Genomic DNA, 255,337 nt, shown 5'->3' with positions numbered 1-255,337 from the left:
CAGGGATATCCAAGAGTAGGGTGACCATATTTTCAAACTCCCAAACCGGGAACCTTAAGCGTACCACACATGTTTGCGCTTATGCACACACACCACAGGCTCATCAGGATGTTGGGCAATTATTTCAGCACTTAGTATATTAGCGCATGTAAAACGCTCATCGTAGAATTTCGAATAAGATCGTAGACATATTATATATATAATATATATATATGTATATATATATATATAATTTATATACATATTTGGTTAGGATCTAACTGTTAGTTACTACATGAGGAGTGGGACAAAACTTGATAACGTCCATATAAGTGCTGAAAACATGTATTAAATAGTAAATATTATTATTTTAATTGTGAAAAAGTGAAATACCGGGACGATTTGCTAGTGAATGTTGACAATCAGGAGATTTTAGTAGTTTACAGATATTTGTCGGGACTCAGGACACCCAGCTTGAGACCAGGACAGTCCTGGACAAACCGGGACGTCTGGTCACCATATCCAAGAGGGCACTTCTGCTACGGTTTGTTAGAACATCGGGGCACAATTTTTATACTATTTTATACTTCTACTTCACTACATTATAGTGGGATATTGTATACATTTTACGTTTTACTCAGTTACATCTATTTGACAGCTATAGTTACATTAAAATGATGCTTGTGCTTACAGAAAAAATGCACCAGAAATAAAAAAAATCAGCTAACACTGACATGGGTCATTCTGCATAATAGGTGCTTTTACATTTTGTACTCTTTAGGTACACTTTGCTGGTAATACTTCCATACTTTTACCAAGGTAACGTTTAATATTTTAATGAAGGGGTTTTACTTGTTGACTATTTTACATTGAGGTATAACATCTGGATATTTCTGCCACCATTGCTTAACCCAATTCTATCTTCACAGACCATCATAAAAAAAGTGTTTTGAAGATATCTTTTGAAACGAAGCACAAATATAAATCAATTTAAAAAGCTATCCAAAAAATATATTTTTGAGAGGTACAGTATATGGATGAGGAAGAGTTGTGATAAGGGTTGTGTTAAGGGTTGGTTTATATCTACTTTTTAACTCCGGATGGATAAGTGGGTTGAACATAAACTTGGGATGCTGTTCATATTAACATTTAATTTGGGATGTAGATAAATCTGGGATAGTTTATATATATCATTATATTATATTATATTATATTATATTATATTATATTATATTATATTATATTATATTATATTATATAATATGAGTTAATAGAGGAGAAGTGAGAAAGGGGTAGGGAAATATAAGTTTTACTTCTACCTACTCCTTTTCGGACACTACTATTGTTTTGTTTGTTATTATTTTGTATCTGTTTTTATTAATTCGTTTGTTCGAAATAAAATCATTCATTCATTCATATCTAGATATAGCATAATATATTGTAAAACTCCTCCTATTTCAAATAGTTAGTTGCAATTATTTTGGAGACCATAAAAGACCAATTAAAAGGAATTTATCATCAGTTTCTACATTTCATTTATTTTCAAGTCGGAACCAAACAGCGCAACCGTGTTGTTTCTGACCGAGAGCATTTAGCGGCTAATAGACCAGCTAGTATGCTATGCTAGCCTTTAGCTAACCTGTCTGTCTTACGATTTAACTGACAGCATTGTTTTACTTCAACATTTAGGTACGTCTTGTTTGACTTCATTCAGTTGTGTATGTAATGTTTATGGATGTGTGACGTCAATGTAGTTTTAGTCGGTTTATATTCATGTTAGCTCAGATGTTAGCATCAATAAGAGGTGTGGTTTAACGTTAGTTTGAGTATTAACGGTTTTAAACTAACGTTCATCTGGTTGCACTTTAAGTAATATCCCAGATTAATATTGCCATAATTAATATTTAGTAGATATTAATATAAACATGTAAACATTAGTGAATATCTTTTATGAGCACTTCCGGACTACAAATGTTCTGATGATTTGTAGTTCCAGTCCACTCTCTCTCTCTCTCTCTCTCTCTCTCTCTCTCTGTCTCTGTCTCTCTCTCTCTCTCTGTCTCTCTCTCTCTCTCTCTCTCTCTCTCTCTCTGTCTCTCTCTCTCTCTCTCTCTCTCTCTGTCTCTCTCTCTCTCTCTGTCTCTCTCTCTCTCTCTCTCTCTCTCTCTCTCTCTGTCAGTGTGCGCCCCATCTTTCTTTTCATAAGATAACACTCTGTCTACTCTGACTAACTGTTAGCCCATTAGTTAGTCCTTTGGTTCAGTCCTGGAGGTAGATAACTGTGCGTCCTTTCGCCTTTAGTGCATGTAGATCACAGTGAATCCTGCTGTTTGCTTGTCAGGTTATCGAGATGGACAACAGTGAAGAGCCCAAAGAAACCCCGGACCGGTCCGACCTGGTTTCTGAGGACGGCAAGAACAGCAAGACTGTGGTGTGTCAACGCTGCGGATCCAAGGTGCTGTGCCCGGGGATGGCTGTGTTAGCAGAGAAAGAGGTATGGTGTCTGACATAAGGGCGATGGGCTCACATCTGTGGGCTGATATTTAATCTGTCTGTCTGTCTGTCCTGTAATATAAATCAACTGCATCGTTTTTGTACAGCACCATTTCATCCAAGGTGTTTTACATGATCATAAAACCAGTGGAACAATCTATTTACTCAAGTACTTTAACTTAGTGCAAATTTTAGATAGATAGATGAACCTTTATTAATCCCAGGGGGGGAATCCAGATGTCAAAGCAGCAAAGATGCAGGAGAAGTACAGGTGTACAGAAAAATTATAAAAACAATAAATAGAGATACAGAATATACATAGTGAATGAACATAGCGTGTATCGTCCGTCAATAAAAAAAAATGTAGTGTACAATAAATATATGTAATATGTACAGTCTATAAAATGGTATGTGGGATGTAGTGTAAGTAAGTTGCAAGTAGTGCAGATACTGTAGATGCAGATAGTGCGTGTTTTAAGTTTAAGGTCCTCATAGTTTTCGTGTGGGGGTCAGCCTTGGTTGTGGAGCCTGATGGCTACCAGCAAGAAGGACTGACCCAGGCGCTTTGTGTTGTGCCGAGGGAGGATGAGTCTGTGACTGAAGGTGCTCCTCATCTTGATTAGCTCATCATGGACGGGGTGGGAGGGGTTCACCAGGATAGCGTTCAGCTTCCTCCTCATCCTCCCCTCTGCCACCACCTCCAGATCATCCAGTTTGGATCCAACTACAGAGCTAGCCTTCCTCACCAGCCTGTTTAGTTTGTTGGCATCCCATGAGTTGGTGTTATCCCCCCAACAGGCTACAGCAAAAAAAGAGGACGCTGGCTACTACAGACTGGTAAAACATCTGCAGCACCCGTCTTGCAGACGTTGTAGGACCTGAGCCTCCTCAGGAAGAACAGTTTGCTCTGTCCCTTCCTCTAGACGGCCTCGGTGTTGTCAGTGTTGGCCTCGGTGTTGGCCTCGGTGTTGTTTTTAGGTACATAACTTGAGTAGGCTATGTCTATTTTATGCTACTTTACATGTACTCCAATACTGTCCATAGAGGAAATAATGTAGTTTCACTCCACTAGATTCATTAGATGGCTGGATTTACAAATACATTTACAAACAAAGATGCTACATTCAAAACATATGGTATATTTCTAATATATGATGCAGTGTTATAGATTAAACTACCCAAGATATTATAAAGTACTTAATAGCTTCACCTCGACCAACTACAACTGAAAAATATTACTTGTATATTAATGCATCAGCAATAATAATCTAGTGGGATAATATTTGATAGTATAACACTAACATATATGCATTGAGTACTTTTGATATTTTAAATACATTTTGCTTATAACACAAGAGTTCTTTTATTTAAGTTACATTTTAAATGGATGACTTTTTATAGGGCTGCAACTAATGATTATTTTCATTTTTGATTAATCTGTTGATTATTTATTTTCTCAATTAATCGATTAGTTATTTGGTCTATAAATTGTCAGAAAATGCTTTAATAGTTGACAACTAGTCAATTAATTGTTGCACCTCCACGTACGTAAATATATATATATATATATCTATAGATATATATATATAGATATATATATCTATATATATATACAAGGGCAACAATGCTAAGACACCAGCAAATTGCTAGGAGAATGCTAATCCAAATAAAAAGGTCTTGAGGCTTTTAAATGATCATAATATAATCTAAGATCAGCAGGCAGACTGTTCAATTATTTAAGTGTGTAAATGCTACATATACTCGCAACAGACTTTTAAAAACATTGAAGGAATATGAAGGAGATTGGTGCCTTGAGAGATCTGCAGGGTTTATACACTGAGAGCACAATATATACTTCGGCCATTTAGAGCTTTGTGTACCAGGATGAGGATGTTGAAAAGCAACAGGTAGCCAGCCAGTGGAGGTTTCTGGGGCTCAGAGTGATGTAGTCTGATTTTTATATATCTTTGGTCCAGCTAGGTCTAACTATGTAAAAAGAAAGACATGAATACATGGCAACCTGTTCATGTATATAAGTCCAAAACTCCTATTGCATTACTGATTTTGAGTTCTTCAGAAGTATTTTCGTGTCATCTGAGGCTGTGTTTTCACCCACCAGCTGTTCCTACCATCCATGCGGAAAAAGAGCGGCCTCAGCACCACAGAGGGCTCAGTGGACGGGGACACTCTGACCGCCCACTGGTTTGTGGATGACATGTACACTTTTGAGAATGTGGGGTTCACTAAGGACGTGGGCAGAATCAAGTATCTCATCTGTGCAGATTGTGAGATCGGACCAATCGGCTGGCACTGTTTGGATGACAAGAAAAGTTTCTACGTCGCTCTGGAGAGGGTGAATCATGCATAGTCTAAATGCACATTTGAGCCCACATGAACTTTAAAAAATGTGTTGGCAGGCTATGCATTTTTTTGGATTTATTCCCCGAGTTCACCCCAACCTAATCCATCACTCACACACACTTACATATACTGTCATGTGTACATTGTTTATGATGATAACAGGACTGTGTCACTCACTCTCATTCTCCTCTATCATACCGACAACAGTATGAGCTCTTCTATTAAAGATGTTTTTGGGAAGCAGATGTTGAATACCATTCTGCAGCAGCTGTTTCCTGGATAATGTGATGTAAATTCTTTCATCTCAGTGTCTTTTAACCAATAAAAAAAATTATTGTCAGATTAATGAGATGAAAATCAATCCTAACACGAGTTAGGGTTTGTTTGATTTATAAAAATACAAAAATGTAAAAGATCAGATTGATCATAAAGATCATAAATTGACTAAAGATTGAGTAACTTACAATTTTGATAATTGATGAATCTTTAAAGTCACTTGAAAATACAAAGCATTCACTAATTCCAGCTTCACAAATATGAGTATTTATTGCTTTACTTTGTTATTGTTTTTAATCATTGTAAATGTAATACTTTTTGGTTTTATATATTTGGTCAAATAGAAGCAGGTTGAAGATGATAGGTGGGGCTCTGTGAACTTGTGATGGGCATTTTTCACTATTTTATAAGTTAATCAATTCACTGAAAACATTTTCGATAGATTATTAAATACTGCAAACAATCATTTGTTGCAGCCCTAAACAAGTTACTCACTGTTGATAAAAAAATCAGGTCCCCCGACATCTCTTTCATGAGACAATGTTGTGAGTTCTCTGGCTTATCCACAGAAGACCTCACTATTACCTGCACATAATACTCACTGAAGAAATACTCCTTATGCAAACAGTTTTCAGCCTGGGTGAATCAGCCATTAAAAATCTCCATTCATTATTTTAAGATGTAAGTCTACTCTTTGCCACTAGATGTCATGATTTCATGTTTTGACAGACCTCTATTATTTTCGTGGCAGCCAGCAGATCTCCTATTGTGATGTAGTCATCGTTATTTTGTGTGTGCTGTGCACCTATCAACTTAAGGCTCTGCCCCCACCCTGTCAGCTGAACCCCATCAAACCAGTGGCAACACTGTGAGTGATGATGGTGGAGCTGTTTGCTTCCCTTTGTGCATTATAAAATATAAATGCCATTATGGATGTAGAGTATTTTGTTAGGAATACTATAAAAATGGGCATGGGGGGAATATATGTGGAATTACAGCAGCTGTGCAATGTGCATCATTTTACATGAACATGTCAAGGCTGTATATGCTTGGTGAGAAATGTATTCAAAATGACTCTATACATAAAACTCAAGACCAAACAGCTTGTGGTGGTCCAGAGTTTTTTGTGAGAGTGATCTTGAGCGCCTTTAAATATGCACAGTTGACCGTGAAAGACACCTGTCATGTGTACCCGACCGTTATAGTCTACTGTCCAAAATCCACCAAGGGGAAGTTCAAACGAAACAGAGAACAGGGACATTCAAATCAGTGAAACACATGAAGGGGTAGGCCAATCTTCAATCAGCAGATGATACAACGGTTGCTCATTTAAAAATTTAAAAAAACAACAAAAAAAAAGTGTGATAATGTGATTGATAATGTTAGATTGGCAAACAATATTAATAAGAAAGTTATCAGACAAAACAGATAAACGGATATAATAGACAACCTCAATAGACAGACATCTTTAGATCACTTTAACAACCAATGTGAACAAACAGACTATAGATAATGTCAGACAATGTACAACAGCATGTAGACAACAGTAGGATAATATATGCTATACAATTCTGTATTAAACTAGGGCTGTCACAATATCAGATTTTCACTACATGATTATTGTGGCCACCAGAATACTGGACAACGATATTATTGTGATATCTATAGAAAATTTGAGAAAAAAACTTTGTTTATTGTGCGTTTTGTCTCTTTTTATTGCAAAAAGATTAGAGTCAAGGGAGATGTAGGGAGATGGAGAGAGAATCTGTAAACATAACTGTATATATAAAATGATTTAAGAGACTCTGGATTATTTACACAATATTCATAGGTGTATTATTAACATTTTATCAATATTTCATTTTTAAATATCATGGTTATCGTCAATACCGGTATATCGTAACACCCCTATGTCCATCACCAGAAAATTAGAAAGCGCTCGAGAGACAACATGCCTCCTCCCAAGGCTTTATAATCATTTAACATTTTTTATTTTAAAATAGGAAATATTTCTATTTCTTTTATTACTCGGTCCTGTGTATAATAGGGCTTTATATAAAAGTGAATTTTGCAAAAAAAAAAAAAACTGTCTATTTGGATCATGCATTGCACTCCACTAACTCCTATAAACTCATCTCATAGTCTGCTGATGGATATTTCTTCGATGTAGTTTTTCAAAATATGAGAGGTGGAGAGAGAGAGTCTGTAACTTTAACTGTATATATAAAAAGGATTATTTACACAATATGATCATATGTGTATTATTAACATGATGTCAATATTTAATTTTTTAATATCATGATTATCATTAACACCAGTATACTGTATTGCGACACCCCTTATTTAAACATATTTAAACAGACCCTAATAAGAGGATTTTCAGGTAAAATGGCTACTCCCCAGAGTGTATAGATAAATAAAGTATTTTGTGGCCTCATGCACATTGGGAGAACATGGCAAAAACAAAAAAAAACATGATTAAACCATTAAAACTGTAATATAATAATAATTAATAATTAATAATAATAAATAATAATATATAATAATATAATGTAACTAATAAAAAATAATTAATTAAAACAGTGGCAAGATATAGTATTTTACTATATTATAAAGGCTATACATTATGCTAGAGACGTTCAGAGTCAGTACATTAATTAATTAAATATATTATTATTAAAATGATTAAAACATAAACAGCTGAACTATCATAACATATGACTGTGGTCTCCACCAATCAACGAGCTCCTCTAGACCATTTAAAAACGAAGTGCCGGTCAGCGCGCAACGATCTAGTGGGTGTGTTCGATTAGAAAACCCAATGTACCGTCTGATACGTCCATTATGTGCGCTCAGCCGGGCGGGGGTAAAAGGAAGAGACGAATCTAAACTAATCCCTTCAACACAGTACACCCGCGTGCCAAAAGGGTGTACAAATCGAACTCACCTAACAGGGAGGCTATCATCTGATAGGAAACCACCGAGTATTGTGCTCAGAGCAAACTCTACTGTAGTTCATGTAGGACGGTGTTAAAGTACATTTAAATGACTTTTAAGGCGTAACCGCATTTAACTCCTTCAAACAGATATAAACGAGCTGCATCCGTGTAGTAAAAACAATTATACACACAATCAGTGTGAAATAATAGCCCAAAATAGTGCAGACCTGGCTGCCTGGAGAAGACAGGCTGTGTCAGCTCTGTCCACAGAGACAGGTGGAGACAGAGACACATTTCCTGCTTACAATGTAGCACATATGAAGAGATTAGGAAACAATTCTTTACAAAAAATAAATGTAAACTCCAAGATTTTGATTCCCTCTCTGACCAAAATAAAATACATCTACTTGGAGAAAATAGTGTCATCGCCATAGAAGCTGCAGGATGTGTCAGTTCATGTCACAGCCTAAGAGACAACCACAACAACAACAACATATAATAGATGTAACTCACACTCTGTCTTTTATTTACTCCTCTACTTCATGTTTTTTGTTTTTGTTTTTTACATTTATACTTTGATATTGCAATATATTGTTATTAATTGTTTTTTATTTGTTTGTTTGTTTTAGTGACACAACAAACATTGATTACATCTTTATTGTTTTCTTCTATTTACATGCATGTTATTTTTAAATATCTATATATTGTAATTTGCTTAATGAATTGTATATATATATATATATATATATATGTTTTTGTTTTTGTTTTTTTATTTTTATTTATTATTGAATTGATGCTTTGGCAATATTGTTCTCCTGACAGTCATGCCAATAAAGCAAATTGAATATATTTACATGCATGTTATTTTTAAATATCTATATATTGTAATTTGCTTAATGAATTGTATATATATATATATATATATATATATATGTTTTTGTTTTTGTTTTTTTATTTTTATTTATTATTGAATTGATGCTTTGGCAATATTGTTCTCCTGACAGTCATGCCAATAAAGCAAATTGAATATATTTACATGCATGTTATTTTTAAATATCTATATATTGTAATTTGCTTAATGAATTGTATATATGTATATATCTGTTTTTGTTTTTATTTTGTTATTTTTTTTATTATTTATTATTTATTATTGAATTGACACTTTTGCAATATTGTTCACCTGACAGTCATGCCAATAAAGCAAACTGAATTGAGATATAAACCACAAACAGTAGGTTGTGTAGAGGTCTACTTTGTGCAGCGGAGGAACACACTCTCTGGCTGTCACCCTCTCTCGTCTCCAACTAGATAATTCGTCTTTGAGTTCAATGAGTGGAGAGTGGACATGAACTGAAAGACAAGACATTCATAGCATACTTCGGCGTCAGGAAGCCCCTTTAAAAACAAACAACACATTTCAGCTGAGAGTCATAACGAAGATGCGACGATGAGTCAACCGCAGCTGAATGAGTTCATTCCCCCTCCGGAGTGCCCTGTTTTTGAGCCCAGCTGGGAGGAATTCGCCGACCCTTTTGCGTACATCAACAAAATACGACCTATTGCAGAGAAAACTGGCATCTGTAAGGTCCGACCACCGCCGGTGAGTCTTCATTCTGAACAGTTATTACAGGCTTGTTTTGTTTTTAGCGAGGTGTGCTGGTTGCTGTTGATAACTGAAGCAGGCAAAGTTGTGTGTGTTTTTAAAGACAGGTTTCAACATGGCGGATTGCGGCTCCCTGAGTTGAATTGTCAGTTAGCCTCAGAGCTCAGAGGAGTGTTATCAACGATGGTGAAGCACTATTTACACTAAGAAACCAGTGTCTTAACCCAAGTTTTTAACCTCCAAATGTATTTTATGATGAAGAATCAGCTTTAAAGAGAATGATTTTTAAAAAATAATTCAAAGTTTGTATGCAAATATAAAAAGGAGAGTGTTTACAGTCAGCGCAGCAAAACGCTTCCTGGACTCTCTGGGCGAACGGAAATAAAGCCTCACGATTTATTAAACTAATAATTTGCTTTTAAACATTAAATGTTTATGGTAACTTTCCCCAACGGGATTTAACGGATTTAAGCCAGTATGAGGTAACCTAGCTACCGTTAATCAGGCCCGTTTAAAGCGGCCGTTTGTCATGTAACGACGGCTAACGGTTACGTACGTAACGATGGCTACTAACGGTTACGTACGTGCTCGGTGACCAACTGTTTATGGAGAGAAGAGATGAGCTTCAACGGCTACTCTCTCTTTCAATTCAATTAGCTTTATTGATCATGACTGTCAGGTGAACAATATTGCCAAAAGCGTCAATTCAATAATAAATAAAATTTTAAAAAACAAAAACAAAATAAAAACAAAAACATATATATATATACATATACATATATAGAATTCATTAAGCAAATTACAATATATAGATATTTAAAAATAACATGCATGTAAATGTGTTCAATTTGCTTTATTGGCATGACTGTCAGGTGAACAATATTGCCAAAACGGCAATTCAATAATAAATAAAAATATGAAAAAAGAACAAAATAAAAACATATATATACATATATACAATTGTTTAAGCATGTATATTATATGTATGTGTATGTGTGTGTGTATATGTATGTGTGTGTGTGTGTATATATATATATATATATATATATATATATATGCTTAATCAATTGTGTGTGTGTATATATATATATATATATATATATATATATATATATATGCTTAATCAATTGTGTGTGTGTGTGTGTGTGTGTGTGTGTATATATATATATATATATATATATATATATATATATATATATATATATATAAAAATATAGAAGAAAAAAAATAATAATAATACAAATAATAATGATACAGAAAAAATATGAAGTAACGTTTTAGCTATAGACTTTCTTCTAAAATGGACATAATTAAAATTAATCTCACATTGACCTCATTTTTTGATGTGATGGAAGAGGGAAGATATTTATTCAAGGGTGTGTCCAAGCTTCCACGTTAATTAGATAAAGGAGCAAAATCTGCTGGAATAAATTATATTCCCATGACTGATGACATAATTTCTGTGTGTCGTTTTAAAAACATTATGGTCATGGGTGGAAATTGTATGTAATCTATATGCCATCAGATAAATTAACATGAGACTTATTTTAAGTAGAAATAAGGAAGCTGGAAGTCCATTTTAAGGCCTAAACAGGACGTGGGCTGCAATATAACCCCAAAAAAGGGTGGGTGGGCGGGTGGACTGCTTGGTGTTTGCTGATCCAAAATGAAACCTGAATTTGAAGGCATGGCTGAAAGTGCACAGCTCATGTAAACAAAAGAAGGCAATGGCAAAAGCTTTCAGCAAAGATTGGATGCCGATAGTCTATCTTTACATGGGATAGAGCAAGAAACTGTTGGTTATCCTGTTTACTGCATTGTTTTGATTAGTGCAAAATCTCTTATGAAGAGATTTTTTATCATTTAGAAATAGATAGATAGATAGATAGATTGACTTTATTGATCCCTGAATGGGGGCAGCAGTTTGCATAGATCACAAAAAATGTGCATCACTCACACAAAAAGACACGAGGTAGGTACAAAAAAAACTATCTATAAATCTCTAAATAAATGTACATACCAACAACTACTTTAAACTTGATAAAGAAACATAAAAAATACAATAAAATAGAATCAAAGATATAACTGTGCAGTACAAATTGAAAGCTATAGCCTATACTACACTCTAGCCCAAACAGCTTTTTAAGTTATCACTGCAGGTTGTCTGTATTTACTGGCATCTTTTATGGCAGGTTTTAAAATGCACGGCCGTTCTTTTTTTTAAACTAAAAGCCATATGGTGAAAAGCAGCATGTCCAAAAAGTTCAAATACAATGCCTGCTTCTTGGTTATATACATACTGGTATATAAACTAATGCATGTACCAAAAGGAGAATACAAAAATCTCATTTTTTAACTCCACCATTTGTCCTACACTGTGCTCCATTGTCTGCAGCCCTGTGTCATGCACCAGCGTTTTCTACTGAACATTCACACCAAAATTTGGCTCCAGGGTGGTGTGTGGGCCAAACAAACCAAAAAAAACCCAACCTTCAGCAATTTGATTCTGAGTTCATGAGAGTGGATTTTATACTAAAGCAACATTTTTAAGTGTGTCATTTTTATGTTTGATTTGTGTTTTGTATGAGGATATTGGGCATCCTGGAGGCTTTTCTGGCAAAGGTTCACACTGTGTACATGTCACACCCTGTGTTATTTACATGTGATCTGGACCAAGATCTTTTCTTTGTTTCATTTTCTCTAGTATAAACAAAAAGGGTTTTTTTTTAGAAGGGAAGAAGACATTGCACAACCTGTTTCTGATCAGTGGTTTGTGGATGCACAGTGTGCAGTCAGTATTTACTCCCAAGGTTTTGCACGGATCACATTTTGACTATGTAGATGTCAGTAGCACATATGCAAATGATTTTCATCTTAAGGCTGTTTGTGGTTAACTTCTCACCACTAGTATTTGTCATTTTGTGCTTGGCGGAAGGCTTTGTCATGTTCAGACTAAATTTGCACTTGCACTCTTAACTGGTGTGGTCAGACTTGTGTGTGTGTGAAGGATGGTAAAAAAAAATAAAAACCCACTGGTGCAGTTCCGTATGTTTCAAAGCGATTGTTTGTCTTTTGTGCCTGGACATTTTGTGGTTCTAATCCAGCTTTGTCTACAGATGATAAGGTTGTGTTAATGCGGCTATTGTTGTCCCTACTCTGACCAGCATTTCCATCCCTAGCAAGAAAAAAAGCCTGGCGAGACCCAGTAAATCTTGTGTGCAACATTTTACATTTTATAGTGCTTATCCCGGAGTAACATTGCATGCAGCAGGTGGTCTGTTTTAAAGACAATGTCGTCTATTTATATAAAAATTAACTATATGCTTCTATACCCATTAAGAAATATTGCGATGGTTGAATTAGACCCAGAGCTGTAGCCTAGTTTACAGGCTCAGTTGAATCAAGTCACATGATCAGTTTACACATCTTGCTTGCCAATTTGGCACATTCACTTTTTCAATGCAATAATGTAGTGTCAGCCGGAGTTTGGCTTTAATATGTGAACATGGTCATTTTAAAGCAAAACTTGATAGCTTCATTTGGTTATGTAAAAGCAAGTTGTAGTATCTCATTCTCCACAAATTACTCTGTACTAAGAGTGAATGAAGAATACTTCAATATGTAAAAATCAAATACAAATTTTGTGCAAATATATTTAAAATACAAATTTAAAGATCCAAATTGTAGATTTGGGTTGCAGCTAGTAATTGCTTTAGAGTTGTAATCTTAATAGAAAAACATCTTTATCTTGCCAACAAAGCTGATACAAGCCCATTCAGCTCATCTAATTTAGATTGGTATGTGGCCTGGTTTTTCTGAAAGCCTGAACAGTGTTGAGCCCAGAATCTGAGCCATTAAAGACAAAGTGACCATCCATCCAGTGTTGTGGCAGAGCAGGCGTGGCTATAAACACGTTGTGTTTATGCATTTATTTTGAGTTTATAGATTTATGTGTTGTTATTTTTCATCTTTTTATTTCGGGAGAGTGTATAATAATCATCAATCGCCAGTGGGTGAACTAAACATAACCGTACACTCATATCTCCCGTCCTTTCCCTCCACCCCTATACTCCCAAGTAAACAAAAAGAAAAAAGCACACAGCAAAACAAACAAAAATGTATACTGAAGTGTATTTTCTGAAACTGCACTTTATATACCTTAGTAACCCTTTTATCTATTCAAACAGTAAACTAAAGCTGTGTTATCTTGAAACCTCAGGTTGTACTTGGTGTGTAAATATTCAAGATGTGCTTCAATATAATGAGATTCTACTTGATGTGTTCATGGTTACTTTTGCCTACCAAAATAATAAATTCTTAAAAAATGTATTACAACCTGATTTGTGATTGTGAACACATCAGACACCGCTTGTCTGAAAACATTTCTTGCATACTATTTGAAGGACAAATGTGAAAATTATCTCTAAGATAAGCATTTCTCTCTGTTACACAGTGTCAGAAATGACTGGGATTCGGGAATATTTTAAGAAATACCTGGAAAGAAGAAATATCAAAAGTAACAATATAAGTATGTCAGTCTATGAGAGCGTATCAACTTCATATCGGTGAGGATAGCACACTTTCTATCATAGTCAAGGACGCAATTTGTTGTTTTTCTCATTTGTAAATATTGTAACTCGTGACAAATCGGCAGGGTGTAGTGGTATCACACATTTAATGATGTAAAACTGAGATTATCTTGCTGACTCTTGAGGCATCACTGACACTATGTTCTCTAGTCTTGCAGGAGGTTGTGTGGTCTAGCGTGGGTAGGTTTGTTTTAATACACTGTGCAAGACAAGTGCATTAATATCAGACATGTCAGCGTTGAGCCTGTCAGTAAGACAGATGGTGTGGTGGTTAACTCCTTCATATAGTGACAGGCAGCAATGTGATTTCTTTTTTTTTTTTTGTGTACGTGTGTTTTACGGAATCACATCCTTGTGACAATTATGCTGTTTGATGAATAAGACAACATTTGAAGACATTTTTAAATGCGTTAACATTGGTGTGCAGCTGAATGAAAATCTTGTACAGTACTTATTTCTCATGCAGTTTTGTTCATGCAAAACAAAACAAGACAAAAGAAAAACAACATTTAGTCAACCATTATTAGCTTACCGATATTGACTAAACTGATTCCCTACACACAGCATCTATGCATGTTTGCACAGACCTCGTATGACCTCCTGTATGTCTGCCCTTTAATAACAGTCTGTGGGTTTACTAGAATAACTTCAGTCTCTTGAATGTGTGTAGCCAGGGTTAGTTTGAGATTTTGACTCTGTATTACAGGCATGCCCGTAAAGAGGATCTGAAGATAGATTTTAAGATATCACATTTAAGTGATAAGAAGCAACAGTCAAAAGGTCTTTTCTCCACTTATTCTCCTTTTCATTTAGGTCAAGAATTCCATGAAATTATATTCCAAACTGTATCAAAGAAAATGTCTGGTAGTCTGAATGGTTTATTTGTTCAAGAAATAGTTAAAGGTCAACCTGAAAAAAACTGTCCTGCAGCCATGCATACTCACTAGTGCACCAAATCGCTGGCTGAAAAAAAATCCGCAACAAAAACAAAATCTCTTCTGTTTGAGTAACATTTGGTAAAATATTACAGTGCCCAGCTGGTTTACGAAGTTATTTAGACTTTTAAAAAAAAAAAAAAGAGAAAGAAAGTAGACCTATTCATGACCTGTTTTTAAAGATTAAATCTTCAATCGGAGCTGAGGAGACTAGAAGCACATTTTTTGGTTTTGGTGTTTTCATGGGATTTGTTGTCAAAAAAATCCACAGTAACGCCAGCCTTATTCGTTTTTTGAGCAGTTTGACTTAAACTACCCATCATTCACATGGGGCCTTGTTGAACTTGATGTACTCTCTCTGACAAATTTAGTTTCAAAGACATCTGTTTCAGTGTATCCATCAAAGGTTTTGTTTCATTTTGCTTCATAAAATGTTTTTTTTTATTCTTTCAGGAATGGCAGCCACCATTTGCCTGTGATGTTGACAGACTGAAATTTACACCACGGATACAAAGACTTAATGAGTTGGAGGTACATTCATGATGTTTATATATTTAAGACATGTAAAATGCAGTAAGTGTAAATGGGGTATTTGGCAAATAAAGAATCCTGTTAATTGATTATTTTATTCTTGCATTTTAAATTTTAAGTTATAACTACAATGTTCCTGTCTTTGTCCATTTCCCCCAAACAATACAAATGTAAAACAAACAATTTACAGCTTCAAAACATCTGATGAATTTTTGTTAACCTGTTAAGTTATTGTGTTGTCACTGTTAAATAATTAACAATGAAATGTTCAATTCACAACATTAACTTTTGTTTCACTATGCTTTTAGGCTCAGACCAGAGTCAAGCTCAACTTCTTGGATCAAATAGCAAAATTCTGGGAGCTTCAAGGTTGCACTCTGAAAATCCCTCACGTGGAAAGAAAGATTTTGGATCTTTACCAGCTGAATAAGGTGCGTGCAAATCCTGGCTGTAACCTATAAAGATGTATTTGTGTATATTAAAAGAAATTCACAAGAAAATGTTTATTTACATATAAATATATAAAAAAACACATCAAGACTGAATACGTAATTTCTCCCTTTCCAAGCTGGTGAATGAAGAGGGAGGCTTCGATGCCGTCTGCAGAGAGCGCCGCTGGACTAAAATATCCGTCAAGATGGGCTTTGCTCCCGGCAAGGCTATTGGCTCTCATCTGCGGGCACACTATGAGAGGATCCTCTACCCATATAACCTGTTCCAGACTGGAGACAATCAGCCTGTACGACCCTAATTGCTTATGGTTTCTTTTCCCAGTAGAGCAGCAGTAGCTATAATTCAGTGGATGTTTATTGGAAGAAGTCATAGTCCATTTACGTGCCTTTTTCAAGCTACAGTTTATTATTATCATTATAAACCATAGGTAGTGACTAGAAATCTTTCCCTACCAGCTCAACACACACAGTATTATTATAGTTGACATTATAGCGTCATAATTTGGGAAAATGTTTATTTTAATAGAGTTAAATTGGTCCTTTGACCTCATCTCAGTTTGGCCCTGAGAATAGAAACGGCAGGTATTGAGTGTTTGGTCTCTTTCTGAGGCAGGGCAGGATCTTATAAATTTAACGGTGTTTCATGGCCTTTCATTGAGCAGATACCTTAATAATCTTAAAATATTTTGCCACAGATATGGTTTTAGTGTATAAGTGAGTATTTCTGTAACACAGTCCTGAAAGATTTGTGATTTTCTTCGAAATGCAATGCGTGCTGCAGTTAGATTCAACCATATATTTCATTTTTACGGTTGTTTTGAAACCGATTGGTGTTGGCTTAAATTTAACTTGGTAGCACTGGTGGCCTCACTGTCATTCAGTCAGTGTGAAACTAGAACTAACAAGAAAAAAATCACTGGTACCATATTGAAATGTAAGGAACACACAGATTTTTTTGAGAAACTGAGATTTGTTTCTAGCTCCACACTTTTATAATAGCATTTCTTGTGTTTGGTGTATTTTATGAAGTATAAGGAAGAGACTGGTAGGAGGAGGTTGTATAGATACTTTGATACTATATAGTTTTGAGAGTATGTGATTGGTTTTGTTAATTTGGCTTAAATGCAGGTAAAAAATAAGATAAGAGAGGCTTTGTAGATTTTTGTTGCACTTAGTTTTTAGTCAGGGTAGTTCACCATTTGGTGGAGTGTCTTTTTCATCACATTCACCCTGCTTGTCTCTGCAGAGAGCCACCTTGACCAATGACACTAAAGATAAGGAGTACACCCCTCACGACCTGCCGCAGCGGCAGTCTGTCCAGCCCCAGGAGACCTGCAGCATCGCTCGCCGAGCCAAACGCATGAGATCCGAAGTGAGTCCCATCTCTCTCTCTCTCTTTCTCTTTCTCTCTGACTTTGTCACTTGTGCCATTATATTGTGACTGTGGCCATTTTGCACTTAAATAGTGAAGCCACCACCAGTTGTCTGGTGTAAAAGGTTATTGAGAACCCAGTAAAATGTACAGCTGTTGTTCTCTCTGTCTCTTTCTCTCTGACTCTCACTGTGACTCCGACAGAGAGGCTGTGTTAAAACCGAACCGGGGTCAGTTTGTGAGAATCGTCCCAATCTTAGGAGGAGGATGGGAACGTATGTTGGCAAACAAGAGCCTGGTAAGAACAAAGCAAGCAGTGCTGCTTGGTTTATAATAGAGAAAAATGGGAATGTGTCGGATGCTGATTGTAATTATTGGAGAATCTTAAAACTTCCATTGAGCCTTCCTCTGTGTCTTTTTTCAGTGAGGATGGCGGTCACTGAGGTGAAACGGGAGCCCATTGCACATCAGTATCCAACAGATTATGAAGAAACTCTATTAGATAAGAGACCTCCCACGGGTAAAGTAAGTATATTGTTTTGTATTCAAATGTTGGCTTACATCACTATAATTCCCATATTGTGCCAGTAAAAAAGCATGTATCCATGCTGTAGTGTTGTACTCTGCTGTAAATTACACATATCACAGAAAATTGCACATCACAGAACAAAGGCAGCGCTCACTATTGCCCTGTCTCCTCAGGAGGACCAGTACATGTGCCTGGTTTGTGGCCATGATAATGCTGAGGACCGCCTGCTGTTGTGTGATGGCTGTGATGACAGCTATCACATCTTCTGTCTGATCCCTCCCCTCCACGACGTCCCCAAAGGCGACTGGAGATGCCCCAAGTGCCTGGCTCAGGTGAGCTGCACCCTCAGGGAGCTAAACCCTGCCAGAGAAGCTCATAATTGGGAACAAGAGACTAATCATCTGCCAGATATTCATGAATGTAATACAACTCCAAGTGTTTCTTAACCTTATTTTTCACCTTTTTATTTTTTATTTTTTTATTTTTTTACAGGAATGTGGCAAACCTCCTGTCGCCTTTGGCTTTGAGCAGGCGAGCAGGAGCTACACCCTGCAGGCTTTTGGAGACATGGCCGATTCCTTCAAGTCAGATTATTTCAACATGCCAGTTCATGTGAGTTTGCATCACTTGTTAATTGACATCCAAGTGGTTTCCATTCTACGTAGTCAACAGGTTTTTGTTGGTAATTACACTTCATCTAAATCACTGGTTTTAAGTATGGTGGGTTGTATTCTGTTCTCACTGTTTACTGATGTTAAAGAGTCCATGTGTAGGAAACATCTGGATGAAAGTTGCTCCTCTATACATGTTCTTGCATGTATGTGAAGATTTTTTTTTTAAACATGTATATATATTTGCACATAGAGAAGAGTAAAGTTGATACATGGTTAAATATGGGATATTGACATGGATAACCATGTCTATTGATACATATTGTAATTATCATGGATATGTTGTCTATAGCCCTATTCACACAGGACTAGTATAACCTGGGGACCTCTAGTAATTTTGTAATAATTGCGGAGGTCGTCTGTGATCATAATCCCGTGCGAATCTGCCATGTCCATAATTTGTCAAATAAAAATTCTACCGCAAATTACCTAGCATATTTCACCAGGTACAGACGTCATGTGCGAATCTGCGTTTCTGTGGTTTGGGGTTGTGTGTTTTTTTTGGACTTTTTATTTTCTCGACATAATGTTTATAAAATTAGATATAAATATTATATAGTATATTTTAATATAAGCAGATATTATGCCTTGACATCATATCCAAGGGATAATATCAGTAAATTTGAGTAAAATACAGACTTCACTTATTCTGTGCGAAAGCGCCGCACAAACACAAACGTGGGGGGTGACGTGAGGTCTCCTGGTAATACTAATCCCATGTGAATAGGGTTTAAGGTTACACCTCTGTTATCAGATGCTCATTAACAATTAAATTTGATCATATCTTGTATGTTAAACCAGTTATCCATTTTAAAGTATTTTTTCCAAATCTGTCATGACTTGTGCTATAATATGATACAAAACATAGCACATTTGGCACAGTGGAAACAGAAGTTATGCCGACATCATTACTGGTGTAATTAGGTGTTTTCAAAAAAAAACTTGTAAAATTAAAATACACACAATATTTATATAATTTGAAATTGTTCTATTTATATATCAAACATGTTTTCTGAGACTTAGGGCTGATTTTTGGAAGATCTTTGAGGAAAACAGTCCTGTACTCTTTGTTACTTCTGTTTTATAACTTTGGTCTGAAACAATGGAATGCTTTGATAACACACTTCCAGAGACAGTCCTGTTAGTCTTATCAGATGATGTTCCCCCCTCTTGCACACACTCACGTCCTGTGAATAGACTCTTACTTACTACGAAGCAGGTGAAAACGGTTAGAGGCAACGAATTTGAGACGAAAAATGTTGTCAAGCTGAATTCCTGAAAAAGATGACATTCTTGTCATTGGTACCATCAGACATACAGTATTGTGACGTGTTGATAACACTGAAACACTTTTCTTAATTTGTTTGATCTTGTGATGAAACTAGCTTTGGTTTCTGGACTTGTGTTCTTACAGCACATAATCACACCATGTCCTCTCCTTGGGTGTTTTAGATGGTTCCCACTGAGCTCGTGGAGAAGGAGTTCTGGCGTCTCGTCAGCACCATTGAGGACGATGTCACGGTGGAGTACGGAGCAGACATCGCCTCCAAGGAGTTTGGGAGTGGTTTCCCTTTGAGTAACAGCCATTTTGAAGTCTCTCCTGAGGATGAGGTACAATCTGTAATTTTTTTAAAACCTTAAAAAATAAATAAGAAAAATATAAGCGATCATGGGGATGTAAAAGGGGGACATTTTTGTAATGGTTTACCTCCACAACCTTTAAAGATGATTTTTGTCATACCACATGTCTAAAAAAACATGCAAATTGATTACACTGGGTATATACAAATTTATAGTGCACTACTTTTCATACGTATAGTCTGACCCACAATACATGAACATTAATCATCAGAGGTGTGGACTCGAGTCACAAATTTGATGACTTTAGACTAAACTTCACAAAATAAAAAAAAAGACTTGCAACTCGACTTAAACACCAGTGACTCGTGACTTTGCTTGGACTTCAGCCTTTTGACTTGAAAATACTGAAATACTGAAGATTAAAAAGTATGTTATTTAAAGTATGTGTGCACGAAGTCGATCAACTGCCTGATACCAGAGGTAACTCAGACAGCGTCGGAGATGTTGGGTTTATTTACTATTTGAGAGATCCTTTATTTATTTGTTTGGGAAGAGGTCTTATTCGTGGTGGAAAATACTAAACTGAATTCTATTGCTGAATCCCTGAAAAGTAGTGGGTTTTTGTTGAACTCTTGACCCTTTATTTTTGGTGAATATTATTGGAACTTGCATTTGATTATCTTACACTGAATTCCCCAGATCCACATTGTTTGAACCAATCCGACAGCATGCAATCAAGTTGCAGGAGAAAACCACGAAGAACTAACTTTACGTTACTGAGCGCCAGTTGGAGCCAGTTACTCTGTTGTTAAAATGAAATTACATTTGAAGTGAAGAGTGCAATATGACTTAATTAGGGCTTGAAACCCAAAGTTTAGGACTTGGATATAATGTTATGACCAATGTTCCCAGTGATAACTACTATATAATGCCAGCTGGACTCTAGGCTATATTTGAGTAAGAAGTGAAGTGTATTGAGACCTGTGTGTGACCTGCAGCATTACGTGAGCAGCGGCTGGAACCTGAACAACATGCCGGTGCTGGACTCCTCCGTGCTGACTCACATTACAGCCGACATCTGTGGGATGAAGTTACCCTGGCTCTATGTGGGCATGTGCTTCTCCTCCTTCTGCTGGCATATTGAGGACCACTGGAGCTACTCCATTAACTACCTTCACTGGTAGAGTGCACTCTCTAAACTCTATTGTGATTCTATTATAGGGATTTTAAAGTGGAAGTTTGACTTTCTTACACAAATAAAAAAATCTGATACTTTCATGAGAAATACAGTTTTTTAGATGTGATTAATTTTTCAAAGAAACGTGTGTTGTGATGCTGGTTAAGGGTTTTTCACTAATAGTTTTGGCTATATTTGCAGGGGAGAGCCAAAGACGTGGTACGGGGCTCCTGGTTATGCCGCGGAGCACCTCGAGTCGGTCATGAAGAACTTGGCACCTGAGCTGTTTGAGTCCCAGCCAGACCTCCTTCACCAGCTGGTCACCATCATGAATCCCAACACGCTGATGAACAATGGTGTCCCGGTAACCTGCCCTTACTGTTACACTCATGTATTAATCATCACATTTAAATGTCTGAAACAAAGCAAGATCTTTATCCACTAAGTGAGATGATAAAGTTCCTTACATTTAAATATCACTAGAAGAGATGCACCAATTGATCGGCCATCGATCAGTCTCATATATCCGATTTTTTGTAACACATGTGCCGCTTGATAGTTTTACGTCGCACGCACAGATGGTAACGTCTCAACCACACACGCACAACGTGCACATCGCGCACACAGTGGCAGCTGCAGCGTACAGTACAGCCACACACACACACACACACACAAACACAACATGCACTTCGGTGTAAAAGTTTTTCAGCGCGAGTGAAGAACACATAAAGCTTGCTAGTCGAAAATAAGACGTGGAGCAACAACCTCAAAGCATTTGGATCAAATAACTGTTTTATTATGAACATACAATTGAATTACATTTTCAATGAAAGAAAAGTTACAAAAAATGTTTGTGTATGCTGCCAATTAAAGTTCCTAGAAAGAAAGAAAATCAGAATCAGCAGATCAGACCTTTAAACAATTGGAATAGGCCAAGAAAATTGCAATCTGTGCATCTTAAAATATCACAGTGGCACAGAAAGTACGTCATTAAATGTAAATCAAAAATAATGCTCCTCTAGCATCAATAAAGTAAATAAAAAACTTAAACATGTTGCGGTGTCTTGCCCCTTTTTGGGAAAATTGTATATTTGAAGTACATACTGAGTCAAAATCTAGATTTTTGATGAAAAGAAAATATGAATCAAAACATCAGAACTTTGCTGGGTTCAACGTGGTAATGATAAGTGTAAAAACATGGACTGTTAAACACTTACAGCTTGTCATTTATTTTCTTACTGATTACTAGATCTATCGCACCAACCAATGTGCAGGCGAGTTTGTCATCACTTTCCCCAGAGCTTACCACAGTGGATTCAACCAGGGCTTCAACTTTGCTGAAGCGGTCAACTTTTGCACTATGGACTGGGTAAGAAAATCTGTTAACACCCTCTCACTGTTTGTACAGTACCACTTCTTTTTTATAGTTGTGTTGCTGTAAAGTCATGATGTTCATATGGTAGGAGATCTGTTCATTAGATCTTATGAGAAATATGTTTTGCTACAGTGGTAACATTTAAGTATGGCAATAATAATTGGTTTAAAACAAAAGTGGGGAAAAATGTATAATAATAATTGTAGCTTTATTTGTATAGTGCTTTTCATGCAGAGGGCTTTACAAAACAGTATTAAAAACTATTTTATAGACCTGTTGTTAATATTATTAATTTTTCTGCCTCATTATTTTTCGTTAGCCCATCACTCCTAACTCAAACTCCTAAACTCTTATATATTTTCTGACAGATGCCCATCGGCCGTAAATGTGTGACACACTATCGCCAGCTGAGCAGGTACTGCGTCTTCTCACATGACGAGATGGTTTGTAACATGGCCTATAAAGCAGACACCATGGAAGTCCACCTGGCGTCAGCAGTGCAGAAGGAAATGACTGTGATGGTCCAAGAAGAAGAACAACTCAGAGAGAGGATTAAGAAGATGGTTAGGAGTTCTTGTCTTTATTTTGTCTCTAATGTGTCTGTTTTTTTTTTTTATTAGTTCAGAAGATTAACAAAGTTCAATAATGGCAGGATGTAGTTTTAGTATTTCAGCACATATATTAAAGACATCCAGGATGTACAGTGAGTGATATGGAAAGTTACATATCATTGCCAATGGTTAATAGGACACAATGACTTGATTTTCACTATGGTCTTAAGTATGGAATCAAAACATATTAGAACAATTGCAAATTGTTGGAATTAAAGGTCTGAATCCCATTAATTTTTCAGTTTGTTGTATTAGTTCCTTTGGGGCAACTATACTGTACCAAAGCTGATACACCCTTAATGAAGTGTCATCAAGGATACATTAGAGAGAACTTTTGAAGTATTTATTTTTGTCTACACATCTGTCTCATATATTTCCTCTCTCTCCTCTGCTGCTCTAATGACTGTGATTTTTTTCCCCAGGGTGTGGTGCAATCTCGACAAGTTGATTATGAGGTGCTCCCAGACGAGGAGCGGCAGTGCTGCAAGTGTCGGACCACCTGCTACCTGTCTGGCATCACCTGCGCTTGCAGTCCTGGCAAGATGGTTTGTCTGTACCACACCCGGGACCTCTGCTCCTGTCCTCATAGCAACCGTACACTCCAGTGAGTCTTCAGTAACCACAACAACTGAATACACTCACCTCTGAATTTGACTTGTGTTTTATTTTTAGTACTATTATTTATGAATCATCTGCATCAGCTAAGCTAAATCTTGAGGGCTACTTGCAAATAAATCATCTCCCAAAACAATAGTAAAAAATAGTACGAGAATCAAACTGGCAGCTTTGCTGACGTGTTCTTACATAAAGAGTGAAATAAAGACATTTAACTGAGTAACTTGAAACTGTGCAATACGCAGCACTCAATTCTGAGTACTCAAATGAGCCTTGCATTTTTGTCTTCAATGAAATATTTCTATCACAGAGTAAAGTGACAAGACTACACCAGGAAAGTAAATGTGCAGTTTCTGAGGCAGTGACATGGGAATATGTTTAAAAGAAGAATTTCATTAAATTTTTTATCTTATTAGATGATTTAAAACATCATAATTCTTATATTTCTTACCAGATACAATTTGTGTTTTCTAAAAAGCCCACATTTTCTCAGATTTAAGTTCAGAGGGAGTATATGAAAACTGCATTGTTATTTAAAGAACAAAGCAGTTTGGTTTTGCAGTTATATACATTCATTAGTTGTAGTTTATTGTTCGTATGCTGCATTCACATGGAGTCAGGCAGATGGCAGACAGACAATACCTTCTGTATGGCACAGAAAAAACAAACACATGAAAAAAGAAACATGCATAATGATATGTTGCTACGGTAATGTCGTATTGATTACAAAAAATATTTTTTTATTTTATGTAATTATTCTAGTAATGCATGTAGCTATAAAATGCAGATTTCTCGTGATATTCAATTGCAAACATAAACAACTTTCTTCTTGTATGAGGGAGCTACGTAACATCCGGTTGTAACTTCTGTCGCAGAGGACGGCAAAAAGTTCAAATGTTTTAACCTTGGACGGCAATGGCGTCTACCATTACCGCTGCCGGTATTCTCTGCCGGCCACACCTAATTTTACTGTCCTGCTCTCGTACACTAAAATGATATCCAGTTTGCCGTCTGCCTGATTGCCTGTGAATGCAGCACCACTCTCATGAAAAGCAGCTGTTAAATGTAAAAAGAAAAAAGTCTGTCTGACTTCTTATGTTCGGTTTCAAAGTAAATTTAGACCAAAGTGTTATTTTACATTTGGCGTAGTAGAAAAAACATTACTTTTTATTGAACCTTTACAAATGTCAATCATCATTGTATGTCCTCTGCCTCATTTTGTCTTTTCCCTTCAGTTACAAGTTCACACTGGATGAGTTGTATCCCATGATGGCATCAGTGAAGCTGCGTGCAGAGTCCTATAAAGACTGGCACTTTAGTGTGCAGGACATCCTGGAGAACAAAGGAAGCAAGAAAAGAGGTTAGAAGTCAATGAAGAAAATGCAAAATACTACAAAACTCAGTTCTCCCAAATATGGCCTTCTAATTTTAAGCATAGACTCATTGCTACTCTGTCAGCCAGCCACACTGTATTATATTACTTTGACTTATATTTCTTACTTTCTGGTCAGGTTTAGAAGAGCTTCACTGCCTGGTGGAGCAGGCAGAAACGAAGGCGTACCCACAAATCAGCCTCCTGGATCAGCTACGCACAGTCGCCTCCGAGGCTGATAAAGTGGCTGTGATGGCCCAACAGCTTCTCAATGGAAAGAGGCAGACAAGGTACGACACAAAGAGATTTGGCATTGTTCTCATAATGCATCACACCTGACAATGTTTAGTTATATAATGATGAATCAGTTGAGTGATCTTTTTACTGTTACTTCTAGGAAACTTCAGTTTTCCAGTATGTTTTGATGTGAGCTGGACTCTAGTTATCTTTATTATTGTTATTGATTCCATCGTATCATTATAGGAGGTATTAGGGCTCATTTATTGTTATTTTCTATTTAACTTGCCAGACAAGTGTCACTTTTGTTGTATTTTAGCTGTTAAAGACAATTCTGTCATTTTGATGATTGTTTTTATAGATCTGTTGAACAGTTTGTTTTTTGTATTTCAGGTATCGTTCTGGAGGAGGAAAGTCTCAAAACCACAACGAGTTGACCGTTGAGGAGTTGAGGTCTTTTGTCCGACAGTTCGACAACCTGCCGTGCAACATCCGACAGGCTCCTTTACTGAAGGTTAGCAAGCTTTGATTAGACTCATTAACCTCTTTACATAACTAGCTGAATCTTAAACATCATTAAAGTTGAATTGGTTACTTTGAAAAATCAGCACATATTAAAGCTCTTCACTTTTCTGTGTCACTCATCACACTTTCACATTGAGGCCTGACAATGTCTGAATATTTGGTTTATGTGATTTGGCTTTGTTTATGAATGAAGTCTTGTCTCATTAGTCATATAGCCGTCCCTTAATGCCTGTTAAATGTGACCCCCAGGACCTGTTGACACGGGTGGATGACTTCCAGCAGCGCAGCGAGCGTCTCCTCTCTGACGAGTCGCCCAGCCCGCTGGAGCTGCAGGACCTGCTGGACGTGAGCCTGGGCCTGGACGTGGAGCTGCCTCAGCTGCCCCTGCTGAGGGAGAGACTGGAACAGGCCCGCTGGCTGGAGGCCGTGCAGCAGGCCAGCAACCGGCCAGAGAGCCTCTGTCTGGACACCATGAGGAGGCTGATAGACCAGGGCGTGGGCCTGGCCCCTCACAGCTCTGTGGAGAGAGCCATGGCTCGTCTGCAGGAGCTGCTGACGGTGTCGGAGCAGTGGGAGGAACGGGTGCTCACCCTCATTGAAGCCAGGTGAGGACACTGACCTTCGGTCGTTTTTCCATAGATTTAAATTTTTATTGTGGCACTCCCTGACCGTGGTTTAGGTGGGGGAAAAAAAGCTGTTGGAATACTCAGTAATTTAATGAAATTATGATCCATGTACCAGGTTCTAAAGTCAGATACTACAGCTTTTTCCCATCCCTGCTATAACCTTTTTTATATAAAAGAATCTTCTGAAACAGTAGTGTCAAGACTGACAATGATTTTCTTTAATAGTTGTCAGAAGTGAAGTGAAAACGTGAAATCAGCTTTAACTTCAGACAGTGTAGAGTGAAATGTGCCAAGTCTGCAGAGCTGGATCATGGTGGATAAAGAGGATCATGGTGTTGTGATAGTGTTTAACCCACTGATGGCTCCACAGAGACTACACACTGTGAAGCACCAAACAGCCATAGCAAGCACCTCATATGATGTTTATATAAATCTATCAAAAAATGCAGTCGGTCACAAACCCTGGCTAGTCCGCATCAGAGTGAAGTATTTTTGGTTCGTTTTCTATTTAGTCTGGTTCGGTTTCACAGTGCACAAATAAAAAAAGGTAATTTACTGAGAGGCGTGTTCACAGGAGCGGATTTATCTTTTTCTTCTCGAGAGCTGCCACTTCTATGCAGGGAATCAAAAACTTAGAAATATTGCTGTCAACGTTTTTTCACTTTGACTCGGCACTGATCTACTCGGCGCACAAATCCCTCCTCCAGTTTATCCCGAATTGCTTATGACTTATTCTGTATGTTCTCTTCAGCCCAGATGTAATGCAAACAGTCAGTCCTCTCCCACTCATGTTAACCTGTTGTTTACCTGTGTCCATCTCAACAAATGCCCGCACAGGCAGCCTGCGTTTTGGTTTGCTAGGAAACTGTCCGAGACCACCTCTCACAAAGCGATCTCTGACTGTTTTTTTTGGTCCACACCAGAGTACGATTACTGCGTTCACAACTGCCCAAACACCAGATTTTGATTAAAACCAAATGTTGGATTGTGAAAGCGCCCTAAGATTCAAAACTGAAACACACAAGATAAAAGATAAAATGACACTCCAACATGAGACATTGTATAAAACCTGAACGTATTTACTAAAGCTAAAGTCTCTTCACAGGCCGTATCACAGCATAGAAACACTCGACGCCGCTCTACAAGAAGTAGAAAACATCCCTGCCTATCTGCCCAACTGTCTGCAGCTGAAGGATGTCATCACCAAGGCCAAGAAATGGCTCCATGAAGCCGAAGCACTTCAGGTGAAATATACTTAAACGTAAGCTGAATGTTCTCATCACTGAGATGGTTGAGTTTGGATTATAAATTTTGTGTGTGCATGCTTGCAGCTCGGGGGACGTATTCCTGTGCTGGACAGCCTCTATGAGCTGCTTCTCAGGGCGGAGGGCATCCCAGTGAGGCTCGACCCACTGAGTCGACTGGAGGCCCTCGTCAGTGACGTTCAGACCTGGAAGGAGAGCGCAGCAAAGACATTCCTACTGAAAAGCTTGCCTTTCTCTCTCCTCGAGGTAAACGGATATTAGTAGCTGGGCTCATTTAGAAGCTGTTTCCCAAAAGGACCGGAGGACCAATACATAATGTGTGTTTGCTTTTATGTTTTCAGGTGCTTTGTCCGAGATGTGATGTAGGGACCGGGCATCAGAAGTCGAGATCTAAAAAAGCAAAAGAAGCGACACAGATCAGTAAAAAATCTTCAACAAAACTGGAGTCTCTGTGTGACGTGGAGAGAGCTCTCTCTGAGAGCAAGGACTCTGCCTCTGCTGTGAGTATAGCTGCAGTATGTTATTCTTTCTCAGTACAATTGTGTTACAGTATAATTTAGGGTCACCAAAAACTGTTAAATAGTGATTATTAACAACATTTCTCATGATTGCATTGTGTTAACAGTAAAATTTGTTATAAATTAGCAAGAAACCCTTTTGTCCTAAAATCTAAACTTTATGATTAAGACTCAAGTTGAAGTGCTTTAACTGCATAAAGTCCAGGTGACCTTGAGTCTGCTCATTAAAATGCATACCACACTTCAGTGAGACTTCCAAATCCAAAATGGCTTTAAATTACTCTATATGCCATATTTTTTTCTGGTGGTTGAGCAGTTTATGTTCCACATTCTCTTCTGGGCACTTTAAGCTGTAAAGGCTGTGAAGCATACTTTACATTAAAACAATACATATACCCCTGTATATATTATTAGAACTTCTAACAGTAGTATGTTTGGCTGTCAGGTGATGAAACATTGCATTTATGTACTATTTGGGTCTAACATTTACATATAGTAGAAATTTTAACTGAGCAAGTAGTAAAAAAAAAAATGGACCTTGTTTTTACTCTAACTTGCTGCCTGTCAGACATAGAGCAGCTGCAGTAGCATTCCTTTAACTCTGCCTCCCAGCTTCGCTCCAGCCGCGTGTCTGATTGTAGACTGAGAATGAGATCAGTCTTTAATTTTTATTTATTATGTTCTTCAGATGACCACTCTCGCTGAGGTCCGCCAGAGGGAGATGGAGATCTTGTTGGCTCTGCGTGCTTCCAATGAGTCCAAGCTTGTTCCTGCTGAAAACTGTTGTGCACTTAGTGTTTGCGTTTGCCAAAAGGCCCCTTCGGGTGCCATGATGCAGTGCGAGCTCTGTCGAGAAGTTTTTCACTGCGGCTGCGTTACGACAACCGCAGACCTCGAGTACGGCCAAGCCTGGCTCTGCCCACTTTGCCAGCGGTCGAGGAAACCCCCTCTGGACAAGGTGCTGCCCCTGTTGGCTTCACTGCAGAGGATACGGGTTCGGCTGCCAGAAGGAGACGCGCTGCGCTTCCTCATCGAGAGGACGGTGCGATGGCAGCACAGAGTTCAGCAGGCCTGCACGGAGGGAGTGCTGCAGAAAGTGTCAAAGATGGTCAGTGGAAACACGTTTTATAGCTCAGTGTAAATACAGTAGAATTGATGAGTCTTTATCTCTAAAGTTGATTGTTTATTGTTTCAGGGGAGAGTTGGACCTGGAATATCTTCACATCTGACTCAGGAAATAAACGGTTCATCTTTTCATACAGAGCACAAGTCTGTCCCGCTCCAGAGTGAGTGTTTTAAGCTTTAAGCACTTTGCATCTACGCATACTTTGCATTTTTTCTCTTTATTTCACCTCTGAACTCTCCGCTGCTCATCATGTTTGTCACAGTTCTCGGTCCTGAGCTTGAGGAGCTGATGGTGGAGGGATTCCTGCTGCAGGTCACGCTGCCTGAAACAGAGCAGCTGTACAGATACCTGCTGTACAAACTGGCCCCGCTGCTCTCACAAAGCGCCCCCTGTGGGAACAACACAGAACAGGACCAACCGTCTCAGAGAGGGAGCCCCCACCACAACAAGGTAATGTGTGAATACTGCAGAGTTTGTTGCTTGTGGATCATATTCTCAATCACAATCACTACTTTTTGGTACACTTGTTGTAATATTTATGTCTTAACACAGAATGCTTCCAATCTCAAAAAGGATGCGGTGAACGGTCGGAGCAAAAGGACCAAGCGGCGTAAGGAAAGCTCCGACTCGCAGCACAGCGAGAAGGCCAAGAAGTGCCGCAAAAAGAAGTCAAAGAAGAGCAAAGAGAAGAGCGAAGAGAAGAGCGAAGAGATCAGCGAAGAGATCAGCGAAGAGAGGAGTGAAGAGAGGGGAGAAGAGAAGAGCGAAGAGAGGAGCGAAGAGAGGAGCGAAGAAACCAAGCGGACTTGTTCTCCCACACACATGGTGTCTGACCCCGCTGCTTCAGATTCAGAGGAGGACTTCTCACTGTGTGCTGCACCGTGGTGCAGAGAGCCAGAGGGCGACGAGGTTAGTTTTATATCAGTCTACTAAAGGATAGGGCTGGCAACGAAGACTTTAAATTCAAATATATATTTGAATAGTAAAAAACAAAAGATATTATAAAATAAAAAGCATCACTATCGCCGCTGTCCTGAATGCACCACATGACGGGAGTCACACAACGTCACTTTCATTAACTGAAAATGAAATGTAACGTTAGGTCAAGCTGAACGAGGAATAATTCATCAACGACAGTAATGATGGAGAGAACTCGGCCGCAGAGAGAGTGACACTGTGTCCTAACAACAAGTGTTACATTACATCATGTAAACAAACCATCAGCTGTGCACTCGAGATCACGCTGGAGACGTAACCACTTAAAAGATGGGTGAATAACACTTGCTATCTTCCGACGTTTGTACTTTTTAAACAGAAAACAGGTTTAATATTGTGATAGGCCTATTAACTGGAAATGACTTACAATATAGCAGCATATAACAGCGAGTAGGAATATTTCAGGTGATCTCCCTCCAGCCAGCTGTCTACTTATTTAGGAGGAGGTGTCGCATAGATAACTCATCATTTCAACTTCACATGTCAGTCGTTCCTCGTCTGTTGCGGCGCTTTCAAAGCGAGTGACAGGAATAAATAGAAACAGGTATGTCTGCATCAAAAATCAAAAATTTTATTGAAATTGCAGTATGGCCGACTGCAATATCCAAATCACAGGATTTAAAATACTTGCAATATTTGTTAAAGGTGAAATATGTGTCAAAATACCATTTAAAATTAAATATTGTGATGCTGCAGACGTCCTGTCCTACACATCTTATTCTACGGACTATTCATATTCTATATTCAGACTGGCGACGCAGCCACTTAAAAGATGGGTGAGTAATACTCACTGTCTTCTGATGTTTGTATTTTTTAAACAGAAAACACGTTTGATATTGTGATGTTAACTGGAAATGACTTGCCGTATAGCCAACAGCGAGTAGCAACCTTTCAGGTGATCTCCTGGTGATCTCCCTCCAGCCAGCTGCCTCCTTATTTAGGTTTTTGTAGTGAAATGAGGAGGTATCGTATAGATATTAACTCCTCATTTCAACTTCTCGAATCAGTCGTTCCTCGTCCATCGGTAGCTTTCAAAATAAGCAACAGGAATAAATAGAAACCGTGCGTCTGACAAGTTCAGCGTCGCTCGCGGCCAGCTAGGACACAGTGTGAGGGACGTTATGTGCAAAAAATTTAATAGTTCGAACCTATGTTTTATTTAGAACGAATATACAAAGTCATTTTTAACAGATCTAATGCAGGAGTTTTAACTGATTTACGGATTTTAAGTTGTTTTTTTCTTATGTCGCTGCTTTTCAGGTAAACTGGGTCCAATGTGACGGCAGCTGCAATCAGTGGTTCCACCAGGTCTGCGTCGGAGTGTCTGCTGAGCGAGCAGAGAAGGAGGACTATGTTTGCATTAGCTGCACACAGCCAGACTACGACCGAGGAGAATGAAGACCAAAAAGCGACTTTGAAGGATCAGTTTTTGTTGCGAGCCCCAGCACTTCCGTGCACACCTGAACTCTGTGCGCTCCTGTGGCTTCTCCCCCTTTACCTTCTGGCTTTGCCCCTTATAGTGAACTTGGTGCTATTTACTGTTTTTTCCAGAGTTACAAAAGACTTCTGTCACTGTTTTCGTCACGTGGCTGTTTTTTTCAGCCAATCAACTAATCCTTTCTGAAACTTTCCAGGACTTGATGCAGATGTACAAAATAGTAAATGATTCAACAGCGCAGGGATTTTTCAACCAAAAGAAAAAAAAGTCAATTTGACATCACATTTTAGAACTGCTTTTTTTTTTTTTTTTTTACATACATCTGAACAATGTGAAACTTATCTTTCTCTTGTAGAGTAAATATTATTTATCTAAGCAATAACTGAACTGATGAATTGAGGTTCAGTTTTCACCTGAGCTATATTTGTGCTTATAACTTCTTTTATAGGATGCCTTCTTGAAGCAAAAACCCTGAAGAATTCACTTTATGAGTCCTATGATATTACACAGTTCAATTCAAATTTGTGAACAGAACTTGAATCAGAAACCAGACAGCAACGATGCTATAATGTCTGAGCTTCTTGAATTCTTGAATATTTGCCCATATCCCTTAACAAATCACTGACTTTGATATAAAGTCTGGGTCCCGTTGGTGATGTCTGCGGAGGAAAAAGAGTCTTGTGTGCGTTGGGTGAGACTTGATAATGTTCACAAAATGAGAATGAACTGTCCGACATCAAAGGAATGTACATTTTGTTTTTAGGGTGGATTTTCCCTTTATGGTTTAGATGGAAATATTGTGTTGGACTTAGATTTAACACAGACTGTGTGATTTACTTGCCACGGGTATATGACCTTTTTCTGCTCCTTTGGGTAAATAATATAATTCATATGTTGCAGTTTGCATTATAAAATAAAAAAAAAATGTTTGTTCCCACTCCTGGAATCGTCAATCCTCATAGTGCTGAAAGGTTTGTCTGCAGTTGATTTTAGGTGGCTTGATTTTAAATTAATCTCACAGTTACAAAATATTTTTGTTTCATATGAACCTCCTGAATGCGCATCGGTGGATCTTCCTATTATAAACTACAGTAACCTGGTAATGGGTCATCCATACACTGCCTCACTCCCCCCTCTCCTCACTTCTCATGCATCAGCTCCGTGTTGTTGACTGTGTTGCTGTGGCCTCTTCGACATACAGATGTTCAAGTTTGCTTTTCTAAAATGACAATAGCGGGCGGAAGTGGTTGTTAACTAATGCGCGCTGTTACGCACTGATGAAACCATGTTCAGGTTTCTGATTCTGCTCTTTTGATTTACAGAATATGATTTTACAGGGTAAACATTGTCAGAAGAAATGTCAAGACGAGAAATAATTATTCAGCTATAGCAGGTTTTTGGGCATAATGTATAGTAATAATGGTCCAAAATGATGTAAAATTGGATAGTTTTGAGTCCAATACCTTTTAGCACATTACATGATGTTTGAACTTTTATATTGTTTTATAACACAGTACATATGAAAAATACAGATACTATTATGAACATATAGATATCTTATTGATACCTATAAAGAATATAATCAGTATTTATTATGCTGTCTCACACAGTTTTTACTGCTACTCTTCATTGTGATTATTGTGGTTAAAATATCAACTTTATCATGACAGTGTACAGAGGTGATTCTGAAACTGGCCACTGTTTAGTTAAGTGTAGACTAAAGTTGATTCAGGTGTGGCACACAGCGAGGTGAGCCAGGAGAATGGTGAATGGTGCTGGTGGTGTTTTATTTGAAGAGCTGCAGCTCCTACTTTTGTTAATGTGAGAAGAAATGGATTGACATATCTGACTGGAATTGTTGTTTTTTTGGGCAGTGTTTTGGTGACAACAACAGAGGACAAAGAGCCACGTGTTGGAGCCACACCATCTACACCAGAGCCACCAAAACAAACGGTGCGTCAACATTAACTATATTATTCCTACTTAAGTCTGTAATAGTTCTAGCTTGACTAATTATATAATGCAGTTCCTACCTGTGACCACTGGAGGACATTAAAACTAGTGATTTTATATAAACATGTTAGCAAGTTAGATGAAAATAAATCACTGCTGTTAAATTTAAGGTAAAAGGTAAAACAAAAATGCTCGCTGGTTGTACAAAGCAAAGAGATGAACTTTGCATTTAAAATATGCCCTCTAGTGGTCACTGTGGAGAACTGGTATATTAAATTCATCAAGTTAGCATCAATGCAGCCATGTAAACAGCAGGGATTTATTGTTAATCCCTTACATCTTCTTGTCAACACTATGGGAAATACAAAGGAAAACAATATTAAATAGATAGATTGATTGATAGATAGATAGTAACTTTATTGATCCTGAGGGAAATTCAAGTTTCCAGCATCACAGTTCCATAGTGCAAAACATGTTAGTAAAAAGGCACAAGTTAGTAGTAGAAAGTACAAAGTGTAAAAAAATATACCAGATATAAAAATACCAGCAGATGAAGAAAACTGTTAAAACTGAATATAGTGCAGGGTAACAGCTGTGATACACGACTATTAAAAAAGTGAATATAGTGCAAAAAGTGATATAGAGCTGGATAATAAAATATAGGAGATATAGATATTAAGAAATTTCAAATATGGAATATAATGCAGAATAAAGCTGTAATTTTAATTTTGATATTTGTATCTACTTCTATATTTTTATTTTTATTTCTATATTTTTTTATTTCTATATTTGTATCTTAATATTAGGATGTGTAGAAAATAATCCATAAAAAATACTCTGTATAACTTTAAATAATTACACACACAAAAATCGTGTATTTGTCATGATATCATTGCCTATGTTCAATTATTGCCATGCTCTCCCGAGGTGACCTCGAGTAACTACACTCTGTGTACGTTTTGTTTTGAAATACTTTACCGGAAGTATAAGTGTGTCTGTATTGACGCTATCTTGACTAATTTCTCAGTTCCTGATTGTCGCCACTAGAGGACAGCAAACACTCGAGACTTTAATTACACAGATCAACATCTCCTAACATCAACAGAGGAAGACTCAGGAACTGATGTTTAAAATAGACAGACATATGTTCTTGTCGTCCTCTTGTTGTGTTAATGTATTGTCTTTTGTCTTGCAATAAAAATAAATAAAAATAAAAAAAATAAAAAATAAATAATAAAATATATAGACATCATTCAGGTTAAACAACTGGTAAATAAAGATGTCCTTTTGCTAACTTGACCTATTTATTTAAAATCACTAGTTTTAATGTATAGTGGTCACAGGTAGGAACTGCATCATAGGATTTATCAAGCTAGCACCATTGCAGAATTTAATAGGAATAATACAGTTATCAATACTGATCAATTTATATGTTCATAATAGTATCTGTATTTCTAATGTATACTTTGTTGTAAAACCATTATTAATAATTATTAATTAATTATTTAATTTATTTCAGGACTTATTAAGTCCTGCATCATGTAATGTGCTAAGAAAGTGTACATTTCCTATATAAGTGTTAAATCTAAGGTAAAACGCAAAATAAAGTGCTCTTTGATTGAGTCTACCTCTGTTTATCTGTGTATTTAAAATCACGTGTTTGCTGCCCTCTAGTGGTGACAGAGAGGAACTGATAAATTAGTCAAAATAGCGTTAATGCAGACATTATAGCATACTCACACTTCCGGTAAATCATTTCAAAATAAAATGTACACAGAAGTGTAATTACTCATAGTCACCGCGAGAGGGCAGTGATAGTCATAGCAATGATTGACCATAGGCAATAGCAACATGTCAAATACACCATTTTAGTGTAATTATTTAATGTTATAAAGAGTATTTATAGTATAGTATAATAATTGTTGGCATCTAAACTAGTTAAATGTAGTGAGCAGCCTGCTGTGCCTGACAGACTGAACCCTGACGTCATAAACCAGAGGGGGCGTGGCCTGCTGGTCACCGAGTCGCCATCTTCCTCCTGCTTGTTGTCATGGTTGCTGTTAGCTGACGAGCTAAACCGGCTAGCTGCTTCCAGCTTCATCAGTTAATCAAAACCATCATCTGGAGTTACTGTAGTCAGTTCAACGCTGCTTCTCTCCTGTCATCATGGAGGAGGAATACTACAGCGGAGGAGGAGACTGGGAAGGCACCGGAGACAGTGGTCCCATGGTGAGAGGAAGACTAAGACCTGTTGATGCTCACTGTGAACACTGTTAGATAGTTAGCAGCATTAGCTTAACTGCAGCTACACAAGCTGCTGGTTTATTGTACCAACGCCACATTAACAGTCATCTAACATACAGATGATTTACAGAGACAGATGTGTCCACACATCTGCACTGATCAGATGTTAGCTAGCTACATGCTAACCGACCTCACAGCTGCTGGACATGGAAGTTAAAGTTGCATGTTGATACTCAGCTCTCTTTGATGCACCAGGCATCAACCATTAGTTTGATCTCTGTCACTGCATCTTAAATGATTGTGCTCAACATTAAATGGTAGTTTGTTCATGTAAACCTGTGAAGGTCTGCAGCAGAACCCAATGAGTTAATGCTAGCTCAGTAACACATAGTTCAATGTTGCACCTTCACACATGCATTCAGCCAGAAAACACAGGAAGAAGGACACAATATAGTGACTTATGGGAGGTATCTTTGTTGTAAATGTTCAGTAAACTTTATATTGAGATCAAGCACAGATCTTTCATCTGCATTTTAGTTTGCTTTAAATCTGATGATGCTCAGTCACATAAATCTGATAGTGTCAATATCTGGTTAATCCTCCTCTGCCCTCTGTGTCCATAAATGTTACTATATGCAAAAGAGATTTATTATTATTATTTATTTATTTATTATATGTCAATATCATATATATTATCAATATAATATATAATATATATTATATATATTGTATATATAATAAATAATAATAATAATGAATCTCTTGCATATAGTAACATTTATGGATATGTATATATATAATATATATATATAATATATATATTATATGTATATATATAATATATATATTATATATATATATTATATAATATATATATTATATGTATATATATAATATATATAATATATATATATTATATATATTATAGAATCATAAACACACGTGTCAATGTTCCTTTTGTGAAGGAATATGTGGAAGGGGGAAATGATGGGAAAGTCCAGGAAGATTGTCTGACGAAATTCTCCAGTAGAGATTACATCATGGAGCCTGCCATCTTCAACACCCTCAAAACGTAAGCACCCTTTTTCTCATACAAACATAATATTATCTAGGGATGCACCGATACCAGATCTGATATCAGGCCGATACAGACTTAAATAGCTGGATCTGGTATCGGTGACATGGGGCCGATTAGTGGGAATGTAGATGTAGGTTTCTATGTAATGAAAAGATATAGATATTTGGACTGCAAATTTGGCCCCTGGGGGCCATGGCAAACATTTTTCAAAATATAATCCGACTATGCGCTAAATATTCCAAAATGTTGCAGAAAATTGATTTTATGACCCTTGGTGATTTCTAGATCTGTTCAATTCAATTAAATTTTTATATACTATATCCATTATTATTATCCATTTATGGATTGCAGATGGATGGATATATCCATTATATACTGGAATTTTAATACCTTTTTAAGTTTTGAGCAATTTTTTGCTGCATTGAAAGGGTTTGCACTTGAAATGTAATTAATGTAAATAATTCCTGTTAATTTTGAAGTTGTTTTTTTTACCAAGTTTCTGGTGTACGATTTATTATTTAATAATAACAATTCAGTACATTTATATTTATGTATTTATTTGTTACATTTTGTTTTGCAAAGTTAAGAAAGCAATGTTTAAGTCAAGCCGGATGTTGCCTTACACATAAAAGAATGATCCCAGTCACTTCCACACAGTGAGGCATACAGCTTATTAATTAAACACTGGTATCGGATCGGTACTCGGTAATGGCCGATACCCAAAGCCCAGGTATCGCTATTGGTATCGGGACTGAAAAAGTCGGATCGGTGCATCTCTAATATCATCGCGTTCATCCCACTGAGCAACACAGAGAATATTTCTAAATGAGACCGAGACAACAACTTAACTGAAAACTTCACAGGATGACCCGTGTTTAAGTGTTAAAGACCCACTGAGAGTTATTATATTATATTTATTTTTCTTGCAGGTATTTCCAATCCGGTGGCTCTCCAGAACACGTCATCCAGCTTCTCTCTGAAAACTACTCTGCTGTGGCTCAGACCGTTAATCTGCTGGCAGAGTGGCTCATCCAGATGGGTAGATAGCCGACTACAACATCCTGCAATGTTTTCAATGTTTTGCGTCATCATTGCTGTGCAAAAAAAAAACTTCCCCTTTCCTCCTCTGACCATCACCTTGTGTCTTATTGATGACTGTTCATTAATTTGTAATTTCTTTATTGTGACTGCAGGTGTAGAGCCCGCTCAGGTCCAAGAGCGAGTAGAAAATCACCTCAAGAGTCTCCTGATAAAACACTTTGACCCCCAAAAGGCTGATTCCATTTTCACTGTCGAGGGAGAGGTGAGATTTCTGAACACTTGGTTGTAATATTACGAATGCAAGTGATCACAAATCCTGAACACTCTGTGCAAAAAGATTTAGTTGTCATGGTTACATACTGTATAAGTGAAGCTCTTATGAACAAAACCAATCCAGACTTTTGTGTTTTCAGACTCCTGCTTGGCTTGAACAGATGATAGCACACACCACGTGGAGAGATCTTTTCTATAAGCTGGCAGAGGCTCACCCAGACTGCCTGATGCTCAACTTCACTGTAAAGGTACGGTAGTAGCAGTAGCAGTAGCAGTAGTAGTAGCAGTAGTAGTAGTAGTAAAAAAAACACAAAATTAGAAATGTAAACAGCTGAGCCATTTTATAGAGAACTGTAGGGCTGCCCCCTTTTAGTCGACTAAGACTAAAGACCGATTAGTCAACTAATATTTCTTTAGTTCTTTAGTCGTTTTTTCTGCTTTTTTCATGCTGAATGAGTTATTTCCAACAAACGTTTGAGCACATCTCTGGTAAACACAAGATGTGTGATTCTTTGTGGAGAAACTCAATTTTACAGATCTGTCCATTAAACCAATTTATCGATTCGTCATCAAAATTGTATAATTATTAGTCGACTAAGAATTTCTTTGGGCGAGGACAGCCCTAGAGTACCGGTCGATTTAACGATTCACACTTCCCCTGCATTGGTGAAAGTCAAGATTCACCTGAGAGCAATTCATCAATTCAGAACACACTTACAAAAAAAAGTCTAATAGAAATGTATATAAAATATGCTTGACAGATTATGACAACTGGTTACACCATTTTGAATGTAATGACTTAATGAATGCAATGAACTAATGCCTAGATGTTTTGGGGTGTAAGACTATTCAACAGTGAACTGAAATGTACCAAAGCAACTGAGAAAAACGATAATAAATCAAAAATAATTGGTGGTTCAATACTATGACCGATCAATACGGAGAGCTGCTGATGCCTCTTTGAAGTGTCTGAATTTGAGCAGTTGTTTTCTTGGTTCACTTTTTATATTTTATATCTTTCAGAACAGTCTCATATATTTTGTGCGTGTGTGTTTAGCTCATTTCAGATGCAGGTTATCAGGGTGAGATCACCAGTGTGTCCACAGCGTGTCAGCAGCTGGAGGTTTTCTCCCGGGTGTTGAGGACATCTTTGGCCACGCTGCTCGATGGAGGAGAAGAAAACCTGGAGAAGAACCTGCCAGAATTTGCTGTGAGTCTGTTATCTTCTCCGTTTCATTAACCATGGTGTTGTAAGTGTCGTCTCCATTTACCAAGTAGTTTTAGAGTCTTGCTTCTCACCCTTTGAAGTGAGAGTTTAGTCCCAAATGAAAATAATCAGTTGTGTTATATTAACACCACAGTGTGTAAAAGTCAGTCGGTACATGTGGTGACTTTCTGTTCCTCTGTTTGCTGCATGTGGAGATCTTTGCTGAGTTGTTCCCTCCTCTCTCGTGTAGAAGATGGTGTGTCACGGCGAGCACACCTACCTCTTTGCCCAGGCGATGATGTCCATCCTCTCTCAGGAGGAACAAGGCGGTTCAGCTATTCGTAGGATCGGCCAGGAGGTGCAGAAGTCGGCACATGAGAGGTAACTTTGCCTCTTTTTCATCAGAATCTCACCATGACGTGCTCTGTTTTCTAGTGTTTCAGGGGGGTAAAATTGATCAAGTGGATCGGTATGTGGATGATAATTCTGTGGTTTATATCACAGAGGTCACGACGCCAGTCAGATAACCCTCGCGCTAGGCACAGCAGCAGCCTACCCTCGAGCCTGCCAGGCGCTGGGTGCCATGTTGTCTAAAGGAGCCCTGAATCCTGCAGATATCACAGTTCTGTTCAAGATGTTCAGCAGCATGGACCCGCCTCCTGTGGAGCTGGTGAGGACGGAGCACCTTTGACCCGGTTTGTATCCACCACATGCTCGTTAAGGTGCTGAAATATCGATCTTTCTCATCTTTAGATCAGAGTGCCCGCCTTTCTGGACCTGTTCATGCAGTCACTCTTTAAGCCCGGATCAAAGATCAACCAAGACCATAAACACAAATACATCCACATCTTGGCCTACGCTGCCAGTGTGGTTGAAACGTGGAAAAAGGTACAGAGAACTGGGGTGAATTTGCTGATTCGTCTGTATTTGTATGTGGTTGTTATTTGTTGTTATTTCCTTACTGAATTCCGATGCTCATTTGTTTTCTTTACACACTTTTAACAGCTTCTTTACACCTTTCTTTCTGTTCAACCCCAGAACAAGCGAGTCAACATCAATAAAGATGAGCTGAAGTCGACTTCCAAGGCCATAGAGACTGTGCACAACCTGTGCTGCAACGAGAACAAAGGAGCCACAGAGCTGGTGGCTGAACTCGGCACTTTGTACCAGTGCATCCGGTGAGTAGACGACCGAGATCTCACTTCTCTAAAGCCTGCAACTTGTTATTTTAAGAGAGGGAGGTGTTTCTATATGTTAAGAAACAGGTTTATAATGATTGCTTTGTTGATGGTTGTAAAAGACAAAACATTTATTAATGCAATCAGACGGGAGTCCGTTAAAAAACAGAAGCTATAACGAGTTTAATCCTGAAAATAAAAGATTGATCTAACTTGATACTTCCACATCTGTAAGAGAATGAAGTGAAGATTTGAGATAATCACCCAGATGTTTTTCATTGACTTTGCTTACTCATTGCTAGAGGCTGGGTTGGATTAAAAAAATTCAGATATTGAGGCTGATATGATCATATATGGGACTGTCATAGAGGAGTAAAGAAACCAGAAAATATTCACATTTAAGAAACTAGATTCAGAGAATTGACCCTTTTTTTCTTAAAAATTACTCAAACTGATTAGTTGTCAACTATTTTGATAATCGATTAATCAAATAATCATTGCAGCTCTAATTTTAATACTCTACTTTTATGAAAATAAACTTGTTTTTCTGCTAAATCAGACTAAAATCATTGATTTAAATGAGGTAATACATTATCTCCTCAAAAACACAAAGATTATGCATTCAGTGACAGCTTTTGGCTCTTGTCAGTTTTCAATACTTATCGGTATAGACACTACAGTTGTATTCAAAGATACTTGAGGGTTCAATAGCCAGCCCTTCTCACCTCTGACTGATCCCTGCTAACTTCCTGTCTGTGTGTTTGTGTTCAGGTTTCCAGTAGTTGCTATGGGGGTTTTAAAATGGGTGGACTGGACAGTGTCTGAGCCGCGGTACTTCCAGCTGCAGACGGACCACACTCCAGTACATTTAGCTTTACTGGACGAGGTACGACTTGACTACCAAACATTATGTTTTCATTCTTTAAGACCGCCTTCTAAAAAGTCCAAACGAATGCTTCCTCCACGCAGATCTGTACGTGTCACCAGCTGCTGCACCCGCAGGTCCTCCAGCTGCTCATCAAGCTTTTTGAGACGGAGCACTCTCAGCTGGACGTCATGGAGCAGGTCTGTTTGTGTCACTGTGATGCTTCTTATTCCTGTGTGATGTAACAGTGTGACCACTCGGCTGACATAGTGTTGGTGTTACTTCCCCCTTAGATGGAGTTGAAGAAGACTCTGCTGGACCGAATGGTTCATCTGCTGAGCCGTGGCTACGTCCTGCCCGTAGTTGGTTACATTCGCAAGTGTCTGGAGAAACTCAACACGGACATCTCCCTCATTAGATATTTTGTCACTGAGGTAACAGCTGTATAACTTTGAGTATTTTCCTCCATCACAGACGTTTATAAGGTGTCTGCAGGTCCCGAAAGTCTCAAACTATGTTTTATTCACTCAAATCGACCCTAAAATGGTCTTGAACAAAGTTTCATCAATTTGAGATGTTTTCAGGGGACTTTGAATAATATACAGTATTTTTAAGTGTATAAATTTGAGATAAATCAACTTAAAAACACCTTCAATTTAACAATTAGCTGGTGAACACAGGAGCACTTAGCAGCTAAAGAGTCATATTTCCTTCAAGAGTAAAAAAAAATAGAGCTAAAAGAGAGTAAATATTGAGCTTAAAATCAGCAAGTGGTCACAAACACAACTCCAAATGAGTAATCATGTTGCTTCCATAACTGATGGATGTGTAAATAAGCTAACAAGTTCACCATATCAACTTAAAAGGAAGGTAGGTCAATGTTGTAATTGCTTGTTTGTCAGGTGATCATAAATGAAAACAGGCCTGTTTCACGGCGGTTTATAAATATTGCATAAACCAACCTTTAACGCCATCAGAAAACATTTGTCACTTGTGCGTTAAAACTAACCTTAGAACAAATTAATTAAACTCCTCTATTTCTCTTAATAGGTGCTGGATGTGATAGCGCCTCCTTACACATCAGACTTTGTTCAGCTCTTCCTGCCCATCCTGGAGAACGACAGCATCGCAGGAACAATCCGCGCCGAGGGAGAACATGACCCTGTTGCAGAGTTCATTGGTAAGTGACGTGCTAACTTTAAGTCGGTACAATCATGCTGTACTGGTGAGAGAAAACTAAATGTGCAATATCCTGATGAAGTCAGGGCTTCTATGTTCAACAAACAGGAGCTTTGCAAGGACACAAAACTAAGTAGGAAGTAGTTTACACGCAGGAACATCAACAGTAAAACTAGAATGCAAAATAACATCTATTTAAAAGTCATATTTCAATTTGTAAACTTCTTCTTGAAACACAAGATATGTTACATGTAGGTAATAAGTTCTCTGTTTTTCCAGCTCATTGCAAGTCAAACTTCATCATGATAAACTGATGTGGAGAGGAGGACTCTGCTTGATGTTGAAGAAGCACATAGCTCGGAGACGGACTGCTCAGTTTCACCAAGTGAACAATTTGTTTCTATTGAGGCAACAAAGAGGTAAATGTCGACGAGCTGATGGAAAAGTACAGTAATAAGAGACACTGATCGAAGGAGAAGCCTCTGAAGATGCAGCTAAACATTTTCTTTTTTCACGTGTATATTTGATTTTCTATATTTTGTTAGTTCAAGCGGTTTTAAAATAAAAACCTGAATATGTACTTTCTTGCATTTTGGAATTTTATGCAATTATAAAATGGCACTTTTGTTTTCTTTTTTATAATTAAAAGGTGCTAAATACGGGATAGGGAGCATTTATTATCTTTTATATATTTAAAACAGCGCTAAACAATGTAAATAACGGCAACACTGCTGAGATAATGGTGTTTACCTGAGGGGGAACTGGAGGGTGGGTGCTACGCTTCCGTGACAGCGCCGTCGGTCGGGACGGTGTTATCAACTGTAACCGCCGTATGAGAGCAGTGCAGACTGGCGGGCGTCAGTTATCCAGAGGTGCACGCTCACATGCACCAAAAGCAAGCGCGACCGATCTCAAAAAATTACAACACAGAGAGGGAGAACGACTTCATTCTCTGCGACTTCTACTCCACACTATATCTTCTTTACATAGCAAATAGTTGCTTGCTGCTATATTAATGCTCTGAATATTGAATTTAGCATCTTTAACATCACTTAATTCAGAGCTGTCCTGCAATCGGACATGACTATCAAAGTTTGTAAAACATTTAACAGGTCAAAAGCACAGCAGTAAAACTAGTTCCCCATTATGGTTCACGACTTCACACATCAAGGTGCCAGATGAAGTCTCTTGATTCTCAAGTACAGACAGTTTAAAATAACATCTATCGTATCTGACGTCCGTGAATATTGATAAAGATCTGAAACCCCACAGAATGTTATAGCACAGAGCGAGTTAGTTGAATTTTGACAGCATCACAAACCTTTAGATATAAGAGATTGCGGCTAATATAATGTGACTATTAGCACAGTAAACTTTATAATCATGTCACCATAGGAAGCTTTTTACAGCCATCTTTCAGGCCTTCAGACTGAGTTATCAATAGAGATTTTGTGTGGAGCATCACTGTCAAGTTGTGTTTTATTGGCAGAGTTTAAAACAAAGATTGTATCTTTTCCAGAATTTCTGATGTGTACATTGTTAAGTGAGAAAACAAAAAGAAAATTCCATACATCTAGTATTGACTGCCAGTGCATGTAAGGCACACTTAGTTTGATTTTTGTTTCCGTTTTTCTATCAGGGTGTGGTGATATTGTCAGTACAATAAGACCACACACTGAAAACATTCAGTGTCGGAGCAGTGCAGGACAAATTAAAAACACTGTTCTTTGGCTGAGTCAGAATGCATTGAAAAACATAATCTATAAAAAGCTGTGAATGTCCTCTTGAACTGAAGAACTTCTTGCATCTTGTCACTGTTTATAATGGCTATTCAGCATGCACTGCTTGAATTTTGCAGCAATTAGTTGTAGTGATCTTTCACTCCTCCCATGCAATTTATCTTTTTCAGTTCACATCACTGTGGTAAAAATCTGAATATGCACTGATTCAAGCAAGTTTGATTTGACCCCCTGATTACAAGTGTAAAAAATAGATCTCTTAAAAAAAAATCTAATCTGATCTTATTCCCTTTTCAACATTTTACAAATAGAAAGTCTCCCTCTACGTGAGACAGGAAGACATATGAGAGTGTGCAGTGATGATCTCTGACACTATGGGTGCTGGTATCCCCTACAGGTAGGCCTTGGGGACAACTGGGTCTCCGTACATGCAGTCCTCCTCCAATGCCAGATTGTACTTGCTTCCACTTCCTCCCTTGTAGGCACTGGTCACGATCCTGAGCCAGCCCTTCTCCCCCTGTGGAGAGGGAAATGAATCGGCAAATATTACTATTTATTACACGGCTTTGTTGAATACTCAATTCTGATTGGTCAATCACGGCGTTCTACGGTCTGTTATTTCTTTATACCAGGCTGTAAACCCCGACAGACCTGTCGGGGTTTATTTCACAACAAATGACTGGCTCGTTGTACATGATCTCTTACCTAATCAATTAATCGCTGTAATAATTTTTCAAGTCAAAATGCCAAACACTCCCTAGATTTGCTGGTCTTCTTTGTTTTATGTGATAGAAAGTTAAATAACTTTGGTCTATAAAATGTCAGGAAAATTGCGATGGCCATTTTTTTTGTAATTTTCCAAGTCGGATCTTAAAATTGATTGTTGTCCAACCAACCGTCCTGCGCACGGCGAATGCCTCATTAACGTTATGTTTCCCTTCTAGCATTGGGTTTAAATCTGAAATGTTGCCAAATAGGCGCTTTTGCTTTTCGCTTTGACACCAAATCCTCCTTCATCGTCTTGTCTGTTAACTCTCTCGTCCCGTGTGCATGAAATATGACTCCTGCTACTCTGCTGAGACTCCGTATGGAGCAGACACTTTCACTTTCAGATTGCAGCCTCTTTCGTCCGACTATACGTAAAAATGAACTAAATGGGTTTTATTTCTATAAAATAAGCAAAACAACGGTGGGGCAGTAGGTAAGTAATGAAACACGGGTAACACTGACTACCGCGGCAAGCCTAGTTTTCAGGGGGCTTTAAGTGACATAGTTTTGTAAACGGAATGAAAATGACAATGCAATTTTTGACCGTGGAGCCAGGGTCGGCGCCAGAGTGTTAGGGGCGGACGGGCAATCAGCTTTGACGGGGCATTTTTTTTCACCTCATATAGCCTTTATTAAGTGTATCTTTAACATTATCATGTTTCATGAAAGAAATAAACTGACAGAGAGGTGTATACATACTGCCACTTATGCGCATGCACGCATACACATGCTGTTATGTCCACAAAAACAGGTTATAAACTAACACCGTGTCCTAACTGGATGCGAGCGTCCAACTTTGGCGCTGCATCGCGCATCGGACGCTCTCTGTCCACTGAATACGTTAAATCTGCACTTCTGTTACATCATGTAAACAAACCAGGAACATATCAGCTGTGAGCTCCAGATCAGACTGGAGCTGAAGACGTAACCACCTCAAAGATGGGTTAGTAGTACGTTATCTTCCTACGTACGTACATTTTTTTTTTATCAGAAAACACACGTTTTATTTGTGATATTTACTGGAAATAACATACGATATAGCCAAGAGCAAATAGGTTGTTATCTAGTGATCTTCTCCAGCCAGCTGCCACCTTAAATGGTTTTTATAGTGAAATGAAGAAGTACTGGAGGCTACAGATAACTCCTCAGGCACGCCCTGCGTCTTGCTCGTGCCAGGGTCAAAATGTGAACACACACTGGTGCCGAGATAAACGGAGTTAAACACATTAATCTAACAGTCTGACTGATTTCTTCATAACTATAATTTATTTTAAGAAAGACTAAATGTGGATGTTTCCCTCACCAGTTGTTGTCCCTGCTCAGCCTGCTGTATAACATTAGTCCATGTTTTATTCCACGATACTGAACAGAATCATCCAAACAGGTAGAAAAAGTAAGATGTGAGAGGAGCACAGGATGCTTTTTACTCTCTTGGTTCTAATTGTGCTTTAATGCACCAGGTTTGTAGGTCTACTTTCTCTCATTATTTTCTATTGAGCTAGATTAAAAAAATTTAAAAATTAAAAAAACACGCAAACGGAGCGGATCAAAACGAGGCTTCTTACTGAAATATTGTCGTGACGGTTCATATTCCCCAGAGTTTCCATATTTGTCTCTTTGCGCTGTGTGTTCGTGTTTTATTTGAACCATTAGTGAGGGCTGTTATATTTTTTGACAGGTAGTTCGTAATAAAATTTCACTGGTGAACTTTATTACATATAACTGCGAGCGTCAATGCCTCTGCTGAAAATGTCAGTAATCAAGTTAATATTTTCATTTACATCCAGGACAACTGACCCGGTTTTCTCGGCTCATTTTATCTAAACTAATCAGCTGTTCCTCTCAATATGAGTGACAGGAAAAAATAGGAACCGTGTATCCGATAGAAGTTCAGACAAAACGTCACGCCGCGCTGTGCAGCACCGTGTTGCTGTGCAGCACCGTGTTGCTGTGCAGCACCATGTTGCTTGCAGCCAGTTAGGACACTCCAATAGAAAACAATGTAATCAAGCCCATGTACATGTCCTAGTTGTTTCCTACATGCAAAACTATCACTGTTTTGTGCTTTATTTGCATTGCAGTGTTAAGTCCTTCCATTACCAAACTGAATGACTTAATTTTACTTTGCTGTTATTTCATTTGAGTTTTTTGTCAGAAGAGAATTCAGCTGAGGGGGCACAGTGACCTTTTTGGACGGACCTGGACCCCCATGGCCCGCCCCTAACGCCGACGCTGCGTAGAGCCGACAATCATTCCTACTTTCACTGCGTGGAGTTCTCCGTTTGATAAAGACTTACCCATGGCTCTCCCCAGGAGTTGCGTACAATCCAGTATTCAACGCCGCCCTCCACTCCCCATCCTGCCACGGACACAATGTGGTTGATGAAAGGTTCCTCATAATATTCAGAGTAGAGACCTCCGGTGTAGGCGTCCAGCTTGTCTGTGGCCATAATCCCACAGCTGGAGAAAACAACACCAAAGATTACTTACTTCCTCTGGGTAAAGGTGAAACAATGACTGAAATCAGATAGTGTAGAGACGTGGATACACGATAATCCAATGTTCCACATCAGTTGATCAAATAAGTAACAGAGCGGGCCGTCTACTGCTCCACAAAAGAAAAGTCGCTAACCTGATTGGTCCTCTAGCGTAGATCTCTGCCATCATCTTCTCCCTCCCGGTGACTGCTCCAAAATCTTCCACCTTCCACAGGGTGTAGTTCTTCACAATATTGCACACATCAAAGGTGGTGCAGGTGCCACATTCATTGAAGGGTTTGCAGTCTTTAGAGAGGGACACAGAACATGTTACAGACTCAGATGGGGGAAGGGATGGTAACCATTACTTTGTGCACTGAAGGATGCTTACCCTGGTCTTTAGCCTGGTAGTTGTTGCAGGTCTCATCAGGGATACCGTGTTTGTTAGCGTACTCCCAAACTCCGCTGTGATCTCCTCCATGGCAACTACCGGCTTCACCACAGTCGATCACATTCTGGACAGAAAGATAGGCGGATGGCCACGCTCCCTTTCTCTTAATGTTGATGCGATCTGGTGAGAGAGCAAACACAGAGCTTTATAATACAAATGAGAAATAAACTAGAACTAGAATGGCACTCGGAGAGCGCAGACCTCCGCCCCATTTTTTTCCATTAAATTTTTCGACATTCTATATAACTTTTTTTTCATGACATTTTTCGACAATATACTATGACTTTTTTTCAACAAACTATACGATGACCTTTTTCATGAAATTTTTCGACCTACTATATTATAACTTTTTTTCAATACGTTTTTCAACATATTATTCTATGACTTTTTTCCATGACATTTTTCGACATACTATACTATGAATTTAATTCCCATTCAATTATTCGACATAATATATTATAACTTTTTTTCATGAAATTTTCGACAATATACTATGACTTCTTTTTGACAAACTTTACTATGACTTTTTTCATGACATTTTTCGACATTCTATACAATGACTTTTTCAAGAAATTGTTCGACACAATATACTTTTGAAATTATGAATGAAATTATGACTATTTTTAACATACACCAAATCAGAATAAGTTTTATTTCGCCACTTATATACGTACATGGAATTTGACTCCGTTTTTATGCAGTTCTCTTAATGTACTTACAAAGCATAGAAATAACAGCTAGGAACAACAATGACCAACAATAAAAAAAGACTACAATAATGAAAATAAAAATAAAATGTCTATTTACAAATCAAGTATTCTGGAAGTTGTAAACAATACAAATAGTATAAAGAAATAAATACTGGACGGATATACATAGACTGGATGATCATGCATAGTATGTACATGTGAAGATGTCTTTACCATAGTATATTGTCATAAAAAGTCATAGTATAGTATGTCATAAAAATGTCATATTGTGCTGTGGCATGAAAATGTCAAAAAATCATAGTATATGCCATATAATGTTGAATAAAAATATTTTTAAAAAGTCATAGTATAGTAAGTCATAAAAAAGCCATAGTATAGTATGTCATTAAAAGTCATAAAAATTTAATATTATGAAATAAAAACCATAAAAATGTCATAGCATAGTATGTCATAAAAAGTCATGAAATATGCCATAAAAATGTCAATAGAGTATGCCATGAAAATTTCATAAAAGTCATAATATAGTATGTCAAAAATGTTATATTATAGTATGCCATAAAGAAAAACTCCCAAATTCATACACACATTCACCTACACTAATGGCAGAGACTGCCATGCAAGGTGCACCTGCCCATCAGGGTCTAATCTAAGTGCAATGGAAGAAACTGCTTCCAGGTGTTCCCGAGATATCGAATTCAGTTATAGTAGTTCCTGTAAATCACTTCTATGAAAAGTGGAAGTGAAACCCTATATATAAATGTCTCAACAGTCATGTGATCCCAGTTCTACACCGCTGCCAAACAACAATGATACAGCATGCTTTAAAGTTCCCATTAGGAAAGCTATATTGATTCATACCTGCCATGGCGCTGGTGCTGCCATGAGCCCAGCAGGAGCCACAGTACTGGGGAATGTGCTGGTTACGGGTCGTGCTCACATAGTTGGTGCCATTGATGTTCCTCCAGTCCCATGATTTGGGCAAGTCAGAAATGTTTAAATACTCATGAGGGCGAGGAGCTGTCCTGTGAAAGGACAGGTGATTAGATACATTAATTCTGCAGCAGCAACACACTCAATATTAATGAATCATTTACATCACACAAAAAAAATGCTAAAAATGTGCATTTGTCAAAAGGTCGGGATTGGAATCAACAAAATGTTGTCATTTAAGACTTAAAAGTTCAATTATTGATTATCAAAATGGGTGCAGATACATTTTCTGTCAATCAACGTATCGATTAATCAATTTTAGCTCTAGGTGATATATCATTAATAGATCTTTAAAACTACATGTTACTGTACTATCAAAATCCAGTATCGCAAAGCTACAGCTTTTGAGGAATTCTGATATTTATCTTGAAAACTTTAAATAATGTAAAGGGACTTAATATTCTTCACCATATACTTAAGTGTACAGTACTGAAGGTTTTAATACAGAATTTACATCATGCATGGAGATAAACTGCACAAAAACAAAAAACTAGAAATTTGTGATGTCACAAATATGCAATATTTAGATCATTACACGGTTTTAAACGTAAACATTCTAAATGTGTCCCAGTTTATTTCCTGTTGCAGTGTATGTTAATGACATCAGCTGACAGGAAATAAACATGGACACAGACTGTTACCTAGCAACGCAATTTTGTTGCAATTCCGTTGAAATGCACTAAAATGGAGCGTTTCACACAGAGGGTGAATACAGGTATATTCAAGCAGACAGTATGAGGAAAATAAAGTTTTTTTTAACATTACAGCATGTAAACATGTTATGCTTTTCATTCATTTTCATCCACTCGTTGGTATGATCATTCTCTTTTTCTTCATTGTTTCTTAAAGTTTTTTTTGTATTCTACATGTTCGAAATAAATTTTATAAATTTCTCCCTTTAAGGTACCTTTTGAACAGAAAAAAAAAGTGTGATTAATTTGCAATTAATCATGATAATCTATGGACAAATCGCAATTAAATATTTTAATCAATTGTACAGCTCTATCTAAAAGTTAACATTACATGTGAAATATTGAGATTGTTTATCTTTTTGTCCCATGACAATGAGTCTTTCAGGGTTGATAGCTGACCTATAATTAGGGAATTGTTAACTTCCAGGGTGATCATGCATAATATATACATGTGAATATGTATATCATAGTATATTGTGTCATAAAAAGTCATAGTACAGTATGTCATAAAAATGCTATATTGTGTTATGGCATGAAAATATCAAAAAATCATAGTATATGCCATAAAAAGATATTTTAAAAAAGTCATATTATAGTAAGTCATAAAAAAGTCAGTCAATATTTTAAAATCGATTGACAGCTCTATCTATAAGTTAACATTAAAAGTGAAATATTGTGATTTTTATCTTTTTGTCCCATGACGATGAGTCTTTCATTGTTGATAGCTGACCTATAATTAGGGAATTGTTAACTTCCTCAACCTGTGATTCACTAAAACTCGTGATCAGACACTAATAACAAGGAAATGTTGAGAAATCTTCCTGTGGAGTGTTTGGTCGTTTTGTTTTACCGTAAATACTCAGAAAAACAGGAACATGACATTAACCCAAAACTCCCTACTTGATCCACTAACGCTTATCTCTACAGCTAACGTCAGCCAGCTGGCCAGTTAAACAGCTAATACTTCATAACTCTTAACAAACACAGATATGTTTACTTACTTCAGTCCAAAGTCGTGTTTTCTGGGTGAGCGGGTATAGCACGGCTCCTTCGGGTTGAAGAACAGTCCGGCGCTCACACCGGACAGCACGACCGAAAACAGGACGACTAACACGGTCAGAGTCATCTTCAACACCGAGAAACGTTAACCTGAAGCAGCGTTAACGGGACGAGGAGAGGAGGAACTGGCAGAGATAGCTTGGTGTCTGTGTGTCTGTCTGTCTGTCTGTCTGTGGGTAAACCGGGTAAACTCAGAGAATAAACCGGTTCAGAGAGACTACAGTCATGTGACCTGTAAATCACATCCCACATGTCCAACAAGGAAGTCATAAAGTCACGTTAGTGGGCACAAAGAAAGCAATGCGCCATGTAAAGGTGATTAAATACAGTTTGTACCCGCGTAATGCCACTACAGTTTCTTTTCTCCTCAACACATCTCTCAGGGGTACGAAGGAGTATTAGGGCCACATTGAGGAAAACAAATCTGAGACTTCGAGAATAAAGTCATAATTTTTTTTTTTTTTAAAAGTCATAATATTACAAGAATAAAGTCGTAATATTATAAGAATAAAGTTGTAATTTTTTCGAGAAAAAAAGTCGTAATACGAGAATAAAGTCGTAATTTTACAAGAATAAAGTTGTAATTTTACGAAAAAGTCGTCGTAATTTTACGAGAATAAAGTCGTAATTTTACGAGATTTTTTTTTTAAAATTTTACGAGAATAAAGTTATTTTACAAGAAAAAGTCGTAATATTACGAGAATAAAGTCGTAATTTCACGAGAAAAAAAAGTAATTTTACGAGAAAAAAGTCGTAATATAAGAATAAACTTGTAATTTTTTCGAGAAAAAAAGTCCTCATTTTACGAAAAAAAAGTTGTAATGTTACGAGAAAAAAGTCGTAATATGAGAATAAAGTCGTAATTTTACGAGAATAAAGTTGTAATTTTACTAGAAAAAAGTCATAATATTACGAGAATATAGTTTTAATTTTACAAGAAAAAGTCGTAATTTTACAAGATTAAAGTTGTAATTTTACGGGAATAAAGTCGTAATTTTACAAGAATAAAGTCGTAATTTTACAAGAATAAAGTCGTAATAAAACGAGAATAAAGTCAAAATTTTACAAGAAAAATTCGTAATTTTACGAGAAAGTCGTAATTTTACAAGAAAAAGTCGTAATTTTACGAGAATAAAGTCGTAATTTTACGAGAAAAAAAGCTGAATATTACGAGAATAAAGTTATAATTTTTTCGAGAAAAAAAGTCATTATATTACAAGAATAAAGTAGTAATTTTACGAGAAAAAAAGTCGTAATATTACGAGAATAAAGTCATAAATTTTACGTTTTATTTTAGAGGGGAAATAGTACAACAGAGTATTAGGGCCACATTGAGGGAGTGATCTGAGAGAAAACTTTTAGACTTCTGCACCTCTTCACGGCTCTGTTTTCAGGCTTTAAAAAATGTAGCCCATGACGGGAGACTTTGGCCCATCACAGGTCAGGTTCAGAGAGAGAAAGCGTTCCTGTTGGCTGTTCATTCAACAGAGGCAGCTGTCAATCACTCGCAAACTCTGATCAAACAGTCAAATTAGGCAGCGCTGATCAAATATGAATCAATATTCTGTTACTGTAATGCCTATTTCTCCCATAAAATGTTTTCATAAACATATTTTAGTGTACTGTTTAGCTGTGAAATGAGAATTGTGAATTATGAGTATTTCCTCAACTGATCTCAACATGGCTGCCGGGTCATAAACTTTCTCATTCGCGAGTGATTGACAGATGCTCAGAGTTGGCAGACTCCAGCTCGGCTCTGATTGGTTGTTTTCCTCCAGTCTGTGAAATGGAGGACAGAGGCACGTCATTTTTTCTTTTCAGATTACCTGTCTCATGCACTACTGTCAGGATATAGTGACCATTTTATAAAAATAACTTTACCTACTGCTGCTTTAATGCCACTGAACTGCTGCCTTTAGTCGGAGCTCACACCTGTTCGTTAGCCATTATAAAGATTTTTTATCCCCGACTGTAAAACCTTGAACTGTCGTAAAACCCCATAATGGTCATCATGTAGGTGCCTGCAATTAAGCTCTCAGAATTACTGTATTATTTAAGGTGGATGCCAACTGGTTGTTTTGAAGTCTACAACATCTTAAAACTAATAACAGAGATTTATGCTGACTGGTGGTAAATGGTAAATGGACTTGCATTTATAGGCTTCCGACCACTCAAAGCGCTTTACACTACATGTCAGCATTCACCCATTCACACACATATACACTGACGGCAGCGGCTGCCATGCAAGGTGCGAACTTTGCCCATCAGGATCTAATCTAAACACTCCGTCATACACCAATGGCACAGCCTTCCGGAGTAATTTGGGGTTAAGTGTCTTGCTCGAGTACACATCGACATGTGACCGGAGGAGTTGGGGATCGTGCCATCGACCTTCCGATTGGTAGACGACCTGCTCTACAGCCGCCCCATGCTATAGTATAAGACTTCAGCAAAACTGTGTCAACTCTGGCAAAGGTAACAACATTCAGGGTGTGATGCTATGAATAACTGAAATTAATTTTAGGTGGGATAAAACTTGTTAAGTGGTGAGTGTGCAAGTTAATTCTTAACTGAGTTAACAGCTAAAAATATCTGAACTCCAGGTCCACTTAATAGCTTTTCCTGAATTTTTCCCCTCATCTCAGCAGATGGAGTTCTCCAAAAAGCCAGCATGTCAGATCTTGATTTAAGAGATTATTGTCAGAGTGTTTTACTTCACATGCATACAAAGGTCAGATGGCACTGCCTTTATTGAAGGATAACGTGACTGTCACAAGGGTGGAAAAACATTATACTTGCGGTGGAATCTGTCCAAAACAGCTAACATCTTGTATGTGTATTTTGTGCTGATAAAGCACATGTGCTCGTCAATTCCTCAATCTGACAGCATTTGAAACTGTTAAAAAAATGCAGTAAGCACTCACTCCTCAGTTTGGTCCAGAGATCACACAATCCAACTATACACTAAGTGAATACAACGTGCAGTGATTACCAAAAAAGAAAACTCTAGTTTTACTGATCCCGATCCAGTATTTCTGTTTACAAAGACAAGATGTATGCTATAAAACTTGATTTGCATTTAAGTATCAACGAACAACAATGCCTGCTGATGAGGTGGATATTTGAAAACAACATTTATAATTTACGAGGTAAATCTTTTAACTGTCGCACTGTAAAAAATATGAACATTTACAAAGAATCACTGCTGAAAAAATAAAGATTGGTTAATTGATTTGTCGTGAAGATAAACCACCTGCTTTTTACAAATTTTATAATAATCAATGCATCTTCATCAAGAGCAACTGAAAAAAATGGGGAAGCTATGGAGGCGATTAGTGCAGCAAGTGCCGAGTCATGAGGACAAATGAGGGCTTGGTTTTTGTCATACATAAATAACACACCTGATTTACTGATGATTAACCGATTTATTCAGTGACATTTGATCAAACACAGGAACGTGAATCACAGTTTAAAATGTTTTAACTAACTGGATGGGCACTTCTTCTGTTTCTTCAGCTGTTTGGGTGTGTGGTGGCAGCGCAGCGGTCAGGGTTCGGGAAGTAAACCGTTGTGTGTTCTACACCAGTCTTCGTCTCTTGCAGTCACGCTCCATCTGGTCACCACACATGTTGGTGGCTGCACCCAGAGGAGACACTTGTTTCAGCATGGAGTCGTCTGATGCCTGACCAAACAGGGCCATTAGCAAAGCAACGCCAAATCCTGTGGCACGCTCTCCCTGCAGAAACAAAATATGAGACAAAAAACAAGGGTCAGATTCAAGAGTCATTACTGTAAACTTATCCTGCAGTTATCTTTTTTTTTCGCTACCCATAAACTTCTTTTTCATTCAGAGGTAATGTGACTGAAACATGAGACCTTGTTTGGTCTAAAACCCAATTCTCCATAAATGTTACTACAGAGAAGATGTTACATAATTTCTGAGCCAAAACAATGAACAGGTGAGAAGAACAAATATATACAGCAGGCTTCAGTACCATATACAGACGTAGGCAAAGTTGTTGGTAACGTTCCGTTAAAGAGAGAAAAACCCACAATGGTCACTGAAATAACTTGAAACTGACAAAAGTAATAATAAATAAAAATTTACTGAAAATGAACTAATGAAAATCAGCTGTTGCTTTTGAATTGTGGTTCAACAGAATCATTTTAAAAAACAAACTGATGAAACTGGCCAGGACAAAAATGATGGTAGCCCTAGAAAAGATGTAAAATAATGTGACCATAGGGACATGTTAAACTAAGGTGTGTCCTGTAATTAGCATCACAGGTGTCTTCAAACTTGTAATCAGTCAGTCTGCCTATTTAAAGGGTGAAAAGTAGTCACTGTGCTGTTTGGTGTCATGGTGTGTACCACACTGAACATGGACCACAGAAAGCTAAGGAGAGAGTTGTCTCAGGAGATCAGAAAGAACATTATAGACCTTCATGTTAAAGGTAAAGGCTATAAGACCATCTCCAAGCAGCTTGACGTTCCTGTGACTACAGTTGCACATATTATTCAGAAGTTTAAGGTCCATGGGACTGTAGCCAACCTCCCTGGACGTGGCCGCAAGAGGAAAATTGATGACATATTGAAGAGACGGATAATACGAATGGTAACCAAAGAGCCCAGAACAACTTCCAAAGAGATTAGAGGTGAACTCCAAGGTCAAGGTACATCAGTGTCAGATCGCACCATCCGTCACTGTTTGAGCCAAAGTGGACTTAATGGAAGACAACCGAGGAGGACACCAAATCATAAAAAAGCGAGACTGGAATTTTCCAAAATGCATATTGACAAGCCACAAAGCTTCTGGGAGAATGTCCTTTGGACAGATGAGACAAAACTGGAGCTTTTTGGCAAGTCACATCAGCTCTATGTTCACAGACGAAGAGATGAAGCATCCAAAGAAAAGAACACTGTACCTAATGTGAAACATGGAGGAGGCTCGGTTATGTTATGGGGCTGCTTTGTTGCATCTGGCACAGGGTGTCTTGAATCTGTGCAGGGTGCAATGAAATCTCAAGACTATCAAGGCATTCTGGAGCGAAATGTGCTGCCCAGTGTCAGAAAGCTTGGTCTCAGTCAAAACACAGCTAAAAACACCCAAGAATGGCTAAGAACAAAACATTGGACTATTCTGAAGTGGCCTTCTATGAGCCCTGATCTAAATCCTATTGAACATCTGTGGAAGGAGCTGAAACATGCAGTCTGGAGAAGGCACCCTTCAAACCTGAGACAGCTGGAGCAGTTTGCTCACGAGGAGTGGGCCAACATACCTGTCGACAGGTGCAGAAGTCTCATTGAGAGTTACAAAAATCACTTGATTGCAGTGAGTGCCTCAAAAGGTTGTGCAACAAAATATTAAGTTAATGTTACCATCATTTTTGTCTAGGCCAGTTTCATTAGTTTGTTTTTTAAAATGATTCTGTTGAACCATAATTCAAAAACAATATCTGATTTTCATTAGTTAACTTTCAGTGAATTTTTATTTATTATTACTTTTGTCAGTTTCAAGTTATTTCAGTGACCATTGTTGGTTTTTCTCTCTTTAACGGAACGTTACCAACAACTTTGCCTACGTCTGTAAGTGATTATGAGCCCTGTTTTTTATGAGCTGAACCACAAAACCAGGACAGAGCAACGGATTCTTTTTTATATGTAAAGCCGGCACAGTCCTGACACCTGCAGGAAGTTGTAAAACGTAGTTTGAATAAAAAAAAATGCATAATGAGCAGGTGTAATGGAGAAAGATCAGATGCTTTTACTTCCTTCAAAAAGCGGTGACGAGTTTCATAATAAAACGAAAAAATCAGCAGCAGAAGTCAGCTTCTCCTCAGAGGAAATTGTTGTTTCTATAGATATTACTGACTCAACTAGTTTCTGTACAACATGGACACTCTGATAATCAGGTTAATTGACTTTTGAATACTTTCTTTGCACAGAGCAAGCACTGTGACCTGCATCACTTACATTGAAAGTGCATTAGGAACAATCGTTAAATGTCTAGTATGAACAGGAGGAATGATTACAGCAAGAAAAACCTGTTTCGGTGTTCATGTTGGTACCTGACTATTCTTTTAAGACATACCTGAATAATTGTGGACCTATCCTTTAATGTTCAACATAAGTCATGTGAGGCTTCACAGCATAGCGGTGTTGCTGACAACTTCCTTACACATTCTGCTGACACTTCTTTCAGGTTACCGAGTCTCTGGTAATAGTTAATACCGTCCTTAAATTGTGCAACACTTATGCACTGCTGCAATTCTTTCAAAATGTTGTATTTTCAGTGGGTTGTATTTTATATTTTGCATTCTATGTAGTCTATTTTCAACTTATTTTATACTTGATTTAATGTATTCTATAGACCCTTTTAGTGCCAACGTCATGATTACGTCACAGTGTTAGCTGGAGGCAAAAAAAAGGAAATACTGGAGGCAAGCACATCACCTCAGAGAGAGTAGTAGGCTAAAGTTACACATCAAAAATGTCATCTTGCGTTGTTGTTGGGTGAAGAAATTGTTGCTAATGGGTTAACATTGCTAACATTAGCTGTGAGCCTTTGGCTGCGGTTAGCAGGAGTTAAACTATGTGTAACATATCTGAAACGTTTCGCCGCAGACGCTTTCTGATAAGTCCTTCCTTTTTTGGATTGCTGTTGCCAATGCTGGAATAGCAACTGAACTTTTTTCTGCAGGATAGTTATAGACATCCAAAGATTTATACGCCATCATTTTCTCTTTACTATGCACAGTTGGTTTCTCTGTCAGATATGTAAATGTCTGGCCATTGAGTCAGCAAATCGGGTCCCGTTGGTTAATGTTAACCTTCTCAAGTAACGCTCGCAGTCCCAAAGAGTGAGCGTACATATTCAGAGAAACTTTTATTTTCTTCAACCATTTTTAAAAAAACAAGCAAACAAAACTTGCCAGTATTAGCTAACGTGTTCAGAGAATGATTCTACCTCCACTTACGCTCCGCCCACTAAAATACATAATCATGTTTACTAACAGAACATGGATGGGGTCTATAGAGGGAGCTTAAAAGTGGTTTACAGATTATGTATAAATTAAGTGTGTTAATTTAAATGTTGACATCAGATTTGAGATAAGACTGTGGTGTTTTTGTCAAACCCCACAGCACCTATTCCTCCAGCGCAACTTTGGGTTGTGGCCGACACAGATAACACCCACAATGAGGTTTATTTTGGTGTAATCAAGACTAGTGGCGAGTCTGTGTCTTTCGGAAAAAGTAGGACCTTTTGATGCTGCTGCAGTGTTTATTGATGTGCATGCTGCAAATATGGGTACTGATTTTAATATTATTATTCAGTGGGTTATATTTTTCATCCTACTTTTATTTTGTTTTATCAAGTGTGTTTTATTCCATCTTATTTTCCCTGTTTTTATGTTCATTCCATGCTTATTTTCCCGTATAGTAAAGCACTTTGTACTGCATTGCTTTTATGAAAGCTATTTAGTTTTTTATTCTTTATATTATATTATTATCAACAAAGCACAAGAACATTTTCCACAACTGATATTGCATATGGATATGCAATAATCCATTAGCAGATACAAATAACTTAAAATAATAATAAAAACATATTTACATGACTTTTGTGGTGAAAAATATTAAGTTCAGTTGGAGGTTTTATATCAGAAGTTGGGTTTATGTGATCCTGTAGAGGTCTATGTGCACGAGTCAGTCAGCTAAAGACAAGATTTAAAACGGCACAGACAGCTAAAGTAAGAGATGGTCTGAACCAGTATAATTTCTGATGCCAACATGTAATTTGTTAAAGACACACTCCTGTTCTGCTTCTCTGCACAATCTATCTTAAGAAATGTCTTGTTAAGCCAGTTGCAGGCAGCAGAAACCCAATAAAACGTTCACTTCACTGAGTTATGATCATCACCTGCATTGCTCCAGGGTAAAAATTCAAGCACAATATCTGTCAGCACACCAAAGCCCCAGTTACTCACAGCATGGACAGGAGAGGCGATATCAACATGGACCCAGACACCAGGCCAGTCAAAGCCCAAGTGGTTACCAATAAAGAGGCCGGCACAGGAGCTCTGGGCGTTCTCACGGTCCTGTCAAAACAAGAAAAGGATGACAATCAGCAACTCCCCAAAATAAATTATAACTAATTACATATTTAATATAAATATTATATCAGTCATCAAACAAATATTGTACTTGAAATACGTAGTAATCTATACACTACTGTATGTTACTGGCTCACACGGTGCCCATGCCAGCCATTTGTATGCAGATATGCCATAAGTCAAAATCGAAAAAACTTTTTTCTAAACAATTCAAACATCCTCTACCACCTGTATAAAGTCAAAGAGACCTACTATCCCGTTATATTTATCTACACTGAACCACGTCAATAGGGAATTTCCAAAGAACTGTTAAGATTAATTTCCCAGGTTCTTTGTCACCATCAAGGTGGAGTTTCCACCACAAAAAATTCCAACATGGCTTTGACATGAACATAGAAGAACACACTGGTTATTGTAGGCTTTAAAATCATTTAATTTAATGAACCTAGCACAATGTGCAAAAAGAATAGGGGAGATGCAGGTACAGTGAACTACAAAATTTGAGCTTGGAAAATGAAAAATAAGTTACAGTAAAGCCTTTTTAGTACAGTTTAGTGTATTTTTAAAGTACACAATTGTTTTTTTTTGTCCTGCGAACTATCAAATGTGTCGGATTTTTATGCACTTTGTCATGTCTCATTTAAGCGTTTGGTTTTGATGAACTTGTAGTTTGTCACTTACTGCCACAGAGTTCTTCATGTCAGCCATGGCAGAGGTGAACTCGCTGAAGTGCAGTTCGGGACAGTAGACCAGAGGGTGAGCAAGATCTCCGCTGCTGCGCCCGGCGCGCACACATGCAACCTCCCACTGCTCACTGTTAGTCATCACAGCTGCATGGTACTTCCCTGTGGAGATCCCCTGGACAACAGAAGCAAAAACGTTTTTAGATAGAAAGACAGTACCCATTAGAAGGCTAAATCATTGTTGGTTTTGGTCTCTTCAGGGGCTGTGTTGAGAAAAATAAAAAAACAAAAACCTGCCAGTGTTTTGAGGCTTTATCTATCGACTTGTGATAGGTTGAAAATGCTGTAGTTCACATTTGCTGTGGAAGGTTTAATAACAGTCTGTAAGTAGCCGTCACCCACCTGTGCCCCCGTCAGTGTGGCCATGTCCAGAATAATATCAGCTGAGAGGTCTTTGCTGGCGTACACCACTCCATCAGCCAGCACCAGCCTGCCCTCTGCATCAGTGTTATTGATCTCCACTGTCCTTGAGAATAAAACACACATTAGTTTTCTTTTTATAGCGCAGCCCACATTCATTCCTGTTGATTCAGCTTGTAAAATAATATCAGTGGCGGTTTGTGTCCAATCATACCATGATGGGCAATACGAATCAAATCAGATAATTTGACACACATGTGCAGTGCCAGTTCAAAACATGCCTGTTCAGAACGGGCCGAATGCTTGGCCTGTGGTATTGCTGCTCGCAGCTTTCCGAGAACCACTCATACAAACAACTTCACTCTCGACGCTGCGCTTCCTTGGAAAATGAAACCGCTGAGTGTGAAGTCAATCAGATGAGTGGTTCTCGAGGATCTCGAGATATGCGAAGGACATACCCACATAGAATGTCATACCCATATACCGGCTTTATAGTTAGATTATCATCAAAGGAGAGACTCACTTTCCAGAGTAGAGAGTGTGGATATCATCAGGTCGTGTGGCTGCGGGTCCAACTGAATTCTCTGCGAGGCAAAACACTGCATGGAGGTTATCCTTAAAGCCCTGGAACAAACAGAGGAGAGAGAGTCTGATAAAACAACTCTGCAGCAGAGAAACAGAGGAGGCTAGAACAGCTGTGACAGCTGCTGAGGGATAATCCAAAAGCTCACCTGTTTAATAGTAGCTCTGAAAGCTCCCAAAATGGCAGCAGCTCCACCACAGTCTCTCTTCATCCCTGGCATTGTGGTCTAGAAAGAAAAACATATGCACATGTGATGCAGCCCATATATTTACAGTCAGAAAAGCTTTACCAGCTGGTTGGTAAACCTCATCCCTGCAGAGTAAGTGAGCTCTACCTTTCTATTTCAATAGGACTCTACATAAACTGGTGCATGCACCAGCAACTATATGTGAATGGATTACAGAGAACAGGCTTAAAGCTTAAATCAGGAGTGTCACAGCAGGCAGGTTCAAGGATCACCCAAACGATTGCAGTTTTTCAAAGGCAGCAGTCTGAAAGGTGTACAGTGAATGGGCCAAAACACCTTGTCAAAGTGTGGCTATGTTGTGGTTCTGTCGGTGAAAATGGAAAATGATGTGTAGATTAAACTGTAAATTAATTCAGTCCACAGGATCACAATGAACGTAAAATTGAGGTACAAAAATAACACAATGCTTTGAAAATTGTCTGTTTGATTGCAGCAGACTACCATCCAGATGAATAAAGTTTACACTTTATTAATAATAATAATACTACACCATAATTTAGTGTCTAAAACAACCGTGAAAGTGCAATTAATTGATTACACCAAGTAATGACAAATTTAGATTTGTCCTAAATTGCATATCTAAATTTAGACATCGGTCACAAGCAATTCTCACATATCTGCTGTCAAAATCTGATTTGTGATTTTTAGTTGCATAGTTACCCTTAATGCAGGGAGCTAAAACATAAGAATAATATGCAGGTTTAAACTATTTACCTAGGTGTTTACTGCAGCGATGTTCCCAAAAGGACATTAGCATAAAACAAACTTTTTTTTTTCCCCCATGATGTACAATAGTTACTATCACTTCTCCAGAGGAAAAATAAGATTACCTTTCCCTTGATACTGAGTCCTCCAGTGTCATATACGATGCCCTTGCCCACCCATGCAATGGTTTGGGTTGCACCATCTGGCTTGTGGCTCAGGACTGCTAATGCAGGGGGATGCTCTGCCGCCTTGCCAACTCCATAAATACCTGAAAGGGTCAAAAGAAAGAAACTACCGATGATCAATCTGAGGATTTGTCATCTCTTGGATGAGGACAGATAAACATGTGTATCGCTCTATAAACTCCTAATATTGAACTTTAGTTTTTCAAGATTTTTTAGGATTAAGTTATACTTGCTTTAACGAAGACATCCAAGCAAAGTGAAATAAAATTACAGTGAGTTAGGATTTCAGACTGGATGAATGCAAAGATAATAAATTTGAATTTTGATCATTAAACTTTTATTAATTGCAGAAGAACAAGTTCCAGAATAACGTGGTAAATAAATGTGTGTATCTAGCTATGAAATAGGGAGTCTTTATGTTAATAGTCGTACAACTGAGTTATCTAACCACAGTAACAAGCTGCTGCTTCTCATATACAGTAAATCAGTTATTCTGACAGGTGAGTTGTCATAATACAGGCTAATCACATACATAAAGAGACATCTACAGACACAGTACCTCCAAATCCTTTTTGTTTCAGCTCCTCTCCACGAATGATCACTGGAGTTATTCCAAGTTCAGTTCCCACAGCCTTGATCTCCTGAAACAGAAATGAATGTCTGTGACGGGGGCTGCAGCAAAATAACTAGAACCATGTTCCTGTAGTAGAGTCAACAACATTTCCAAAAGAGCAATAGTTTCACTTACATCTAAGAAGTGATCTGTATTCATCTCATTACATGGTGTGTCCACGATCCGAGCTGCCATCCGCACTCCATGAGCAGCATTGGAGAGACACTGAACAAAAGAAAAACCTTCAGCTATGGCAGACTGCAGTTAACATGAACCACAGTGGTTCAAAAACATGCTATACCTAAGTAGCGTCTTAAAGGCCCTGAAAAATTGTGTTAAAAAAAGTACCTCAAGTTCTGCGACATCCAGAGGACTGTTCTCTGGCCCGACAATCAAAATCTCCACAGTGACATGTTTCTTGTCAGCTCTGCGTGAAGATGAAGAGCGGCGAGAGAAGATGGGGAAGGCCCTGGCGATGGCACAGGAGGACGCAAACACATCTGAACGCTCACACACCATCTGGAGAGGAAAGAAAACACTCATATTAGCCACTTGGTCACATCAGCCACTTGGTCATACGAGCCGTCCTACACTGGATGGCACAGATTTAAGTGCCATAGGACTCCCAGAGAGTCACAGAAGAATGGTATCCCGGTTGAAACAGCAGAGGAGGTGAGAAAAGGTAAGGAAATATGTCCCATATCCATTAGCTATTATGTTACAGGACAGAAAAAAATTAAATCCTGACGATACTGACCACAATGCAGCGGTTGTTCCCTCCAGGCAGGCAGGAACGGACCAGCCGGGACACAAAGTGGGCAGAAGACTGGCTGTTGTGCCTGCTGACCCGTGAAGGAATAGCAGCCACCGCAGCATGGTTGAGGTACAGAGGGCAGCTGTCCGTGGGGCTTGGGTTCAAAGCGCTGAGAGCCGCCTGCCAGAGCTGAGAAAACATGACAAAACCAACATTTTAGATTCATTATGGAGACAGTAGAGCAGAAGCAATTGGTAGACTAAGGCTGAGTATCCATATTAGTGTTTTTGTTTTTTTCCCCAATTGTTCCCAATGAGGTGGATGTATGCAGCTGTCTAGAGATAAGGCGCTGCAGTACAATGTTTTTTTTCAGAGTGCGCCGACTTTTTGCGTGGACACTCCGAACACTTCTAGTTGAAAATTTCTGAACTTTTTAGAAAGGCGCTGGTGTCGTCAACACTTTTCTGCCAGAAAAAAAAACGCTATATGGACACTCAGCTTAATTCATCCAATTGACAGAAAATGAATCTGCATCTACTTTGGTAATTGATTAATCATTTAAATAATTTATCAAGCAAAACTGTCTAACATTACTGTACATGGTTACACTTACAACCTGTCAGATGTGTGAATTTGCCTCTTTTCTTTGTCTTATGAGATAGTAAACTGAATACCTTTGGGGCTTGGACTGTTGGTCAGACAATACACGCAAGTGTAGGAAGTAGGAAGGAAAATTGTGAGGGCTATTTTTTTGCATATTTGAAGTTCACTAAGCAAAGTCAAGGTAGCCTAGTCTGCAGCTCCTCCACTGCCATCCAGGACAATCCATACATTACTGTTTAGGGCAAGAAAAGTCAACAACTGATTGCTATAAACCACGCAAGAAAGACCATTGGCATCATCAGTGTGTTTAAGTTTGGGAGCTCTGAAGATTCATTCACAAAAACAGATGGAAATCCACCAATATGTGAGTGGAAAATGTGACAAGGAGTTTTAAAAAATGAGGCTTCAAAGTGTCATTAAAGTTTCCAGACAGTGTCACAATTACCATCTTAAGCATTGCAAAGACTTTTTACCACCTTGGAAAAATTAGAGTAGTACAAGCAGAACAATAATGTTGGTTAATCATTGTCAGAGGATATTGAGTAGCTCTGGGAATGACAGGAAACCTTTCCTTGACCTCACAGACTCACTCTCTCAAGTCTCTCTTTTATAGACTGGCTGTCACCTTTGCACAACCACCTCCGAGGACTTTGAACGACAGTCATTTCATTTCAAAATGTATAATACAAAAAAAAGAAAAGAAAAAATAAAGAAAAAGAATGATCATAGCAACAAGTGGACAGTCAGAAACAAGTAGTATTTACATACAATGAAAAGCATAAGAAAAAACAAAACACTTAATGCCTTGATTTACATATTCGAAAAGGAGTGAGAAGTATAAACTTATTTAATCCCACCCCTTCTCCATAAGTCAATTATTAATTATTAACCCGCTTCCTTATTGAGCCATACATATACTCTAACTCAATTTTCCTAAATGTGTCTAACTATAATTATTATTTATAATTATTCTAACTATAATTATTACCTTTAATCTCTGTCATACAGAAATATATATTAATTACGGATATAATTATCCTTATCAAAATATAAATTTGTTATCAATCCAGAATACCAATTCATTACTTATAATATAACTTAATCACAATACCAATTCATTACTGACATTTTTTAACTTAATCATATTGACTATTTGTTATCATTTCTTATATGCGCAAATTATTACTTATAATATAAAACAGTATATAATAACATTCATTTATACCAGTCTGCAGCACACACTGCTTACAGCTCCATTAGAAACCATGAGAGCAGAGTATTTTGTGTCTTGAGTCCAGTACATGAGCAGGATAACACCCAGTTTAAGACTTCACATTAATCTCATGGCCATACAATACTGCCATTAACTATTCACAAAGCCAGGAAGTGGGAACCTCAACTCTCATTAATTGTAAAAAAAAATGTCAATTAACTTGTGTTTTTTTTTTTACCAGTTAAGATCTAACAACGCACAATATTGTTACTTAAGAGTTAAGCAATTCAACACTATTAAAACATGTAAAGTTAGTTATATTTAACAATATTGGCGTTGTAATTCACTTTTCCACTGACTTATCAGTAAGAGCATTAATGTCTCCTTAATTTATAGAGCCAACTAATAACTAGCTATCTAGTTAGTTTAGTAATTTTCTTTCCTACTTCAACTTGCGTGTTTTGTCTGACCAACAGTCCCAAGCCCCAAAGGTATTCAGTTTACTATCTCAGACAAAGAAAAGAGGTTGTAAGTGTAACCATGTACAGTAATGTTAGACAGTTTGATGAATGATTTAAATGATTAATCAATTACCAAAGTAGTTGCAGATTATTTTTCTGTCAATTGGATGCATTAAGCTGAGTGTTATGATAACTAATGAACTATGTAGTTAGTTGTTGTGTATCTCTGGTCTAGTTAACGTTAGCTAGCTGATGTTAGCAAGCTAGTGCTAACTTGTGCTAGCACTAGCTAACACCCAAACACATCCTGTTCTTTCACTCGTTATATATGAAGTGTTTCACCTCTTTGCTAACAGCCGGCTGCAGCTTCCCCTTCACTCTGCTCCAGTCGAGTCTCGTCAGGTTGCTCTGCTGTCCGATGATGAGGACAGGTCGAGTCTGAGGCTCAGAGTCTCCGGCTGAAGCCTTAAACTCCAGCTGCACGTTGGCCATCTTAGAGACTAGCAGAGACTACTAGAGCCGGAGAGAGAGAGAGAGAGATAGCTGACTATATCCGATATCTAACGGTACCGGTAGAGTGGAGGAACGAGCTGCTGTCGGTCGTTCACTGGTGCAGCCTGAACCGGCGACGGAAGCCGGGAGAGGACAGAAAGGTTCATTTATAGAAGCTGTAATCAGAGATCTCTATTGACCTCTACAGGCGACCAGCAGCAACTACACCAAGACATATAATGAAGATAAAAACCCTCAGGGGTTGAGAACTGGCACATCTGTATCCAGGGTCTAAAATTAAGTTTTTTCCTCACCTGCCACTGTGGCAGGTCACTGAACATTTCTCTGGCCACACAATTGTTTTTTCTGCCACTTCTGAAATCTAACGCTTTATGTTTTTAAACATTAGGGCTGTGTATTGGTATGATACATATCACGATACAGGGGTTACGATGCAATATATTGCGATACTTTAATCTAATTTTAGGAAAACTGTCATAGTATAAAGAACACACCGCCATATGCATCATCTGAGTAAATTTTTTTAATAATAATAATATAATTTTTTTTAACTTTTTTATGCAATCAGAGTAGTAGGATCTGCATTTGCATTTATCACAGAGGACGCATATCTTTGCAAATAAAATGAAGTATTGACTGAGTTAATCTTTGCATATAAACTATTAATTAGAAATCGATTTGCAATGTATTGCGATATTTTCGATATTTTCTTCCACCCCTAGTAAACACTGGGTCAGTGGTAACAGACAGAAATATGGATCATGTAACATTAATCCCTGACTATTTTGTAATTTAGGAATTGCTTTTAAAAAAATATTTCTTAATATAAGAAAAACCTGTCTGCCATGGTGGCAGGTGACCTGAAATGATTACCTGCCACAGCCAACATATACCCTGTATTTGGCAGGTGCTAATTTCATTCCCTGTCTGTATCTATAAACTCATCTATTCTTTCTTGAAAATATTTTAAATACCTCATTAAAATTAAAAAAGTTCAATCACATCTGGTTCTGTTTGTCGTTCTGAATATAGATTTAATAACAATTAGGGCTGTCAATCGTATAAAATATTTAATCGCGATTAATGGCATGATTGTCTATGATTAATCACGATTAATCGCAAATTAATCTCATATTTTTATCTGTTCAAAAAGTACCTTAAAGGAGAGATTTGTCAAGTATTTAATACTCTTAACCTGGCAGTCACGGCTGCCAATAGGTGTATCACATCTAAGTGGAATCATGAGGATCCCCCTAATATTACTCAGTGGATTAATGAGGTAAATTCATGTACTCCCTTGGAAAAAATAACCTATGCTATAAGAGGTGGCCCACAGCTTTTTCTCACTATTTGCTGAATTTTTTACAAACAAAACAATCAATCGATTAATGGAGATTGATCCATAATGAAAATAATCATTAGTTGTAGTCTGATACAAATGAGCTCCACCAACTACAACAGTAAAATACAGGCTAGTGGCACGAAAAGGAAAGACTCAAGTAAAGTACAAGTACCTCAGTTTTGTACTTAAGTACAGTACTTGAGTAAATGTGCTTAGTTACATTGCACCACTGTTATAAAGTACTATTTATTCAGCTTGGTACCTGAAATTCTGTGTGAGATTTATTATAATCCAATATATTATTCCAAAATATATCATTAGAGTACATATTAATTCAAGCAAATAATCTCACTTTACTTGCACTTTTCATAAAATGGGAAATGTCCAAACGGGGGTATTTCCTCGTTATTTTAGATGTAAGCGTTTGCCGTTTTTCATATTTGTACCTTTCAAAGGTATTTAACAACTCGGTTGTTTAGGGGTAAAATCATTGAAGTGGATTCTAAGTTTGCATGCCCCGTAAGCTGGTTTGTTATGTTACTTTTCCGTATACCTAGTTTTTAATGCCACCAGTGCGTTCTTTCAGCATCACATATACAGCAATAATTAGTAGTAGTAATACTCGATACCACTTTTTCTTTTCAGACACCTCTAGTCTACTGATATAACACAACTATCTGCTGATATCAACGCCAATCCTTCTTTATAACCTATGAACCCATTTATTAAGCCATGGACTTTGGTTAAAACCGCTAATAAATGCATAACTTGTCAGATATTCTAAACCAGGACTACCATAATGGATTGACCTGTGTGTGACCTGCAGCACAGCTTTATGCAAAACAAAACTAGAATCTGTCTCATTAATGAGACAAACTCAATCATCAAGTGTTTTTTTTTCCAAGCATTTTGAAGGTGATTCACTAATCTGCTTGTACAGATGCAGGAGAGTCTTGTTCAGATGTCAGTTGGCTGCTTGAATTCAACAGTGCGCACAAACTCTCACGGAGCTCAAAAGGGAAATGGAAAGAAAATACTGCAAAGAGCCCTCATGGTGGTGATTTATTCGTTTTCTCTCATATGAATGCCATCCACAACTGGATCACACAGAGTACTCAAGTTGGGAGATACACCCTGAAATCTCGTTAAAATGTACAGTACAGAGGACACACAGTTTGTTCACATGAAAAGCTGCAACAGAGCACTTCCTAAAGACAAACATCATTCAAAACATTTCACTGAAACATGTGTTTAGAAATGTCAAACCATTTTTCTCCCATTAATTTCATCCAAATGAAACAAGAAAGAACAAGCTTAAACTGAACTGGTTTCTAACGTTTACTGTAACTTTGAAAGTTAAAGTTGTAAAATGCACTTTCAAATTTTGCATAAACCTAAGGAGGACACTGTTAAATGTAAACTTTCATGTCAGAGTGCAAATAGTTTAAAGCCATTTTAAGATAACACAGCAGGTATTACTATGGGAAAATAAAATCAATTAGAAAAAGGGGAGAATATCAAAGTCTGTGTGTTTACAGCTTTCAAATTATAAAAAGATAAACATTTAATGCAAGCCTCCATTTATAAAAACGTTATCTTTAAAGAGAGAGAGAGGCGGAGACATCTTTGTACCATTATGCTAATTTATCTAACAAGTGAAAAACAATGATTAGAAAAACTTACTTCTGTAGGTGTTCTCTTATAAATTATGTGAAATAATTACAAGCCATACAATAACTTCAGTTTCTAGTGTTTCACAGAGATTGTTAGTGGCGTTAAAATAGAGTAGTAGTGGTTGTAGATGTGAGCACTTTCTTACATTTTATTTTAATGCACACTGACATTATAACGACAACAACGGTAAAATGCGGCGCTGAAACACACATATTGACAGACGGGTTCATCAACCTGAAAATTAAGAGACAATTTGATAATGAACATTTTACTAATTCGTCAAGCAAAAATGACATTTGACATCTTCTAGTTCCAGCTCCTCTGAGGGATTTGCTGCTTTTCTTAGTCGGATATCAGTTTAAATTAAATATCTTTGGATTTTAGGCTGCTGATCAGAAAAAAAAAAACAATTAAAAGATGTTAGCTTGGGCTCTTGGAACTTGAAATGTGCACTTAATCATTCATTTAAAAAAAATAACAATCAACTGATTAATCAAAAATGAAATGAATCTTTGTTTGCATATGAAATGACACATTTTCTAAAAATGTTAACACTCAGAGACTGAACGATTTTTTCCCTGTGCTCTAAAACTGTTCATATTAACACATATTTTATTTATTTATTTGACCGTTCATTTGTTCTGGCTTATTTAACGGAAAAATTATACTTCTGCCACACATTGTTACGGATCCACCAGCTCAAAATGTGCTTTTTATTGCACCCACAGTACAGTACGTAGTGACCTGAGGTTAATTCTCAATAATTTGGGATTTTCAAGATAATGCATTATAAGAACTATATATACACTAGACTCTGTAAACTATAGAACTACTACTATACACATGCTTGTGACTGAACTAAACTGAAATGTATCTTACTGTATGTAAATCATGATATTAGAATAAAAAGGCTATTTATATCAGTGTACTGTCTGCTACACTCTGGACAGGGTAGAAAAATACAGTCTTATTAATTGCATAAAAGGTTTTAAAGCACCTGTTAGATATTTTAAAACAAGTATATTAAGAAGCAATGTCTAATATGCAAAATAGCTCTCAAGACACATCAACATATTCTCATCCCAACTCATTGCATACTGACGCTTTGTCAGACCCCTCAGCGTCACTTTTCAGTCGCAGTACACACGTGCTTAACGTCGTGAATTAAACAAAAACACTTGCTTAGGTTTAGGCAACAAAACCACTCAGGTTTAGGAAAAAACAACATGGTTGGGCTTAAAATTCTACGTTTTTACAGCAGACAAACAGCTGATTGTAAAGTGAAACGTGACGCATGGGACACAAACAGCGGTCTCCTGGACGAAAGCCCTGTGTTTGTTGGAACCATCCACCTCCCCTCTTGGCCGCCCTTAGTGTGTCTTGTCGCTCTTTAAACTACGTCACCACAGCACTTTCTCTGAGCGTTTACTGTTGCTGCGGATGGGTTTACATTCTAGTTAATGGAAAAAGCCCGGTGCGTCTCTTACCGCCTCTCAAGGGTACCTTGTGCAGCTGTATCGAATGCTGACGGCCGTGACAAAGTGTCGGTATTTCACGCCCAGGGAAAGAGAACGGGCTCGACACACACATACGTAAAATAGACACAGTCATCCGAGTATTCTTGCACGTGTATCAGCTGAAGACAAACATGGAGATTTCAGGCTTTGGTGGTTAACGAGATATTAGGCCAATACTGACAGCGGACGGGGTTCAAGTGGAGAGGCTTGTGTTCATGTTAATACGTCCATTCATTTCTAACGGTTAGTACTTCATTAAAATAACTATATGTGTGTTAAACTCAACTCATGTGACAGAGAAGACAATCTAAGAGGTCTGCTAATATTAGTAATGTGTAAGACTAGAGAAGCAATCAATGCTACTGGTGCATGAGCACATAGCGTGCATGCAGCTGTCACATGTATAAATGTCAGGACACACGAGAGAAGAAGCTATGCATGACCACACATGTCCCTGGAGAAGTGTGTGTGTGCGTGTGCGTGTGTGTGTGTGTGCGTGTGCGTGTGTGTGTGTGTGCGTGTGCGTGTGTGTGTGTGTGTGGTTAGACTTTGGGCTACATTGGGATGAAATTTCACTCCGTCAAACACCCGTGCAGGCCCACAGTGCCCTTGAGTGCGTCACCTTGACTTAGGCGTGACACAGGTTACCGCTGGACCCACAGGAGGTAACAATGCCGCAGTTCTTCAGGATGGGGTTGAAGTGGGAGGCTGTGCCGGCACCGGCCTCTCTGGGTGGGAAAGGCTTCATGGTGGAGAGGATCAGCGCTAGACAGTCTGCCACGTTCTTGTTTGGGGCACAGGCCAGAGCAGGTGTGTGGCCTGCAGAGCGCCGACAGGCAAACAATTATCCTACAGTGTCCTTCAGGAACATTTGTTGGCAGGAATAATGGACTGCTTTGTATCGTGAAATAGAAGCATTATTATTCCTGCTTACCTTCCTCATCTACAGCCATGACTGCTGCTCCTCTGCTCAATAACACCTGCACTACAGTGGCCAGGCCTTTCCTTGCTGCAATGTGAAGGGGCCTGTATGAACAAGAAAGACAACTCTTTAATGTAACCATATAAATGGCAGGCGAGTCAATACTGAAAACATGGACAACTTTCTTCTCGTTGCCTGATACAGGGGGTACAAAACCTACTATTGATATTCAATCATAAGTAAAACAAATTATTCATATCTATCAACACATACAGTAGGTCTCACTGAAATATGTTCTTTAAATGCACACTGCATTTAATACTAAATTCAGAATCCATACTGGTTGACTTCTTTAGTCATAAATTCCATGTTAATTATTTCCTACATTTCACAGTTTGATCAAGTCTTGACGAGTTTGTATTCTTAATAAACAGCATGCACTCACATTTGGAGAGCGCTGTTTGTTGCATTTATGAGGGAGGAGTCGCTGATCTCTCCAAGGATCAACAGGGCACACATCTCATGACCCTGTAGAATAAAACACATTATTACAGTAATATTGCTTAAGCACATTATCACTTTGAACAAACTGAAAATGTAATAAGTTGTCAATGTCATATGTGACTGAAAATGTAATCAAATATTTCATTTAATTTGCATCATTTAGTAAAGTCCACACCATGCAATGTTATAGTACCACATTATTATATTCTTACTGTTATGAGTCATTGCAGGGTTAAATAACTTAATTTTGAAAACACATTTGATTACATTCTTTACATTACATTTTCAACAGGGCTTGTATTATATTTTGACAGCTACATTACAGCTACACACATGCAAAAATTATTATTGTGCCACTGCATGCATACAGTACATGCAGTTGAATGTGTATGTGACCTTGCTGCAGGCTAAGTGAAGGGCAGTGTTATTATTGACATCCACCAGGGTCAGGTCTGGCTTCGCTTTGTGCAGCAAGAACTCTGAAATGCAGAAAATAAGACACCTTTCACAACGAACACAGACCTTCAGACATTTAGCAACATACAGTCAGAGCAACAGGGGAACAGATTTATATGGTGCATTAAAGGTAACCATCAGTGAGGACTGTGAGGGTCAAAACAACAGTTCCCAAGTGCTAAAAGGAGACTTAAGAATTCTTGTGTTTCTGAAATCATCATGTATGATTGAGTGCTTGAAAATAAATAATTAAAGAGGGAATAAGGATGAATGAGGGTCTTTACAGAAAACATGTCATGTGTCGATGTGTTTTAAGGTTTCCAAGGTGTAGATAAAAGGTAACACATTTTAAGACACTGACCACAGGAATTTCAATCACATACCAACAGCCATAGTCTGTCCACAGTCAGCAGCAACCATCACAGCAGAGCATCCGCAATGGTCCACAGCATCGACCGCTGCTCCCTGGGCCAGGACCAGCTGGAGCCCCGCAACATTTCCTGAATAAGCAGCCGCATGCAGCGGCGTCCTGCATTCACATAACACACACACACACACGAAAACACTGTTCAATCAGCATCTTTCTGCAAGCTATGAAAGGTCTTTCTTGTACCTTTCAAAATTACAAAATACTATATCAGAGTTATCGGTACATTTGAGGTTTGAATAACTAGATTATACATATCATACTAATTCATACAAAACTTATACATTTAAAATATCCGTAGGCTGATCCATAACCTGCAGTGCTGCATGAAATAGATTTATTATGATAAGTAGAGCTCAGCTCAGAGCAGAACCCACCTTCCTTTGGCATCGCTAACGTTAACAATTTGAGGGCCGACGGTCTTCACTAGAAGTCCAGCAGCAACATCATGTCCATTAACTCTGTGTAGGAAGAACAGAGTTGTAACATTTTGAAGAACCACATTAAATTTTTATTATCAACATATAATAAACATAGAGTATGTGTGATGAGCATTTACTTTCACTACAGTACTCACAGAGCACAGTGCAATGCGGTGAAGAGATTTCCCTCCTGGCTGCTAAAAAGTTTGTTTTCAAGTAAAATGTGTAAACATCCTTCACGCCCTACAGACACAGGACACAAATGGACAAATGATTAATATTCAAATCTTTGTAAAATTGTGGTTATATAGTATCTCACCATGCAAGAGTCTAACAAGACAGGCAAGTGATTAAAGTTACTACAAGGAACGTTTAACTGGTTAAGAAACAGACTCAAGTGATGCCACTATATGACCTACATAAGCAAACGAGACCATCAGCGAGAACATTTCTATTTCTATATAACGATGGTGGATATTCTTAATGCCTGCCATCTGGTCAGATTCCCCGCGATATCAGACGAAACGATTATGGCACTTAAGTTCTTCAGAAACTCCTTCAGTTTGGACTTCAGCAGGGCCCCCGGCAGCAACCAGCCCGCCGCGGACAGACCCATATCCGGCTTCGATGCTGCTGGAGGCCCAGGCCCTTTTGCTGGGCCCGCTGGAGGGAAGGGAGGCACAGGAGTACCAGGACTAAGTGGGGCAGAATATCAGACCCTGCTGTAGTAAAATGAGGTTTTATAAAGGGAGTCTGGAAGCTGCAGGTCTTTACAACACAAAGCTCACCATTTTTGTCCACAGGGGCCAACAAAATCATCACAAAATGAAACTTCCTTGTAGTAACTTTAAAATGAGAGCAATTATGCAAAGGCTAAAATAATGTTGTGGATAAAAATAGTGATGAGAGACTGTGCTGGAGCGGCTCTAAAAATGTCCACTCATACATGTTTTTGTCACGTTTTATCTGTACTCATGTCCATGTTTGCTCTATTCAACATTGAACATAACTAAAAAAATTGTTAGAATTACTTAAGTACATCTGACATGCATTCTTGCCCTGACGTCTCACCGTGGTGGGCAGCCCAGTGGGTGGGCGTGTAGCCTCTGTAGTCCAATATGGAGTCCAGAGGATCAGCTTTCTTAGCAGCCTTTAGCAAAGTTCGCAGTAGCTCCGTGTGGCCGCGGGACGCTACGAGGTGCAACGGGGTCCTTCCCTGAGAGTCTCTACAGAGAGCAGAGGCGCCATGTTCCAACAGAGCAGATACACAGTCCTCACTGCCCAACACGGCCTGCAGCGGGAGGACACAAGATATGATGTGAGAGGAAAACAACACATCTGGAACAACCAGGCCTCTGTAAAGAGACATATCTCTCATTTACATTATTAAGTGCCCTTAGTGAAGTGATAGGACATTTTACACACAAAAACACAGCAAGTACACTTACCGCTCTGTGTAATGCAGTGAAGCCCTTTTTGTCTGCAGCATCAGCCTTTGCTCCTTTCTCCAACAGGATGTGGACACAGTCGGTGTGACGTCCCAGAGCTGCCAGCATGAGAGCCGTCCTGCATACAACAAAAAGAAAACAGAAGAAGAAGAATGTGAGGATAATTCTCTGATCGTGTCAGAACATAAAAATTGGTTGGATTTTCGGTGGGTAAAGTAAACTGACTGCATTATAAGTCTGCAGCTTTCAGAGAAAAAACATGTTTGTTAGTTAAAGGTGGAGTGAGCGATTCTAATCCAATAAACTTTATGTCAAATTCAACAAATATCTCCTCATGGTCCACTAGCTCACTGGTTCCCAACCTGGGGTCCCGACACCTACTAGGGGTCACCAAAGCTTCACGAGGGAGTTGCAAGGCCTTCTTGATTTTAATGGATGTAAGACAACTTTTTAAAAAAAATATACAGTTGGCCTATATCTCAGCATTTCATTCATTTCTGTGAAGAAAACTATATTAAATTGTTATTTTTAAACACCGAATTTGTCAAAAAAGAAGCCTATTAAGTATGTATGATTGTTAATATTAAAAAAACACAAAACAGGAAACTCTTTGATGCAATATACACAGGAAATCTGCTCAAAATTCAATTCAAATTGCTCGTTTTACACAAACTTCCTGCAGTTATTGCGTTCACCATTTTTGGGTTAACTCTACAGTTTATCAGTTGTTCTGTACTGTTATTGTTATGCATTTAATATAATATGAAATATCCATAAAATATGTAATTTAGTCAGAGGTCGTCAGTTTATTCAATGATAGAAAAGGGGTCCCTTAAGGAAAAAGGTTGGGAACCACAGCTGGTTGCTAGAATATTTAGTGACTCACTGTCCTTGTGTATCTGGACTGTCGATGACGTCGGCACTTTGTTCCCCATTGACTAATAAAAGCAGACAGTCCATTTGGCCCTCAGCAGCTGCACAGCAGAAAAACAGTAAAAGAAAAATATCAGTTTCACAGAGATTAATTACATAGAGGATAAAGTTATAACATAAAACATTATGGCTTATTTTCATAACAGTGTCCATCAAAAGACATCAACACAACACTAAAACCAAACTTATACTGTATATTTGTACAAATCTTATTTCATAAAGGATTTCCTTTCCCAGGATTCAACACACACACACACACACACACACACCTGCAGCATGGAGAGCCGTCCTCTTGCGCTTGTGCTCCTTCAGCGCGTAAGAGGCTTGATGCTTCAGCAGCACCTCCACACACGGAGCAAAACCTCTCCGAGCAGCCAGGTGCAGGGCGGTTCTGCCTTCAACGTCCCGCACATCCAGACTCACTAATGTCTCACAAAGCAGACGCAGCGCCTCACAGTGACCATAATACGCCTGTAACAGCAGAATGCATAATAACAGTAGAGTCAAAGGTGTGTAAACATGTGGTCTTCATGGAAAAGTCACATCTTTTCCAGTGTATTCCTTGTAATCATGTGCTACTCACAGCTAAGTGCAAAGGACTGACTGGAATATTACTTTCAACCTCTTCTAGACAGTTGAACGAAATCTCCAGGAGCTGCAAGAGTGAGAGAAAATTTTTTAAAAACTTAAAACTTCAACTACTGTAGGTCTAGCCTGCAATTGATTAACAAGAAAAAAAAATCTAAATATACCACTGACCAGTTCCAGGTGTTGTTTGTTCCCATAAGCGGCTGCATAGTGGACGGCACTGTAACCCTTACTGTTCTTCAGAGTCGGGTTCGCCCCGTTGTCAAGCAAGAAGTCTAAACACCTGAACACACACAGAGCACAGCACTAAGAATCCAGTCTGGGTTTTATTCTTCTTACAGCAACAAGAGGTAATCAAAGAAAGGCATTATATTAAGTGTTTTATAAACATTCACTTCTCGATGTCTTTGGGAAATGCAATAAAAGTTCCGTTAAGTGAAACATGGCTTTTCTGTGCATTGTTCTGGTATTTGTTTTTAAATATCAAGTATATCGAAGAAGCAAAATTTATTTTAATGCGTTTTTTTAATATCAAAATCAAACCCTTTTTTCTCTAAAGAGCCCGAAATCTTACAAATGTTTATATAATCTAACATAAGAAAAGTCTGATTTTCACCTTTTCTCATAATTACACAGATTTGTGACTTTATTCTGATCTCTGATTTTGTTCTTAATAACTTTTTAAAATAATGGAAAGGTTCGCTCTGTTACATCAAGTCAACACATATTTCAGTAATAACTCAGGGGTCGGCAACCTTTTTGATATGAAGTGCCATTATTTAAATGTTCCTGTTAATCAGTTAGCCATATCAAAACCATATCATATTAGGGTTAAAATTAAGTTTAATTATGACGTCAAATCAAAATTTAAATCTTCACTGGATCTGTAATTTTATCAAAACTACCAATAGGTGTTGAAGAGGTAATTTGGCATGCGGATGAGAGAGCACTTCAACATTTCTAAAAAACTCTCACTTATTGCAAGTGTGCCATTGGTTAAACTACCTTGCTTAAGGTTGCCTACACCTCCTCTAGATGTTATTTACTGACTGAAAGACAAGATTATTGTGGATTCTACACCATAGAGCATGTCTAATGTATAAAGATAAAAGTTGATCTACTTTATGATTAAGAACATGTGTGATGATATTAATATGTGACTTACAGAGAGGCTTCTTGTTCCTTTCCCTCACAGTGGTCAGGCTCAGAGTTTGTTTCCCCTCTGTGGAAAGAAAGACGGACACTTTTAAAACCGGCTTGAATGAACTTGAGATAATCAACAAAAAAATAAATGACAGTAACTGCTCTCTCACCCACAAAAGGTGTGTGAAGCAGCAGCATAGTGCAGAGGGCTGCAGCCCGTCAGGTCCAGCTCATTGACCTCAGCGCCGGCTCTCACCAGGGAGATTGTGCATTGGCTGTTCCCGTTAGCTGCAGCATAATGCAAAGGAGATCTGCAAGATGCAACAGCGGACAGCAGAGATATCAGGTAACACCAAAGCAGAGTTTATCTTTTAGCTATTCTTAGCTACTTACCTTCCCAAATGGTCTTTTACATCCAGGTCAGCAACGGCACTATTCAGCAGCAAGTTCAGACAGTCAACATTTCTGTCACAAGAGGAAAAAAGCAGTGTTTCAAGAAATGACACGACACTTGAATATATAACACTTTCAGAATGTTGGAAGAAATTGATAATGTATAATTTATTGTTGCATTTTTATACCGTATTAATTTGCATTTATTGTTTGTATTAATTGGCTAAAATGATGATGATCAATGAATGAAAATAAGTTCAGAAAACATATTGACAGTAAAACAGGAAGACGAGATTTAAGTTACTCAATGGATTTTATGATGACCAAAATCCAACAAAAAACATGAAGATATATAATTTCCACAACAAGCAGAAGACCTTCCTAAAATTTAGACAATATTAAGACATGTAAAATTATACGTCGAACTGTCTAGATGATGGACATCATATTGTAAACATACCGGAAAAACAGTCCAATATCTTTTACTATGATCAGTTGAGAAACGTACAAAATGCTGATTTTTATCAATAAGTCAAACTTTTTAAGTGTATGTAAATGTTGTCACAAAAGTAAAAATATGTTGAGTGTGTTAGCTCACCCTCCAGAGGCAGCTGCATGCACACAGGTCCTTCCGTTGTCATCTAAGCTGTTTATATCATCCCCAGTTGACACCGCTTGAGACGGCATGATGTAAAACTGGCCTGAACGATACACAACCAACAATAACACTTTGTGAAATGGAAACATTTTGAGTTGTGTCAGTAATAAATATGTAAAAAGGGAGAGGATAAATTAAGGAGCACAGCTCAGGGACTATTGATTGATTCTCACCATTGGACAGTAACTTTCGACAGCAGTCTGGAAATCCGTAGAGCGACGCCAAATGCAGTGGAAGCATCCCATGAATCCCCTGTCTTTAGAGATCATAATAAAGATTATTTACTGTAGTATGTGCTAAGATGGGAAACCATTTTCTGTATGAAATTGTAATTTGTTGGTTTGGATGTTGACGTATCGACAGAGAGTTTGAAGCTTAATATTTTGTCTGCCGATATACTTCTTAGGGCATGAGTCCATATAGCATCTTTTTCTAGCTGAGTAGCGGCTGCAGGGTGCTGTGGAGCACTTCATCCCAGCGTTTCATAGAAAAAGCTAACATCGCCCCTTTGCTTTTAATAATCTATTTGGGCTACTATCTTTTTGTTTGACATTGTTTTTTCATCTTGAGGATCAACCGGAGGATGCATGCCCTCATACTTTGTATGAATGAGCTTCTTATCGCTCAATCTGACAGCCGTAGAGCAAGGAGGACGATCCGACGGAGACGACTCATATGTCTTTGTTATGATAGTGTCAGTCTGACATATAAAGCTCAGGATAGACAGACAGAGCCAAAACAAGCTTCTCCTCCATTTTCTACAATGACGTCTCTAGCGCTTTTCTGAAAAGTTCAGTGATTTTTAACTAGTAGTGCTGGGAGCGGCCACACAAAAAAGGCGGAGTCCTCAGAAAAAAGACGCTGGGTGCAAAGCCTTTTCTCGATGCGGACGCATGTGCTCTCTCCTCATTGGGAACAACTGAAAAAAAGACACTGGCGCTCAGAAAAAAATGCTATATGGACACAGACCCTTAGCCAGGAAGCAGAACATTACAGGTGCAATAATTGAGTCTGCATGTATGTGTAATAATGTTTTATCTTGCAGCATAACTGCAAGAGAAAAAAAACAAAACACAAACATGACACAATGTCAGGTTTGGACAAACTTACCTGGTCTTATCAGCACCGTTTGTCAGCAGAGTGCTGATCAGCAACTCCTGACCATATCTGGCAGCAACATGAAGAGAAGTGTTTCCAAACATATCAGCACACTCAATCTCCCCACCTGTGTACAGAGAGAAACAAAAACATGATGTGAATATTTTAAGTCAGAATATATTAAAAGGGCACAATTACAATTATTGTATTACAAGACAATGCCGGGGATAGTGTAAATATTTTACCATTTTGGATCAGAATCTGGGAGCCTGTGAAGCGCCCGTGCATAGCAGCCATGTGCAGAGGGCTCTTCCCTTCTTTATTCTGTTAAACAGAGAAAAAGAAAACCATTTAGTTAAAAGAATGGCATACATCATCATAATCTGTACATTGCACATTCAATCCTCTGAACAATTATCACAATCCAGTAATACATAATTATTTCTTCTTATTGTTCTTTATTATTAAAAGACAAGCTCTTTACCTGCACGTTGACATCGGCACCATTGTTGATTAGCAGTTCCAGACACAGCACCCCGCTGGAGGAGGCGGCAGACAGATGCAGCGGCGTGCTGCCGTGGTGGTTGGGCTGATTGATGTTGGCGCCACAGTTCACCAGCTCAGTGGCCACGGCGTCCTGCCCCGTGTGACAGGCCATGTGGAGCGCTGTGTTCCCAAACATGTTAGGTTCATCGATCTGAGAGATGAAGGAGGAAAACAGTTGATGAGTATAAAATGAAACATGTCTGGTGATGGACCAACATGAAACCAAGCACTGCAGGATACCGATGTTATTGATGCCTAATCTTATATCAAACCATTATAACTACAGACTGCTGTGTTTTGGGAGTGTAATTGAGCAGGATGTGGAAACATTTCTACAAATAATCTACAAAACCTCTGCAGCAGGATCGAGCACATTTAATAATATCATCCTTTACAGAACGGACAGTACAGGAAACACATGACAGCTGTAATAAAACATTACGATTTGAGTTGTCTTATAGTGATGTGACTGAGCCATTTTACCTCCACCGCATGTCTCAACAGATGTTTGATCACGTCTAACTGTCCACTGGCAGCTGCAGCATGGAGCGGAGTGTATCCACGTTTGTCTTTGCACATCACATCAGCACTGTGAAACACCAGCAGCTTCACAACCTCCACATGTCCTGAAAGAAGAGCTCAACATTTAGTACAAGTCTTTGTCATGTACGCACATCACAGCACACCAGTCTCCCCTGTTGGCCTGTTTGCAGACTGAAGCACAGTTAACGTACAAGAAAACTTGTCATGTTTGCTCAGGAGCAGGTTCACCATTCACCAGACTTTGACCTTGTTCAGACAGACTTTTTTTTTTTTTTAAATCAACGGCCAGTCTAATATAAATAGACTGAGGTTGTGTTGATAAGCCAAGCAAAGTATGTTATTGAGTGGGGGGCTTAGTGTTAAAAGGGGGAGAGAGAGGGAATGACATGCAGTAAATGGGCTGCGGGTCGGATTCGAATCCCGGGCCGCTGCGGTAAGGACTCCGCCTTGGTACATGGGGCGCCTGCTATGTACATTCTCTGTAAACACAGCTTGACACTTAACTCTTGTTCCTCAGTGAAATAACCTTTTGCTTCTTATAGCTGGGATTGGTAATGTGGAGAAACCAGCAGAGTATACTAGATTTTAAAAATCATTCAACAGAAAAACTCAGCCCAACTCTTTTCTGATGAAAGTAGGTAGCAGCACTAGCTCCAAGAGTCTCTAAATCTAGCGAGAAAGTCGCCAAGTCGGCAACAATGACAGTCCGTCCTTACAGGCCTCCCTCCAAAGCCCCTCCCCCACATTTATAATTATGAACATAAACAACCAACATGGCTATTACGGTGTCACACTAGCAGCTTATGGAAGACTCTGGTGACGCGCAATGAGTGAACTGGCAGAGTGCGCACAGCAGACAGGCAGGTAGCCCGTCCAATTATTACATTCGGGCCAAATGAAACGATTTGATGGGTTTATTACAGTCCTGTGACAGCCACAGATACCAGATGTTTTTCATTTTCTTGTCAGAGCATTTGATTTATCGACTGCTGTCCGGATGTAATGAGAATTACAACAAATAGCAAAAAAGTTTTTGAAGATTACCAACCCTAGCTTTAAGAGTCTTTTCTGCAAAAATAGTAATTTCTGCACGTGGTATATTGTGCAATATTTACAGTATTGTTTTCAGCCCACAACAAAATATAAATTGCCACAACCACAATATACACATGCATGATACGAGTTTTTCAATCCCCCAACAATATCCCAGACAAGTGTCATATTGTATGTTTTATAGTTAAATGATTGGCAACAACTGACTGACTTTAACTTTACTGACCACCGTCAGTGGTTAGAGTCAGTTCTCATGTATTTTTGTTGGGATTGTTGTTCTTTATGACAGACATCTGTTCTTCCTTACATTCATGCAAGAGAAAGTTTTCATTGTGGGTAAAAAGTGACAATATATTTGTGTCTCTTAGGAGACACTTACCAAGGTATGAAGCCCAGTGGATCGCCTGCCTTTCCTTCTTATCTTTGGCACTTATATTGGCACCTTTGCTCTGGAGCAAGTTCACCATCTGCAGAAGCATAATAAGTGGGTCAACCATTATGTCTATCAGCTCATCCCCTTTCTATCTATAACTACAGTTATAGATAGAAATGATGGTGTCAGTTTGTCTTGACAACAGTCTTGGAAACACACTCCAACACTTATTCTAACAGGTCACTGGTTATATTTTGGCTACACAGATGAGCAAATATTGTGTGAAACTATGTTAAAGGGATAGTTCAGGTGTTTTGAAGTGGAGTTGTATGAGGTACTTATCCATAGTCAGTCTATTACCTACAGTAGATGACAGTCCACACGCCCCAAGCTTGGAGAAGCAGACAGGAGTTACCGAACGGACGCAAAACAATGTACTGCTGTGGATGGGGCCGCCAGCAAAACGTATTTTAGCCACCTAAAATAAAGGCTCGCCTAAAAAAATCAATATCAGTTTAAGTGTATGCTATATTTAGAATATATTTGCCATTTTACCTTGCCATGAGACAACTATACAGTCTATGATTCTGACGGGGAGCTGAAGTCGTTATCTATGCTCTCGCCAAAACAAACTTTGGTTAGTTCGTATTCACCAAAGCAACAGCACAAACTAACTAACCGAATGAGGAAGCGGTAGACCAGAAACCCCCGTGTTCTGCAAGGTAAAATTACAGTTTTTTTCAATGGAGTCTGGTGGCTTTGGCGAGCGCATAGAGGGATACAACGGCCTCAGTTGTCGGAAAGGGCTCTTTGACGGCAGGGTAAAGCAGTGTTCTAAATATAGTGTACACTTAAACTGTCAGTGATTTTTTTTTTTAGGTGAGCCTTTCTTTGAGGTGGCTAAAATATGTTTTGCTGCTGCCCCCGTCCACAGCACTACATAGCTTTGCTCCTGTGCCGGTACTCCTGTCGTCTTCTCTAAGCTGGGGGTGTGCCAACCGTCATCTACTGTAGGTAATACACTGACTATGGATAAGTACCTCATACAACCCCGAACTATCACTTTAATATATCATGAGAAAAATGCCCTTTTCCACAATGCTGAAACAACTGCCAGAAACCAAGTAAATGTCCCCCAGTCATCACTCACTTTTCCTCAAGTAAATCTACTTTCCAGCATTGTTATGTATTGAAATGATAACTATAAACATATGGGTTTGATAGTTACTTTAGACATGGAAAAAGATCAGGAGGAAGACTTTGGTTAATACTATTAATAGTTTACCTCTTCATGGCCGCTGTGCGCTGCATGATGCAGTGGTGTCCTTCCTGTCCTGTCGGCAACATCCACGCTGCGCACATGTGGAATCAGAGCTTTGGCGCAGCCTGTGGCCCACTTTGCAGCTGCCATGTGTAAAGGTGTATGCCAGTATTTGTCTTGTGTGTTGACCTCTGCTTTGTGCTTTAGTAGCAACTCCACAGCTTTCTGAGGAAGACAACGTCAAACATTACAATCACGTGGTCACATCCTTAGAAAAGTTCTTCTCCCTCTGTGTTTTGAAATAGGAGCATACTTCATTTTGAGAGGCAGCTGCTCGATGTAAAGGAGTCAGCAAACCCTGGTCCTTAGCGTTGACATTTGCACCTGTAACAGAGAGGACATTTTTTGAGTGTTTTGGGTGAATTTCAGTTCCTTTGTATTTGATTGACTCATTGTATTAATTACTAGAAAGGCTGATTTGTAAAAAGATACACGTGTGTGTAGTAGATGATGAATAGATGATAGGCTTTCCATTGACTCCGACATATTTCAAAGTGAGATAAATGTTTTTTCTACCTGAAGTAATAAGTAGGTCCATAGTGTGGACATCGCCCAAATAAGCAGCAACATGAAGTGGTGTGCTTTGTTCTTGGTCCTAAGAGAAAAAAAAACACACATTGTCCTCAATTTTATCACATCATCCATGTAATATATTACAGTATTTTGTTATATTCTGACTCAAAATAATAACGCGGTTAATGTGCACTTTTGACTTTTTTAAACTCTTGCCCTACATGTTTGTATGAAACTTGTTATCAAACTGACATTTTGCATTAAATGTGTCCAGAAAACTTGCTCAGCAAACTGTCAGTAACCAAAAACAAACACAAGTTTGAATTTACAATTTAAGAAAAGCTGTGCTGGCAACTAAGAAAGCCACGGCGAGTAGTCTACGGCAGAGATACATATAGCTGAACCATTCGTACAAGCTCTAAACATCTTAACTCAAAACATAATGCATGCAAATTTGACACCACAACTTGCAAAAAAAACAGCATGAGTATAGAGTTAAGAGGATAATATTACCAGTGAATTGACATCTTCACTCTCCAACAAAAATGTCACTTCTTCTGTGTTTCGGCTGAATATAGCCTGGACCAGTGGAGACTGAAAGAGACATGTGACATGAAAAACAGACGAAGAAAAAAAAATGTATGTTAAAATTACATGAAGGTGCAGTTCATTATGTTTTCCAAGATAACATTTTTGCAAACAAACTACAAAACTCATAGAAGAGGTCATTAAATGCAGTTTCAACAGAACAGCTTCCATCAGCAAATTTGTTGAAACCCACTTGGGATCTTAAATACATTCATGACTTTGCTGAAATGCCATTAAAAACCTTACATGAATAAAGAGTAAAGACTAAATAACCTCTTCTCTGTGCATTTCCAGGAAAAAATGTCAATGTTTAAATTGCCTTGAGACACATATTTTAATTGGATTGATGCATTCTGCTTCAGTCAAGATAAGGACGAAGACAGTGTAATGCATTGGCATCTATTTGACTGAAGAACAAGAAGATTTGTGCCAAACTCCTAGCACTTTTTTGAGAATATATTTAGAACATTTTGCAATGACTAGCACAAGATTTGTCTTCCACAGTTAACGTTAAGCAAACATAACATTATATAGATAGATAGATAGATAGATAGATAGATAGATAGATAGATAGATAGAAACTTTATTGATCCCGAGGGAAATTCAAGTTTCCAGCATCACAGTTCCATAGTGCAAAACATGTTAGTAAAAAGGCAGTAAAAAAGTTAGTAGTGCAAAGTACAAAAAAATATAACAGATATAAAAATACAAGGAGATGAAGAAAACTGTTCAGACTGAATATAGTGCAGGGTAACAGCTGTGATACAGGACTATTAAAAAAGTGAATATAGTGCAGAAGAGACTGTTAAAAATGAGTATAGTGCAGGGTAACTCCAGTAGCTTAGTCTATGAAAGTGCACTGTATGGATCCATTAAAAGGGATCTTAAATACATTCATGACTTTGCTGAGATGCCAATAAAACCGTTACCTGACTGAGTAAAGAGTAAAATAACCTCTTCTCTGTGCATTTCCAGGAAAAAATGTCAATGTTTAAATTGCCTTGAGACACATTATGTCAATTGGATTGATGCAATCTGCTTTAGTAAAGATAAAGACATCACCTACAACTCTGGCATTTATTTGACTGAAGGACAAGAAGACTTGTGCAAAACTACTAGCACTTTTTGCAAATATATTTAGAACATTTTTGCAATGACTAGCACAAGATTTGTCTTCCACAGATAAGCAAACATTAACATTATGTTCTAGAGAAGAGAAATATGGATCCATCTAAACATTTAAAAGTTTGTCAGGGTTTGTACTTCATGTACCAGGAAGCCAAATCACCATAATTATAGAGAATAAGTGCAGAACAAACGTGAAACATCGAGCATCAAAGTGAAACTTAAGTGTAGTTTTGCATGGCACAGAATCTGTAACATTAACATTAACTAGCCTTGTTAGCAAACTTTGCTCGACATGTAGCTAACATGACTAGCCAACTGTTTGCAGTGTTTGTGAGAAAGTTAACTGTTAGGTATCTAATGTTGTATTTTATTTACTACCTGGTCCTTGATATTTCTTAACTCCATGTCCCAATCAGTCTGGAAGCAGCTTCATTGAGACTGAGAGTAAAGTTTGACTACATGTCACTCTGCAGCTCTGGAGCAGCTAGTTAGCCTAGCTTTAGCTTTAGCTTTACTTAGCTCAGGGATGATAGGAGATGTGTAGTCACGCCGCAGTTATCGCGAGAGACAGTTAAAGAAACGTGATTTGGAGGCATTGTATGTCACGTCAGTAATATAATAATATAAACTTGCCGAATATTTGTTCTTGTATAAATGTTATTTTCTGTATATTAGTATGGGTTTAAGTTGTTTTAATTTAGCCAATGTTTTTTTATTAAATCAATCTAGATTAGTTTATTGTGAACCTGGTAACATTTGATCTTCATAAAATAAAATAAATAAAATAAAATAAAATAAATTAAATAAATTAAATAAATTAAATAAATTAAAAAAATTAAATAAATTAAATAAATTAAATAAATTAAATAAATTAAATAAATTAAATAAATTATCAGCTTTGTATTGAAAAATGTAATTAATGCATTTACTTAATTGTGAACCTGGGAACATTTCATCTTCATAAAATAAATTAAATAAATTAAAATAAATAAAATAAATAAAATAAATAAAATAAATAAAATAAATAAAATAAATAAAATAAATAAAATAAATAAAAATAAACAAAGACAATTAGCAGCTTTGTATTAATTCCTAAAAATAATAATTTGATTTATATATTTACTTTATTGTGAACCTGGCAACATTTCATCTTCATAAAATAAATAAAATAAATAAACAAAGACAATTATCTGCTTTGTATTAATTCATAAAAAAATATGTATCTGGGCTCAATTGGAAAAGTTATGGTCATGGCAAAAATAAATAAATAAATAAATGATGTGGTTCGAGCCCGTGGTGGTATCTAGACATTTTATTTTATTTCTTATTCTGTTGTTGGTCAATGGTGCTTTTTATATATAATTATATAATATTTATACATAAACCTATTTTCCACTTCTTGTATACATAGCAGTCCTGTCTATTCCTTACCTTTATTTGTCCAGCTTTGTCGTCCTTGTCTCTAGCTGTTATTTCTATTTATGTGTAAGTACATTGAGAGAGATGCATTCAACTGGAGTCAAATTCCTTGTATGTATGTATTTGGCAAAAAAATCTGATTCTGATTCTATGTAACATCACATTTACTCAATTACTGTAGGCTACTTAAGTACCTATTTTCAATTCATTTGACAATTCAGAGGGAAATATTGTACAATTTATTCCAATACATTTATTTGACAGCTTTAGTTACTACTTACATACAAAACTTACAATGATGATATATATATATATATATATATATATATATATATATATATATAAAATAAAATGCATTTCATTTCTATAGAATAAAACTGTTGTAAACTGCTACTTACACATTATGCATCAGTATAAATAAAGTTGGTGTGAGTGTACTTGTGAGTGTGATTAATTCTGTTTTTCTATAAGATTTTTATGAATAAGACCCGATATACACCCCAGGAATTAATTCCTGTCTTATCTTTTTCACTAAAAGAAGAAATAATAAAGATTTGGAAACAAAAAGATTTATAAGGTATTTGTACTTTTTTTATTCAACAAGAAAAAAAAAAAAAATTCAAACATATAACAGAGATGGCAATTCATTTAAAACAACAGATCTGGTGACAAAAGAAAATCAGAAAACCACCCTTTTAGTAGGGTCTCAATACTGTATCATAGTGTACAATTGAGTCAAATCAGAAACGACATATTTATTAATAATTTACAATACAGTACCGTACCAATTTCCTGTCTGGCAATGGAACCAGAAAATGGTCTCAATCCCAACAGGTGTTCCCATATTCAGACACTTTACAATACTTTACGATGCAACAAATGATGCAGGACATTACCATGTTTTTAAAACATGTCACCAGAAGCTAGTTTATAACACAGCCAGAAGGTCATATGGAGAAGTACACCTGCATTCCTGCATTGAGATATGATCAGTGAATGTTGAGTCCTCCCACCATCATTTGCTAAGCATTAACTTTCTGCTGTGATCCCATCATTGGTCCTCCAAAATGTAAAAATATTTTATTATACAGCTTTCAATGTCAACTTTTACGCTTTCAATTACACCTTGGCCTATTTATTTTGTGATTAAGTGCTGGTTCACTTATTTAAAAAAAGTTGTTGTAGTAAAATTACTATATTTTTTTTGCACAAATATTTGGTTGTAATTTGGCATGACGAGTCATTTCACACTTGGAACTAGTCATATAAAAAATTTATCATTTTATGCATCTTGCAGTGGAAAAAATATACATTTCCTAAGAAAAATATTAGTCTTTCAGAAAGTATGATGGCACATGCAGAACACAATGGCTAAAAGAAAACAAATTAGATAATATATTACACTACTGTCAGCCTCTCTATACCTCAACCCTACAACACATATTCTTACAATAATGCTAATTGTTTAACCCAATGTAGTTGTGTTGTTCCATTGTTGTTTCTACAACAATGTGAGATTCTTGTATCGCTTTGTAATCGTTTTTTGACTGGACGGTGTGCTAGAAATCCAAGAAATGAGGCACAGTGGTGAATACAGGAGGCACTATGGTCATCTGCACAGTAACTATAACATACAAGTTTAGTTCAGTATTTGGTCAACGAAAATGTTTGGTTTATTTATCAGCCCAAACCAGCAGTGGACAGTCAGACCTCTGAAGTTGTTCATGATGGATTCTATTGTTGTTAGGCATTATTTCGGGGTGGCTGTGGCTCAGAAGTAGAGCGGGTCGTCCACCAATCAGGAGATCCGTTTGATCCCCGGCTCCTCCAGTCCACATGTCGAAGTGTCATTGAGCAAGATACTAAACCCTAAATTGCTCCTGAAGGCTGTGCCATCGGTGTGTGAATGAGCATTTAGATTAGATCCTGATGGGCAGGTTGGCACCTTGCATGGCAGCCCTTTGCCATCAGTGTATGAATGTGTGTGAATGGATGAATGCTGAGATGTTGTGTAAAGCGCTTCGAGTGGTCAGCAGACTAGAAAAGCACTAAGATAGAAGAGCCCTGAGATAGAATGAACATGTGCTGCTACTCACGATACAACACATCACTTCTCATATTTACTGTACTGTGCACCACAGCGCCAATTTATGACTTTTTTCTCTTTTATATTAATTTCAGAAATTAAATACCATATTTTTCGGTAACATAATGCACGTTTGCACACATCACAAACCTGCACAAATTTGGCTTAATAAAAAAAAGGCTGATATAACTCCCCCCCAAAAAGCTGAAGCTTAACATTTTAAACCAAACTAAACATACACTAAAACTTCATACAAGCCAAAGTAGCATTTATAAAAAAATATAAACTACACATAAATAAAACACATTTAAAAGAAACTGGCTTAAGCTTAACTGAGAAGGAAATGCAGGAGAGAAAAATCAAATAGAATAATAGAAAATTATTATATTCTAATGTGAGAGAATCGATAAATAAGAGCCTGTGTGACAGGCTGAGAACCACCGAGTGGATCCGACTCCAGGTACTGCATTCAGCACTGATCACTCATATTAAACTTCTACTAGAAAATGTATAACCTAAAATTAATAAATTAGTTAAATGGGAATGTATACATGTGTTGAACACATGCATTATCATTTAGCTGAAAGTTTTAGATACTACCACCAAGGACCACTGAAATAAGGAAATCAAATCCTTCATGGTGGCTTAAATTTAATCATTTACAATTATCAGATTCTTTTTATGACTTGGAAATACAAAGGAAGCACAGATCTCATCTCCAAGAATGGAAATTCCCAGCATCTAAAATAGATGCATAACATGACATAAAACTGTCATTTTCTTTTATATAGCATAAAACACAGGAACAAGTGTGACTAATCACACATAAATACCTTATATATTTCTCAAGTGTTATATTTAGATTAAATATATTAATTATAACAATTTATTAGTCTAATATTAACATCTAGATGAATGTTTTAAATCACTTCATGATTTTATCTGAATGTTAAATAGAATAAAGGGCAGCTGTATTTAATAAAATATTAACATCATGCCGCAGCTTTGGTGTTTGACTTTTCCTTTTTATGAAGAAATCATACAGCATTCATTGGATGTTTTTTTTTTATATTCATGTCAGCTAAACCAAAAAGAAGTTGAAAATATAAAAATACTAAATGAAATTTGCAGCCTAGTGGCCAAATCGGAGGCCAACCTAGTCTCTGAACTCCAGACTTTGGCATCTCAACAATGTGGAATAGTGAGTTAATCACAAGATTTCTGAATGGAAAGCGATCATTTCATGACTGCAGTGTCTAGTTGGCAAAACATGATATATTGAACTTTGCGGTGTGATTGTTTTTATCAAAAAAACTTGATGTAGTTTACTGTGTCACAGTCACAAGAACCCAAATCTTTTAGACATAATTAACCATTCTTTGCATAAACATTATTTAGACATTCGCGATGGAGAACATCCATCATTGGATAAGACATCAGTGGGTGTACCACACTGTGTGCTGTAAGGACACTTTAAAAACATGTTAGGCACATAGAGGTGAAGACGAACACGTACTGGCCGAGCTTCAGTGGTCCCACTCTTCAACATCCGCTCACAATGTGTCGTCCTCGTCATCTCTCAACCAGATTATCAGTGTCCATGTCAGTCAGTAAGTACATGTCTGTGTGCCGAGACATCTGAAAAAGAGAGAGAAGAGATGGTTTTATCAGCGAGGAGAGAGTGGCATACAGATGGTTAATCCATCCCATAAATCACCTCAGCATTATCATTCATGAGGACAACCAGAATTTTAAAACAAAAACATTTTCCATATGAATTTGCCACGATTTGTATTGTTCACAACTGATTCTTAACTTGTCATAGAAAATGCATCAGTTATACAATTAAGAAAATACTCGGACCCCACAAAAGTAAAGATTACTTGCTAGCTACACACATTGTATTTGTTATGACCTGTGAAAGAATCTGTGTTAGTGCAGCTCATTTTATATTACTCTTCATATTTTTTTTTTAAGGGAATATTAACCTAGAGACTGCAGATACACAGAATGACAAATGTGTTTAACCGTATATGCAAAATTAAATATATAATATTTAATATTAGGAGAATAACATCACAATCAATGCTGTGTTTTGATCAGTGGTGAATTGGGGACAATCAGTTCACAATTTGAATTTGATTGTTTTATAATTACAAGTTAGTTAAGGATGCTCACCTTGGGTCAAAGTGATACTTTCCAAACTCTACTTTCCTCATTTAATCCTGGAAAGTCCTGCAAAAAAGCATTTCTATTGCCTACCATATGTTCTATCAACCTAAAGTAAAAAACAAAAACAAAAAACAATTTGGCCCTTTGACCCTTTAATCTGAGAGGAATGTATAGAATTTAATATTTTAAAAATGTGTAGAAAACCCATTAAAGTCCAACACATCTTGTATATTTGACAATATTCTCACAACAGTTTACGCTGATGATGCTACAAAGTAAGTGGAAACAACTCCATGTACTGAGCATGTTGTAAGTTATCAAGTTAATACTTTATTTACTGCACTAACATCTTTAACAAAACAGGAATAATTACTGTATTTTAACATATCATCATCCTGTTCTGTCCATTTTCCAAATATGATGTTGATTACCTCCTAATATTCAGATTGTTGACTTATCTAAAAAACATATAATTCATGAATGAATCTTTCTTTATATATTCAGACAGAAGACGCCAACAAATGTCCATATATCCATTATTTCCCATTTATTTTGAACACATGGGGTGCTTTATCCAGTAGCAAGGACAGACACGTATTCATTCAATTCCAAAGAGCAGAAATGAGTGACTGAAGTTTTCTCTGTAACAGTTAAAATGTGCTTTGCCATGCTTGTTTTCTGCTAAGTGAGGTATTCATATGACACTGTATGGAGTCACAGTAGTAATAGTTTGAGAACTCTGAACCAGAGAGCTGCAGCTGAATCTGATCCACCACACAGAAGGTGAACATTTAATACGATAACCTGAGATCGTTACTGCATGAACTGTATGCTTCGCAGTTCATTTCCAACGTATCTGTCAAGACGTACATCTTGGTTGTTGTTGTCCACATATTAAAGGAAAACTTCATCCACAAAATGACCATTTTTATACCAATTACTCACCCCGTGTTACCCTGAATTCTTGAAGGAAAATTTTTTTTTCTCGCATATCTCCACAGAGAATAAAAAAAACAGATAAAAGTCTTGATGAATTGAAGTAAATGGCAAAACTATATCAAAACATACATTTATAAACTCTAACACAGCTCGTGCACTATAATCCAAGTCTGGTTTATCCGGCCATATGCTCACTATACTTCCCAAACACACGCATCTTCGCTAAAACCTTACTATTTAATAAACAAAACCAGTCCAGACTTAAATGGACGAGTAGCGCGCCTGCGCAAGCGTGAGACAGTTTATACGAAAGTGTTTTAAATAGTAAAGTTTTAGTAAACATGCGTGTGTTTGGGAAGTAGTGAGCATACAACTGGATAACCAGACTTGGATTATACTGCACAAGTTGTGTTAGAGTTTGCGAACGGATGTTTTGCTGTTGTTAAACCTGAATCTCATTTACTTCAATTCATCAAGAACTTACTTTTTTTTTGGATTCTTAGTTCACCGTGGAGGCATGCGAGAAAAACAAGGTTTTCTGCAATAATTCAAGTCAACACGAGGTGAGTAATTGATATACAAATTCAAAGTCATTTTGTGGGTGAAGTATTCCTTTAATATCCACATCAAACTGCTGCTGCTCAACTTCTCTTGTGTTTAGCCATGTTATACAGACTGATAACAAAGCTGTGTGAAGGCAGACTGGGTGTTGACTTTAGTCTCAGCTGTAATCTACGGAGTCTGAGAGTGGAAATGATGGCACTTGTCTTACGTTAAAATATTAATAATTAATGTTTCCTAAACAAGTTTTAATTCTCTTTGCAGTGGTTTATTAAATATATCTATTGTTTTAGGAAAACAGGCTATTGACTCCTATATTTACTGGACTTGTGTTAAAAATCTTAGTTTTATTCTAAGTAGAAAATAACAGACATACATTTAAAAATAAACTAACAATGTTGAGAAGGGAGAAAAAAATAAAAATGTATGAAGTCAAATATAACAAAACTTTTCCTTCCCATCAGGAAGTCTTAAATGAATCGGTGCAGAGCGCTGGACACACGGTGGCTTCATTAACAGATGCACTGGAATTAGTATAAACATTTTCTACATTTGAATGAATCTGACTAGACTAGTTTTTATTCTGAGTTGTGGCACTTTAGGAGTATAATTCACAAAATGACTGCTTTCGAGGGTCTAAAGATAGATTGGACTGTAAAACCCTCTGAGACTAACTTGTGATTTTGGGCTATTTCAGTAATCTTTTTTTCCCCTTTTGTTTCCAGTCTTCCTTTAAACACAGCTTTGTCATGACAAAAACAACAATTATGACTACATTATGTTTAAGCTACCACATGAGAAGTTCCTTTCCTTCTCTGCACTGCAGTATAAAACAGTCACAAAAGTTTTCTTTCAGAAATTATAACCAGACCCGGTGCATTGCAATATGACATATTTATATTACAATACATTTCTATGAGGCTTTTACCCACAGGCAAACAATACTGAATAAAAATGTGGAGTAGAGGTTTATCATGGTTTCACTAAAGAAAAACAAAAAACACCTAAACCAACACTTAAACTCTCACAGTTAAGAAGGGATGAAACAACACCTGCACAGCGCTACAAACGTATCGTCCTTCATACTCACTGATAAGATCACTTTAGTATGTTGATTAAGCTGAGTCACTGGCGTCCTGATTATTTAGGCACTAAAAGAGGACGAGGCTGCAGTCATATAAAGCTTTACTTGTTTGTCTGCTAACTAGAGTCAATTAATATTTCCAGGAAAAGGTGCTGGAATTAATTTCATGAACCAGTTGGGTCTTGATCACATGAACACAATAGTTTTCATCAGGCTGCACCATTTTGTAAATTACCAGGTGAACTCTCGAGCAGACTTTGTCAGACAGTAATGGTCCTCCATTCAAGCTAGTTTCAGTCAATTTGATCTTACGATCCAAGGCTTGTATTTATATATATGTATTTTAAAAAGCCGTCATTCACAGACTTGGTTGTGTTGACTAGATGTCCACTCTGGACATCAAAAGGAGTCACTTGTCCATGTTAAACAGGAATCAGCTCACAATGTCACAAAGGTTGTTTTTTCCACACAATTATAGGGCTGGATATCATTTGGTGATTGCTGGTACAGATAGTAGGTTTAACATAACTTTCTTGTGAATTATGTGACAATTCAACACATTCTCATCCCAGCTTGGCACATACTGACGCCTTGTCAGACCCCTTGGCGTCACTTTTCCCCTGCAGTAAACACTTGCTTAGGTTTAGAAAAAAACAACATGGTTGGGCTTAAAACTACTGCGTTAGTGCAGGGAAAATGTGACGCTGTGAACACGGGACAGCTGACAGCTCATTATAAAGTGAAATTAAAACGCAAGTTACGTAACTCTCTAACAGCGGTCTCTTGGATGAAAGCCTTGTGTTGTTGGACCCATCCACGTCTCCTCCCGCTCACCCTGTGTCTCTTTCGCTCTTTAATCTACGTCACCACAACACTCTCTGTGTGTGTTTACTATTGCCGCGGATGGGCTTACATTGTAGTTAATGGAAAGCCCGAAGCGTCTCATACCGACTCTAAAGGGTGCCTTGTGTGGCAGTATCGAATGCCGACGACCGTGACAAAGCGCCGGTATTTGACGCGCTGGGAATGAAAACGGGCTTCTTTAAAAATATGAATTGTTAGATGCAAAAATCCAGTGAATCAAACTGCTACAGAGACGGTACACTGAAATGAGATAAGACAAGGTGTTGAGGTAGACTGAGTGGAAATCCTAACAGAATGAGCATCGCCTCCTTCCACCAGGACACTGGGAGGTCATCAAGGTAAGAGGGAGTGCATGATGCAGCTAGCATTAATACTGTAAATGTCTCAGGGAATACCGGAAAGAATTAAAAAAAGAGATGAAAAAGACTACTACTTTAGTTAGATAGTTCTTACATGATGGAAACAATGGCAAAAATAATAAAGAAAAAGCTTCAACAGCCATGCTGACATTAGTTTGTTTTTTGTGAAGATCAACAGCACATTGGGCGCTGGATTTTATTGAGGCTGTATTACATGTTTCCTCTGTGCTGCTCTGCTTCGCCTATAGGCAGGAAAACGTAGCTGAGTGGTTGCAGAGCATGCCATACAACCACAACAGGGTTCCATGACAACGAGTTTGATTCCAGCCTTGGGACCTTTGTTGAAAGTGATCATAACCCTCTCTCTCGCTCCTCCATTTCTACACTGCCCGCTGTCAAATAAAGGTGAAAAATGCCCCCCCCCCCCCCCCAAAAAAAAGAAAAAGTTTACAAAAACCAACTTGTGGTCTTGTTAGATGAATTATCTGTGTAAAACCTTTAACTGATATCCTCCGTAATCCTCCTCATGATGACCAAAGTATGTGAAAACACAGAATGTCTTCACAAAGATGGGGTGAATGTATAAGCTGAGATGCTATAACATTATATAAAACATTAGGAAAATCTTGTCTAAAGATGTACATGTAGTGGGTTAATAATCAATAGAGTTACATGTCGTATAAACCACTCATGTCACAGTATGTTGCTTTACAAGCACAGGTGATGCACAAGTGTTGCCTTTGAGGATTGTAACAATTATTGATTTGCCAAATGATGTATATATATTTCCTCATAAGTCTTCTCAAGCAGCCAACACTGGCCTTCATTTCTCTGTGCTGGTGTACTATCATTTTGGTTCATTGGGTACCTAAATAGCACCAAATCCTGATACCCAGCCCTGCACAAAATAAACATGTGTCATTAGCAGAAAATGTGCTTTCAAGACCCTACATGATCTAGAAAAGTCTTGGTTGAGTACAGGGCTCAGTGTCTCCAAGAGGAAAGAGGAATGCTGGTGGTTACTGTCCTGTTCGGCTCTAGGAGTCGTACTCAGACTGCTCCTCTATCAACACAGCAGGTCGATTGCTTACCCTGCTGCCAAAGTCCAGGCAGGAAACCCCCAAAGCAACCAAAAGGTGCCATGCCTGCAGACAACAACAGAGGAGAGAGGAGTCAAGACACAACCGGGTTTGTGCACACTTATGCATGAAATATGTTTTTTCACTAAAACAATGCTGAGACAGACAAACAGTTTAAATACACGGAGCAGTTCATTTCAAAATGAAACAAAAGATTACTCCAACATTGAAAATCTTACAAACAAATAATATTTATTGTATCTGATACAGATACTGATGCATTAACACCACAGGGGGGCAGCGAATGCACTTCTAGTTAAGTGTGAAGTTACGTTTATCAGTGATTTGATTTACTTGAATTGTTTTTGTTTGTACTCACACTTGTCTGCACCGTACTGTGTGTGTGTTCTCATAATTATAAATTCAAGTATGATGTACGAATGTATTCATTGAAAAACACTCCTACAAGTTAGTTTGAAAACTCAGGTATTTAAAAAAAAAAAAAAAAAAAAGTTTGTTTCCTACAAGTTATTTATTCATTTTGGTGCATCGTGGTTATTGGTAAATCAGGTAAAAAGCTAACTAGGTAGACAGCACTTCCGTAGGTACTGTACTCCTGTGTCGCAAGATATTAAAGAGCAACAGACTGAAGTTAAATAAGACTAATTTAAACTTAGTAACAAGTTTATACTACTATACTTTGTCACAGAATCATTATCTGCATTAACAAATGTTACAAAATGTCTACTAAAGCCAAAAGGTGTCTGAGAAATTAATGTAATGTTGCAGTAATTTCACTCACCAGGTAGCCTACAAAGCACAGATAGGCTACGGAGAGCAGCGCAGCGAAGACGTAGAGCACCACGCTGTTCAGCGCCGTCACGTAAACCACCACAAAGTACATGTTGATTGCACAAACCACCAGGATGACGACGCCTCCGGAAATCTTCCAGAACCTAAAGAAACAGGCAGTTTATTTAGACCATTGACAAATAATATTTATTTTTTCAAATTAACATTTTCCTGGAAATATTTCCTTCTAACAGTAACACTACTGAGTAAATTCCTAGTTTGTGTAACTCAATCTTGGCCTGTGTAAAAAAACATTGGATTTTTTTTTCATAAACATCAAACTAAATAATCGGCCTACAGTAAATGACGGAAAAGGGAGGAAAGGTCGGTAAACATTGTAGTTAAAAATAAAGTTGTCTGGAACAGAGTCACTCACATGACATTGAGCAAATAAGTTGCATTTGATTTGGCAATGAATAACCAAACACAAACCTCCACCACAAAAAATTTACCAACTGGCTGCCAACCCGAAAGAGATCACACTTTTCACTTCCTCAGTTTCCAGTTGAATCGACATTGATGCTAAAAAACATCCTCAAAATACAGAATCAGGAATTAATGATAAAATGTTTTTATAAATATCACTCACATTCCGTTTGCAAAGTCGTTCATTATGGACGTCAGACTGGTAAAGGTCAGAATTGGGATCAAAGCAAATGGAAGCTGTTGAACAGAAAGAGAAGTCATAGTGAATATTCATACAGTATTATGTACTATAGGACAGAGAAAGAGTAAGTTAATGTTAAAGATTGTTTTTTTTGTGAGGGCTTTCTTAAATAATTCGTCCTTACCTGCATGCTTTGAAGCACGTTGAGGAAGTCGTTCATCCCTGTCAGATGTTCAACATCCTGAAAAATGGCTACCAGCAGTGTAGGCGTGATAGCGATGGAGCGGGTCAGCAGCACCCGCGCAAAACGGGACCACCGCAGGTTCAGGAAACCCTTCGCAAACAAAAAATAAAAACATGAGCATAGACACTTTTGTTTTACCCATCATCAGTCACATAACCAGTAGACACTCTTACCTCCATAACAAACTGGCCAGAGTAAGTGCCTGTCATGGTGGAACTCTGTCCAGCAGCCAGGATGCCGATCGCCCAGATGTAGAGGGCTGCAGGGCCAAAGAAACAGCCCAGGACCACTCCCTGAGCAAACAGAGAAATAAATGATCTATCAGACATATATATAAGAGACAGAGAGATGGGGATTTTAAGTTTAAATTCTCTAAAGTCTCTAGTAACATGTGCTGAGTCCAAAATTCAAAGGATATATACATAGTAAACATTATGTGTACTACACTAATTGTCACAATAACCTTTGTCTGAAGCACATAGTGGTAGAATTTATTGTTTATATATTACTAACTGCAAAAAAAACAGCACTATACAGATTAGTATAGAACATACTGTATACTATAATAACAATTACTATGTAGTATGGAATTGGGACAGAGCTTAAACGTCTGCAGTGAAAAGGTCTACAGGTAAATGTGCTGTGTATTCAATATCACATAATTAACTGTATGAAGAGTATATAATTGTACCAAAATAAATATGCTGTTTTCTACTAACAGGAAGTGATGTAATATTTCCTCCAACATCAATACAACTGGGATTCATTGTTGTTGTGCTGATGACCAAACGTACCCCTTTGTAGATGTCCACCTCCAGTGTGTCGTTGTTGAGAGGGAAGAGATCTGTGTGAGGGCTGCCGGTTGCATTGCACTTTGCATTCTGCAATCAGGGACACAAACACACGATAAACTGCAACCTGAGGCTCTGGACAGTGAAGTGTGTCAACAGTACTATTTAGAAACAATTATTATGCTGTGTTCAGCAGTAAAGAGGAATGGATTCTTCATACAGTATACCCACCATTTCAATGTTCGTTCTATTGTAGAAAGCCTGAGCAAAGATCGCTACGACGAAGACGTTGATGAGGAAGGAGATGAAGAGAGCGATAGTTGACTCGATGAAGAAGTACTTGTTGGCTTCCTTTACTTCCTTCTTATTTTTGCGATCAATTTCCCGAGACTGGTACATGAATAAATAAACAGAATAACAACTTTCATCAAACACCCAAGGTCTGCTTTAAGAACGTTTTAAAAATGTCATTCATACTCCTGAGTTTATGGTATAATATATACTGTGTGTCAAACACTGATAATTAGGCCGGAACTTTTGTAAATTGTATAAGAAATATGGATGAGACTCTTATTGATAAGAGTCAAATTGAAATAAACATTTATTTAGAAACTTTACCAGCAGGTCAATCTAAACTTTTAATCTAATAATCAAATAACCGGTTTCTGTGATTGTCAAGAAATTCGTTGGGTTCTTCTAAAGTCAGTGACAAGTTCTTAATATGTAGTAACAATTATGTTCCATGTTGTTAATAAGAAAACTCTTCACTGATTGCTATGATTCAAGCTGTCAAATTACTTTTAACAAGACAAATTCTTGTTTGTCTAATAAAACAAATATTTATCTAACCTTGACCAGCGCTGAGTGCAGGTAGATGTTGTGGGGCATAATGACGGCGCCTACGATTCCCACCGCCTGCTCCAGCTGCACCGGCCCGCAGTCGGCACAGTAAGGTATGAACATCCCCTTCAGCAGCTCCCCTTGATCTGGTTTTACCAGCACGTACTGCAGACAGGCAAAACAGAGTCAAACAAGTCACATGGTGCCATGAATGTCTTGACAAAAATTCTATCAGCTGTCAACAAACTAAACCAATGATATTGGAAATTGGTACGGGACTTTACCTCATAACCAAAGCTCACAGCCATTACGGTGATGAGAAAGCCAAAGAAAGCTTCAAGTTTCCTCAGGCCTACAAGGAGATGCAAACTGTATCAACACTGGGATGCACAGCTTTTTTTAGACATTGATTAGATAATTAAGTGATGGTGTATCAATACCGTATTTATCTAGAAATAGGAACACAAATGTGTCTGTGATGGTGATGAGGACTCCTGCCCACAGTGGAATCCTGGAGGAGAAAGAGAAGAACTAGAGTAAATCCTCACCATTACAGACATGTACTCTTTGTAAATCTCAAAAAATGTTTGCAGTCACTTTTTATGGACAAGCAGTGAAGACGGTACCTGCCCACAGAGAGAAGGTTGAGCGCTATGGCACAGCCAATGACTTCCTGCATGTCTGAGCCAATGATTGCCAGCTCCACCATCAGCCAGAGGATGACCCGAGGAACCTGAGGAAGAAAATACATTTAAGATACAACCAGAGAGTAGCAGATTATATCAGAGAGAAGAGTTTAATCATCTCTTTAGAAACTCATATATCATGTTGGCTTCTCATCATTCGACAATATTTAAGAATACGAAATCAAAAATGGTCTTAAATGTCTTATTGACACTCAAATACAGTCCCACGCATTAAAAAAAGTTAATGTACAACAAGAAAAGGGAAGTTAAGATGGGTAATGGGAGTGGGGGATGCTCACTGTGGGATATTGGCGGTTGCAGACTTCAGCCAGGTGCATCCCAGTGACGACCCCGAGGCGAGCAGCTAACCTCTGCAACAGCAGCCCGATGATGGTGGCACCAAGGAGAATCCACAGGAGCTGAGACAGAAAGACAAAATCATTCCTATATGGGAGTTTTACTTGGAAAGACTACATTTAAATAATAGCTGCCTGCCTGCATACATTTTGGTCTCCGTTACACCCTAAAGCTGACATTAAAAATGGTATTTCTTTTTTTTTAAATTTGTGATCAAATTAGATTAGTTTTACGATATGCATTGGAACAACAAAAAATACATAGTTCAAAACAAAAAATTAATCGAAAATAATAATAATAATAATAATAATAATAACTACACCCGAATTTAATTAATAAAGTGCCTTTCTTCTTCTTCTAGATTAACATGTTTTATATATATATATATATATATATATATATATATATATATATATATCACCTTAAAGCCAGCTTTAGCTCCAGACTGCAGGTCAGACTCGATGTTCCCTGGATCCAAGTACGCAATACTCATCAAAAACCCGGGTCCAGTGAAGGCCCAGAGTTTACGGAAACTGAACACCTGAATAAAGAAACAACAGAATTTTATCATCATTACTCATGTTGTAATTTGATTAATAAATTGTTCCTAATCTAACAAATTATAATAAACTGCCTAACAAGGGTAAAGCATTATACTTGATCTTTCAAATTGATAATCACAGCTACATGCACATAACTACATATGAACCAACATCTCAATCAGTTCTGCTGCTTATTATACATGAAACGGTGGCAGTGAGTCAGTACCTGGTTGACACTGTCGGGAATGGGCACCTTCTCTTCAAAGTATGTGGAGAAGGGTTCGTCCTGGGCCACTGGTGAGGCAGGAGGAGAGATGGTGCTGTACTGGTTTGTCTGGACTCCATTCTCCTGGGGGGAGTCCTCTAACAAAACCACACAGAAGAAAAAACTAATTTAGTGATGAGAGAGAGTAAGACTAACATAGACAAAGAAGAAGTTATGTACTGCTGGAACACTTATACTGTACGTCTTTCCATCAGTCGCCAACCACAGATACAGTATCTGAGGAACTCAGGTGCCATTACAGAATTAATTATTATTATTTGTTTTACCTGGAGCTCATTTTTGTACTTCTGAACGTCATTCTGATTGTCATGATAATCTTTCACTGACCCGTTCAATTGCTGAGATTTGGGGACGTAGCACAATCACTACAACAATTTGCAGTTGGTCATGCAACATGATTCGAGTAATGTTATTATATATTATGGCACCTGCAATGTATTGACAGCTTGGTGGGAAAACCTAAAGTAGCTGGATGCAAAAAAAAAAGCATCTTTGCCCCATAAAACCTTTTTGTCTCATGTGAAGAAAGAATCATTTCTATACACCTGCTGTGCTACGAGACTAATACTTTTGCAACAGCATTGTGCCACACGTAACCAAACTCTCCAAACACTCGTAAACTTTTCTTCTCTCTTTGATTCTCAAATTTTACAGCAATGTTAATATTTGCTTAAAAACAAAGTGGGATCTGACTAAACTGATGTTCTTTTACCTGCTAAAGAGAGACCTGTAAGGTTTTATGTTTGAGCAGAGATGCAGGAGATACTTAAGGAACATCAACAGCCATTAAAAAATAAACCAACCCAGCATTTCAAGCTTTAGTAATAACTTTTTACAAGGCATAAAACACAGCTTTATTAACTCTTTACTCTGGAAAATGTTTAAACCAGAGTCTCTAAGACTTGTCTGTACAGCAGCTTTACTGCATACACTTAAAGATTAAGCCATATGTACCAGTTTGATGACCAGAAGCAACCATTGTGAACATGTCACTCCTGATAAGATAAAAGCAATTCAACCTCGATTCCCTCAACCTCAAAACTTCTACATGATAGACTGATTCAGTTTAAGACAATTATGTACTCAGTCAATATTAACTAAACTAAAATCACACACAAAAACTGTTCCAAGACTTTGTTATTTACCATTTCTGACAAATTATACCAGTAAATAATGTTTACTACTCACTGAGTTTAGACTTTTCCATTTCCAACTCACTGCTGATCCCAAAGTCCACTGTTCTCTAACAGTGACTCTGCTTTATATGACCCAGCCTTAATCATCAATTTTTTTTTGTCATTAGATGTCACGACATTCTGACATCACTTTTCTAAAAATGACCATCGAACAGAGAGAAGTAAAGAACGCACACACTTGCCAAACTTGCGTGTGGGAGCTGTCAATAAAACACAACCCCAAGCACAAATAATACTCAGAGTGACCCACTTCCCTTTTAACGAGTCATACAAGCAGTAATAAAGTTCACAAAAGAAGCATGAGAATTAACAGCATTCGGATTCTTAAATAATTCTAAGGAATAAAGACAATAAATCTTGTCAGAGTATGAGTTTTCAAAAGTTAAACCATGGCGCTGACGTTACATTTTCTATGGGTTACATGCATCCAAGACAAAATGTACTTAAGTAAAATAATGTTTTAAGCTGCTCTGTCAGTGTCGGCATGCACTCTGGCACAGAATGTGTATTGCTGTAAGAGTGTTTAACGCTGGAGAACATGGCAGGTTTGTCTGTAATGTGATGGTCATGTTTCTGTTATCTTTAAGCAGTTACCTTCCAGGAGGTCTCCGTCTTGCTCGGCCTTCATCAGGGCAGGCTGAGGGATCCCTGGGAACTAGAGGGATGAATATCAGCCTCCCTGGAATAAGACAACAACAGTTATATAATCTGAAGGAGCATGAAATACATGAATGTTGAGGGTAAAACAGTAATTATCATGTTAAGTGACACTTTGCTCTGTAAAACAAACAAGCATTGAGCTAAAAAGGATTTGTGTTCCTCTGTTGGATTGCCAAAGAAACCAACTTCACGGCGTTTTCACAATAAGCACCTTGAACACGAGACATGATTGTGCAACATTTTAGTGTTCGTTTTCCCCAAAAACAAGATTAAAATTCACGAGTCACAAAAATGACTCAGCAACATTTACAGCATGTGAAAGGTTTCTTCACTAACAAGAACACAAACAGGAAACCTTGACTGGCACTGGAGTTTCACTTCCACCACATGTCTCCTTCCTCTCACACTCAGCTTCACAGAAACATCGCTACTTCTTAACTTACCACCCAAGAGATGAAATACAGTCCAGCGAGACAATAGGATTTTATAACACCACGTTGTGCGAGACAGAGAGTGTAGCCCCTTCCCCCTTGAAAGCACATGACTACGGGATCATATGAGGCAGCAGACACAGCAGCGTTCCCAACAGTCACAGTTTCCATCTTATGGTGTGGTGCTCTGAGTAATTGGCATTATCAAAGTGATAAGGTCCTTGGTACATTGCTCAGTAGCAACAAATGATTTAACAAGATTAGCATTTGACTAATATTATTAGTTACCACAACCACAACTTACAACCACAAATACCCCAAAAAGAATCATGTAAAAATTAATCAACTTGCTCTTTTTTCCACAAGGTATAAAGTTTTACTGATTTGGAAAATGACTGGACTTTTCTACAAAAAAAAAGTGTTTTTTCCAACAATACATTTACTTACTATGAGACTCTGCTCCACCCACAAAATATCAATAGTCCATATCTTTTGAAACTGTCTGTGCTCTTTCTTTTTCTAAAACGCTTATGTTGACAAGCTGTGCAGTTACACGCAGCTTGCTGAATATGAGTAAATCTCTACACACTTGACACTTTTTCTCAAATCACGATGGGAAATCTTTTTTAAAAATAATTTATGAACCAGATTTAACAGTAAATTTCAAGCATGTTGGGGACCTTATGAAACTGTCTCGGATGCCGGATCTGGCCACTGGCTAGGCTGTTATATATTACTACGCCGCAGGACACTTCAGTTTCCTGCATCTCTTAAGACACTGGCTTATTTGTCATGCGTCCTCATGTGGCAGCAGTCAGCAGTCACAGTTGGTTAATGAACACACTGGAAATTTCAAAATATTCTATTATTGTGTACACTCATCGTAGCTCATAAAGACACGATCAAAAACAAACCAGCTATGATCCTAAACTAGTACACATTATCCTACTGTTTAATACCATCGGCATTGTTGCAGGCACACATGATGACGGAAGATTCAGGTGCATCAGGTTGCTCCAATCATTTCCCACAAACTCAATCAAGTCCTGACAACTCTCCTAAATCTCCAAATGACCATGTGTCTCACACACCGAAAGAACGTAATTATTATTATTCATTCATGCCTTCTTAGTGAGATTATACTAAGGGGAGGTATACCTGTGATTCACTGGCCTCACGGGGAAAGATGAAATACTTCTGTATGTTGAAACCCGCAACTAAATGACTGTCTCATCCCTGTTAAACACGACCTTCTAATAACACTTTATTCAGTCAGCCTTGTCACCTTGTTGCAGGGCTCAACATAAACAAGTATTTCATCTTTACCTGGATCGCAGGTTTACTTCCCCCTAGTTTAATCTCACTATCCAGGCATAAATAATAATAATAACATCTTTTGTGATCTCACTTTGATATTGTTGATCATAACTTGTTACGCCTCCCACATGTCTCACAGTATGTTTGCCTGATGAGGATCTGTATTCCAACCAAAACAGTGCTGTTTATTAAGACTACAAAGGAGATTCCAGTGTACAGGTATTTACTCTGCTTTTCAGTTGACTGCCTTTGTCCTAGCACCTGGTTGAAGAATCTGTCAAGTCGGTCCGGTTTTGCTTTTGATCAACCTACAGGAGCGGTACTTTCTATGTCGATAATCTTATTACAGACCCATGTCACTTTGAACTACTAGTGTCTCGAGACATACTCAGGTTCTTTATGCAGACTGTGCTTCAAGTGTGACATTAAAATACTACACCTCAACACATTCACTATCTACCTCACACCAATACAAATGTAACTACAGACGAATAATTCTTTCTTTAGTCTACTATCATACTTATCTGCGCTACTTAGGACATATCGGTTTTGTACTGGTTCTAGCGTGACCTGGACTCCGGTCCTGGATTGTGTAACTGCCTTTTCATGTGTCAGCACTAATCTTTTCCATGCTCCACGGGCAACCACGGGTATGTGGTGATAAAAGAGATTTAGACTCTGACAAAGTTTCCCAGCAGCTAAGAAGTTGGTAAAACTGAATCCATATAATATCCTAAACATTATTCAGTGACAGCACCAGTATGAAGTTCAGCTATTAAAACGTATACGTCATCAACTACATGATTCATTTCAACTTTACAAAATGTTGTAAGGTTGGATTGGCCAAGGTTGTAAAGTGGTAAGAAACCCCTCCATTCATCCGACTTCCCCAAAAAGCCTTGGCCTCAACGAACACCGTAGAGGCCTAATCTGCACAGAGCAGCTTTTACAATCACTACATCTATGACAACTCCCAAACTGGCAACTGATCTCTAATGTTACACCCCTCGAATTATGGGCATTGCAGGCTTTTAGAACCAAAAAAATCTCAACAAAATAAATATCAAAGAAAACTGATTCTAAATGTTAAGCAAGAATCCTACATGACAAACTATAATATCTTCCTGAATTAATAATGAAGAATTAGCTAATAATGTTATTGCCTGCGGCAACTCAGAACAAACATCTTTATAATTTTCAAATGAGGACTCCACAAAAATATAAGACCCTCCACGTTCAACGCCAACACAATAAACATTCAGCTGCTATGAAGGTTAAAAGAAGAGTCATCTCTGGCTCTGTCTAACCAGGAAAACAGATATTAAAAACATTTGACTCTTGCAAAAACTGGTCTATCAAGAACATGCACACACCTCAAATATAGTACACATACAGCCATGTATGCCAGCTTGCTGTGGTGCCCAGCTTGACTTAAAGTGACTGGTTTCAAAGATCCAAACACAAATAATATGAGCTGTCATAATAGTAAATCCAATGTGTATTTCAGGTTGCATCAATCACGTTTTATGGAACACCAACTTTCCTTTCTTAATGCAAGTGACAAGTGGCATATTTATCATGGCAGCTATTTTGTTTACAACTGACTTCATAGTAAGAGCTGTGACTAGAGCTGGCCATTAGATAGTTAACATTTATAGGCAGATTCAAGGTATGTGAGAGGTGGTCGCAAATAATTGTGTAATACACAATTATGCCTGTAAACCCTGTAGCACTCAATAAACTCAGTTTTGTTCTCCTGTATACTGAGTATTGTATAAGGAGAGAATGACATGAAATTCTACCTTGAATGAAAATAAGTTGCGCTACATTTTGTTCAAACGTTGCTGTAAAAACTGGTATTTGTTTTCCCGTGCATCACATCTACTGTATTCATTATTTCCCAAAGGTGGTGGACAAATTTCAGCAACTAACACCTTAAACTTCACTGATGATTGGATTAGTCTATGGCTGTCAAATATCCTACTTTAGAAGAGTTGGAGGTTTCCCAGCACAATACCATGAAGTAAGGAAAACAATCTTAATGGGTCAAAACTCCAGCAACACTTGCAGTATTAAGAACAGCAAGTTGTCATAATTATAATACAAGAACACGTAGTTGTTTAGAGCATTGCTGGAGTTTTGACCCTTTAGGGTGCTTTTCATTTTCCAGGCACTTTGCAAGTAGGTTCTTATTGATTTCTCCGAGGTATACTCACCATGGAAGACCATTACAACTGTGATAAGTAAGCCAGCATTATTTCTCAAGGTCTAGTAAATTACTGTAAAGAAAATCTTACTCTGATTGAATAAATGTGTAATTTCTGTGATATTGTACAGCTCAGTTGTATATGGTGAATCTGAACAACTGTAATGACGATGATGTCATTGTTAATGGGTCAAAGTGTCACCTGATGACTTCATCAATTCAGGAAGTTGCTCTGATTTCCAGCTTAGACATGTGAATCAACACGTTGATTTTACTGCTCACAATTATGGATTTTGAAACACCTGATTGTGCAACACACCGGTGTATTGTCAGAATGCAGTTTGACAGCAATTAAACCTTAGTATAAGTCACTCTTGTAATGCTGAAACAGTGTCAATTAATTTTACAAACTCACAGAGTAAGTAGGAAGAAGTGGTAGTAGTGGTAGTGGTAGTGGTAGTAGTGGTAGTGGTAGTAGTAGTGTTAGTGGTAGTGGTAGTAGTGGTAGTGGTGGTAGTGGTAGTGGTAGTGATAGTTGTAGTAGTAGTAGTGGTGGTAGTGGTAGTGGTAGTAGTAGTAGTGGTAGTAGTAGTAGTAGTAGTAGTGGTGGTAGTGGAAGTAGTAGTGGTAGTGGTAGTACTGGTAGTGGTAGTGGTAGTAGTGGTAGTGGTAGTGGTAGTGGCAGTAGAAGTAGTAGTAGTAGCAGAAGTAGTAGTAGTAGCAGTAGCAGTAGTAGTAGTAGCAGTAGTATTAGTAGTAGCAGTAGTATTAGAAGTAGTAGTAGTAGCAGTAGCAGTAGCAGTAGTAGTAGCAGTAGTAGCAGTAGTATTAGTAGTAGCAGTAGTATTAGTAGTAGCAGTAGTAGTAGTAGTAGCAGTAGTATTAGTAGTAGCAGTAGCAGAAGCAGTAGTAGTAGCAGTAGTAGCAGTAGTATTAGTAGTAGCAGTAGTATTAGTAGTAGCAGTAGTATTAGTAGTAGCAGTAGCAGTAGCAGTAGTAGTAGCAGTAGTAGCAGTAGTATTAGTAGTAGCAGTAGTATTAGTAGTAGCAGTAGTAGTAGTAGTAGCAGTAGTATTAGTAGTAGCAGTAGTAGTAGTAGTAGTAGCAGTAGTAGTAGCAGTAGCAGTAGTATTAGTAGTAGCAGTAGCAGAAGCAGTAGTAGTAGTAGTAGCAGTAGTATTAGTAGTAGCAGTAGTATTAGTAGTAGCAGTAGTAGTAGTAGTAGTAGTAGCAGTAGTAGTAGTAGCAGTAGCAGTAGTATTAGTAGTAGCAGAAGCAGTAGTAGTAGTAGTAGCAGTAGTATTAGTAGTAGCAGTAGTATTAGTAGTAGTAGTAGTAGTAGTAGTAGCAGTAGCAGTAGCAGTAGCAGTAGTATTAGTAGTAGCAGTAGCAGTAGTATTAGTAGTAGCAGTAGTATTAGTAGTAGCAGTAGCAGTAGCAGTAGTATTAGTAGTAGCAGTAGCAGTAGCAGTAGTATTAGTAGAAGTAGTAGTAGTAGTAGTAGAAGTAGCAGTAGTAGTAGTAGTAGTAGTATTAGTAGTAGCAGTAAGGAGCTAACCAGACCTTTTTAATGTTTGACCTCTCGTCCTGATAACTCAGCTTCATGGTGATGTGGCTACAGCTGAACCAACTAGCTATAAATAAACCAAGGCTACCCGCTGAATAACCTTGTAGATACATGAACCACCGGATCAGCCTTCATCACATTCAAACCCTTCCAACAAACCCTGGTGATAATGTAAACCCTGGTGCGCCAACACCAACACTGTCTCTCTACTAACACCAACACTGTCTACCTACTAACACAAACACACTGTCTATCTAAGCTAACAAGTTTCCATGAGATGTGAGCTAGCTGTCTGTCTGGATCTCTGCTAACGTTACCTCTTATCAAAGTATGAAGACGTCCTTACCTGGGTATTCTTTATGGGAGGGTTAAATAACAAGGCTGTGTTTTGACGATTAAAGCAGCTGTTAAACGGACACCATGAGTGTAAGTGTTGAAGTCCGCTAAGTAGAAACGTTATCAAGCTAAATTCAGGAGAAGTCGTGTCTTTACATGTCAACTGTAAGTTCAAGACTCACTGCGCATGCGCACTAATACGACTGTTGTGATTGGTCAATGCGGGTGAGCTGTTTCTTTTTGGTCATTCGCCCTGGGTTTAGCCTGTCAGGCGTTGCCCTGGGTTTAGCCTGTCAGGCGGTGCTGACAGCAAAAACTATTAAAGGTCCCATATTATGCTCATTTTCAGGTTCCTACTTGTATTTTGGGTTTCTACTAGAACATGTTTACATGCTGTAATGTTAAAAAAATATATATTTTCCTCATACTGTCAACCTGAATATGCCTGTATTTACCCTCTGTCTGAAACGCTCCGTTTTAGCGCATTTCAACGGAATTGCAACGGAATTGTGTTGCTAGGCAACAGTTTGGGTCTATGTTTACTTCCTGTCAGTTGATGTTATTTACATACACTGCAACAGGAAATAAACTGGGACACATTTAGAATGTGTACGTTTAAAACCGTGAAATGCTCTAAATATTGTATATTTGTGACATCACAAATGGACAGAAATCTTGACGGCTTGTTTCAAACGCACAATTTCTGAATTTCGGATGTGTGTGTTTCTCCGTATATTGAGCGTTTTGATAGTTTAACAGTATTTATAAAGAACTTAAACCTGCTTTATAATATAAAAGACATGAAAATCTCTTTCAAAACGTTTTAGAATATGGGACCTTTAATGTTTTCAAGAATGAAATGGAACTATATATTAAGACAATGTTCTTCCATTTTAATGTTTATATTTAACTCATATTATTTATATTTATTTGCTTTTATTAACCCCTGGCATATTTTGTGTTTTATGTTACTTTTTTTAATTTCATTTTATGTTTGTTTGTTTTTATTCATCTCTTCATTTCCTTTATATGTATTGTTTACCTATGTATCAGTTTAATTGATCTTTGTATTGTTCACAAAATTAAAATAATGTCTATTGGAAAAAAAAAAACATAAATTTAACTGTAAGTAAAGGATTTCACTTTACTAGGTGTAATATATATATTTTAAATTAATTCAGACTTTCAGATTCTCACAAACAGTCGTTTTGGTCACATGAGGTTGGCATGGGTTACCAGTGGGGTTACCATGGTTACGCGTCTCCAACCCATGGATGTATTTAAGAGAACGACGTAAATTACAGTTCAGTGCGTCCGAAAAGATACGTACTGCTGTTTATTCACACAAAAGTAAGTTGAACGATAGTAAACCTGTTGTTTACATGTAGTTCATAGTATGCGATTGATGTGATTTTGGACGAAGCCTAATGCATTTAAAGGTCCCGTATTATAAAAAAGTGAGATTTTCATGTTTTTTTATTATAAAGCCGGCTTAAATCCTATATAAATACTGTGAAAGTATCGAAACACTCAATCCACAGGGAAATTCGCACAGCCCGTATTCAGAAACTCTGCATTTGAAACAAGCCGTTTTCTGCCCATTCGTGATGTCACGAATATACAATATTTAGATCCTTGACACAATTTTCAACGTAAAACATTCGAAATGTGTCCCAGTTTATTCCTGGTTGCAGTGAATGTGAATGTCATCAGCTGACAAGAAGTACACATGGACCCAAGCTGTTGACTAGCAATGTTAATGCAATTCTGTTACAATTCCGTCAAAATGCACTAAAACGGAGCGTTTCAGACAGAGGGTAAATACAGGTATATTCAGGTCAACAGTATGAGGAAAATAAAGTTTTTTTTTAACATTACAGCATGTAAACATGTTCTAGTAGAAACACAAAATACAAGTATGAACCTGAAAATGAGCATAACATGGGACCTTTAAGAATCAACCGTTGTTGTCATCTTCCGGCCCCGCGAGGGCGCTGTCCGGAGAGCGTTCCATCCGGTCCAGCAGCTCCGTTGCTACGTCACCACATTGCACCGAATACCGATGGCACAGCGTGTAAAAGCGTGAAGCTGTTCTCCAGAAAAACACTGCCAGAAACTTGTAAGTTGAATGAAAATGTGACAAGATGTGTGTTTTATGTGTCAGAATATGTCTCTGGTTCATGGTGGTTGGACAGAAACATTGTATAGCGAGCAATAACTGAGAGGTTACCGGCTAACTTCTTCTAACAGAACCACTTGAATGTTTCTCTTGTCTGTTGTTGTGTTCAGCCCGATGATGTGATGAAATCTGTGTTGTTTAGATGCAAGATGAGGGAAGCGTGTGTGTTTCTGTGTCTCCTCCTGAGCTGCAGCCAGGCAGCCAGACAAGGACAGGACATCAGATGTGGAGGTACAGTATGTGTCTGTCTGTCTCTTAGGCTACACCAGAGGTCTCTAAGCAACATGCAGCTCTTTAGCCCCTCTCCAGTGGCTCCCTGTGGATTTATAGAAATGGAAATGAATAACTGTTTATTGTTTACATTTTCATTTTTATTTATCATTGTTGTAGGTCTATGGTACGACGGAGTATTAGTGCCACATTTTCGGGAATAAAGTCACAAGTTTATGAGAAAAAAAAGTCGTAGTATTGTGAGAATAAAGTCAATATTATAAAGTAGTACTTTTACGAGTTATTTTCTTTTTTTCTCTCGTAAAGTTATGACTTAATTCTTGTAATATAAAAAAAAAAAATTCTCGTAATATTATGACTTTATTCTGGAAATCTCCGATTTTTTTCCCCTCAATGTGTCCCTAATACTCAGATAAGTCCTAATGCGTGGGTCCTCTCCCTCTGCTCCCCGCAGCCTGCAGGGCTCTGGTAGATGAGATGGAGTGGGCCATCTCCCAAGTAGATCCAAAGAAAATGATCCAGACGGGATCCTTCAGGATCAACCCGGACGGCAGCCAGTCCATCAGAGAGGTGAGGCAGCAGAAGCAGCAGAACAGCCACGTAGTAATGTGTCCAACACACTCTGTGTAGGCTGCACCACTGTATTGCACAATGGAGTAGTGCTGCACATGTCTGTTTTTTAAAAAGGGTTTGGCTTATCAACTGTTATCTACTATTTCTTTGTCTTATATGATAGTAAACTGAATTTGTTTGTTTTTTGGACTGTTGCTTGCACAGCACAAGATATCTGATGACGCCCCCCTATGCACTAGGACAGTGGTCCCCAAACTTTTTCATGTCAATCATGCTTTAGAACTCCTATTGTCACCTGATTGTTTATTTAGCAACAAAACTGGACTGCAAAATGCAGTGTTATCACTGTATTTATTATTTGGTAACAACTGAAGGCACTGTCACATGAAGAGAAACCTCACATCTTCTTTAATTCTTTTTCATGCCACCAGGTTCCTCTAGCCCGCTCAGAGGGAAACCTCCTGGAGCTGATGGAGATGGTGTGTGAGAGGATGGTGGACTACGGCGAGCTCGCCGATTCTTCCACACACAGGAAGTCCTACGTTAGGATAAAGTCTCGGAGCGGCGAGCCCATGGACCTCTCAGAGGCTTCGCTGGATTCAAGAGTTACAGGCAGTTTAAAATTTGCAGTGAGTACAGAATTCCACTGAATGATTATTAAATGCACCATCATATGTTTTAATGGTATTACTGTGCTTTTATTGGTAATGATAATAATATTTTTTATGCAACCCACACCCCACAATTATTTTTTTAACTTATTTCTCCAGTGTGAAACAATTGTTGAGCAGCATGAAGATGAAGTCATTGAATTCTTCGCTCACGAGAACGATAATGTCAAAGACAAACTCTGCAGCAAGAGGACAGGTATGTTTTTGACACAACAAGACTGATATTTATTTTTCTAATGCTGACTTTTACACACTATTACACATTTATGTTATGTTGTTTCACTGCAGCTGCTGTATTTTAATTCATTGTTTTTCTCTCCTGTTTGCTCTGCAGACCTCTGTGACCATGCTCTGGAAATGCACCATGATGAACTTTGATATCATCTCCCCATGGCTGCCGGGACATTGGGTGCTGTAATGTTTTCAGTTTTCTCTTATCCCCGGTTTACACCAAGGCAGTGGTGGAAGATGTAGCTATACAAATTATTATGTTAGATAATAGAAAATCCACCTGAAAGTAAAAGTGACAATTTAAGGACCAGTTTGCCATTTTTTAGCCGTATCTCTTTGGATTATCTTGTCACTTGTTTATATACTGTAAGTATTATTTAGGTTTTAATGCTCACTAATATTTATTGAACTGTCCAAGATCACAGGAATAACTTCTTTTGGTTGAATATTCCATCACATTAAACTGAAAAGTTAAAGACACATTATGTAAGATCAGAAATTAAGATTATTTGAGTGTTGTCCAAATGACAAAATGTGCCTTTATTACTGAACAAATGTTTCCCTCCATGTAATGTCTCTTCAAAGATCGATCCCACCATTACCCCCTTGGTATTGTTACTGTTGATGTGAAATGTATTACAGTTAAGAAAACAGATAAATGTTGCTGCTAAGGTGGGTTGGGGGTTTGATGCTAAAAATGTCCTCATGAACTGATCAAACATATTCCACCAGAGAAATTGGCATCTGAAGATCAATTGAAAGTTGCAGCAAAGTCAAAAAAAAGAAGTTGGGAAAACTTCAACCACTGCTTTGTGTGAAATTATGAATTCAAACTTAATTTTGTAGCGTCTTTGTAGCCTATACACTTTTAAAACACTACTTTTATTTTTGTCTGACAACAAAGTATTGACTAGTAAAATGTACTTAATGTTAATAGTAATGTCTGAAAAGGTCTACTTTCCCTCCATGCTGCCCTTCTGATCCAGAGCAGAAAACATCTTTAAACACAAATATATATAAAAGAAGTATAGAATAGTTTATAGCTTCAGGAGCAGGCAAACGTCACCTTTTCTTTTCAATAAATACTACAAAAACCAGCTGCGATCCTGCAGTAAATTTCTATTTTCTTCAGTCTAGTTACACTGAACTCCAGTGTAACACCACTAGAGTGAGCTGTAGTCCACAATCTGATAGTTGAGTCCAAATTAAAGAATCATACTCAGTTGGAAAGTCTTCATGCTGTACTGTGGATGTAGAGAAAAAGTATTTTTGGTATCATTTATTTTTCAATGTGTGAAAAAAAATGAACTTGCTGTCTCATGTGAACATTCTTCTGATATTTTCCTTTTTTATACATAAAACTTTTGTAAGTTCTCTGCATCTGTTTTGTCTTTAATCAATGGAAATATATTTGACACAAGTTTACCTCCTAATTTCTAAACTATCACTCATAAATCAGGTAAATCACAAAAGATTTTCATACCAGTACATTCAGATTTTTTGCATGCAAGTCTCATACCAAAGTGGAAAAAAAATTGAAATACTTAAATGTAGGCAGGAAGACCATAAGGGGAATTAAATACTGCACTAAAATGTAAAAGAAAATACTTTTCTTAACATATATATCATCACTTTAGTTTTTGACTCCTTTTTGGTTGATAAGGTACATTTAGCTGTTCTGGAGCTTTCAGTTTTATCTCACGATCTCCCTCAGCAAATGGAGTTTGTCCAGTTTGTCATGAAATTGTACATTTTTAAATTTCCATTTTTCTTAAGGACTTATTGTCCACATTGGCGTAAATGTTGAGATTGAAAGTTCACTCTTGACCTTGGAAACAACAGCTAACAAAACACTCACCACCATCTCACAGCATTTTGTTAATGAACTCAATCATTTTATTTACTTATAATACAGATAAAAACATCCAGAAATATCACCACACCATGAAATCACTCCAAATAATCAAATCTTTTATTCCTTCCACTTTCATAATTTCACAGCCACATATTAACCTTAAACACTGTAGAAACAGCAGATAAATAGATTTGGAGAAAAAGTATGACAAGATGTGCTTTACAAGAATAGTTTTGTCAAATAAACAGATGGTTTGGATATTTTAGATTTCCATAATGTCAAATTCCTACATTTCTATAACAGTGAATGCATCGTTACTTACCCACCAAAAGCTCTAAGATTACACTGAAACTAAAAAATACATTAAATGTCTGCTACAAAATGTTATTGAGGAAATTACCTCCATTCCTTATGAGGCACAATATAAATGTAGATGGTACGTAGTTGTTAGATGTTTAATCAAACATATTAGTTATTTTACAGACTCACTTTCAATCATCTCTTCACCTGAACCTCCTCCTGGTTTTCTTCTAGCTCTGTTTCCTTCATTTCCACTGCCTTGGCTGTTTTATTCGCCACCTCCACCGGCCACTCCTCACTCTGACTAGACTCATTATTGACGCTCTCATCTCCATCATTATCTCCCTCTTCCTTAGCTGCTATCTCATCTTTTACTTCAGCAGAGCAGCATCGCTCTCCCTCAGCCATCTGAAACTCCTCGTCATTCCCCGTCTTGCTTTCTGTCCCAGCGTCAGGTGGCGTTTCCTCAACCTCGTCCTCATCTGCTACGATAACGGTGTCCCCAGACCCGTGGCTGCAGGTGCTGCTGCAGGACAGCGTGTCTTCTTCAGCGTGTCCGCTTCGCTCTTCATGACACAGATTCTCCTCCACACCTTCTGTTGAAACCTCCGACTGCCCTGCTCCATCAAAGACTATCCTCCCCGAATTAATGTCCACTACCACACCTGGGCGACACAAGTCCTCCCCTGCACTCTCTGGATCCCAGAGCTCACTCACCTCTTCCTCCTCATTCTCAGAGTCGGGCGCTGTATGTTTCCTAATGCGATTTACTGCATCCCACAGGGACTTGGGATACTGGGGCTCTTCTTTGAGGGGTGAGGCAGGGTCAATGCTTCCACTTCCCTCTTGCGGAGGAGGAGTTGAAGAGCTGGATAGCAGGATTCGGGGGGAATCAGTGCAAGAGGAAGATGAGAACTGAAGGGATTCTTCACAGGAGTCCAGATGAAGAGGAGGAGGGACAGTTTCTGGGATGCCAGCAGCAGGAGCAGCATCGGGATTTAGAGCTGAGGAACAAACTGAGTCCATTTCCAGAAAAGAAACACACTCTGTATCCGACTCGTTTGATGTGTGTGTTGGAGTAGGAAGCTCAGAGGGTGAGAGCACATCCAAAGGTGATTGAGACACCTCACAGTCTGAGTCTGATGGTGAGGGAGGAGAAGAGTCAGAGGCTTCAGTCTGTTGTTCAGTGTCCTGCAAAATTTCAATCTCTATTTGAGTTTGAGAGTCTGTAGCGTTTTCTGTGGATAGCGTCAGTTCCAAAAGACCTGTAGGATCCTCATCAGCTTCTTTTTGTGATCGCTCCTCAGTCATATAACTCTCTTTTAGATGAGCATCCTCTTCTTGTCCATTATCAAATTGTTGCTGCAAAATGTTGACCTCTGTTTGACTGTCAGTCACATTTTCTTGGTATATTGTCGGCTCCAAAAGACCTGCAGGATCCTCGTTGACTTCTTCTGGTAGCTGATCTTCAGTCAGATAACTATGTTTTACATAAACAAAATCCTCTGCTTGGACACGTTCAAGTTGTTGCTGCAAAATGTCAACCTCGATGGCATCTTCTTTGGATATTCTAAGAGTCTGTTCCATAATATGGTCTGTAGGATCGTCTTCTGTTGTTTGTTGATCATCAGTGGCATTGCTCTCAATCACACACGCAGCATCGTCTGGTTGGTCACTTTCAAATTGTTGCTCCTCAGTCATATCTTTGGTAATATCCTCAAGGGTGTCGCTGATCTCATTGTTTATTAGCTGTGGTGTTTCACCCTCTTCATCCTGGTCCTCAACATCGGACACTGTTTCTGCAGTGTGATCTACTGAATGAAGAGGAGAAGGGCTTGGGGATTGGTCTGCATTGGGAGTGGAGTTTGTGGTAAAGTCAATAGATGCAGGGAGAAGAGATGAGGTTTCCGGCTGAAGAGCTAAGTTTTCTGCAGAACTGAGGGGAATCAACTCAGGATCAGGACCTCCCTCTATGTTTGATTCTGAGATATGCATGAGAGGCGTAAGATCGGAGGATGACAGCGTGAGAGAAAGAGCAGGTTCACAGTCTGAGGAGGGTGAAAGCAAAGAAGAATTAGAGAGGTTGGTGGGTGGATGATGAGTAGAGGTATCGTTTTCTTCCTGCTCAGTTGTACCTTCTTCACTAGCGGGTATAAGCAGAGAATCCTCAGTTATTTCAATATCCGGTGAAGATTCAATATCAGTTTCAGTGTCATTCCCGTCAGACATAATAGACACCTGATCCCGAAGTCCTGCGAAATCCCCACCATCTTCATTTGCCGCCTGATCTTTGGTATCATCATTTTCCCGCAAACACACAGCATCTTCAGTTTGGCCAACCTCTAACCGACTCTGTGACTGTTCCTCTTCTCCTGTGTCCTCTGGGATTTGTTCAACTGCATCATCAATGTCGTTGTCTTTAATTGGAGAAGGTTCAACCTCCTGGTCCTCCACATACGAGTCCAGAGGTGACGTTGCCTCTTCAGGTTGCTGCTTAGTAACGCAGTCCTGTAGAGGGATTCCTAGGATCCTTTCAGCGCGCTCCTCCAGCGTTTCCCCCTCAGAAACTGAAGATGAGGACATGCAGACGGAAGAGATTTCACTTTCTCCCTCGGGTGTCTGTTGTTCCATAATATCAGAGTCTGGTTCAGTCTCAGGCCTTTCATTAGTGTGGAGGGGGTTTGTTTCTGTGTTTTGGTCAGTTGTTGCATCCTGATCCAGCTGACTGTTTGATTCAGGAGAGATAGTCGATTGAACATCAAGTGGACTGTGCTCAGTGTGTAAGTAGTGAACATGCTCTTTCTTGGGTGATGGAATCAGCTCAATTTTAACAACAACACAGGTTGTTTTGATAACCAGTCGACCTTCACTGTCCTCAGAGTCTGTGTCTGTCTTGATGTCCAGTCTCCTTACTTCAACATCAATTGGATGAAATTTATTTTCTTGGTTGTGCAGAACATCTGATTCTCCTTCCTCGATGTTTGCTTTCAAACATGTTGATGAACTCTCAGTTTCAGCTCTGCTTGAGAAACTAGGCTCCCTCCACAGAGGATATTTGACTGACACAGGCTGCACTGATCGAGCAACTTGTCTCCCAATTGTAGAATCAGCATCATCTGTTTTAACTTTTTCTTGGGAAACAACATCCAACTCTGCTTTGTTTGATAGCTTATCACTAAGCATCTCACTTTCTATGCAGGTTGGCATCTCCTTCTGTTTGGCTTTTCTTGCATCAGAAGCATTTGACTGCTCTGTGAGTGTTGGCGCTCTGAAGTCTACCTCATCTGCAAGTTTGTGTGTTTGATTAATGCCACTGCTGACCCAGAGACCTTTAGAAACACCTCCAACTTCTGTGTTTTGAATGTTTCCTTGCGAGGTACAAAGTGGCAAAGATGGGGTTTCTGCGGGGCCTGCTATTCGAGACACCAAGCAGAATATGGTCATCCCACCTGTCTTTTTGTTTAATCTGAACTTCCTTCCTTCAATGACTTTTGAGGATGGTTCTTTGTTTATCTTTTTGTTCTCAACCGCTTGTAACACTTGTGACTGTTGCAGAGACAACTCACCCTCATGCTGCATGTGTGTTTCCTGGATACTAAAAGGACTGCTTGCCTGTAACGCATCTATCGCCTGTCGTCGGTCCTGTATTAGTCCTTCAAGTCCTTCTGGGAAGCTTTTTTGATTCCCATCTGGTTTTGCAAACTCCTCTTTCTCTCCTTCTCTGTGATCCTGCAGATCTACATGCTGCTTCTTTTGGAGTGTGGGCTGTGACCAGTAGGTTTGTCTCTTACCTTCTTGCTCCCAGCTGGTGTCACAGTGGTGCAGTACAGGTGAGCCTTTATGTGGGCTGTCATAGGGAGGAGGAGCGATATAGCCAGGAGGTTGGCTGAACATCCTCGGTTGGTAGCTGTTCTTTTCTTGGCTTGTGTCGGTGGCAGGAGTTTGTGATGGATAGTAAGTGGGAGCTTGCTGTCTGCCCCCTCTATCCCACAATCCTGATTCTCTGAAGCTTGCAGATTGTCTGACTTGTTGCAGCGCCGCCACTCGAGGATCTGTCTCACTCCTGCTGTCCCTCTCTAGAGTCCTGCTGCTCTCCGGCAGACCCTGAGAGGCGCCCCTCAACTCAGCCTCGATGCGTCTCCTCCTTGGAAGTGAATGGCTGTATCGAGCTGCCCAAGCCTCCAGCTCTCGATAGCTGCTGTCGCTCCTCTTAGCAGGAACTTCCCTGTTGTAGCGGACAGGACCACAGGGCTCCCACCTCCTCTGCCACCCCTCCCTCAGAAATCCTCTCTCATATTCCCTCGCTGCTCGCTGAGCTGCTGTCCACTCTCTGTCTCTGGCTTCATGTTGCTGATGATAGTCTCCCAGGTCCTGGTGCTGCTGAGCGTGACGGTCGAGAATAAAAGGGAATTGAGAAGAAGCAGGGGCGGTCTGATCTTGGTCCGTCCAGTTAGTGTACTCCTGTGGAGCCCCTCCTGTTCTTGATCCTGGTACAGTCCAGTAACTGGACTCCCTGCTTTGATCCTGCTGCTCACCATAGTACAGTGGATACTGGGGGACCTGATGTCGGTCTTGGTAGCTGTGGGGGAAATGGTGAAAAAGTACGTTCAAATAATTTCAACAAAAGCCATCTTCCACATCACATTTAATTCCTTGATATGTGTTTTAACAAATTTTCCCATGTCAAGTGACTTTTAGTATAACTTCACTGTAAAATAATACTGAAAATAATGTGTTGCTAAAAATTGTGCAGTTTTTCATTAATGTAACAGCAATGTGGAACAGCAATATATACAGTAGATATTAAGACTATTGTGCAGTAAATCAGTCAGGTAAAGCACAAATAAGTCTGTCAAACAAGCATAGAAAAATGTTAACAAACTATTATCCAATGATTACACTGATTGAAAAAGTAATCTGAACTCACTTATGTGTACAGTTTCTCCCAGGAACAGTACCAAATTTGGAGTATAGAGGCGTCTGCCCCGGATTCTCGGGCCAGAACTCCATGTTTTGGTTGAAATCTGAAATATGGAGAAAAAAAAGGATCATATAATAATCAGTATGTTCTTAAAATGCATAAAACCTTAAGATTTATATACAGACTCAAAAAGCATATTCATATTTTAACACTGATTATGGTATGATAGCCTATACTGAATAAAAAACTAAAATAAAAATATTTTAAAATGTCTCACCTGCAATTTAGATATCATTACATAAATGGAGAGATAAGTGCACACACACAACACGTACCTTTAATTGTCTTCAGATTATTGTCCTTGTTGCTCATGAGGTGATATGAGGTCTAACGAAGTCCAAACAGGACGACTTGTTTTAAAAGGAGGATGGTTTTCAGTCCCCCTCCCACTCTACACACACACACACACACACACACACTCCCCTACTCCCCTGTCACTGCCCATCCTCCTCTCATCCAGCCAACATGCCCAGTATAAATACCACTGAGGAATTTTTTAATCAGGTTTTTAGAGTTACCATCTTTAGCTGCATCGTTCCTCTTTAAAGTCATACAAAAAAATGTGAAGGAGTTATAATTTATTTTTACAACATGTATAAAACAGTTTAACTCAGAAAGTCAACTATAACATTTTCCTGTCAGCTCATATGGCACCACTTCTCCAATGCAAAGTTTTTGCCCAAATAATCATGAATGACAACAACATCAGTGATCTGCACTTTGCATGACACTGGTGTGGGAGGTGCTCGACGTGATGGCAGGCAGACGCCGCACGGAGATAGGGATCTGTTGTTTTGTCGGCTGAATTGTGGCGGAGGGAGAGACGGGCAGCGGACGGGTTGTCTCCCTTTCTTTGAAACTCTCCAGCGTAACAAACAGGCTTTCCTTCTCTGAACAGAAAATCTGTACATCAGCACAGAGCAGGAGAGAGGGGATGAAGTTCGTACAGACAGCCGGCTGCAGGGCAATCTGTTGATGTTGACAGAATAGTTGAGGATGGGATGAACTTTGTTTTGGGTTTTATAGATATCTCAATAAAAACAATATTACTACAATTTCAGGTGAGAACAGGATCCATGAGAAGTTTGAGAATTATATTTTGATACTGTATATTGGACCCAGCTTTCTAATTTATGCCTGTCCAGACTGATTGATGTAAAACTGCACAAAAGACAAAATCATGAATAGTAACACAATGACAGTATGACACCAACTACATAAAAGTATCCATTATGACTGAGTAAATAAATCTGTTTTTGTTCTGAGCTTAAATGCTGCTCGTAGATAAAAGTTTCAGCCCAGAGATGATGCTAATGAAGATGTTTAGTGAGTGACAGACTCCATCACCTTGTGTGGAGAGGACTGGTGTTAATCTGATTTATAGCCTGAAAACATAACTTTAAATATACATGACTAAATGAGCAATAACAATCTGCTTCATCACGACTGTGTGGGTGTGGTTTGATCATATTTGATTGACAGTGGCCTAGCAGCATACAGTAAGCAAACGATGCAAAACAACCCTCATTGGCGCATTCAGGATGTGATGTCACCTTTTTTCCAACAGAGCCCCGACCACTTTGAACCAGTCAGAAGACCAGACAAAAACACAAATACAGACATGTCTCATGAAATAAACAAAACCGTTATAACTTTGGCAGAAAATATAGTATTCATGCAGGATCAAGTCTATCAGAGTAAGCAGCTAAAGGAGAAGGAATGTTTTTCAGGGCCTTTAAAGCTGTGATCATGTGACGTGTTTTCAATCTAATCTGAAGGTGATGCAGCTCAGCTCTCTTTGTAACACGCTCAACATCCTTGCAGAAACCAAACAGGGAGGTCATGTACTAACAGGCTGCTGCGTCCTGTACTGATAAAATGAACTTTGCGAGACAATTAGAAATGTGGAAAGAAAATATGAGATTTAAAATTTAGAGGTAGAGCACACTGAGAAGAACAGTCGACCCTTTTTCAAGGCATGCACTGATAACATTGTCGTCACTAAAACTACATCGTGCATGATAATGACAACATAGACAAGTGATAAAAGGAAGAACCTGAAATCTCCAGTCAGATGATTATGAGCGGAGCTGATCCTCGCCTCAAGACACTAGAAACAGAGCAACGGACTGCCGATTTCATTAACAAACATAAGGCTGTTTTATATAAAATCACAATTAGAACTTGCTCTTGTTTCGCCACGGTAACTGGTCCCAAACTGTATTTAATGATGGAAGTGAGAAATAACAAAAACGATGTACCATATCTAACCAGTTCCATTAGACTTCTAGTTTTGAAGGAGGTTGAATTGGTTATTTACTGAAAACAAAACGGACTACCTAAGGTGGAAGCCATCCACCTAACTAGTAGGTAAGTATAACCAAACTTTCAGTTTTTAAAAAAAACTATTTTTAAAAAGGCACCCAAAAAAACCCAGTCTTAACTGGTCTCAGTAGAGTAACTAATCCAAGTACCAGGCCTGTAGCAGGTTGTCCCTGCTGTCACTTGTCTTTCCTCAGAGATGCCCTGTAGATATTAATGTTCTGATTGTCATCACGGTGCACAAGCTCCACATTAAATCTGCTCGGCAGACATTCTTCATAGAAACCTGGAGTCTCGTGCTCTTTTCGCATTTTGGATGACAGATATGCCACGGCTCCGTTCTTGCACAAATGAGCTAGTGTCTCCACTAGCAGTGGGTACGTCTCTGGGAGGTAAATGATATCTGCACAGAGCACCAGATCCCAGTCAGAGGGGAAATTCATGTGGTCCTCTCCCCAGGACAGAGGGAGGACGGTGGGGAGGGTGGTAGGCCAACCACTGGGTGGCATGTTAGCAGTAACGTTGGCCTGAAGTTGTGGGAGAGCCAAAGGAAGGTCTGTGAGGGTCACGACCGCACCTGGAAAGATATGAAAATTTGATTCCGATGAGTTGTTGATGAAACTCTCAACTAGGGATACATCAATCTGACTTTTTCAGTCCCAATAGCGATACCCAATCCAGCTATCTGACTCAGTATTGGCCTGATATCCGATATCGGTGCATCCCTACTCTCAACTGAAGATGTTTTACACATTATTTACAGATGGATGCACCACATATAACACATTCAGGTACTGTAAATATATAAAAGTTATCAGGATGTTTGACAATGCCGAATAAGTGACAGTGGTAGTGGTGAAATATAACTAAGTACATTTACTCAACTTAAAGGGACTGTTTGTAACTTTTTACACGTATAAATCTACCGGGTCGGGATCCCATGCGTGCTAGCGTGTGGCCGGAGTCTCTGCTCCTCTGCCTGCTTGCCTTCACTCACACACCGCACGCGTTGTCGCTGTCTTGCTCCACCTCAAGTGCATGCATGCTCACTATACACTGCAGAAGAGTTAGTTTAGCTCTGAGAATATCTAGTGAATGTACAGTGAACGTTTGTGCAGAAATAACTGCTGCAGCTCCTCCAGACCAACAGAGGTTTCCCGTGTCTTGTGAAGTGACGGGGCTCCGCAGCGAGAAACGTTATCGTCTCCGACCGGGTGTCGGTGTATCCCTGCGGGCGCAGTCGGGAGACGATAACGTTTCTCTTCCTGCTTCAGCCCCGGAGGCTGAAACAGGAAAAGCCAACACTAGCATCAGCAGTGATTCATGGAGAGACCTCCGTCTGGTCAGCTAACATTACTGCCAAGCAGCTGAACTATGGAGTGATATTGTGGTTTTAGCTGACGTGTGTCGCCTCACTGTTTTGAGCGATGCTCGTTCATGTCTATTTAGAGCGAGCAAGAGCGGGCAACAGGACGCTGACTTCCGTTGACTTTTTTTTTTTTTTTTTTCAACAATATTTTTATTGAATTTACATATAGACATATATACATATATACATATATACACATACAGACAGACAAACAATATTAATAATTAAATTATACAATGAAATGTTTAGTCAGAATTTCAAAGAAAGAGAGACATGACATTTCATATGTTTCACCAACAAAGAAAACAAAGAAAATAAAAGATAAGACAAAATAAATAAATACCTCAAAGAAGAGAAAAAACAACAACAACAACAACAACAACAATTTCAACAACAGCACTCAACAACACACTGCAGTTTCAATTTGACTGTGCCCCCTGACGTCCAGGAAACTCCAACAAAGGTTTCCAAATATTTTCAAATTCTGCTGCTTTTCCTCTGGTTATGTACGTAAGTCTCTCCAGTACAACACAAGATGCCATCTCCCTCACCCAGACATGTATCGGAGGTAAATCCATTTTTCTCCAAGACAAAGACTTACGTTGACTTAACGGCCACAGGTGTCGCTGTTAACAAGCATTTCTGATTCTTACAAACAGTCCCTTTAAGTATCTGAGTACTTCTTCCACTACTGGACAGTGTAAGTGCTCAACACAGACACTAAAAGAGCAACACCTGCTGTGGCAGCTGCAGCAGGTTAGCAGCGCCTCTGGTGGAAGCCACTGTGAATTTCACATCTGTAGACCGGAAGTGTGGTTGAGACAAATAAAAAGGGACTCTTCAATGGACAAGCAAAGAGTCCGACATAAGAAAATAACAACAACATTACAACATTACAACATTAAAGTGAACAACATCATCATACCGAGTCGTGCAGCCAGGATCCCGACCACACCAGTCCCTGCTCCCAGCTCTATGATGCTCCTTCCTCTCAACTCCACCGACTGATCCTCCAAGTAACAACACAGCTGTAACGCCTGAGTACACAAATACACACCCTAATCGTTAGACAAAGCTGACACTGATTTAACAAGTATATATTTACATAACGACAACATAAACTCGTACAGCCTCCCAGACCGGAGCAGCCACGCCGAGGTTAGCCCCGAACAGCTGGCGGATCTTCAGCTGCTGGCCGGCTAGAGAGTACACGGTGTCTTGAGAGAATGTGTCCGCAAACAGACCGTCGTCAACGGGGAACGGGTCGTCTTCATCTCCTGAACAAATCATGGTTGATAAAGAAAAACTGGTTCACATTGACAGTCAGCTGTAAACGAGCATATACGTTAGCTAACAAGCGTTAACAGCTGGAGATGGGGTTGTGTTTCAGCTAATTTTAGCCTGTAGTTTCAGAGAGAGAGAGAGAGAGAGAGAGGTGGGGTTGTGCATTATACTGCCCATACATGTTTGGTATCAGAATGTATAATTTCTATATTAATTGAAAGTTGGTGTTTAGTTCGTCAATGCAGTTGTACGAGGCTTTTAATTTGAAATGTAAACACAAACACACGTAACTTCCGGGTTAGAGGACCAATCAATGAGAGGCAAAATGCACGATACAAGTTAAACCTGCAGTAGGCAGTATATTTTTTTGGCATCATTGGGCAAAAAATCCATAATAATCTTTCAGCATATTGTAATTCAAGTGTTCTGAGAGAAAACCAGACTTCTGCATCTCATCATGGCTCTGTTTTCAGGCTTTAAAATATCTAGCCCGTGACGGGAGACTTTGACCAAACACAGGTCATTTCAGAGAGAGAGCGTTCCTATTGGCTGTGCTCCGGTCATGTGACTGGAACTTGGCGTTCCTTCAACAGATTTCACAATGGCGGCGGCGCCACAAACTTTTTTCATTTAACAGCTAAACTGTACACTACAAGATAATTCTGAAAACATTTGAGGGGAGAAATAGGCATTACAGTAACAGAGTATTGATTCATATTTGATCAGCGCTACATAGTTTGACCGTTTGGTCGGAGTTCGCGAGTGATTGACAGCCGGCTCTCAGAGACGGCAGCTGGACAGCTGACCTTATATCAGCTCTTACTGCTTGTTTTCCTCCGGTCTGTGAAATCTTGCCGATGCCGTTAGGAGCACCGGAGGACACAGAGGCACATGATTTTTGTCAGGTTACCTGTTTCATGTACTACTGTCACCATATAGCGACCATTTTATAAAAACTTTTTTTAAAAATCATATTTGCTCCAATCTCGGCTACTTCAGCTTTAACAGTGCAGTGCAGTCTTGAATATGTCCCCTAACCTTAAAATATTATGGAGGAGAGAAATATATAATGCTGTGATTACATTGTATACTTTTATTTTAACACTATTGATGTAATTTCAAGGCAAAAACTACATAACCACCATTAACCCTGAGATTTAGGTAGTTAGGCGATACTATTACTATGACTTCAGGTGCCTCCAATCTTCAAAGCAACAGTAACACACCTCGGGGGTTTTTTTGCATCGTAAAGAAATTTGGTTCTATCTTTATTCTCATAGCCAGCATTTTCAGTGTCTGCCAATTGTTTTCTTGATTTATCATTTGGTGTTTAAAAATAGTAATGAAAATAGTAAAAATGCAAATCACAATAGTCCAAGGGGGACATCTGCAAATTGCTTATTTTGTCCAAACCAACAGTCAAAAACCGAACAATAAATTTTAATTTACGATGCTATAAAACAAAGTCGAGCAGCAAATCCTCACATTTGAGAAGCAGAAACCATAAAATGTGAGGCATGCTTTTTCTTTATCTCTTTTTTTGTTTAAAAAGTGATTTACATAATCAATTAGCAAAATAGTTAATATAATTTATTGTCAATTGTTTCAGCTGTATCTCTGCATCAATGCTGCAATTCAAAACCCACAAAACACCATCATGTTCCAGGTTTATTTAAAAAGAAAGAAAAAAAGTTGCTGTCTCCTCATCCGTTTTGTTTGGAAAACAAAACTTTAGTAGAGTACCACTAAGACATTTTTCACACATAACTTCACATCAATGACAAAGATGATTTAACAGGTGTATAAAGTGTGGAGCCGAGTACAGATATGTTGAATAAAGCTCTTCATTTCCGCTTGTCAGTCTTTATAGGACACAAGAACAGTTAAAGAAATTCCAACACAGCCAACTAAAATGTTTAATGTGTCCAATCTGAAAAGAAAAGAAAAGAAAAGAAAAAATAATAATGCTGTCTTCATACGTCTGCTTGTGTTGGACTATATCACAGTTTTCTCAGAGTGGACAATAACTGTTGGGTTTAGACTACAGATACATTTGACTCAATATACAGTAATTCTGCCTGAGACAGAACACCTCTGAACCTCTTGATTATTTGAAGTTATTAAAAAATAAATAATTCTTTTCATCATACAGATGACAGTAGTATTACATCCATAACACAACCACCCTCGGGCCTCAATATGTGCAAACTGCAAGAGTTTAAAAAAGGTAGCACTTTAAGCAAGGACCATTAAAAACATAAACTGTTAAGTGTTTTGAAAGGAGCATTTCATGACAAGTGCAGCAGGTGTGACACAGACGTGATTTTAAAATTACAGGATGAATTGGAGGAAGCTCATGGCTGTCTACATCCTCCTCACGCCAACAATGGAGGAACAAGGATCTCAGTATTATTTTTAAATTGTGGAGTAAAGGGATAATAAAACAGGTGGTCCTTAAACCAAAGGAATATATTTGGTACTGGATGACTATTCTAACCATATTTGGTACTGTCCTAATACAAAACATTTTCTTGTAGTCTTTCAAGGTAAAATACTGAGCCGGGACATATTGTGTAATGTCGGAATGAAAATGAATTTGCAGTGAAATGATCTACTGCACATTTCTCTTTCACAATCATTCGTTCTTGTCACATCTTCCTCCCAGAAACTAAATGTTTGCGATGATACTGGACAGAAATGATGCATCGTCACACAACAAACAAACAAACGTCACAATTCGTGCTTTGAGATTCAAGCAGAATACACTCTGCTTTAGCATTTACACATTGGTAGTCCATTTTTTACACACCACAACGTGTTTTTCTTTTGTTAAGACACATGTCAACATAGTCGGGTTCGACAAAACGTCTTGTCACTTGGTGATTTAGGTGCAAGTCACTTGATAAAATAGCAACGGCTCAGACAGATTGTTGATTGTTTCTTTCATTAAAATCAACCACAAGACATCTCCACACAGCCCAAAGTGCTCCTGCAAAGGGACGAGGAATTCTTCTTGACGTTTTCTGGTGGGTATGAAAGGCAGTCAGCTTTGTTTTAAGTAGAACCGAGACAGAGTCCAAGTCCACACAGATGCACAACAAACACCCACACAGAAAACAAAAGCCAGAGGAATGCATGATTAAAACTTTGTTCCAAAAAGAATAATAATTAGAACGAGGACTACGACAAAGAGGATCAAAATGACCAGCATCTTTCTGTTTTTCTTCTGATACTGTTCCGCCTGCAAAGAAAAAAGGAAAAAAATGTCAAACAATGTATTTCACTTGCTTTCAATTTAATGAATAAAGGTTAACCATTCAGTCTTATCATCATCATGCAACAAATTGAGTTTAAACAGATTTTAAAACTGTAAAGATTAGTGGATCCTGTCTGTAATAGATATGGTAAATTCTATCACAATTGTGTCTTTAGCCTGCTGAAAGTTGCCTTTTTGTTTTCCCTTGTGGTTAACATTTATTATTAGCTTCCAAGCAAAAAAAGAACACAGGAAATAAATCTTGAATTATCAGCAGTCTGAAATGTAAATTTGTGATAAAAAATAAATAAATTTGACAGTCACTCGGCCAAAAGAAGTCTCAACGTGTATGAAGACGAGAGCATTTTGCGTTTACCTTTTGTAACTGTTTCAGTCCATCTTCTGTTTTCACACAAGACTGCTCCACATTGAAGTCAATTCTGTCAAGAACGGTGCCCTAGAGGGAGAAGGGATAAATCATTTTAGTTGTAGATTCTTTACTTTAAACAAAGGTAATGTTGTATGTTAGTAGTGTCTAGTGTAGCACTGACTTAAATATCTCTTATTCAAGCTTTGTTGATACCCAATACAAAATATCAAATCAGGGTTCCTACACATTTTCCATTTCACAATTCCCTACTTTTCCAGATTTTTCAGACCATATTTGACTTTGTACAGAGGATGCTGTGACAAGACTACAGTGCTTTTGCTCTTGCATATGGCTTACAATCGGCGCCACCCCATGGTGAAGATGTTGAAACCATTTTACACAAAGTTTGCATCCAGATTTCTTTCCCCATTTGGAATTGTTAACCAACCAGGCTTTGTATTTAGGATTGTCAAGCCAGCCCTCGAAAAACTTGCATTTTCCCACTGTGGCCGTTCAGTCCACAGTCCTACGCAGAAAGTTGGACAAGGTTTCACTGTCAAACATCTTGCACTTGGGACAGAGCTGTTTTGCAGGCTATAAGGCGTAGAGGCAGCTCTGCGTAGGGAGTGTGTGTTCAATTCTCACGCCATAGCCTACTTCTTGACGACAACGAGCTCGCTCTGGCACGCGCTCTCTCACACAGTGGTAAACATTTTCTCTGAACTGGCTGTTCCAAACGCCATGGAAAACACTCTTTTTTCCATACTTATTCAGACCTGGAAATGACTAAAATCAAATTCCATACTGCACAGGATGCTTTATAGGGAAACACACTGAGAACCACACCCTTGTACGTGGAGGACAGGCAAGTTTTTCTTTGTTAGCTCAGTGATTGGACGCTTGCCACAATTATTAGTAGTGTGTAACCGTGTCAGGACTGCTTGAAATACCTGTTCCACCACCATTCCAGCCAAGTCCCGGAAAATCTCATTCAGATCGGAAATGGACTGAACTATCTGTCGGATCTCCCTCTCTCGTTCTTCCACCATAACTGTGTTCTGTTCAACCAGCATCAGCTGGTCGTCTGTGAACCCCTGAAACCAAAGAAATAATAAAAGTAGGTGATTTTACAGTAACACATTTATTGCTCCACATGCAACAACACATGTAGCCACAGCCTCAGCTGACACTACTCCAAACCAAATGTCAGATCAATTTTCATTTGATGTCAAAATTGAAAGAAAAACAATACAGTAGTAATGCTGCATTTAATTCATTATGCCACTCAGTAGATTTTAGCATACAGTCTGATAGCAAAGATAAAAAGACAACAAGTTGGGCACAGGTTTAAACCATCTTAGCATCATGTTTAGGACTGATTTCAAACTACTAAACTAAACTAAATAATGATGATAATACCATGCCAATGTGTTTTAAGTTTTAAAAATCATCTTAGGAATCTCATGAATAAGTCAATGCTTTAATAGCATTACAAATATATTTTAAAACAGCTTAATTATAGTTGGAAAAATTCATCAGTGAATTTCTTCTTTTTTTTGCCCAGTTTCACTGCTTTGTGACAGTAGAGATATTTTTTTTACTGTTTTATTTCACCAGACAAACTTTATTATGCCGTTTCCTGTCTTCTAGTGGGGATTAATAAAAAGTGACAAAAACTGATGTGAAAAATGCTACAAATTTAAATTACAGTGGAACCTGCAACATTATGTGAGTGTGCATCCTGAAATGTAATGGATGTCTGTTTTTCTTGTCTCATCAGAACTCGTGCTTATATGCTTATGAAGTATCTTTTATTGTATTGTATACAGGGTGCCTGAGCCAATGAAAATGGTGATGGATTTCAAAAAGCCGGTCACCTTGTCATATACAGCTAAATCTTCATCCTCTTCCATTAACGGTCCAGAGTCGAAAAAGTGCTTTGATCTCTCCTCACGATTCTTCATACCTGTGATATAAACCAATGATGTGATGCTTAGATGGCATGAAAAACAAACAACTTGAAGATAAAAGAGATGTAACCTTGGTAATGGTTACAAATATGTGAGAAGCAACAGTGAAGAATGAGACCAATCGCAGCTTTACTGCAGTCCTTACGTTTTAGGTAGCCGGACTGTGTGTGCCTGAAATTGGTGGACAGCTCCTGCAGGCTCTGCGCCAGCGACGAGACCACGTTTCTCAATAGCCTCTCCTCCTGCTCGGTACAGTGGCCACAACGAGACTGCAGACCCGTCACGGCTCGCTGGCATCGATGAAACATCTGCAATGAGCACAAAATTAGTGAGCAAGCAGAAACAACCTCCATGTTTCATTTCAAACTCTTCAACATGAAATATTGTCAAAAGTGTTCATGTCAACTCCCTCAAACATTCAGCTGTATCAGGCTCTATCATGCTCTCATGAGTTTGTGCTGAAGTAAAAACATCTGCCCATTAAAAGGTGTTTGTTTAAAATGTTTTTATCTATAAAAATAATCATTATATCTATTAACTAAACTGGTAAATGACTGTACCTGTGTAATCTCCTGAGTAGTGATTTCTATGGCATGCTCTTCCTCACTACTGTCATCAAGTGTGGGTCGATTCATATGCTTGTCATGAAGTACGGCCAGATCCTTCATCTTCTGCCGAACCCGTGTGATTTCATACTGGATCTGAAAGGAAACACTTGATGGTTAAAAATGTGTACACAAATTATTGGGCTCATACAGAAGATTTCACTAGTTTAAGAATACAGGATTCCAAACAGATGCATTTGTGAGCTTTCGGTCTTATAAATAAATTATTTAAAATATTTGTATGGGTCAGCCTTTTACAGATAGGTCTCTATATTTGTGTCCCAAGTGTTTGTTTCACCTCATCAACCCCCTCTATCCATTTGGGGGGCAGTTTCTTGGTGACTCCAATGGCTGCTTCAGGATCCAGACTAATCCCTGACACCAGGGCCATCCGATCATCAGCCAACTTAAAAACACAAACAACAAAAAATTTGATTAAAAATGTTTATATAATAATTCAACATGATGGTGGTGGTGTACCATTTTATGTGTCATAAGATATTCTACCACGAAGGGAAACAACAGTACCTCATCAAGTTCCTAATGTGATTGGCAGATAGCAGATTGGTCCCATCCAATAGAGAACAAGGAAAAGGAGAGAAAGACAGAAGTAACAGAAAGTGAGCCCCAGAAAAATCAGCACTGAATACCAAAAAAGTGTTTTTGCATCCACCCCCCCCTCCCCCACCAATAATTAATCAATTCATTAATTACTGTACAGCAGAGGTACATAAGGTCTGGCTGTTGAAATTAAATCTAATCATTTGTCCTAAGTTTAAGTGCAAAAGTGTAAAACTAGAATGTAAATGCAAAAATAAATCATACTTATCCAGAAACTAGTTTAACAATAATTTCACTTTAAACAAATCATTAGATGTAAGAAACAGTGAGAATAAAGAGAGAAAAAATGGTCGAGCCTCAAGATCACCTGAGATGGCTGAGTTTAATAAAAAGAGACATTTTTTTAATGCAATTTAAAATGAATGTGAAGTTATTATGTAATAGGAAATTTCAATAGACACTGTGCCTTGTTTAATAATTATGTCTCTCATGTGTCTTGTTTGAACTGGCAGAAGCCCTGCTGCCTTCTGGCAAAGTCAGTTATTTTAAAACAGCTTCAGCGAGCTGAATGTGTGTCTTTCTAAATGCAAACAAAGTAGCTTTAGTCGAGTAATTGCCTTCAAGTCAGTGCAAATATAATTCAGCCAGCGGATACGTATGCACATCATAATTGCACTACTGTAAAATGAAATGAAAGTGGCATACTGCTGGACAACAAAAAAACATCTGTTACATATTTTTTCAGTCTTTACTCTGCTCTAAAAATAAAGAAGTAATTAATTCAGAGTTTCAGACAGAATTTTCATGTACCAACAGCTTCTCTGGCAACACAGTTTTACAACATGGATGGACATATGGATGAAGTCTGAGGGACAATGGGACCAAACATACACTGAACAGACACAGTGCAAGACAAGTAAGATATTAGACTATAAACGTTATTTTTCATGTAACATTTTACATCTCCATTTGATCTACATGACACACAATGCGGTTGGAACAGTGTAAGTGTTAAACCCGCTGGAGACTGTCTACAGATGTTCTTAGAGATTTTTCACTATTCTTCACCACACTTTTTAGAATTTACTTTTTAGCTGACAGCTAAGGACCTACTAAGCAACATGATGGAGACCTGTTGGGCAAAAACACTTAAGGGTTTTTTCTATTAAAGAATATATGGAATGATAATGTATGTACATAGAGCTGAAGATAAAAAAGCAGGAACTGACAGCTTTAGAAACATCAATTCATGAGCCAGGGAGATCTAGCTATAACCAAATTGCTGGGCTGGTCCATGTTAACTGCATCACCTACTGATGGAGAGCTCTAGTAAAAATGCAGGTGACTGACTGAGTAACAATCAGTAACCCGTTTTGCTCTCAGTAGGAGAAATTACAGACAGTGTATGAGCAGTGAATCTGCTGAACACAGCAGTTGCACCATCGGGCATGAATCACTTTTCACAAGATGTTCTCAGCTCTGGAGGACCAGGCCACAGCATCACTATTGGTTTTCCCTACTCTGAGGTAAACCCCAGCACACTACTCTACACTGTGTCATGCACAGAAATGCACTAACAGACTGTGGCCGTCCAGGAGCCTCAGCCATTTAAAAAGGTCTCCACTCTGTACGTTTGGTTGTGCTGATTTGTTTGTGTGAGTGAAAGGTCAGCCTCTCCGAGCCATCAGGAACAGCAGATAAAAGAAAGTTTATCAGAGGAGAAAATGATGAGGGTTAGGAGAAGTCAGCCTGTTCAGTAGCTGAAATTCAGCAACATATTTTGGGAAAAATCCTCCTCAACTGATGGGATATCTTTGTGTTCAGTGCCTCTGCGTACAAGTTGGCACAAATGAATCTACCTCAGCGAGCAGTTAACTGGTTAAAATGTTCACAACTGCACGTGAATGGTCGCATACACCCTACACCTGCTTGCTGTGCGGTGTATCCTGCACCTGGCCTCCTTTACTGGAGACGTAAGGTGAACTCCAGCGCAAACACAGGAGAGCTGTAACCTGCTCAAGCTTTGCAGCACTAAAAAACTGCAATGGAGCTGACAGTGCACAGGTAGATAAAGACAGGATGATCATATAGGGGTGAAGCATTCCTTTAAAAAAAAAAAAATACTTAATGTGAATAATTTGCAGAGAACAATGTGACATTTTTGCACCAATTCCATCCACTGGATCTGTATCAACCCCGACACTGTGCCTTATCATGTACATTGGGTATTTGGCCAGATGTGACTGATCAACATGAACCAAATTCACCTTCTTAGTTTTCATATCTGGCTCCAGTAGTGATAAACCCAACTCAAGGATTATTAGTGTTTCTGAATGACAAGCAGTAGTTTTCAGGATTTTCCTTACCTCAGTTTGTGTCACACATGTTTATATAAATACAGGAAAACACCAGCTACATTTTAGTGGAACAATGGATTACAGGTTTACAGGCACAATTTCATCCAGGCTAAATCAAATGACCACAGCACACTTTTTACTACACTATGTGGACATTAAAAAAAACATGCTTTAACTTTCAAAACCCACCCAATCTAACGTTGCACCATTTTATGACTTGTCGTTCTTTCAAAATCAGGCATAATGGCAAGCAATCTCTGACTGGTATTGGCATGATAAGTTGCCATCTTTGTCACAGCTGTTCCTGTTTCTGACATGAATCCTCCTTTGTGGTGGAGTAAATGATATCCCCTGGTTTTAAAGGTCCCATATCATGCTCATTTTCAGGTTCATACTTGTATTTTGTGTTTCTACTAAAACATGTTTACATGCTGTAATGTTCAAAAAAACCTTTATTTTACTCATGCTGTCTGCTTGAATATACCTGTATTTACCCTCTGTGTGAAACACTCCATTTTAGCGCATTTTGACAGAATTGCAACAGAATTGCGTTGCTAGGCAACAGCTTGGGTCCATGTGTACTTCCTGTCAGCTGATGTCATTCACATACACTGCAACCAGGAATAAACTGGGACACATTTAGAATGTTTACGTTAAAAATTGTGTCAAGGGTCTAAATATTGTATATTCGTGACATCACCAATGGGCAGAAATCCTGACAGCTTGTTTCAAATGCACAGTTTTCTGAATACGGGGCTGTGTGTATTTCTGTGGATTGAATGTTTCGATATGTTCACAGTATTTATATCGGACTTAAGCCAGCTTTGTAATAAAAAAAAACATGAAAATCGCACTTTTTTACAATATGGGACCTTTAACTGGTTCCTTTTCTAACATAAATTATTAAACCATATATTGTGTATTCAGAATGTAGAGATTGAAAGCTGTGTATTATGTATGCTTCTTAATTGTCATACAGTTTTGTCATACAGACGTGTCTTATGTTAGAAATGAGGAAATGCTTACTAATATTGATCTATTTTTTTTATTTCCATTGTTTACTGCAGACATTTAGCTGTTACAACATATGCCCTCTCCATCCTCCTACATCACCCCACTGAGTCACATAAAAACAGTCAGTCCTGAGGTAGAAATCTTCCTGAGTAAATGAATGACTACCAGCTACTAACACACACTCACACACCTGTATCTAATCTATCTACCACAGCTCAATGCCTGTCTACATGCAAACACACACACAGTAACACAGTAAAATGTCAAAACGATGCAGACCACTCACCGCAGCCTTGCTACGTGTACTCAGACGGGGGTCGTATGTACTCACTTGCTCAGCCAATATCTGCCGGTTTTGGATCGCATTGTTCCGCATTAACAAGAAGGCATCGGTCAGACGCCTTGTGGCCATGACTGCCTTGTTAGATATCTAAGTTAACACTGAACTAAAATGCGGATCAGGTGATGATTTATTAAATGATGTCCAACCACCGCAGCTGACCGACACTAGCTTTAGCGTACTTTAGCTTAGCCTGCGATGAAAGAGGAAAACTCGCGATACAGCGCCTGTATTTGACAGCAAACGACCTTATTAATACTTATCTGTCAGGCTCTAATACTTAAGATAGAAATCTGAAACATGACCGAGGTTTCTTCTCAAATGTGGGATATTAAACGTTAGATTAGTAACGTTATACCGCTTTGAGGCAGCTACGGAAGTAGGAAAACGTAAACATCTGCGTCACACGATTCTTCTTCTACTACTCGTTTTACTGCAGCTGTACTGGAGCTCGTTATCACCATGGTGATCACCATGGTTATCACCACCTGCTGCCCTGGAGACAGTGTGTTGCAATACAGGCCAATATAAAGTTAAAGTACTGTGATTATCAGGGTTGTTTTTACAAATTATCACTTGTTTAAGATAAGATAAGATAAGATAAGATAAGATAAGATAAGATAAGATGAACCTTATTAATCCCCAGATTGAAATTCAGGTGTCAAAACAGCAAACATCAGTAAACATCAGCAAACAGAGTGAAACACAGGAGAGGTAAAGGTATACAAAAATTATACAAACAATAATAGAGATATAAAAGATACAGAGTGAATGGGGGAACATAGTGTGTGCAGTCCGTCAATAAATAAATGTAGTATGTACAATAAATAAATGTAATATGTACATATGTGCAGTCTATAAAGTGGTATATAGGGTGTATAGTGTATGTTGTGCCGATGGGGGATGAGTCTGTGGCTGAAGGTGCTCCTCATCTTGACTAGCTCATCATGGATGGGGTGGGAAGGGTTATCAAGGATAGCGTCCAGCTTATATAAGCATGAAAGTTCATTCTTAAAGGTCCCATATTATAAAAAAGTGAGATTTTCGTGTTTTTTTTTATTACAAAGCAGGCTTAAGTCCTATATAAATACTGTGAAAGTATCGAAACACTCAATCCACAGGGAAATGCACACAGCCCATATTCAGAAACTCTGCGTTTGAAACAAGCCGTCAGGATTTCTGCCCATTTGTGATGTCACAAGGAAGTACACATGGACCCAAGCTGTTGCCTAGCAAGGCAATTCTGTTGCAATTCCGTCAAAATGCGCTAAAACAGAGCGTTTCACACAGAGGGTGAATACAGGCATATTCAGGCCGACAGTATGAGGAAAATAAAGTTTTTTTTTTAACATTACAGCATATAAACATGTTCTAGTAGAAACACAAAATACAAGTATGAACCTGAAAATGAGCATAATATGGGACCTTTAACATTTGAGACAGTAATCTGACCAAACAATTCCTGCGCAGTGTCCACTTACTGGCATTTTTCAGAGCTTTCAACCGTTTTAAACTGTCTTCTACAGCAGTTCACTGGAAAAAAAGGGCCGCTTTTTATAATTTGCCAAAGTGAAAACTTGAGATGTAATATTTAGGCCTTTCAAGATAAAAAGAGATCTTGAAATTAGCTGGGAAAACTCATTTTGAGCTTTATTTCACTAGTATTAGGAAGTGTTGTGTGCTCAAAGTAGTACTTCCTTCACTTAAAGGGACTGTTTGTAACTTCCTACACATATAAATCGTCCGGGTTGGTGTCCCATGCGCGCTCGCGTGTGGCTACGCTGTTCAGACTCAGACTCCAACACAAACTACACGGAAGCACCAAAACCACAAAGTTATATCTGGTGAAGCCCGTCTGTTAAACAGTGTTGGCCGCGGTCGGAGGACGCGGGGGATACCGTAGCTTTGGTTTCCAGGGCCGGAGTCTCTGCTGTACTCTGCTCCTCTGCTCCTCTGCCTGCCTGCCTGCCTGCCTTCACTCAGCTCGCTCGACCTCACGTGCATGCGCGCACACTACACACTGCAGAAGACTTCGTAGCTCTGAGAATATCTAGTGATACAGTGGACGTTTGTGCAGAAATAACTGCTGCAGCTCCTCCAGACCAACAGAGGTTTCCCGTATCTTGTGAAGTGACGGCGCTCCGCAGAGAAATGTTATCATCTCCGACCGGGTGCCGGTGTCTCCCTCCGGCTACTCTGTTAGTTAGACACAGGTATTTGGAGCATGATACCAAGTTTCACCGTCTCACCATAATACCTTTGACATGCCAACCGGTTCTCTACTTTCAATTTGTGGAATTTTATCTTCAGTGCATTCACTGCCTCATCATATCTTATCTGTGCTTCATGGACCTCAGCCTCCCTTAATAAACAAAATGAGCTCTCAGTTTGATTTTATGTCCCTCTCAAGGCCTGTTCAGGTAGGCCAGGGGTCAGAAACCTGCGGCTCCAGAGCCACATGCGGCTCTTTAGCTCCTCTCCAGTGGCTCCCTGTGGATTTTTAAAAGAAAATTGTTGTAATGAATAACTGTTTTTTGTTTACATTTTCATTTTTATGTATCATTGTTGTAGGTCTATGGTACGACGGAGTATTAGGGCCACATTGAGGAAACAAAATAAATCTGAGATTACGAGAATAAAGTCATTATTATAAAGTAGTAATTTTTCGTGTTATTTTCTTTTTTTTCTTGTAAATATTCTCATAATATTATGACTTTTCTTCTCTTAAACTTCTGACTTTATTCTCGCAAACTTCTGACTTTATTCTCGTAATATTACGACTTTTTTTTCCGTAAAGTTATGACTTTTTTCTCGTAAACCTATGACTTTATTCTCGTAATATTAAGACTTTTTTTTCGTAGAGTTATGATTTTTTTTGCGTAATATTATGACTTTATTCTGTAAATCTCAGATGTTTTTTCCCTCAATGTGGCCCTAATACTCCGTAGTACATTTGCACTTTGGCCCTCACTGCATTAGACTTATATACTATATACTTACTCTATAAACTGTGTTACCTTCATCACAATGCTCAAATGTTTTGCGGCTCCAGACAGATTTATTTATTTATTTTTTGGCCAAAAATGGCTCTTTTGATAGCAAAGGTTGCTGACCCCTGAGGTAGGCTGTCAGACATGTCCTCAAATAAACAGATGAGGAAAACTATTTACTGTCTCTTGTTTTGATCATTTAAAATTAAATAATGGCAAAATAAAAAAAAAGAAGAAGTTTTATGAGCCATACATATGCTCTCATTCAGTCTGTTCTAATGCTGCACCAGATGAGCCTGAACCTCATTTTGAGGCTTAAAGCTGCAGTATTTATAAAATGTGCTGACTTGTTGGCAGGGTGCAGTGAATCAAACAAGTGCGCGTGCGTGACTACGGTGTGTGTGAGTGAGTGCACGCGCGAGGCGGTGCCACTAACAGTAATTATGTCAGTAAACTCCTCCTACAGGTCCTAATCCCTTATATCCGCTAATACCAACACAGACATTTACTCAGAAGCACCAGCTGCCGTCAACCAGCAGATCAAAGCTGTGTGTTGTTGTGAAGAAGCTGAGAGTTTGGGACAGATTGCTATTTACTGAAGAGTCTGAGGAGAGAGGAAGGAAGGAAGGAAGGAAGGTAAGGAGCCTTTAGAGTCCTCTTCTTCCTGTGTGGATAGACAAGGTGTGCTCACCTGTGCAGCGTTTAGAGAGCAGTGTAAAGTAAAAAAAAGTGGTGCCTGTCACTCTGTCAAATACCCTGCTTTCAGATTATAATCCTGTTTGATGGACGCCCCTGTTAAAAGGTTGGTCTTAATTGATTATTTGCTTCACTAGTTTTACAGTATGTCTGGCTAAATTGATGGGATATTACAGAGTGTTTTTTGTGAGGTGTTGCAGAGGTGGACACCAGCAGCACAATGAATATTTCTGCAGGCTGGTGTTAGAATAGAATAGAAATAGAAAATACTAATATTGTCTGCTTTTTGTGTAAAAAAGACAGAAATTTGTATTTGTTTTTATTTCAGTTTATTTTATTTTGTTTTATTTTAATTCTTTGGATTGTTTAAGTATGTGTCCTCCCTTTTTCTCTGAATTCGATTGAAATTATAGTTTAAGATGAAGTCTTGTTTTGTTTTTATGTTTCCTCTCCCCCCCTTGTTTTAAATTGTGAAATTTGGTGTAAAAACAAAGAGACAGCTGTAAAATGAAAATACAGTAGGAAAGAATGTGATGATGATTGTATAAATTGCTGAAACTGCCATAAAAACTAAGTAAAAAAAAAAAAAAAAAGAGTACATTAAGACAACATATCACATCCAGACAGATCACATTAAAACACATTCACATAAAAACTCAATACACCAATAGAAGCTGCATTAAAAAGGAGCACCAGGTACCCAGGACTGAATCTAGGTTAAAATAATAAATAAATAAATATAAAGTGCTGTGTGCTGAGGTAGCAAGCTGGCTTCAGAAAGTGGCTGTTCTCACAGATTAAGATGAACTTTATGGCAACAGGGACAAACAATAGACGTTAGATCCATTTTTCTTTTATGCCGGTGACGATTAATTATCCATAATTGGAGGGTGAACCTCTGCTACAAACAGCCTGTTGTTGTGTTATTACTTGTTATTACTTAACACCTGGAGGGCAGATCCTCAACTTGTCAGTTCTTGTCACAAACATTTGACAAATTTCCAGGTTTCTAAAGGTGTCACCTAAAATTTGCATGATGAAATGTCCTAAACTCATTGACTGTGGTACAATAGGTGTGATTGTCATGATTAGGATTGCTCACCCAGACTGTCTGAATATGTAGAACCAGACTCTGTGGTTGATCAGTGTCCTTACAGAGGGGATTGTTTGACTTACTACTAGCATTTGTAATCTGAGGAATGGAGGCAAACCAGTTCTTGTGAGTCACAACCAAAATAGTGCGTGACCTATCCTTCACAGTAAGACCTAAAGACATACCTCCATGTTTCTGCAGCTTCTCCTGAGCTAACAACGGTGTTGTTCTCCTCCCTGTCCCCCGTCTCTGTATCAATGTTTTCTCTCTGCTCAGTCATCTGATCGGCATGGCCTCGCCCGACGATACTGAAGGGTCTCTGACTCCTGTGGATTTCATCCAGCTGCAGCATTACATGGAATGTAAGTTTCACCTTCTCACTTCACTTTATTTCAACAATTATTACAGTTTTCTCATTCGCTTTGGCTCAATTCTCGAATGAGAAAACAAATAGAAAATAGAAAACAATGAGCTCAAATCTCTGAACAATTAATTTGTTGTTCACAACAGATTCAAATTTCTCATTCATTCAAGCAAATTGCATGTGTTTTGGCACATGTGTGCGAGTAAGTACAATTGTCTACATTAACCACAATAATAATAATAATAATAATGATAATGGTTGGAATGGTTATTGCTGTTTTGTTGTGTATAGATGTGCGTGTGTGTACAGTTGTGCGGCAGCGGCACTGTCCCGAAGCTCCAAATACCTTCAAATATTTCTCACCGAAGCTTCAAAGCCCAAAAAATGGTATTCGGGACAGCCCTTTTTGAATCTCAGTGAAATTGTCACACTCTTCACAACCTCTATACATTCCTCCATGTATAATCCATAAATATCTATGACATAATGTTACGTACTGAGGGGAGGTACAGTTTGTTGTTTTTGTACTGAACTATTGCAGGTTCTTTCATTTGTTGCAGGGTTTTAAATATTTTTTTTTATTTGCATGGATGTTATTTTGTGGCAAATTTTCTGTTCAATGTACATGACTTAACATGAAAGGTCAAAGGTGAATTTTTATAATACATATAACACATTGCTACACAAATACATGTACTGTAGACACAAACGCGCATATCCTGTTTCTGTGTATACAGTACTGTACAGTATTGACTTTTCCCAGTAAACTTTGACCTGCTTTTAAAATGGGAATCTAAAAGGCTAAGTGCGATATACAATAGCTGGTATAGTATAGTAAGTAGTCAGTGTCAAGAAACGAGTTAAACAAAACAGATTTGTATATAAGAAACATTTCCAGGGTTGACTGCCGTGGTGGAAAAACACCTAAACGTTTTGACCAGTACGGCTCACACGATGACAAAACAACTTTTCATTTTGGTGCCATTGACCAATTTACTGACACAATAACTGGTTTTGAAGCATGAATGAAGTGTTTTGGGTGAGTTACTACCTTTTGCAGACATGCAATAGAGTTGTGATGTCCCATCAAACAGGTGTGACATTTTGCACTTACAGTTTAGAGAAAGTTAAGACTGTTTTGAAAAATGAGCCAAAGTGACTGAGAAAATTTTTAATATTACCGGCATGGCAATACTGCACGTAATACATAAAGAGACCAGCTGAAGAGGTAGTTTTCCAATCTCTCTTTTGGGAAATCAATACATCAATAGAGTCAAAATATTCATTACTGCCTTTATATCCACTTGACTGAATAGCTATATATAAAGAATAATGATTTGCTATGGTGGACTGTAACTAAGTATATGAACTCAAGTACTGTACTTTAGTGTTTCCATTATATGTTACTTGATACTTCAAGTCTGAATTTCTGAGGCAAGGCAAGTTTATTTGTATACAGTAGCACATTTCAGCATCAAGGCAATTAAAAAAACGCTTTATGTAAAACACAAAACATTAAAAGCATTGAGAAACACATTATAAAAGATAAGATAAGATAAAACTAAAAATAAGATAAAATAGAATACATAGAATGCATGAGGAAAAGAAATACTGTAGTTATACATAATCTGTAAACCACTTTTACTGTAAGATCAAGATAGATAGATAGATAGATAGATAGATAGAAGTACTGTATTTACTACAAATGTGAGGTACTTTTGTCTTTTCTTTTCATGCCACTTTCTACTTGTACTCCACTACAATTCAGAAAGAAATTGTGTACTTTTGCTACACTATAATTATTTTACAGCTTTAGTTACTTTACAAATTGAAAACTTTACATACAGAACATATTAACAGCTTATAAAATATGATGTTTGATATAAATTTAACTACACAACAGTATATACAAGTACAGCTGGTGTGTTATTGGCTGGCTGCTATTTTTTTTACAGTGTGGTGTTAGTACTTTTACATAAGCATAACAATGTGAAAACTTCTTCCAACACTGATGATTTGAAAGTTGTGAGGAAATGAACACACACTGGTTGGATCAGTGACTTATGAAGCTAGAGGATAAATCAATCAGAGCACTCTTGTAATCTTATTCTTTTAGTTTATATGTCCAGCACAGGAGAGTGAAGGGGAGTAAAAGGCTGTAACATCTGTGCAATATATAGAAACTGAGATTTAAAAGTGCATTCTGGTTGATAATGATGGGTGTGCAGACTTTTCTTATACCTGATGGATCACTTTATCGTGTTTCCAGCTACTTTCAAACTCGAGAATCTCTCCTTTGGGAGGTCAATAGATTTTCACAGAAAGTGAAAGCAGCAGTTAGTCAGTAAGCATCGGAGATCAAATAAATGACTGAGGAAGTTCCTCAACATTATACAGATCCTCTGAGGATCGTTCAGCATCAACTCGGAAACACAAACAACAACTCCAAACTGCAAGTGTGCATAATAAATGGGCCAGGACTTTGAGCTACTAGAGAATTGGTTAGACCTGTTGACAGGAAACAAAAAGTGGTACGGGGCTAAAAATATGCTGCTGTACACTCAGAGGCTTTGAAAGAAATGAAATGGGTCTGTAGGCTTTTAGTGTTGGGAGGGAGGGGGGTATTTGCACTGTTGGATAATGGATGAGAGGATAATACACTCGCTCCTCTCTGGACCTGAGAACAGCACATCTGTGTTGTACCTCTGACAGCACGGCCCAGATTTAATGTACACAGTGTACGTCCATGTCCACAATTAGTGATGAGCTCACAGTTGTGTCCTGTTTTAGCACTCAGGAGCCATGTAATTAATGGCAAATAGACAAAGACCTGAATTAGTTACTAAGCTTCTCGGCTCTTAATTTTACTATAGGACATTTTTTCATCAGTCATGTTTGGTACAGACAGAGAGCAAAGATTCATATCAGAAAAACGTTAATGGCATTAAATTTTAGTATTTTTTTGTCTTCTTTTGATTTGTTAATTTACTCACGTTACGATGTTCTCTTTGCAGACAGCAGTTTGAGGGTGAAAGATGTGATTAAGGAGTTTCACCCCAGAGGTCGGCTGGCCCAGCACAGCTTTGGAGAGGTAAGTCCGTGAGTTTGCAAACAATAACTATTTAATTTAGTATTAAAGGTACAGTGTGTAGGATTTGGCGGCATCTAGTTGTGTGGCTGCAAATTGCAACCAACCGAGTACCCCTCGCTCATTCCTCCCTTTCCAAGACTGCGGTAACGTGAGCCGCCGAGTGCAAAACCGTGGTAACGCCGTTCGCCTCGCTCAGAGGCCAGCCTTACCATAATAACATTATTTTAGGAGCAACGGAAGTCAGACGGCTGCTGGTGGTACCACGGTTTTGCACTCTGTGACCCATAATTGGTACAAAATGAAATAGCTTTATCAAGGAAATTGTTAGGAAATTATCTAGAAATTACAGTTGTGGTAAAATAAAGCATTACAATAATGTTAATGTTACACATTAATGTTTTGACCTTGAGTCCCCTGACGATGAGTTTCATTTCCTTGCACAGTCCGTCGATGCAGCTGGTTTCTGTCTCTTTCTCAAGACCTACCTAGAAGTGGACGACTTCCCTGCAGATTTCGGCCAACGCCTTTATCGCTATTTTCAACATGTGGAGCAGGATGGGTCCACAAAGAGCCCTCTGCCCAAAGGAGGTAAATCATTCTGAAAGCCTGATTTTGTTTTACATAACAGCATGGAGCAGGTGTTGAGAGGACACAGTCATGTAGAGCATATATAACCTGCAGGAAATAATCAAAGAAAGACAGAATGCTGCAAAGAGTATTTCCTGTTGGACACTTTGTCGAACGCCCACCTGTTTGTTTTTCTGTTATTTATTTTATCTTGTAGTGCTGCGTCACAGGAATGAAGCCGTAGGCGTTTAGAGGAGCTTTGGAGATTAGAGCACCTGTTCCAATAACCAGCCTTTGATAGCATATTTGCTTTTATTGCTGCAGTTCTACATTTTCATCCAGAACTGAAAATAAAACATGCTATTTTAGACCTCAGTAATGTAATAAAGGTTCATACTGTATTTCTTTATCTTCAGGTGGCGTCTTTCTACGTGATGTGTCCTGTTACTTCTCAGTGCTGGAGGAAGGACAGCCACGGGAGAAACTTGAATGTTGGTTTCATCTTTTTGTGACATGTTTATTATAGTGCAACTGCCTTTAATGCACATTTTTACCACTGATAAATAATTAAGATTGATGATTTGTTAGGTCTGAGAAAGTGAAAACACAACGGATAGATCACTGACTGACTTTGTTTTGTTTCTAGTTACTTTCAAACTTTACGATAAAGACTGCAACCAACTCCTGGACAGCTCTGTAAGTTATTCACAATCACTGAACTATCCGCTCTGTGTTTATGACGTGTGTCTAAATTAACAACATTTAATCTAATTTTTGTATTCACTTACAACTGTTGACACATGTACATTTATTGTTTGCAATTAGTTCTGCAAAATGTAAAAAACATTTAATTTACTGCTTTGTTTTGTTGGTCCTGGACCCCAGAAGTCAGATTATTGAGGGGTCTCAATAAGTGAGGTGATTATTCTCTCCCTATATGTAGGCTACTGTAAAGTTTATTTGTAAGTTGAAAGATGAAGGAGCAGCACAGAAAATGCCTCTGACAGTGAACATCCAAACTGTAAATAAAGGCTAATTAATACATTTAACCTCTTCAGTCCTGCTCCTTTGCTGCATATTTGAAAATATCTTTAGAGTCATAATAGTCAAATAATCATAAACCAGTCCATTTACAAAACAAAGGAAAAGCCAACCCATCCTACTACCATCATACTACCACCTCATCACCAAACAAACAAATATAATCAAATAATAAGACCGCTACTTGGATTTTTAGCTTCGTGTAGTTGTATACCTACTTAGATTGAGAGGCTGGTTTTTGGATGTACAGCACACAGTGGAGGTAACAGTATTTTGCATATTGATTCAGATAAATTTGGTTACCATGAATGTTGTCTCTCCATCAGGAGGTGGATCGTATCATCACCCAGATGATGCGAGCGGCTGATTACCTGGGCTGGGACGTGACTGAACTCAGACCAGTATGAGTCTCATTTTCATGTCTTTTTAATTTTTTAAGCTTGTATGATTTGATGAAGGAATCTATTAATTTTCATAAAAAAAACTGCATGAGGGATGTGATAACTTCATATTTTGACAAGTAGGAGGGTTAAAGTCTGTTTTACATCAGAAATAGAGCTTAATTACAGCATCTGAGAGATGCAGGTATGCAGAAGTTAGACAATAAATAACAAGCAGATGTTTTTTTTAACTGGACAGGTGCTCCAAGACATGATGACAGCGATCGATGTGGATGACAGTGGGACTGTCACTCTGGATGAATGGGTGAAGGGAGGCATGAACAACATACCTTTATTGGTTCTGCTTGGACTGAAGGTGACAGAACAAACGTTTGACTCCACATATGACACTTAAATTTCCCTACAACACCCTCTTGTTTTGTTAAGAAAACAGGAACCACAGTAGAAAAAAGTTACCATTTCCAGTTGGTTTATTCTAAGAATAAACCAACTGGAAATGGTAACTTTTTTCTACTGTGGTTCCTGTTTTCTTTTATTTAGTGTTTTTGTCTTCTCCTCACCCACAGATGACAGAGAGGGATGGACAGCACATTTGGAGGATGAAGCACTTTAACAAGCCGACGTACTGCAGCGTGTGTCAGAACATGCTGCTCGGCCTCGGCAAGCAGGGACTCTGCTGCACCTGTAAGAGCTCACAGCCGCCAGCAGGGAGCAGCCACGCTCCTCATACACAGTACAAATGAAGTGGAGTTCACTTGTACCATTTATTATTTGTCTATTATTACATATATTTTGCCTTAGAATCAATTATATTTTTTAGTGGAGTAAGCTCTTGAACTCAATCACCTGTATTATTTGTTCTTCCTCCTCAGGTTGCAAGTACACCGTCCACAATCAGTGTGCCAACAAGAATCCCGAACCCTGCGCTCGAACCTTTGTCAATGCTAAAAAGGAGATTGGTGTAAGGACACTCACAACAACCCCACTTCATTTCCATTTCCTTACATTGGATTTATTTCTGTTGTTCAAATTTACAGTTACATTTACATAGAATTTGTTGACAATAACAACAATGCAGAATATCACCGGACTTATCCTTTAAATTAGAGCTCAAAAGCTCCTGTAAATGTAACTGTAAGTTTGAAAAACAGTCAAAATCCAATGTAAGGATTAAAGGATAACTTTGGTATTTTTTAACCTGGACCCTATTTTCCCATGTTTTTTTGTCTAAGTGACTAAACTCTGCCAACACCGGCACTCGTCTCTCCAACTCTCACTCACGTTTCCACCGAAACAATAATAACAATGATAAACTTTATTTAAAAAGCACTTTTCAAACAAGTGCAAGTGTGTGAGTGCTTTACATGGTTGAACAAGGATCAAAACATTTCTGGAAAAAAAAATGTAGTTCTCTGTAGGGTCCTTCTCATAATGTTGACACTTATACTGACAATCTCAGCCTGTCAGTGGCAAAAACAACCACCTTTAGTGAACGTAAAATGACAGGTTGTCCCAAATGATTACATTACAGCTTGTTTAGCAGCTGACAGCTGCAGCGTTGTCCCTCAATACCGGACCAATTTCAAAAATTGTTGTTCTCATTTGTCACTTAAACACAAAAACATGGGGAAATAGGGTCTAGGTTGAAAAATAACAAAGTTGCCCTTTAAGTTCTATGTTAAAGGATAAGTCTGGTGATATTCTGCATTTTTGTTATTGTCAAGAAATCCCACGAAAACCAACCAAAAGACCCAAACCAAATATGCAACTTCCGTACTCCCTGAGCCAATTTGTTCTTACTGTTAATCTTCAAAAACATGTCACAAATATATTGTTTCATTTTTGTTTTTTAAAAAAGGTAAAAGTTATTTCCTAAAGCAGTGGGGCACAGCAGTTTTTATAACATATAAAAAGGAGTAAATAGTGCATTTCTTGGGGACTATTTTCAGCTGCGGATTGGTACACATTTGGTGCTCTAGTGAATATTTCCAGCAGCAGGATGGTGTTTGTGGGATGAGTAAAAATAAACTACAGTGTAAATCGTAATTAAGGTACATGTCAACCAGTGCAACGGTGTGTCTCATTGGTGTGGTTTTGGACAACAACGGAGCTCTACTTTTAAAATTAAATCAGCCTGTGGATAAACAGATATGTTAGGGATCAATTCATGTTGGTTTTGGTCATTTCATTTGCTGACAAGAGGAAAAATATATATATATATATATATATATATTATTTTTTAAAGTATTTTTGTCAAATCTAACGAGCTAGTAAGTGGACCATTTATTTATTTATTTAATTAATCAATTTATGTATTTATTTATTGTCAAACTGTTTAAAAGGTAAAGAATGAACTTAAGGCTTAAGGCATGCTTGTCGTGTGAATATATCCATGTCAGTTCTCTCTTTACTGACCAAAAACCAAATGGCAGCAACAGTAAACCCATTAACGACGGGGAACATCACAGTGCATTAATCGGTAATAAGTGCAGCCCATCAGTGTTTTTTAAGTGCAGATTACAGCCGGCACAGTCCGCTCTGCACATCTGCTAAATGTCCTGATTTTGCACAAATGTACACAACGATGTGATCACTGTCTATTTCAGATTTAGTGTCACAACCACAACCCACAATCTATAATAGATCACTGAACTGGCCAAGTTTCGCCAGCTGCTTCTGGAGGTTTGATGTGCCAGTTTGTGTGCTTTAGGGATATTTGATCTGTTGGTGCACGTCTGACCTGTCAATGGTTATCATGTAGCGCTGTCTGGATCTCCCACAGCTGCTCTACGGAGGGTGTGATCTCTGCTGATTCTTCTAAAGTTAACATAATTTGTCCTGAAGTCATTCAGGGCTGGGTTGTGGTTTGGCACCACTGTATTGAACATGAACGTCGGATATCATCTTAAGACTTGCCTTGACAAGATAAGTTATAGTAGTGTATTAGACTTTTTCTTAATCTCTCCTTTTCGGCTCCTCTTTGTCTCAGGTACCAGCTCACGACTGGATCAGAGCTGACTGTAAGTCCACCAAGTGTCAGGTCTGCCACAAGAAGATCAAGACTTCAGCGGGGAGGCATTGTGTGTGGTGCCAGGAGATGGTGAGGAGTGTGTGTGTGTGAACATTAATGAATGAATTAGAGAGGATCTCTTTGTTTTATATTCACTGAGTCTTGTCTCTTTTTAAGCGTCACGATGAGTGTATTTTGGGTGGCTTATCGACCTGTGAGTGCGGGCCACTAAGAGATCATATACTGCCTCCGTGGGCCATACACGCCGTCTCTAAGGTAAAATAAACAGCACCATAAAATTGACTCTAGTAAACTTCGATTTTTAGGATTACTGTCAGTTAATTGCTTGTTTGTTGGCTAATTGTCCCGTGTTTCCTGCAGGAGGAGGACACCAGCTTGTTAAACGTCACCCCTGATGGCCACATCCTGCAGGTCTGCTGTTATCAAATCTTCCTACACACTTATATTCCTTTTCCAACTGTACACCCATGTGTTTTCTCCAGGAGGTCTCTTCCAAGTTGCCTTCTCAAACTATCATCTGCATATCATTGCTTTTGGGAGAATCTCCAATTTTAGTGATTCGTCATGTTTTTTTTAAAAAAGATTTTTATGTCAAAAAAGGACTGTGCCAGGGTCATGTAATCTGTTTGGTTCTGTTCAGTGTGTTGGATGAAGTCCTGGACAAATACGTCATGGTGATGTCTGCTTCATCTGGGACAAGCCCACTGATCCAATATTTCAATTTAAAGTACCAGATATATTAACCTCCTGTCACAAGATTGAAATCATGTTGGTTTCAATATATTCCAATGGTAACAATGGTAAAAAAGTACCAAAAATTACAGAGAAATTTACTGCAGCATAATCCACTTCTTAAGGGGAGACACTACAGGGGAATGCGGTAAATAAAAGTAACTCATAGATATCGCAATGAAACTTCCACAGTTTATTACTTACATTAAAATAATTGTTTTTTGTATTACAAGTTTTCAGTTTAAATATGTAAATTATGCATTATCTTATTAAATATGCACTAATTTGCATACATTTCCAGAACAGAAATATGAACATGGATAAAGCCAGCTTCGAAATACTTGTTTCGCGTTGTTGACATATTAGAGTCAAAGGTTTTTACAGAGGGGGTTTTCAATATCTCTTTTTATCACTCCATAAGTCAGAAAATACTGTCAACAGCCATAAAAAAACAACCCATTTTCGCCATGTTTTTAGAAATAAAATGTTCTATAAAACAGACTATGAATGATATATAAACAAACCCCTTTGTAAAAACCTTCAGAATATAGATAGGAATGAAACTGGAAAGTTTGGTATATGTAAGTGCTACTGAAGTGGAGATCTCTGGCTCAGAGTGAGAAAAAAAACAGCCTTTAAAAATATGGATTGTACAATTCCATACATTTTGTAAGACACTACAGGTGAATAACTAATAGATATCAACATGAAACTTCTCCAGTTGATTACTTTCATTAAGGAAATTATATTTGTATTACAAGCTTTCTGAAATTGTATGTTTAGATATGCAAATGATGCATTATCTAATGCTAACTTTTGGTGAATTTAGGAGAAATCTACAGACACAAATAGACAAAGTGTAGTAAAATAAACACCTTAATGCTTAAAGATGTATTTTGGATGTTTTCTTTCCACTAGTCTGAAAGAAGACATGTCATGGAAGCAAAATAGCCCAAAATCTAAAAATTGGCCAATGCATGAAAACACAATGTTTTTGCGTGTAGTGTCTTGCCTTAAAATATGGCTAAATGCACTGCTTCTGTTTGTAGTTTGTCTCAGTTAGCTCTGTGTCTTTATGTATGTACATTAAAGTACATTTTTAAACATTCACTGCCACATTTTTCAGTTGAATATTCCTAAAATCTCTTGAATATCTGCGATGGTAATTACAATATGTCATCATAAACAAATCAAACTCTTTTTTTTAGTGCTAGACAGGACACAAGAAATCATGGTGGTCGTGTATAAACCAAAGCTATTTCCTTGAAAAATCCCAAATCTTCTTTATTTGACAGCAGCAGACGTTTGAATGATGCTACACAGTAGCCTGGCTCACAGCATGTGTCCATACACCCTTACATATCAAATATGTGTTTTTCAGATGAGTTGCATAATGCATCAGATCTTAATCTGTTATGTATTTTTCTTCAGATTGTTTCGCTTCCAGACATCCACCCTCTGCTGGTGTTTGTGAACCCAAAAAGTGGAGGAAAGCAGGGTGAACGGTGAGCAGCTTAAAGTCTTGATATGTTTGTGTAGCTTTCTTTTAGTGTAAACGTATTTGTTCATCGGTGTGTGTGCTTCTCTGTGTTTTTCCACAGAGTGCTCAGGAAGTTTCAGGGCCTGCTGAACCCACGTCAAGTGTACAACCTTTGCAACGGCGGTCCTGCACCAGGGTACAGCACACTTTCACTACTATAACTGTACACTTTACACTACACTGTACACTAACACACTTTTGTTTTTTCAGACTACACCTCTTCCGTAACCTGCATGCGTACAGGATCTTGGTGTGTGGAGGAGACGGCACCGTCGGGTGGCTCCTGGACGCTATAGGTACTGTGGATCTTTTTGGGGTTTCACAGAGGTGATTAAGAAAACCATCTGTAAGGCTAAATAACGTACCTGTGGTTTCAGACAAAGCAGATCTGCAGGTGCATCCTCCTATAGCTGTGCTGCCTCTGGGCACCGGGAATGACCTGGCTCGCTGCCTACGCTGGGGAGGAGGTAAAACCATCAGTGCATTAACTCTGAACAATCACTGAGGTATTGACACTGACTGTGTTTACCTTTTCTGCTTCTTCTGTAATCCCATGAAAGGCTACGATGGGTCAGACTTGAGAGAGATCCTGAAGGAGATCGAAGGTGGCGAGTTGGTTCCCATGGACCGCTGGAGCATCCGGGTGATACCAGACGACCCCCAAGAGGCAGGAGACCCTGTGCCCTACGAGATCATTAACAACTACTTCTCTGTTGGAGTGGTGAGTCACACCGCCTCAGCAGGAAGGAAGGATAACATCACACATGGCTATTGACTGATTTCTTTAAAGAGGACCTATTATGCTTCTGTGCTTTTTCCCTTTTCTTTAGTGTGTTATATAGTTGTTTGTGCATGTAAAAGGTCTGCAAAGTTATAAAGCCCAAAGTAAAGCGTTTTTTGAACATTAAAGCATGTAAACATGTTTTAGTAGAAACCCAAAATACAAGTATGCACCTGAAAATGAGCATAATAGATCCTCTTTAACAACAAAAACACAAGAAAAGTATTGTAATTTCTTATTGACGTACATAGAAATGTGAATACATTACCTAAAATATGACTTTGACAGGATGCCTCTATCGCTCATCGCTTCCACTCCATGAGAGAGAAACATCCCCAGAGATTCAACAGCAGGTGAGGATTCAAGCTGACTGTATGAACTAAGAGTCTTTTCTAATGAAAAGTGTAACAAAGCTTTGTGTTTTTTTCAATCAATAACGGTGAAGTTGTTTTTGTTCTCTGTTGTTTTTAAGGATGAAGAACAAACTTTGGTATTTTGAGTTTGCCACTTCGGAGACCATCTCTGCGTCTTGCAAGAGGCTGAAGGACTGTCTCATGATTGAGGTGACAATATCTAATGCAGTCATGTAGCTGCAAAAGTAATTATTTGGAATTAATATAATTTCTCGTGTTTAAGTAGGGATGCACCGATGCCATCATGCCAATATCAGATTGGGCCGATACTGACTCAAATAGGTGGATGATCGGTGACAATGGGGCCGATCTCTTCAATTCAGTTCTATGTTTATATACTCTATACATTATATACTGGAATTTTAATTCCTGTTTAAGTTTTGACAGATTTGTTGCTGCATTTAAAAGGTTTACACTTGAATGTAATTCGGATTCGTTTTGAAGATTTTTTTGCCAAGTTGCAGGTGTACAATTTATTTTTTTAGAACAATTCAATACATTCATATCTATGCACTTATTTATCAGTGGTTCCCAAACCTTTTCTGCAGGGCCCCTCTTTTGTAGATAAAAAATAGTTGCATAGATGCATCATTGATATTTAGCCTCGCCGCTCCCCGGCTTACACATAAAAGAATGATCCCAGTCACTTCCACACAGTGAGGCATACAGCTTATTAATTAAACACTGGTATCGGATTGGTACTTGATATCGGCCGATACCCAAAGCACAGGTATCGCTATCGCTATCAGGACTAAAAAAGTCAAATCGTTGCATATCCTAGTTTTAAGTCTTGTTTTTTTGTTCCGTTGCGTAAACAACTTGTTGTTTTGCGTCCACCAGTGCTGTGGGAAGTCTGTGGATCTGGGCAACGTGTCTCTGGAGGGCATAGCTGTCCTCAACATACCCAGCATGCACGGAGGCTCCAACCTCTGGGGCGAGTCCAAGAAGTCGGATGGCGTGCCAGAGGTGGAGCCCAGTGAGGTTATCACTGACCCTGAACTTCTTAAAACAATCTCTCAAGGTCTGTACTCTCCTGAATCACATTTTTGACCTGCCTTCTTACATGCCGATACCGTCGAGCTGTTTGTTTGTAATCCTGATTTTAATCTTTTACAAACTCTTTGAACTTGATCTGTGTGTGTTTCGTCACTCCGCAGATATGAGCGATAAGCGCTTGGAGGTGGTGGGGCTGGAAGGAGCCATAGAGATGGGACAGATCTACACGGGACTGAAGAGCGCCGGGCACAGACTGGCACATACTTCCCAGATTACCATCAGGTTGATTACTTTTACCTACAGGCGGATGACAACAATAACAAGAATACCTGACAATATAAGACAGCAAGGATGTATATGGCTATTGCTTTGGATTGCATTTTATTGTCAGGTGTTCCTGGTATTGTATCCCTCTCTATGTAGTCTGGAGTAAACAGACACACATTTGACATAATGTTCACAAACAGTATAAACAGTGCAGTATAATTAGATCCCACTTTCTCTCCTCCCTTTGTGCAGGACAATCAAAGCCCTGCCCATGCAAATCGATGGGGAGCCCTGGATGCAGCCTCCGTGTACTGTAAGTGTCATTAGCCAATCTAATTCGATGCAAAGAGAGGTTACATATTAGATTCATTCAAGCCAGACAGTGGTTACAGCATCGTAGTGTACAACATTTATTCATAGATTTATTTCGATTATTGTGGCAGAGACACGTTGCTACAGATACTACAGCACAGATAAGAGCGATAATATCTATATATACAGTTAGCAAAACAACAACTGTGTGAGCCAGTAAAAAAGGGCTAAATCTGTGAGGGCTCAGGGCTGTCACACTGGGAAATCAGCCAGCGTTTGAGGGCACTCGTTTTAAACATCATAGCAATGATTTTATCCAAAGTGACTTACAGTTATCGCACGGATACATTGCGGTTTACTGGTCGTTGATGAGATGGGTGTACTACTAGGTAGATGGGTAGGTTACAGTGGAGGAAGTGCGTATACTCTCCTATATATATTCCAATGGCTTTTTGGCTGATAGGTGGGTATACCCGATATACCTGCGTATACCCACCACTACACCATGATACATTGTGAGCCATTTGAAGGCTATGCTTTGCTCATGTGGACAGGGGAAGCTTGAGGATCGATGCACCAACCTTGTGATTTATAGCAAACTACCAACTGAGTCGCCGTCCGCCAGCTACCCACAATTCACAGTGTCCTAATATTAAAAACAATGGTAGGGGAAATCTTAAATCTTAAAAACAAAACAGCTTCCAGGAACAGGTTTACATGCAAAATAGTATAATAACTCTACCCTCATTGATAAATATTAGAAACAGCTTTCAATATGACGCAATACAGTTCAACAGCAGCACAAACTGCAGCCTCAAAAATGACCATACAGTTAAATCAACACCTCTGTAAAACAGTTTGTACAACATTATAACCTTGATGAAGGGAGGATCTATTGAAGGACTGTTGTGTTAGACTTCATTAGTTTTAACCTAATAAACTGGCAACTGATTGTTTGGAGCCCTCGCACCCTTTTATATGACATCATTTAAACTCAGATAGGATTTAGTGCTCAGGGCTGAGGGTGGATATTGAAGGAAGTGATGTATCTTCAAAGTAAAAGTACAAATTGTATTTATTTTTGGATAAAGGGAACACTCTTGATTTAATAGAAGTGCAGACAATTTGGAAGTTTTTTTTTCTATTTTATCAAAGTTTTTTGGGCAGCTTATAAATTATACTGAGTTGATCAAATATGCATCAATTTAAAGGAATTTGAACACAATAATTATATTGTCATTCACCAACTTGTTTTATTTTTTTTTTAAATTTATTATAGATCCACATTTCTCACAAGAACCAAGCTAACATGATGATGGCTGCACCAACAAAACCAACCGGCTTCTTTCACCTCAAATAGATTAACGTTTCTTCTACATCCTCCGGTCTGCTGAGTGTCACAACACAACACCTGTATCATCGTGAATGATGCAGGATGAGTATTTAATCCATCGCTGAGTGTGTAACTGTGTGTTTCTATTAACAAGTATTCATGTGTATGTCTTTTGCACTTAATCCCTCATATAATTCTGCAGACAGACCAAGTCAAAAGTGCAAATTTCACTACTCAGTCTGATCATTGCTATTGTGTGCCAACTTAAATGTAATGCATCCATTTTTTGTTTTGTTTTTGTAAATAGAAGAGCCGAGATGTTGTGTGTCAATATAATACAATATACGGATAAGGAATATATTTGCTTATTTTATGTTGTGATAGCTTTTTTTGTGGATAATGAAATGTATTTATTTAAAAACAATTTCGGCCTTCAACAACAAGATCCTACCTGTCTGCTCTCGTGTCTTTCACTGTCAGTGTTCATCCAACTGAAAGAATATTAATGTAATTATTTCAGTGTTGTTGACTGTTTCTTAGATAGGTGAAGAAATGATGTGAGAAACACTTGATTGAATGTGACCAAATGTGGTTTTCTAAAGATTTGCTCTACAGTTATAGTCCTGAAAGTGCTGGACAGAGGGTGTGTGATTGAGCTTTTACCAAGTTTAGTATAAAAACTAAAAACAGCATTCCTTTGTATTTAATACATTAAGTTGCACACTGGAGTTATGTTAGTTTCCTAGATGTTGTTGTCCTGTAACTTTGCTGACAATTTATGTTTTTGCATCATCTTTGTAACAAGATTCTCGCATTGATTAGGCTTCTTAAAAACACAAAATATGCAGAATTCTAATGAAATAAGATATATCCCACCTAATAATACATTTCGTGACTGGATAAATGTTGGAGAAAATAATGCTGATAAGATTATGTTTCAGTGATGTGCATTATGTGTCTCTCAGGAGTCAGTAGTCTTGTGTTGAGTCTGTCAGTGTACATTCATGCAGTATAGTAATTCATGTTTACATGCAACCCGCTTGCATGTTCATTTATTATGTTGTCTTAATGTCAAATTGTGTGGTTGTCCTCTGCATGTGTGTCTTGGCATCCGTTTCAGTGAGGCTCATACAGCATCATATTGACAACTTTTATTGAATTTTCCTCAGAAATAATTACATTCTGTCGTTCCACTACAAATCCCTTTATAATATACAGTGTCCTGTTTATATTAGTGCAGATCTTACTGTGTGTTGCAGCTGAATATGAAGCTCTTAAAGGTTTCGTCACACTGGAATGAGACAGACTTGTACCATAATGCACAACAGTATTTATTATAAGGATACAAAACCCCCATTTTCATCTAAATCTTAAACTCTTTTAAAGGACAAATGGCAGCATACCAGAATGTTTACATGGTCTTATAAATTACAGTTCTTGATAACATGCTGCTTTCACTGCTTTCAAAGTAGAAAAGAACACAAATTTGCCTGTAAAAACATCTATAACACAGTATGAAGTGTACTCCCATGCTTATCTGTCATAAAGAATATGTATGAGCACTTAACAATGCTTATATTTCAGAGTTTACTTGTGTATTTATTTTAAGTATTGTGTGTATGCATGCAGCCCACTTATGGAAATTTGAAATCTAAGTTGCTTAAATCTCCCTAAATCCAAAGCATGACAGCGCACAGTGAGGCCGGCTTTGCTTCGATGTGGGAGGGAACGCAGGAGGACTAATCCAGCGGTGGTGAAGAGAGAGAGAGAGAGAGAGAGTGTGTGTGTGTGTGTGTGTGTGTGTGTGTGTGTGTGTGTGTGTGTGTGTGACACACTTAGGCAAATGCATCAGACACAAGGAGTGAGTGATACTGGATGATGGAGGGAAGAACAGAGATGGGAGTTGGTGGAAATGAAAGTTTAAACAAATATATGTATATGTATATATAAAATCAAAATGCTAATCTAAAAAAAGTGGAATAATCATATATAATCTTACAGACAATGGATGGAAGGAACAAGACGGTCCGTTCAGTCACATGCCGGTTCTTCCCTCTTTGGAAAAACTCCCAACTGCTTCTCACCCTGAATGATCCCTCTAGCTTTCTTCATACTGAAAAGAGAAACCAGATCACTCCCAAAGATCCCCAGAGGGGTTTCAGTGTTAGCGTGTGTTGGGTTTTCTGGTTGTTGTGGGGGTATTAATAAGGGGTATTAGGTGATACTTAAAGTGATGTTGACAAATAGACACCTGCAGCTGTGGCTGTGACATAGTGCAAATTGCCTGATGATGACATGACGATGTAAAAGGGTTTGTGATTTCACATCTCTTGAATCTCTCTCTTGAAGTGTAATTGACATAATTTGTGGGGTCAGAATAAACATCTCAAAGTCACTCTCAGGATGTTGACAGATAGAAACGAGATGCAGTCTATCTGGATTGGTGGGACTCCTGTATGTATGGAGCTGGATTTTATTTTGTGATAATTGTCAATTAATTGTGAAATTTACACAACATAATTGAAGTGTTCATTCATAACAACTCAAAAAGTGACACTTTGTCACATCGACCAGCATTACTGTATTCATTGTTAATTGCTTTAACTGGATCATAATCTGTAATAATCTCTAGTTTGGGGTATTATTAGTCATTTTAAACTGCAAATTGCATATCAGTTTTAAATGAAAATATTGCATTAAGTTGAGGAACAAAACACAGAGTAAAACATTTCAAAGTAATGAGTAGCCAATATATAAGGTAAGACAATAAACAACACCATTTAATAGCTGTTTTTGAGCTTTCAATCATATCACATTAGGTACATGTTGAAATTTCCATTCATTTGATTTATTAATGAGTCCATACTTTTTGATCATGTGATATGAGGGAACTTTAACTCTACATGGACAAGAAGTACTCAAAAGTACTTGGAAATTTGTTTACAATCCCATGCCAAATGGATAAACTCCATCTGCTGATGAAGATCATGTGATAGGATTGAAGGCCCCAGAATAACTATTAATAGACCTTGAGATAAGATTGTTTTGTAAAAAGTAGGGCTGTCAGTCGATTAAAATAGTTAATCAAGATTTTACGCAAACTAATCACACATTTTTTATCTGTTCAAAATGTACCTTAAAGGGAGATTTGTCAAGTATTTAATGCTCTTATCAACATGGGAGTGGGCAAATATGCTTACTTTATGCAAATGTTGGAAATCAATTAACAACACAAAATAATGACAAATATTGTCCAGAAACCCTCACAGGTACTGCATTTAGCATAAAAAATATGCTCAAATCATAACATGGCAAACTCAAGCCCAAAAGGCAACAACAGCTGTCAGTGTGTCAGTGTGCTGACTTGACTATGACTTGCCCCAAACTGCATGTGATTATCATAAAGTGGGCATGTCTTTAAAGGGGAGACTCGTGGGAACCAATAGAACCTATTTTCATTCACATATCTTGAGGTCAGATGTCAAGAGACCCCTTTGAAAATGGCCATGCCAGTTTTTCCAGTTTGGAGAATTATTTAGCCTCCTTCACGACGAGCTAGTATGACATGGTTGGTACGCATTCCTTAGGTTTTGTAGTTTCATATGATGCCAGTATCTTCACTCTAGCTTTAAAACTGAGCCCGCTACAACCTCCGAAATATGGATTAAAGTGGCAGTAGGCAGTATATTTTTGGCATCATTGGGCAAATAATTCATAATAACCTTTCAGCATATTGTAATTCAAGTGTACTGAGAGATAACTAGACTTCTGCACCTCCTCATGGCTCTGTTTTCAGGCTTTAGAAAATCTAGCCTGTGACGGGAGACTTTGACCAATCACAGGTCATTTCATTGAGAGAGCGTTCCTATTGGTTGTGCTCCGGTCATGTGACCAGAACTTGGCGTTCCTTCACCAGATTTCAAAATGGCGGCGGCGTCACAAACTTTCTCATTTTACAGCTAAACCGTGCACTACAAGATGATTCTGAAAACATTTGAGGCGAGAAATAGGCATTACAGTAACAGAATATTGATTCATATGTGATCAGCGCTGCATAGTTTGACCGTTTGGTCGGAGTTCGAGAGTGATTGACAGCCGGCTCTCATAGACGGCAGCTGGACAGCAGACCTCAGATCAGCTCTTACTGCTTGTTTTCCTGTGAAATCTTGCAGATGCTGTTAGGAGCACCAAAAGACACAGAGGCACATGATTTTTTTCGGGTTACCTGTCTCATGCACTATTGTCATGATATAGAGACCGTTTTATCATATTTGCTCAAATCTCGCCTACTTCAGCTTTAAGTTAATGCGTTAAAGAAATTGGTGTTAAAACGAATGTGCATTATTAACTTTGACAGTCCTAGTAAAAAAAGTAAAAATATGAACTACATTATTATGGAGATCCAAAGTGTTCAATATCAAACAAATAATAAAACATTATTAAAATGAATAATCATATGAATAAAAACAAAAATCAAATAAATAGAAACAAATAAAGAAATACATTTAATGATTTCAACAAACCTGAACATTATAACCATGAAGGAAGGATTTGTTGCAGGGATTTTGTAGCTAGGTGTATCTAACAAACTTGCTACTGCTACACAAAAAGGGAGGCTGATCTAATAAATAGAAATAAATAAAGAAATGCATTTAATGATTTAGATGGTGAATAGATGTGTGCTCATGTTACCTTTTCCTCCAAGAGGTTAGTTGAGGCTAGTAGGGAGTTTCTAGCTATTCTATGAAAACAAGAAATCCTATTTAATGAAAAAAACACACAGGTGTTTCCTGCTCTGTCATGTGATAACACACCTCCCCTGTTGTAAACGAGTATAACGTCTATATTTCCAGTCATAAAACGTCTGCACCTCCAAAGTGCGGCTATTTTTAGCACTTTTCATCCAGTAATAGCCCCACGTGAGCGCCTCTGTCGTGCTCGGGTTATATTTAGAACGCACGCTACCCCCGTCGAGTGCGTCAATGGAATCCCGTGTGTGCGTCACACGGAAGAACGTCTGTGTCGCCGCACGCTGATTGGCTCCCGACCCGGAACGTTCCACCGCCCCGTTTGCCATATTTGGGCATGACACGCCCTTTTTGTCGACGCAAAGCCAAAATAAAACAAGAGAGTATGGATCCTCCTGCGTTAGTCTGACCCAGTACAGTATGTGTGTGTGAGAGTGAAGTGTGTTTGAATGAGTGTGTGTTCTGACAGCAGCTGGCAGAGGTGACATTCATCAGTTTTTACTCGTTTGGAAATAAATGAAAAAGCTTCAAAATCCGGATATTTACATGAACCAGGTGAGTGAAAGTGAACTGTTTTATTATTATTATTGTATTAATATTTATTTATAACGGGGGGCCACATTAAGCTGATGTATATGCGTGCCTTTATACTTCATTATAGTGTAAATCTTTTTATTGAATTTTTCAAAGTATATAGAGTCAAAACAACATAAGGTGCACAGCACATCAAACAAGTACATAGGTAAATAAAATAATAAAAAAGTAAATACAACTAAGGTACAATACTAAAATAACATACATTTATACATCCATACTCGTGTGAATGTGAATAATTTCATAATAATATAAGCTCATAGGATTAGCTGACTGGACTGCTGATACAACAATTAAACATATGCACCCTTATACTCAGATTAGTTTGATGGAAAATAATGTTTACAGATGTCATATGTGCCTCAGCTTCCCTCTTTGGGTAGCAGCAAGTTTGTTAGATACACCTAGCTACAAAATCCCTGCAACAAATCATGTTTATAATGTTCAGGTTTGTTGAAACTATTTTAGAGAAGTGTTGATTCACCTACCTTCATTAAAGTAAATGGAGTGGACAACATATTACAAACACAGCCTCCAAAATGACCATAACGTTGCATCAATATCACTCAAAACTGAGCATCAGTTTTAGTTCTGCAACTGTACTATAACTACTTTCCTAAAAGTTTTCATCCTGAAGTTTATAGCTGAGAGCTTTAAGGCAGTTATGTTTTCATCTTTACATGATTTCACATCATGTATGTTCTATATGTGGGTCTATTACTATTGCCATACGAGAAGACGTATAGAGTATAGGGTATATTTATAGGACATATATAGGAGTGTGGTCCCCCCATATGTCAAGTTTAATAGCAAGTTTACGAATAAAATTTAACAATCAGGTTTTAAGTTTGAACAATGTTTGGTAGCGTGATCATCAGGTGAGATGTGCTTCACTTTTGTGTTGAAAAAGCCCACAGAGTGAGGAAGTTTACGCTTGTAAATACACGCCCATTCACCCTGCACACACACACACACACACACACACACACACACACACACACACACACACACACACGCACACACACACACACACACACACACGCATACATGCAAACAGGCTTTGCCACCTTTCCCATTTCAGCTGGCATTCAGCCCACCCTGAAATACAATCTGCAACACTCCCTGGTACAGCCCCTGTGAAAGAGGGTTGCCCTCCACTGAAGGAGGTTTTCAAAGCATTAGCAGCCAGTAACACAATATCTGACGGTATCTGATTGCTCCACTGGACCTCCCTCCGCATTTTATAAAAGAGGACTGCTTGGCCCTGAAGCCAGAGACATGGCATGTAGGGGGAAATGAGACCGTGTGCATTCAAGGTGTTAATGTAAGCTACTGTTTTGGAAGGTTACAGAGGGCGGATTAAAAAATGCTGACTTAAACCAATATCGGAGTTATTGGGATGTCTGAACTTCATTGCATGCATTGCTGTATCACAGACTCCTTATAAGCCCTAGTTATCCCCAGTGATTCTTTATTTTACAATGCATTTACATACATAGAAACTTAGTTTTGAATTATTAAGACATCTGCTTAGATGTAATGACACATTTAGTGCATATAAATGTAAACAATATTCATCTTACAAGGGCAAACATTGAGGTTTATTTTCATCCGTAATTAATTATTGCTGTCCTCTCTCCTAGCGATGCCCTGTGTACAAGCCCAGTATGCATCCCTGCCCCATGACAACTACTTCAGCTCTGAGTTCTTGAATCCTGACCTCAGTGCCAAGCTGATGATGGACATCAGTGGCCAAAAGGACCAGCTGTCTACGTCTTCGTTGCCCAGCATCAATACCTTGGTGGGAAATGGCTATGTGGGGGAGTTTGATGCTTATTCCTGCAAGATTACCACCTCCCCTCCCGCCTCTACGGTTTCCTTTGGCCACGCCGGGGTAGCTGAGAGTTCCTGCCCTCAGATGCAGGGCCAAGCCTTCAAGCTGGATGATCTCCAGGTGTACGGCTGCTACCCAGGTTCCTTTGCGCTGAGCTGCCTTGATGAGACGCTATCGTCATGTGGTTCCGACTACTATGGCAGCCCGGTTTATGCCGCCGCTTCCCCTCCGACATCGGGCTTTCAGGCCCAGTCTGCATCTGTGTGGGATTCCCCTTTCAGCCCCTACCCCTCAACGCCACAATCCTCTGTGGCCGATAAGGCCGCCATGGCCCAGCAGCTCTCCTTCTTCACCTTCAGCTCTCCAGAGCAGCACTCTCCCCCGGGGCAGCATCAGGATGCTCAGCAAGGCCATGACGACAATTTCTTCCTGCCTCCTCAGCAGCAGCATGTCTCTCCACTTCATTGTCCCCTCATGTCCCTCGATCATGGAGCCCTGGAAAGCCCCAGGATAGTGGAGGGTGCCATGAACTCTCCTTCAACCCACAACATGGGATCCAGTGAAGGCCGCTGTGCAGTTTGTGGTGACAACGCATCCTGTCAGCACTATGGAGTCCGCACCTGTGAGGGCTGCAAAGGTTTCTTCAAGGTAAATAGCTGAACAGCATTTCACAGGTTTATTCTATTGAGTAGATCAGATTTTAATTATATGATTATTGTGGCCAAAAGAATTCATTATAACGATATTATCCCAATAGGCCAAATAGAAAATTAAAAAATTTAAAAAAAAGAATAATGCCAGGTCAAATTCATCTTTAACTTTGTTTATTGTGCGTTTTTGGCAAATGAATTACACTGAAAATACAAGTGTAGTGATGTGGAGAGAGAGTCTGTAACCATAACTGTACAAAAGTGTACAAAAACAAAAATAATTATTAATGGATAGTGAAGAAGCAACCAGGAGAACTGTTAAACAAAAAATCCATTAGGCCTAACATCTAGCTTTTTGCGCGTGCAGGTAAAGTGTCTAGCTCTCGTCCGCCATTTCTTCACACATGATTTTGCAGTACGACCCTCTCATCGGATAAGGAAAAACTGTAAAATCCGAAATGTGTATTATCATCATGATATAAATATTACATTTTTTAAATATCACGGTTATCGTCAGTATATAAATTATATCGCAAAACCCCTAAATGACGCCATGCAAAGCTTGTCCACCAGAGAGCATTGACAAGTATATTTTATTTTTTCAACTGTACAATGTGCCGCAAAGTACAAATCTTGGTCACAAGACAACTTTAAGGAATCCTTATTAGAAATATTTCCTTATGTTTGTTGTGTTTGTTTAAATTAGTTATTGGATTGTTTGAACTCTCAGATATCGAGTATCCGCCTCAAAAATCTAGTATACTATACTACTGAGTTAAGCCTACATAAGATAGATTTATTGTTGCATTTCTGTCATTTACATTGTGTGCAGCATTACAAACCCATAGTGATGTATTTTTTTTTCCGTTTCACAGCGAACTGTCCAGAAAAATGCAAAGTATGTGTGCCTCGCCAATAAAGACTGTCCTGTGGACAAGAGGAGGAGAAACCGCTGCCAGTTCTGCCGTTTCCAGAAATGTCTCGTTGTGGGAATGGTCAAAGAAGGTAATGCAATGTCAGACTCGCTTCAGTGACTAACGTATGATGACGAGAAACCGGGGCTTGTAATGACAGTCTTGTGAAACCAAAGCTAGGAATGACAGACATATGTAACCAGAGCCTTACAGTGCCAGCTGCAGAAAAAGAGAAACTGAAACTGATACAGCAGTTTTTTTTTTAAATTGCGGGGTGCAGCAACATGTGACTGTCACAAACGTGGGCTTCAAGTGTTCCTCTTTTCTGTCCCTCTCTTAGTTGTTCGCACAGATAGCCTCAAAGGTCGCCGGGGTCGTCTGCCCTCCAAACCGAAGACTGTGGCCGAGGCTTCATCCACGACCCCCAGTGTCAACATCATAGCCTCTCTAGTCAGGGCCCATTTAGACTCGAACCCAACCATCGGAAAGCTCGACTACTCCAAGGTAAATTAAAAAAAAAGACTTGCAGATTGTCCTTTGTACCAATCAGATCACTTACAATGACCCCTACACAGATGAAGAATGAAAGCATAGACGGCCAACAGTTCTTTCCAGTAGCATTGACCTTCCCTTCTCTTCCTCCTCAGTACCAGGAGACAGTGGACAACCTGAAGGAAAAGGAGGACGCCGGTGATATTCAGCAGTTTTATGACCTGCTGACTGGTTCTCTGGATGTAATAAGAAACTGGGCTGAAACCATCCCAGGATTCACAGATTTCTGCTCAGAGGACCAGGAGCTGCTCCTTGAATCAGCATTCGTTGAGCTCTTCATTCTGCGACTCGCATACAGGTCAGCTTCTTTTACAGTTAAAAAAATGCCATGTTAAAGGTCAGGTTGGTAATGCTGAGAAACCAGCAGGAGTACACTAGAGTTTAATAATGATCCAACCGAAAAAACTACCTCAGTCTTGCCAACCCTTCTCCAATGAAAGTAGCTTTTTTTTGTCAGAGCATTTGATTTATTGATTGTTGTCGGGATGTAAAGATAATTTCTACAAATATAACAAAAAAATTTATTTGAACAGCACTACCAACCCTACCTTGAACTAATATGTCACCAGACTAATGTGCACCTTTCAGTTTGCTGATTGTACTGTTGGTTTGAAACTGCAGGTCAAATCCTGAGAAGAACAAGCTGGTCTTCTGCAACGGTTTGGTCCTCCACCGACTGCAGTGCGTTCGCAGTTTTGGCGATTGGATTGACTCCATCATGGATTTCTCCCAGAGCCTTCACCGCATGAACTTAGACGTGTCCTTGTTTGCCTGCCTCGCAGCGTTAGTTATCATCACCGGTAAGAGCTTCTGCTTGAATCTCATTGCATTCAAATTTGATGTTTTATATTCAGGACTGTGTTTCTCATGAGAACATGTTTTGCATCTAGATCGCCACGGCCTCAAAGAGCCCAAACGGGTTGAGGACTTTCAGAGTCATCTCATCACTTGTTTAAGGGAACACGTGAGCGGAAACGGATCAGAACCGAGCCGTACCCAGCCCAACTATCTTTCTCGTCTTCTGGGCAAACTCCCCGAACTGAGGACTCTCTGCACACAGGGCCTGCAGCGCATCTTCTACCTGAAACTAGAGGACCTCGTGCCCCCGCCACCGATAGTGGAGAAAATCTTCATGGATACTCTGCCGTTCTGAAAAAAACATGAACACAAATGTATTATTTGTGAAATGATACAGACAGTATATGAGGTTATATCATTGAACTCTACTGATGAACCTCCTTTTATCACACCGACTTGTGTGCTGACAAACGTCTGACATCGTTCAAGAGACCATTATTTTTCTAACATTAAGTTTTAAAATGGAATATGGTACCTGTGTGAGTACCGCATACAGATTTATTTCAGTTCAATGAAACTGTCACAGAGAGAGCTGAAATGGTATCAACAGTACAGTTTATATATATTTTTGTGTGCATTTGTAAAATGACTTTATTGCTGTGCTGGATGTGTGAATGTTGTCCTGCTATGCAGCTAGTGAGACATGGATATTTGGGTAGATGCAATGCATTGTCACATACTCAACAAAAGAAACACACTAATCTCTTAAAAAATTTTTAAAGTTGCTTTCTGATCCCACAAAGAAGCTGAGATAGTAGATTGTTTAGTAGGAAAAGGGCAGGCAGAATCACAAGTCCTGTTTCTTTAAAGAACAGCGGAGTCCTACTTTACGAAATATATACTAATTTCTTTGTATCACAAAAGATAGTTTTAGTCCTAATCGTACTCCTGTGGAAGGTCTCGGACCAAAGTTTACTCCTTTTTTGATACTATATCACTTACAAACCTTATTGCCTTAAGCTAAACAAAATGTTCTGCCATAACTCGATGCTGCCGTTTTGCAACGCCTTGTAAAGGCTGATGCTGGCAGTGTTCCTGTTGAACAGCATGTCCCTGTAACAAACCACTTTGTGGGTTATTAAGAACAAAAATGGACTAAATACAAAGTGCCTTTTATAACGCCTCACTCCTCAAACCGTAATAAGTGACACTAAGTGGATTTTCATTCCAAATATCACATACAGCGATCCCCATTTATTACAGATGTGAAATAATCATTTTCAATGATTTCAGATCGGTGCCAGATTTTGATATGAAGTGCCTGAAGCATGCGATCGTCAACACACTTTGACAAAGAGCATACAATACTTGAACGCACACTAAACTGTGAGGGCATCAAGTGATGACAGGCGGTTTAGGGTCTACAAGAACTAAATCCTGTTCACATGTTCCCGAGGCAGCGAAATTCATAACCGCAGCAGAGCCGTCCAGTTTAAGATTCAATTAAGTCAAAGCACATTTTCAGTCTCCTTTTATCCACAGTTAGATACAGTATACCCTTTAAATGATTTGTTTTTACCCAACAACACTTGAAAATCCACATGCATAAGCAGACATTTCAACTGGTTTCTTGTCTTTTGCTGCAGATGCATCACCCTGCATGTGTTCATAAAGCTCTCCTACTGTCTTCCACATTCTTCTGAGTTTTTATATGTTGGATTAATTTTGTATTTTCACCTAAAAATGAACTAAAGAGATATCTTAAGGAATCACAGTGAGATGTGATGAGAAGATGAGCAGCTAAGACACAAACAGTGTTCAGACAATATGAAGAACACTTCTTTCTCCTACTGTATGTGTGTTTTGTTTGGGACGTGTGTGTGGACTTTGAAAAACACTGCCAGGGCTTTCGTACAATGGTGCAGAAGTGTTAAAAGACAGAGAATATTTGATATTAAATCCTTTTTTGAAAAAACACCACTGGCTGCCTTAGTTTAAATGTTATGAAATGGAGTGATATATTTCTTGTACGCCATGTGGCCTTTTATAGATTATAGATTCTGTGCTGTCAAATACAGTATATCTTTAGTGTCCTCTGGTTTCTATTGGGGATTGTGTTTCAGTTCATCGAGGTATGATATTTACAGGGTGTATATTTGATATTCTGTCCTTGGAAACATTATGAAGGAAGCATATGGCTGGCAATATTCTATATCTTGTTGTCAACAAACCAAAACCAACACTGAATGCTTTCCAACTACCCTGCTCTGGCTCTCGGCCCCGAGCCCACTGGTTCTTACTGAAGATAAATCTTTAAAGTATAATTTTTAAAGGGCCTTAACATTATTTTTTAAATATAAATTTCATGACGTAGATTAGTTCCAGCCAGTCGTTTCAGGGCTGATTTAAATGCTGATTTTTCTAAATTTGGTAAGAAATGTCAATATTAACACCAGCATTTACGCGTTTCATCACAGTACAGTCATATCATTTAGTTTACAGCTCAAATAACACAATTAATTGTGCAGTATCTTTCAAAACAGGCCACTAACATATACATTCATTTTCAAAAATATGCTAAATAATTTCCTAAAACTGCTGGGCACTGTATCTTTTTACAAACGTTACTCAAACAGGAGTAAACTCTGTATTTTATGGAGACTTCTTTCAGCTGCGGATTGGTTGTGCTAGTGAGTATTTACAGCAGCAGAACTATGTTTGTGGGATTGTTACGCCCCACCCTTGGGCAGTCAACCATAGAAGACACCTTCAAAACACTAAAATCCACAAACAAGACAATACAAAATCATAGGCTGATGGGCAGCATGACCACCTGTCTCCACACCGATGGCCTCCCCCGTCTGCTGGAGCTTTTAAGCACCTCCTCCCCAGGCCAGGTGCACCTGGTTGAGCGATGCAGCACACCTGGGCAGAGCTACTGGAGGGGGAACGGCAGCCGTAACAGGAGCAACTCAAAATAAACCGCAATGCAACATGTCACCCAGCGTAACAATGTGGATTATTTTGTCCCTAACATTTTCTACATTCATTCATCCCAGAAGATAATCCCAATGACTTTGGGGATCCCCTGATTTTTCCTTTAGCGCCACCATGAGGTTGACATTTGTGGTTTTGCCTGAAATGTCTCAACATCTGTCTGGTGTATTGCCATGTAATGCGTTACAGACATCGATGCCCACCCCTTCAGGATGAAGTGTAATGATTTAGTTAATCCCCTGACTTTTCATCACTGGTTCAAAATATTTATTTGTCCACGAAATGGACCAGCTAACACGCTGGTGAACAGGGTAAACATCCGCATGTTAGCATTGCCATTGTGCACATGCCAACATGCTGACATCAGCATTTAGCTCAAAGCACCACTGTGCTTCCTGATATAGAGTAAGTTTATCAGGCAAAACCTGTTTGTAAAATAAATTGATGTTTCTGGTCTTTTTATGGGATTTGTTGATATAAATAAATATCACCAGACCTATCCTTTAAGAAGAGTTTATAAAATGTTACCCAGTCAGTTGGTGCAACGCAGGAGACAAAGCTTCTGGCGTTATTTAACGCAGTTCTCAGCGTGCTGCAGCTTGTTACATATTAATGATGTGATGAAAAGTGACCAAAAGTAGTCCTTCATCTCCTTTTCACCGAGTCTGTGTTGTTCTGTCACACATGGCGTTAATGTTGGCAGCATCCCCGACCAACGGTAAGACGACACCGTGCCACTCTCAGCCACAGCGGACTGCAGCACCGACTGCATTCAGCCACTCGACACCCGATCCTACTGTACACCACGTTCCGGTCAACTGGATTTTGGTGTTGGCAGACAGAGTGGAAAAACGGGACAAGGGGAGAAAAGAGGAGGAGGCAATATGAAAGCTAGCTTGCATTGAGGTGTTCAGTGTGTTACAAAATGGCAAGCACGCGGCCCAAGTCCGATGTAATGGGAACAGCAGACGAGTACAATTTCATAAGAAGCTCTCATAAGAAGGGTTTAGCTCAGAGAGTTCCTTTGGTTCAAACTAAAACCTTTTTTATCAGATCTATCAGTGTTAATCCCATCTGACTTTCAGTGTGACTTTTCATTCTTTATGGTCACGTATCCATGACAGATCAGACGTGTCGCCTCCTCACACTGCCTGGACCCAAACTCAAAATACATTCCCCTGTCAATATATCTCATCTTTGAACTCCCGGTGTTTCTTGACACCATCTTTTTCCAAAAGTGGAAGGTACCATCTGGAGCTGCCATTGGCCCCTTTAATTTCTGCCCTCTGCCCTGACATGCAACACCCTGCACGAACGAGACATCATGTGCTGACCAGTAAAATGTGGCTCACTTGTCATGGTGATTTGTTGCACGGATATGCTGAGCTCCGCGTTTTATGCTTTGCTTCTGCACCACCTCCTACTTTACGGGAAAGGTTTGAGAACATGTTACTAACATGTTAATAAAGTTCATCCTATGTTATCCCACCCTACACAGTGAAATGTTTGCTGCATGTATCTTTACAGGTGATAATAAGTACATTTACTCAAGTAGGCCGAAGTACAATTTTCGAGGTTCTTTTATTTTACTTGAGTATATCAGTGTTCCTTTCTACCTCAATTTTACTACTTTTTACTCCATGACGAACTACAACATTAAAATGCTGCTTAAATAAACTTTAAAGGGACTGTTTGTAAGATTCAGAAATGCTTGTTAACAGCGACACCTGTGGCCGCTAAGTCAACGAAAGTCAGCGTCGGGCTCGAGCTTGCTTGCTCTACATAGACATGAACGAGCATCGCTCAAAACAGTGAGGCGACACACGTCAGCTAAAACCACAATATCACTCTATAATTCACCTGCTTGGCAGTAATGTTAGCTGACCTGCCTCAGCATCCGGGGCTGAAGCAGGAAGAGAAACATTATCGTCTCCGACCGCAGCTGCAGGGAGACACCGGCACCCGGTCAGAGATGATAACGTTTCTCTCTGCAGAGCCCCGTCACTTCACAAGACACGGAAAACCTCTGTTGGTCTGGAGGAGCTGCAGCATTTATTTCTGCACAAACGTCCACTGAAAATTCACTAGATATTCTCAGAGCTACAAAGTCTCCTGCAGTGTTTAGTGTGCGCGCATCCACGTGAGGTGGAGCGAGCTGAGTGAAGGCAGGCAGAGGAGCAGAGTACAGCAGAGACTCCGGCCCTGGAGACCAAAGCTACGGTCTCCCCCGCGTCCTCCGACCGCGGCCAACACTGTTTTACAAGACGGGCTTCACTAGATATAACTTTGCGATTTTGGTGCTTCCGTGTAGTTTGTGTTGGAGTCTGAGTCTGAACAGCGTAGCCACATGCGAGCGCACACAGGAAACCGACCCGGTTGATTTATACGTGTAAGAAGTTACAAACAGTCCCTTTAAATACATCGGTAACAACACAAAGAGGCTAATATAATGTTTATAGTACCTGCTCACCAACGTAGCTTCACATATTAACATGCTAAAATTTGCTAATATGCCCTTTTCACAACAGCCATTGTGACATGTCAATGCAGGGTGAACACAGGTGTAATTAATAACATTAATTATGGCCTTGTTCCATTTCGGTGGGCCAAGGATCTTTACTATTGTGCATGCTGGCTCACTGGAATGGCTGTGACACACTAAATAGAACGGGACCATAATTAACATGCTTGTGTTTACCCTGCTATGACATGTCCAAATGGCTGCTATGAAAAGGGCTTATTAGCTATGAACACAAAGTACAGCTGAGGCTGATGGGAATGCCATTAGTTTTTCGGCTATTTTGTCAGAAATGAAAGTATTGGAAAAGTTACAGGAAAAGTCCTAAAAGTTATTACAATTCATCCTGACTATCCAATAGTTGTTATGACATTTCACTCAGAACCACAAATTTGAATGTCATGGTGGCGGACTCAGGCTGTCTGGGGGGGCGGGGCCAATAATAACAAATAAATACCAGCTACATGCCCCAACATGCAGAACGTTTGTTAACATGTAGGCAGTGGCAGAAGCAGAGTATTATTTTTTTTTTACTTAACTAAACTAAACTAAGGTGGGGTTCCTCCTTACAGTGGTGGGGCTCAAACCAATATCAGAATTTTGATAACACAATACAATATACAATACACAATAGATGTCATGGTGGCGGACTCAGGCTGTCTGGGGGGGCGGGGCCACAAATAAAAATAATAATGGCACCAGCTACATGCCCTAACATGCAGGAAGTTTTTTAACATGTAGGCAGTGGCGGCAGCAGAGCTTTTTTGTTTTTTACTTAACTAAACTGAACTATACTACGGTGGGGCTACTCCTTACAGTGGTGGGGCTCAAATCAATATCAGAATTTTGATAACACAATACAATACACAATAAAATAGACCCCCTACACCACCACCATGCGTTAGGCTACTGTTAGATGATTGCATCGAGAGCAACAGACGTGGACGGTCGCTACTACTGAGCTCAGACATTACCATTCATGCTATTTCAACTCGTTCACATTGTCAAGCACACCCGTCCACTACAAACCCCACACATTGTACATTATGTTCCACACTCCTCACACACACACACACACACACACACACACACACACACACACACACACACACACACACACACACACACACAGCACACAGAGAGAGAGACAGTTAACAGAGCACAACAGGTGGATCCGAGTGAAAATACAGACACATAGGCGATGTGAATGTGTTATGTTGAGGCGCTGTTGGGGCAACGGGAGAGAGTAATGTTCAAAAGTATAGGCCGAAATGAAAATAGAACGAGTTGGCTTATTCTGCTCGGTAACTTTCTTGGTTGTTCCTGGTGGGTCTATAACACAATTCTTGTTGGTGCAGCCAACCTATTATGCAACCAACCTATTATGTGGCACTGCATCGTGTTTTCTACACTCGAAGGGCATCATAGAAGGCACTTTATCATATTTCTGACACATTGGGCTAGTGTCTAGATGTCACAGTCCCTCCTCCGTGACACCTGCCTGCCTGCCTGGTGTGAGTGTGTTTCTATTATTTATTATTTATGAGTGACGTGTGATTGGTGTGTTTTGGTTTTGTCTGTTTGCTTGTTTCCCTCTCTGTCCTTCTCACTACTTACCTGGACATAATCTGCAATCTGCGCCTCCTGCCCACCAATCAAGCAAGTTCACTTCATAAACGGCCGGTCTCTGCCAGATCATTGCGATTCATGATTTGTCAATGTGCCACGCTTCCAGCTCCTGCTAGTGATCTTGTCAGTTTGTTTCCTGTTCATCTGTTTGCATGCCTGCTCACCTCACCTGACTGCTGCTCTCCACCCTCCAGGAAAAACCTACCTGCCTCTTCAGCTCTCTTCCTACCCGCCTGCCAGCTCACATCCCAGGAACCCCCCTTTCCCCTTACCACCGCCAACACCAGCCTGCAATATCAAAAACTCCTGTAAATAAAATACTTACCTTTTTACCTACCTGTTGTCCAGTGTCTGCGTTTGGGTCCAGCGACAGAAACCCTGAGAGTAGATGGAACTTTATCATGTTTCATCTACCATGGCAATACGTCCAATAGTTGTTTAGATATTTCGGTCAGGACCAAAGTAGTGGACCAACTAACCGACCGTCATTTCCATCTATAGAGCTGTGACGCTAGTTCTCACAATCTCATCCCAACTAGTCACATACTGACACTTTGTCAGACCCCTCGGCGTCATTTTTTGGTCACACTAAACACGTGCTTAATGTTGTGAATTAAACAAAAACACTTGCAAAGGTTTCGACAACAAAACCACTTAGTTAGGTTTTGGAAGAAACCAAATGGTCTGGCTTAAAATGACTATGTTTTTACAGTGTAAATGTGACTTGACATTGTGAACACAGGACACGAACGTAAAGCCTGGGACCCATCCGCTCTGTGTGTCTTTTTGCTCTATAAACTATGTCACCACAGCATTTTCCCTGCAGAGTTTACTGTTGCCGTGGATGGGTTTACATTGTAGTTAATGGAAAGCCTTGTGCAACTCCTACCACCGTGGTAGGGTGCTTCATACGGCGGTCTCGAACGCCGATGGCCGTTACAAAGCGTCGATGTTATCATGCATGTTATATTGATGCCCTTGGCATAACAATATAACACGCACAGGGGAAATTTTTCCACAAAAAATAAGAACTTCTGAACTTTTGGCACTGTGTGTATACAGTATTTTGCTCTGTTAAAGCTTACGTACTCAATTTTACCAGCAGTTAAGTCATCAACATTGTACATATTGGCCTGTCACAAAGATGAGTCACAAATGAGGGAGAGAGAGGGAGAGTGTGTGTGTGTGTGTTTGTGTGTGTGCGTGTGTGTGCATGTGTTTGTGTGTGTGTGTGTGTGTGTGTGTGTGTGGGTGTGTGTGTGTGTGTGTGTGTGTGTGTGTGAGCAGCTGATTGCTGGAGAGGATATTGTTCCAGCGGGTGGAAAGCTAATAGGTTTGTTTATGAGGATGCTGCACCTGTCGTTTATTGATGGATTGAGCTGTAAATAACTTTGTGAAGCTGCTTAGCGCTCGGTGGGGGCTTCTGTGTTTCCTTCTCCGCTGTTCTTCCTCTTCTTTAATGCAAAAGCACTTATACACAGGTACACATATTTTATCTTATTTTTATCTTATGTATTTTCCAGAGCATCTTATAGTTCAATGCTGAATCCCTCACTATGAAAGAAAACTGAAGGTGTCTCAGAGAAGTTGCCATGATAATCTCATTCCAGTGATGACCGCAGAGTCTCCCATGTTCCAAACACATTAATTTGTACACGTTACTGTATATTTGTGCAACAGTTCTTGTGTGGGTGTTCTGTTGAGTGTGGAAAACCCTCCGTGAGTATATTTATAGCCGGCCATTGTTGAGCCCCTAGAAACCTCTGTAATTGGATCTAGTCTATCTTGCTAAGGGAGTCTGGTGATAAATGAGTTGGCAGATGTCGTTGGTCATGCCGTCCCTGTGATAACGGTACGCCCCACATCACCGTCTTAAGCTCTTAGTCTCCGCTGGATTAAATTCATAAGTGAATGGTGAGCCGGCTGAATTATCATTCTGAGGAAGGGATGCTTTGCTCAGTGGACATTTAATGGCTGTCTTCGTTGTGTCCTTGGGTATTAACTTTATCAAGTGGCCACTTCAAAGACGGATAACATGCTTCAATGCTGTTTTTTTTGTTTTTTTTTAAAGGACCAGTGTGTAGGATTTAGTGCCATCTAGCGTTGAGGTTGCATATTGCAACCGAATACCCCTCCACTCACTCATCCCTTTCCAAGCTGTCGGAGAACTATTGTGGCCTTCAGGTAACATAAAAACGCTAAAGACTCTCTCTAGAGCCAGTGTTTGGTTTGTCCGTTCTGGGCTACTGTAAAAACATGATGGAGCAACATGGTGGACTCCGTGACGAGGACTCCCTTTGTAGATATGAAGGGCTCATTCTAAGCTAACGAAAACACAATGAGTCTTAGTTTCAGGTGATTATACACTAATGAAAACAGAGTAATGAATACTATATTCCAACACAGTCTCATGGCAGTTCGTGAAATAGTCACAACATTTAATCGATTCATGTACATAGACACGAATTTCCCCTTTTTTTTGTGACGCTCAGCACGACTTTCAACAAAGGATTTTTTGTGCTTTTTCCTAGGAATGTCCAGCAACACGTGACGCGCGTGTCAATTTCCGCTCCCGTCTTTTCAAAATAAAATGACTTTGTACTTTTGTGAAGGTTCTGAGTCATCCAGGTCATGGTATCTGAGTAAGGGTTAAATCAGCAGCAACTGGACTTGGTTTAGATTCTTGAAGACGTTTCACTTCTCATCCAAGAAGCTTCTTCAGTTGAACTGAAGAAGTGAAACGTCTTCAAGAATCTAAACCAAGTCCAGTTGCTGCTGATTTAACCCTTACTCGGATACTTAGTTAGGTTTAGGAAAAGATTGCGGTTTGGGTTTAAATAACACCGCAAGTGTCTTAACTTAAGTACGGAAGTTACATGACAAATAAATCAACGTTGACTTCTGGTTTCACACGGGGTATGAACGCTGGTCTCCTGGGCGAAAGTCCAGTGTTTTTCGAGTCACAATTATGTGGATTACATATGAATTGATTTCGTGGTGACCAACACGAAAAAATATGAAATTCATGTCTATGTACACGAATCAATACATTCAATTTTTAAACTGCTGTGCGCCAGGCTGCATATTCACACGTTGTTCCTTTAAGATTGCACGGGTAAACTTTGGCTCTCTCTAAAATAGTTTGAATTATCTGGAAAAAAACAACTATATTGTGTTATGTTTCATCCACAATATGCAAAGAGTTTATGGCTCTTTATTCTGTTTGCCTTGAGTCTCCTTTTTTTATTTATTATAAAACAAGAAGCAACACAGGTAAAAGAAAAAAAGACTGAAACAGTGAATGCAAACATAAACTTTATAAATCTACAGCTTTAAAAACCTGATTAATAGGATGTGAAGATGTGTGTGTCTCACTATGTTGGAAACTTGTCCGTGCTCAGCCAGAGAATATGAGAATGTTACAATTATAAAACAAGATTGACAGGATGGATCGTGTTGCACCAGCAGATGACAGCTCCTGGCTGCATGCCTGGAAGTTATTCACAGCAGAGTCCCCCCCCCACCACACAAACACACGCACACACACACACACACACACACACACGCACACACACACACGCGCACACACACACACACACACACACACAGGGATCAAGTGTAAAGGGACGGCGTTAGAGGAGTGGGGCCGGTGGACAGGGCGTGTTGTGTTCATGTGCGTGTGTTTGTGCGTGTGTGTGTGTGTGTGTGTGTGTGTGTGTTTGTGGTGCGAGGAGTTCAAGGTCAGAGCAAACACATGGTGCTAACCAGCAACTAGTGCAGGCTGTTTGTATAAGGTACAACATAGATATAAATAACTGCATCAATCAACGATTCACACTCTGACTGCTAAACGGAGGCAGATGAAGCCTCTTTAACTGCGATGTGTATTAAAGTAAACCTGTTAGATTCATAACATTACGAGAAGAAACATTTCCCGAACACTTTTGGACACTTGCGTCCCATTAAGAGCTGCGGACGTGATAAAGCGTCACACATGTCCTTGGACACATGAGGAGCAGTTAAAAATAGGAATAAACATTCAGGCTTTCATACAGACTGTAAAGACGGAGAGTTATTTACATTTGTACATTGTACATTCATCGCTGCCTATTATTGTTGTCAACCTATTTTGGCTAGAAAACATTAGTATCAGTATGTTTTTCTTTGACATTGTCTTACCCTCGTTCTCACTGTCGTCTTGTTGTATCATTGGACTCACGTTAGGATTAAATTATGTCTTTAACTGTTAAAAATCTTCTGAAAATCAAGGGTACAGTAAAGTAGTTTTGGGGTAAACATCTCAAAGAAAGGGGGAACAAATCCTGGAATAATGAGGGACTTATCAATCATTTATGGAAATCAAAATACTTATATAGGGGACAGTTAAACGCTAGCCCATTGCATAGGAGATTTATCTGAATTGACTACAGTGTTGTTCCTTATTGTGATTGATAAAGTATGATAAAAACAAATTCTTTAACCCATTACTCATTGGAGTTGCCCCAACAGAAAATCTGTTGTCCATCTGATAAACACTGCTTTAGAGATATAGTTGTTCAAGAGGCGTATACTGACTCGCTTTTATGTTCAGTCACAATACAGCAATAATAAGTCACTCATTAAGATATTAGTACCTTGTTCGTGCTGTTTAATGAAAGAGTAAAAAGAGGAGAACCATCAACACTTTATATCATAGCCCGCATAGTTTGTTCCTTACGGTCTAAATTCAAGAATTAACAATAATTGGTTCCTCATGAAACATTAAAGATTAGCATCCATCTACATTTATCTAAAATACCCATTTGTTATTGTCGTTCTCCATAGTACTTGTCGTCTTACACAGTACCTGTATTTAAGTACCAGTAAGATCCAACAAAATTACACTTTAAACCGAGGGCTCGACTGTAAAGTGTTACCATACTGTACCATGTCAGCAAGCAGATAATAAGTTTAACAACACAACAAGTTGATAATAAGAAAGCACATACTGCATATTAGCAGCTGTTTTTTCAGCCAAAAATAACGCAATGACACGAAATGCTCCTCTTGAGGAGAAGCGATGTGACAAAGACTCGGTATCAGAGAGATGAAGGCTGCCCATCCCTCACATAGAGTTACATAACCAGTCTGAAGCAAAGGGAGCTGGCACCCGTCACCAGATCACAAGGTGCTGGCTGTGATCTCAGCTGTCAGGGGTTGACATTGAGGGCAGAAACTGCTGCTCCCCCTGAGTGTATGGATGAATGGCATTGAAGGGGGTCTGCCCCCCACAGGACTCTGCTGACTTAATGTTGGACTATTTTTAAATCAATATCAGCTACAGCCCAACACATGACTGAACTTCCAAAATGCCACGCACGCACATACAGTGAATACTCCCTGGGGGAACAGGACTAAACATGACTAAACATTTTCAGAGAGAGCTCTCGTCACAGCGGCTCCAGGGACTTAGAGTGAATTATCTCAACTATTATTTCATGGATTACCATGAAATCTGGTGCACACATCCTCTCAGAATGAATTGTAATATTGATCCCTTAAAGGGGCTCTATATAAGAATCAGAAATTGCTTGTTAACAGCAACACCTGTGGCCGTTAACTCAACAAAAGTAGGTCGGAGGAAACAGGGGAGACACCTGAGTTTTGGTCGGAGACGATAACGTTTCTCGCTGCGGAGCCCCGTCACTTCACAAGACACGGGAAACCTCTGTTGGTGTGGAGGAGCTGCAGCATTTATTTCTGCACAAACGTCCACTGTACATTTACTAGATATTCTCAGAGCTACGAAGTCTTCTGCAGTGTGTAGTGTGCGCGCATGCATGTAAGAGTCGAGCGAAAAAGCAAGTGAGAATGAGCGCTGTGTGTGAGTGAAGGCAGGCAGAGGAGCAGAGGAGCAGAGTACAGCAGAGACTCCGGCCCTGGAGACCAAAGCTACGGTCTCCCCCGCGTCCTCCGACCGCGGCAAACACTGTTTTGCAAGACGGGCTTCACTAGATATAACTTTGCGGTTTTGGTGCTTCCGTGTAGTTTGTGTTGGAGTCTGAGTCTGAACAGCGTAGCCACACGCGAGCGTGCATGGGATACCAACCCGCAATGATTTATACGTGTAAGAAGTTACAAACAGTCCCTTAAACTTTTCATCTATAGTGCCATCATCAGGTAAAAAAATTTATTTGTCCAATACTTTGGCTCTAAACCAAACACATCCAAACCAATGCATTGTGAAGATCATGTCCTCTGAAAATTTCACCTGGTAAAATGTTTCTTCTTTTTCTACCTGTTTCACAGATGAAAAAAGGAACTTAGAAAGATTATTCTGGAAAAAGCAAAACATTTTTTTCACCTGTTTTTAAGTCATTAACACAGGAGGGAAAACAATTTATATAAGACTTAGAAAATGGATCACCAGATTTTTTTCATAATTTTTACATCTTAAATTGAGTACCAAACAAACAGACAAACAAAACGAATAAAGACTTAGTCGACAGTATTTTCCAAACAGATTGTTTTTTTCGTGGCAGTGTGGAGAAGGCTTTGAAACAGAAAGAAGACTTTCATTAAGAGGATATCTAATTTACAGAAAATAATGTTTTCAGTTAATGTTTTGTTTTGAATTATGTATTTATTTATTTATCTGTTGATAATTTCCAGTGCATATCTTTAAAACCAATAAAATTGTATCTAAAAAAAACAACAGTCAAAGTTATTATTTATTATTTTTTTATTCTATTATATATATATTTTTTTCAATTAATGTTTTGTTTTGAATTATGTATTTATTTATTTGTTAATAATTTTCAGTGCATATCTTTAAAACCAATATAATTTGATCTAAAACAAACAAACAAACAGTCAAAGTGATAATATGTTGCCTGTCTTTGGTCATTATAGTTTAGTTTAATGTTGAGACCAACTTTCAATCTAAAGTATTTTATTGAGACTGTTGTTGCATGTCCACCAAAGTGTGTGCCTTTTATTTTGAAGGCAGTGAAACAGGAAGTCTTATTTTGGCAGGTTTGTTGCTGTTTGACGCAGGTGATCTCGTGTTTTGGGTCGAGACGTCATCGTAGTAAAAAATGCGGATTTTGTCCAGGAGGAAGGAATCATCATCATCATCATCATCAGTAGCTGCACTTCCTGCTGGGAATGATCGACCACTGACAGGGTGAGTAAATTATTATTATTACTTATTAGAATAAATGATTCTCTGAGGAAACTGAACTCACATGATTTAAGTCTCAAAGCAAAACGAATCTCGAGTTTGAGTTCCGCATTTTTTTTCCAGTGAAACTGAGCAAACAAGTTAAAGTGTGACTTCATTTCCACTTGACAGAGACAATTACACAACAGGACTCCTGTAAAAGGTCGAATAGAGGCGAGAAAGTTAAACATCTAGAAACTGATTCTGTACTATTGTTCACACAGTTATGAGTGTTGGAAAAAAAAGGGAAGGAAACAAAAGAGAGAAAGAGCAGATCTGTTGAGACTGTCTGGAGACATGGAGTCATCTTTGTGTGAGACTAGAATAAAAAAAACAATTGCTGCAAATATTGAAACAAAATATAGATTATATATGGTGGACACAATATAAGGTACTGTATAGTTTTGGACAGTCAACTCAGTTAGTTTCATGGAACATTGTTTCCCCTCATCTTTGTAACTTTGTGTTTTTCATTTTTAATTATTATATATAATTATATAATTATTCATCATCATTATTATTATTATTGTTATTATTATTATTATTATTGTTGTTGTTGTTATTATTGTTATTATTATTATTATTATTTTACTTTGACTATTTTCTTACATGAGTATTTCCAATGCATGCAACTTTAGACTTCTACTATATTTACATGACAACTCATTAAGATTGTATTTACAGAGCCTACAGTATAATGAGTTTATAAAATATGCTGCACTGGTTGTTATTAAACTGCCCAAATCTATCGTTCATTCTGCTTCACCCAAATCAACTACTACAATAAAAGGCCGGCTGTGGCTCAGGGGGTATACTGTAGAGTGGGTCTTCCTTTAATCACATGGTTATTGGTTTGATCCCCGGCTCCCTCCTGTCCACAAGTGTCCTTGAGCGAGACAATGAACCTCAAGTGGCTCCTCAGGTGCTTTACAGCAGCCCACTGCTCCCAAGGATGGGTTAAATGCAGAGGCCACATTTCATGTATATAGCCTAATGTATGTGATTATTAAAATAAATTGAGGTTGTTTCAAATACTGCTTACACACTAATGTGTCAGTAACAATCAAATTAATGATGTAATACATAATAATGTAACATCTACTGGGCTCAATCTCTATATGAGTACTTTACTTTTGAATTTTGCTGCTAAAACATATTTTACTTGATTAAAATTTTACTTACATTTTAACATTATTGCTTCTTTTACTCAAGTGAACTTCCTACATTATGCAGTTTAAATGGACTGTTTGTAAGAATCTGAAATGCTTGTTAACAGCGACACCTGTGGCCGTTAAGTCAACGAAAGGCAGCGTCGGGTTCGCGCTTGTGCTCGTTCTACATAGACGTGAACGAGCATCGCTCAAAACAGTGAGGCGACACACGTCAGCTAAAAAACACTATATCACTCTATATTTCACCTGCTTGGCAGTAATGTTAGCTGACCAGATGAAGGTCTCTCCATGAATCAATGCTGATCCTAGTGTTGGCTTTTCCTGCTTCAGCCTCCCGACCGCGGCCGGAGGGAACAGGGGAGACACCGAAGTTTTCGGTCGGAGACAATAACATTTCTCGCTGCGGAGCCCCGTCACTTCACAAGACACGGGAAACCTCTGTTGGTCTGGAGGAGCTGCAGCAGTTATTTCTGAACGTCCACGGTACATTCACTAGATATTATCTCAGAGATAAAACGAACTCTTCTGCAGCGTGTAGTGTGCGCGCATGAACGTGAGAGTGGAGCGAAATAGCGAGAACAAGCGCGGTGTTTGAGTGAAGGCAAGCAGGCAGGCAGAGGAGCAGAGGAGCAGAGACTCCGGCCCTGGAGACAAAAGCTACGGTCTCCTCCGCGTCCTCCGACCGCGGCCAACACTGTTTTGCATGACGGGCTTCACTCGATATAACTTTGCGGGTTTGGTGATTCCGTGTAGTTTGTGTTGGAGTCTTGTCTGAACAGCGTAGCCACACGCCAGTGCGCATTGGACACCGACCCGGATTGATTTAATGTTTTATATAAACCCTCTTATACCTTTAATATAGAAGGAAGTGTTGACATGTTAGGGTGCACACACACAGAGCATTGCTGCTGCTGTCTAGTTTTGGTGGAATATCGTTGACATAGTTCATGCCTGTTGTGAATGCAGTAACCTGGATAGCAAACAGGAAACACCTTCTTCGTTCTGCCCCTCTATCTTCTATCTTCCTTCTGATGCTCCTCTTGAAAACTATTTAAAAGCAAAGATGGAGGGACATGGTGGAACAATGTCAGGACAAAATATTTCAAAAATCTTTAAAAAATAGCACAGTACAATAATGAAGCCTGACTCTTTCCTGTTTTGAGTCTATGCTGAAAAATACTGTGCAGACTCTCATTAAATAGATGATGACAAGGTTCCTTTTTATACTAAAGTATTTTCACTTCCCTGTTTTCAAGAGCTACTTCCTCAACACTATGTGCTGTCACATACTTTCCATTTGCACATCTGTGGGAGAAACAGACTCCTCATACAGTCACTGTGGTTGGTGAGGCGTTATCTGGACAATGGGTTTCACTGTCACACATGTGTTGTTGTGGTGCTCCGTCGATATGCTTTGAGTCTGGATTTACATACTGAGACGGTGTCTGATTCCTTGACGACAACAGGAAGCTGGTTGGAGATGGAGGAGGCTGTACACAGCTGTAAGAAATGACGAGGAGTCCTGGATTCATGGAGCGGCGACAGATGAGCTTATGAGAGGTGAGTAGATCAGCACTGATATATGAGACAGTGCATTGTATGTTAGAGGTAAGAGTTTGAAATTACTTTGCACACAGAGCCAGAAAAAAAGGAAACAAAAACCAAAGCATTATGGTTTTAATAGGCCTTATGAAAAGTTAGAAGAGTCTTGGTTGGTATTGGCAGGATCAAACTGCAAAAACTGCCATTTTTACAAGTGAGAAGACTTTTATGTACATATTTTCTATTGTAAGTAAAAAACAATTATGTTTTGGTTTTTAAAACTTTTTTGTTTCCAACATCCCCACCTGCAGGGACAATCCTGACACTGATGTTATACATACATGTACAGTATGTATTTTGTCAATTTGAGTGTTCTTCACTAAAGAACATGGTGAATAGTTTACAAGCTGATTCCAGTATTTTTATTTAATATATTGACTACTTATAGGCCAACAAATTAATAAATAAAGAAAGAAAGGCTCCAGCATTTCTCCCCCTGAATTTTATTCCCAGCTGTGTGGATAACTTTGAAAAAGCAATTAGACTTGTTGGGAAATAGATAAAATGTATACAAATATATATGAATAGTTAAATTAATAAATCAAACATGAAAAAATCAACTTATTAAAAAGATTTTGAGACCTTCTTTTTGGTGATGGGGGTACTCATGTCCTCAAAATGCTGGCTGTGGCCCTCTGTGTGTAAGCTGGATATACAGTATTTCAGGTATATTGTAATATGATAATGATGTATAGCAAATTTAAGGAACATTTTGAATAAATGAGTGGAGAAACATTTTAAATGCAGATGCTTCCATACAGGGCACAAGGGGTCACTAAGTAGTTTGATCCATACGGGCTAAATTAAGATGGTGAACCTGGAAAATATTTCCTTAGCGTCGTCATTTTCAGCATGTTAGCATGTTAACATTTAGCTCAAAGCTCCACAGTACCTGAGCACAGCCGAGCCGCTAGCTTAGCTCTAGACTCTTAGGGTGCGTTCCAATTTTTTATTTTTACTTTTAGTACATACTGTAGCTGCCCTTACAAAGCACGTTCTGTTGCATGCAACTATGCATACAATTACTACTTTGTTATAACATTGCGCCTTGAACTTTGACCCTCTTGCTCATAGAGGTTGGGATAGATTGGGTAGTGAGTCTCACAAGAGTTTTTGCAAGTTTTTGCAGATCAGTTTTCACAATTTGCTGATTACCTTCTAGACACGCCCAAAAGCATGCAGACTTGCATACTGCTAAATACGACCGGATGTAAGATGGACATCCTGGTATTTTTGGCATACTGCATTTGACCAACTATGTATTGGGACATACAAAATGTTTATAATATGGTAGTATGGGTATTGGAACACACAGTGAGTCTAATACGTCACCCATCTGTATATAGTGAGTGCATGTTAGATTAATGTAATTTCCTCTATTTACTAGCTGCAGATCCCTGAGCTGTGAGATGGAGGAAGCGTACAGTGAACTGTACCAGCAGTTTCTTCGTCTGAGGTCACTTTGCCTGAGACAAGCAGCTCTGCTTCATCAACTCACAACAGCTCTGCAGAAACAGCAAGGTCCATATAAAACCTATTGTTATTCCAATGCTCATAAACACGTCACTCACTTTAAACATCTAAAACTCTCTGTCTGCAGGTGGCATTGTTCTTAATGGAGAGTTGAGTGATATGATGTCCATCCCCGTCCAGTGTTCCCAAGAACTCCCCGTATATCTCCGAGAAACGCCTCAACCGTTAACAGTCGCGGCACGCAACCCTGCAGCCCAACGTGATGTCGATCGTCTCCCTCGAAACATGGGAACCTTTTATGATCTCCTCACTGAAGATATATCTAAGCTCTGTGTGGATGTGCCTCGTCAGGGAAAGGAAGACGGGAAGATGTTGGAGCAAATGGCTGCTCCTCTGTTGAGCCTCGACGTCATGAGGTGGCAAGGAGTCTCCTCCAATGTCTCAAATAACCCCGGGGGAGCAGATCATCGTTGTGGAGACAGGACGATGCACACAGTCGGGGTAAGGTGTCTTTACTGGACAAAACTCCCAGGGTCTCTCAAATCTGTCCTCAGATTTTTACCATGTTCTTCCTCATGTGTTGTCCTCTGTGTTTGTGTCAGATGACTGCGACAGACAGTCACTCCCCGGTCGGAGACCCCCTGAGTCAGCCTGGCGGGATGCTGATGTCAGACGTGGCGCTGCAGTCTCATGTCTGTGAGTTCTGCCAGGCGATTTTTCCCGGAGACTCGACCACCAGAGGGGAGTTCCTACGTCATCTTTACACCCACGTCACCTAGACCGAACTGAACTGTCTTTTCCTCCTGATATATGTGTTCATGTGATATGCCGGGATTGAGAAGGTGTAACTCAGTTAACCTCATCTCTGGAAAGAGCATTGACGAGATAGACCTGCTCTTCATGTGGTTAGCCGTTTGCCCGGATGAACTGTGCAGATGCTGATGCTGGCATAATTTTCTGTCTCTGAAGTGTAAAATGAAGAGTGGAAAACTTCCTAAGCTTCAACTGTATGTGAAAATATTGAGATATTGTATTTGCATAGGCTCAGTTCACCCAAACTACAAAAACAACACACCTCACTTACATCTACATCTAGCCATGGTTTTATTTCTCCAGGTTTTGACATATCTATCCACAGACCTCATCAAGTCTGGTATGAGTCTGGAGCTGCTCCATAGTGTTTCGTTTTTATACCCAAATGAGTTTTAATCTATCGCAGTGTCCTCTGTTCTGAAACAGAAAATGGACCCATACTGTAGACCTTTTCAAACTTGACAACATAAACATTCTCAATGGGCCTCTTTGTATTTCCTGTTGCAATGTTTCTTAATGACTGCATCTGAAATCACATACTATCCACTACATACTCAATATGCGTACTATTGTTCAACATACTTTTGTGTAAATAAACAGTAGTATGTATCTTTTTAGACGCACTGAGCAGCAATTTATGTCGTCACTTCCTGAGAGCCTCCTTGCCGGCTGAGGAGACGTGTAACCATGGTAACCCGTGCCAACCTCATGTGACCAAAACTGATTTGTGAGAACCATGAAGTCTGAATTAAGTTATAATATATACTACGCCTAGCAAAGTGAAATCTTATACTTACACTTAAATTGAAGCGTTATTGATGTTACAGAGCTGTCCGTCAACGTCTGTTATGAACGTTGTCGTCACTGCCGCATTGCATTGTGGGATATTTATGACGCTGCAGTGTCCAGCGTTGCCTACTGTAATATTTAATTTAAATAGTATGCAATTCACGTACTATTGGTTTAATACTAAGGTTTCGGACACACTAAAAAAAATCCCACATACTGTTTTAGCGAACTAAATAGCATGTTAGTGTGGAATTTCAGACGCAACTAATGCAGTAGCTGACAGGAAGTAAACTTGGACCAAAGCTGTTGCCCTAGCAACAGAATGGCAATGAAAACATCTATAATCAGAACACCCCTGGGTGCTCTCAGTGTCTTCTATAACATCTCTCCCTATTCATTGTCTATGGAGCAGTTCCACTCTTTATACCGGGTGACATCACTAATTTGAGTTGTAGCACTTCCGGTTTTGGGATTTGGGAGAGAGTTGTCCATGCATACTAATATATTTTGGACTGTCTTAGATCATAGGAATAACATGAATTTTGAAAAATGGGTGTAGTTCAGCTTTAATTTTATTATTGAAAACTTTTGCTTTACAAGTTTTGGGGAATTTGCACAAGCGAGCAGACGTCACAGACACTTCCTAATTTCATTAATAGTCTTCCTGCTGCTGTTTAAATGTTTGCTGTCAAGCGTTAAACTGATCGGCTGTCTGCTGCTCAGCTCTGTGTTACTGACGACAGAGCATGGGCTGAGAATAGACTCAAAGATTTAACTCCCTAATAATGGTGCTGACAGCTGATTGATTGTGACGGCTCCCTTCATCTGCTGTCACATTGGCTGTTTGTCTCATAATCACAGTAAAGGAAACAAACTTAGATATAAATGCTCTTGTCAAAGGACAGCTTTTTATATAAACATCATCTTTAACCTCTTAAGCTTTGACCTTGCATGTTAGCATGTTGATGTTTATTAGGTTAGTTTAGCTTGTTAGCATTCTAACAGTTGCTAATTAGCAATAAACACAAAGTTTAGCTGGAGCTGATGGGAATGTCATTAGCTTTGCAGGTATTTATTTATTTAGATATTTCAACTAGAATTACTAGAATTATTTTATCCTGTTAGACATTACATTTGTGTGAAATTGTCATAATCTGCATATGAATTCTTGAGTTATGGCCAAAAATGTGATTTGTGAAGACACAGTGACCTTTGACCTTTGACCAACACATTTTAATCAGTTCATCCTTGAGCCCAAGAGGATGTTTGTGAAGAAATTCCCTCATGATGTTTCTGAGATATCGCGTTCACGATAATGGGACGGACGTGAGGTCACAGTTATCTTGACCTTTGATCACCAAAATCAAATTACTTCATCCTTGTGCCACATTAGAAGAAATTCCCTCCAGGCGTTTCAGAGATATCGCAGTCACGAGAATTGACCGACGGATGGATGGACAACCCGAATGCGAAGGCATAAAAAAACAAAAATGTCAACCTCACGGTGGCGCTATAGGTAAGTCTTAAAATACTTGTTGAGATACCTCAGTCTGAACTAAAGTGGTAGATCGACTGGCCGATCAACAGACACTGCTATTCCTAGACAATAGCAAAGCTTAATTACTATAATGTTTAATATTCAAACCTTTATGATTTGTGAAATAAACTAACATTTGTGGTTTTGAAATACAACTGAATTCCTTGAGGCTGTCAGATGTTTGGATTGTGTGTCGTTATCTCCTCTGTCTGAAAATCGAGCGAGGGTGTGTGTGTGTGTGTGTGTGTGTGTGAGTGTGAGTGTGAGAAAGAGAGTGCTGATGACATCACTGGTACAGGTGAGTCATGCCGGCATCGAGGCTGCTCGGTGCAGAGCGTCAGTGCAACAAACAAGACGACAGCAGAGGTGTTGCTGGCTGTGTGACGCAGCTCCTGCAGCCTCTTCCACACATCCGAACTGCCAAGATATAAACGATTCTTTGTGGGAAACAATGCAACACGCTGTGACTTTAAGCAATAAAATAACATTTATTGAGATGTAACAAAATAAATAATCTGTTTTGCAACATAATAAACTGAGGAGGTTACTAATGCTCAAGAGACAGGCCGGTGTAACTGATGCACAGCAAGCTACCTCACTGACACACATACTGTAAGTATACAAAAATCCTAACGTTTTTAGTCATTATCAACAGGAGCCTTGTCATTATACGAAGTTTGAATACATTTTAACCATTTTTAAACAGGAACTTGTGGGAGCTGCTGTATTAAGAGTCGAGCACCATGAGATTTCTTTCTGTAAACCTCTGCATGTGTTTTTCTAAAGCTTAGAAAGTAAAGAAAGATTAGTCACCCTAATGTACGATAAGTCTCAAAGGACAGAAGAGGGAAACTGACAGAAGGTTCACCTGGTAAATATCTAAGACTACAGAAATCATCTCAAAAGTTTCTGCTACACTTAACTAAAATAGCATCAAAAATCTACACTAATCCCCACATTTTCTGAAAATGTTGTGTTGTTTTTTTTAATTCTCTAAATCTTGCAATGTAGTTTTGAATGCAGTCTCCTCACAGGCTGTACTGTACAACATTGGGAACAACATTAAAGTATAGATGAGAGGGAGGAGCAGCTGATGACAGCGAGCATCCTCCCTGCTGAAATGGCCCTGGAGCTGAAACCTGATGTGAAGAGAGAGGCGACTGAAAAGTTAACCGTCGACTGGAAATCAAAAGCATCTGTGTTTTTTATATCATGCCACCCAGTTTGCAAAAGGTGTTTTGAGCACATTTTTTCACATAATTAAAGATAATGAAAAGCCTGAAGTATCAAAACACCATATCAGCCGCTTGTGCAGAACATCGTTACAGAAAGATGTGAGGGAGAGCATGATGAAGACTATGTATCTCATGAACCTCAGCACGCCTGCTCACATGTCATGGTGATGCAGCGAAGGACAAAAGGCCTCTGAACCTGACAGCGGTTTGTGTGAACGCTCTGGTAACTCTAGATCAACATGTGCCACACATCCTCCTTTTCTTTTTTTTTTTTTACAAATCCATCTACGTGGGCTTTATTTATCTTCGTCTTTGAACCCTAAAGAAAACACTGACTTCAAAAAGCAGAACATCCATTTGTTTCCGAGGGTGAGGAGCTGCTGAGAACGTCATCATACTGTTTTTTAGATTGTAACTTGATTAAAATGTAGATAAAAGTCTTCCTGCTAAACCAACTTTCCTTTACACAACTACAGTATGTTACTGGAGAGTCAATTTCCAAAGTTGCAGTGCCCCCTGCTGTGTCAAACCAATTTCATCTGAAACAGGTGGCACTGTCGACACGCGGCACTTCTCACAATAAACTGACTAATTTATCAAAATATCAGGTTTTTCCTAATAAAATCAGTAAGTTTTTCCGCTATCAGCTAAAATCTACGGGACATGCAGTCCATGTATTTTTTTTTTTTTTTTTAAATGAACAAAAAGTGTCTCCCCTACATATTTACTGAATATAAAGTCAGAACAGAACATTTTTTGATCCACAATTTCAGTGTTTAGAAGTCACTGCAGGTTTATGATATCAGTCGCTGGTAAATTCGGATAATTACTGTTTGTCAGTGTCAGACTGTACAGCAGACTCTGAGTGGAGTTCAGTGGCAGGCGCCTGAGGACAAGTTCCCTGACAAAAGCTGAGCGTTTTCATTTCCCCCGATGATTAGAGTCGTCTTTGGTGATGCAAGGGCTGCTGCTCCTGCATGTTGTTATCAAGCTCCGCCTCTCCACTTTACAGTCATGGTCTGTGGAGAGAGGTAAAGTTTAAGATGAGAGCTGATACGAAAATTAACTTAGAAGTCACTTAAAGAACAAAATACTAGTTAAGATGAAAAGTATATAAAGAGCATTAATAGCAATTCCAGACTGAAGCAAGTGGTATTTAGGTTATGAATGGATCTACTTAGTCTGTAAAATCGACTGTAAATCTACTGTGAGCCGTGTCAATCAACTGGGAAATTAAAGGACAATAAAACGTCTAGTCTTTATGTGTGTTTAACACTTTGAAAGCAAGATGAACAGCACAGTTTTACAATGACCAGACAGCCAGTTATTATGATACTGAGGTAAAGGATAAATATAAGGCACAGTAATCAAGATGCAACCAGTGTTTTGAGACCTTTGAATAACAGTTTGGGGAATTCATCAAGAGACTCTCCCACGTGCGGTGAAGTCATCATGGTTTATATGACCAACCCAAGCTGTTGACTAACAAAAAGTCTCTAGTATTACAATTTTAATTAGTTTTGGACTGGTGATAAGGCAGTGATGCAAATCAAGTCAACAAGACGCATAAATAAACAAAACAAAAGTTGATGTTCATTGTGTATTCGTATTGAAACAATCACCTCTGATGTGCATTTATAAGAAAAGTGTTTCCCAAGTTAATGAATATTCATTTATTTATTTGCTCATTAAGAAAACATCTGTGCGCTTTAACAGCAAGCAGTAACATAATAACTTATGAAGAATGTAATTTGTGATAACACAAAAATTTAATAACACATATTCAGTAACATTCATGAAAAAAAATACATGTGGTTTTGTTTTCAATTCATGATTTGAATGTTAAAATGATGCATGAGGAATATATGATAAGTTATGTCAGAAAACAGTGAGAGGAAGTGAGAGAAAGTTGTGATTAAAGAGCGAGTCAGACAAAGGAAACTTGGATGAGTGAGAGAGAGACAAAAAAAACGAGACAAAGTGAGGGAGATCGACGTCAGAGATGAAACATATGTCATTTTTTGTTATTTCCGCAGTCCTTTTGGTAGAGGGAGAAGATGTATAAAAAAGACTGTGCCATTTCCCTGCCCACAGGTTTTATTTTTGTACACTGTCGCTTGGTGAGTCAATGCAACGCCCCTCCAATTACCTCCCACTCCTTCGCCCCCACGCCCATCCATCCCGCCCTTCAGCCCACGCACCTAACACACTCTGACGTCAGTAGCTGCCGAGAGGGGGGGTCCGATTCTGCCGCCCACAGAGTACTTCCTATCCCCCCCCCCTCCTCCCTCCCTCCCTCCCCGCCCCCTCATGTCTTTGCTGGCTTCCTTCTCATCGCTTCATCTCTTCGACTGGCTATCACAGCTCAGAACGACTAACTTGCCCAGATCACTTGCTTTTTTTTTTCTCTTTCTTGTGAGAAGCTGTGATGCATCAGAAAAATGCTGCAGTAACAGAGTATTAAAGAAGTGCTATAACAGTGTAACACCCCTCCTCCCCTCCTCTCTCACTCCATTCCTCTCTATATATCGCTCTACACCTCCTTCTGTTTCCCCTTCTAACTTCTATCCTCTCTAATTTACAGTCTGGTGAAGTTCAGCTGTGCATGGTGGGAGGCGTCACCTCAGAGAGATTGTGACTCACTACAGTTCAAGCTGTAGAGCTATAAAATATTCATTGTTAGGAGAGGTTAAGCAGTCTCTGTCTGTCATTTTCAATTCAACCCAAACATCAACTTGCTCTCTTTTAATCCCCGCCCCCCAAATTCCAACTTTACGAAATAGTTTGATATTTTGGGAAATAAGTTTAATTGCTTTCTTGCAGAGTTAGACGAGTAGATTGATACCACTCTTGTAAAGTCTGTACGTTAAATATGAAGCGAACGCCAGCAGCCGTTAGCTTGGCATAAAGATTGTAAACAGAGGGAAACAGCTGGCCTGGCTTTGTCCGAGGGTAATCTACCTCTATAGCTCAATATTTAACACATTTTATCTTGTTTATTTAATCTCTAAAAAAATCAAAAGTGTGAAACTGCTTCCAGCCAATAAATAATTCAGCACATAAACACATGTGAAACGGCAAATTGTGATTTTTTTTTTACAGTTTTTTTTTTGCACATTAAAGGTGCTATATGCGAAATTTGCCTGCACACGGCTCTCACCTCTGACATCACAAACAAACATGGAGGTGGCAGAGCCGAAATGGCGGTGGCTAGCAGTGCTTGCCGCGCTAACGGTGCTAACAGCGCCAACAGTGCTAACAACAGCAAGAGTGCTGACAGTGCTGAGGGTGTTAATGGGGGTTAGCTCACACCGCAACGTCACCGTCCTGCAACCGTTATCATGTAACCGCCGCATGAGCACCGGCGTAAGAGCACTGCTCTCCCTCGCATGCCCAGCTTGGGTAGTGTGCAGTGCAGGACGGCCAGATGGGATATGTTAAACTATGGTACCAGAGGCTTAAAATTATCGTATTTTGAGAAAAATTATCGTACGCAACTCATAACCAAAGGAACATATTGGCGTAAATGTGTAATTTTAATGTGTAAACTTTTTGACGCACCTACAAAACTACCCATAAGTCCATCAGTCTGACAATTTTTTGTAATAGCCTGCTATTACAAAATTAAATTACAAAACAGCACGACTGGAAGCCTGTTCATAATCTGCATGAAAACAGTTAAGGCCATAAGCTAAGCTAATTAAATAAATAAATAAATAAATAAATAAACAAATAAATAACTGGGCTTACTGGTGCATTCAAAGCTATCTCTTGTGCAAACTCTCTTCGAGCGGTGGGAGAGAGAACGTCAGCCATGCTCGCTTGCGATATAGCATGTTCATTGTGAGTTTTAGAGGAGCTGATAGGTGGATTTTGTTACCTTTGGAAGGAGCCTTACTAGCAGTTTCTCCATTTCCAGTCTTTGTGCTATGCTAAGCTAACCAGCTGTAGGCTTATATTTACCGTTAAAAAAATAAAAGTATTGATCTTCTCATCTAACTCTCGGCCAGAAAGCAAAGATGCCTATTTCCCAAAATGTCAAACTATTCCTTTAACCTGAACAAAGTTGGACAAACATCGCAAAACAGACTTTTATTATGTGTCCATTATTAAGCACATGATATTGTTGAGTCATTATTGGAAAAGTCACCTGTAGAGTGAGCTCGTTCTGACCCTATGCTGATCTTGCCAGCCCGATCATGTGACACCATCCGAGCCAATCGCAGCCCTTCGTCCATTAGCGTTTGCTGTATGAGATGGCGACTCCAGCTGGCGGGGTTGGACGTTGTGTCGGTGTGGGGACGGGGGGACGGAGACTGGTTGCACTGTGAGCCGATGTCTAACAGAACAGACAGATTTGGATGTGAATGCTGTCTTCAAATGCTAACTTCTTATAGAAACAGGCAGGAAGAATGTCAGCAGTAGGCGATCAACTGATCAAATGAAGACCAGTTTACAGCTCAGCTCAGACAAAACGACATAGATCAGAAGTCTTTACCATGTGAAACACTGTCGAGGCTTTCTGCAGACAAGCTGTCATCATCTGCCCTCTGGGTCAAGCCCTCTGAGCCCTCCACTCCGAGAAGTGATGACACACCCTCAGGCACTATTACCTAAAAACACATCGCTGTCAATTGAGTGCTAACAACCCACTTCACATTACTGACACGTGACCTGAACTGTGGCTACGTTTACACACAAGGTCGGGTGATAGAATCACACATTATTATGTATAAGAAGTCACATTGAATATTGTTGCTGCTCTGAAAACTCACCTCATGTCTCGCTCTCTTCAGGCACAGTACGCCGATCTCATCTGCATTCGTCCTGCAGGAGGAAAACAGTCATGAAAGTTCGTTCTTGACCTCGGGAACAAGTAATTTGACAAAAATAAATCTTGACTCAAAGTCCACTGAGTTTTTGCAGAGCTTTCAACTGCAAAGTCTTCCTCAGCAGATGGAGGACGAAGGCTCTGATGTTTTTGTGTAAGATGCAGCAAGAGACAAGAAGTTACACTGAATACAACTTTTATTCAACTTGTGAAATGACCTGGAACATAATTGTAACTGGACTTTTCCAATAAACTAAGTATCTCTCCGAATTGTTTGTATGCAAATACATCTTTTGCATGTCTGTAAATATTTTATTGTCATGTGGCAATGAGCACAAGGGGGACTTTTTGTCTTAGCATTTGTGTGTTTGGTTTTGATCATTTGACTGGGAAATATTTAAAGAATGAAATAAGTTAATAAAGGGCTTTTGAAATGCTCATTAAATCTAATATATTATAATAATCTCATGAGTACTGTGTTGTTACTTTCTGCAATCAATTCATCATGAGGGAAAACTGATATTTACTTTCCGAATTTTTTTTTGTTTAAGTTACCGACCACAGATGGGATTTGTGTATTCCTGTGTGGCTCCAAAGTTAGCTCATCATACTAACACTACAGAGGTTGGAGTTTAATTCCCACTGTGATCTGAACCAGGTTCATTGAGAAAACAAACGCACTGGTGGGAAGATGACTCATAAGTGCTTTTTACAGCTATGATATGATTTAATTTATTTCACATGTGGCTCATTGTAACAAGATGCTACTATACCTCGAATGTATTTTAAGAATTGCTTAAATGCTCCTGTGAAGGGTACGGACTAAAACTGCTGTATATTCCTGATTCTCGAGATAGAGGAGGACAAGACACAGCAGGTGTGAGGTGTGCTGGTCGCTGGTGAGCAGATCACTCGTCTTCTCTATATAGGCAGCGGCCCTACCTTGCATGCTTTAGAGTGGAGGTGTAGGCACATTTTCTCGCCACTTGCCGAGCCAAAGAAAAGAGCTCCACCCGTCTCAGCAAAAGGGCATTGTCGCGCATGCAGAACTGGGCTGCAGCTTCATTGATGATCAACTGAGGAGGAAAAGAACTGAGTGAAGGAGGGACGGACACTGAGAAAACATCATGCAGACAATAAAGACATGACATACAGCTACCCTCTGGATCACAATAGGAACTTCCCTATAGTACTGTATGAAACATGTGTCTTTGGTGCTTTTACCTCATGGTGCGTGAGCTGCTTCCCTTCTCTCCTCTTGGAGTCAAAGCGTCCATAAATGAGACTGTACTTCCGGATCTCCTCTTCTTTGTTCACATCCTGGGACCCCATTTTGAAGATGTGTCCAACAGTCTTTGCCATCTTCTTGTTCATCCTGAGTAGAGTCTTCACCTCTGCAGGGTCTGACCTTGGAAGGGTCCGGAGGAGCCTATCCACGCTGTCCACCACCGCCCTCGCCGTCTCCCCGTCCAGCTGTCCTCCGGGCCAGGCCGACAGGACCGATGGGGTGAAGGAAGCGGAGGGGCTGGGAGACGTGGAGGGACCTGGAGGACACGTTGACAGCAGAGGTGGGCTGGGCGGCTCCTCCTCTGTTCCGGATGCAGACGCCAAATTGCAGTTCCCATCAGGCTCTGGGCTGAGCCAGTGTGGGTCCATTGGGGATAGTTTTTCCCTGTAGTGTGTGTCTGGTGGCTGTGGGGACGCCTGGGAGCAAGGGCTTCTTGGACTCCCACTGTGCATCGGCGTAAGACACGCCCGATCTTCCCTCTCACACGGTGACCCCGGTTGCCCGTTGCTCACAGACTTCCTGGGCCCGCCCGCCGACCCACAGGTGCCTGTCCCGTCCACTTTGAAGAGCGGGATGCCCCCATGAGGAACGCTGGAGACGGGCTGGCTGAAGAGGGCAGGGTTCGCCGCCCAGTCTCGGAGGGCCTTCTGGAGCCTACGCACATGCAGCGGCTTGGTGGCCATGCCAACTAGTGCCATGATCTCCAGGAACTCCTCCTCTGCTGCCTCGCAGAGCTGTTGCACGTCGTCACCGCCTTGCTGGATGAAGGTTTCATAATAGGCCAGCAGGTTGGCCCTCTGCAGCACCCGATAGAGCTGCAACTCCCCGAGTGTGCGTGGCAGAGACATGGCACACACAGATCTGGAAAAGTTTAGGCAGGAGAAAGGAAAGACATGAAACCTGCAGGTGGAGAAATCCTGGACGAGTTATTTTTTAGTTAAAGATTCTTTTGCCATCTTGGACTACACATAGTACAACATGTTCCAAACTCTTTTACCTGGATGAAGCATTAATAAAAATGAATAAAGGAAGCATGCTTTGGAGCAGAATCCTCCAACTATTATCACCTTTTTAAAAATGTTTTTTTATTTAAGCCTTCATATGACTGATGGGTTGAGTACACATAAACCTCTCTTACCTTCTTCAGGTCAGGTAGACGGATGTGCAGAGAGGAAAGGTGTCTCTCCAAACCACAGATGTCTCCCGGAGTGAAACTGATGAAGAAATAAAAACTATTTTCGTTTTGATCTATGAGACATTAAGATTATTTGGCTCAAGCTCAAATAAAACCATCGACTGGAGGAGTCAAGTATTCCTGAGCCAGATGTTAACCCAGCTCTTAAGCACACATCGCAGTTTTTATGATCCTGTTCTTGTTTCTTACCCTGTTACCGATCGCCTGAAAGCTTCCCCGGCTCAGATTGGCGTAGTAAATCCCCTCTGCGTATCGTAGCTCGTCTGAAATCACTGGCAGAAATCCTCCTCCGGCGCAGCGTATTGGTTGCTGGCTGCCCTGTCTGTGTGGGCTGGAGAATGACGGGGGCGGACTGCAGCACGCCATCTGACCGAAAAAGAGCCTTCCTCTCCCGGTAGAGAGGCGGCTTTCAAATTGGAGATGTGGGTGGTGGTGGGGGCTTGAAATTAAACCCTGTGCGTCTTCAAGATTTTCTCTTTACACAGTAAGCTGTTGGGGGTTCCCAGAGTTTCACCGAGTGATGAAAGGACCCCCTCAACAAAGCAGCCAGACATCAGCACTATACCAACACTATACAGACTTATTTAAAGAACAATGAGCAGATGTGGGGCTTTTTTTCTGATCTGTTTTTAGGAGGTGGGTGTAAATTATTCTGAGAGTACCAGGTGAAACGCTTAGCAAATTTAAAGGGCCAACTCACCCAAATAATGTGATAATATCACCAACAATATCAATCAGTGGTGGATGTAACTAAGTAGACTTGGAACTTGACTTGGACGAAAAAATTACGTGTGAGCATCTTTGCTATTTAATTCATGAAAGTATACTTTAAACCTGCAGTAGGCTGTATATTTTTGGCATCATTGGGCAAAAATTCCATAATAACCTTTCAGCATATTGTAATTCAAGTGTTCTGAGAAAAAACTAGACTTCTACACCTCCTCATGGCTCTGTTTTCAGTCTTTAAAAAGTCTAGTCTGTGACAGGAGACTTGGGTCAATCACAGGTCATTTCAGAGAGAGAGAGAGCGTTCCTATTGGCTGTGCTCCAGCTGGTGGGCGGTGCTTGGTATTTCCTCAACTGATCTCACAGTCTTTCTCATTTTACAGCTAAACAGTACACTACAAGATGTTTCTGAAAACATTTGAGGAGAGAAATAGGCATTACAGTAACAGAATATTGATTCATATTTGATCAGCGCTGCCTAGTTTGACCGTTTGATGGGAGTTTGCGAGTGATTGACAGCCGCTCAGATTGGTTATTTTCCTCTGGTCTGTGAAATCTTGCAAATGCCATTAGGAGCACCGGAGGACACCAGGGACACAGAGGCACATGATTGTTTTCAGATTACCTGTCTCATGCACTACTGTCAGGATATAGTTTATAAAAAAAAATGTTTTAATCATATTTGCGCCATTTTCTACCCACTGCAGCTTTAACTTATAGTACTTAGCCAATGATTTATGTATTACATAAAGAGACTTGCTCCTTTTGCTATTTGACTTGATGATTTGTGATGAGATTTAAGAAAAAATAATAAAATGTGTTGTTCTCGCATGCCTCTACGGTGAACGGATGATCCAAAACTTGATTAATTGACGTAAATTCATATCAAAACATCCTTTTACAAATTCTCACACACTTTAATAGGCTATTCTATCAAGAAAAACGCAACTACAAGCCAAGTATTATTTTCTATAGGAGGCAATAATACGTAATTATACTTTTCTTAAAGGAGACATATCATGCTCATTTTTTAGGGTCATACTTGTATTTTGGGTTTCTACTAGAACATGTTTACATGCTTTAATGTTAAAAAAAACACATTATTTTTCTCATACTGTCTGTCTGAATATACCTGTATTTACCCTCTGTCTGAAACGCTCCGTTTTAGTGCATTTCAACAGAATTGCATGGCTAGGAAACAGCTTGGGTCCATGTTTACTTCCTGTCAGCTGATGTCATTCACATACACTGCAACCAGGAAATAAACTGGGACACATTTAGAATGTTTACGTTTAAAACTGTGAAATGGTCTAAATATTGTAGATTTGTGACATCACAAATGTACAGAAATCCTAACGGCTTGTTTCAAACGCACAATTTCTGAATACGAGCTGTGTGTGTTTCTTCATGGATTGAGTGTTTTGATACTTTCACAGTATTTATACATCACTTAAACCTGCTTTATAATATAAAAGACGTGAACATTTCCCTATTTACAATATGGGACCTTTAATTATTCCCTTAATTGGAACTAAGGGACCTTAACCCGACAGGCTTGTCCAAATGCTTTTGGTAATGTTGTGTATAATATTCTGGGTATTACTGAAGCATCCGGAGATTTATAAAAGTGTAAATGGCTGTATTAACTGTATATACCTTACTTAACAGAATAGGTGAGAGTGAAATAAGATAATACAATACTAGATTTATTAAAACATGTCAAGATTGATTGTTAATGATCAGCTATAGCAACAAATCAGAGGGTGGCAGTAGTGGTTTCTCTGAGTTGTTTGCAGAACAGTCAGATACCAACGAAGTAGAAGAAGAAGAGGAGGAGGAGGAAGAAGAAACTGGAAGAAAGTAGGAAAAGAAGCAGGAGAAGAAGAAGTGGCTAAAAAAAACAACACGGGCAGTTTGGCTGTCTGTTAACAAACAAGGTTACACAATTACCTGAGAGGTATATATGACATCTAGTTTGTTTGAATGCAACAATACTTTACCTTCTTACTGTGGGCATCGTCTGGTGTAATAAACAGTATAGCTTACAGCTTCATACACAGGAAGACGCGTTAGTCTGTTATCAGCTAACAGCTAGCTGCGAGCTAAAGCACGTTAACAGTCGTCAGCTGTGCTCTCGTTTAATCTTTCATTTGAGACCGTATTTAGTCGAACATGTTGTCAGGTTTAGCCAGCCGAGCTAATTTTAGCCCCTTGAAGCGCCTGTCTGTCATCCTGCTGCTCCTTCAGGCTAACACTGGCTGCTAACATTAGCTAGCCGCCTTTTAAAAGATATATATCTGGTGATGTTATCAAGAGTTAAATTAATATCACTTAGTCTGTCAGCCGGTTCACCAGTTACACGATTAACCGCTTTGTAATGTCTGTTTTTCTCCTTTTTAATCGGTTCTTTAAGGTCAAAAGCGTTTGTAGAAACACCGTCTTACTCTTTAGCTAACTGAGTTAGCAAACAACAACGTCTATTAACGGTAGTTTAACGGCTGCTGTTAACGTTCGTTTAACGGCTGTTAACGGTAGTTTAACGGCTGTAACGTTAACCTGAGTTAGCCAACATCTAACGTCTGTTAACGTTCGTTTAACGGCTGTAACGTTAACTGAGTTACTAAACAACTAACGTCTGTTAATGGTTGTTTAACGGCTGTTAACGTTCGTTTACCGGCTGTTAACGTTAGTTTAACGTCTGTAACGTTAACTGAGTTACTAAACAACTAACGTCTGTTAATGGTTGTTTAACGGCTGTTAACGTTCGTTTACCGGCTGTTAACGTTAGTTTAACGTCTGTAACGTTAACTGAGTTAGCAAACAACTAACGTCTGTTAATGGCTGTAACGTCAACTGAGTTAGAAAACAACTAACGTCTGTTAACGGTAGTTTAACGGCTGTAACGTTAACTGAGTTAGCAAACAACTAACGTCTGTTAACGGTAGTTTAACGGCTGTAACGTTAACTGAGTTAGCAAACAACTAATGTCTGTTAACAGTAGTTTAACGGCTGTATCGTTAACTGACTTAGCAAACAACTAACGTCTGTTAACGTTAGTTTAACGGCTGTAACGTTAACTGAGTTAGCAAACAACTAACGGCTGTTAACGTTAGTTTAACGTCTGTAACGTTAACTGAGTTAGCAAACAACAACGTCTATTAACGGTAGTTTAACGGCTGCTGTTAACGTTCGTTTAACGGCTGTTAACGGTAGTTTAACGGCTGTAACGTTAACCTGAGTTAGCCAACATCTAACGTCTTTTAACGTTCGTTTAACGGCTGTAACGTTAACTGAGTTACTAAACAACTAACGTCTGTTAATGGTTGTTTAACGGCTGTTAACGTTCGTTTACCGGCTGTTAACGTTAGTTTAACGTCTGTAACGTTAACTGAGTTACTAAACAACTAACGTCTGTTAATGGTTGTTTAACGGCTGTTAACGTTCGTTTACCGGCTGTTAACGTTAGTTTAACGTCTGTAACGTTAACTGAGTTAGCAAACAACTAACGTCTGTTAATGGCTGTAACGTCAACTGAGTTAGAAAACAACTAACGTCTGTTAACGGTAGTTTAACGGCTGTAACGTTAACTGAGTTAGCAAACAACTAACGTCTGTTAACGGTAGTTTAACGGCTGTAACGTTAACTGAGTTAGCAAACAACTAACGTCTGTTAACGTTAGTTTAACGGCTGTAACGTTAACTGAGTTAGCAAACAACTAACAGCTGTTAACGTTAGTTTAACGTCTGTAACGTTAACTGAGTTAGCAAACAACCAACGTCTGTTAACGGTAGTTTAACGGCTGTAACGTTAACTGAGTTAGCAAAGAACTAACGGCTGTTAACGGTTGTTAACGGTAGTTTAACGGCTGTAACGTTTACTGAGTTAGCAAACAACTAATGTCTGTTAACAGTAGTTTAACGGCTGTATCATTAACTGACTTAGCAAACAACTAACGTCTGTTAACGTTAGTTTAACGGCTGTAACGTTAACTGAGTTAGCAAACAACCAACTTCTGTTAACGTTAGTTTAACGGCTGTAACGTTAACTGAGTTAAAAAACAACTAACGTCTGTTAACGGTAGTTTAACGGCTGGAACGTTAATCTGTGTTGCACTGTTGAACATGTACGTTACGTGTTAAAGCAAGTTTTGCGTTTATTTATGTTGAATTCTACAACGGACTAGACGGATACGATCATGTATCTGCATTACATGTAGGTTAATCATTAATAAATAACATGACTCATTCGTTGTTAGTTTATTTATTGAGGAAAAGCTTCTCTAAAACAGTGTTGTTATACAGTGAACACTGTGTGTGGGTGGCAAAACATTTAACTCCACAAATTATCTCCTCTTCATAGTACTGGTAGCAGCAGGTGTAAGGTAAAATACTGTTATTTTCATGATTGATTAATTGTTTTTTCAAATGTTTAATATATATAACATGTCAGAAGATTAGTACCAGTCACAGTTTACCAGAGCCCAAAGTTGCCATCTTCACGTCTTGTTAGACCCAAAGCCCAAAGATATTCAGTTTTACAGAACGGAGAAGCAGCAAATCTTCACATTTGAGAAGCTGGAACCAGTGAATATTTGATATTTTTGTTTGATAAGTAACTTAAATGATTAATCTGATCTTGGCGATTAATTTTCTGTTCCGTTAATTGAGTAATCGTTCCGGCTCTGCTGCTCTGTAGGCTGTGCAGTGTGGATAAAATCTGTTGTTGTGGTAATTTTTGCTTTGTTTTAGTATTTGGAAGGTGTAAAAACTTGCATTGTAATATAAAATGACTACTGATAGAAGCATATTCCTCATTTAATTCTGCTTAGCTGAACTCTATGCATTGCTTTTCAGATAACATCCTGGTGCATGATGTGAGGTGTGTAAAAAACCTTTTTGACACCTGGAAGTGTGCTGCTGATATGCTGGACCTGAGATTGACCCTCAGGAGCCCCCACTCTCACTTTTTTATGAGAGCCTGGGGAACATGTTGCCACAGATTATGGATCTAGGATATCATCTTCCATGAGATTCCCATTTCACAGTGCTTCAATCAAACAGCTGTAAGGACCATGGAGAGAGAAGCAGCTAAGAAGGAGATGGATGGCGTTACAGACACTGACGAGGAGATTCCTGATGGTGATTCCACCTCAGTGAACGAGTCTAGTCAATGGGAGGCCAGAGAGACTGATGACGAATATGAGCAGGAGGACAGAAGAGCCTATCTCAAATCTCAGGACACCCCATACCCAGCCAGCCCACAAGACTTTGAAATTGGTGAAGCAGAGTATTGTGGATCTACAGAGGCCAAAGAGGATGATGAGGAGGCTTCAGATGGGTCCGAGCAAGACGACACGGCAGATCACGATGTTATAGATCAAGAAGAGGATGAGGAGGCGAAGGAGCAGCACATGAACGGGGAGTCCGGTTGGAGGAACGTGGGACCTGGACGGAGATGCAAATTGAGGAGCAGCGGGTCAGTTTCAGAGCAGAGCGGTCAAAGTGCTTTTTCCTCCATTCAAAAAGGCAATGTTATGCCAAGTGGTGGTCGGCACAAACAGGCCCGCAGACGTAACCACCACCACCATCAGCAGAACCGAGGCCGCAGGCGGACAGGCAACCAGCTCATCTTAGCTTTCAAGGAGATGCTGTCGGGGTCTCTGAGCTTCTGGTGCATTTCCTGCGTCCAAATGATGATTGAGATTATTGTCACATTAACTCACAATTGTGGAGTCGGTGTGGAGACTGGAGGGGTGAAACTTTACACCCTCGGGCAGCAGCTCTTTGTAAAGATCACAGATACAGCAGGGATGAAGGCGGACGCTAGTCGGATTCTGAATTGGACGAAATGCACAGGAACAGACCTGGTGGATAAAATTGTTAGGTCGGTAAAGTGGGTAAAGACAGCTGCCTTATCTTGTTTGAGACTTTTCTGTGCTTTGGTTATTCTCGGTTCCCAGTGGGCAAAAGGTGCGTTGTCTCGCCTTGGTGGAGAGAGGGGAAAACGCTACTGGACAGCTTTTCAAGATTCAAGGTTTTGGAAGAGGGTAGTGTCCCTGCTGGAGAGAGTCAGAAGCAGGTTCAGGAGGCATGGCCGTGTACCGCCGTCCAGCCCTGACTCACCCGGCAGAGCAGGGAGAAGCCAGCCAGGCCAGGAGCTGGAGAGACTGCTGGCCTTGGCTGAGGTACCGGAGGACGAGCTCGACCCCTTTACAGTGCTCGGTGTGGAGGTGCACGCCACTGAGGCTGAACTGAAGAAGGCCTACAGACAGCTGGCTGTCCAGGTGAAAAATACAGCTATTGGATGCCTGAATTAATGACTAACAAATTTGATCTGAGGCTGAGTTTTCTCTTTTACTCATACAACCTTTTCCTCTGCTTTCTTCTTCAGGTCCATCCAGACAAGAATAAACACCCACGAGCTGGAGAGGCGTTCAAAGTACTGAGGGCTGCCTGGGATATCGTCAGTAACCCAGAGACACGACGAGAGTACGAGTTGTGAGTACACAGAAAAATCACAGGACATGTAAATTCTAAAGCAAAATAAAAATAAATCTATTTTAGCAGTAGTATTTTTTTAAATCTTTTTTTCAGTTACAATAAAAAAAAAATTCTGCAGTTGTAAAGTTATATCATCAGTTTGGCAAAAGTGAATATTCAAAGTTCTTATTTTTTTCCTCCTCTTGTTAACCACTGCAGAGTAAACAAACCCCTTAGTGGACACTATCCTTACATTATTTGTACAAAATACAAATACAAATTTGTATAAAAGTTTCCTACAATTTAAATATATGTAAAATAGTGCTAATAAATAGAGACTGACTGGATTCTAGATATATTGTTTAAAGATATGTTTTTTTCTGAAATTATTTGGGTTAATGGGCCTAAAATTGTAAAGTGATTTAGAGTGAGTTACGATCCTCTATCATCAACCCGTCCGTTTGTTTCCCTTGCAGGAAGCGTATGGCGGCAACCGAGCTCTCAAAGTCCATGAACGAGTTTCTCACTAAACTGCAAGACGACCTGAAGGAAGCCATGAACACCATGATGTGTACCAAGTGTGAAGGCAAACACAAGTACGTCGCTACGCAACGCACATCAGCTGAACTAAATGAAACTGAAGTTAATCATTATGTATTATACATCGCTAAATCGTGTCTAATGTAGTAAACCTTCGTGACCTGTGTCTGTCTGTGCAGGCGGTTCGAGATGGATCGTGAACCTGCTGAGGCCCGGTTCTGTGCTGAGTGCAACTGTTGCCATAGTGCCGAGGAGGGGGACCTGTGGGCCGAGTCCAGCATGTTGGGCCTACGTATCACATACTTTGCCTGTATGGATGGCAAGGTGTACGATATTACAGGTGAATGTTTAAAGATGATCATCAGTAACTAAACAGTGACACATTCTGTAGTTTGCATGAGCTCATATATGATCAGTATCCACCCCACTCAGTGTTATATTCGCAGGTTAAAGAAAAGCTTCAGAGCATTTTTTCTCTCAGTCATGTGACCTGTTGTGATGCTGTCATGTTTCAGAGTGGGCAGGTTGCCAAAGAATAGGCATTTCTCCTGACACGCACCGTGTGCCCTATCACATCTCTTTTGGTTCAAAGAACAACAGCAACTCCGCACGACACAGGTACGTCCCTTCAGGTGTTCAGGTGCTTGGTGCTAAAGCAAGTACTATTTCGTCCTCCTCTTCCTCATTCAGGCCTACATATTGCCTCATAAGCTGATTTTGACAGATAGTTTTGGGGAATTTTACATATTTGGAACATCTGGCATAGTTTTCCAGTTTGAATATTTGAAGCAAATACCAGTGGCAGACCAAAAAGTCCTCCTTTTAGACACGTGGTGCTGTAAAAAGTATTGCAGTATATGATATCTCAATTACTGAAACAAAATTAAGACACAGTTAACTCTTTTGTAAAATGTTTTCTTAAAAAACAAACTTAAAGGTCCCATGAGCCATCAGGACTTCCGTAAGGTTGTGATGTCACAACTATACCATATACGTATAGTTATTACACCGCTTTGTTTAATACTCGATTCTGATTGGTCAATTACAGCATTCTACAGAATGTTATTTCTTTATAACAGACCGTTGCTATGTATAACAGACCGTTGCTATAGACGCAGTTCTGATCTCTGACTCTGGAGAACAATTTTTGTGTCAAATCAATGATTTCTTAAGTAAGTAGCTGTGTAAAAAAGTGGGATAATGTACAGCAAATAAATGCAGTACCTGTGAGGGTTCCCGGACAATATTTGTCATTAAATAATAAATATATACATACATTTGCATAAAGCAAGCATATTTGCCCACTCCCATGTTGATAAGAGTATTAAATACTTGACAAATCTCCCTTTAAGGTACATTTTGAATAGATGAAAAAATGTGCATTAATTTGCGATTAAAAGCGATATCATCCCTCCCCTAAAATCTTTACAATTTGCCATAATCTAATCTGCTCATGTGCTGTTGCCACATGACCATCTATAAAAGCAGAAAACACCATCATTTCACTTGAGGCTTCAGCACAAAAGATCACTGAACTTTCTAACTCTGACTTTCAGGACGCCCTCAGAGCCCGCCCCAGGTCCGACCAACCCTGCAGACTTACAGGACTTCTTCAACCGCATCTTCAAGGGAGGACCTCCCAACGACATGGCTGCCAACGGGGGCTTCTTCCCCCCAGGTCCTCCACCCCATCATCAACCACCCGGTGCGAGTGCAGCGCCCCCGTTCTCCCCTCCCCCTCCCCAGACAGGTTTCTTCATGCCGGGGGCTCAGCGGCCAGAGCCCAGCGAGACGTGGGCTGAAAGTGGCAAACCTCCCAGAAGGAGGAAGAAGGTTCGCAAACCCTTCCAGAGGTGAAGCCTGTCGACCTCTCAGTGTATCGACATAGCAACACAGGGACACAATAAATAATGGCCATGTTTGTCTCTCGCCTGCCTGTTGGCATGCCAAGATCTGAACTGGAGATAATTCATAAAGCTGCGGTCAGATCAGCCAGAGGAGAGAGAGAGAGAGAGAGAGACTGGATGACGAAGAGGAAGGAGCCTGTTGTCTGAAGTATTGAAGGAGGGTGGAAGAGGTGGCGGTGATGGTGCTTTACCTCTCATTTCACCTTATTGTTTTGTTGGTCTTTAAGACGACTGTAGCCTTGGCATTTAAATCCTTATCGGGATGCTGTAATGAGACGTTTTCCTTTCATAACTTCCTGCCAAATCCTGCAATGCATGATTTATTCACCTGCATTTTAACACTTTGGTTTTCTCACTTTTGTTGTTAATGTTTTGTATAAGCTTAGTTTGAGACGTTGGCTCCAGACTGAGTGACACCCGAAGAGATAGTTATGGATCACTATAATTAACATGAAGAAGATGATGATCTGGGCAGCTCCACTGTGTCAGTGGTTACTCATGTTGGATTTGCACCTCGCCCACCGTATTTCAAGAATGAATCGAAACCAGTTAAAGCCAACACATCTGAACTAAATTTACATAAAGTGCAAAAAATTGTGAAACGTTTTTTATTGGTGATCTGGCCTGAGAGTTTCCAGTAAACTCAGAGGGTACGGTGTGAATCTCTGGTAGTGTGTCTACAGACAGCAAGATTTCAATACCTCAATGAAAGTCACATGCAGTCAACCTCCAGCATTAAGGATCCAGGAGGCTACTAGCATCTGTGTAATTCTTCCTTGTTCTTTATATTACTATAAACAGGCAAATTGTCTCCTAAACTGACATGACGCATTATTAAATATCACCTGAATCTTTCTAGAGTTGTGAAATAACAAAATTGTGCTCTCTAGAAGTTCAGTTTCAGCGGTGAGCTATTACAAAATCCTTTCAGCATTATTACTATATGAAGATTTGGCCATTAGTGCAAAAATAGTTTTGCAAAAATTGATGCCGATATGTGTGTGACGATTACCAGAAAATCACATCCTGCTTTTATTAACCTCTTTTCAAGAGCCAGTGAAAAAAAAATTTAAAATCGGAACCCAAATAAGTGATTTTGAGATATGCTGATTCAAACATGCTAAATCTGCCTGCTGTTTATTGTTCCAGCTCCAGATTGACGTCCTAATTACAGCCCAGGTTCAGATGTGTTTCTATAATACTGAACCCCGACTGAGCTGCTCTCTAAACTTTAAAAGTGACACCTTGACATTTTGAAATGTTGATATTTTATTTTGCCAGGGATTCGTTGCTGTTTTGAAGACCACATAGAATTGATCTACACTGCCCCCTGTTGACTCACTGTTGGTCATAGTTAACCTGAGTTACAAAGCTTATGGTTAACAGCACATATATAATGTAATTTGATATCTGAAATTGTGCTGCTAAGCCTGACCTGGACCTGTATGTAAACTTATAATGCTGTCAAATTACTTTTTTTTGCCATCAGCATTGTTACTTTGTCTATTTCTACCTTCACAGTGAGCCTTGAGTAAGACGACCTTTAAAAACATAATGTTTGCGTTGTTTTTCATGCTGCTACTGAAAAAATTAAGTTTCAGTCGTCTAAATTTTAACACCATCTTCATCAGCTTGTTAAGTGCCATTTTATGCCAGCGATTATGTTTCCGGGCATATTAAGACATGTTAAGTCTACATCAGTGATCCGTCACCCAGCTCAGGACAAGTCTGAAAAATAAACATTCACAAATAATAGTGCTCCTCCTGAGTGTGTAGAGCTCAAATCAGATGCGTTTCATTATTTTTATTTCAGCCTGCAGTGTCATCTCAGTGGCTCCTGGCGGTTTACAATTAAATTCATGAATAATCATACTCTTAAAGTTTAGCTTTTTTTAAGTCATGTGCTATAAACTGGTGTTTTCTTCTGGTTCTCAGATGTGGTTCAGCTCTCAAAATGTCAAGGTCACAGCTTCACAGAAAATCTAAATCTAAACAACTGATTTCCTTGTGTAACTATGTAACAACATGAAGGGGGTGAGAAAAATAATAATTTGTTGTATTTTGGGTTTTGTTTCTTGCATAGAATTAATTTAAGTTTCATCATAAGTTAATTTAAGCAAACAGCTGTTCTTGTTTACACCTGATATGTGAAGGTTGTGAGAGTGAAATGGCAGTTGTGTGTGATAAGGCATTTGATAAAGGCTATTTTTTATATTGACAGTTGATGATGAAAAGTACCATGTTCAATGTTTTTTTTGTTGTGTTAATTTGCACACCCACCCCTGTATTAACATCAGAGGGATTTTGAACAGTCATCGGTGATTTAGCCTAACCGGACTCCTCCAGCTGCAGCTGAGTAGGAGGTGTAGCTCGCTAAGCTAACAGCTCATCTGCAAATTAAGATATTTTTTTGGGTAGAATGTTAAATGAGTGACAAATTTTTGGAAAACAACATTGGAGTCGACATCACACTCTGGAGAAACCCAAGTATCAGAAGTATTTTCTGACATTGTAATGTGGGTTTGTCTGGTAGCTTGAAAAGATGAACCTTTGTTTCAAGCTTGCTTGAGTTCATTGAAGCAGGATGTTAAGTTCGCCATGTTTCTTTTCATGTGTCAAATTGTTTTTCGCTTTTACGCATTTGACCAGCTTCCCAGACCTGGATTGAGTTGTCAACTAAAATGGCTCCTTTAAATGAAGTCATAATGAAAATAGTCCTGAATTTAGTTTAGTCTGGTGAAAAACAAATTGATAGCATAAAAGAAGGTTAGAGCTAAAGCCAGAACTATGAGGCTTTAAACTAGTTTTCATATTGGGCAGGGTTAAAGTCAGATCACTACTGTCTGATAATCAGAAAGAAACCAACAAAAATGACTTTGAAAAATATTTAATTCACAGATTTTTTTCATTTTACATACTCATTTAAGCCTGGAATATCTCAATTCCTATCCACATGTTCAGAAAAACAGATTTTTTAGATCATATATGTCATCAAATATCTATCTCAACTTAACTTCCCTGTCTGGGAAACTGGATTCACAGCTGAAACCACGTTGAGCAGAGCGCGTTGTCGTTTACCACACCTTGACTTGAGAATGTACAGTGCTGTATGTTAAAGGTAGCAGCAGGTCGAAGTACAAAGAGGTCAACGAAAGAAGAGCCACACTACAGATTTTTTTCTTTTTTCTTTTCCAAGTTTTTAAACAGAATATGCAGAAGTATTGCAAAAAATATCTGACAATCATCAGGGTTTTTTTGTAGGGAATTATGAGGCGAGTTCCCTGGCTGGCAAACAGTTTTAAAAATTTCACTGTTGGGTTTCTTTCCCCCGCTTTCTCTGGTTTTCAAAATAAAAGAGGATTTCCTATATGCACATTTGTTGTTCTGTTGTATACATACATTATTTCTCAGCTATTTAACATCGCATATCAAAGTTATACCATTTTTTAACATACACAGTGACAATGAAAGCAAGGTTACATGTATCATTATAAACATTGATAAGAATCTATTAGAGGAGCCTGTTGGGTCACATCCTTCAATATTTCATTTTACTGTAAACCCACACTGAAAAGGGCTGAAAGGGTGTCACTGTTTTACCTCATATGGCTTTTCCATTCTCTGACCTTATTAACCAAACGGAGCTGTGGCCATGGAAAGAGGGCAGGGCACGTCTACCGTCTGCTCCTTAAAAGGAGTTGTTTCAGAGGAGGTGCAGATTACTGCAGGCAGCTTGATCCGAGCCTCATTCACTCACTTGACTTATTATAACCTTTCACAGATAAGATAAGGTGGAAGAATTGTAATATCATGTTTCATAACTGCAATTTAAATCCAAAAGAAATCCTCCAGATCAGTCAGAAGCAGTTTTATGATGCCACATTATCTTTCCCTCTGGCAGTGAAGCGTTCCTCAGCTGACCAGCAGTGAGCACTGTTCCTTCTTCTAACTAACATGATTATTTTTCTATATGCAACATGTAGACACACTGTTACAAGGCTTAACTATGTTTAATAAATCAGGTCTGAGCTAAATAATTCTAACTTTGTTGTAGCTGCAAGGAGGAAGCAGACATATTGGATCGGTCACAGCTCATAGAAGTCAACAGTAAAACTGAGAAACATTCTCGTGATTGTCTGAACTTCCTGCCGTCCCATGTGATAAGTCCCACTCGTCTGGTAAGATGTACATCTGTCACGCCACCCTTTGACCTCCACTCCCTGACCATCAACAGTTTTATCAACTGGGAACAAAAGCTGCGTTACAAATCACATATTTGTTCTTTTTTACTTTTAATACGTACTGCAGCTGCCCTTACAAAGTACGTACTGTTGCATAAAGTATGCATACGATTGGGACATACTACTCTGTCATAACATTACGTCTTGAACTTTGGCCCTCTTGGTCATATATCTGTTGCACAGAGGATTGTGAGTCAGAATTGCCAGAAAACAAACCGGATGAAGGACATCCTGGTATTTTATTTGTTTTAACATACTGCATTTGACATACTATGTATTGAGACATACTAAATCTTTGTTTGCATACTAAATAGTATGGTAGTATGAGCAGTGGAACGCACAGATAAACTGCATATTTCTTTTCCTGTGTGTTTTTTAAAACCAAAAAGACACACGGTTCTCTTCGATAATGACCTCCAGAGCAAGACAGGCTTCTTTATATTTTGGATTTGATTGATAAGCATCACCTGTTTTTCTTTTCTTCCCTTTCAGAAAAGGGGATTACTTGTACTCTACATGTCATTTTGCTGTCAGAACATCTTTCAAACCTGAATCTCGACAGCCTTGTGAGGATCAAAACACTCTTGTGATTACATCATTTGGCCCAGACCGGATGTTCATCTTGTAAAATATACACCTGTAAATATATCTGGTTACAAATAAGACAATATTATTTATATCTAAAATATTTCCCCCTCCACCCCCCCATCCTTCTCTCTCTACTGATATAGAAAACATTTATATGATCGTATATGCATCAATAACTGCTTCAGCTCGTGCTGATTACACTTCAAACTACAGCTTGCCTTTCAGAAGTCCGATGACGCTGCTGAGCTGAGAACAGTCCCGATAGGCCACCAGGCCGCCTTGGTTAGCCCAGCGGTCTGCTCCTTTACACTCGGTGTACGCCTGGTGATAGGTCAGTTCTGTCTGGTGATCCGGTGCTCCAGACTGTAGACACTTGTTCAGGTCCACCACCCCCCCTCCGAGGGCTCGCAGCAGGGCGTGAGGAGCGCAGGAGTCCCACTTGAAGGTGCTTCCCTCTGAGAGGACGTAAACATCAGCCAGGCCCTGGATGACACACAGGATCTTGTAGCCGGCTCCAGAGGCGTACATCAGCTTGTCGGGGCCGCACAGCGAGGTCAGGGCTTCCTTTACCACCTGCTTCTCACTGGAGCTCAGAACCGCAGACAGCCCGCCTCCAAGTCCGTCTTTAGGCCGGGACACTGAGCAGATGTTGATGCTGCCGAAAGACACCCCCCAGAAATGCTTCCCCCTCCAGCTGTGAACACAAAGAATTAGTGGTAGGTTGAGAACATTTTACTTTACTTTTCCAAATGTTAGCAGTTATGTGTCTGTCTGCCATTTGGTGCTGAGCAGAGAGTGTACAGTGGGGATTTAGAGCTTTTTTTCTATGAAAACAGCTGCCTGCTGCATCTGAAAATGACTCTGTGAGAACAGTGAGAGTGAACCAAAACTATAAAGTTACAGACCAGACAGCTAAACGATGATCTGAAACTCACTATAAAGCTCCGTAAAGCCGAGGGGAGCTGTTCATCACTACCAGCGACTCCTTTCACATTGTTTTTACGTTGTCATTTGATGCATTGTTATTATAAAAATATTGATTTTAGCTGCTGTGACGGCCCCAGAGTGCTGTTGCCTTGGTCCAGCCTTGTACTGTGTGTGTGTGTGTGTGTGTGTGTGTGGAGCTGTGGTGCCATCACGTTAACTGGGAGCACCTGGCCAGTGTCCCTGAGCTGTTTAACCCCGCCTGCCCAGACGCCAGTGTGTCAGTCTCTCTTCACCACGCTGATTGTTTCTTTGTTGACTTCCTTTGTTTTACACTGACAACATGCACCTCACATTAACCACTGCCTTCCCACACCATCATACACTACTGACTCTGACTTCCACGCCTCATTTTAATTTTAATTTGTAAACTAATTTCAATAAATTTAAGCTTATGTTTGCTAAAGTTTGGTGAGCAGCTGCGGCCCACGAGCCGGTCGTAACAGCTGCTTTAAGGTTAAACGCTGGCAATGCAATCAATGTTATAACATCCTGGTTGTTAACACGGTTCAGGAGTTTCATCAGGTAGTCAGTCACCTCATCATCTAAACACTCCCCCACAGCTTTCTGATTGATCGGACACGTAGTCGCAGCATCTGGTGAGACTCAAACTACGTAGAAAAAAACTGTTCTGACACAATATGAGTTCTGGCTTTGTGAGGCGAAGAGAACGAGATCCAGAGACAAAGACAGAGAAAGAAAGGTACGTACAGTACAGATACACAAAACGTTTCCTCAACACTTCCAACATGGCACAAGTCTGAACTGAATGCCGTGATATTAACGTAAAGGCGGCAGTAGCTCAAGCTGAATCACACGGAGTGTAAAGTGACATGCCTGTTTATCATAACAAATCATTATTAGACAATTGTTTGATTCGGATAAACCTGATTTAATAACTTTTAAGAAATCTGTTGAGTAACTAATGTTCAACTAAATATTCAGCAAGACGCAGCTGCAGACTATTTGCCAGAGTAAGAATTAACTGTTGTATTTTCATGTCCCTCTCTTCTTGTTGCTCTCAGGTGTTCCTGATGTGTGATTAGTGGGTGGCCCTGCTCCCATATTTAAGGGAAGCTGAAGGAGAAGGAGCTCAGCCATCTGCCCATCTGGGTTTTTCTTTTTTGCTCCTTGTTTTTGTGTTCATTTCTTTTGAGGATGGAGGTCTGAGGCCTGTACTACGAAGCGAGTTCAACATACCCAGGGTATTGTCTCGTTATCTGGCTTAACTAACCCTACACACGAGATCCCACTAAGCGGTCCTACGATGGTGGTTATCAACTCGGTAAGTCAATCTTGCTCTGAGCGCGTTTACATCAACGGGGTGGTGATTGCAGCATCCGACCAATCACAAACATGGACGAGTCTACTGTCAGCAGAGCGGCACATTTAACAAACGAAGAGCAAACTATAATATTAGACAAAGCACAGCTGGCTAAAGAAAAAATGTACAATGTGTGAATGCGTAAATTACCAGATTTATTCATTTAAAGGAATACTCAAAAGTCAGATATAGTCGTCTAGATGGGGCAGTGATATTATAAATAGCTTTCAAAATAAATCGGATGAATAAATAACACTTCACTACACACTTTAGTAAGCATATGGCGTGTATGACTATTTCATCCTTCTTTCAGCTGCGTCCCCGACTCCGGTGGTGTGAAACGGACTTAAGAGCAAGTAAGAAAATAAAAAAAAAACACAGCATGCAGCTGTCATTTCTGCATTTCTCAGTTTGATCCGTGTTGCTGGGATTATGACTTAAACTTCTTCGTCTTTGTGTAATATTATCATAGGATCTGTGCACCAAGCTCTGATTGGTCAGTAGGCGGTGCTTTCATACGAGTTGATCTCTTATCTGGAACATAACCTGCTCCGGAGCAGGTTGTAGCAGGTTGGCTTTATCTGTAGTTTAGTTTCCTCACTGTTTTTATAGTTTGGGAGGGGGGTGCTCTGGGTCCTACAGCGTCTGGTGTGGCTGGCCCAGACTTCCTCCATCCTTTTGTTCTCCTGGCCCAGCCTCCAGTCTCCCATAGTTTTTGCATTATATGTAAATACAATTTTTTTTCTTGTTTGAACTAAACTCTTGGGTACGGTGTCCTTTATATGTTGCTGTTCACATGATTGAGCCAAATATTTTCCTGTTGTGGCCGTAACAACCTCTCAATATAATGTAGTCCAGTATAACACCATCACTAACTATGACCTCACATTGTAGAAGAGGACACACTGCAGATTATATTTTTTACTTACCCTCCACCTGATGGGTCTTTGTAGTTGAACGGCTGGTTGATGACGCCCATGACGGGCTCGCCTGTGCTCCGGAGATAAACCCCGATGAGGACCAAAGCACAGTGCAGACCTGAAGGAAACAGGTGACCCTCTTCCAGCACCTCCTCTCTGCCCTCGATGTACTGGCTCGTGGCGTCTTAAAGGAAAAACAAGAGACAAAGAGTTCTCACTGACTTGTTTCCCGGATAAATTCACTGCATCACACAGGAAACCAGCGAGCCTCTCACCTATGGGGTCGATCCAGATGCCGAGCTCAGAGGGGCTGAGGGGCACCATCAGACCGTCTGTGCTGGCGTCGACGGTTGCCGAATCTTGGTGGATGGCTCGAGCCAGCAGAGACGCCGCCGTGTGGTCGCCGTCCAGCACCGTGGCCAGCAGTGCCGCCGTCTCCTCCTCTGTACCGCACACCGTGACCGTCACACTCTCTCCTGGTGACACAAAGTCAGCGAGGCTTCATTTGATTTACTTTAAATATTTACACAGCGCAATGTGCTGTGAGCTTAAATATTTGGACAGTCACACGTCGATGTGTTGGCTTCATGTTCTGATTATTTTAGATGAAAGATGTTTCGGTCGCTGTGAGGTTCAAGTGCAGATCATTAAGTCAAGTGTATTTTTTTGTCTTTCTAGTATTTAGCCTACCCACATGAGGCTTGAGAGATTATTATTATACACCACTTCTTAATCTTATATTATATTTTTAACTGATAAAACTCCTATGTTATTGCAGCGGCAAGCATAAATTACATTTTGGTCAAATAGTTGTTTTTTTTATGCTTTTTTTCATGCTGAGTGACTTATTTCTAAGATACTTATGAGCACATCTCTGACAAACACAAGATTTAAAAATGTGCTTTTGTGGGATTCTTTGTGGAGAAACTCAGTTTTGCAGATCTGTCGATTAAATCAACCAAATGATTAGTCGACAAAAATCGTATGAGTGTTAGTCGACTAAGAACTTCTTTGGTCGAGGACAGCCCTAATTTCATTTTTATTAATCATTAACAAAACCAGGGAAACTAGTAATAAAACAAGCCTCCCACGCTGGAACAATAACTGTGTCAATTAATTTAAGCTATTTTGATTATATACAACTTTATCGAGGAATATGTGCCATCTGACCACAACATCAACGAGAGCTGAAACTAATAGTCGATCAACAGACAATTATCTGCAACTATTGTGAAAATCGATTAACCGTTTAAGTAATTTATTACACAAAAACGCCAAACATCCTCAGGTTCAAGCGTCTCAAATGTAAGGTCGGTAAATGTAATGACTGATTTTGTTTGTATTATGTGATGGTAAAATAATTATTTGAAGGCTTTGGAGTTTTGGAGTATTGGTATAACAAAACAAAACATGTAAAGACGTAGGGTTAGGCTTTTGTAAATGGTTAGTTGCAGCCTTAATATCAGGAAGGAAGTAAGAACTACAGTTTTTTTAGATAGGACCCATCAAAAGAGTAGGTAATAATGCAGGATCTGACTTTGTTGAACCTCGGGCTGTCCTCGATCAACAGAATTCTTAGTCGACTAACACTCATATGATTTTGTCGACCGATTGATTAGTTGTTTTAATAAACTGAGCTTCTCCACAAAGAATCGCACAAAAGCACCACTTTAAATCTTGTGTTTACTAGATGTGCTCATACGTTTCTAAGAAATAATTCATTCAGCATGAAGAAAGCACAAAAAACGACTAAAGAGATATTAGTCGACTATGACCAAAACAACCGATTAGTCAAGTAATCGACTAAGAGGGGACAGCCCTACTTCATAGTGAAATTACCACGTGGTTTATCATAGCCTATATTTACAGGAATACCACATGTCATAATGGAGGGGTCAGCCCTAGTTGAAGCAGCAGTACTGTAATGGTGCACCCCAGTGCAGGTGCCCATTTTGTCCAGTTGATAATGATAATTAACTGCTTAAACTGCTAATCTGAATGTCAGCCGTTGCAGAAACAAAAGGATGATAATATTCCTGTGCATGATCCTGACTAACCTCGAACACACGCTTCAGGATATGGACTCTGTGTGGTGTTTGGACAGATTAGATTTAGACAAACTAAAGTCTGCTTTAAGCTTAAAGTTATCGCATCCAAAGTTAACAAGAGAACATGAACATGAACATGTAGTGTGTTATCAGGTCATTACCAAGCCCGTTTTCAAACTTGTTGGACTCCTCTCCATGGATGAAGCCAGCCATCTCAGGGAACTGAGCAAAAAGAGCAGACACGACATGATTACAGTGGATTCAGTGACAGTGACAGTCCATCCTTTAAGTCCAGACGTCTCCTCACCTGAGCACCAACATCGTGCCGGATCATCTCCTGGATCACCACGTCCGCCAGCGTCTTGAAGTCCTGGACGAACTTCTTGTTCTTGTCGTCTCCGATCTTCTCTTGTACGAGGAGCTGGAAGAGGGGAGCCTCCTGCCTGCACACCCGAGCCACATTAGCCGCCTTCTCAGCCACCCGGAGCAGCTGCCTCAGCAGATCAGCCATGTCTGAACAGAAACAAAACACAAGAGAGACGGAAACTGTGTGAGTGTTAACGAGAAAGAGAGAGAGAGAAAGAGGCTAGGCAGGTCACACATTTGCACATACCGAGCTAATTATAGCCTTAAAATGAAAACAGGGCATTTCTGAAAAAAGAGTGTGAGGGAGGAAAGAGGCTTCTGGTCTTTTGCATGTGAACCAACACATTATAGAATAGAAAGCTTTATCGTCATCGTATTAAATACAACGAGATTCACAGTTGCCACTTCTGGTCAGTGCTTTAAAACACATACTTGACAAGAGTAAACGAGGCAGATAAAACATATAACAGGTAAAACACACACACAGTATATAAAGCAAATAAAACAGGTAAACTAGATGTAATAAATAAATATAAACAGAAGTGTTACACTAGAAATATAAAAATAGATGTAATGTAAACAGAGGTAATTGCACTTGTAAAATAGGTAGGGTAGATGTAATAAATAAAATGCAAATAAAGGTAGTTGAACTTGAGGTGTATATTGCATCAAGGATATTGCACAGACAATATATATATCTGCAGAAGACAAATGCATGACAGATATGCAGCTCACTCACAATTGCTCTTCAAAAACACACACAATTTCCACATAATTACTCATAAAGTATGGAACACTTTATAACCAATCATCTTATAGTAGGAGAAAAGCACACTAGGGTGTGTAGGAAGTGGTATAGTGCCACCTACACACACTGTTGAGTGATATTTAGAGTATTACACTGTTGTTATGGGGATGGAAAAAAAAGGCCTCAATGAAAACTAAAATGTCAATTTAGTTGTTTTGACTTGTAGCTGCAGACAACATCACTCCAGTCAGATAAAACACAGGTTTAATAGGGTTTAGCTTAACATTTACGATGCTACATATATAATAAGGGAATTTAAGCCGTGAAATGATTGAAATCTTAATAAAAACCAGGTTACACACCGTTTAGTTTCCTCTCGTCTGTCGCTCCTCGGTAGCTGAGTGTTTCCTGTCCGACCTGCAGTCACTAAACACGGATGATGTTGGTGTGATGTGAGAGGATATATTCAGTTAAACAGTGATATATTAAAGCGACTAATTAACACTGAGCTCTCTCTCTGTCTCTCTCTCTCTTTCTCTCTCTCTCTCTCTCTCTCTCTCTCCCTGGTTTCTTGACGTCAGTGTGAGTTTCCTCTCTAAAGGAAGAAGAAGGGCGGACGGTCCTCTCACATCGAGGCCTGCAGAGAGGAGGTGCAGACAGACGCGTCATCAGAGCGTCATCAGAGCAGAGCACGGTGAGATGTTTATATACAAGGAGAGGACAACCCGGAAATGCAGCCAGGCTATGTTCACTGTAAATGGAAAATTCAAGCTTCTGAGGTCGATAAAAAGTGCCATTTTTACATTTCCTTGTAAATATCAACTTTAAAGCAGCAGTGGGTAAAGTTGGAGCAAATATGATTTGTGTGAATTCAAGATCTGAAACAAAAAGTTATATTTAAAGGTCCCATATGTATCGTGCTCATTTTCAGGTTCATACTTGTAATTAGTGTTTCTACTAGAACATGTTTACATGCTGTAATGTTAAAAAAACACATTATTTTTCTCGTACTGTCTGCCTGAATATACCTGTATTTACCCTCTGTCTGAAACACTCCGTTTTAGTTCATTTCAATGGAATTGCAATGGAATTTCGTTGCTAGGTAACAGTTTGGGTCCATGTTCACTTCCTGTCAGCTGATGCTATTTACATACACTGCAACAGGAAATAAACTGGGGCACATTTAGAATGTTTACGTTTAAAAACGTGTAATGGTCTAAATATTGTATACTGTATTTGTGACATCACAAATGGAAAGAAATCCAAACGGCTTGTTTCAAATACACAATTTCTGAATACGGGCTGTGTGTATTTCTCCATATATTGAGCATTTTGATAGTTTAACAGTATTTATAAAGCACTTAAACCTGCTTTATAATATAAAAGACATGAAATCTCTTTTTACAATATGGGACCTTTAATGAAACACACTAACGTATTAGCCTTGAATTTTTTTATTTTAGCCCAACAGCTTTAACTGTTGGATCGTAGTTATTTTAGTAAGAATACAGCCAACTGCACTGCTGTAAAGTACCTCATAAACAGTTATCTCCTTAGCTTAACAGATGGAATAAGAGACATATAGGCTAAAATCAAAGGAACACAAAATTAAAAAAGGGTCTAGCCTTAATATAATTTTGGACAGTGCCTTTTCTCCATTTGCCCTTGCACTCTTACAGCCCCTGTTATTGTCTTTCATACATAGACACAGTATATTATTTCCCCCTCTTGCCTCTGCTCCATATACAGAATGTGAGAGGTTGCCATGGCTCTTCTCTTTATCAGATTGCTGAAGTTCCCAGAAACTAGAAGGGGGATGACTTATTGTCCCTTTCCGACCCATATTCACTACAAATGTAATAACTAAATTTACTAATTAAGCCCCGGTAATCGTATCTACAGATTATAAGAGAGAAGAAAGGGAAACACACTGTCATGTAGACTAGATGTGCAATGTGTTTTTGGGCAGATATTTTCAGACTGGCATTGTGTTCATGTTTGACAGAGCATCCAGTTTTGGCTGTTACAATAATATAACCACATTTTTTAATATGGTGAAAAAATTTATTTGTAACTTTAATTTGGATGTGCATGTGTAACTTCAGTGCGGGAACTTTGAGTTTAAATACTGCTTTTGTACTCAGATGTTCACAAAAGCACTTGTTTGTTTTTCTTAGCCTCGACAGGTTATGTAACTTTACCGTGGATATAATTAGTGCTCCATTTTTTTGTTCTACTTCCTCATATTTCTTTCTGTTGCTACAAATCTTGTCTGCACATTCACAAACTTTCATTTATCACACAGATTTGTTTCACAGGTTTATAAAGGGTGATATACAACCTTAGGCTTTGAAATTGTTTCTCATATATCATTGAACCTTATTTATTTGTGCCCACAGAAGTGATGAAAGATGAAAATGCGTTCTGTAGGAATTCTGAAATGTTTTCAGCCCACCTGTAGCTTTTACAGTCACCTAATAACGATAGATGTTTTGGATAACAAACTGCACACTGACTATGCTAGACATGAAGACTCAAAAGCTAAACGCAGAAACTTGATCACAGTGAAATGGTACATTTTCAGAGCAAATGGTTTTTGGTCAAGGCTCTGACCGCTGATATCCATTAGTCGTGCATTATGGCAGATGAGAAGCCTTCGTGTGGTTGATCAATACTGTTTAGTGTCCACAGTGAACTGGGCGAGGCAGCCGACACACTGCTGGATGAGCCATCAGTCTCACTTTCAGTAGGATCCTTACAAGACGGAGCAAGTTCTTCAGATGGAGGTAAGAAACTAAATGATTGAGGTAAATGGTTTTATTTTCATTTGAAATATTCCTAGATGATAATAATATAGGTTCAGTGGATGCATTGCGTTACAATGTATTTAATGTATAAAAACATACAGAAAAAGAATGATCTCTATCACAACGTCCTGATGTGGGATAAAACATATGATTGGAATTGATTTAAATTGTTTGTTGCAGGCCTCAAAGAAGAATATGTCAGACCTGGAGAGTGGCATGGTCACTATTATCAAAGTTTTCCACAAATACTCGGGTCACAAGTGCAACCTGAAGAAAGCAGAGCTCAAAGAGCTTATCAACAATGAGATGAGTCATTTCATAATGGTGAGTTATAGAAGTAAACAATTTACAGATAATGGACTCTTAACAAGCATGTGTTATCGGGATGTCTACTTTGAGTGTGTAACATCTACAACGTGTTGTTGTAAATCGGATATGTTGACTTGTAGTGTAATATAGCTAAGTACATTTACTCAAGTACCGTACTTAAAGGTCTTATTGATAACATTTTCCTGTAGATGAATATTTCTTAGGGCTGTCAATTGATTAAAATGTTTAATCGAATGATTGTGCATGATTAATCACGATTAATCGCAAATTAATCACACTTTTTTTTTTTATCTATTTAAAATGTACCTAAAGGGAGATTAGTCAAGTATTTAATACTCTTATCAACATGGGAGTGGGCAATTATGCATGCTTTATGCAAATATATGTATATATATTTATTATTGGAAATCAATTAACACAAAACAATGAAAAATATTGTCCAGAAACCCTCACAGGTACTGCATTTAGCATAAGAAATATGCTCAAATCATAACATGTCAAACTGCAGCCCAACAGGCAACAACAGCTGTCAGTGTGTCAGTGTGCTGACTTGACTATGACTTGTCCCAAACTGCATGTGATTATCATAAAGTGGGCATGTACCCATAGAAACCATTTTCATTCACATATCTTGAGGTCAGCGGTCAAGGGACCCCTTTGAAAATGGCCATTTAAGGCTTGTTGTGAAGCAAATGCAATGGAACAGGGGAGGGAGAATGTGACATCTAGTGGCTGAATTTTATTTAATTGAGTATTTCCATTTCCTGCTAATTTATACATCTACTTCACTACATTTTGGAGTCAAATATTATACTCCACTACATTTATTTGATAGCTTTAGTTACTTAGCAGATCATTAAGTAAGGGATAATATACGGCGAGCTGGTCATTGTTATGAAAGAATCCCCGACAGGGCGATGCCACACCCTGACGCGGAGGGGAGGGGTCTCTCATCGCCCTGAAGGGGATTCTTTCACAACAATAATCCGTTATTGTACATTATTATTATTTAAGAAATCAATAATTTGACACAAAAACGGTCCGTCAGAGTCCGACATCAGAGCTGCGCCCATAGCAACGGACTGTTATAAAGAAATTACAGACTGCAGAATGCCATAATTGACCAATTAGAATTGAGTATTCAACACAGCCGTGTAATAATACAAAATATAAATCAACTAATATATTATGATGTATTCATTAAGCCTCAGATACTTACTGAGCTTAAAGCTAACATAACATGTACACATGTTTCAGTTTTGAATGTCACTATGCTGACCAGTTTAGTCTAAAATATGGCAAATGTACAGAGGATTAACAAACATTTCTCTATCACCACCTTCAGGCCAAACAAGTTTCATCCTATCCAACAATGTTGTTTTCTGGTGTGTAATGAGCATTTCAACCTCATGGTGTCTCTAGCACAAATGTTTCATTCTATTTTCCTGCTGAACAGAAAATCCAAGAGAATGAGATTCTGGATGAGCTGTTTGCGGACCTCGACCAGAACGGAGACCTGGAGATTGACTTCAAAGAGTTCATCGCCCTCATCGCCATGGTGACCTCCTCATGCCATGAGCTCTTCCTCCCAAGCTACCATGATGATTAGTTAGCACGTATACTCATTAAAAATGTGAGGATCATAGAAAAAGAGTGTCTGAATTTTTTTTTACGGTGTCTTGAGAAGATTTTGACCATTTTCTTTTTAACAAATCTTTGTTACATGTTTAGTATTATAAAAGTTGTTGTATAAAAAAAAATGCATATATGATGACAACGCACAAAGAACCAGACATTTTCTACGAGGGCAATCCATGTCAGTGACGTAGAGCACCTGAAACCAGACAGCCAACTTCGTACAACTGCAGAGCCGCACCTGCATTTCTGAATGTACAGTTCCAGTGTGACCTGTGCAGAAATTTGGCAAGAGAAGTAACAGCAGCAACATTAAACCTGCAAACAGCGTTCCCTTTTGGAGAATCTGAAGCCTGCTAAATATGAAGGAGTGAGTGTTTGTTACACACAAGTTCTAGGAGGTCCATTACATCTAAAAAAAAAAAAAAAGTCTCCCTCAGTTCCTGAATTTAAAACCACAAATTCAGTGTCTCAGATTACTTTCCATAAAATCCAGGATCTTCTTCCAGCTATCCTCCTGGGCAGCAGCGTGGGGTGCAGGGTGACCTCCCCACCGAGTTATCACTGCAGGAGAAATAAAACAGGGCAGCATTATGATTATTATAATAGTTACATATTCTATATTACAGAAGTAGTATAAAATAGGATTTGGCTCTGGGATAGCGCTCACATTTTGTTGGTTTGACCCTCCACAGGGACTCTCTTGAATTTGGTGTGTAGGGCGGTTCAATCAGGTGTCCGGCACCGGGGTACGACAAGCAGGTGTAGAGGTGGGATTTACCTGCAGCCCTCAGGGTCTCCTCAATCTGATGACCAATAAAACAGCGTTATATCTAGTATTCAGGCACATGATGAGACTATTGCTTTTGCAATAGACTCCATTATATTTTAAGAAAAAACAGTAGTCCCATGTGCCCAAAATACTAGACAATCAAGTATTCGGTATCTATGAACTCATAACAAGTTGAATATCAAAGATATGCACACATATGCAATTTAAAAATATTTCACATGGAAAACATTTAATAAACAACAATTTCAGCATTTCTTCTATTTTTTTAAATATTTACCTTGACTATTAATAAAAGTGTGATTTTTCATGTGTGAAGCTGTACTGCTAGATACCCAGAGTATGGCCACACTAAATTTCAAGACTTAAGACCAAATGTTTTCCTTATCAAACTAAATATAGTCAAGACTGCTCAAATGTTTGACTTAACAGATACCACACATAACAAAACCCTATCCAATATGGATTGCACTGACTATTTATCAAGGACTACCTAATAAATACTTTCCAACATCAATAATTTGTAATACTGGAAGAAATCAGTAAAATGAGACAGTCTACCAGGATTGCGTTCTCCATACTTGCAGCGCTCAGGTCATCTTCACCCACTATGTACACTAATGGACAGGCGATGTGCTCTATCTGCAAAAACACAAGATGTCATTCTGGAGCTGAGTTTGTCTTATTGATTATAAATATCAATATTCACATTGATTTGATATTTCGTATGCATGAGTGTGTACAGTGTGTAGATGTGTGTTGTGGTCTTTACCTTCACGTTGTTCTCAGGGGGAAGGTTTTCAGGCAAGGAGACGGATCTGAAACTCACATTGCCTTGACCATCGAACATCCAAAATTTCTCGTCGCTAACAGGACAAGTTAACAGAGAAAAAACACAACTTATAATCAGTCTTTGTTGAAAACAGCCTTTGTGATTCACATTTTCTATCTCTCAAATTCATAAAGTCTATTTTAGTAGATCTCAATAGAATAAGACAATTAAATCAACAATGCCCTGCTTTATCTGTAAGACTAAAACTAGTACTTTAGTCTATATGCTTAAACCTGCAGTAGGCAGAATGTTTTTGGAATCATTGGGCAAAAATTCCATAATAACCTTTCAGCATATTGTAATTCAAGTGTTCTGAGAGAAAACTAGACTTCTGCACCTCCTCATGGCTCTGTTTTCAGGCTTTAAAACATCTAGCCTGCGACAGGAGACTTTGGCCAATCACAGGTCATTTCAGAGAGAGAGAGCGTTCCTATTGGCTGTGCTCTGATTGGTGGGCGGTGCTTGGTATTTCCTCAGCTGATCTCAACATGACTACCGGGTCAAAAACTTTCTCATTTTACAGCTAAACAGTACACTACAAGATGTTTCTGAAAACATCTGAGGATAGAAATAGGCATTACAGTAACAGAATATTGATTCATATTTGATCAGTGCTGCCTAGTTTGACCGTTTGATTGGAGTTCGCGAGTGATTGACAGCTGCTCAGAGACGGCAGGCTCCATCTCGGCTCTGATTGGTTGTTTTCCTCCGGTCTGTGAATAACTTTTTTTAATCATATTTGCTCCATTTCTTCCCACTGCAGCTTTAAGTACCACGCGTGATACTGAACCCCACCAGATTAGATGGATTCCTGCAATAATCCCACAGTGATTTCTTGCCAATAAAATCCTACAAGTTGCATCTTTATTTACATGTCATTTGATTCAGTCCTGCCTTCTCCATCTGCGAGCTTGATGGTACTTCCTGTGGGGCCGTTGATACAAATCAAGCAGGATGGCTGGAGGGGAGAACATTCATTGTCGAAAGTCAATGTGAACTCACCAAACTGAATTAAAAGTCATTATTAACTTTCTATTGCTTGGTATATAGTATATTTCATTCTAAACAAGCAGGTGTGATCTTTCATGTACACGGAGCTCTGCGTTGATCAAACTGTAGATTAAGAAATGGATGACAGAGAAAGGCCTTTCTGACATACTTTGACACCATCCTGCGTGGCAATCCGAAGAGCCAGGTAGACTCCAAAGGAGAGACCTATGATCCCTATTCTGTCGGCACAGATCTGACGATGTTCTTGAAGTAGCTGGAACGCTGACTGTCCAAACAGAAAAAACAGGACATTTTAAGGGAATGACAAAATAATCAAAGTAAATGTGAGCTTTGACGCAGAAAGAAAGAAATTAAGTATAACGTAAACTTTACGTTGTAAAGCATCTTATCTTACTTTGAAATATGAATCACCAACATTGATACTGCTTCGTGAGCCGGGCAAATCTTTGTGCCCCAGGTAGGCAAGGGACAAGCTAGCATAGCCTCTGGATGCAAGAAGGGCGGCGCGGTACTCTATCAGTCCTCCACCCATTCCATACAGGTCCAACATGGCTGGAAATGGGCCTGGGCCTGCAGGAAATCAGTACAGTGGGTGCTGTTCAGAGGATACAGTCCGTCCACTTCAAATTTGTGAGTAATTGCTTCAAGACTTGTGCTCACCAGGCGGCAAAAACAACGTCCCCACAACTCCATCCTGGCGAATCTCAGTTCTCTGCACGCCTGGCGCCATGTACCAGCGCTCAGTAGTTACAGCAGCCAGCTCGGTGCGCTGTCTCTCACCGGGTGAAACGTGGCCCTCCAGTAAGGACATGAGCACTACGTATGGAGTCTCTACATTTCTTTTCCTCAGCCTGTAAGAAAGAGAACATTTCTGTCAGAAAACTCTCATCAACCACTTATTGCCAAAATGAGAAGCGTTTGTCAGTGTCTGTGTGAACATCACAGAGACTTAAACAAGACATATTTAAATGGACATGAGCTGATATTGATATGATATCACATTTTATTCAAATTAACCTAAATTCTAAGATGGGTGGGTGCTGGAGGGAGTTGCATTTGTGTAGTCAGTCTGTCACGAGTGCACCTTCATCATTACGGCCCAATTCCAAACCACCCTCTACACCCACTGCTTAACCACTTCCACTCCTTTTCCATTCCAAACCAATTAGCAGGGACTGGAAGTGGGTTATAAAATCCTCCAACAGCGAGCCTGCATCGATGCCGACTTAACGAGCAGCCCTCACTGACGACGTGCAAAACTGTTTTGTGTTTGTCATGGAACACGCTCCAATGTCAGTTCCATGTGATTACCGGTACAAACATTTACTCGTAAACTGCTCAAACTAAGATACACATATAATTTATTCTACTTTATTGCCATACAGACGTTATCAATTTAAAGTAAATAGATTGTATTTAGGATCAAATGTACCCCTGTCTAGTCTAGAAAACAGTAGACATGTTCATTTGATTGTAAAGTATTGTATATTTATTCATATATATATAGATAGAATTGAACATATATTTATTATTTTTTACCCCTATCAGCAGCTATAACCCCATAATTTATTATATCAACTATCAACTATCAATTAGGAACTGGGCCGTCCTGTTAAACCTCATCTACCCTGCAATCACCTCCTTCCCCTCACCTGAGCTTCCCCGCCCATGTCCTCACCTGGGCCTCATCATCCTCATCAGCCACTCATTCATATACCGGCCCAGATTCACTAACCCTCTGTCAGATTGTCTCGAGTTTCATGCCTATATCATAGACTGTTTAGTTCTGCCTGCCTGATGCCTAACAGGGTTTATGTGGAGTTGTTGGGCTTTGCTACAGTTGTGAAGGACAGCTCAGAGTTGGGTTCGATGCCACAAACTGTTTTTCTTGAGCTCTCAGTGAGCTTGTTTTCATCACCTGCCTCAAACCTTCTCTTGAACCAGGAGCCGGCTGCAGACCCCAGAACAGTCCCATCGGCTCACAGCCCAAATATGAACCCCCGACTGAATGATCCCTGGTCACTATTGAGGAGACAGAGAGGGGAGAAGATTACTAACTGCCTGCATAAAAGTCTAAATGCTTCAAATAATCTGATTTCTAAAAGTTACATCGTGCAATGTGCTTTCTTTCAGAAGTTGTAACAAGCTAATTCATTACATTTGTAATAATTATTACAAAAGCATTACATAAAATCCAATAGGTACTTCGAAACTCAGTGTGACTCACAGTTGACGGTGCCATCTGCATCTGTATTATAATGGGCGAATGCTTCCCACAGGTCACCATCATCACTTTGCATTTGTGCGCACACTGTGACGGGACACTGTGGGGGCAGGAACCGCCCTTTAATGCTGATCGGTTCATCTATGAGCGCACGAACAGGAGCGGCTGACAGTAGGGGCGGTTGTCTAAAGCTGCTCTTCCACCGAACTCCACCTGCGAGTAGAAGAAAAATATACATGTGAACTTTAAAGTATTACAAAATAAACTCTAAGAGGTATTGCAGATATTTAAAATGCTCTAATGTCAAGATCAAACAGACCTTGATGTGGAGAAATTTTAACAGTTTGCACGTATTTGGCAGACGATTTTGTCCACAGCAATTGTCCTTACTGCACATACACACCTATCGGGGACAATTAGGTTCATAGTCTAGCTGAAGATCACGTGACATGTGGACAGGAGGAGCTGGGAATGAAATCCCTAACCAACCATGACCTGACCTTCAGTCACCCTCTGTTACTACACTTTACTACTGTTTCTGCATCAAAGTCTACATAACTATAGCCAAAGAGGAGAGACGTGTGCCAGATTGTTTTCACTGACTTAAGTGCAGCATTCATGAGACAATAGCAAGAATGTAAAAAAATATATATCTTGAAATGTGTGCAAATATCCTTTAAAAAAAGGACAAAATCACACCTTGACACGTTTTTTTTAAGCTGCTCATTTGCAATCAGTCATAAAGATAAATGGTGCCGAAAGATTACCTCTTTATAGACGAGCAAATCAGTCTAAATATGAATCCTAAAATTCACTTTTGTATGATTTCTAGAAAATGTTTTATCATTATTTGACAGTCTCAGATGTTCACATACTGTACATATACATACAATCAGACCTTTGTGTAAAAGCCAGCAGGTTAATCCCTGCAGTATTACAGTAGCGCATTTAGTTCAAGTAGATTTCACTGCTCAACTCACACACAAGCTCTCTAATAACTCCTAAAAACAAAGAACAACATTCTTACCCACAGCACGATGCAAACATGCCAGGCTCCTGTGTGCACCGACACATGGTATCATCTTCTTTGATATAAACTGTCGTATCATCGTCATATTTGCATGACCTCTGACCATTACGGTGTTTCTGTCTACCCTATAGAAAGAAATGAATGGAAGTCAAATGCATGAAACACTTCGGTGCCTTGTCTGTTTCATGAAATAAGATTCTTCTTCCCAGTCAACGGAGGTGCAGAGTTAAGTACTAAACCTGACAACTGATCCCAGGGTGAACGGTTAACTTTGATGCAAAGATTAGGGTACTTGCTCCTCTCTTGGCGATCAACCCGGACTTTGTCCTGCTTAACTCCCCAACCTGGTGTTGTGTTACAAAACAATACACTGCTGCTGAATGACTGGCTAAGTCCTGAAAAATGCCTGCAGGTTTTTACTATATTATACTAAACATTATATTCAGCTTAAAAGTAGCAATACTACAATATAAATATATTCGGTCGCAATTAAGTCCTGACACATTTATTTTTATAAAACTGTTACTATATCAGTCACAGTCGTGCATGACACAGATAATCTGAAAAAAATAAAAAAATGTTCATCTGCCTCATTCTATAGTGCTCCAACATAAACTATAGTTTTCATCAAATGTTTTATATTAAAATTCACAACAGCCTGAATGCAATATGTAGGCTAATAATACATTTCCCCCACATTTTGTAGCCTCTATATATATATATATATATATATATATATATAACAACCATGCCATGTTCAAAGTCACTTAAATCCCCTTTCTTCCCCATTCTGATGCTCGGTTTGAACTTCAGCAAGTCGTCTTCACCACGTCTATCTAGATGCCTAAATGCATTGAGTTGCTGCCATGTGATTGGCTGATTAGCTATTTGTGTTAACAAGCAATTAAACAGGTGTGCCTAATAAAGTGGCCGGTGAGTGTATATATATATATATAGAGAGATATAGATATAGATATAGATATAGATATAGATATAGATATATATAGATATAGATATAGTGGTTTTTAAAAAATAAAATACATATATATATAGAGATCTTTTTTTTATTTTTTATTTTTTGTTTTAAATTACATATTTATTATTATGTGCCTTTTTATTTCATTTGTTTATTTGTTTATTTATCACAATTTTAAAGTACTGTTACATCCTCCGGTCCTGAAACTAAAACGGAAAGGATTTCAAAATAAACGTTGCGCTTGCATTAAACGAGTGGAAAGCACAATTATAGCTATTATATAATTAAGGGTGGGGATTTTATTTTTTATTTGTTTTCAAAAAAAATTTTTTTGCTGGAAAATCAGTACAGATTGTCTCAGTAATACAACTACGGTATTTTACATTGAAAAGAAAATATATTTTAAAGTTTTCCTTCCGGGTCCACCGTCGTGACTTCCGTGTTGTTAACCAGGTTCAGCTAGCTGACTACAGGCCGCCGGCTGAGCGACTAAAGTTTATAAAACAGTAAACAACCTGAAGGGATCATCATTTATATAACACAGCACCCTGAAACCTCTGTAATCCAGCTCTCAGGTCTGTACCAGCTGTCTGTGTGTTGTGTTGAAACGACTGCTCGTAAAGAAAACAACCAGCATGCTAACATGCTAACATGCTAGCATGGTGTGTGACTTGTTGGTCATCTCGTACCGTTAGACCAGAGAGATACACTCACTGCTGGTGATGTGGTTAACACACACAGTTAGTTAACTATCTGCGTTCATATGTTTGTTTGAACCACTGTGGGCTTTGAGCAGTGTAGTCAGCAGCTAAAAGGTGCTAGATCACGTCATCATTTAGCTGATGGTGGAGTTTGTGTTGGTGAACAGCTGCTAGCTGCTCTGTTAGCCTCCTCTGGGCTTTAAATACAAGCACACGTGACACAGTCAAGGCTACTTTACTCCAGGTGTTTCATGTACATTGAATGGACGCTTCACTTCCTTATGATGTTATCACATGAGGTGTTACTGAGCTTGAGCAATATACTGTAGCACCCAGTGGGAGCTAAAGCTGCTATTTCACTGAGATCTGAGCTGAACCAGATGTTGTCATAGAGAGGCAGATGTTTGTAGTAACTTATGTTTTCAGTTACAGCGTTTTCTGTTGTCTATCTTAATATTAATTAATTTTTACCTTTTAGCTGTATTCAAAGTTTAATATATTTAAAAGATAAAAAGGGATAAGATGTATTGATTTCATTCCTGGCCTGTTGATAATGATAAGTAGTAGTTGCTCATAGATAGATAGATAGATAGATAGATAGATAGATAGATAGAAACTTTATTGATCCCAAGGGAAATTCAAGTTTCCAGCATCACAGTTCCATAGTGCAAAACATGTTAGTAAAAAGGCAGTAAAAAAGTTAGTAGAACAAAGTACAAAAAAATATACCAGATATAAAAAATACAAGGAGATGAAGAAAATTGTTGTTAAAAAATTTAATTAAAATTAAAAAAGTGAATATAGTGCAGAGGAGACCGTTAAAAATGAATATAGTGTAGGGTAACTCCAGTAGCTTAGTCTTATTATCTGTCCTGCAGACCAATAATACAATTTGATGGCTCAGGGTACAAAGGATATCCTGAGTCTGTCTGTGGAGCAATCCTTATTGTAAGGTAAACAAGGACTGTTTGTACTGCTTAAACTAATCACATGTTCTTCACACACCAAATACCCCAAGAACAAAATGCCTTAAAGCAGCAGTGGGTAGAAATGGAGAAAAATATGATTTAAAAAAAGTTATTTTTATAAAACAGTCACTATGTCCTGACAGTAGTAACTGGAGCCTTGCCGTCTCTGAGCAGCTGTCAATCACTCGCGAACTCCGATCAAACGGTCAAACTAGGCAGCGCTGATCAAATATGAATCAATATTCTGTTACTGTAATGCCTAATTCTCACCTCAAATGTTTTCAGAAACAAATTGTAGTGTATTGTTTAGCTGTAAAATGAGAAAGTTTTTGACCCGGCAGCCATGTTGAGATCAGTTGAGGAAATACCAAGCACCGCCCACCAACCGGAGACCACTTTCTCATTTTATAGCTAAACAGTACACTACAAGATGTTTCTGACAACTTTTGAAGGGAGAAATAGTCATTACAGCAACAGAATATTGATTCATATTTGATCAGTGCTCTGTAGTTTTGCCAAATGATGCCAAATATATTCTGCCTACTGCAGGTTTAAGTGTCACACAATAATTACAAGCTAATAGAATCAAGTCAATTTATGTATAAAGCGTCACATCATAACAGATAGAGGTTATTACATTACTGCCTTTAAAGAAAAAAACAAAACATTAGAGCTCATTGTGAGCTCCAGCACTCAGCTTTCCTTGTTTTCAAACTTCTACCTCATGCAACCCTTAAATTTGTGTTCCTTTGATTTTAGCATATGATTTTTATTCCATCTGTTCAGGTAAGGAGACAACTGATCATGAAGTAATTTACAGCAGTGCAGTTGGCTGTATTCTTACTGAAATAACTATCCAACAGTTATTGTTCTATTTCTCTGTAATAAAGTTGTTGGGCTAAGATTCAAACCTCAAGATGAATGTGTTAATGCGTTTCATTAAATATACTGTGACTTTTTGTGTTTCAGATTTTGAAATCACACGCAGGTCAAACTGGATGGCCCAGCTGGTAACAGTTGGGGCCAGCTGTTAACATCATTTGGACCTGTACGTGTAACATCAGTCCACAATGGCCAGTAGCTTCCGTAGCTACATCTGGGACCCGGTCCTCATTGTGAGTCAGATTGTGTTGATGCAGTGCATCTACTACAGCTTCTTGGGCCTGTGGTTAGCTGGAGTGGACAGTCTGGTGCAAACTAGTCGGTCACTGGACCAGATCTTCAGCTATGAAGTAAGTTATAAAATCTCTGCCAGCTGTGTGATGTACGTTTGTGACACATTTGTAGACTTCTGAAATGGTATTTAAATCTTCCTCTGCTTCGGCAGGTCCTTGGTTTTGCAACAATGCAGGGCAGGCTCTCAATGATGGCATTCATCTTGAACTCTCTCACCTGGTAAGTAATTTCTTCCATTTTTCCTCTGTACATCCAAAGAGATGAGAAGTGTGAAACGAAAATGGATTTATTCACACCTGCACAACTGAAGGATCTCCACCAGCGGGACTAAACACTATTTGAGAAGATATTTATTTACATAAAAATAAAATAAATCAGTCAATCAGTCAAACTTTATTTATATAGCACCTTTTGAAAAAATCAAATGCACTTCAAAGTGCTTTACAAGCGATTTACAAATAAATTGACAAATGTCATAATGATCAACAGTTACACAAAGTAGTAAAATGTTGATAAAACAAAATAAGTAAAATAGTCCACGTTTAAAAATATCAATATTTTCAGGTCCTCTTAGATCCTCTGGAAGGACCTCTGGCTTAAAGCAGCATCGCCAAATCTTTTTGTTCTGCTTTGTGGAACAACTAAAAGAGAAGAACCAGAGGATCGGAGAGGTCTTCCCGGTTCATAAATAATAGATAGAAGACTGGAACATTTATAACTTTGCAGGAGTATCTTTGTATCTGCAACATAAATGAGCACGGCTGATAACGTAATTTGTCTGTGTCATTATTCCTGCAGCGCCATCGGTCTGTGGTTCTTCATCCGTCGGGGGAAACAGTGCCTGGACTTCACAGTCACCGTACACTTCTTCCATATGATCGGCTGCTGGATCTATAATGCTCATCTTCCAGCTGCCTTGTCCTGGTGGCTCGTCAATATAGCCTGCATGGCCTTGATGGCTGTAATCGGAGAGTACTTGTGCATGCGGACTGAGCTCAGGGCCATTCCAGTCAATAGTGGACCCAAATCTAACCTGTGATTTTTTTTTTTTTATAATTTTTTTTTGACACCAAGCTGAACATCTGTGGACGGTTAACCCCCGAGGAACTCGCTCAGAGGAGGTTTTTTCACTGCTTGCAAAAGAAATGGAGCATGAACCTCCATCAGCATAGATGTTGGATTGTCATCCGTCTCCTCTTCAAGTGATACACCAGATGAACTGATCTATTTATTCATAGCTGCCGCTAAATGTTGGACAGTATTAACTCTGTAGCATATTAAGATACATGTTTTATTGCTTATAAAAGCAGACATCAGTTTACACCTTTCTCTGAACCGAATGACAATACATTTTATTCTTAGTAAATCTTTGTGCTCATTTTAAGTACATTAGCACGAGCATCCCCATTCCCTCGTTTTAAGATTTGCGATATTTCTTCTTTTTTGTGCTCATCTTCAAATGACAAATTGAAACTTCAGAGCAAATACAAACTGTCTTAAAAAACAGCAGAAGAGCAACAGGGACTCTCTCTCTCTCTCTCTCTCTCTCTCTCTCTCTCTCTCTCTCTCTCTCTCTCTCTCTCTCTCTCTCTCTCTCTCTCTCTCTCTCTCTCTCTCTCTCTCTCTCTCTCTTGTGTTGGTATAATTACAAGCTGGATGGGTTGGCAAACAAACATGACCATCATGTACCAGGATATTTTGAAATGAAAATGTTCCATTTACACCTCGCTACAGTTTAGAGATGCCAATGTACAAAATGACCTACACAAAGCTTTTATCATGTTTCCTTACAGCTGCATCTTTAAATTTAAATGTTGGGTAACAAGTTCAAACAGGTATGCTATCGTTTTCTGACACAGTAATCAATCATTGTGTAAATCCAAATGTGGGAAAGAGTTTTCTGCTTTATAATCTCAACACATCATTAATCAGAATATATAAAATCTGTTTTATTTTTTACCTTTCTGGATTAAGTTTGTACATTCAGTCTCAAAATGCTTGGTTTTCAGGCCTTTCCTGTCAAGCGTGTTGCACAGCTAGCGTTGTTTGTTTCCGTCTCTTTATGTCATGATGTATTATGCAGACATGGGGGCCACTTTGGGGACAGATTGTCAGACACCAGCTGTGTTCTGACAGCAGACTGTCTGTGTTTCTGAAAACACTATTACTGTTTGTGGGGACATGACGTGAAAAGCACTGAAATGTGCAGTACTGGTGGTTTCTGGAATACTTTCAGCTTTCTCATTTAACGATGGCTTTTAAGACTGTCTAAATTAACGGCGTATTACTCGAGTATTACAGGTCCTGTGACGCATACGGGTATCTTTTAATTCTGTGTGGTGACTGTTGGATCAAACCTTTGCAGCCTTGATAGTGCAGACTATGCCGTGTCTGGTTTTGAAATCAGATTTCTAAAGTGTAGTGTAAGTACATCATTATGCTGCAGAGGTTGATATTTAAAAGTTGTACAATAGTTGTACATTATTGGGAAATACATTTGTCCGCTTTCTTGCTGATAGTTAGATGAGAAGGTCCAAAGGTAAAGAAATTAAACTCAGCACCTTTTTACTACTTCACTAATTACTTTTATTGTTACTTTTACTAGTTCACTAATTAACACATTTCTCGGCCGATTAAAACTCAAGCGTAAAAATGAAAAGTTGTGGTTCTACCGGGGTTACGTGCACAACTATTTCTTTGCTGGGAGCAGTGTTATCCTGGAGTCCTGTTGGCAACCCCAACTTCTCTTTAGCTGTTTCCTCCCTATTTCCAGTTTTTTATGGTAAGCTAAGCTAACCGACTGTATTTGCGTAAACATGAGACTGGTATCAATCCTCTCCTCTAACTCTCGGCAAGAAAGCACATAAGCGTTATATCCCAAAATGTCAAACTATTCCTTTAAGTTGTGTTCAAACCCATGACGACTCTTTCTAAGCCAGTGTCCCCTACTATTGGATCATTTCTTGTGACGGCTGCTCTGAAAGTTTTCACATGCAATGCCAGCTTTGTATTCTTTAACACAAACTTTATAATGTATTTAAATACAAAGAACTGGAGAGATGGACCTATTCATGTGATTAAATTCTTGTTTCTAGTGCAGAAACATCAAAGATGAGGTGTACATATGTTTTCCTCCTCTCTGAACATTTAAATACAGGAGGGTGTTGGCACCAACATCAAGGAATTGTGGTACAATGCAAGTGCTTTTGTGCATATGCTGTTTAATAAAGCACGGTAAAACGGTCTCAAAAGAATCCATACAAGTAGATTCACAGATATATTTCTTAAAGGTTTAATATGTAAGAATGAACTGAAACCAAAGTATAGCTTTATACAAAAATAATCCCTCTCAATCATCACTTATGCCCCGCTAGAAATGTGTGGCGGAGTCTGTTTCTGCAGAGACCCTGCAGCCCTCTGCCTGTATTTTCTCTTTTCTTATTATTTTGCTTTACTCGGGATGCTTCTGGGCGTCTGCAAAGTGGCTTTGTTCCCCACGTGGGGGTGTAACCCCCCAGCCAATAACGGCACACAGGATGTGCAGCCCGTTCAGGTGGTCAATACCGCCGCTTTGTCACAAACCTCGGCTTCTGATACCGAGGCTCAAGTCTCCACATATAAAGTGGCCGTATTTCACGGATGATAACGGGTTGTGTTATGTGCATGTGTTCCAGTGATCCTGCTGCTCCTCTCTGTGCTGTGAGTGCAGCTATGATCAGTGTGTGTGTCTGTAGTTTGACGAAAGAGCAGCGCTGAGCCATAGCCAGCAGACAGGAAGCCTGCATTCATTCAAAATCCGGCAACTTGGCACCTTCCCGCGGGGTTATGCGGAGTTAGTTGTGTTTATTTGTGTTTTAGAATGTAACCGCCGGAAACAATCAGAAAATAGCTTTTTATTTCTCTGATTCGCTGCTTTGTTCTCACTAACGCCGCTCTCTCTCTTCAGTCACTCTATACCTCGCTCGACCATAGCTGCTCTCTCTCCCTCTCGGCTAGTTGAAGAGTGGTGGAGGTGTGGCCAACTTTGAATGCCGTGTGTTTACAAAAAGCAACCGACAACGGTTACATATTATACCTTTAAACTGAAAAAGAAACCTTTGTTAGATTCGTCATACATGAAATTTGACCTTTGCATTTAACCCGTCTTTAGGATGTAAAGTGAGCTGCTGTAAAGCACCCGGGGAGCAACTTGGGGTTCAGTGTCTCGCTCAAGGACACTTCAACATGCAGACAGGAACAGAGCCAGGGATCGAACCTCAACCTTGTGGTTAATGGACCTACCCACTGAGCTACCGCCCACCTTTCCCTTTGAAATAAGTTGACGTACAAATGATGATATACGAGTTGTAAATTAGAGGCACAGATAGAGAGTTACAGATACAAATCACTCTGCATTTATTTGTGCATTACGTTTTATGAGTTACATAACTTGACATTTGTTTGTGAATACATACGAGACTGTTTTCGGTCTTCTAATGAGGGACCACACCACACGCGTGTCTTTAGCTCTCTGAAAGGATTCCACCCCGGGCCCTGATCCCTCATTTTCTCCAACCACTGCCTCTTCTGGAAGTGTCCAGGTGGAGAGAAGCAGATGGTAGAAGCACTAACGAGTTGAAAACCACTGGTTGCGATCCTCATTACCAACACTTTGCTTCAGGGAGGGCTAAAAACAGAAACTGTGTAGTAAGTGAGTCGTACAGCAGAGGATTTACTGCGCCGATTAGAGCCTCCTCTATTTCACCACTTTGTGTTTCTAGATCTTTACTATCCTTTATTTAGCTGAAGGTGATACACACACACACACACACACACACATACACACACACACTCTGTATGTTTTAAACGTGGTGCTTTATTATTACAAACACATTACTTTGCCATATATTGCTTTATACAGTCTTGTAAATAGTGTGCTTCTCTATCAGTAAACTGAGGAAAAAAAACACATGAGTACTGAACAGGTTTTTACATTCAGAAGTTCTTTCCATGTTTAAACTGGGTTCATCTCTTTATGGTATAATGTTTATGATAACACAATCATTTTCATGCTTTCTTCAACAGCATACGAAGGGATAAGAGTCCTCTCTTTAAGAAGTGACCGTACATATTGCTCATGCTTTGAGGACATCACAACTGTTTTTTTTTTGTGTTCTCACCACCAGACACACAATGGATGACGTAATGCGAGCATGAAATAAATAGAAACAACTAGAACAAACATGCTATGGGAGGTGGAGGTGGGCGGATAATGAATCTGCTGAAACACTGAGGACTTATAGGCTAACTTCATGCACAGATCAATGCCACTGTACATGTTGTCCAAGGTAAAATCAACATTATTCTGAAGCACCGTCACTAAAGTTATCATGCATTTGGGATCAAAGAGATGACAGGAAATATTCAGGAAATCATCCATATTTTGATAAGGCCTTTGAGGACCGTCAGAACTAAAGGAAATATGCAAATGGTGACACAGTTTTGGAAAACAAACAAAACAAATCGATGCGTTCGCTCATTCATTTTCAGTTTGCTCTGAATCTATGTGACCACTGCAGTAAAAACATCAGTTTTCTGTGAAGGAAATTTTCACCTAAATACTAATTTATTAAAAGACCATTACAATTGGTGATATCTCACATGGCTTATTGGATAATCGCGGCAAATGAGCGGGAATGATGCCGAACCATAACACCCTATTGGCTTATTTCTGTCGAGATTCACTACAGTCGTTCTTGGCTGCTTTTGAAGCTTCAAATCAAGCCGACGTTTCTCAAAATGAGATTGACTAAAAGCATGAAACGGATAAATGTTAATCCATTTTGTTTGATATCATAATTATGCATTGCTTTAATGGGCTTTCATTGAAATACTATTGATACAAAAGCGACTGTATGGATATTTTACAAAAATAAGCTTTTGCTATTGCATATAATTTGACTATTAGAGATTAATTATAGCTGTTTAAAAGTTAAATATATTATTATACAGATTCTTTGAAAATCTCTGCGTAGTCTATCTGAATACTGTATGAAATACTATGCAGTACTTAGAGTACTTTAAAGTAAAGTGTTAGTAATATTGTGTTAATTGCACGTGAGCATTCTCACACAAAGTGGAGCAGGACTTCATGAAACAACACTGAACATTCACACTTCAGAATGTCTTTTTACACAAACATCAACAGGTCAGAGGTTTGATGGAGCGTAAGACTGAACCGAAGCGTGGGGGCGAGGCTCCGAGAGAGCAACGAGGAGAGGTGAACGCGTGATGTCGTGTCAAGATGTCTGTTTTTGGTGTCTTTATAGCAGCCGCGCAACATCAGCCACAGAAGGCTGAAGTGTTGGAGGGAAAAAGGGGTCAAAAGTGTTTAAATACAAGTGGCTTGATTGTCACTTACACAAACATTTACTACACTAGGATACAGATTAAAGGTGCATTTCACCTCGCTTTAAATCTGTCAGATTAATGTCCGGTTTGGTCCTTTCACTGATCAATACGTTAACAACATATTCATATAGTTTTGTCGTGATTGAAGATATTGCTGTTATTTTTGGTGAAGTGCTCCTTTAAGTGTTTTTCTTGCAATGTGACAGCTAATGACATCACGATGGCTTGGCTGTATTTATACAAACTCACTGGAGATTAAAATCTGTGTTTTGGTGTCTAACATTGATTTAATTAAAGGAATAGTTTAACTTTTTTAGAAATACGCTTAAATTCGCGTTCTTGCCGAGTAGTAGATGTGATAATCAATACCACTCTCATGTCTATACACTAAATATAAAGCTACAGCCAGGAGACAGTTAACTTGGTCGCGTCTAGAAGGTAACCTGCAAATTGCGTAAATTTGCAAAAACTCTTGCGAGACTCTCTGCCCGACAACTTACATGTATAACCTTAATGATTGTAGGTCAATGCCTAACCTTAACCATCTCGCGAGAGTTTCGCAATTTGCGCGTTACCTTCTAGCCACGACCAGTTAGCTGGACGTAGCTAAAGCAAGGAAACGGGGAAACGGATGGCAAATCTCTGTCCAAAGGTAACAAAATCTGCTTCCCAGCATTTTTAAAGCTCACTAATTAACATTTTATTTATTTAATCTGTACAAAAGTGTAAAAAGTACAAGTTGTGGTTTTACGGGGAGTGATGTGTCAAACTATTTCTTGGCAGTGAGCAGCATAGGAGCAGTGTGCTAAGCGTATCTAACTAGCTGCTGGCAGTATAGTAAAGTATTGCACTGTAAATTGTGTATATATATATATATATATATACCACAAAATCAATTCATATGTAATCCACATAATTGTGAACCAGGAAGGATAAAGACCGACAAATGCTGCATAGGGAGGAAGTCAGAGTGGATGGGTGGGTCAAAAAACACCAGACTTTCCTAGACTTATCCCGAGTGAAACCAGAAGTCAATGTTGATTTATTTGTAACTTCCGTACTTTAGTTACGCCACTTTCGGAGTTATTTTAACCCAAATCTCCTTAACCTAACCAAGTTGTTTCCTGTGAGGTTTATTTTGAAAAGACGGTATGCATTTAACAAGCGGGAATTTACACGTGCGTCACATGTTGCGGGACATTTGTAGGAAAATGCATGAAAAATGAGAAATAACTTATACGAACCATTGTGTGAGGATACGTTGTTAGTGTACAGACATGAGAGTTGTGTCTCCTCAGCTAACTCCCAAAATGTCAAACTATTCCTTTATGATAAAACCATACAATACACGGTACAGGGAGTGGGCACAAAAACATGAGCACCTTGCTGTATTAGAATATAATGAAAACCAGTATGACTCCACAAATACTGCTTTAAAAATGACCTCAGAGTTGAATGCACAAAAACTGAACATGATAATGTCATAAAATATAGTATTCATTGCATTAGATTGTGCAGGTGTTCATGATATTGTGCCCACTCGTTGTATATTGGTAACCCAGAGCCACAGGTGTCTGACTGTAGACTTGTTTGTGTCTGAAATCCCTTCAATACTCGTTTGCTTTAGTCTGCCCATGGACTGATAAGTTGGCTAAAATGTAATTTTATCAGTTTGGAGACATGAGGGAGGATCAGGCTGAAGTATTTGAGGAGATTTCAAACATTACTCATCACAGCAAATATTGATTGCCTTGCCACAGACCTCCGTGGCTCTGTGTCAAAATAATCCTTATTAAAACACTCATCCCTCTTAAATCCTTGGCTTTAAGTTTGAACTCAGGGGGACTGGACCCATGAGGGCCCTCCTCGTCACCCCTCCCATCTCCTCACCCCCCATCTATACAGGGTACCAGTCAGGCCCAGTCATGATTAGCACGACTATCAGTGGCAGGGCGAGGGCAGCGAGAGGTGAACTGATGCCGGGCGAGGAGCTGGGGCTGCACAGGTCGAACAGACTTCCCTGGAAGCGCATCTTCATGGAGTCCTGCCTCAGCTTCTCCCAGATGGAGCTGACTTCCACCTGACAGTCGGACAGCGCCGTGAGGGCACACGTGTGGAAAGCTTCCCAGTGCCTGTGGCAAACAAAGGATCATCAGATCAACAATTCATCCCGGCTAACAGCATGCAGACGTGCGCCGGCTGGCTGTCGTGGATTAATTCACTTGCCAGTAATCTATCACTCAAGACGGCTACGGTGGCCTCGAGTAAGTCAAACTGGGCTTTAATTACCATGGCAACTGCATCCGAGAATGAAACAACATCACAGACGATATTGCGAGAGGGCAATTTTCAACAGAAGGTTTATGTGTAAATCTTTGTCTTCAATATACTGTGCCGGGGTTGTTGAGTGCGACTGTAACAATGACAAAAAACGTCCCCGGAATTTCATTACTCTCTGCAGCAAAAGTCATAAATTATTTAGTACAATGGCTCAGTGTCTCGGCACCATTCATTTCTCTATTCTCCCTCTGAGATCATGGCATCTGCTCTTTTCCTCTCCAGCATTTTGTCGAAAGATGCATACTTCATGCTGTATCTGTCTGTATTCATTCACTAAATCATGCACTACTTCGTACAAATTTAACTGAAATACAGTTTTGTGCTGTTTTCACTGAAGGTTTTTTATCCCAACCCATCATTGTCTTTCAGTTCTTCTCTGGTTAAAAGTGATTTAAATAAAAAACAACAGTCTCTATTGAGGATGTCCCATGTGCACAAATGGATGCTGCATGCTGTGCACACACTCCCTCACTGATAAAGTTATTATCACCTGCACACGGCCGACACTCCTCTCTCGCTGGTCACGTTTTCCTGGTAGTTGTCCATGCTCTCTCCCAGCTCCAGGACGCAGTCAGAGAAGTCCTTATAAATGTTCTCACACTTCACATCTGCATCTAACTCTGCTGACACCACCAGGGACAGGAACACTGTAAAAACAGACAGGTTATTTCACCAGGCACAAGTGAAAGTTATTTGAAATTTTCATAATTTAGTATTTTTCTTGTGTGTGAAATAGTCTGGTTCATCTTTCTCTCAAATACTGCTTATATGATCATGCAACTTTTTCTACAAAAACACAATATTTCATTCAATTTGTGTTTGATTTTGTTGTTTCAAAACTGCGTGCAAGCGTTTTTTGTCATTCCTTTTCAATATGTGAATTTACAGATTTTGATTTTGTGAACTTCACTTTAGCTAGATGTCAGTGGGCTGTGAAGCAGATTTCCCCACAGATAATAATCCTGACCACTGCACCCCATACATACATACATTCCTTCCACATGGGGTGCAATGCTCTGCTCAGAGCTATTTGCATTTTTTAAAATGCTAAAATGTGTAGATAATATAATATTCTGCAGGATCAGCACTATCAAAGCACCACATATTAGTAAAAGTAGCATTTGAGAAGCATAAATCAATTTGTGTTTTTTTTTATTTTTGGACTTTGCACGACCAAAAGCTTGCACACTAAGTATAGACACCCAGTTTCTCTACCGTCGATGGGTGTACTACAAGCTGTTGGCCACGGTGCAGGTCTTACAACCACCATGCAACACTGATGGAGATAAATAAAGATCACAATCATAGCGTGACATTTCTGATGCAGGAGGAGAGGATAAAAAAAAGGCAGTTTTTGTTGTGTCATGCAACTTTTTTCCACAAAAACACAATATTTCATTCAATTTGTGTTTGATTTTTGTTGTTTCAAAACTGCGTGCAAGCGTTTTTGTCATTCCTCTTAATATATGAATTTACAGATTTTGATTTTGTGAACTTCACTTTAGCCAGATGTCAGTGGGCTGTGAAGCAGATGTTCCCACAGATAATAATCCTGACCACTGCATCCCATACATACATACATTCCTTCCACATGGGGTGCAATGCTCTGCTCAGAGCTATTTGCATTTTCAAAATGTGTCAATAATATAATATTCTGCAGGATCGGCACTATTAAAGCACCACATATTAGTAAAAGTAGCATTTGAGAAGCATAACTCAATTTATTTTTGGATTGTGCACGACTAAAAGCTTGCACACTAAGTATAGACACCCAGTTTTCTTTTTACCATCGATGGGTGTACTACAAGCTGTTGGCCACGGTGCAGGTTTTACAACCACCATGCAACACTGATGGAGATAAATAAAGATCACAATCATAATAGCGTGACATCTCTGATGCAGGAGGATAGGAGGATAAAAAAGAAAAAAGGCAGTTTTTGTTGTGTCAAACCGTCTAAAATAAGTGTCTCCCAGTCTAAATAAAACCCTGTGGAGTAGCTGAAGGTGTATCTTACCCAAGGCAAAGGCAAGGATCCCTCCGATCTTCGTCGACATGAAAAATCCCATATCATCCCATCTCAAGCCAGGCAGAGGGCGCGGGATGCTGCCGAGGAGGAGCTCATGGATGGATGGAGGGAAGAAAGACGCGCAGCTGAGTCACACGGAGCCGATGAAGCTGCCCATTATTAATGCGTGTTGTCGGTGTGTAGCGGTGGTTAAGAGGGCGGTAAACACTTGGTGGGTGTGTATGTTCAGTGTTTTCCTGCTCCGGACTGCTGACGTTACCTGCCCCCCGAGGAGCGCTGAGCTCATCTTCCCCCCTCAGCATCAGCACCAGCACCAGCATCGACACCGGACAGCTCCTCTCATCACCTCCCTGAGAGAAACCTCCAAACAACGCTCCCGCAACGCTCCCGCAACACAGCTAGGGATATCAAGACACTTAACTCCTACTTTAGAGGATTTAATCTCTGATGTTATCTCAATGTAGAAATTACACTCTATAGTCTTACAGAAGCTCTATGTTATTACACCTGTATTATAATCCATATGTGTTTTAAATATATTTTATTTTTTAAATATTTTTATATTCTTTTTATATATTTTTTTGTACTTTGTACTTTGAACTGCTAACTTCTTTCCTGTCTTTTTACTACCATGTTTTGCACTATGGAACTGTGATGCCGGAAACTTGAATTTCCATATATTTTATGTTTTAAATATTTGTATATATTTTTTAAATATATTTTTTAATATATTTTTTGATATTTTATTATTTTTTTGTACTTTGTACTTGGCACTTGAATTTCCCTCTGGATCAATAAAGTTACTATCTATCTATATGTAAAGTTGATGCAATCCTGTCCTCATCAACAAGCAAAGATTGGGTGCATGAGACAATTTTTTTTTTTTTACAATTGCAATATTTTCTAATAATTTTCTGGGAAGAACTATGTAATTTGGTGCTAATTATTCATTTAATTTAATTTCAAAATGTATTTAATTTTCATTTATTCAAGACACTTAACTCCTACTTTAGAGGATTTTCTCTGATGTTATCTCAATGTATAAATTACACTCTATAGTCTTACAGAAGCTATATATTATTACACCTGTATTATAATACATATGTGTTTTAAATATATTTTATGTTTTAAATATTTTTATATATTTTTTTTAATATTTTTTTCAATAAAGTTACTATCCATGGAGTTATTAGTCCATTAATCGATTAATTAATCAACATTGTTTAAATCATTTTAAAAGCAAAAACTGTGATGGTTCCAGATTGTCAAACGTGATCATTTTCTTTTTTTCCTTGTCTTAACATTATAAATTGAACATCTTTGGATTGAACAAAACAAGATATCTGATGACATCCATTTGGGCTCTGGGAAATTGTGAATTTTGGTACATTACTTTGATAATGAAAATAATCGTTAGTCGGAGACCTACATGTCATTTCCTTTCAAGTTCCCATGAGTGACACACACAGTCAACATTTTACTGAAACTGTGACCTGTAGTCACAGGTCACACGGACCACAAACTATCAGAGAAAGCAGAAGATGACAGTAGAATAATCAGGAAATAGTTTCAAAGAGAACAACTAACTGGACACAATAATTTGTTCACCCTTTTATTGTCATTGAGAACATATTTTTTCCCAAAAGTAATGGCATGCAATCTGACAGACTGCGCCACCGGCACTTAGTAAAGAGTTTAGAAAGCTCCACCAAGGAAAAGTCACATTACAACGGTAAAGTGAAAAAAAACAACAGGTAAACTAACCTGCAGAAACCTCCAGAGAACACTGTTTAATGTTTGTGGTAATTGCAGCTGCCATTGCTCCACTGAAAACCTCAGGCTATGTGTTTACTGGATGTTAAAAGCAGAGGGGTATCAGTGGGAAACCTTTTAATCAATTGCATCTACTTTTGTCTTAACACTAAGTGTTTGCAGGGACCGCAGATACATAAGGCACAATGGTGTTTACATGATAGAGAGGAGGGGGATTCACCTTACTCAACACATGAAATAGGAATAGTTTGAAGCCTAAAAATCCAAAAAACAAATCTCAAAATTAAATGTCATTAAACACCAATGCAATCATTAGGACTTGACAGCATTCATACAGGCAGCAGGTTGGTGTATTCAGCTTTCTTTTGTACCACAATCTCTTTGTTTTCCCAAAAAAGTTTAATGACTTTTTGGTTCATCTTTTATCACCTTTCACACACAAACTAAAAAAGTCCCTTTAAACTGAACTGTCCTGTTGGTGTATCAATGGTCCGCTCTGATCAGAGCAGTAGAGTCCAGGATGGCCGTGGTTCCAGCAGAGCAGCAGAATGAGAGGATCTTAAACGCATTGCTCAGGCTGGAAATGTTGCTCCATTGTAAATGGAATCGGGTTACTTGCGGTGAGGAAATGAGTTTTGAAAGCCTGATGGACGGCATGATGATGGATGGAGACGGACAGTTTTATTGATCGGTTCCAGCTGCCCTGTTGGATCGTTTCCGTGGAGATGGTTTAGGGGAAGCCTTGTCTGCAAGACAGGATGCAAAGATCACATTTGTGTTGCTTCATTTTCATGGAGAGTGACAGTAATGTGAGCAAACAAATCACTTCTCTGTTATCACTTGTAACAGTTGAGGATAAACATGAACATACTCATGACATTGAGAGTCTCCTGAGGAATCCAGCTGATGTCCACGTCGCTCATCCCACCGGTGCCCTTCTCGATTTTCACTGAGAGTCTCTTTTTCTGCAAAAAGACAACGTGTCTAATGTTAAAACCGTTTTATTCACGAAATATTTGAAAGCGGAGGAAATTACTCATCCCATCTCCCAAGTACATTATGTAGACCAAACATACACGTCTTAACATAAAGAATAAAACGGGTGATAGAAGACAAACACATACCGTCCTCGTCTCCAGGAACTGGTAGATGCCAAAGAGCGCAAGGGACGCCAGTCCAACCATGAAGATGTACAAGAACATCCTGCAGGAAAACACAAAATGATTTATTTAATTAGTGAACGGAGGAGTTCCACAGTTACTTGGTGTTTTTGCATATCATACTCTATGAGTGAGACCTTGACTGAAATTTACTTTACCTACATACCAGTTTACTTACTAAATAATGTATGCAAATTATATTGGAGCACAAACAAGCCATCAAAAAAAGCAATATTCAAGCAAATAGCTCCCTTTATCAGCAACTGTTTAACATAAAAAGCAGTCTATTGGCCCCTTTGTGCCCTAAAATGACCTTCAAGTGATCCGTATCAGCAACATTTTCTGATCGGTTTTGAGATTTTAGGATGCAAAACACTTTGTTTTGCCTTGAATAATTAGCTGGTGACAGTTTCTGCATCTCACACCAGCAGCACAATTCTGACAACTAATCTCTTTGTGCCAATTTCACACCTCCTTTTACAGGTTCTTACATGTGCTGCAATAGTCTGGGAAGGCTGGTATTGTGAAGCTGTAGAGAGCTTCATGGAGCCTTAAGGGACATTTTTAAATAAATAATAGGTGGGCAAAATAATAATTATATATATACATTATGTACACAGAACTGAGATGTAGAACTTTATCTACATTTTAGTATCTACGTTATAGGATAGAACATAGTAGAAAGAAGGAAGCCTCACGTTTCTCCGTCCAGTCCATCTTCTAGCTCAATGATGTTGACAGTCTGGTTGTAGATGGCGGTCTGGAACACGTTGCCCTGAAGAAAAAATAGAAATACTCTAAAGTAAACAAGTACCTTGAACTTTCAAGAACTTTTTTGAAAGTTTTTAGAGCTGCTCTTTAAAAATCTGAATGTCAATATGACTCAGCATCTGTCACATCATTCGTTAAAAGCGTGGAAACAGTCAAAACTCAGCAGAAAGAAATAATGACAGGAAGGAGCCACCTGTCATCCCAATTATACAAAAAATGGGGAAAAAAATATAGCTGTTACATGAATATAAAAGACAAACTGCTTTGCTGACAATGGCTTCTTTAGGTATTAATTTCCATGACTCATCACAATTTGAGGTGTGAAAAAGCTGTCGACAGTCACTGTCTAACATCATCACACTACATTTTTCATCTAAAACGTCAACCTGAACAGACCTCGAGCTCCACCACAACAAATATATATTCTTTATAAATAAATGATGAAAAACCTTTTTACCTCAGTGTCAAGGTAGTTGAGGAGGATAACGAGACCAAACGGGCGACCGGCCATGGGCTGAGCTGGGATGAAGGAGTACTCGAAGGAGGCCTGAGCCTGGGGCGGCACCACGGTGCTCAGAGGCAACGCTGTGAACTACACAACACACACAGCAGCTGACTTTGTTGCAACACAAACATACACATAAAGTAGATAAATGCATACATACAAATGCAGAGCAAAATGCTAGAAATTCACGTGGTGGCATCAAAATGAGATCAAAAAGAGCATATGTACAACAGAGATGGGGACTTGGACTCAAGTCGCACTTAAGTCGCACACACAGTGACCTGAGACTTGACTTGGACTTGCTAAAAATGACTTGTGAGCTTCTCTGGGTTTGACAGGCTAGAGGGATGTGTTAAATTACATTATTACACAGCTATGGTGAATACTCAATTCTGATTGGTCAAACATGGTCTACGGTCTATTATTTCTTTATAGCAGATCGTTGCTATGTATAACAGACCGTTGCTATGTATAGCAGACCGTTACTATGTATAGCAGACCGTTGCTATGGGCGCAGTTCTGATGTCGGACTCTGGCGGACCGTTTTTGTGTCAAATTATTGATTTCTTTAGTAAGTAGCCATGTAATAAGCAGGATAATGTACAGCTAGCGGGTAATTATTATGAAATAAACCTCTTCAGGGTCTTCGCGTCTGGGTGCCACATCGCCCTGTCGGGGTTTATTTCACGACAATGACCGGCTCGCCGTACATTATTCCTTACGCAGATAATAAGCTGTCATTAGTTGGAGACTCTCAGTGTAATTATACAATACCATTGTACTCTAACTGTTATTAAAAAATAGGTTACAGTTATTATTGCATCCCTAATGATGTTAGCAATATTTTCCTGTTACCCTGAGTAACGGTGTGTGTTTTCTTTTCATACTACATTGCAATAGCGTGTTTAAAGTGATCATACACCAAACAACTAATCAGTGCTGATAAAGGAGTGATGATACAGTACATGCTTTGTGTTAGAAAATGTTTCATGTCCGCCTTTATCCTGATGAGCTCTGAGAGGAGCCACAGGCTCACCTGTGCTGTTCAGAGTCAACTAGGCACAGGTGAGTTCAATCTGCACACAATCAGGGCTCCTATAAGTAGAAGTACATTTCTCCGTTTGCCCTGCGTGCAGACTTGTTGCCTTGTCTTCATCGAGTGTGTCATCTAAAGGGAGTTCTTCATCTCTCTGTTCACTTTATAACCAATTATTGTTTGTTTGTTCAATATTACCTGACTTTGCTTTGATAATTAAGATTACATTGTAAAGTAAATGCATGTGCAATGCTGCTGTGTTGATGTCATGTATCTTCCCGGTAGATACAGACACCATGTGATGAGGTTAAAGGGGAAACGTAACTGAAATAAAGTCCTTTATGGTGGAATTTCCTGGCTCTCTCTCCCTGATTCAGGTTATCTTGCGTTTGATACTTAAATGTCCAGAGTCTCCAGCCCTCGTCACTTTGGTCACCTTAACACTTTGAATTCCTCAGATAGAGCTATGCAGTGTTATAAGCAGTAGGGATGCATCGATTCGACTTTTTCAGTCCCGATAGCGATACCTGGGATTTGGGTATCGACTGATGCAGACAATGATAGAATGTTCATTACAACTATGAGACTTGACTTGGACATGCAAAAAACTGAAGAACTGATGAACTGTAATGGTTTTATTTACCACATGTGAGTATTTTACAAACCTCTATATCATTCAGAATTATATTTGAACATACTATTATTCAATCCCTGTGATAGTCTGGCGACCTGTCCAGGGTGTACCCCGCCTTCGCCCAATGTCAGCTGAGATTGGTTCCAGCTAGTAGAAAAAGGTGGAGCAAATGTTTGCCGGTGTTTGTTTTTTTTAAATTTCAGATCAAACTTACATTCTGGATGTAGAACTGGAAGTCTTGGGGGTAACGGAAAGAGGCCTCCAACGACTGAACGGTGAATTCCTGACTTCCCTTGTTGGTGAAACCCACCATGAACCTCACAATCTCATTGGCAGGAAACTCTAAAATTAATTATAAATAAATACAAAAAATATAATTAAAAGCATATAGGCTATAGGAAAAAAAACTTGAATACAAATAAAGTACAAGTTATAAAATGTACAACCAAAGGCCACAGAACTGCCTGATATGTCGCCCCATAAAACAAAAGTAGTCTAGTATTATGTATTAACTAGGGTTGCCCCGTCTTAATCAATTAGTCGACTAATTGGTCGTTTTGGTCTTAGTTAACTAAGATGTCTTTAGTTGATTAATCATTTTTTTTATGCTGAATGACTTATTTCCAATAGACTTGAGTACCACTTTGGTAAACATGAGACTTAAAGCGGTGCTTTTGTGTGTTTCTTTGTGGAGAAACTCACTTTTACAAATCCGTTGATTAAATCACCTAATCGATTAGTTGACAAAATCCTATGAGTGTTAGTCGACTAATAATTTCTTTGGTCGAGGACAGCGCTAGTATTAAGCTCACTGAATGAAAATCTGAAAAGAACCGACCTTCTCCTGTTGTGAAGAGGATGGTGGTGTCGGCGTCGGGGTGAGACAATAACCCTTTATCAGCTCCTTCATCTGCGTCCTCTTCTTCTCCTCCCTCCTGAGGATGAACATCACATGACATCGTTACTTGATCATCAGCATGTAAATAAATCTACCATTTACTGCTGTGATTGAAACACACACATACCGCGGGTACTATCTGATCTTCCTCAACGAGCACCTCTTCATCATCTTCCTCCTCATCTACTGCAGCATCTGGGTCCTCAACAACGTCCTCAGCAGAGTCGGAGTCTGCAGAGACCTGGCCTACATGGAGCAGAAGACACAACGGTATATATGAGGAAATAACGTTTGTTTATATTGTACAGTCTTTTTACTGATGAACTGTGTATTTACTGGTGTTTTTAACCTTTTTTATTTATTTAAGATTTTTGGTTAATATATTTAATATTTATTTATTACTTTTTTTCTGTTGGTAAAGCACAATCTTCTGTAAACTGTAAATATGTATTATATGATAGATTATTTATTTTATTATTATACTTTGTATGATCTCTCATGTGGAGAGTTGTGTTTTGCAAGTTATAATTGTTAAAAGCACAATAAAAACGTGTTAAACGGTGTATTTATGTATATGTTGTCTACAAATGCCAACAAGCATCCCCTAAAGTATCACCACAATTCATCAATATACTATATCAAGGTATTTGGTCAAAAATATTGAGGGATTTTTGTCAATATCACCCAGCTCTAACTGTTTTGGAGAAAGAAGAGCGTAGAGGTGAAAATAATATGATTTGCTCTTCTGAAAAAATTTAATATCATTTGTTAGTGGTAGAAGTGGACTATTAAGAACAAAACATTGTACCTTGCACAGCTTTTTGCAAATTTTTTTATGCTAGTTGTAGTAGTCAGGTATATTTATAGTGTACTCCAATATTCTTTATATTTTCAGAATCAGAATCGTGTTTATTGCGAGGTGTATGAGGTATACACTAGGAATTTGCTTTGGTTTTGTTGGTGCAAATGAGCAGTAAAATAACAAAAGAATAGATAAAAACATTAGAATAAAATAAAGATAAAAAAATTGAAATTCTAACAATATACAATATAAGCTATAAACATAATACAAACAGGTAGTGCAAATATTTGTATTCTATGGATATATTTCTTTAGTGTTGACATGTACATTTTATGTACTGTTCCTGTGCATTGCTTGGATAACCTGCTGCTGTAACACAATCCCAATTTCTGATCAATACAATCAATTTATTACACACCAGTAAGACCATTCAGCAAACCAATCAGTGAATTAAAAAAAACGTATTAAAATGTTTTACCTGCATTGTTCACAATAATTCTCATGCAATATGTAAAATGAATGGCTGAGTCTAACTTTCTACACATTGCTACTGTTGATATTTGCATTATTTGTTGCCAGTTTAAAACAACAGCAGAACAATAAAAGTCCCCATTGTAGTATAATCAGATAATAATAATAGAGACAAACACACAGTGAGTTATACCATCTGATCTATGGTGACGTGTCCCAGCCAGAGGGAGCTGTTATAACTGTTAACTGTATCCATAATGACTTTTAGACTTTAAATCACCTCTAAAAGTATGGATAAACTGTCTATATACATTGATGTTAGTACAGCTGTGGTGAATACTTAACAGCTGCTCTGTGATCAGCTACCAGACTACTATGTGCCACGTCAATGTGTGAGTCTGTAACTTTAATAACTTTAACTGTTGCTAAACTGAAGCGACGACATAAACTGCTTAAAACATGAATAATATGTCTTACCGATGGATATTAGTCCACATGGGAAGGCCAGGAGGAGCAGCAGCAACACTTTGGATCCGAAATTGAACATTTTTAGTCGGAGTTGTAGTCTGAAGTTAGTAACACATCAGCGTTCAGGAGAGGAGAGGAAGAGCCGAGCAGGAGGAAGAGGAGGAGCAGCAGGAGGCTGGACCCGCCTCTAGCTCACTGTCTGTCTCTGGAGGAGGAGGAAGAGGAGGAGGCTGGGAGGGAGGGACGAGCTTAGTAAAGCTCCAGTGGGTTGTGTTTACTCACAGAGGAGGAAGTAGTGTCAGAAAACGTGTAACAACCTGCTCACATTTTTGCTTTCAAATAATACTGTGCAAACTTAAAAAAATGACAGCAAGCTGCTTGTTCATAGACTTTAATGGTTAAATAATGATAACATCTGAAATACTTCTTGTATTTAAAGGGACTGTTTGTAAGAATCAGAAATGCTTGTTAACAGCGACACCTGTGGCCGTTAGGTCAATGAAAGTCAGCATCCTGTTGCTCGCCCTCGGGCGTGTGCACGCGCTACCTGAATGTGAGCGAGCTAAAACCACAATATCACTCTATATTTCACCTGCTTGGCAGTAATGTTAGCTGACCAGACGAAGGTCTCTCCATGAATCAATGCTGATCCTAGTGTTGGCTTTTCCTGCTTCAGCCTCCCGACCGCGGCCGGAGGAAACAAGGTCGGAGACGATAACGTTTCTCGCTGAGGAGCCCCGTCACTTCACAAGACACGGAAACCTCTGTTGGTCTGGAGGAGCTGCAGCAGTTATTTCTGCACAAACATCCACGAGATATTCTCAGAGCTAAACTAACTCTTCTGCAGTGTGTAGTGTGCGCGCATGCACGTCTAGAGGTGGAGTGAGCTGAGTGAAGGCAGGCAGAGGAGCAGAGTATAGCAGAGATTCTGACCACAGCCAACACTGTTTTGCGAGACGAGCTTCACTAGATATAACTTTGTGGTTTTGGTGCTTCCGTGTAGTTTGAGTTGGAGTCTGAGTCTGAACAGCGTAGCCACACGAGAGCGCGTATGGGACACCGACCCGGATTGATTCATACATGTAAGAAGTTACAAACAGTCCCTTTAAACCTGCAGTAGGCAGAATGTTTTTGGCATCATTGGGCAAAAGTTCCACAATAACCTTTTAGCATATTGTAATTCAAGTGTTCTGAGAGAAAACTAGACTTCTGCACCTCCTCATGGCTCTGTTTTCAGGCTTTAAAAGATCTAGCCCGTGACGGGAGACTTTGGCCAATCACAGGTCATTTCAGGAAGAGTGAGAGCGTTCCTATTGGCTGTGCTCTGGCTGGTGGGCGGTGCTTGGTATTTCCTCAACTGATCTCAACATGGCTGCCGGGTCACAATCTTTCTCATTTTATAGCTAAACAGTACACTACAAGATGTTTCTGAAAACATTTGAGTCGATAAATAGGCATTAGAGTAACAGAATATTGATTCATATTTGATCAGCGCTGCCTAGTTTGACCGTTTGGTCGGAGTTCGCGAGTGATTGACAGCTACTCAGAGACGGCAGGCTCCGGCTCGGCTCTGATTGGTTGTTTTCTTCCGGTCTGTGAAATCTTGCAGATGCCATTAGGAGCACCGGAGGACACATAATGAGTACTTTTACTGCTAAAGTAGCACTTTAAATGCATTTTGCTGATAGTACGTCTGCACTTTTACTTAAGTAAAATGTTGAATACTGATTACTATAACATTCATGTACAAGCCGTTTAAAAAATACCACAATATGAGTCTATTAACATTAATTATCAGATCACTGTGACATACATCCTGGAAATATAGGGACAGGTTATGATAAACCATACTGTAAGGTCACCGTGAAGATAAAATCTTAATGTCCTTGCTCTCCTTAAATAAAAAGAAAAGTTGTCCACAATATTTAGTCTGCTTCAGAAATAATGAGTCTCTGACTTTCCTGAACTTCAGGAGAGCGGCGGAGGAAGAAAATGAAAACAGTGTAGGATGTGGATAGAGCAAAGCACCTCAAGATGTCACTGCAGCTCATCTGCACCATACTGGAAATTGAAATCTAAAGAGAAAACAAGCCTTTTATTTCTCTAACTATTCCCTTGACCTCACGCAGAGCCACAAAACAATCTTATTAGCAGAAAATAGTGATCATGGAGTCACAATACAGAACATGTTGTCACCAGGATGAGCTGTGCAATCTGATATACAGAGTCTCTAATAAAACCCATCATGTCAGATATATTTATTAAACTCTTATGTATCCATATGCCCCCTGACTTCTTCTTCTGCAGACCCATCTCTTTAAATAACTGTGTATCATGATGTGAAGGTGGACAAGACTTGACCTCTAGTAGCCCACACACCTTACAGGAAACCAGTCATCCACTGTTGGTGGGTGGGACGTGCAGAAACAGACCTGAGAGCCAGCTGGAGGATGTGTCAGGGCTGAGCTGCCACTTCACGTAACTGACATTCATTTCAAATGTGAAAAAGGCTGCATGTGAGAAAAATTAAATAATTAGAAAACTACAGTGAAATAGTGAAAATGTGTGATTTAAACAGAACAATTGTCTAAAGGTTATACTGCCATCTGTTTTCAGTCGTTATTCAAAAACAAAATGAAATATCAATCCATCTTTAAAGGAACAGTGTGTAACATTTCAGGGGATCTATTAGCAGAATATAATATTCATAACTGTGTTTTCATTAGTGTATAATCACCTGAAACTAAGAATCTTTGTTTTTTAGTTAGCTTAGAATGAGCCCTTCATATCTACATAGGGAGTGGGTCCTCTTCACGGAGTTCGCCATGTTGCTCCGCCATGTTTCTACAGTAGCTCAGAACGGACAAACCAAACTCTGGCTCTAGGGAGAGCCTTTCACGTTTGTACGTTACCTGAAGGCCACTGTAGTTCTCCGACATTGTTGTAAAACTGTGGTAACGTGAGCCCCAGAGTGCAAAACCCTGGTACCGCTGGCCGCCATCTGACTTCTGTTGCTCCTAAAGTAGTCTTATTATGAAGGATGGCCTCTGAGTGAGGAGAACGGCGCTACGTTACGTACGCTGCGCACATTACCACAGTCTTGGAAAGGGAGGAGTGAGGGGAGGGGTACTCAGTTGGTTTCAATCTGCAACCACACCACTAGATGGAGATGTCGCCAAATCCTACACACTGGACCTTTAAAGACAAGCAGTCTTTATTGTAACCACTGAAGGTATATATCAGCGGTGATTTGTGTGATTGTGGCTACGACCTTTGTGACATTTCAGGTAAATCCAGAGTCTAGAAAACAAATAGGGTTTGTCCTCAAATGTTGAGAGGACTCAGTCAGAGCAGAAATCAAAGAGATCTGAGCAGCCCGTTCTCACTCACAACTCGTCAAATACCACCATTTGGTTAGCGCCCCTCGGCATCGGAAACCAACGTACGGAGGCAAGCACCCTTTAGCAGCAGTATGTGACAAACAACTAACTATAATGCAAACCCACCTGCAGTGTTATTCAACGGTGACGGTTATTCGCAAGTGACGTATTATTAATAGCGTCAAAGTCCGCTAAGGGCCGGGTGGGAAGGATGGTGGATGGGTCAAACATACACAAAGAGATGCCACAACACAAAGGCTGCACTAACAGATGATCAGAAACATGGATAATATTAGAATCAGGCATTCAGAGAGCTGCATAACCAGGTTTAACTGTGGTCCATGTGAGCATTATATCCACAATATGATCCAAACCAGAATAGTAGTTTACATGTGAAACACAGTCATCAATGGATCTATAATCTCTGGGGACCTGCTATAAGATCTCCAGTGTTTAATACAAAGTGTGTTTAGCAGGTAAAGCTACAGAGAGAGGTTTGCTCCAGTTAACATGATAAAAGTTAAATAAATCAATGTTATCTCACCCCTGTAGGTGTTACATCGATAATGTCATTGACACTAG

The 255,337-nt window shown here is 39.1% G+C and overlaps 22 protein-coding genes and 1 long non-coding RNA gene across 42 annotated transcripts; 10 read left to right on the top strand and 13 right to left on the bottom strand.

Moving 5' to 3' along the window:
• Positions 1 to 1,531: 1,531 nt before the first annotated feature.
• Positions 1,532 to 5,354, top strand: rabif (RAB interacting factor). The gene is made up of 3 exons (XM_074631788.1): positions 1,532 to 1,668; positions 2,321 to 2,473; positions 4,592 to 5,354. The coding sequence occupies exons 2-3, from the start codon at positions 2,330 to 2,332 to the stop codon at positions 4,838 to 4,840; spliced, it is 393 nt and encodes a 130-aa protein (XP_074487889.1). The 5' UTR covers positions 1,532 to 1,668; positions 2,321 to 2,329; the 3' UTR covers positions 4,841 to 5,354.
• Positions 5,355 to 9,353: 3,999 nt separating this feature from the next.
• Positions 9,354 to 33,129, top strand: kdm5ba (lysine demethylase 5Ba). Of its 2 annotated transcripts, none has more exons than XM_074631772.1 (27): positions 9,354 to 9,648; positions 15,629 to 15,706; positions 16,015 to 16,137; positions 16,275 to 16,445; positions 17,405 to 17,530; positions 17,735 to 17,828; positions 17,955 to 18,055; positions 18,233 to 18,391; positions 18,552 to 18,671; positions 20,183 to 20,341; positions 21,310 to 21,491; positions 21,690 to 21,852; positions 22,738 to 22,857; positions 23,232 to 23,426; positions 23,897 to 24,078; positions 25,325 to 25,449; positions 25,601 to 25,751; positions 26,092 to 26,212; positions 26,473 to 26,828; positions 27,955 to 28,093; positions 28,181 to 28,360; positions 28,456 to 28,614; positions 29,321 to 29,740; positions 29,828 to 29,918; positions 30,021 to 30,208; positions 30,332 to 30,667; positions 32,015 to 33,129. In XM_074631772.1, exons 1-27 carry the CDS (start codon positions 9,496 to 9,498, stop codon positions 32,150 to 32,152), a joined length of 4,530 nt encoding a protein of 1,509 aa, XP_074487873.1. In that variant the 5' UTR covers positions 9,354 to 9,495; the 3' UTR covers positions 32,153 to 33,129. The 2 variants fall into 2 exon arrangements, with proteins under 2 accessions (XP_074487873.1, XP_074487866.1); XM_074631765.1 differs by having other exon boundaries at positions 30,311 to 30,667.
• A 3,040-nt stretch (positions 33,130 to 36,169) lies between these two features.
• On the top strand, positions 36,170 to 43,872 carry nelfcd (negative elongation factor complex member C/D). Its single transcript, XM_074631741.1, has 15 exons — positions 36,170 to 36,374; positions 37,355 to 37,461; positions 38,397 to 38,506; positions 38,661 to 38,770; positions 38,922 to 39,029; positions 39,839 to 39,991; positions 40,239 to 40,369; positions 40,493 to 40,658; positions 40,742 to 40,876; positions 41,027 to 41,166; positions 41,938 to 42,052; positions 42,136 to 42,231; positions 42,325 to 42,465; positions 43,082 to 43,211; positions 43,490 to 43,872. The coding sequence occupies exons 1-15, from the start codon at positions 36,312 to 36,314 to the stop codon at positions 43,522 to 43,524; spliced, it is 1,740 nt and encodes a 579-aa protein (XP_074487842.1). The 5' UTR covers positions 36,170 to 36,311; the 3' UTR covers positions 43,525 to 43,872.
• A 785-nt stretch (positions 43,873 to 44,657) lies between these two features.
• ctsz (cathepsin Z) lies at positions 44,658 to 52,332 on the bottom strand. The gene is made up of 6 exons (XM_074631753.1): positions 52,039 to 52,332; positions 50,214 to 50,377; positions 48,586 to 48,765; positions 48,350 to 48,500; positions 48,015 to 48,177; positions 44,658 to 45,466 (listed from the first exon to the last, which is right to left on the bottom strand). The coding sequence occupies exons 1-6, from the start codon at positions 52,161 to 52,163 to the stop codon at positions 45,341 to 45,343; spliced, it is 909 nt and encodes a 302-aa protein (XP_074487854.1). The 5' UTR covers positions 52,164 to 52,332; the 3' UTR covers positions 44,658 to 45,340.
• A 2,498-nt stretch (positions 52,333 to 54,830) lies between these two features.
• npepl1 (aminopeptidase like 1) lies at positions 54,831 to 67,302 on the bottom strand. Its single transcript, XM_074631728.1, has 12 exons — positions 67,021 to 67,302; positions 64,405 to 64,590; positions 63,996 to 64,166; positions 63,783 to 63,872; positions 63,594 to 63,675; positions 62,975 to 63,117; positions 62,046 to 62,123; positions 61,838 to 61,938; positions 61,297 to 61,420; positions 60,893 to 61,069; positions 60,086 to 60,196; positions 54,831 to 55,832 (listed from the first exon to the last, which is right to left on the bottom strand). The coding sequence occupies exons 1-12, from the start codon at positions 67,168 to 67,170 to the stop codon at positions 55,674 to 55,676; spliced, it is 1,572 nt and encodes a 523-aa protein (XP_074487829.1). The 5' UTR covers positions 67,171 to 67,302; the 3' UTR covers positions 54,831 to 55,673.
• Positions 67,303 to 69,582: 2,280 nt separating this feature from the next.
• Positions 69,583 to 87,325, bottom strand: ankrd52b (ankyrin repeat domain 52b). Of its 2 annotated transcripts, XM_074631716.1 has the most exons (29): positions 87,160 to 87,325; positions 85,579 to 85,659; positions 85,069 to 85,147; positions 84,806 to 84,876; positions 84,517 to 84,717; positions 83,238 to 83,325; positions 81,746 to 81,888; positions 81,201 to 81,413; positions 80,962 to 81,040; positions 80,729 to 80,843; positions 79,792 to 79,874; positions 79,559 to 79,661; positions 78,961 to 79,032; positions 78,738 to 78,878; positions 78,590 to 78,646; positions 77,596 to 77,707; positions 77,420 to 77,491; positions 77,106 to 77,307; positions 76,790 to 76,877; positions 75,904 to 76,021; positions 75,527 to 75,746; positions 74,611 to 74,698; positions 74,411 to 74,494; positions 73,990 to 74,135; positions 73,547 to 73,629; positions 73,092 to 73,174; positions 72,659 to 72,750; positions 72,347 to 72,543; positions 70,341 to 70,441 (listed from the first exon to the last, which is right to left on the bottom strand). In XM_074631716.1, the coding sequence occupies exons 1-28, from the start codon at positions 87,184 to 87,186 to the stop codon at positions 72,353 to 72,355; spliced, it is 3,132 nt and encodes a 1,043-aa protein (XP_074487817.1). In that variant the 5' UTR covers positions 87,187 to 87,325; the 3' UTR covers positions 70,341 to 70,441; positions 72,347 to 72,352. The 2 variants fall into 2 exon arrangements, with proteins under 2 accessions (XP_074487808.1, XP_074487817.1); XM_074631707.1 differs by having other exon boundaries at positions 69,583 to 72,543.
• Positions 87,326 to 88,769: 1,444 nt separating this feature from the next.
• LOC141765585 (natural resistance-associated macrophage protein 2-like) lies at positions 88,770 to 110,470 on the bottom strand. Of its 4 annotated transcripts, none has more exons than XM_074631669.1 (17): positions 110,273 to 110,470; positions 104,340 to 104,424; positions 102,490 to 102,626; positions 102,143 to 102,262; positions 101,664 to 101,783; positions 101,305 to 101,411; positions 101,119 to 101,189; positions 100,963 to 101,030; positions 100,688 to 100,843; positions 100,070 to 100,228; positions 99,842 to 99,928; positions 99,221 to 99,340; positions 98,988 to 99,137; positions 98,786 to 98,859; positions 98,147 to 98,300; positions 97,357 to 97,410; positions 88,770 to 91,924 (listed from the first exon to the last, which is right to left on the bottom strand). In XM_074631669.1, exons 2-17 carry the CDS (start codon positions 104,371 to 104,373, stop codon positions 91,859 to 91,861), a joined length of 1,677 nt encoding a protein of 558 aa, XP_074487770.1. In that variant the 5' UTR covers positions 104,374 to 104,424; positions 110,273 to 110,470; the 3' UTR covers positions 88,770 to 91,858. The 4 variants fall into 4 exon arrangements, with proteins under 4 accessions (XP_074487770.1, XP_074487779.1, XP_074487786.1 ...); XM_074631678.1 differs by lacking the exon at positions 110,273 to 110,470 and adding an exon at positions 104,849 to 104,956; XM_074631685.1 differs by lacking the exon at positions 110,273 to 110,470 and adding an exon at positions 104,761 to 104,810.
• A 1,773-nt stretch (positions 110,471 to 112,243) lies between these two features.
• On the top strand, positions 112,244 to 115,523 carry cnpy2 (canopy FGF signaling regulator 2). Its single transcript, XM_074631655.1, has 6 exons — positions 112,244 to 112,381; positions 112,584 to 112,672; positions 113,127 to 113,242; positions 113,677 to 113,874; positions 114,016 to 114,112; positions 114,251 to 115,523. Exons 2-6 carry the CDS (start codon positions 112,591 to 112,593, stop codon positions 114,292 to 114,294), a joined length of 537 nt encoding a protein of 178 aa, XP_074487756.1. The 5' UTR covers positions 112,244 to 112,381; positions 112,584 to 112,590; the 3' UTR covers positions 114,295 to 115,523.
• A 497-nt stretch (positions 115,524 to 116,020) lies between these two features.
• LOC141765563 (uncharacterized) lies at positions 116,021 to 123,442 on the bottom strand. The gene is made up of 5 exons (XM_074631632.1): positions 123,341 to 123,442; positions 121,559 to 122,252; positions 121,230 to 121,326; positions 118,438 to 120,881; positions 116,021 to 118,350 (listed from the first exon to the last, which is right to left on the bottom strand). Exons 2-5 carry the CDS (start codon positions 121,593 to 121,595, stop codon positions 116,498 to 116,500), a joined length of 4,431 nt encoding a protein of 1,476 aa, XP_074487733.1. The 5' UTR covers positions 121,596 to 122,252; positions 123,341 to 123,442; the 3' UTR covers positions 116,021 to 116,497.
• A 342-nt stretch (positions 123,443 to 123,784) lies between these two features.
• Positions 123,785 to 126,521, bottom strand: LOC141765572 (EEF1A lysine methyltransferase 3-like). The gene is made up of 3 exons (XM_074631642.1): positions 126,103 to 126,521; positions 125,900 to 126,011; positions 123,785 to 124,182 (listed from the first exon to the last, which is right to left on the bottom strand). Exons 1-3 carry the CDS (start codon positions 126,262 to 126,264, stop codon positions 123,785 to 123,787), a joined length of 672 nt encoding a protein of 223 aa, XP_074487743.1. The 5' UTR covers positions 126,265 to 126,521.
• Positions 126,522 to 127,779: 1,258 nt separating this feature from the next.
• Positions 127,780 to 137,151, bottom strand: stx16 (syntaxin 16). 3 transcript variants are annotated; one of them, XM_074631596.1, is made up of 9 exons: positions 136,678 to 136,941; positions 132,988 to 132,999; positions 132,758 to 132,865; positions 132,415 to 132,555; positions 132,000 to 132,162; positions 131,762 to 131,850; positions 130,835 to 130,978; positions 129,891 to 129,971; positions 127,780 to 129,499 (listed from the first exon to the last, which is right to left on the bottom strand). In XM_074631596.1, exons 1-9 carry the CDS (start codon positions 136,801 to 136,803, stop codon positions 129,398 to 129,400), a joined length of 966 nt encoding a protein of 321 aa, XP_074487697.1. In that variant the 5' UTR covers positions 136,804 to 136,941; the 3' UTR covers positions 127,780 to 129,397. The 3 variants fall into 3 exon arrangements, with proteins under 3 accessions (XP_074487697.1, XP_074487713.1, XP_074487706.1); XM_074631612.1 differs by lacking the exon at positions 132,988 to 132,999 and having other exon boundaries at positions 136,723 to 137,151; XM_074631605.1 differs by lacking the exon at positions 132,988 to 132,999.
• Positions 137,152 to 140,219: 3,068 nt separating this feature from the next.
• Positions 140,220 to 157,962, top strand: dgkab (diacylglycerol kinase, alpha b). Of its 3 annotated transcripts, none has more exons than XM_074631564.1 (24): positions 140,220 to 140,353; positions 141,787 to 141,872; positions 144,889 to 144,965; positions 145,409 to 145,553; positions 145,949 to 146,023; positions 146,179 to 146,228; positions 146,900 to 146,974; positions 147,213 to 147,329; positions 147,541 to 147,658; positions 147,847 to 147,935; positions 149,964 to 150,074; positions 150,162 to 150,260; positions 150,366 to 150,416; positions 152,169 to 152,242; positions 152,339 to 152,413; positions 152,488 to 152,573; positions 152,655 to 152,744; positions 152,838 to 152,998; positions 153,347 to 153,411; positions 153,531 to 153,621; positions 154,312 to 154,492; positions 154,629 to 154,749; positions 154,987 to 155,047; positions 156,326 to 157,962. In XM_074631564.1, exons 2-24 carry the CDS (start codon positions 141,800 to 141,802, stop codon positions 156,404 to 156,406), a joined length of 2,166 nt encoding a protein of 721 aa, XP_074487665.1. In that variant the 5' UTR covers positions 140,220 to 140,353; positions 141,787 to 141,799; the 3' UTR covers positions 156,407 to 157,962. The 3 variants fall into 3 exon arrangements, with proteins under 3 accessions (XP_074487665.1, XP_074487672.1, XP_074487659.1); XM_074631571.1 differs by having other exon boundaries at positions 140,220 to 140,357; XM_074631558.1 differs by lacking the exon at positions 140,220 to 140,353 and adding an exon at positions 140,396 to 140,523.
• A 174-nt stretch (positions 157,963 to 158,136) lies between these two features.
• LOC141765558 (uncharacterized) lies at positions 158,137 to 161,310 on the bottom strand. Its single transcript, XR_012593529.1, has 4 exons — positions 161,194 to 161,310; positions 161,072 to 161,120; positions 158,379 to 158,492; positions 158,137 to 158,250 (listed from the first exon to the last, which is right to left on the bottom strand). It is a non-coding gene; the product is annotated as an uncharacterized LOC141765558 (long non-coding RNA).
• Positions 161,311 to 161,530: 220 nt separating this feature from the next.
• LOC141765539 (putative nuclear hormone receptor HR38) lies at positions 161,531 to 168,317 on the top strand. Its single transcript, XM_074631582.1, has 7 exons — positions 161,531 to 161,682; positions 163,365 to 164,203; positions 165,081 to 165,210; positions 165,460 to 165,623; positions 165,767 to 165,969; positions 166,293 to 166,471; positions 166,562 to 168,317. The coding sequence occupies exons 2-7, from the start codon at positions 163,367 to 163,369 to the stop codon at positions 166,822 to 166,824; spliced, it is 1,776 nt and encodes a 591-aa protein (XP_074487683.1). The 5' UTR covers positions 161,531 to 161,682; positions 163,365 to 163,366; the 3' UTR covers positions 166,825 to 168,317.
• A 12,314-nt stretch (positions 168,318 to 180,631) lies between these two features.
• On the top strand, positions 180,632 to 188,355 carry LOC141765492 (uncharacterized). Of its 3 annotated transcripts, none has more exons than XM_074631492.1 (5): positions 180,632 to 180,778; positions 183,453 to 183,546; positions 184,982 to 185,109; positions 185,189 to 185,562; positions 185,664 to 188,355. In XM_074631492.1, the coding sequence occupies exons 3-5, from the start codon at positions 184,998 to 185,000 to the stop codon at positions 185,838 to 185,840; spliced, it is 663 nt and encodes a 220-aa protein (XP_074487593.1). In that variant the 5' UTR covers positions 180,632 to 180,778; positions 183,453 to 183,546; positions 184,982 to 184,997; the 3' UTR covers positions 185,841 to 188,355. The 3 variants fall into 3 exon arrangements, with proteins under 3 accessions (XP_074487593.1, XP_074487609.1, XP_074487601.1); XM_074631508.1 differs by having other exon boundaries at positions 180,638 to 180,778; positions 184,976 to 185,109; XM_074631500.1 differs by lacking the exon at positions 180,632 to 180,778 and adding an exon at positions 182,362 to 182,469.
• A 1,334-nt stretch (positions 188,356 to 189,689) lies between these two features.
• On the bottom strand, positions 189,690 to 197,997 carry nab2 (NGFI-A binding protein 2 (EGR1 binding protein 2)). 2 transcript variants are annotated; one of them, XM_074631482.1, is made up of 8 exons: positions 196,939 to 197,997; positions 196,693 to 196,768; positions 195,491 to 196,454; positions 195,209 to 195,342; positions 194,211 to 194,262; positions 193,934 to 194,048; positions 193,586 to 193,774; positions 189,690 to 190,454 (listed from the first exon to the last, which is right to left on the bottom strand). In XM_074631482.1, exons 3-8 carry the CDS (start codon positions 196,400 to 196,402, stop codon positions 190,357 to 190,359), a joined length of 1,500 nt encoding a protein of 499 aa, XP_074487583.1. In that variant the 5' UTR covers positions 196,403 to 196,454; positions 196,693 to 196,768; positions 196,939 to 197,997; the 3' UTR covers positions 189,690 to 190,356. The 2 variants fall into 2 exon arrangements, with proteins under 2 accessions (XP_074487583.1, XP_074487579.1); XM_074631478.1 differs by having other exon boundaries at positions 195,491 to 196,415.
• Positions 197,998 to 199,272: 1,275 nt separating this feature from the next.
• dnajc14 (DnaJ (Hsp40) homolog, subfamily C, member 14) lies at positions 199,273 to 209,770 on the top strand. Of its 2 annotated transcripts, none has more exons than XM_074631434.1 (7): positions 199,273 to 199,432; positions 202,329 to 203,758; positions 203,866 to 203,972; positions 204,431 to 204,550; positions 204,674 to 204,834; positions 205,010 to 205,112; positions 206,051 to 209,770. In XM_074631434.1, the coding sequence occupies exons 2-7, from the start codon at positions 202,547 to 202,549 to the stop codon at positions 206,349 to 206,351; spliced, it is 2,004 nt and encodes a 667-aa protein (XP_074487535.1). In that variant the 5' UTR covers positions 199,273 to 199,432; positions 202,329 to 202,546; the 3' UTR covers positions 206,352 to 209,770. The 2 variants fall into 2 exon arrangements, with proteins under 2 accessions (XP_074487535.1, XP_074487539.1); XM_074631438.1 differs by lacking the exon at positions 199,273 to 199,432 and adding an exon at positions 201,466 to 201,856.
• inpp1 (inositol polyphosphate-1-phosphatase) lies at positions 209,273 to 218,253 on the bottom strand. Its single transcript, XM_074631462.1, has 6 exons — positions 217,983 to 218,253; positions 216,814 to 217,019; positions 216,668 to 216,728; positions 214,734 to 214,934; positions 214,468 to 214,642; positions 209,273 to 211,924 (listed from the first exon to the last, which is right to left on the bottom strand). The coding sequence occupies exons 2-6, from the start codon at positions 217,015 to 217,017 to the stop codon at positions 211,438 to 211,440; spliced, it is 1,128 nt and encodes a 375-aa protein (XP_074487563.1). The 5' UTR covers positions 217,018 to 217,019; positions 217,983 to 218,253; the 3' UTR covers positions 209,273 to 211,437.
• On the top strand, positions 212,655 to 222,368 carry LOC141765418 (protein S100-B-like). Of its 5 annotated transcripts, XM_074631473.1 has the most exons (7): positions 212,655 to 212,917; positions 213,240 to 213,499; positions 213,852 to 213,894; positions 218,202 to 218,314; positions 220,303 to 220,406; positions 220,608 to 220,751; positions 222,214 to 222,368. In XM_074631473.1, the coding sequence occupies exons 5-7, from the start codon at positions 220,401 to 220,403 to the stop codon at positions 222,364 to 222,366; spliced, it is 303 nt and encodes a 100-aa protein (XP_074487574.1). In that variant the 5' UTR covers positions 212,655 to 212,917; positions 213,240 to 213,499; positions 213,852 to 213,894; positions 218,202 to 218,314; positions 220,303 to 220,400; the 3' UTR covers positions 222,367 to 222,368. The 5 variants fall into 5 exon arrangements, with proteins under 5 accessions (XP_074487574.1, XP_074487578.1, XP_074487577.1 ...); XM_074631477.1 differs by lacking the exon at positions 213,852 to 213,894 and having other exon boundaries at positions 213,240 to 213,419; positions 220,312 to 220,406; XM_074631476.1 differs by lacking the exon at positions 213,852 to 213,894 and having other exon boundaries at positions 213,240 to 213,419.
• A 40-nt stretch (positions 222,369 to 222,408) lies between these two features.
• On the bottom strand, positions 222,409 to 228,607 carry LOC141765391 (peroxisomal succinyl-coenzyme A thioesterase-like). Of its 2 annotated transcripts, XM_074631448.1 has the most exons (11): positions 228,277 to 228,606; positions 227,253 to 227,462; positions 226,948 to 227,047; positions 225,686 to 225,876; positions 225,420 to 225,595; positions 225,174 to 225,290; positions 224,887 to 224,972; positions 223,955 to 224,048; positions 223,744 to 223,824; positions 223,063 to 223,198; positions 222,409 to 222,956 (listed from the first exon to the last, which is right to left on the bottom strand). In XM_074631448.1, exons 1-11 carry the CDS (start codon positions 228,383 to 228,385, stop codon positions 222,856 to 222,858), a joined length of 1,401 nt encoding a protein of 466 aa, XP_074487549.1. In that variant the 5' UTR covers positions 228,386 to 228,606; the 3' UTR covers positions 222,409 to 222,855. The 2 variants fall into 2 exon arrangements, with proteins under 2 accessions (XP_074487549.1, XP_074487556.1); XM_074631455.1 differs by lacking the exon at positions 222,409 to 222,956 and having other exon boundaries at positions 223,764 to 223,824; positions 228,277 to 228,607.
• Positions 228,608 to 229,671: 1,064 nt separating this feature from the next.
• Positions 229,672 to 235,354, top strand: sys1 (SYS1 golgi trafficking protein). Its single transcript, XM_074631419.1, has 4 exons — positions 229,672 to 229,830; positions 231,894 to 232,156; positions 232,252 to 232,319; positions 232,899 to 235,354. Exons 2-4 carry the CDS (start codon positions 231,995 to 231,997, stop codon positions 233,137 to 233,139), a joined length of 471 nt encoding a protein of 156 aa, XP_074487520.1. The 5' UTR covers positions 229,672 to 229,830; positions 231,894 to 231,994; the 3' UTR covers positions 233,140 to 235,354.
• A 2,595-nt stretch (positions 235,355 to 237,949) lies between these two features.
• On the bottom strand, positions 237,950 to 243,230 carry LOC141765364 (neuritin-like). The gene is made up of 3 exons (XM_074631427.1): positions 242,846 to 243,230; positions 241,321 to 241,477; positions 237,950 to 240,622 (listed from the first exon to the last, which is right to left on the bottom strand). Exons 1-3 carry the CDS (start codon positions 242,895 to 242,897, stop codon positions 240,388 to 240,390), a joined length of 444 nt encoding a protein of 147 aa, XP_074487528.1. The 5' UTR covers positions 242,898 to 243,230; the 3' UTR covers positions 237,950 to 240,387.
• Positions 243,231 to 244,455: 1,225 nt separating this feature from the next.
• Positions 244,456 to 251,544, bottom strand: LOC141765334 (translocon-associated protein subunit alpha-like). Of its 2 annotated transcripts, none has more exons than XM_074631408.1 (9): positions 251,385 to 251,544; positions 249,762 to 249,880; positions 249,575 to 249,671; positions 248,951 to 249,078; positions 247,019 to 247,153; positions 246,489 to 246,565; positions 245,755 to 245,833; positions 245,502 to 245,595; positions 244,456 to 245,376 (listed from the first exon to the last, which is right to left on the bottom strand). In XM_074631408.1, the coding sequence occupies exons 1-9, from the start codon at positions 251,452 to 251,454 to the stop codon at positions 245,312 to 245,314; spliced, it is 864 nt and encodes a 287-aa protein (XP_074487509.1). In that variant the 5' UTR covers positions 251,455 to 251,544; the 3' UTR covers positions 244,456 to 245,311. The 2 variants fall into 2 exon arrangements, with proteins under 2 accessions (XP_074487509.1, XP_074487511.1); XM_074631410.1 differs by having other exon boundaries at positions 249,575 to 249,668.
• Positions 251,545 to 255,337: the final 3,793 nt, after the last annotated feature.

This window comes from Sebastes fasciatus, chromosome 1 (genome assembly GCF_043250625.1).
Source record: "Sebastes fasciatus isolate fSebFas1 chromosome 1, fSebFas1.pri, whole genome shotgun sequence".
Taxonomy (NCBI): Eukaryota; Metazoa; Chordata; class Actinopteri; order Perciformes; family Sebastidae; genus Sebastes; species Sebastes fasciatus.
Note: the sequence above shows the minus strand (reverse complement) of the source record. Positions and strands in the feature narration are given on the sequence as shown.

Bases quoted from the DNA above. Each gene is read 5' to 3' on its own strand.
- rabif (XM_074631788.1), top strand. From the start codon at position 2,330: ATGGACAACAGTGAAGAGCCCAAAGAAACCCCGGACCGGTCCGACCTG. The intron at 2,474-4,591 runs GTATGGTGTCTG...TTCACCCACCAG, and splicing joins CTGTGTTAGCAGAGAAAGAG to CTGTTCCTACCATCCATGCG.
- kdm5ba (XM_074631765.1), top strand. From the start codon at position 9,496: ATGAGTCAACCGCAGCTGAATGAGTTCATTCCCCCTCCGGAGTGCCCT. The intron at 17,829-17,954 runs GTAAGAACAAAG...GTCTTTTTTCAG, and splicing joins TGTTGGCAAACAAGAGCCTG to TGAGGATGGCGGTCACTGAG. The intron at 28,361-28,455 runs GTAAACGGATAT...TTATGTTTTCAG, and splicing joins TGCCTTTCTCTCTCCTCGAG to GTGCTTTGTCCGAGATGTGA.
- nelfcd (XM_074631741.1), top strand. From the start codon at position 36,312: ATGGAGGAGGAATACTACAGCGGAGGAGGAGACTGGGAAGGCACCGGA. The intron at 36,375-37,354 runs GTGAGAGGAAGA...CCTTTTGTGAAG, and splicing joins CCGGAGACAGTGGTCCCATG to GAATATGTGGAAGGGGGAAA. The intron at 38,771-38,921 runs GTGAGATTTCTG...TTGTGTTTTCAG, and splicing joins TTTTCACTGTCGAGGGAGAG to ACTCCTGCTTGGCTTGAACA.
- ctsz (XM_074631753.1), bottom strand. From the start codon at position 52,163: ATGACTCTGACCGTGTTAGTCGTCCTGTTTTCGGTCGTGCTGTCCGGT. The intron at 48,501-48,585 runs GTAAGCATCCTT...CCCTCTCTAAAG, and splicing joins CTACCAGGCTAAAGACCAGG to ACTGCAAACCCTTCAATGAA. The intron at 45,467-48,014 runs GTAAGTCTTTAT...CCCTCTCCACAG, and splicing joins ACTCCTGGGGAGAGCCATGG to GGGGAGAAGGGCTGGCTCAG.
- npepl1 (XM_074631728.1), bottom strand. From the start codon at position 67,170: ATGGCCAACGTGCAGCTGGAGTTTAAGGCTTCAGCCGGAGACTCTGAG. The intron at 64,591-67,020 runs GTGAAACACTTC...ATGTTTTCTCAG, and splicing joins AGCCGGCTGTTAGCAAAGAG to CTCTGGCAGGCGGCTCTCAG. The intron at 61,070-61,296 runs GTGGGTGACGGC...TCTGTTGTCCAG, and splicing joins CCACACTGACGGGGGCACAG to GGGATCTCCACAGGGAAGTA.
- ankrd52b (XM_074631707.1), bottom strand. From the start codon at position 87,186: ATGGAGTTAAGAAATATCAAGGACCAG. The intron at 76,022-76,789 runs GTGAGTCACTAA...TGTTGTATGCAG, and splicing joins AGTCCAGATACACAAGGACA to GACGGCTCTCATGCTGGCAG. The intron at 74,136-74,410 runs GTGGGTTCTGCT...ATGTGAATGCAG, and splicing joins GTTAGCGATGCCAAAGGAAG to GACGCCGCTGCATGCGGCTG.
- LOC141765585 (XM_074631669.1), bottom strand. From the start codon at position 104,373: ATGAAGGCCGAGCAAGACGGAGACCTCCTGGAAG. The intron at 99,138-99,220 runs GTAAGAGTGTCT...TTGTTTGCGAAG, and splicing joins CTGGCCAGTTTGTTATGGAG to GGTTTCCTGAACCTGCGGTG. The intron at 97,411-98,146 runs GTGAGTGAAATT...TGTTGTCTGCAG, and splicing joins TGTGCTTTGTAGGCTACCTG to GCATGGCACCTTTTGGTTGC.
- cnpy2 (XM_074631655.1), top strand. From the start codon at position 112,591: ATGAGGGAAGCGTGTGTGTTTCTGTGTCTCCTCCTGAGCTGCAGCCAG. The intron at 113,875-114,015 runs GTGAGTACAGAA...TTATTTCTCCAG, and splicing joins CAGGCAGTTTAAAATTTGCA to TGTGAAACAATTGTTGAGCA. The intron at 114,113-114,250 runs GTATGTTTTTGA...TTTGCTCTGCAG, and splicing joins ACTCTGCAGCAAGAGGACAG to ACCTCTGTGACCATGCTCTG.
- LOC141765563 (XM_074631632.1), bottom strand. From the start codon at position 121,595: ATGAGCAACAAGGACAATAATCTGAAGACAATTAAAG. The intron at 120,882-121,229 runs GTGAGTTCAGAT...TTTCCCCCACAG, and splicing joins GGGAGAAACTGTACACATAA to CTACCAAGACCGACATCAGG. The intron at 118,351-118,437 runs GTACAACTGAGC...CACCCTCCTCAG, and splicing joins TATACCCGCTAGTGAAGAAG to ACTGTGAACCTGCTCTTTCT.
- LOC141765572 (XM_074631642.1), bottom strand. From the start codon at position 126,264: ATGATTTGTTCAGGAGATGAAGACGACCCGTTCCCCGTTGACGACGGT. The intron at 126,012-126,102 runs GTACGAGTTTAT...TTGTGTACTCAG, and splicing joins CTGCTCCGGTCTGGGAGGCT to GCGTTACAGCTGTGTTGTTA. The intron at 124,183-125,899 runs GTATGATGATGT...ATATCTTTCCAG, and splicing joins GATCCTGGCTGCACGACTCG to GTGCGGTCGTGACCCTCACA.
- stx16 (XM_074631596.1), bottom strand. From the start codon at position 136,803: ATGGCCACAAGGCGTCTGACCGATGCCTTCTTGTTAATGCGGAACAAT. The intron at 132,163-132,414 runs GTACAGTCATTT...TGCTCATTGCAG, and splicing joins CTACTCAGGAGATTACACAG to ATGTTTCATCGATGCCAGCG. The intron at 131,851-131,999 runs GTAAGGACTGCA...TTTATATCACAG, and splicing joins ACAGTCCGGCTACCTAAAAC to GTATGAAGAATCGTGAGGAG.
- dgkab (XM_074631558.1), top strand. From the start codon at position 140,504: ATGGACGCCCCTGTTAAAAG. The intron at 147,659-147,846 runs GTAAGAGCTCAC...CTTCCTCCTCAG, and splicing joins GCAGGGACTCTGCTGCACCT to GTTGCAAGTACACCGTCCAC. The intron at 152,574-152,654 runs GTACTGTGGATC...CTGTGGTTTCAG, and splicing joins GTGGCTCCTGGACGCTATAG to ACAAAGCAGATCTGCAGGTG.
- LOC141765539 (XM_074631582.1), top strand. From the start codon at position 163,367: ATGCCCTGTGTACAAGCCCAGTATGCATCCCTGCCCCATGACAACTAC. The intron at 165,211-165,459 runs GTAATGCAATGT...TCCCTCTCTTAG, and splicing joins TGTGGGAATGGTCAAAGAAG to TTGTTCGCACAGATAGCCTC. The intron at 165,624-165,766 runs GTAAATTAAAAA...CTTCCTCCTCAG, and splicing joins GAAAGCTCGACTACTCCAAG to TACCAGGAGACAGTGGACAA.
- LOC141765492 (XM_074631492.1), top strand. From the start codon at position 184,998: ATGGAGGAAGCGTACAGTGAACTGTACCAGCAGTTTCTTCGTCTGAGG. The intron at 185,110-185,188 runs GTCCATATAAAA...CTCTGTCTGCAG, and splicing joins AGCTCTGCAGAAACAGCAAG to GTGGCATTGTTCTTAATGGA. The intron at 185,563-185,663 runs GTAAGGTGTCTT...TGTTTGTGTCAG, and splicing joins GGACGATGCACACAGTCGGG to ATGACTGCGACAGACAGTCA.
- nab2 (XM_074631482.1), bottom strand. From the start codon at position 196,402: ATGTCTCTGCCACGCACACTCGGGGAGTTGCAGCTCTATCGGGTGCTG. The intron at 194,049-194,210 runs GTGAGTTTTCAG...ATGTGTTTTTAG, and splicing joins TGAAGAGAGCGAGACATGAG to GTAATAGTGCCTGAGGGTGT. The intron at 190,455-193,585 runs GTGACTTTTCCA...CTCTCTCCACAG, and splicing joins AGAACGAGCTCACTCTACAG to ACCATGACTGTAAAGTGGAG.
- dnajc14 (XM_074631434.1), top strand. From the start codon at position 202,547: ATGGAGAGAGAAGCAGCTAAGAAGGAGATGGATGGCGTTACAGACACT. The intron at 204,551-204,673 runs GTACGTCGCTAC...CTGTCTGTGCAG, and splicing joins AAGTGTGAAGGCAAACACAA to GCGGTTCGAGATGGATCGTG. The intron at 205,113-206,050 runs GTACGTCCCTTC...TCTGACTTTCAG, and splicing joins AGCAACTCCGCACGACACAG to GACGCCCTCAGAGCCCGCCC.
- inpp1 (XM_074631462.1), bottom strand. From the start codon at position 217,017: ATGGCTGATCTGCTGAGGCAGCTGCTCCGGGTGGCTGAGAAGGCGGCT. The intron at 216,729-216,813 runs GTGAGGAGACGT...CTTTTTGCTCAG, and splicing joins GGCACGATGTTGGTGCTCAG to TTCCCTGAGATGGCTGGCTT. The intron at 214,643-214,733 runs GTGAGAGGCTCG...TTTTCCTTTAAG, and splicing joins CATCTGGATCGACCCCATAG to ACGCCACGAGCCAGTACATC.
- LOC141765418 (XM_074631472.1), top strand. From the start codon at position 220,575: ATGATTGGAATTGATTTAAATTGTTTGTTGCAGGCCTCAAAGAAGAAT. The intron at 220,752-222,213 runs GTGAGTTATAGA...CCTGCTGAACAG, and splicing joins AGATGAGTCATTTCATAATG to AAAATCCAAGAGAATGAGAT.
- LOC141765391 (XM_074631448.1), bottom strand. From the start codon at position 228,385: ATGGTCAGAGGTCATGCAAATATGACGATGATACGACAGTTTATATCA. The intron at 225,291-225,419 runs GTAAGATAAGAT...CTGTTTGGACAG, and splicing joins TTGGTGATTCATATTTCAAA to TCAGCGTTCCAGCTACTTCA. The intron at 223,825-223,954 runs GTAAAGACCACA...GTGTTTTTGCAG, and splicing joins CCCCTGAGAACAACGTGAAG to ATAGAGCACATCGCCTGTCC.
- sys1 (XM_074631419.1), top strand. From the start codon at position 231,995: ATGGCCAGTAGCTTCCGTAGCTACATCTGGGACCCGGTCCTCATTGTG. The intron at 232,157-232,251 runs GTAAGTTATAAA...CTGCTTCGGCAG, and splicing joins ACCAGATCTTCAGCTATGAA to GTCCTTGGTTTTGCAACAAT. The intron at 232,320-232,898 runs GTAAGTAATTTC...TTATTCCTGCAG, and splicing joins ATCTTGAACTCTCTCACCTG to CGCCATCGGTCTGTGGTTCT.
- LOC141765364 (XM_074631427.1), bottom strand. From the start codon at position 242,897: ATGGGATTTTTCATGTCGACGAAGATCGGAGGGATCCTTGCCTTTGCC. The intron at 241,478-242,845 runs GTAAGATACACC...CTGTTTTTACAG, and splicing joins GATCCTTGCCTTTGCCTTGG to TGTTCCTGTCCCTGGTGGTG. The intron at 240,623-241,320 runs GTGATAATAACT...TGTTTGCCACAG, and splicing joins GGAGTGTCGGCCGTGTGCAG to GCACTGGGAAGCTTTCCACA.
- LOC141765334 (XM_074631408.1), bottom strand. From the start codon at position 251,454: ATGTTCAATTTCGGATCCAAAGTGTTGCTGCTGCTCCTCCTGGCCTTC. The intron at 249,881-251,384 runs GTAAGACATATT...TGCTCCATGTAG, and splicing joins ATGTGGACTAATATCCATCG to GCCAGGTCTCTGCAGACTCC. The intron at 245,377-245,501 runs GTATGTTCATGT...CCTGTCTTGCAG, and splicing joins GGAGACTCTCAATGTCATGA to ACAAGGCTTCCCCTAAACCA.